This window comes from Capricornis sumatraensis, chromosome 20 (assembly GCF_032405125.1).
Source record: "Capricornis sumatraensis isolate serow.1 chromosome 20, serow.2, whole genome shotgun sequence".
NCBI lineage: Eukaryota > Metazoa > Chordata > Mammalia > Artiodactyla > Bovidae > Capricornis > Capricornis sumatraensis.
Window position 1 is genome coordinate 55,485,088 of NC_091088.1, and position 279,894 is coordinate 55,764,981.

The 279,894-nt window shown below is 44.9% G+C and overlaps 5 protein-coding genes, 1 long non-coding RNA gene and 1 pseudogene across 6 annotated transcripts; 1 reads left to right on the plus strand and 6 right to left on the minus strand.

Annotated features, from left to right (window-relative positions):
- Positions 1-5,463: 5,463 nt before the first annotated feature.
- LOC138095739 (cytochrome P450 2G1) lies at positions 5,464-18,015 on the minus strand. Its single transcript, XM_068991620.1, has 9 exons — positions 17,836-18,015; positions 16,861-17,023; positions 14,741-14,890; positions 12,726-12,886; positions 12,298-12,474; positions 9,705-9,846; positions 7,505-7,692; positions 7,236-7,377; positions 5,464-5,645 (listed from the first exon to the last, which is right to left on the minus strand). The coding sequence occupies exons 1-9, from the start codon at positions 18,013-18,015 to the stop codon at positions 5,464-5,466; spliced, it is 1,485 nt and encodes a 494-aa protein (XP_068847721.1).
- Positions 18,016-54,290: 36,275 nt separating this feature from the next.
- Positions 54,291-95,948, minus strand: LOC138096809 (cytochrome P450 2B4-like). The gene is made up of 11 exons (XM_068993072.1): positions 95,784-95,948; positions 86,920-87,082; positions 86,680-86,829; positions 85,782-85,942; positions 85,176-85,352; positions 82,963-83,104; positions 81,636-81,823; positions 74,243-74,384; positions 69,038-69,230; positions 58,317-58,456; positions 54,291-54,421 (listed from the first exon to the last, which is right to left on the minus strand). The coding sequence occupies exons 1-11, from the start codon at positions 95,946-95,948 to the stop codon at positions 54,291-54,293; spliced, it is 1,752 nt and encodes a 583-aa protein (XP_068849173.1).
- Positions 95,949-99,460: 3,512 nt separating this feature from the next.
- Positions 99,461-126,119, minus strand: LOC138096810 (cytochrome P450 2B4-like; annotated as a pseudogene).
- Positions 126,120-126,248: 129 nt separating this feature from the next.
- Positions 126,249-158,604, minus strand: LOC138096812 (cytochrome P450 2B6-like). The gene is given in 12 exon segments (XM_068993073.1): positions 126,249-126,307; positions 128,439-128,559; positions 134,327-134,425; positions 134,576-134,763; positions 136,329-136,467; positions 136,835-136,870; positions 136,872-137,033; positions 152,229-152,404; positions 153,018-153,092; positions 153,095-153,226; positions 153,265-153,438; positions 158,412-158,604. Coding segments are annotated over 12 exon segments (1,554 nt in total).
- A 159-nt stretch (positions 158,605-158,763) lies between these two features.
- LOC138095830 (cytochrome P450 2B11-like) lies at positions 158,764-177,071 on the minus strand. Its single transcript, XM_068991743.1, has 9 exons — positions 176,848-177,071; positions 169,799-169,961; positions 169,501-169,650; positions 168,039-168,199; positions 166,446-166,622; positions 165,832-165,973; positions 164,113-164,300; positions 163,798-163,939; positions 158,764-159,811 (listed from the first exon to the last, which is right to left on the minus strand). Exons 1-9 carry the CDS (start codon positions 177,016-177,018, stop codon positions 159,621-159,623), a joined length of 1,485 nt encoding a protein of 494 aa, XP_068847844.1. The 5' UTR covers positions 177,019-177,071; the 3' UTR covers positions 158,764-159,620.
- Positions 177,072-206,797: 29,726 nt separating this feature from the next.
- Positions 206,798-212,909, minus strand: LOC138096178 (uncharacterized). Its single transcript, XR_011146427.1, has 4 exons — positions 212,815-212,909; positions 209,008-209,243; positions 208,305-208,502; positions 206,798-207,361 (listed from the first exon to the last, which is right to left on the minus strand). It is a non-coding gene; the product is annotated as an uncharacterized lncRNA (long non-coding RNA).
- Positions 212,910-265,538: 52,629 nt separating this feature from the next.
- On the plus strand, positions 265,539-279,037 carry CYP2S1 (cytochrome P450 family 2 subfamily S member 1). The gene is made up of 9 exons (XM_068992411.1): positions 265,539-265,712; positions 266,940-267,105; positions 269,367-269,516; positions 270,269-270,429; positions 270,560-270,739; positions 273,076-273,217; positions 274,695-274,882; positions 277,579-277,720; positions 277,814-279,037. Exons 1-9 carry the CDS (start codon positions 265,539-265,541, stop codon positions 277,993-277,995), a joined length of 1,485 nt encoding a protein of 494 aa, XP_068848512.1. The 3' UTR covers positions 277,996-279,037.
- Positions 279,038-279,894: the final 857 nt, after the last annotated feature.

The following is a 279,894-nucleotide window of genomic DNA, read 5'->3' on the forward strand; positions in this document are numbered from 1 at the left end:
CAAGAGAAAAGGCAATTGATGGAGAACAACACTAGCATGACCCTAATTTTGGAGTTTAGCAGACAAAACTTAAAAAAACACCTGTTATGTCTCTGCTCAAGGATGTCAAAATGGTGTTGAGATACAAGAGGTATTGACTCTAATTCTGATCCTGAGACTCTTTGAAAGTGGTTGAATGAGTAACTTGCACTGGAGAGAGTATTTTAAAAAAGAGCTGTGCTCTTGAGAGACTGTTTGGTGTAGGACTGGGAAATGGAGAGAACATTTGGACAAATGGTTCATATATTAAGCAACTGTTGATAGAACACCTGCTGAAGGGGCCAGGATGGCAGAGCAGGAAGACCCTGAGCATACCTTCTTCTATAGACACACCCAAATTACAACTGTTTACAGAGCAACAATGGATAAGAAAGGCCTGAAGACTAGCAGAAAAGGTCTTCAGCTACAAGTCGAAAGAAGGAACCTCAATGAGGTGGGTAGGAGAGGCAGAAATTAGCATAGTCAAGACCTATATCCCCAGGTGGGCAACCCACAGACAGGAGGATAATTACAATTGTAGAGATGCTTACCAAGGACCAAGGGGTTCCAAACCTCAAACTCCCCAGCCAGGAAGTCCGGCAGCAGGAAGGTGAGCCCCCAGAGTGTTTGAAGGCCAGTGGAGGTTACTTCAAGTAATGAGCCGTGGCCAAAGTTTCTGGGTTTCTTTTTTAAGCCACCCAGTTTGTGATACTTTGACTTGTTACCTAGGAAGCTTTTCCACTGTTTCCTTGGGCTTCCCTGGTGGCTCAGACAGTAAAGAATCTGCCTGCAATGCAGGAGACCTGGGTTCAAGCCCTGAGTCAGGAAGATCCCCTGAAGAAGGAAATGGCCACCTGCTCCACTATTCTTCCCTGGAGAATTCCATGAACAGAGGAGCCAGGTGGGCTACAGTCCATGGGGTCACAAAGAGTTGGACACAGCTAAGTGACCAACTCTGTTTACACTAGGAAGCTACCAGGCTTAGCAAGTTAATCCATCCATTAACAGAAAAATGGATGAGAAAAATATGGTATATCCACACAATTGAATTTTATTCAGCCACGAAAAGGAATAAAGTACTGTTCCATACTGTCACTAGCAGGAAACTTGAAAACATTATGCTAGGCAAAAGAAGCCAGTCACACAAACGATCACATGATTGTATGATTCCATTTACATGAAAGTCAAGAACAGAGAACCTGTAGAGATAGAAAGTAGGTTAATTGTTGCTTAGGATGGGGAGTGGGGTGACAGAATAGGGGAGTGACATCTAGGAGGTATGAAGTTTATTATTATTTTGCCACATTGTGAGGCAGGCATGTGGGATCTTAAGTTTCCTGACTAGGGATCGAACCTGTGCCCCCTGCAGTTGAAGCAAAGAGTATTAACCACTGGACCAGCAGGGAGTTCCTCATTGTTGAGGTGATGAAAATGTTCTAAAATCGACTGTGGTGATGATTGCATCTATCTATGAATGTATCAAAGAACATTCAATTGTACACTTTAAGTGGGTGGATTTTTATGACCCGTGAATATCTCAGCAAAACCTTTCAGGACTTCCCTGAAGTGGTACAGTGGATAAGAATCTGCCTGCCTGTAGGGGATGAAGTTTCCGTCCCTGGTCTGGAAAGATTTCACAGGCCACAGGGCAATTAAGCCCATGCGCCATAACTACTGAGCCCAAGCCCTAGCACCCTCAAGCTGGAGCTACTGAGCCCACACGCTGCAGCTGCTGAAGCCTGTGTGCCTAGAGGCTGTGCCCTGGGACGAAACAGGCCACTGCAGCAAGAAGCCCATGCCCCTCAATGTAGAGTGGCTCCTGCTCACCGCAACTAGAAAAAGTCCACACACAGCATTGAAGACCCAGCACAACCAAAAATAAATTTTAGAAAAGAGAAGAGAAAAAAAAAAAACTTCTCAGACCAAAAAACAAAAAAAAGCAAAGAAAATGTTTGCTCTGACTCATATATCCTGATTGGTTCTTCCTACCAGTGACATATAAAGACAGTTGATTTTCCTAATTTCTGAGAGGAATTTACTCCAAGGAAATAAAAAGATACATCAACTCTCCAATCTTCTTCTTCTTTTTTTTTTTTTAAATGTTAGCCATACCGCTTGGCCTTTTCATGCTGTACATGGGGTTCTCAAGGCAAGACAAGAATACTGAAGTGGTTTGCCATTCATGACTGAACTGAACTGATACCGTTTGGCATATGGGATCTTAGTTCCCTGACCAGGGATGGAACCCTCTTCCCCTGCGTTGGAAGCGTGATCTAACTACTGGATTGCCAGGGACGTCCCCTCTCAAACCTTATTCATACTACCTGGTGTCACCCCAAACCCTTGGGCTTCTCTTCTTACATCATAACCTTTGACACTGTCCTGTCCTTTCATCCGAGTCCTGGCCACTCTGGCTGTTATTGCCCCGAAATAAGTCAGTCTGTCTCGCTGAACTGTGAGCCCCGTGTGGTCACTGAGTGAATGTAACCTCGTCATCATTATGTAATCAGGTCCTTCTACAGGGCCCTATTTAGAATAGGGATGTGTGTTGAATGTTGAATGAATAGCCCTTGGAATTTCTAGGAAGTTTCTAATTTGACTCTCCTCATCAATAAATGAAGCCTCTCTTGAGGGTCTTGAGTTCTTCCCAGAGAAAGTTCAGCAGTTCTCTGCCCTGCTTCATGTATTAAACTTGTACATAAGATAAGTTGAGCAAGATTTTTCACAACTAAAAATGTTTGATGACCATTGGCCTGTACACTTATAAGGGGTATTTGTAGCTCTGATGTTCTGTGTTCATCAAAGATGGACCAAAGCTTTAATGATGTGTGTTTGTGTGTCTGTGTCTGTGGCGGTCATGGAGATGAGCCATTAAGATGTCCCTTCAAGAAAGAACTTGCCATTTAGCTGCAAGGAGTGCAGTGAGCTGCCTGCCTCTGGCTGCAGCACCTTCAGGATCCACCTCGTCTCGCAGCAAGGTGGAGCAAAGTTGCCCTTCCGGTCACTGGTGGCTTTAGTCTCTTACTGCCCAGCTCTTCCTCCTCCCATCTTTCCTTTCATGGATGTCAGACCTACACCCTGGTCTGAAGACTTTTCCTGACCCATTCTACTTTCTTCCTCTTTGGTCTTTCACACACATTGCCCTCCAATAAAATGATGCTGCTGCTGCTAAGTCACTTCAGTCGTGTGTCTAAACCTCGGTTTTCCCAGAGGACTCAGGTTACCTCCTGTCCATCACGGCGTTTGTTCTTTGTCATGTGTGTGTGCATGCGTGCTAAGTCGCTTCAGTCATGTCTGACTCTTTGCAACCCCATGGACTGTAGCCCTCCAGGCTCCTCTGTCCATGGCATTTCCCAGGCAAGAATACTGGAGTGGGTTGTCATGCCCTCCTCCAGGGGATCTTCCTGACCCAGGAATCGAACTTGTGTCTCTTTCGTCTCCTGCATTGGCAGACAGGTTCTTTACCACTAGTACCACCCGGGAAGCCTTTACCCTGTCTCAAAACTCTTCTAGTTTTGAGAAAACCCCCTATTGGATGCCTTTTTATCCGGGGAAAGTCTTTGCCTCCCACGACAGCAGCTGAATGGGTACCCTGAATTCTTCCTTGCCACATCCTGCCTATGGCTTGGCTAACTGGATCATCCTGCTGGGAACTTTGACTCTTGCTGGAGGAAGTGACACAGAAACACAGACACAATTAGGAAGTTGTCCACAGTGGTTTCAATGGGTCAAGAGTTCCAAGGCAGTTCCGTGCCTGGGCCTGGGTGGGTGGCAATGGCAGCAGCAGCCCCTCGCCAGATGATCCTGGCCATTTCGTTGGGTAATGTTCTCCTGACCCAGCTGTTTTTTTTTTTTTTTGCTACTCATATTCTTAGCCTGGCTTTCCAGAATTCACATAGATTTTGTGAGCCAACCAATCATCTTCCAGTAGCCAGCAGATTTTTCTACCTAAAAGAGCCAATGACATTTGATGTTGATTAAAAATAGGAACCTTGGCTGTTAGGGGCCTTGGGAGTCTCTGGCGGGGGGGTGGTCATAGTGAGAAGGAAGTTGTAAAGGATGTGCTGTTATCCCTAGAGTGATACTCGAACCCCCTCTTTCTCTCATGCCCCACCTTCGATACAGTATCAAACGCACTCTCATGCTTTTGTTTAGTCTCTCCGTCGTGTCTGACTCTTTGCGACCCCATGGACTGTAGCCCCCCAGGCTCCTCTGTCCATGAGATTCTCCAGGCAAGAACACTGGGGTGGGTTGCCATTTCCTCCTCCCGGGGATCTTCCCGACCCAGGGATCGAATCTGCGTCTCCTGTGTCTCCTGCGTTGGCAGGTGGATTCTTTATCACTGAGCCGCCTGGGAAGCCCCTGCAGTCTGGTGCATCATAATAAACTCCAAATCTGTCATCTTCTCCCCACCCTCCACTGGTTCTACTGTGTCTGAGTCAATGTTGCTGCTTGTCATAACTTCCTAGTTGGTCCTTGCTCTGGTCCTTACTCCCTCCCTCAGTTTATTCATTGAATAACAGCTAGCACAAGCCATTTAAAACATGTCAATACATGTCATCCTATGATCTCCGACCTTCCCAAAGGCCTCCATTGCACTCAAGGCCCCACATAATCTGGCCTTTTAACCCTTTGCCCTCATTTCACTCACTCTTCTCTCCCTTCCTCCTCTACTCCAGCCATACCTGTCTGCTTTGTGGGTTCATGAGCACACACCCAGTCTTTTGCCTTACGGCTCTCCCCTTTTTAATTGTTCTGCCAGGAACATTCCTTCCTCAGATACCTGAACAGCTTGCTCATTATGGCCTTGTGAAACCACCCATGCCGCCGATTTAAAATTCCAATTCTGGAATTCTTTTTTCTTTTCTCCCCTTTTTTTGAGAAAGTATTTATTTGGCTGCACCGGGTCTTAGTTGCGGCATGCAAGCTCTTAGTTGTAGCTTGTGGGATTTAGTTTCCTGACCAGAGATTGAACCCAGCTCCCCTGCACTGGGAGCTCAGAGTCTTAGCCATTGGACTACCAGGGAAATCCCTACTTTGCTTTTCTAATGCACCACACCATTTAAAAATTTTATTATGTTTATTCTTCATTATCTACCTTTGGTCATTACTGGGGAAAGGTCAACGGAACAGCATAAAGACATGGAGGTCTACAATAAGAATTTGGTACAGATAGAAACCTAGGTGGAGGTGAACAAATGAACTTAAAATCTGCAAGCTTTTGCCAAAGTCTTGGCCAGGGCGTTGCTTTTCTGCTGGATGTAGAAGATATACAGCTCCATATTTTGGGGTGACCCCTGCTGACCTGTGTCCCGTGACAGTGTAATAGTGCCTTCTCTTAGAATTGTTGGGAGAACTGAAGAGGGATGAAGAGGTTTGGTGCGCCGGGACACTTGGGCGGAGCTCTGTTCTCCGGCGGCTCCTTCCACCTCCAATAGGGGGCGCTCAGCGGACCATGAAGCAGAGCTCGTAGGTCGGAGGGATGTTGCCAAAGCCTGAGACCTTGGGCGTGATGTCGATGTCAGCAGGTGGCACCAGAGAACGCAGGGAGAAGTTCTGAAGGATCGAGGTGAAGTAGAGGAAGAGTTCCATGCGGGCCATGGCCTCGCCCAGGCAGATGCGCTTTCCTGTGGGCACAGAGGGGAGAAAGGGGGCGGGGGGAATAGTGGGGAGAGGCAGACCCGCATGGAGAGGATTCCGGTCTCACCACCGCTCAGCCTCAGCTGCCTCCTCTGCATCTCTGGGGTCATGATAATACCCACTTTTTAGGGTTATAAAAATGCAATGAGTTTCTACAGTTAACGCTCCGCTAGGATCTTCCACGTATAGGGGGCTCAACACGTGGAAGCTATTTCTCTGATGGCGCAAATTCCAACAGATTCTAAGACAGAATGGTTGTAAAGGATCCATGCATTTAAAGTCTTTTCATTTCTGTTTCTTTTAAAGGTTTAGGAAGTGCCTACAAGGTGCCAGACACTGGTGAGGGAAACCAAAAGCTCACACTTAAATAGTGCTGGATCTACCAAAAATAAAAAGAGAGTATGTATACATATATATATATATATATATATATATATATGTGTGTGTGTGTGTGTAACTGATTCACTTTGCTGTACAGCAAATACTAACACTACCTTGTAAATCAACTATACTCCAATACAAATAAAAAAAATAGTGCTTGCTGTTTGTCAATCACTCTTCCAATGCTTTGGGGAGATTAATCTCCATTTTACAGACAGGGAGCTGAAGTAACTCATTCATGGCCCCACTGATGGTGTTTTAAGTGGTGGAGTGTGCTGCACTGACACCAGGTTCAGTATAGCTTACACTTAAAATACGATTTTTCAAAGATATTGTATTATGAGTTAACCAAGGTGCTGTTTATTGGGTAAATCTTTCCTGCTGCCTGTTTTATACTGTCTGCAAAATAAGAATCTTTTAACATTTTTAAGTGGTTAAAAAATCAGGAGAAAAATAATATTTTTTGATATGTGAAAATTAAAATTCAAGTGTTAATGTGCATAGTTTTTTTTAATTTTGCATCCATCACAGACATGCTTTTTTATTTTTATTGTTTTCTCGCCATGCCATGCGGCTTTCAGGATCTTATATCCCCCACCAGGGATTGAACCTGGCCCCATGCTGTGGAAGCTTGGAGTCCTAACAACTGGATCACCAGGGAATTCCCCAGGATGGCTCAGCAGATAAAGAACCTGCCTGCGCCCAGGCAACATGGGTTCAATCCCTGGGATGGAAAGATTGCCTGGAGGAGGAAACAGCAACCCACTCCAGTATTCTGGCCTGGAAAATCCCACAGACAGATGAGCCTGGTGGGCAACAGCTCATGGGGTTGCAAAGAGTCAGACATGACTCAGTATCAGCATCACTGTTTATAAATGTCTGTGGGTGCGTTCACAGTACAATGGTGTAGACTGCATAGTTCAGACAAAGACCAGCGAAACCTAAAATATTCTATATTTGGGCCCTTAGAAAAAATATGCTGGCCTCTATTTAGTGCAATTACTTTTCTAATTATCAGAGTCCATGGTCCTGATATTCCATCATTCTGGAATTCTAGTATTGTGTGAGTCTATGAAATACCACCCAGCTTCCCATTCAAACCTGAATGTCAAACACAGACCAATGATTGGGGGACATATCTAGCGTGTTTCTGCAGAGCTGGTGGGGGTGGGGGGACTCAGACCATAGATGCCTACCAGAGGAAAAAGGCACAAAGGCTTCATTCTTCTTGAAGTGGCCCTGCTCGTCCAGGAAGTGTTGTGGATAGAAGGCATCTGGGTAGCGGAAGTACTTGGGGTCTTTGAGGACGGAGCCAAGAAGAGGAAAGACATCGGTGCCCTGGGGTGAAGATGGGCTCAGTTAGGAGAAATCAGTTTTGGAGTATGGAGAATGGTAGGGACCCAGGAGGAGTTGGGTACAGTGGGGTACAGTGGAGGGAGGGATGAGAACAGAGGTGCAGCTCCACCTTGGGCAGAAGGTAGCCTCGGAAATGAGTGTCCCGGATGACATTATGGGGGACGCCCATGGGCACGATATCTGTGAGTCTCTGGATCTCATGGATCACGGCATCTGTGTAGGGCATCTTGGCCCGGTCATCGACACTTGGGATCCGGTGTGGTCCAATCACCTGGTCAATCTCTTCATGGATCTTGGCTGGAAAAAACCAGAACACACAGCAGACAAAGATGCAGGAGGTGTTTCTGGAGGCCAGGATTGGGTCATAGGTTTGTGTCTTCAGCTCCATATGTATTTGGACTGTCTCTTTATTCTTAACTCCTGACACATTGGTGGGGCTAATAAACACTCTTTCCAGTAGTCACATACGGATGTGAGAGTTGGACCACAAAGAAGGCTTAGTGCCAAAGAATTGATGCTTTTGAATTGTGGTGCTGAAGACTCTTGAGAGTTCCTTGGACAGCAAGAAGATCAAACCAGTCATTCCTAAAGGAGACCAACCCTGCATATTCACTGGAAGAACTGATGCTGAAGCTGAAGCTCTGATACTTTGGCCACCTGATGCAAAGAGCCGATTCCTTGGAAAAGACCCTGATGCTGGGAAAGATTGAAGGCAGAAGGAGAAGGGGGCAACAGAGGATGAGATGGTTGGATTGCATCACTGACTCAATGGTGAGTTTGAGCAAACTCTGGAAAGACATATCTGGAGATACTGAAGGACAGAGAAACCTGGTGTGCTGCAGCCCATGGGTTGCAAAGAGTCAGATGCGACTTAGTGACTGAACAACAACAACAATGCATAAAGCCCATGAAGTTGTAAATTGCACATGTAATGCAGTATGCAAGTAACTGAGGTGTCCATTAGATATTAGATGATTTAGATTAGTAAAAGACAACTCAGACAGTGAAGGAGAAACTAGATGAGTCTGAATGGAAATGTTAGTCTCTCCCATTGTCTGTAAGAAGAGAAATCTGTTAGTTTGTTTTGAATTACATTAGAAGGTGTGCTCAGGTCCTCAGTTGTGTCCAACTCTTTGTGACCCTGTGGACTATATATAGTCTGCCAGGCTCCTCTGTCCATGGGATTCTCCAGGCAAGAATACTAGGGTGGGTTGCCATCCCCTCCTCCAGGGGATCTTCCTGACTCAGGGATTGAACTTGCATCTCCTGCATTGCAGGCAGATTCTTTACCGCTGATTCACTGGGGAAGCCACATTAGAAGGGAGAGGGGCCAAAACTGGGAATTTTCCTTTGGTGAATAAATGAGTTTCTCATTACTGGAGTTACGCAACCAGACCAGATTACAGTTTACTGGCGATGGATTCTGTTTGATTCTGCCACTATAGTTGGCCAAATAATGGCCATCAAAAATACTACCTCCTAATCCCTGGAACCTGGGTATGTTACCTTACAAGACCAAGGACACTTTGCAGATATAATTAACTTAAGGGTTTTGAGATGGGGAGATTATTCTGAATAATCCCTATTGGCTCTAAAAGTAACCACAAGTGTTTGTCTAAGAAGGAGGCAGAAAGGTCAGAGTCAGAGAAGGAGATGTGACAATGGATACAAAGAGAGATTTGAAGGTGAAATGCTGCTGGCTTTGGAAATGGAGCCCAGGAATGCAAGAAATACAGCTCTAGAGGTTGGAAAAGGCAAGGAGTCAGACCAACCCTGGTTTGACCCAGTGAAAGCCTATCTGAATTTCTGAAGTCCAGAACTGTAAGATGATAGATTATTGTGGCTTCAAGCTACTAAGTTTCTCATAACTCACCACATAAGAGTCTATTTTGTTGCTGTAATTCAGTCACTAAGTCGTGTCTGACTCTTTGCCACCTCGTGGACTATAACACGCCAGGCTTCCCTGTCCTTCACCGTCTCCCAGAGTTTGCTCAGATTCGTGTCCATCGTGTCACTGATGCCATCTATAACCGTCTCATCCTCTGCCGCCCCCTTCTCCTTTTGCCTTCTGTCTTTGCCAGCATCAGGGTCTTTGCATCAGGTGGCCAAAGTATTGGATAAGAAACCATGACAGGCACCAAGCAGAAGATGAAATTAAATGACTTTCCAAGCCGGAGATCCTGAGATCCCACATCCTGAGGTTCTAAAGTGTGAGGAGTTGAAAGCTGTGGGATTCTACAGTTTCAGGATGATGTCGTCTTTCCTGTGGGGAGTGAGGTCTGCCAGGTAAGGCTCAGGTGGACGCTCACCTTCCACCTCAGGATGCTTCATCATGAGCAGCAATCCATAGCGGAGTGTAGAGCTCACTGTCTCAGTGCCAGCGAAAAAGAGGTTGAGGGTTGTCAGGACCAAATTCTTGAGGTTGAATTCTGTGTGGGGGTTGTTTTTATCCTGAAAATGAGAGAGATGATAAATAGACTCACCATCTTCTGCCTTCATCTCGTTTTCTCCCTGTGTATAAGGTAGGGCTTTGTGAAAACACAACAGATGGGTGAACCAGGTGAGTATCTGGGAGAGGAAACAGTCAGAGCAAAGGTCCTGAGGCAGACGTGTGTCTGGTGAGGAACGACAAAGAGGAGGCCAGTGTAGCTGCCAGGATAGCCGGAGTGTAGTGAACAGTGGGGAGATTGAGGGAGAGGGAAGTGGAGATAAGACATTAGGGTACATGATTTCAAACTGCTGAAGGACTTCGCTGGTGGTCCAGTGGTGAGGAATCTGCCTTGCAATTCAGGGGTTGCAGGTTCGACCCCTGGTCAGGGAAGTAAGATCCCACGTGCCTTGGAGCTACTGAGCTCTCGTGCACATGCTGCAACTAAGACCCAACGCAGCCAAACCAATGAATAAAATATAAATAAAGGTCAAATTTCAATCAAATATCTGTTAAAAAAAAAAACCTGCTGAGTACAGAGGTCCTACAGTAGAAAAATAGAAATTTGTAAGTTTATAAAATCCTAAGAATCCATGATGCGGAGTTACTAAGCTTCTAAATTGCTATATCTCTAAGAGTTTAAACTTTAAAAAATTTTTGAAAAAAATTTTTTCACCATTGAGGATAATGTTTGCTGTGGGTTTGTCATATATAGCTCTTATTATGTTGAGGTATGTTCCTTCTATTCCTGCTTTCTGGAGGGTTTTTATCATAAATGGATGTTGAATTTTGTCAAAGGCTTTCTCTGCGTCTATTGAGATAATCATATGGTTTTTATTTTTCAATTTGTTAATGTGGTGTATTACATTGATTTGTGGATATTGAAGAATCCTTGCATCCCTGGGATAAAGCCCACTTGGTCATGATGTATGATCTTTTTAATATGTTGTTGGATTCTGTTTGCTAGAATTTTGTTAAGGATTTTTACATCTATGTTCATCAGTGACATTGGCCTGTAGTTTTCTTTTGCTGTGGCATCTTTGTCAGGTTTTGGTATTAGGGTGATGTGGCCTCATAGAATGAGTTTGGAAGTTTACTTCCTCTGCAATTTTCTGGAAGAGTTTGAGTGGGATAGGTGTTAGCTCTTCTCTAAATTTTTGGTAGAATTCAGCTGTGAAGCCATCTGGTCCTGGGCTTTTGTTTGCTGGAAGATTTCTGATTACAGTTTCAATTTCCATGCTTGTGATGGGTCTGTTACGATTTTCCATTTCTTCCTGGTTCAGTTTTGGAAAGTTGTACTTTTCTAAGAATTTTTCCATTTCTTCCAAGTTGTCCATTTTATTGACATATAATTGTTGATAGTCATCTCTTGTGATCTTTGGATTTCTGTGTTGTCTGTTGTGATCTCTCCATTTTCATTTCTAATTTTGTTTGATTTTTTTTCCCTTTGTTTCTTGATGAGTCTGGCTAATGGTTTGTCAATTTTATTTAACTTCTCAAAGAACCAGCTTTTAGCTTTGTTGATTTTTGCTATGGTCTCTTTTGTTTCTTTTGCATTTATTTCTGCCCTATTTTTTATGATTTCTTTCCTTCTACTAACCTGGAGTTCTTCATTTATTCCTTTTCTAGTTGCTTTAGGTGTAGAGTTAGGTTATTTATTTGACTTTTTTCTTGTTTCTTGAGGTAAGCCTGTATTGCTATGAACCTTCTCCCAAGCACTGCTTTTACAGTGTCCCATAGGTTTTGGGTTGTTGTGTTTCATTTACGTTCATTTCTATGCATATTTTGATTTCTTCTGTGATTTGTTGGTTATTCAGCAGCGTATTGTTCAGTCTCCATATGTTGGAATTTTTAATAGTTTTTCTCCTGTAATTGAGATCTAATCTTACTGCATTGTGTTCAGAAAAGATTCTTGGAATGATTTCAATTTTTTTGAATTTACCAAGGCTAAATTTATGGCCCAGGATGTGATATATCCTGGAGAAGGTTCCATGTACACTTTAGAAAAAGGTGAAAATTGATTTCTTAGCCACACCACGTGGCATATGGAATCTTAGTTCCCCAACCAGGGGTAGAAACCACACCCCTGCATTGGAAGCTGGGAAGACATTAAACTTTTAATTTGGAAGTTTAAACTCCAAAGTTTAGACTTTAAATGTTTCAGCTTGGCAAATTCTAAGACTCTAAAAATGCATTCTACTTTTCTGTATTTGTAAGTCTCTGGTGTATCAGATTAGAAAGGTGTACGAGTTTAAGTTTCCATGTTCTTAGAAGTCTTAGCTTCAAAGTTTAAGAGTGTAAGAGTTTATACCTTAACAGTTTCTATATCTCATCTATAAATAAAAATCAACCTGGTGAAACAATGCTTGGCCCTTGACATACTGTCATCAAGATGTTTACAGATGAGTCTAAAGTTGTAGACGCTAGGGATTGGGGAGATGAGAGGAAAGGACTGGGGGCAGAGGAAGAGGTACCTGGTGCATCTTGATGAGGAAGCAATCAATGAAGTCCCGAGGGTTCTGGGGGTCAAGTGATGCTTCGTTGATCTTGACCCTGGAGGCAATGAAGTCCTTGAGCTCCTCTATCAAGTAGTAGATGCGATTGTGTCTTCCTGGCAAATATTGCATGATTCCAGAATACATGTCATATAACTGTGGGGAATAAGCAAAGGATGTTTGTTAGCCATGGGCACCAGAGGCCAGCCTGGGCTGAGTCTGGAGTCCAATAGCTGGGCTTAGCATCTAGCACGGGGTCTGAGAATTGCATGAGGCCATTTGCTTCTTGGAGACCCAGGGCATCTTGATTCTTGCCTCCCAAGATTGTGGGGAGGAGTTAGTGAGGAAGAGGCAGGGGCTTAGTTAACAGAGGTTGGGGGGTGGACATAGAGGTGACTGATGGGCACCTGGGCCCAGGATGTGCTCATTTCTATGAAACTCTGGTTGATCATTTGCAGCAACTTCAGGAACTGCTTGTCCTCGTAGTCAAAGCGGCTTCCAAAGACGACGGAACTGATGACGTTGGAGACAGTGCGGCTCAGGAAGAAAGTAGGTTCGATGCGAGCCCCTGAATAATGGAAGTTGGAGGCCATGAGTAGGAACATGGAATGTGACATCAGATTGGTTTAATAAGCACCTGAGGGACTTCCCTGGTGGTCCAGTGGCTGAGACTCCATGCTCCCATTGCAGGGGGCCTGAGTTCAATTCCTGGCTTGGGAACTGGATCTCACATGCTGCCACTAAAGATCCTGTGTGCCTCAGCTAAGACCCGGTGCAGCCAAATAAATACATAAAAATATGTGAAGATTAAAAAAATAGCCACCTCATTGGTTCATGAAAATTCAATGTTAATTATCCATGTAAAATATTTAGCACAGTGCCTGACATGTAATAACCATGTGAGAGATGCTGGTAGAGCTGAATGCTTATTTTTTGTTATTAGAAGTTAATTGTCCTGGGACTTCCCTTGTGGTACAGTGGATAAGAACCTGCCTGCCAATGCAGGGGACGCAGGTTCGATCCCTGGTCTGGGAAGACTGCACGTGCTCAGGAGCCACTAAGCCAGTGCACCACAAGTACTGAGCCTGAGTGCGCTAGACCCTGCTAATTGATTAGACCACGGATCCTGCACGCTGCAGCTACTGAAGCCCTCTTGTCAAAAGCCTGTGCTCTGCAATGAGAAGCCCGCTCACCACAACAAAGAGTGATTCCTGCTCGCTGCACCTAGAGACAGCCTGCACAGAAATGAAGAACCAGTGCAGCCACAAATATTAAAAAAAGGAGAAAAAAAAAGAAGTTAACTGTCCTGGAGAGCCACAGGTTTTAGAAAGAAGTGGAGGTAAGGGATGCATTGAAAAAATAGAAAAGAATGGCTAGATTCGGTCTATCTCTACCAATGATTCCATCTGCCCTATTGAAAATAAAATTCTTCCCCTGGCCTCAGCTGCACCATCTATAAAACGAGATGCTGGTCAGGCCAGTGGGTGTGGGGAAAATTTCCCTAAAGCAATGCATATAATCACAATTAGCTTTGCAAATAATTTCTGTGGGTACCTGAGTATACAGAGTCTTTAGGCAGACCATTTGGCACCTGTGGAACCCAAGGGAGGAGTCTAATGTAGAGAAATTTGTCTCTGTTTCTGTATCTAATCTATTCATCTCTGTGTTTCTCAGCCTCTGTGTCTTTTTTCATTAGACCCCAGACATTCCAGATCTTATTTTTGGGTACATCATGGATCTCTTTAAAAATGTAATGAAATGGTGTAATGTTTCAGATTCGCAAGTTGAAAAAGTTCTAAAAATCTTTCACAACAATGTAAATATATGTAGCACAACTGAATTGTACACTTAGAACAGTTTGTTGTTGTTGAGTCGCCAGTCATGTCCGACTTTTTGGGACCCCATGGGCTGCAGCACACCAGGCCTTCCTGTCCCTCATCATCTCCTGGACTTGGCCCACGTTCATGTCCATTGTGTTGGTGATGCCATGCAACCATTTCATCCTCTCATGCCCTCAGAAATAGAGTGGCAAATTTTTGCATTGTATGGTTTTTACCCAAATTATGTGTTTTTGTATGTGTATGTGTGAACGTATACCTAGTTAGACAGATAAATTTAATCCTACCGCCACAAAAAGGCATAAACTCACATATTGCCAAAGTCTGTACATGATACGAGGAGCTCAAAAACTCCTTAAGATCCACTGATTCAAGTCCCTGGACAAGGGGTCTCTAAGGGTCTTTCATGTTAACTTTTAACATGGAATCTGGCTAGAAATCTCAGTAAATCCTTCATCTTCTTCACCCTTTCCCACTCCCAAACTTTCTCCCACTAAAGCCCATCTTCTCGAGACTGAGCTCTCTACACCCCCACCCTCTCCACCAAGTCCCCTGGTAGCCCTCCCGGCTGGGGTCACACATACCTTTGGTCTTGCGTAATTCCACTAGTAGGAAGCCGGCCTCCTCCTGGATCCGCTCCTCAATGCTCCTCTTTCCCATCCCGAAGTCCCGAAGAATGGTCAGGGAGAAGCGTCGGAGAATCCTCCATCGTTCTCCGTTAGCCAGAGCTACACCTGCCAGGATTTCAGGGTCAGGCTCCCGTCTCACCTCTTGTTTGTGCCCAGCTCTGTGCTGGACTGGGAGGGTGCCAGGATATGACAGCTGTAAACTTTCCCCTGGGGATGCCTCTTTCAACCTTCCAGGCTTAATGGAGAAACTAAAGTTCCCTCCCTACTGGACTCCCCAAAACAGCCCAGGACTGAGATGAAGGAAAAGAAATCAGGCTAGTAATGACTGCGGGAGATTACGGAGAGTTTCCTACAGGCTAGAGACCTGGAACTGGATAAATGCATATAATGGATGGTTGCCTAGGAATATGGGGGGAGCTATAGATAGAATGGGACTTCCCTGGTGGCTCACATGGTAAAGCGTCTGTCTACAATGCGGGAGACCTGGGTTCGATCCCTGGGTCAGGAAGATTCCCTGGAGAAGGAAATGGCAACCCACTCCAGTACTCTTGCCTAGAAAATCTCATGGACCGAGGAGCCTGGTGCAGGCTACTGTCCATGGGGTTGCAAAGAGTCGGACGCGACTGAGTGACTTCACTTTCACTTTCTTTATAGATAGAATGGGCTTCCCTGGTGGCCCAGTGGTAAAGAATCTGTGTGCAATGCAGGAGACACATGAGATGCGAGTTCTGTCCCTGGGTCAGAAAGGTCCCCTAGAGGAGCACATGGCAACACATTCCAGTATTCTTGCCTGGAGAATCCCATGGACAGAGGAGCCTGGTGGGCTCGAGTCCATAGGGTCACAAAGAGTTGGACACGACTGAAGCAATTTAGTATACAAACATAGATAGAATGTCATATCGAGTATGTTGGAGTGGGGAGACTTCTATATTCTGTGTTCTACTTGTATTTTCTAGACATACATGTAAGTGTTCACAGAAGATCATACCTGTACACTAATACACCCACACAAAAGGAGTTACCATGTAGTAAACAGTATTTAGAAGTTTCCAGATGTGCATGCATCGGTGAATTAATGTTTGGAAATTTGATGAAATTATTTTGATGGATCACTGAATGGAAGGAAGTGTTTGTGACTGGAATGACTGACGAATGGATGGATTAAAGACTTCTGGATGGGTACAGGGTTAATGGATGGACGGTTGGCGATGTATGGGTAAATGGTTGGAAGGAGGTGTGGATGACTGAATGATTAATAGGTGGATGAATGATGGAAGGAAAAATGAATGGATGGATGAGAGGATGACTAGATGGGTAAATGAGAAGTTAGTTAATAGATGATGTACAGATCAGTTTGTTGGAAAGATGCTGATATTTGTATAGAAAGTCTAATGAATTTTTTTGGTGGCTGTATGGATCAATGGAAAAATGGATGGATGGAAGGAAAGGCATAGGGATAGGTGGGTGAGTGAAAGTATCAAAAAATGGTGTGAGGCTGCTTGGAATTGAATGATGTGGGCATGCTAAGTGCGTGCATGCTAAGTGTTTGCATGCTAAGTTGCTTCAGTTGTGTCTGACTCTTTGTAATCCTGTGGACCATAGCCTGCCAGGCTCCTCTGTCCATGGGATTCTCCAGGAAAGAATTCTGGAATTCTGCCTCAGGGCCATTAGAGACTGATGTGTAGGGAACATTAAAAAGATATCTGTGGAGGATGCAGAGACCTATGGGTTGGGTCTGTGTGTGTATATAGGAGGATAAACAGTAAGCTTGGCTATGAGAGCTTGGTGAATTACAAGAGTGCCACTCGTCTATCAAAAATAATAACACAAGTAACACAGACGATCCTCTAGAGTCAGACGGTTTGGGTTCAAAGTAAAACGATTCTACCACTGACTGTTGCTACTAATGTTTCTCATTCTCAGATTCCTCACTTGCAAAATTAGGAAGACATTAATAGCTCTCAGAGAAGTCACAGCAGTAATTCATTTAGAGCACTTATCAAAGAACCGGGGATATAGAAGTACATTACACTTTGTGATTACACCTTGTTTTTATTTTTGTTGTTGTTACCTACCATGACCTTGGAAGTTTCGCTCTACTGAAGCCAGTTCTCCGCGGCCACTGAACTCATCTGCTCGGTCTACCAGGGCCTCCTTCACTGCTTCATGTCCACATAAAACAACCACTGGCCGGGGCCCCATGTACACAGTGAAGACTGGACCATATTTCTCCTTGAGCTGAGTGAAGGAAGACATGAGAGGAGGAGGCTGAGGTAGCACCAAGTGACATCCAGTCAAGGATTTTAGGAGATGGCAATTTCAAGGAGCATGGGAATAACAGATAAAATTGAGTCCTGGGCTTGGAAAGACTGCTGATAAAGAGACACAGAAGTCTTGGCTTCTGTGATCCTGGGCAAGATCCCCCATTGCTGCTACAAGCCTTGGTTTCCACATCTGTAAAATGGTGGACCTAGATGAGGTGGAATTCCAAGATCCATGTGTCTCGCTCTGAAGTGCTAACTTTCTAGAATCCTAAGATTTCGTGATACGGAGTCAAAGTTTGAAGACCAACAGAGTGCAAGAGTTCCTGTATCTAAGGATAGAAGGTAACTGTTTATTCCAGGCACTGTCCTGGAGGCCCGGTGGTTAAGACTTTACTTTCCAATGCAAGGGGTTGGGGTTTGATCCCTGTTCAGGGAACTAGGATCCCACATGCCTTGTGGACAGAAAACCAAAACAGAAAAACAGAATCAATATTATAATAAATTCAATAATGACTTTAAAAATGGCCCGCATTAAAAAAAATCTTTAACAAGTAGGGCAATGCAACATATTTTTCTTTTTAAAGAAGAAGGTACTGTTATTCCGAAGTCCTGAAGGTCTTAAGTTTCAATGTGCTAGGAGTCTGTGTTTCCAAGAGTTTAAGATTCTGGAATTCCAGAAATCTAAGGTTATGTTTCCAAGAGCCTTTGTTATAAAATTCAGAAATTTCTACACTATCTGTCTATAGAGTTAGTTGCTTCCAGCTGTGTGAAAGCAGACAGACTCACCTTCATGAAAGATTGAAAAGTGGCATCAGTACGAACTTGCAACACGTTCCCCAGGAAAGGTATCGGTGTGGGACCAGGCGGCAGCTTTCCCCCTTTGCTCATCCGTTTCCAGGCGATGAGGATGAGAAGACAAGACAAACAGAGTGCTAGAAAGATGGTGAAGGCCCCTCCCAGCTCCATGGTGCCAGGTCGAAGGATTGTGCCCAGGGCACCAGATCCTACCTAAATACATTCTGAGAAATCAACTGTGCAGAAATCTGAACACCCCGGGATTCAAGTTTTCCGGGTAGGGATGTCATGAGGGAAGAGATTGCTTTATCTGGGGGGTGGTTATATAACCTATAATCTCCCACCTGTAAAAAGGTGGATTGAATTCACCCAGGGAAATCTACTGGGGACATTCCCCTTTCTTCGTATTTCCAGTCTCTCAGTGCTCTCTCAGCTCAGCTTCCAGTTAAGCTTGTCTTGGTAGGACATGAGAAGCAGTTGAACATCATTTTTAAGGCTATTTCATTTAGGGATCATACAATCTGAATTCCATCTTTTCTTCATTAGGTGAGTCACGTAACTCTCTTGGGCTCAGTTTCCCTGTCTGTCAAATAGGGTTAGCATACGGTTTTAGAAAGTCTTGATGAAAAACAGAGATGGCTCCTCTCTCTGTGTTCTTAGTCGCTCAGTTGTGTCCAACTCTTTGCCACCCCGTGGACTGTAGCCCGCCAGGCTCCTCTGTCCATGGGGATTCTCCAGGCAAGAATATTGGAGTGGGTTGCCATGCCCTCCTCCAGGGAATCTTCCCAACCCAAGGATCGAACCTAGGTCTTCCACATTGCAGGCAGATTCTTTACCATCTGAGCCACCAGGGAAGCCCCCTCTCTCTTTGCTAGACCCTACTTAATTAGTTTTTTTTTTTTTAAGAGAGAAAGATGACGATTTAAAACCATAAAAGAAACAACTCAATTGAAAGGGTTTAATTCAACAAGTTATACTGTTTTCACTCAAGATAATATTAAATAATAATAACCAAAGTTTACCTGTGTTACTTTATCAGAACTTTATTGGGGTGTGTGTGTGTGTGTGTGTGTGTGTGTGTGTGTGTGTGTGTATTCATTTTCCAAGTTTGAGATGTAGGAACCACCTCTGAGCCCCAGTCTCATCATCTCTAGAGACATGACCGAGTGATTGCTCTTTGTAATATTCTACATAATGGTTTTCCATCCTTTTTGCACCAAATATTTATAAATCTTCTTTACTGACCTGAAACAAAATTCCTGGGAATTATATTCTACCTACACATGTTATTAAACACAACTCAAAAGCCCTTCTCCTGTATGCTGATTCTCAGGCTTGGAAATTGAATCTCCTAGGAAGCCTGTAGATTTGGATTAAGGCTTGGCTGTCTAGGCTGAGGTGTCCTGTGATCACAATGGTAGGAACTCTGGGAAAACGGAGCGATTCACACAGCACCACCTTCTCCATCTTGGATCTGCTGCTACAATGGCTTTCATGGAGTAAGAGTAAGCTCTAGGCTGCTTCTTTCAACTCTCACATCTTTTACCTCTTTTTTCCATTCTGATCACCTCCCAATGCACACACTTACACCCACTCAGGATTAGATACTAAAAAAAAAAAAAATTATTTGGTTGCACTGGTTCTTATTTGCAGCAAGAGCTGCAGGACCTTTAATTGCAGCATGTGGGATCTAGTCTCCTGGCCAGGGCCAAACCCGGAACCCCTGCACTGGGAACATGGAGTCTTAACCACTGGACCACCTGGGAAGTCCCTAGACTCTTAATCATCTGTGATGGTGACAGTTGTGAGTTTGGTCCTCCCATTCAGACAGGTTGGAGAGAGAAAGTATTCTGGCTTCAGCAGAAGAAAGGATAACTAGAACTGTGTTGTTGTTGTTGTTTTTTCCCTAGGGAGGCAAGATAAGCGAGTCTGGGAGATCTTTGTGCACAGTCTAAGAAGACTCATTATCAAAGGTGTTTTATGCTATGAAGGGTGAGCTAAAGACTGAGTTCCAAGACTGAGCTAAGTGGCTTCTCCAAGCTGTCATTTTTCTAAGATTCTGTGGTTCTCCAAATCTGTTGTTGTAATGTTTGAGGATTCCAGAATTCTATAATTTAAAATTTTCAATCTGAGCCACCTCAGACGGTAAAGAATCTGCCTGCAATGCAGGAGATCCAGGATCAATCCCTGGGTCAGAAAAATCCTGTGGAGGAAACGGCAGCCCACTCCACTATTCTTGCCTGGAGAATCCCATGGACAGAGGAGCCTGGCGGGCTACAGTCTGTGGGGTTGCAAAGAGTCAGATACGATGAATGACTAATACACACAAGTTTTCAGTGCTCTATGGATTCTCCCGGAGGAGAGTGGGGATCAGCATTAAGAAAGTTGGGAGCTATGGGGAGAAGGGCAGAATGTCCTTTCAGTTTGATTCAGTCACTCAGTCATGTCTGACTCTTTGTGACCCCATGGACTGCAGCATGCCAGGCTTCCCTGTCCTTCATCATCTTCCAGAGCTTGCTTAAACTCATGTCCATTGAGTCAGTGGTGCCATCCAACCATCTCATCCTCTGTCATCCCCTTCTCCTGCCTCCAATCTTTTACCTCCTCCTAGATGTTTTTAGTGGGAGTAGGAAGGTACAGCCAGTAGTGCATAGCTGTTTCTCCCAGTTCTGAAACAAAACCAACCAACCAACCAAAACCAAAACCCCTCCAAACTTAAGGGAACCAAAATCTGGGGACAGAGTTTGATATAGGGGTCATTCTTCTATTGGAGACTAAAAAGGACAGTGACTGGGGCCTCTGAATTTCTTCCCTTCCGCTGAGAAAAATTATCCAAAACATGGAAATTAAAAAGATAATTATTGGGCTTTTTCATTTTCTTACAGGTCCATTTAAAGATAATCTCATTTCAAAATAGGATGTCATTTTGTTTACATAGTTGATCGAGGTCTAAGCATTTTATAATTCTACAAAACTGTGAACTCATGATGACTATCTTTTTCTGTTTGTTAGAGAAGGTGACGTTACTCCCAGATTTTAAAAAATGCAATAAAATTAGACATTAGCCAGTTTTGTAGTTAATTCAGTATTTCTTTCCCATCTTTTTGGACTATAAAAGTCCTAGTGTTTCATTTGTCTTGGGGACTAGCTTTCTTTTTTTTTTTTTAACATATAAAACATTTAATTAAAATAATCATAAAATAATTAACAGAGAAACAAATTTAATGATGTCAATAAATGCTAAAACAACATTGGGTATTATTCAGCATTATTTTAAAAATAGGTAGAATGTTCAAAACAAAACTCTTAAAAATGCAAAAAAGAAGAAAAACACAGAAAAGCCTCACTTTCACCTGTATTCCCCCAGACAACTGTTTTTTTAAATCCTCTGTTTATCCTTCCAGTGTGACATTACGCAAATATAAGCAAATACGGATATGCTCATTCTCCTTCTTACATAAAATTCATTATATATTTTTACAAAATTTATATATACATACACATATTGTTCTTCACCTTGCATTTTTCATATAACAGTATATCTTGGGAATATTAACATTGCATTTCAATAAGGAACTTTTCCTTACTTTTTATTATAGCTGCAAACTATTTCTGCGTACTCTACTGTGTAGATATATAGTCTATTAAACCAGTTCTTTGTTGGTAGGCATTTTTGTTTTCTATTTTTCACTGTTGCAAACAATGCCAAACATTTGCAGAGCATATATGTAAATGCGTCTGTGGGATATGCATGCATGCCCTGTTGCTCAGTCGTGTCCGACTCTTTGTGACCCCATGAACGGTAGCCCGCCGGGTTCCTCTGTCCATGGAATTTTGCGGGCAAGAATACTGGAGTGGGTGGCCATTTCCTTCTCTGGATGGACTAGCTTTCTTTACACCTAGTTCCCTCATTAATGAATTAAATAATCTTGACACTTGTGCAGCACACATTTTGAGAAATTAGGGTTTTAATAATTTTGAGAATTATTTTTCAAAAATCTGCCTCCTCTTCTTTCTTTCCTAACTCCCTTCACCTTTCCCCCCTCCTTCCATTCCCCTTCTCTTTTCTCCTCAGTTTCTCTCTGTATTCCCTTTCTCTCTCTTCCCCTCACTTCCCTCTTTCAAAGACTCTCCCTTCAACGTCTTCCTTTTTTCTTCCTTCATTCTCTCCCTCTCATCTCCCCCTACCACCACTTTTCTTTCTCCTCTCTCCTCCCTCCTTCTTTATCCTCTCCTTTCTTCCATAGGGATAGAAGAATCATCTTAGTGGTTACACTAAGATAGAGTTATGCTACTATCAAATGGCGTAACGTGCACGACTGGAATACCAGAAGAAGAAGAAAGAGATGATGGGACAGTGGAAATATTAGTAGAAATCATGGCTGAAAAGTATTCCTCAAAGTAGTGGGCTGTTTCCCCACCCAATTACTTGCGTCATGTGGGAAGACCCAGTAATGGTGCCTAAATGAAGTCTGATGGGCAGGAGGCAGCTCTGGGTCCTGAAGCTAATAAACTAGAGGGAGGATTTCAAAATGGTACTTGCCAGCACCCTAGATCATACGGTACTGGTGACCAGAGGGGAGTATCCTGCTGGGATGCATAGGAGGTCTCCCACTTTTCCAAGGCTGGGAAACATACCCTACCTACCAAGTACATTGAAATAAAAAACAGCATGTTAGGCAAAATGAGGTGACAGAGGAATATATTCCAAATGAAAGAACAAGATAAAATCCTGGAAGAACTAAGTGAAGTGGAGATAAGTAATCTACCAGTGAAGTGTTTATGTCAGTGATGATAAAGGTGGTCAGAGAACTCAAGAGAAGACTGGATGAACAGAGTGAGAAACTAGAAATTTTTAACAGAATTAGGAAATATAAAAAAAGCCAAACAGAGCTGAACAGTACAATAACTGAAGTTAAAAATTCACTAAAAGGAGTCAACGGTAGGTTAGATGATACAGAGGAACGGATCAGCAAATTGGAAGACAGAGTAGTGGAAATCACTGAAGCTGAACAGAAAATTTTAAAAATTGAGGACAGTTGAAGAGACCTCTAGGACAACATCAAGTGTACTAATATTTGCATTATAAGGGTCCCAGAAGAAAGGAGTGAGAAAGGGGCAGAGAGCATATTCGAGGGCAGAAAATTTCCCTAACCTGGATTAAGAAACAGATATCCAGATCCAGGAAACACAGAGAGTCCTAAACAGGATTAACCCAAATAGGACCACAACAAGACACATTCTAATTAAAATAGTAAAAATAAAAAATAAAGATAGAATATTAAAAGCAGCAAAGGAAAAGCAACAAATTACAAGGAGCTCTTGTAAAGCTGTCAGCTGACTTTTCAGCAGAAACCCTGCAGGACAGAAGGGAGAGGCGTGATATATTTAAAGTGATGAAAAGGAAAAACCTACAACCGAGGATACTCTGCCCAGCAAGGCTTTCATTCAGAGTTTACGGAGAGAGCAAAAATTTTACAAATAGGCAAAAGTTAAGGAGTTCACCTCCACAAAACAAATTTTACAAGAATTTTTTGTTTGTTTTTTAGGTTCAGACATCTTTATTAAAATAAAAAAACCAACTTGGCTATAAAATGACACAGCTAAGATTTAAACTTAGATCTGTATTCTTTGAATTTCAAATTCCTAAGCATCCTTCTCTTGAAGGGAAAATACTTAGTCTATGTATTACCTGGATATGCCCTCACACATCAATGATCAGAGACCCTCTTTCTCTAATTACAACTATTCTCCTTTCAGTATGTTCACATAGTTGGTCCCCATGCCCAGACTCTCCTGACACAGGAGAATCTCCATCTACTGAACATTCACCTACCTCCCCTACTCAGTTTCACAGATCTGTAAGACCCATGTTTCAATATATACACAGGAATTTAATTATCATATCCTCACAACATTTCATCACAGCTACTAATCCCAGAGAACCCCAAATATCTTCCCTTTCCAAGGCTACATTTGTCACAGTACACGATTAAGATCTGAACAGGTCTAGTTATAGTGTCACAAATGTGTTTACGGCTCTCAAAATTATCTGGCATTCTATTGTGATCGTCTCCAATACAGATAAGCTTGATAATTTGATTATCAGTTCCCTGTTAAAAAAAATGTGTGAATATTTTTGCATTGCTAATCACTGGGGGGTGCTTCCCGGGTAGCTCAGCTGGTAAAGAATCTGTTTGCAATGCAGGAGACCTTGGTTTGACTCCTGGGTCAGGAAGTTCCCCTGCAGAAGGGATAGGCTACCCACTCCAGTATTCTTGGGCTTCCTTGGTGGCTCGGGTGGTAAAGAATCTGCCTGCTGATCAAACCTGGGTTTGATCCCTGCGTTGGGAAGATCCCCTGGAGGAGAGCATGGCAACCCATTCCAGTATTCTTGCCTGGAGCATTCCCAAGGACAGAGGAGTCTGGCAGGCTACAGTCCATGGGGTCACAAAGAATCAAACACCACTGGTGTTTGTTGAACAGCACAGCAATCATTAGGGACTCCGTGCTTTAAAATTTTTTTTAGCCATACCACATGACATGTGGGATCTTAGTTACTGGACCAAGGATCAACCCGTGCCCCCTGCAGAAGAAGCAGAGTCTTAACCCCTGGATCACCAGGGAGGTCCCAACTCCTTTCTAAATTGAAGGTCTCCTCTATCTGTGGCTTAGTCCAATCATATCTCTTTCTTGTTTGCTTTTTCTTTCTCTCTTTTTAAATTAAAGTGTATTTGGTTTACAATATTATATTAGTTTCAGAAGTACAATAGTGATTCAATATTTGTATAGATTATACTCCATTTACAGTTATTACATAATAATAGCTTTATTTCCCTGTGCTGTATAAGATATCCTTGTTGTTTCTTTATTTCATACATAGCAGTTTGTATTTCTTAATCCCTTACCCCTACTTTGCCCCACCCTCTTCCTTCTCTGGTAACTACTACGCTGTTCTCTGTATCTGGGAGTCTGTTTCTGTTTTGTTTTACTTATTCATTTGTTTTATGTTTAGATTTCACATAAAAGTGATATCAAAGAGTGTTTGTCTCTGACTTACTTCACTAAGTATGATACCTTCTAGGTCCATTCATATTGTTGAAATGGCAGAATTTCATTCTTTTAAGGCTGAGTAATATTCCATTGTGTATATATGCCACAGCTTCCTCATCCATTCATCTGCTGATGGCCACTTAGGTTGCTTACATATCTTGGCTATTATACATAATGCTGCTGTGAACACTGGGATGCATATGTCTTTTCAAATGAGTATTTTCATCTTCTTTCAATTCATGCCCATGGAGTGGGACTGCTGGGCCCTATAGTAGTTCTATTTTTCAGTTTTCTTAGGAATCTCCACTCCATTTTCCCACCAACAGTGTACAAAGGTTCTCTTTTCTTCACATCCCCTCTAACATTTGTTATTTGTAGACTTTCTGATGAGAGTCATTCTGACAGATGTAATGTGATAGCTCATGGTGATTCTGATATGCATTTCTCTGATGATTAGTGGTGCTGAGCATCTTTTCATGTACCTGTTGTCTACTTTGTGCAATAAGGCAAGAAAAAAAAATCATATAGATTGAAAAGAAAGAAATACAGCTATCCTTATTTACAGATGATATGAATGTCTCTGTAGAAAATCCTCAACTACACAAAAAAACTGGAGCTAATAAGTGTATTTTGCAAGGTCACAGACTATAATGTCAACATACAAAAGTCAAATGTATTTTTATATAACAGCAATGAAAAATTGGAATCTCAAAAAATTTTAAATAATATGTAAGATTAAAAAAATAATATGTAAGTTAGCACCCAGAAGATGTAAGTACTCAGTTCTAAATATAACAAAATCTGGAACTGCATGGAAGTCCATTCCTGAGGCTTCCTGCTGTTTTCTCTCCCCATAAGGGCCCAGTTCATTGTTCCTCTCCTCCTTTCCCCTTTTCTTCTTAAGTCGGACAAGGAGACCAGATCCCAACCTCTCGTTTCCTAAAAAAATAAAATTAACAGAGCAGAACTTACTGAAAAAGTTAGACTAGGAGGAAATGAAAATGCATCAACTAGTGTGGAGTTCCCTGATGAGGATGACATGGATAGAGGGGAAGTGGATGTTTAGAAGGGTCCAAACTGGTAAATATGGATGAAAGTAAGGACTGATTGGAATGATGCATGATAGAATGATGGAAAGAAAAATTAATAGATGGGAGGATAGATAGATGAATAGCGGCATGGGTGGATAAACAGAAAGAGGAGTCATTGGGTGAGAATGGATCAATGGATAAATAAATGGGAAGAAGGCAAATGGGTGAAAGGTTGAACGTGCTAGTGAATGAAAGATGAATAAATAAAGGTATGGATAAGTGGGTGAGAGGACATGATGGTGGAAGAGTGAATGGATGGTTAAATGGACGCGTGGTAGGAAGGAGGGATGGATGAATGTGTCAGAGGATAAAGGATTAAACGATGGATGCTTTGGGAAGGGTACATAACTAGAATTTGAGATAATTGCCTGGTTGGATGTGAATAGTTGGAAGAATGCCTGAATGATAGACTGAAGAAGGAAAGGTTGATTGAACCACCCTGGCGAGAGAGGGCTTTTTGAAATTGATACATGGGTAGTTGGTGATGAATGGATGAATTTGAGACTGGCATGTCTCTGTGATGGAGAAGGCAATGGCATCCCACTCCAGTACTCTTGCCTGGAAAATCCCATGGACAGAGGAGCCTGGAAGGCTGCAGTCCATGGGGTCGCTGAGGGTCGGACACGACTGAGCGATTTCACTTTCACTTTTCACTTTCATGCATTGGAGAAGGAAATGGCAACCCACTCCAGTGTTCTTGACTGGAGAATCCCAGGGATGGGGGAGCCCAGTGGGCTGCTGTCTATGGGGTCGCACAGAGTCGGACACGACTGAAGTGACTTAGCAGCACGTCTCTCTGAGGTTAGTTCCTATAGACTTTCGGTTGGGAGGAGTGTTCAATTAGGAAGTCATAAGAGGACAGGATGTTGTATCTGATTGTATCAGAGACCTCAGAACAGTGACTTCAGAAAAATAACAGTTTATCTCCAAAGTGTCAATCTGAGTGCAAGCATTCAGAGGTTGATATGGCAGTCCCAGTACCAAGAACGCAGATCTCTTCTGCTTTAGCGCCACGGTTTCCCAGTGCATTGCCCTGGTCTTCATGGTTGAAGATGGCTTACCAGCTCATGTGCTGGGTCTGTGTTCCAACCAGTGGGGTGATGGGACACTGAACTGGAATGGAAGCTACAGCCTGGAAGGGGTAGACATGGCTTGCCCTCAGATCTTATTCGCTCCCAGTCTCAGTGTCTGCCTAGCTGCAAGGGAGTCTGGGAAATACAATCTTTATTTTGGAGGATCTTTTTTCTTTTCATTTCTTTCCTTTGGCCAAGTGGCAAGTGGGATCTTAAGGCATCGAGCCCAAGCCTTTGCATTAGAATCTTGGAGTCTTAACCACTGGGAAGTCTTCCCACCAGGGAAGTCCTAAAAGATAAGAAGGTTTTGTTTTTTTTTTAATTTTTTGGTCACACCGTACAGTATATGGGATCTTAGTCCCCAGACCAGGGATCAAATACACACCCTCTGCATTGGCAGGGTGGAGTCTTAACCATTGGACACCAGAGAAATAGACATTTTGGATGATCTTGGGCTGAGCTCAGAGTTAATGTTCTATCACCAAAGAAAGGAGGGAAGAACTTAGAGGAACAACTAACAGTGTCTACCATAGGGATTGACTCGAGGCTGATAATGAAACAAAAGGAAAACACTCTGCAAAGAGCAGAGTTGATATCTAGCTAACGCACTCCTCATTATGAAAGCCTGGGATGGGGGTGGGGTCCCAGTGCCAGACATAGCAGAGACAGATACTTTTGGGTATCTTGACGTTTTTGTTCATGTGCTTCCAGAGTGTAAAGATCACCGGGATGGACACGTGGCAAACAGGAAGAGGGTGTAGACATCTCAGATCTCCATGTAACCAGGAAGAAGGAATTGACCTTGGCCATGGGCCCTGGCTACAAAGATCCTGGGACTCAGCTTCTTCGGTAACCCAAACACCTTCAGATTAAATTTCCTGGGGGTTGGATCTCACTTGGGAGCTTGCCATGCTGCGGAGTTTATATAATTTCTAGTCCTTCCTCTGAATGACAATTGAGTGCCGAGCTCATGAGGTGATTCTCTCCACTTTGTCCCTTCACTCCCCTCCTCATTCATGTCCATACACTCCAACTTTATTCTTTGAGAGCATGGAGGGCTTCCCTGGTGGCTCATACAGTAAAAAAAATCTGTCTGCGATACAGGAGACCCAGGTTCGATCCCTGAGTTGGGAAGATCCCCTGGAGGAGGGAATGGCAACCCACTCTAGTATTCTTGCCTGGAGAATCCCATGGACAGAGGAGCCTGGCAGGCTACAATCCACTGGGGTCACAAAAACTCAGACGTGACCGAAAGACTGACACTTTCACTCTTCTAGGTTTTAGAACAGTCTGAGTTTTGGAAGCTGAGCCCCAGGATATTTGTAGAGTCAGGAAGAACCAGGTTCAAGTCCAGCCTCTACAACGTTCTTTCTTTCTTTTCTTTGCTGTGCCACAGGGCATATGGGATCTTAGTTCTTTGACCAGGGATTGAACCCACTCTCCCTACGTTGGAAGGGCAGAATCTTAAACACTGGACTGACAAGGAAGTCCCATCTCTGCAACTTTCCTGGTGCGTGTGATCCTGAACAAGATACCTCATTTCTTTGTATCTCTGTTTTCATTTCTGAAAAATGAGAATACCAATAAAAGTACCTCCCTGAGACTTCCCTGGTGGTCTTGGAACTGGCTCTTTCACTGCTGGGGTCTGGGTTCAATCCCTGGTCGGGGAATTACGATCCCACAAGACAAGTGGTGCAGCCATTAAAAAAAAAACAAAAAACAACTCCCTCAAAAAGTTGTTGTATGGATTAAATGTACTGAAATCTATGAGCATGGTGTCATAACTATCACTCAACAACCTATCCTCAGCACTTTCAAATCTGCCCTCGGGGTGGGGGGGATTTTGCCATAAGTGGGGCTGATGGCTAGAGCAGGGCTGAGCATAGACTGGGGCTGATGGCGGGTAATGGACAGACGACAGCATGGACTGTCAGTTGGGTGCTGGACCAGCAGGGGAGGCAGAAAAGAAGAGTGGGACATTGGATGTTCCTGAGCCTCTTCTCAGTGCCAGCTTTGTGCTAAGTTGTTTTATTTATTGATTGATTTGGTTACATTGCATCTTAGTTGTCTCGGGCGGGATCTTTGTTGTGCCATGTGGAAAATTTCCTTGCGGCACGTGGACTCTAGCTGCCGTGAGGGCCTCAGTAGTTGCAGCCTTGGGCTCAGTCGCTCTGATTCCCTGACCAGGGATTGAACCTGCATCCCCTGCATTGCAAGGCAGATTCTTAACCCCTGGACTGCCAGGGAAGCCTCCGTGGCCAAGATCCAGTCCCATGGATCTTCACATCTTTGCAGTCATCCCCATTACACACTCGAACAAACTAAGACTCGCCCAAGGTCACTGGGCTCTCAAGGGGCAAGGTTAGGATTAGCGCACCAGTTTGGTCCTCAGGAAGTCTATTCCACTGGTGACTTGCCTAGGGCTCCTTTCCCTGGGCTGCACTGGGCGTGGGGGGAAACGGATGGGACCAGCTGATGTGTATCAGAAGGGGCAAGAAGTAGTGAGATTGTGAGTGAGGTGCTTGCTTAAGCGTAGATGTTGGGAGGATAAGGTGCCTGATACATTCCTCTGGGGGGTGGGGGCAGTGACCTCCAGAATTTTCAGCAGCACCATGCTGGCCAAGAATCTCCAGTGTGTTAGTTGCTCAGTCATGTCTGACTCTTGCAATCTCATGGGCTGTAGCCTACCACGCTCCTCAGTCCATGGGATTCTCCAGGCAAGACTACTGGAGTGGGTTGCCATTTCCTTCTCCAGGGGATCTTTCCGACCCAGGGATCGAACCCAGGTCTCCTGCATTGCTGGCAGATTCTCTACTGGCTAGGCCACCAGGGAAGCCCAGGAAGGGGGTAAATAGCAAAGCATTTTCTCACTTGTTGAAGCCCCAAACCAGTGGGGTGGGGAGGAGCCAGGCCTCCCTCCTTCTGTCCTCAGAGGCCTCGGTCTCTGGTCTCAGAACTGGATGTCCCAGATCTCAGCCAGCTGCACTGGATGGTTCCCCCAAATTTCCACCCACACCTGTTTCTGTGACTTTGAACCGTTCCTAGGAGCCAGAGGAGAGCCTGAGTGCCTGCTTGTCTTTCGTGGGAAGCTCTTTCGCCTGCAGCCTCCGAGTCTCCCCTACCCCACCCCCCCCTCCAGTCTGTGTACTGTTTACTCTCTGGTTGTCTCCAGGTGAGGGGGCCAGTAATCTGATCTCTGTGCAGCTGGGAGAGGCGTGTCTGAGGCCAGGTTGCTGGGCTGAGGACAAAGGAGTGGGCTAAGAAAGGTGAGAAGGAAAAAAATGCTCCTTCCCAGCCGCCTCTTCCTCCCGCAGCCCTTTGAATTCATAACAAATGGTTACATAATCAGCTCCATCTTATTCCCTTCTGTGGGCAGTGAGCCAGATGGGGATTAGGCTGGGCAAAAATACAAAAACAAAAAACAAATCCCACGCGTAATTAAGAAGGCAGTGAGATCGATTTCAGAGCCACAGAAGGCAAGAGAAAGAGAGGAAGTGAGTAGAGAGGGGACAGTGAGGGAGCGAGAGGATGAGAGAGAGTAAAAGAGCCAAGAAGAGACAGAGAAAGAGACAAAGTGTCAGATGAAAAGAGAGAAGTGGGGGGATGAGGCAGGGAGGTGAGAGCGAATGATTGACTAGGACACAGAGATTGCACAGTGGTAAAGCATCCACCTGCCAGTGCAGGAGCCACAGGAGATGCGAGTTCAGTCCCTAGGTTGGGAAGATCCTCTGGAGGAGGACACGGCAATCCACTCCAGTAGTCTTGCCTGGAGAATCCCATGGACAGAGGAGCCTGAAGGGCTACAGCCCATGGGGTCTCAAAGAGTCGGACACGACTGAGCGCGTATGCACGCAGGGACACAGGAAGAGAAGCATCAGAAGATGACACAGGACACAGAGGGAGAGGACGGAGCCAGAGATGGAGAGACACACAGAGAAAAGCAGAGTTAGAGCTAGAGGGAGGCACACACTCAGAGATGTGGAAACAGGGACGAAGACCGCTGTAGACAGAGGTAAAGACAGAAAGGACAGGAGAAACAGATTCAGAGAAGAAAGCCAGAGAAATACAGAAGGACTGGGATTCACAGTCTGAGAGAGGGACGGAGAGACAGAAAGGAAAGGAGAAACAGTCCAGTGAAGGACACGGATCTGCCTGAGGCAGAAACAGAGGCACAACAGAGAGGAGAGATACAATCTAATCAAAAAGGGAGGCGACCTGACCGAGCCTTGTGAGCAGCCAGCTCAGTCAATACTTTTCTAGCCTGTCTTGGGTGTCAGGCTCTGACACACCTAATCTTTTAATCCCAGTAAAAAGCCCTGATGATGATTTCAGCTAACACTTTGTACTATGTCCCACGCATATTCTTAACCCTTTGCACATTTCTCACCTGGTCTCATAACAACCTTATGTGGTAAGTGCAGATATTTTATGGACGGGGAGATGAGGGCATTCAGAGGCATAAAGTCACTTCTCAGGGTTACCAGCTAGTAGCCAGGAGGCAGCGCCCAGGCAACCTGGCTCCAGTCCCTTGTTTCAATACCTCCACTCCCAAGAGAGAAATAGCTGGGGACTCTAAGGATTGGCTTGCGTGCCTGCTAAATCGGTTCAGTCGTGTCTGACTCTGTGCGACTCCAGGGACTGTAGCCCACCAGGCTCTTCTGCCCATGGGATTCTCCAGGCAAGACTACTGGAGTGGGTTACCATGCCCTCCTCCAGGGGATCTTCCCAACCCAGGGGTCAAACCTGCATTTCTTATGTCTCCTGCACTGGCAGGCAGGTTCTTTACCACTAGTGCCACTTGGGAAGTCCCTAAGGATGTGGGCCCTCCAAATTTGGAGAAAAGAGGGGGTTCTTTACCTGGAATCCAAAGATTGATAACAAGAGACCATGGATGCCCTGAAATGATTGTGCTACGGGGACATCATGCCCACCTGGAGAAACGATGCACAAGTATTATGGATCCCTGGAAGACACAGCTGTTTTTTTTTTTTTTAAAGGCACATGGGATCTTAGTTCCTGGACCAGGGATTGAACTGGTGCCACCTGCAGTGAAGCAGGGAGTCTTAACCACTGGACCGCCAACTCTTATTTATTTCACATGTGGTTATTATGAGGGTTTCTCACATAGCTCTGGGGGTAAAGAACCCACCTGCCAATGCAGGAGACATGAAAGACGCAGGTTCAATCCCTGGGTTGGGAAGATCCCCTGGAGGAGGAGGGCATGGCAACCTACTCCAGAATTCTTGCCTGCAGAATCCCATAGAGGAACCTGGCAGGTTACAGTCCATACGGTCACGAAGAGTCGAACATGACGGAAGAGACGTAGCACGCATGCATGGTTATTATGAACCCTATTATGTGCCAGGCAGTTCTGGAGGGTGAAGGATCCATGGGAAACAAAGCAAATAATAGCAATAACAACAACAACAAAATCAGTGAGTCCCTCTCCTCTCAGAGTTGTCCCTTGGGTAGGAGGACTCATTGTCAGAGGCAGCATCTGATAGCTCCTGGAGTTTGTCAAGCTCGCTCTCACCTCAAGCCCATTGTTTCTGCCGCTCCCTCTGCTAGGAACATGTCTCCCCACGGCTTCCCACGGCCGACTCTCAGAAGTCACCTCCTCCAAGAAGCCCTCTCTGACCACCCAGTGTGAAGCAGCCCCTGCCAGTCACTGTCGATCCTGTTTCCTCATTTAATTTGCTTGGTGCCATTTATCACTGGCGGAGGTCCTCTTGTCTATTCCGATGCTGTCTGCTTTAAGTCAGTCTCATCTTCTAGAAGTTAACAATTCCCTGAGGAGACAGAGACTTGGATTTTCGTGTTATTTGCTAGAGCCCTTGCGCCTACATTAACAGGTCACATGTACTCACTAAACTTCCTTGGGAAGGTAAAGACAGTAAAGAATCTGCCTTCAAGGCAGGAGACATGGGTTCAATCCCTGGTTCGGGAAGATACGCTGGAGAAGGGAATGGCAACCCACTCCAGTATTCTTGCCTGGAGAATTCCATGGACAGAGGAGCCTTGCAGGCTATACTTCACGGGGCTGCAAAGAGTTGGACATGCCTGAGCGACTGATACATATGCGCTCACTAAACCCCCGTCGATCAGTAATGACACCTCACCCATGTATCATGCTCCCCACAGGCCACTAGACGCCCCATGCTCCATATATTAACTCAAGGGTTCTGGATGTAGAAAGTGGGACAGAGAGCTTAAGAAACTCGTTCAAATTCACAGTGCTGGATGATGGCAGGGTCATGATCAAACTCACCTCTGTGGCTCAGCTCCTGCTGTTTGCCACTCTGCCCCGCAGGTCACCTGAGCCTGTGTGTTCCTGTACCCCCACCCCCAGGCCTGGAGTGATGGACCAGTCTCAGCACTGTGACAAGATTCCCCAGCCTCTGGGGGTTGTCTCATTTGTACTCACAGGATTGCAACTGATGGAGGTGACTGAGGGATAACACGGAGAGGTCAAAGCCATACTAGAAAAACTGAATGTTGGGCCACATGCCCAGGAACGTGAGGCCCCGCACACAGGGCCACAGGAAAAGGCAGCAGCGCTGGTCGGGAGGCAGAAAGGAATGAGAGGAGTGTGCCTCACTGGGAGGGGCAGACAGAGTCAGCAGTGTAGGACTGGGCTTTGGGTCACAGGGGCTGTCCTGGTTGTCTGGTGCCCGGCCCTTGGGTGGATTTAGGGCTGGGAAGTGATTCTTGACTGTCCCTGTTCCCAGGCAGGTGCCGCTCCCACTAAACCATCTCAGTCTTTTAAGTGTCCCCACCCCTTGAGAGGCGACTCAATAAATACTTAAAGACAATTAAAAAGACAACAGGCTAGGGAAGCGTTCCAGGGGAGACGCCAGAACTGGGGCTGGAGAAGAGTTCAAGGATGAAAGCAGTGTCCTCTTCCTTCCCCCTCCTCCCTTTCCGCGCCCTCCTCCCCACTCCCTCCCTCCCTCCATCCCCACCACCTTCACCCATTCCCCACTTGGCCAGACCTCTGATTGCATAAACTCAGTTCTGGTTCCTGCTGCTGAAACTGTTTCTTTTGGAAATAAAACAAACGCTAACCTTGGCGAGGCCGGCCCTTTCCTCATCCACTCACCCGCAGATCTGGCATGGGCAGGAGAGAGCTGATTCTCAGCTGGTAGTGGGGTGACCCGGATCGGACAGTTCTAGCCAGTGGTGAATTGACAGCGCGAGGCTCTGCTCCCGGAGCTGGTCACCTTTGGGGCTGGTGCACCCCCTGCGGGACAAGGGCTGCAACTGCAAGGCCGGCTGGCGGCAGATGAGGGACCCGGGCCTCGCGGGGTGGGGGGTGGGGGGTGAGAGGGCGGGGCTCCAGACACAGCTGTCTGGCCTTTCCGCACCTCTACGGCTGTCACGGCTGTCACGATTTGCCCTGAAGTTCAGTTCAGTCGCTCACTCGTGTCTGACTCTTTGCGACCGCATGAATTGCAGCACACCAGGACTGTCTGTCCATCACCAACTCCTGGAGTTTACCTAAATTCATGTCCATCGAGTTGGTGATGCCATCCAACCATCTCATCCTCTGTCGTCCCCTTCTCCTCCTGCCTTCAATCTTTCCCAGCATCAGGGTCTTTTCCAATGAGTCAACTCTTCGCATCAGGTAGCCAAAGTATTGCCCTGAAGAGGGGCTACCATCTTAGCTGACATGTTCTAGAATGTTCTAGAAGACCCATACTCGATCTCAGATTCTTAGGATCAGGTGTACTCTCTCTCGTCTTTGAGCCTCTCACCTTCCCCAGCCCTCTCTCCCTCCCTTCCTTTCTTCTCTTTGGGGGTGGGAGGGAAGCTTCAGCAGAGGCTTCAGGTTTGTAAAAGGAAAAGCCAAGGACTTATTTAGGATCAAAAACATTTAAGCCAATGACGAGGAAATGTGCTGCATGGTATTATGAGATTTACCCCCTAGGTGTGATCCGTTCTTGGTGAATAACATCCTTCACCCTCGTGGGATGGTCGTCAGCCTCTTTCAGAGTCCACCTCAGCTCAACAGAAAGAGTCTTTTAACAAAGAGGGCATGCTCATCTGAGCTTGGTAAGCTATTGACTTTATGGGGGAAAAGGAAAACGGGGGAAAAAAATGAAGCAATATGTTTAATGAATGAACCTGTACAATTGTACTTGTTTGCGGTTAAGTTTTAATTAATTATTTGTTTGACCTTATTGCATCGGGCCTTATTTGCCCCGTGTGGGATCTTTCGTTGTGGCACACAGGGATTAGACTGGAGGAGTGGCTTAGGTGGTCTGCCCGCCCCCTTGGTGGTGTGGAAGGTAGATGTGATCAGCACGACTCCAGAGGTGAGACTAAAATCTGAATCTGCCTCACGTGTCTCTTCCTCATCCAGGGAGTGGCGGAGGGAGGAGATGTTTAACTTCTCACAGTAGGGATGTCATGAAGGACTGAGCTTGGGGTAGACAGAAGATTCTAGGAGAGTTACCCCAAGTCTCCTTCTAAAAGAAAGCCTGGGAGAAAACCCAGGTGTCCTTGAATGAACTGAATGTTCAAACTACCATGCAATTGCACAGTTCACATGCTAGCAAGGTTATCTCTTGAGGTCCTTTAATGGACCGGAACCAGGTGGTCTGGAGTTGACGATAATAAAGTAAAAGAGAGAGAGAGAGAGAGAGGCTGATATTCCTTGGTTTACGCAGAAAACCAATAAAGTCCTTGATACAGGGCTTGTTACTCATGAAGGCACCTGGTGCCCTCTCGAGGGGCTGAAGGCACAGTGTGCCTTCTCGATAGGGTCTTAGAAGCCCGGGCAGGACAGTGAGCACGACGGGTCTCTGTGCTCCAGAGAATTTGCCTGAGAGAGAGAGACAGAGAAAGAGAGAAGGAAAGAAAGAAAGACACAGGGACCCAAGCTCTGATGGAGCAAAGGTGTTTTATTCAACATCGTGTGAGTATATATACTGTCTTACAAGGTAGCTATTTTCAGCAAAGGTAAAAATCAAAAGTCCAGACTTACAAATTATCAAGGAAAACATAAGGCGATCCATATCAAAGAGAGAGGGTTGTAAATAATCACTTTTACCATATGGTCCATAAAAAGGAAGAGTGTCGTAAATAATTACTTATCACCGTATGGGAAAACTAACGAAGGAAACGCATGCATTCCTCAGCCCCCGGGAGTAGTTTGCTACTCCACTTAATTCCTGAATATTGCTACTCCACTTAATTCCTGAATATTCAGGAATTAATAAGGGACAGAGGATTCGTGACAGATCCAAAACAGCACACAGGAAGCCTCCTGTAAAATGCTTCCTGACAATTCCCCCTATTTTACTATATTTGTAAAAAAGGTCCTGAACAATTGAGTTTGTTTAGTGTTAACCAACCTTATAAAAAGGAAATGATAGACAACAAATATAATTACCAAGACTATTACCAAAGTTGCAGTTCCAGACCCGATTCTGTGGGTAATACTTTGAAACCATCCTCGTGGGTCTAGCCCAGATAATTGATTGGCTAGTTGTTCAGCTAAAGTTTCCAAATCAGTGGAAAAGGGCAGACGTTTAGAAGAAGTTTCAAAGATTTTCTTTTGCAGTGATTGTACATTCAGAGATGCATTATCATGTATATTTTGTAAATGGAATTTGATTTGTTCCCAGTTGTAGGCACTATGATCGAAATGAACAGGAGTAACACAAAATTGAGTAGAATTCCAATCATATTTTAGTATCACTTGTTTTTGCAAATCTATTAATTGATCTCTGGCCCATTTGATGGCTGTTTTTAGTTCCTATATTTCCACTTGTATATCCTCATCTACCTGAGCCTGAGTAGCCCACATATTATGAGCATCTTCCAGTCCAATTTTGGATAAAATTATGTGTTTGAATCGAAGTATGTAAAGCAGCGCCGGCGACAGCAGCAGTGGTGCAAATAGCTATTAACCCCAAAATGCCAAGGATCAGCCATCCAATGAATCATTTAGATCGTTGGAGCAGTTTAGTAAGTAATCTGGAAGCAAGTCCAGCTATGGGACCTTCCTTGTAGGGTCGTTGGAGATTTACTGGTAACCACAAATTACGTCGAGATCGAAGACTCAAAAGGGAATAATTTCTTAGAGACAGAGGAGTTAAGTATATAGTTTGCAATTAATACAAGTAACAGAATGCAAAGTCTTATTAAATTGTAAATTTGCTATGGCTATAACAAAAGGAAGTGGGACACAGGCCTGTATAAAATGTGACTGATTATAGCGAAAGAAATAGTTACTATGACCACGACTGGTCCCTGTGAAATGTCCGGTCCAAGTTCCAAGTTCTTCGGTGTGCGCTGATTATAGCGAAAGAAATAGTTACTATGACCACGACTGGTCCCTGTGAAATGTCCGGTCCAAGTTCCAAGTTCTTCGGTGTGCGCTGATTATAGCGAAAGAAATAGTTACTATGACCACGACTGGTCCCTGTGAAATGTCCGGTCCAAGTTCCAAGTTCTTCGTAGCGCGCAGCAAGTTTCCAAACGTCCCATTGTTCAGGCCCATTCTGTTTATCAAGGACGATCCTAGGACGAGGTGGGGCTAATCCACCATCAAGCCACCTAAGAAGTCCTTTGTCATGGTGCCGGGGGCCAGCGTGAGGAACTCCACCCATGGCAAAGGTCATGAGGAAGGAGGCTTGGCATACGCAAAGGCGCGATCGAGCCTCAGGAAACCCCCTGTTCTCGAGCATCCAACCCCAAAACCAGAGTCTGTTTCATGCTCTCACCTACACCTTTGACTTTACGGGGGACTCTCCCCCATAACCATTTCTCTCGGAGAAGGAGTTAACTTGCAGCTCCAGTTAATACAAATTCCTGGGTGTGACAAGAGTGTTTCCACTTAGAAATTCCTCTGAAGGTCCTCTAGCCTCCCTGATCAGGTTCGTCAGGCTACATGTGATTGTTTACAGCCTCCCAACCTTGAGAGGCACGAGATGCTTTAAAACTTTCTAAATACAGACTCTTTTGAGAAGTTAGAAAATTATTAGTATAGTATAGTGGGTTGATTAGAAATTATATTGGTGAAGGGTTTTTTCATTTGTCCTGCCAATAATTACTGCTAATTCCCTGCCCTGGGTGTGACAAGGGTGTCTCAGGTCAAACCTCTCTGCTGACAGACTAGCTTGCGTGACAACCTCTCAACCATAAACAGCACAGAGAGTTTGGAGTATTAGCATAGGGCTTTTCTCATTGTTGAGTCAGTGATTGCCGCCAGGCCTCCATATCCTTAGGCACCTGGGAATATATTAATCAATGTATTTGGAATATAGAAAAGGAAATATAGTAGTTTTTGATGTTGGCAATACTAGACTTTTTGAGTTAATGAATTTTCTCTTTTGCTATAGATCACTGTACTTTGTTATAAATCACTGTGTACTTGCTATGTAAAAATGTAACTTTATCACTATCTTAAGACTAAATAGATCTCAAGGGGAACGTTGGTCAAGGGTTTACATTTGTTGAGCCAATATTTGCTGCTAAATCCCCATATTCCTTGCCCTTATAATGAATATAACTAGCATATAGGAAAAATAAGTATTAACCTTTAAGATTAATCATGTTAAACCTTAGGCTAAGTAAATTCCTTTCCTAGTTGTAACTCACTACACCCTCACCCTACAGGAATGCAACTTTATTTGGAGGGTGGTGCCTGATTTAAGAAATAATCACCCCTAGAAAAATAAGTTTTCTGGTTAACTGACCGGTATCAGAAAGGGCCGTAAAATGTCAGCAGGTCTCATGGCCAGAAGATGATGTCAAACCCATAAGACCTTTGTATAATTTTATATGAAGCACCTGATTGTGACAAGGGTCAGGTCTGCTGACCCCCGAGTGACTCTGTATTCATCCCTATGTATAACAAAAAGGTATATAAGCAAACCTGAAAAATAAAGAAATCAGATCAGTTTCTGGAAAGACTGATTCCCCCATGTCGTTTCTTTTTTGTTCCCCCTTTTTCTGGCTGAATTCCCATCTGGAGCATGGACGCTATTCCACTTAAACCAAGTTATTCAGCCTCTTTTTCTCCGCTAATTTTCCTACTACACTATCCGTTTCTAATCTCTCTATATATCTGTAATTAAGATTTTTCCTAGGACGCCGACTCTGTCCCCACCTTCGAATCACCCTGGATCCACCGGGGCTGGACCCCGGCATCATGGTAATGTCCCATCGTAGTGTCAGTGACCTTCCATGTCACTTGCGTAACATAGTCACACATCGTGCTGTTAACATCTTCTGAGCAGTTGCTGCTAAGTCACTTCAGTCGTGTCCGACTCTGTGTGACCCCATAGACAGCAGCCCACCAGGCGCCCCTGAGTGGGTCGCCACCTCCTTCTCCAATGCATGAAAGTGAAAAGTGAAAGGGAAGTCACTCGGTCGTGTCCAACTGTTAGCGACCCCATGGACTGCAGCCCACCAGGTTCCTCCGTCTGTGGGATTTGCCAGGCAAGAGTACTGGAGTGGGGTGCCATTGCCTTCTCCAGGCACATGGCTAATTCAAATCTGGCTTTTTAGAACGTTCTTGAAGTCTTTTGCAAGGGGGAGTGTATTTTCTGTGTTTGGTTGAATTACTAAGTGTGGTAACCTCAGATATTGGTGGATGACTGTAGAGTAAAACAAATCCACTGAACTCCCTATCCAATTTAACCACAGCTTTACCAATACTGTCGCGCCTATTGCCACACCCCTCCCCTAGCTTGTCCCCCTACCTTGTACCCAAGAAGTTACCATGAATATGTATTTGGTGCTTAATATTTTCTTGACATTTTTTGTTTTATCACGATTACATATATTCCTACCAACAGATAACCACATACCATGGGGTCCCCAATCAACAATTATGTGATTAGCCACAAACATTAATTTTCCTAATTTGGCTTGACATTTGTCCCAATGGACAGGAGTATATGTAAACTTCTTAAAAGTGAACGCTTTGCATAACGATCTCTGTTCTTTCCCTAACGCTTTCCCTAAAGTCTCAGTAGTATAAACATGGTTCACAGACAAAGAAAGGGCAGTAAATAGGGTGAAAGCCCAAATTTGTTGGCTAACGTTTATGCATAATTTCCCTAGGCCCAGGCACAATGGAAGGACTTTAAAGCTAAAGCGAAGAGAAGTGAAGTGAAGTCGCTTAGTCGTGTCTGACTCTTTGCGACCCCGTGTACTGTAGCCTGCCTGGCTCCTCTGTCCACGGGATTTTCCAGGCAAGAATACTGGAGTGGGTTGCCATTTCCTTCTCCAGTGGATCTTCAAACCCAGGGATCGAACCCAGGTCTCCTGCACTGTAAGCAGATGTTTTTACCATCTGAGCCACCTGGGAAGTCTACTTCTTTATAGCCTAAAGAAATGTTAATTAGTTTCCCCTCCTCCCCAGGATGTGATGGCTCCTTCACGTTCCAGGGAGGGGGCATATGGGTGGAGTCATTGGTTGACAGGATCAGTCCTTTCTCCATCCATTTTATGACCTGCAATAAAGGGAGGTTGGGTAAGTAAGCCCAGTTAAGTTTGATTAGTTGATCCAGCTCAAGCGGGGGGAGGTACAGGTCAGGAGACTGAGCATTGCCAGGGGAATGTATTCAGGACTCCAAGGCATTCCCTGTTAAGAGACCAAATTTTCAGCTCGATTAGTAAGGGTTTTTATTTGTCCCCAAGTGGGGAGATCATAAGGTTGATGCCACCGAGGGCTGTGCTTCCTGGAGATCTTTAGAGCCGACATGGCCCATATTGGAATTTCTTCCTCCTGGGGTCCTTGTTGTCCTGTCTCCATTTTGAAGGCTGGGGGCCCCCTTGGGTCAATTCTTCCTAAGAGGAAGCCATGTGAGTTTGTTGGATCCACCTGGGGAAATACAAGCATACCCCTTTCCCCGTAAGATTAGTTTCCCCGATTTCCAATGTTTCGTTAACCTGTCTTGGTACCAAATGGGCAGAGGAAGAGAAGTGTTGTGGTAAGTTTAAAAAATTTAAAACAAATAAAGCTGTATTAACAATAGTTATAGGTTTAGAAACTACCTTATGTTGGAATCTAGTAAAGTCTACTTTAGATAAGGAAGACAGTAGTGTCCCTGTGTATCCCCTCTTTATTATTATTATTAGCAACTTTAGTGTGTGATATGCTCGTTCAACTATGCCTTGTGCCTGTGGATTATAAGGAATACCAGTAATATGTTTAATAGAAAAAGATTGTAAAAATTGTTTAAAGTGTCTAGAAATATAAAGTAAAATAAAGTCAAGTCACTCAGTCGTGTCTGACTCTTTGTGACCCCGTGGACTGCAACCCACCAGGCTCCTCAGTCCATGGGATTCTCCAGGCAAGAATACTGGAGTGGGTTGCCATTTCCTTCTCCAGGGGATCTTCCCGACCCAGGGATCGAACCCAGGTCTCCCGTATTGGAGGCAGATGTTTTAGCCTCTGCGCCACCAGGGAAGTCTAGAAATATAGGCAGGGCCATTGTCTGTTTTTATAGAACTAGGAATTCCCATTACAGCCAAACAAGCTAATGAGTTATAACGTGTTGTGTAGCCTCACCGCGAAAAGGTGTGGCCCAAATAAAAAAAGAATTAGTGTCGATACAGACATGCAAGAAAGAAGATGGAGAAAGTTCAGGGCAATGAGTTACATCCATTTGCCATAGTTCATTAGGTTGCAAACCGCAAGGATTAATACCTTGTGCGATGGGTCGAAGATGTAGGGGTCTGCAAGTAGAGCAATTACTAATAATTTCTTTAGCCTGGCGGTGTGGGATTTTCCATAGCTGGGGTGGGGAGCCAGCATTGTTATGCAACAGAGGATGCTGTTCCTCTGGAGTCGCAAAGCAAACCAGTTTATCAGCTTGCTCTTTACCGTGAGTCATGGGGCCAGGAAGACAAGAACGTGTTTGAATATGTGTAATATACATGGGAGAATTGCGGTTTCTAACAACAGATTGTAGTTCGAAAAAGTTGTTGAATAATGGTGGAGGTTTCTATATATTTTTAACACAAAAGTGGTTAAGGCTCTGACCTTCCCCTGCACAGGTTTGATCCCTCCTCCGCCTACCCCAGGGCATGGCCTGAGTAAATATAGAGTCAGAGACAATATTAATGGAGTAAGGATGTAGGCAAATGACTTGAATAAGAGCATATAATTCATTTTGTTGAGCAGAATGAAATATAGTATAAATGACTTTATATTCCTTAAGAGACCAGAATGAAGCTTTGGCTTTTTTAGTCCCATCTATATAAAAACCTCAGCCTGTGGAATAGGCTGTGAGCTGATAATGTGAGAAATAATAAATTCAGTATTTTTAAAGAAATTCTATAGCTTACCAGAAGGATAATGAAATGAAATTTCTCCAAAATATTTCAGAAAAGCTATTTGGAAATTGATAGAAATTTGTAATGTGTTCTCAAATTGAGATTTATTGATAGGTATTACAATTTTATGAGGATCAGAGGCAATTAGAGTTTTAGTCCTATTTCTTCCAATGATAATGATTAGAGCAATTAAGGTAAGATATAAGTGACTTTATTTCTTTAAAACGGGTATAGATCCATTATACTGGGTGTTCTTGTTGGGCAAGAAGTCCTGTGGGAGAATGAAGAGAGGGGAGTATAAATAATTCTAGAGGTAAACCCAGTTTGATGCACAGAAGAAATTGTTTTTATAATTTATTTTGCACCAAATAGAGTTCTTCTCATGCCTCTCGAGAAAGTGAACAAGGGCTATTGAAATCAGAATCTCCTTTTAAAGTATTAAATAAGTTATTCAGTTGATAATTAGCAATGTCTAAAGGTCTAATCCAATTTATATCACCTAAGAGCTTTTAAAAATCATTTAAGGTTGATTATTTGTCAGTACAGATCTGAGTTAGTTGAGGAGTAATATGTTGTCTATTAATAACAAACCCCAAGTAATGGTAAGGTGTAGAGGTTTGAAATTTTTAGGGGCAATGATCAATCCAGATTTTTTAAAGCATAGTTGAGCTATATCAACATGTGTTGAGTTTCTAAGATAGATGGAGCCGGAAACAATATATCATCCATAAAGTGAATAACAAGAAAGTTAGAAAACTGCTTTCTCACAGGCTCAAGGGCTTTGGCTACGTAGTACTGACACATGGTGGGAGAATTCATCATCCCCTGTGGCAGTACAGTCCATTGGTACCGTTTACGAGGTCCGATATGATTAGGGTAAGGGAGAGAGAAAGCGAATCTCTCTCGGTCTAAAGGGTGTAAAGGTATATTTAAAAAGCAATCTTGTAAATCAATAATAATAATATGCCAACTTTGAGGAATAGTGGTAGGTGATGGGATCCCTGGTTGTAATGCACCCATAGGTTTCATAGATGCATTAGCTTTTCTAAGGTCTGTTGCTGCTGCCGCTGCTGCTAAGTGGGTTCAGTTGTGTCCGACTCTGTGCAACCCCATAGACGGCAGCCCACTAGGCTCCTCTGTCCCCGGGATTCTCCAGGCAAGAACACTGGAGCGAAAGTGAAGTCCCTCAGTCATGCCTGACTCTTAGCTACCCCATGGACTGCAGCCGACCAGGCTCCTCTGTCCATGGGATTTTCCAGGCAAGAGTACTGGAGTGGGGTGCCATTGCCTTTTCCAAGGTATGTTAGGAGACGTCATTTGTTAGATTTCTTTTTTATAACAAAAATAGGAGAGTTCCAAGGGGAACAAGATTCCTCAATATGCTTTAATTCTAGTTGTGTATCTATAAGTTCCTTAGCAGTCTATAATTTCTCTTTCGTGAGGGGCCACTGCTCTGTCCAAATAGGCTCGTCATTCTTCCAAGTTATTTTAATCATTGTATTGTTTGTTAAATGAGCAGTGGCCCCTGGGAAAAATGTGGAATGTATATCTGAGTTTGCCATTGCATAAGTAAATCCCTTCTTATTAGATTAAGGGGTGCATCTATCACATAAGGTTTTAATTTTGCAGGTTGGCCTTCTGGTCCCTCACATGGATAAATTTGAGTACTCTGATAAACCTCTTGTACTTTGGTTTGAGAAATCCCTGCAATTCGGCAAGAAACTTTTTGTACAGGCCAGGATTTGGGCCATAAATGTTTGGAAATAATAGTAATATCAGATCCAGTGTCGAGGAGACCAGAAAATCTTTTACCATTAATTTTGATATTTATAGTTGGTCGGGCAAATTCGGATACTAATCATGTCCAAAAGGACGGTTTTTGATCTGTACTGCTGAATCCGCCCGTCCGTACATCATTAGAGGAGTTAATAGAAATGTAAGGTAAAAGAAGTAATTGAGCAATTTTATCCCCACCTTTTGATTTGTCATAAAATCTGAGATGACATCATAATTTAATTTCTTCTTTATAATCTGAATCAATTACTCCAGGGTGAACAGTAATTCCTTTGGAAGTCCAACTAGATCAGCCAAGTAAAAGACTGAAGGTTTGTGGGGGCAGGGATCCAAAAAGTTCAGTAAGTATTCTAGAGGGGACTGCCTGGGGGTAAAGGAGAAAGGCATTTAGGCCTGGCATATCGACTGCAGTGCGGCCAGCTGTTGAGGGTTTGAGGTAAAAGATGGAATTTGCCCCTGGATTTTGTTGAAGGGGACCTGGGGGGTCCCCTGCTTGGAGTTTCCCGGAATAGGTTTCCTTTCAATGTCAAATTTAGATTTACAATCTTTGGCCCAATGCATTCCTCTATGGCAGTGAGGGCAGATTTTTGGAGGTTTTTTATTAGCTTTCAAAGCATCCTTCATTTCCCTTTCTTAAGGCAGCAACCATTGTTTCAGCTAGCATCTGCATCTTTTGAGTTTCTGATCCTAGATTGCGACAAGCCTTCAAATAATCAATAATAGTCCCTGTGTCACGAAATGGAGCTATAGCCTTTTGACATTCCTGATTTGCATTTTCATAAGCAAGTAATTTCTCTAGTTGCCTTTTGGCTTCTTCTCCAATTACAGTATGGGAAATAGCAGTTTCTAATCTAGCTAAAAAATCAGCATACATTTCATTAGGTCCCTGAACTTTAAATAAGTGATGAAGTAAAGTAGAAAAGTGATGGGGCTTTCCAGCCATTTTACCCATGTCTTAGTACTTACCGGCCTCAATAGGCCCTTGGGGTCACTCTGTCCCAATCTGCCACGTGTACCAAGCCCCTGTTCTGGGTGCCACTTGTTGAGATCCTTTAACGGACCGGAACCTGGTGGTCTGGAGTCGACGATAAGAAAGTAAAAGAGAGAGAGACAGAGAGGCTGATATTCCTTGGTTTACGTAGAAACCCAAAAAAGTCCTTGATACAGGGCTTTTGTCGCTCACAAAGGCACCTGGCGCCCTCTCGAGTGGGTGAAGGCAAAGGGCGCTTTCTTGAGAGGGTCTTAGAAGCCCAGGAAGGACAGTGAGCACGAAGGGTTTCTGCGCTCCAGAGAATTAGCCTGAGAGAAAGAGAGAGAGAGAGAGAGAGAGAGAGAGAGAGAGAGAGAGAGAGAGAGAGAGAGAGAGAGAGAGACAAGGAAAGAAAGAAAGACACGAGGACCCGAGCTCTGATGGAGCAAAGGTGTTTTATTCAACATCGTGTGAGTATGTATACTGTCTTACAAGGTAGCTATTTTCAGCAAAGATAAAAATCAAAAGTCCAGACTTACAAATTATCAAGGAAAACATAAGGCGATCCATATCAAAGAGAGGGTTGTAAATAATCACTTTTACCATATGGTTCATAAAAAGGAAGAGTGTCATAAATAGTTACTTATCACCGTATGGGAAAACTAACGAAGGAAAGGCATGCATCCCTCAGCCCCCGGGAGTAGTTTGCTACTCCATTAGTTTGCTAATGGACAGCCTTGATGTACTCCTTTTCCTATTGGGAGCCAGTCTGTTGTTCCATGTCCAGTTCTAACTGTTGTTTCCTGACCTGCATATAGGTTTCTCAAGAGGCAGGTCAGGTGGTCTGGTATTCCCATCTGTTTCAGAATTTTCCACAGTTTATTGTGATCCACACAGTCAAAGGCTTTGGCATAGTCAATAAAGCAGAAATAGATGTTTTTCTGGAACTCTCTTGCTTTTTCCATGATCCAGCGGATGTTGGCAATTTGATCTCTGGTTCCTCTGCCTTTCCTAAAACCAGCTTGAACATCTGGAAGTTCACAGTTCACGTATTGCTGAAGCCTGGCTTGGAGAATTTTGAGTATTACTTTGCTAGCATGTGAGATGAGTGTAATTGTGCAGTAGTTTGAGCATTCTTTGGCATTGCCTTTCTTTGGGATTGGAATGAAAACTGACCTTTTCCAGTCCTGTGGCCACTGCTGAGTTTTCCAAATTTGCTGGCATATTGAGTGCATCATCTTTCACAGCATCATCTTCCAGGGTTTGAAACAGCTCCACTGGAATTCCATCACCTCCACTAGCTTTGTTCGTAGTGATGCTTTCTAAGGCCCACTTGACTTCACATTCCAGGATGTCTGGCTCTAGGTGAGTGATGATACCATCGTGATTATCTTGGTCGTGAAGATCTTTTTTGTACAGTTCTTCTGTGTATTCTTGCCACCTCTTCTTAATATCTTTTGCTTCTCTTAGGTCCATACCATTTCTGTCCTTTATTGAGCCCGTCTTTGCATGAAATGTTCCCTTGGTATCTCAAATTTTCTTCAACAGATCTATAGTCTTTCCCATTCTGTTGTTTTCATCTATTTAACTCATATGCAGAGTACATCATGAGAAACACTGGGCTGGAAGAAGCACAAGCTGGAATCAAGATTGCCGGGAGAAATATCAATAACCTCAGATATGCAGATGACACCACCCTTATGGCAGAAAGTGAAGAGGAGCTAAAAAGTCTGTTGATGAAAGTAAAAGAGGAGAGTGAAAAAGTTGGCTTAAAGTTCAACATTCAGAAAACGAAGATCATGGTATCTGGTCCCATCACTTCATGGGAAATAGATGAGGAGACAGTGGAAACAGTGTCAGACTGTATTTTTTTGGGCTCCAAAATCACTGCAGATGGTGACTGCAGCCATGAAATTAAAAGACGCCTATTCATTGAAAGGAAAATTATGACTAACCTAAATAGCATATTAAAAAGCAGAGACATTACTTTGCCAACAAAGGTCCATCTAGTCAAGGCTACGGTTTTTCCAGTGGTCATGTATGGATGTGAGAGTTGGACTGTGAAGAAAGCTGAGCTTTGAAGAATTGATGCTTTTGACCTGTGGTGTTGGAGAAGACTCTTGAGAGTCCCTTGGACTGCAAGGAGACCCAACCAGTCCATCCTAAAAGAGATCAGTCCTGGGTGTTCTTTGGAAGGACTGATGCTAAAGCAGAAACTCCAGTACTTTGGCCACCTCATGCGAAGTGTTGACTCATTGGAAAAGACTCTGATGCTGGGAGGGATTGGGGGCAGGAGGAGAAGGGGACGACAGAGGATGAGATGGCTAGATGGCATCAACGACTTGATGGACATGAGTTTGAGTCAACTCCGGGAGTTGCTGATGGACAGGGAGGCCTGGCGTGCTGCAATTCATGGGGTCACAAAGAGTCAGACACAACTGAGCAACTGAACTGAACTGATGCTGTTGGAGGACTCTCGAGAGTCCCTTGGACAGCAAAGAGATCAAACCAGTCAATCCTAGGAAATTCTGGGAGACCACTTTAAGTTAATGATAGCCTCAAGAAAGCTTCCCAAGTGGCACAGGGTAAAGAATCTGCCTGCTAGTGCAGACACAAAAATGCAGACCCAAAAGATGCAGTTTCAATCCTTGGGTTGGGAAGATCCCCTGGAGTAGGAAATGGCGACCTGCTCCAGTATTCTTGCCTGGAAAATTCCATGGACAGAGGAGCTTGGAGGGATACAGTCCATGGGGTTGCAAAGAGTTGGACACGACTAAGTGCAAAGCACACGCACACACACTAGAAAGCTATCAGAATGTTGTGGCACGAAGCAGGCTTGCTTAACTATAAAGCCATAAATAAAAGCATGAGCTATGTCCCAGGCCATTAGGTGAAAGAAAAATATCACCAGCCTTCTACTGATTTGAATAATTGCTATGATAATCCTAGTTTGACCTTGGAGGGTCAGACACTCTCCTGCCCAACATGAAGAAGGAGCTAGTGGTGTAAGCCTGATGTCAATTCAAAGAAGGCAGTCCTTTCCCCTTCCCACTTTCCTTTGACTTTAAATTGTAGCCGACTTAATCTTTGGGGTAGAGCCCCCTCACCTGCCTGCTTGCATCTCTTACAGGTGTCCTATATTAGTAAATCTACTTCTTGCCCATCACCTTGCTTCTAGCTGAATTCCTTCTGAGCTGAGGTACAAAGAACCTGAGTTTCATTAAGTCCTGAAATCAAATGCATGGAAGACCAGGTTTTGGCCAGGTTTGAGTCCCTGCCATGGGGGTTCAAGTCCCACACTGGATTTTGGCCAGGTTCCCAGTCTGAGGTGATTGGTTTCACTTCTCTGGATGAGGTAAGTCTCAGAAAACCTCAGTGACAAGGAGCAGCCTTCTAAGAAGCCCTTAGAAAAGCTAGTGAGTTGGAACGTTTGTAGTAAAGAGTCATTCTGGTTCTTCCCTAGTGGTCCACTTGTTAAGACTCCACACCTCCACTTGATTCCTAGCTAGGGAACTAAGATCCTGCATGCCAGGTGGCACAGCCAAAATAAATAAATAAATAAAGTTGACTCATTTCTATGCCACAGGCTAATTAAATGGACCAAAAGTCATGTCCCAAATACCCACTACTTAGTGAGCACATTAAGTGTCATGGAAATAAAAGTCCTACACGGACATTCCTTGGGTGTTTAATTCTAGCTCATTTTGGTAAGGAACCTGAATCCAAAGCTCCAAATTGGTCTTCTTTAAGACATTAGATGTCCACCTTATGTCTTAGTTCTCAGTCTTCTAATGTCTGAAATGGGCTGGATAACATCTCTCCGAGTCAAGACTAGTTTATGATACCTGCTCACCTCCCAAAGTTATTTTAAGAGCCAAGCATGATGACTGTGTCAGCAGAAAGGTTATATGTGGCCAGTTGCTTGGGAAAGGAGTTTTTCAGCTCTCGGTCACTGAGAAGCTTTGCTGCAAATGAACTTCTCCCACCTATTTACTTCCTGTCCTAGCCATTTGGGCTTCTATCATAGCTCTCATCACTGGCTGCCAGGATCTTGTTTATTTCTTTTCTCCTCAAGTTGGTGTCAGTTCCAATGGGGCAGGGACATCTTCCTGGTTGCTTGCCTAATCCCAGCCTCAGCACGATGCCTGTTTAAGTGTTTTGGAAATTTGTGCTGTCATCAAGTTGTGTGTGTGAGTCGCTCAGTCATATCCATCTCTTTGCGATGGCACAGACTGTAGCTTGCCAGGCTTCTTTTATCTATGGGATTCTCCAGGCAAGAATACTGGAGTGGATTGCCATTCCCTTCTCCAGAGGATCTTCCTGACCCAGGAATCGAACCCTGGTTTCCTGCATTGTAGGCAGATTCTTTACCATTTGAGCGAAAGGGAAGTCCTATTTATCATCAAGTTACTGTTCTGTTTTCACGTGTCTGTAGGTAGAAATGTAACTGAAAGTGGGGTCTGGCTGCATGCTGCTCAAAAGCCAATAAAGAAGTAAAGTTGGTTGAAAGGAAAGTTAGCTTTATTTTGCATGCTGGCAACTGGGAGTAGGGGGAGGCTAAACTCCTGTCCCCCTCCCCCTCAACAATCTGCAGGCAAGAGCTTATATAGATTAAGAGAGGGGGCTGCATGCAGACAAACACAGTCAGCTCTGACCGTCTTTTTTTTTTAGTTTTTTTTAAACACTACATTTATTTATTTATTTTTGGTTGTGTGGGTTTCCGTTGCTTTGCACGGGCTTTCTCTAGTTGCAACGAGTGGGTGCTACTCTTCCTTGTGGTGGGCGGGCCCCTCACTAGTGGCTTCTCTTAATCTGGAACACAGGATCTAGGCACATGGGCTCAGTAGTTGTGGCGCACAGGCTTGCTTGCTCCACAGCATGTGGAATCTTCAGCACTGGCAGGTGGATTCTTACCTACTGTGCCACCAGAGAAGTCTTCTGATAGTCATCTTGAAATTGGTCATCAGTGATCGGACCAGCATCATCTCGACTCTTTCAAGTACAATTAATCTTCAGTTCCAGGGTCAGTTTGTTCCCATTTTCTTGAGGTCTGTTCTTGGAATCATGGCAGCTGAAGTCATGGCCAAAGTCTGGTCATCGTGTAGTTAACTTCGTCCACGCGGTGGGGGGTTTAGTATCTGTAAGACAGTTCACAGAATATGGCTTAGAATGTTATCTATAGCCCTTGAGTAGGAACTAAACGTCCTTGACTTTGCTGAATGACTAAACTATTATTGTTTTGTCCTGTTTGACTGCTTTTATTCGCTTCTACATTTTCTCACTTTCTGATTAAACTTATTCTTTGGTGAAGGTTTTTTCCAGAGACAAAAGGCAGTCAGAGGACATCGTGGGGAATGACCAGAGAGTCCCACTCCATTTCAGAAATGAAGCCCTTTGTGAATGGCAACTTCTTTGTGAGCAATGCAGAAGAATTATTGACATAAGTACTTTGTAAAATGAAAAATCACTTTGCAGTAATGCACTCTGCTAAGGTATTTTGTAGACAGAAATATTGTTATCTGTTATGAAATACTTTGTAAACCACCCAGTGTTTATCCATGCTATATCCTATATACACAGTAGAATCTTTGTAAATGTTAAAGTGCTTTGTAAGTTTAGAAGTACTTTAAAAAGTACAAAATGTTCTGTAAAAGGCAAGAAGTTCTGTGTACTGCAGCACACTCTGTAAACATTACAGAGGTTTTCTAAAGGCAAATTTTTTTTACTGTGAAGTGATCCATACAAGTTGAATTGTTTTGTAATCATCAAGTGCTCTTAAAACTGTAAAATGCTTTATAATTGGAAAGATGTAAATTGCTATATGCCTTTAAATAATCAAATTATTTATAAGAGGCAAAGTCTCTTGCATATTGTAAAGCACTGAGCTCACTAAATAACAAAGTAATGTGTAGACAGCAGTGTGTTTGTCAGTGATAACTGGTTTATTAATATAGGATTTGTTCTTTATAAAATAATTTGTGACTTCCCTGGCAGTCCAGTAAATAAAACTCTACGCTTCCGCTGCAAGGGGGCATGGGTTCAATTCCTGGTCAGGAAACAAATATCCCACTTGCCTCGCAGGGTGGCCAAAAATTTTTAAAATTAAACAAATACTTAAAAAAAATTTTTTTTTATTTTTACTTTATTTTACTTTACAATACTGTATTGGTTTTGCCATACATTGACATGAATCCACCACGGGTGTACACGCGTTCCCAAACATGAACCCCCCTCCCACCTCCCTCCGCATAACATCTCTCTGGGTCATCCCCGTGCACCAGCCCCCAGCATGCTGTATCCTGCATCACACATGGACTGGCGATTTGATTGTTACATGATAGTATACATGTTTCAATGCCATTCTCCCAAATCATCCCACCCTCTCCCTCTCCCTCTGAGTCCAAAAGTCCGCTGTACACATCTGTGTCTTTTTTGCTGTCTTGCATATAGGGTCATCATTGCCATCTTTCTAAATTCCATATATATGTGTTAGTATATTGTATTGGTGTTTTTCTTTCTGGCTTACTTGACTCTGTATCATCGGCTCCAGTTTCATCCATCTCATCAGAACTGATTCAAATGTATTCTTTTTAACGGCTGAGTAATACTCCATTGTGTATATGTACCACAGCTTTCTTATCCATTCATCTGCTGATGGACATCTAGGTTGTTTCCATGTCCTGGCTATTATAAACAGTGCTGCGATGAACATTGGGGTACATGTGTCTCTTTCAATTCTGGTTTCCTTGGTGTGTATGCCCAGCAGTAGGATTGCTGGGTCATAAGGCAGTTCTATTTGCAATTTTTTAAGGAATCTCCACACTGTTCTCCATAGTGGCTGTACTAGTTTGCATTCCCACCAACAGTGTAGGAGGGTTCCCTTTTCTCCACACCCTCTCCAGCATTTATTGCTTGCAGATTTTTGGATCGCAGCCATTCTGACTGGTGTGAAGTGGTACCTCATTGTGGTTTTGATTTGCATTTCTCTAATAATGAGTGATGTTGAGCATCTTTTCATGTGTTTTAAACAAATACTTTTAAAAAATCAAATAATTCAAAATGGGATAGCTTTTGAAGGACATGACCACCACAGAAATGGTCTTAACTACTTTGAAGCATTTGACCCCAGGTGTCTAAAACATGCTTGGCACACCAGAGGCTCAATAAGTGTTTCTGGGGTGAATGGATATTTTGTAAACTTTAAAGTATTTTACAAACACTAGAACGATTTTAAATATTACACCATAAATTACATAGATTATAAAGTATGATGTTTTGATAATCAGCAAACTGATTGTAGATTGTAAAGCATTTGGTCATTTTTTAATGCAGTTGGATATCTACAAGGCAGTGCTTGTTGTTCGTTGTTCATTTTTCAGTTGGTCAGTCTGGTTTGACTCTTTGTGACCCATGGACTGTAGCAGGCCAGGATTCCCTGTCCTTCACCATCTCCCAGAGTTTGCTCAAACTCATGTCCATCGAGTTAGTGATGCCATCCAACTATCTCATCCTCTGTCATCCCCTTCTCCTCCTGCCTTCAATCTTTCCCAGCATCAGGGTCTTTTCCAATGAGTTGGCTGTTTTTTGCATCAGGTGGCCCAAGTATTAGAGCTTCAGCTTCAGCATCAGTCCTTCCAATGAATATTCAGGACTGATTTCCTTTAAGATTGACTGGTTGGATCTCCTTGCTGTCCAAGGGACTCTCAAGAGTCTTCTCCAACACCACAGTTCAAAAGCATCAATTCTTAAGTGTTCAGCCTTCTTTATGGTCCAACTCTCACATCCACACATGACAACTGGAAAAACCATAGCTTTGACTGGATGGACCTTTGCAGTAATGCTTGACATTTTAAGATATATGATATGCTGACATGTATTTGGAAAAGATAAACTTATTTTAATAATGCCTTCAAAATGATGAAGTATTTTGTACATGAAAAACTGTGATTTGAACTGCAAATTACTGCATCCCTTATAAGGTATTTTTTATAACTTAATTAATTATTTGGGGCTTCGATGGGTCTTTGTTGCTGCACGTGAGCTTTCTCTAGTTGCGGAGAGCTGGAGCTACTCTCTAGTTGTAGTTTCCGGGCTTCTCACTGTGGTGGCTTCTCTTGTTGTGGACAGGCTTTGGGCGCTTGAGCTTCAGCAGTTGTAGCACACAGGCTCAGTAGCTGTGATGCACGGGCTTAGTTGCACCGAGGCATGTAGAAGTTTCCCAGACCAGGCATCCAACCCGTGTCCCCTCTGTCGGCAGGCAGATTCTCATCCACTGTGCCATCAGAGAAGTCCTCTTACAACGTATTTTATAACTGAATGTTTTGTAATACACCTGCAGTAGGATTCCATTTATATGAAACTTCCAGAATAGACAAAGAAACATACCAGTGGCTAGAGGGAAGGAAGAGTGGTGAGTTACTTGATAAGGGGATGAAGTTTCCTTTTGGGGTGATTAAAATGTTTTAAAAGAAAAAGATGATGGTGCTGAACATAGTGATTGTACTCAATGCCATGGAACTGTTTAAAGTGGTTAAACATTAATTTTACAATACATGAATTTTACCTAAGAGAGAGAGAGCAAGGGAGCACAGATAGCCATTGGCCAGAAAGACCAGAACTTTATTTTGGTCTCCCTGGTTTCGGAGGATAAAATCAGAGAGAGGAGGAAGATACACAGCATAGAAGTTGAGGGCTGAACTAGCCATGTCAATTCAAGGTAGGAGGAGGAGGGCAGGGGTGTGCAGAGCAGATGGAGACAAGGGTGGGAGGCAGGAGATCTGGTACTGATGCTGCTGTTCCGGGTGAGCTTGGCTCTAAATCTTGTTGTCCTCCTTTTGGGCCTCAGTTTTCCTAACTGTGCTGGGGGGTTTGGTGGTGACACTAAGATAGTGCAGATAGTTCTTGACCCTGAAATATCCTCAGTTAACAGTGCAGGCCATCTGGGGATGAGGGTGACTACAGCAGGTTGGAGATGATGGGGAGCCCACAGAAGGGACTTTCCACAGGAGAGAGTGAGCAGGGAGGAGTCAGGAGCCTGCACACGTTAATTCTGGACAGAGGGAGCGGCTGGAGGCAAGGACTCCAAGGGGATCTGAGCCTCTTCTTGCCTTCCCCCTCCCCTGCAGAGCAGGAAGCTGAGCTGGAACACAGAGGGTGGTTGCACTGCCCCTATCTCCCTCGGCATGAGGTCGATGTCTTCCGGGCCTTGGGAGACCCCAAGGAGAAGTTCTGCAGCAGAGAGGTCAAGAAGAGGAAGAGCTCTGAGCAGACCAAGCTCTCACCCAGACAGAGGCATTTTCCTGCAGGTGTAAGGGAGAGGGTGTCAATGGAGGGGGATCCCTGGAAAACGTGTGGCTGCCCCACCTCCACAGTCCTGAAATATGTGCACGCTCATTTACATAGATTTGCAGGCAAAGTACTTGTGATCCTATCCTTGTCCTCAGTACCAGCACCAGTGTGTGTTGGGGCGGGGGGAGTGGGGCTGTGTATGTCAGTGCCTGCAGGGGTGTGTGTCTGTAAGTTCCACTTCAGTTCTGCCTCTTCTCAGCCTATCCGATACAGATGCCCTCCTATGTCCCTCCTGGCCCTAGTCTTCTCCTATCTAGGAAGTTGTGTGCCTCTATATGTTAATTATAATCTCAACTAAGCCAATTTATGAGAAAATGGGAAGACACTGGAGAAATCTCTGGCAGCGTGCCCTGGCTGTGAGGTACAGGGGAACTGAAACCTCTGGCCTGTCCTGAAGGGGGTGGGCACTTGGCTGTACAAACGGTGACCTACTTCTAATCAGTGGATAAACTGCCTTTGCTCTAAGCTTCTGAGTGTCCACACTCTTCTGTTCACTTCGACTCTCCTCCCAGCCCCCTGGTCCTGCCCCCCCATCAGCAGGCAACAGAGTCAGCCTCCCAGACCCAATCCCCACACCCCAACCTGTGGAGCTTCTGACTGCTCATGCCCACATCATGCTTGATAAGTACCCTTGAATAGTGCCCTGCTCACCCTGGAGCCTCATTTTCTATCATAACACCCACTCATGTGGTGTCCATCACAAAAGTGTCCATGTAGGTGGAGCCCTGAATATCCACAGCTGACTTCAGCACAGGCTGTGCCCACTGGAATAACCAAGAGAGGGACCAGTGTGTGCTTGGGCTGGGCCACAGTTTCGCCTGCATCCTGTTGACCCACAGTCTCATTGGGAAGGAAAGGAGCCCAGAGAGCTGCCTTGTGTGTGTGGCAAAGTTCATTACAGCTCATAAGTAGTCACAGCACATCTCTGGGTGCATAAACATCTCTGGCACATTGAGCTTGGATGGGACTTGTTTGTCCAATGACCTGAGGGCTAAACAGGTGCGTGTTATTCTGTTTTCCTTGTTTCTATGTGTGTCTGGATAGAGTTCCCACTAGCTCCATTTCTACACAATTGTGATGACCTGGGGCGGGGGGCATATTGCCTGAGCAGAAAAATAAACTTTTGACTTTTAGTTCTTGAGATATTAAGCATATTTATCATAGCTTAGCTGTGCCCTGACCTACATAGACCATGACTTCCTACTGGGTCTTCAGCAAGCCCTCTGCCCTCCTGGGCCTCTCTCTTCCAATTCTACAAGAGAGAAAGATTCAATACTCAGACATTGACAGTTTCTTTAAGAGGTCAAAGGAGAAAAACACTTTGATCACTTGACAGGAGCTGAAAAAATTATCGAGAATACTCAATGCGAGTATTAAATTAAAATTTTAAGAAGAACTTGTAAAATAGGGAGAAGAGAGATATTTCCTTTGGTAGAGTAGTCATAAAATATCTGGAATAGGCAATAGCCAGCATTCAGCTTCATAGAGAAAATAAAAATACTCTCAAAGTTAGGACTTGGACAAGATTGCTCACTATCAGTGCTATTACATTACATGATTTCAGAGGCGCTAGCCCCTGATATTAGGGAAAACATGACATGACATATGACTTTAGCATAAGAAATAATTGTCATGATATTATCACTTACAGATGCTAACACTCGTTATTAGGAAAACCCAAGAGAATAAAGGAAACACTGTTCATTATGAAAGTAATACAAAGAGTTTGTTTAGTTATTACAGACATATACACCCCAAAAGCTCAGTGGATTTCTGATATACTTATTAAAACAATTAAAATGTTCTTAGAAGAGTGTTTCTGGACTGAAGTGTGTCCTCCCAAAATTTATTTGTTACAGTCCTAACACCCACGGTGATATTTTCTGAAGGGACCTTGGAAGATAATTAAGTTTAAGTGAGCTCGTTAGGGTGGGGCCTCCTTGAGGGGAGCTGCTGCTGCTGCTAAGTCGCTTCAGTCGTGTCCGACTCTGTGCGACCCCAGAGACGGCAGCCCACCAGGCTCCCCCGTCCCTGGGATTCTCCAGGCAAGAACACTGGAGTGGGTTGCCATTTCCTTCTCCAATGCATGAAAGTGAAAAGTGAAAGCGAAGTCTCTCAGTCGTGTCCAACTCCTAGCGACCCCATGGACTGCAGCCCACCAGGCTCCTCCGTCCGTGGGATTTTCCAGGCAAGAGTACTGGAGTGGGGTGCCATTGCCCTCTCCAGCCCTTGAGGGGAGAGGATTCTTATAAGAAGAGGAAGTGATACCAGAGCCCTCACTCTGCCATGTGAGGCCACAGCAAGATGGCGGCTGTGTGCAACCCAGGAAGACCAGAACCTGACCATGCTGGCACTCTGATCGCAGACTTGTGGCTTCCAGAACCAGGAGAAAATAATTTTTTTTGTTAAACCATCCAGTCTATGGCATTTTATTATAGCAGCCCATAGCCCAACTTGACAAAGAGGCTCTACAAACAATAGCCACAGTCTCCTCCCACGTTTCTTAGCAATAAATTTAGCAAGAAATATAGGAAACCTAGCTAAAAAGTTCAAGATGCCTCCAATGATATGAGAAGGACTAAATGGACACACTATCTTTTTTCTAGGATGTATTCAACATGTAGACTTCTCAAAGCTATGTGAATCAAATTACAAATTTAGGTTAACCCTCATAAAATCCCAGTGGAATTTTTTTTGAGACTTTGACAAAATGATTCTAAAGTATGCTTGGGTGAAAAATAAAACATGTTACATGAACAAAGAAGAGCAATGGCACCTGTAAAATATTAAAACACATTGTAGAGATAGAATAATTCAAATAATATTATATAGCTGGAAAAGACAAATTAGACAGTCAGTGTGAATATGCATCATTATAAAAAACAAACAGAAATAGACCTAAGGAGATTAAACATTTTAAATATAAATTTCAAATAGTGGCTAAAAATTGAATCATTTGATAGGTGATGGATTACGGGTAACTTCAAAATTCTGGGAGTAAATATTCCTTAATTTCTCCTGGATCTCATTCTAAACTGGCTTGTATTTTAAATATGAAACTAGCTAGCAAGAAGTAAATCAATGAGTTTTTCTTCTTTCTTTTCCTTTCTGTCCCTTTCTTTCTTTTTACTGTTCTTTCAGCTACTTAGCCATTATCTATCTATCGATCTATGTTACATACCTTGAGAGTGAAAGTGAAAGCCACTCAGTGGTGTCCCACTCCTTGCAAACTCATGGACTATACAGCCCATGTAATTCTCCAGGCCAGAATACTGGAGTGGGTAGCTGTTCCCTTCTCCAGGGGATCTTCCCAATCCAGGGATCGAACCCAGATCACCTACCTTGCATATGTGTAAATATTAAAAATATTTTAAAGGACATCCTCTGTAGTATTAACAGGTCTAATTTAGCAGTGACTTAAAAGTTATTTTTAATGCCAACTTTTTACTTTACGTCCTTATTTGTGTAAGTTAGAAGAAAAATGGCTATTTTAATTTTGAAAGAAAAACTGTAAACACATTTTTTTTCTTCATTGTTGGGTCATAGCAGGTGCTTGATAATGGATCATTTATTTGTCTGTTCTCTGTGTTCAAGTGTGTGTCTGTGTCTCTCACTTTATCTCTATCACTGAGTCTTCATCTTTCTTCCTCATCATACCTCATCCCTTCCTTCCCCCGGCCCATCACCGCACCCCACTATCCTTGTCTCTGTAGATGTCTTGCTTTCTCTGTCCTTCAAAAATCTCATCTTTTGCTGAAACGTGTTTGGGCCTGAACTGAGTCAGAAGGTCACACACAGAGCGGGAGTGAGCAGGCATTCCCTTGAGGAAGAAAGAGCATGGCTTACCCATGGGGAATGGAATGAAGACTTCTGACTTCCTGAAGTTGCCCTGCGCATCCAGGAAGTGGCCAGAGTAGAAGGCATCTGGCTTCTCAAAGTGGCGTGGGTCATGGAGGGCAGAACTCAGGATGGGATACATGGTAATGCTGTAAGAGGATGTTAAAGACAAGTGGACCCAAATGACCACCAACAAAGACTGACTGAATCTACTATGGTGTCTTGACAGCTGATAATGAGCTTCACCCACTGTGTGGCTCTATAGTTGCTGGCAGGCATATTGAAATGACTCTCCCCCATTTGGTTGCTAGTGTCCCATCCTTCCAGGTATCCTCACCAACAACCCTGATCCCTCATCCCCAAGACCCTTTGGTCTTCTTTATGATCCATCAACTAAAAGGCTCACATCTGACTCAACAGAGCCCTATAAGAAGCTGACTCCAGGACTAGGGCCAGAATATAATCTGATGGGTGCTGGTATCAATCAACCATTGGGTGATCGACATCGTAAATATCACCCCTAGGTGCACCTATACTCAGCAACATAAGCTACCATGAAAAAAAATGTTAGAACCATAGGCATCGACCTGAATAATATATCTATACATTATGCTGCTATCTGTGCTCAGTCATGACTGACTCTTTGTGACCCCATGAACTGTAGTCTGGCAGGCTCCTCTGTCCATAGGGATTCTTCAGGCAAGAATACTGGAGTGGGTTGCCATTTCTTTCTCCAGGGGATCTTCCTGACCCAGGGATTGAACCTGCAGCCCTGGCACCTCCTGCACTGGCAGGTAGATTCTTTACTACTGGGCCACCTGGGAAGTCACCAGGGAAGCCCCTATCTATACAGTGTGCTGTTATATTAAAAAGGAAAGCCATACTCATACACACACAGCAGACACACACCAACAAGTTGCAAATTGTACTGATATGGACTTAAAGGCCAGGGGGGAAGGTGACATGCACACTGGACACAAGTTGCAAAGTGACAGACACGGTATCAGTCAGTTGTTGTGTATGTGGAAAATCGCTGCAGACAGTAACTTCAGCCACGAAACTAAAAGATGCTCCTGGAAGGAAAGCTACCTAGACAGGTAGGTTTTAAAAAGCAGAGACACCACTTTGCCGACAAAGGTCCACATATTCAAAGCGATGTTTTCTTCTAGTCAGTCAGTCAGTTCAGTCGCTCAGTCGTGTCTGACTCTTTGCCTCCCTGTCCATCAGCAACTCCCGGAGTTTACTCAAACTCATGTCCATCGAGTTGGTGATACCATCTAGCCATCTCATCCTCTGTCGTCCTCTTCTCCTCCTGCCCTCAATCCCTCCCAGCACTGGGGTCTTTTCCAATGAGTCAACTGTTCCCATGAGGTGGCCAAAGTATTGGAGTTTCACCTTCAGCATCAGTCCTTCCAAAGAACACCCAGGGCTGATCTCCTTTAGAATGCCCTGGCTGGATCTCCTTGCAGTCCAAGGGACTCTCAAGAGTCTTCTCCAACACCACAGTTCAAAAGCATCAGTTCTTCAGCACTCAGCTTTCTTCACAGTCCAACACTCACATCCATACATGACCACTGGAAAAACCATAGCCTTGACTAGACGGACCTTTGTTGGCAAAGTAATGTCTCTGCTTTTGAATATGCTGTCTAGGTTGGTCATAACTTTCCTTCCAAGGAGTAAGCGTCTTTTGATTTCATGGCTGCAGTCACCATCTGCAGTGATTTTGGAGCCCCCCAAAATAAAGTCTGACACTGTTTCCACTGTTTCCCCATCTATTTCCCATGAAGTGATGGGGCCAGACTCCATGATCTTCGTTTTCTGAATGTTGAGCTTTAAGCCAACTTTTTCACTCTCCTCTTTCACTTTCATCAAGAGGCTGTTTTGTTCCTCTTCACTTTCTGCCATAAGGGTGATGTCATCTGCATATCTGAGGTTATTGAGATTTCTCTCGGCAATCTTGATTCCAGCTTGTGCTTCTTCCAGCCCAGCATTTCTCATGATGTACTCTGCATATAAGATAAATAAGCAGGGTGACAATATACAGCCTTGACGTACTCCTTTTCCTATTTGGAACCAGTCAATTGTTCCATGTCCAGTTCTAACTGTTGCTTCCTGATCTGCATATAGGTTTCTCAAGAGGCAGGTCAGGTGGTCTGGTATTCCCATCTGTTTCAGAATTTTCCACAGTTTATTGTGATCCACACAGTCAAAGGTTTTGGCATAGTTAATAAAGCAGAAATAGATGTTTTTCTGGAACTCACTTGCTTTTTCAATGATCCAGCAGATGTTGGCAATTTGATCTCTGGTTCCTCTGCCTTTTCTAAAACCAGCTTGAACATCTGGAAGTTAGTAGCCACATACAGATGTGAGTGTTGGACCAAGAAGAAGGCTGAGTGTGAAAGAATTGATGCTTTCAAATTGTAGGGCTGGAGAAGACTCTTGAGAGTCCCTTGGACTGCAAGGAACTCAAACCAGTCAATCCTAAAGGAAATCAACCCTGAATATTCATTGGAAGGACTGATGCTGAAGCTCCAATACATTGACTACCTGATGCGAAGAGCTGACTCATTGGAAAAGACCCTGATGCCGGGAAAGATTGAAGGCAAAGGAGAAGGGCGCAGCAGAGGGTGAGATGGTTAGATAGCATCACTGACTCAGTGGATATGAATTTGAGCAAACTCTGGGAGATAGTGGAGGACAGAGGAGCCTGGCATGCTGCAGTCCATGGGGTCCTGAAGAGTCAGACTTAGTGACTGAACAATAACAGTAACAAGTGGGTATATATAAGCCTGAGTTCATATAAACATAAAGGTGAGATGATAAAATAGCTTTTAAAAAACTAACTCTATTGTATAACAGATTTCAATACAGATATGTTACTTTTCAGCAAATCTAACCTCTTATAAAGGTAAAAAGATAAGATAGAATAAACAGGAGAGGACTTTTATCTTTTTCCAAAATCTCCCTTTCTCCCATAAAAATCTAGAAATAAAAATTCTTCTTATAGTCCTACATCAGACAAGCAACCGTAGGACTGGGTGCAGACAGCACCTTCCAACTGATTCTGTAGCCCTGCTGGTCTCACCTTAGGGAGGTAATATCCCCAGAAGTGAGTGTCTTTGATGACTGAGTGGGGCACACCAAAGGGGAGGAGATCACTGAATCTCTGAACCCTGTGGATGACGGCCTCTGTATAAGGCATTTTTGCCTGATCTTCCAGGGCTGGGAGACGGTGTGCACCAATCACTCTGTCGATTTCTGCCTGGACTGTCTCTGACAATGAGAAGGATGGGAGGAAGGTACACAATAAATGCTCATAACAGTGGCCCTAAGATGACCTGCAGACCGCTGAGCGGGTTTTATAAATTCCTAAGTAAGATATTGGGTTATCATCCTTCTCAATGAAAGCATCAAAAAAGAGAGTCAGAAGCTTCTTTGTGGGGGAGTCTTGTGTGACGTTTCCACTCACGTTATAACAGAGGGTAACTTGGGTAAGGTTGTGTGGGTAGAAATTCATTCAACATTTAAGGATGCCTTTTTTCCCCCCACTCTTCTAAAAATGAGTTGTAGCTAAAAATGATGTCATATCCTTTTGTGCCACTGACAGCTAAGTGATATTAGATAAATTACTACCTTCTCTAGCCTTAAATTCATTCCTGGGAAATAATGGAGTTTGATCAGTTTCTCCAAGAAACTTTGAGAGCTTCTCCAAGTCTGATGTGCAGACCATCAACAAGAAAACCACAGCAGGGGCTTTATAATTAGTTGTAAATCAGCAATATACTTTAAAAAGTCAAGTTCTTAGTCAACATCAAACTGTAGTTGGCAAAAATGGTGTACGTTGGTAGACGATGAAATGCATTGCAAATGGTAATGCTTTGTATTGAGCCTGGCTTATAAACTAGAAAGTTTATAGAGTCACCCAAGAATTTTTCAAATTACAAAAAACGTCATAAATACAAACACCTTCTACACCAGAAGGTGCTTCGCTGATAGAAAAATATTTTGTAAACCCTAAAGTGCTTTGTCAAATTCAAAGAGATTTGCCTGCAGCAAATCTTTATGACAAGTTACAAATCCTGATGAGGGTGATTTTTTATTTTTCAGACTGCTCAGGACAGAACGTGTCTGTCTTATCCCATGAGCCAACCACCTTCCTTAGAAATGGAAAGCATGGCCTTAGAGACCCTCAATTGTCCCCCATCCACACCTCCCATAAGCCCAGCTCACCTAAGACATCAGGGTTCTTGACAAGAAGTAGAAACTCATAGCAAATAACGGAGCTAGAGGTCTCTGTGCCAACGAAGAACAGTGAGAGCACCGTGTGAATGAGACTCTTCTGGTGAAACCCATTTTCAGGATCTGAGCACTCCCAGAGATGGGGATGGTTGATTTTTAATGTCTCCTCTTGCAAAGATTCCCAGTGTCTGGGTCTTCCTATCTCCCTACCAACACGTTACTCTATGCCAGTTATTCTTTTTCCTGATCCTTTTTTCTTTAAGCAAGGCCAACAAGGTACTGAAGGGGTGAGATCTGGAGCTAAAGTGCTTGGATTTCAAACTCAACCCTACCATTTACTAGCTGTGTGTCTTTGGACAAAGAATATAACCTCTCTGTCCCTTAGTTCATCATGTGGGGTTGCTTTGAAATAATATATGACACACACCATACCCTTGGGGTTAATTTCTTGTTAATATTGTTGATGTTGTTGTGTCCTTGGGTGTCATTGCACTCCAGATTGGCCCTTGTGGCTGACGTTCCATGGATGATACCAAAAATATTTAAAAACCAGTAGGCACTCGCCTACTAACAGTGAACTAAAATGGACTGGAATGGGTGAATTTACTCAGATGACCGTTATATCTACTACTGTGGGCAAGAATCCCTTAGAAGAAATGGAGTAGCCATCATAGTCAACAAGAGTCCTAAATGCAGTACTTGGATGCAATCTCAGAAACGACAGAATGGTCTCTGTTCGTTTCCAAGGCAAACCATTCAATATCATGGTAATACAAGTCTATGCCCTGACTAGTAATGCTGAAGAAGCTGAAGTTGAATGGTTCTATGAAGACCTACAAGAACTTATAGAACTAACACCCCCAAAAGATGTCCTTTTCATTATAGGGGGACTGGAATGCAAAAGTAGGAAATCAAGAAACACCTGGAGTAATAGGAAAATTTGGCCTTGGAGTACAGAATGAAGCAGGGTAAAGGCTAACAGAGCTCTGCCAAGAGAATGCACTGGTCATAGCAAACACCCTCTTCTAACAACACAAGAGAAGATTCTACACATGGACATCACCAGATGGTCAACACCAAAATCAGATTGATTATATTCTTTGAAGCCAAAGATGGAGAAGCTCTAACAGTCAGCAAAAACAAGACCGGGAGCTGGCTGTGGCTCAGATCATGAACTCCTTATTGCCAAATTCAGACTGAAATTGAAGAAAGTAGGGAAAACCACTAGACCATTCAGGTATGACCTAAATCAAATCCCTTATGATTATACAGTGGAAGTGAGAAATCGACTTAAGGGACTAGATCTTATAGACAGAGTGCTGATGAACTATGGAATGAGGTTCGTGACATTGTACAGGAGACAGGGATCAAGACCATCCCCATGGAAAAGAAATGCAAAAAAGCAAAATGGCTGTCTGGGGAGGCCTTACAAATAGCTGTGAAAAGAAGAGAAGCAAAAAGCAAAGGAGAAAAAGAAAGATATTCCTATTTGAATGCAGAGTTCCAAACAATAGCAAGGACAGAAAAGAAAGCCTTCCTCAGTGATCAATGCAAAGAAATAGAGGAAAACAACAGAATGGGAAAGACTAGAGATCTCTTCAAGAAAATTAGAGATACCAAGGGAACATTTCATGCAAAGATGGGCTCGATAAAGGACAGAAATGATCTGGACCTAACAAAAGCAGAAGATATTAAGAAGAGGTGGCAAGAATACACAGAAGAACCGTACAAAAAAGAGCTTCACGACCCAGATAATCATGATGGTGTGATCACTCACCTAGAGCCAGACATCCTGGAATGTGAAATCAAGTGGGCCTTAGAAAGCATCACTATGAACAAAGCTAGTGGAGGTGATGGAATTCCAGTTGAGCTATTTCAAATCCTGAAAGATGATGCTGTGAAAGTGCTGCACTGAATATGCCAGCAAGTTTGGAAAACTCAGCAGTGGCCACAGGACTGGAAAAGGTCAGTTTTCATCCTAATCCCAAAGAAAGGCAATGCCAAAGAATGCTCAAACTACTGCACATTACACTTATCTCACACACTAGTAAAGTAATACTCAAAATTCTCCAAGCCAGGCTTCAGCAATACGTGAACTGTGAACTTTCTGATGTTCAAGCTGGTTTTAGAAAAGACAGAGGAACCAGAGATCAAATTGCCAACATCCGCTGGATCATGGAAAAAGCAAGAGAGTTCCAGAAAAACATCTATTTCTGCTTTATTGACTATGCCAAAGCCTTATTGTGGATAAGCCTTATTGTGTGGATCACAATAAACTGTGGAAAATTCTGAAAGAGATGGGAATACCAGACCACCTGACCTGCCTCTTGAGAAACCTATATGCAGGTCAGCAAGCAACTTAGAACTGGACATGGAACAACAGACTGGCTCCAAATAGGAAAAGGAGTATGTCAAGGCTGTATATTGTCATGCTGCTTATTTAACTTATATGCAGAGTAAGGTAAGGTAAGGTAAGGTAAGGTAAGGTAAGGTAAAGTCGCTCAGTCGTGTCCGACTCTTTGCGACCCCATGGGCTGTAGCCTTCCAGGCTCCTCTATCCATGGGATTTTCCAGGCAATAGTACTGGAGTGGATTGACATTTCCTTCTCCAGGGGATCTTCCTGACCCAGGGATCGAACCCAGGTCTCCCACATTGTAGACAGGCGCTTAACCATCTGAGCCACCAGGGAAGTGCTGAGTACATCATGAGAAACACTGGGCTGGAAGAAGCACAAGCTGGAATCAAGATTGCCGGGAGAAATCTCAATAACCTCAGATATGCAGATGACACCATCCTTATGGCAGAAAGTGAAGAGGAACTAAAAAGCCTCTTGATGCAAGTGAAAGAGGAGAGTGAAAAAGTTGGCTTAAAGCTCAACATTCAGAAAAATAAGATTATGGCATCTGGTCCCATCACTTCATGGGAAATAGATGGAGAAAAGGTGTCAAACTTTATCTTTTGGGGCTCCAAAATCACTGTGGATGGTGATTGCAGCCATGAAATTAAAAGATGCTTACTCCTTGGAAGGAAAGTTATGACCAACCTAGATAGCATATTGAAAAGCAGAGACATTACTTTGCCAAAAAAGGTCTGTCTAGTTAAGGCTATGGTTTTTCCACTGATCATGTATGGATGTGAGAGTTGGACTGTGAAGAAAGCTGAGCTTTGAAGAACTGATACTTTTGAACTGTGGTGTTGGAGAAGACTCTTTGAGAGTCCCTTGGACTGCAAGGAGGTCCAACCAGTCCATCCTAAAAGAGATCAGTCCTGGGTGTTCATTGGAAGGACTGATGCTAAAGCTGAAACTCCAATACTTTGGCCACCTTGGCGAAGAGTTGACTCATTTGAAAAGACCCTGATGTTGGGAGGGATTGAGGGCAGGAGGAGAAGGGGACGACAGAGGATGAGATGGCTGGATGGCATCACCGACTCCGAGTTTGAGTAGACTCCGGGAGTTGGTGATGGACAGGGAGTCCTGGCGTGCTGCGATTCATGGGGTGGCAAAGAGTCAGACACGACTGAGTGACTGAACTGACTGACTGACTGAACAAACAATCCCAGAATCTCAATTGCCTACAAGAGCTAAGCATATTTCTTGGTCACATTTATTTTTATGGGAAGTCAACAAGAGATTCTACTGCACGTCTTCTTCATTTGGGGACTCAGCGGAAGAGACAGGCTCTATTGGGGATTTTGCTTGTCTAGCAACAGAGTTAAAAGAGGGATGATGGCAGACTATGCAATGGCTCTTACAGCTTTCACTGTGATAACACTCAACACTTCTGCTTGTATTCCATTGGCCAAAGTAAGTCATATGTCCAAGCTGGACATCTGTAGCATAGGAAATATAGTCTATCTGTAGGGGGAGTAAGGGCACCCAGCCCTGGGGTCCAACACAGGAAAGACAAGTCCCCTTAGCTGGTTTGAAAACCAGCAGGGCTCACCAGAGGGCTATAAGACTTTGCTTCTAAAGAGCATGCATGGTTGGGTTACTTACTCCCAATCACAGCACTAGGTTATATGGAAGAATGCAGAAGCTATCTGGAAGATAGCTGTCCAATCAGGACAGCAATAAGAAAAACAAATTTTAAAAAAAGAGGATAGTTTAAGATAGCTCTGGGACATCAAGCATACTAACATTCACATAATAGAGGTCCCATAAGGAGAAGAGAGAGAAAGGGGTAGAATGTCTTTGATAGCATTGTAGTGGAAAACTTCCAGAAGCTGAAGAAGGAAACAGATTTCCAAGTACAGGAAGCATGGAGAGTCCCAAAGAAGATGAACCCAAAGAAATCCACACCAAGATGTATCATAGTTAAAATGGCAAAATTAAAGAATTTTCAAGGCAGCAAGAGAAGAACAAAAAGTCACAAGAGACTTTAAGACTATCAGTTGATTTTTCTGCAGATTTTTTGCAAGCCAGAAGGAAATGACGTGATATGGTCAAAGTGCTGAAGGGAAAACACTGCAACCTAGGATACTCTGCCCAGTAAGGTTATCACTCAGAGCTGAAGGAGAGATAAAGAGTGTTGCAGACAAGCAAAAAAGTAAGAGTTCATCAATACTAAACTGAACTTACAAGAAGCATTAAAGGGTCTTAAGTGAAAAAGAAAAGGTTACAACATAGTAACTTTTTATAGGAAGTAAGAATTTAAAAGGAAGGAAAAAAATCTGACTAGTAAAAGCTGTGGATCAACCACTTAAGTAAGCTAGTATTATAAAAAGGTTAGAAGACAAAACCTGTAAAATTAACTCTAACTACAATAAACAGTTAAGAGATAGATATCAAGATGTAAAAATATGGCATGAAAAATGTAAAATGTGAAGGAAGGAAGTAAAAAAGGTAGATTTTTTTAGACTGCAAAAGGACTTAAATGACTTAAATATAAACATTTAAGTCATTTTAAAAATGTAAATATAAATAAACTTAATTATCAGTTTGAAATAAGTGTATATAGATATAAGTCAACATACAGGAACTCCATAATAACAATAAATTAAAAGTCTATATTAGATTAAAAAAAAAAACCTAGAAAGAAAGGAATGTAAGCACAACCCAAAAGAAAATCATCAAACCAAAAGGCAAGAGATTGAAAGGTGAAGAACACCTTCCTTCCATTACCCTGATAGAGAGTAAAACAAAAATAGGGTATCCCTGTTCTCGAATGTTCCTAGCAGCTCCATTTACAACACCCAAAAGGTGGAAGGAACCCGCATGTCAATAAACTGATGAATGAATACACAAAATACACATTGTATGGTATTTCCACACAATGGAATACTATTTGGCCATAAAATGAATGATGTACTGATACCTGCTACAATATGGTTCAATCCTGATAACATTAAGCTAAATGAAAGACCCAGAGACAATCACTTACTGTATGATGCTATTTATTTGAAATTTCCAGAATAGGTAGATTCATGTGAAAAAAAGGCACACTAATGGTTGTTGGGGGTCAGTGGGAGGAGAGAACTGGAGACTGACGTATTTTAGCAGGATGGAGTTTTGTTATGGGATGATGAAAATGTTTTGAAATATATGGAATTGATCCTTACACAACATTATGATTGGACTAAGTGCCATTGAAATGTACACCTTAAAATAGCTGTGGTTAATGTTACAATATGCAAATTTTACCTAAAAAGAGAGAGAGATAGGCAGCACAGATAGCCATTGTCCAGAAAGAACAGAACTTTATTTTGGTTTCACTGATTTTGGAGGATAAGATCAGAGAGGTAAAAGAGCTATTTTGGAGTCATGCAGTGCAGAAGTTGAGGGCTGAATTAGTCATTTCAATTCAACGGGGGAGGAGGGCAGGGGTATGCAGAGCTGATGGAGACAAGGCAAGGGAGGCAGGAGATCTGGTGCTGATGCTGCTGTTCTGGGCAAGCTTGGCTCTAAATCTTGCCCTCCTCTGGGGCCTTAGTTACCCTAACTGTTCTAGGGATGGTGGTAACACTAAGTTATTGAAGGTAATTCTTTTTTAGAAAATTTTATTTATTTGTTTGTTTTTGGCTGCACTTGGATCTTTGTTGCAGCACGTGGGCTTTCTCTTTAGTTGTGGCAGTTGGAGGCTACTCTCTAATTGCGCTGCTCGAGTTTCTCATTGAGGTGGCCTCTCTTGTTGCGGAGCACAGGCTCTAGAGCAAGGGCTTCAGCACTTGTGACACACAGGCCCAGTTGCCTCGTGGCATGTGGAATCTTTCCGAATCAGGAACTGAATCTATGTCCTCTGCACTGGTAGGTGGATTTTTTACCACTGGACCACCAGGGAAGTCCAGCCCATATTTCTTGACCCTGAAATATCCTCAGGCAACAGTGCAGGCCATCTAGCAATAAGTGGCGACTACAGCAGGATGGATAGAGAGACCACAAAAGGGACTTTCCACAGGAGAAAGTGAGCAGGGTGGAGCCTGCACATGTTAATTCTGGACAGAGGCAGGGGCTGGATGCAAGGACTCAGAGGACATCTGTGCTTCTTCTTGCCCTCCCCCTCCTCTGCGGGGTAGGAAGCGGACCTGGAACAAAGGAGGCGGTCTCCCCAGCCCGTTCTCCCTGGGCGTGAGGTCGATGTCTTCAGGGGCCTTGGGAGACCCCAAAGAGAAGTTCTGCAGCAGAGTGGTCAAGAAGAGGAAGAGCTCTGAGCGGGCCAAGCTCTCACCCAGACAGAGGCGTTTTCCTGAGGGTGTAAGGGAGGGAGTATCATTGGAGGATAAGATCAGAGAGGTTAAGGGAGCTATTTTGGAGTCACACAGCACAGAAGTTGAGGGCTGAATAAGCTATTTCAACTTGAAGAAGGAGGAGGGCAGGAGTGTGCAGAGTAGATGGTGATAAGCAAAAAGTAAAAGTTTATCAACATGAAGCTGAACTTGAGAACACTTGGTTGCCCCACTCCCTGAAACCCCAGGATATTTGCATGTTCATTTACATAGATTTACATGCGAGGTGTTCTGATCCTATTCTTGTCCTCAGTACCAACAACACCAACAACATTAGTAGGGGCTGAGAGTAGGGGCGGGCATAGGGTGAGCAGTGTTCGCACATTTCTATCTCAGTTATATTTCAGTTCTGCCTCCTCTGGGATTATCCAGTACAGTGCCCTCCTCTGTCCCTCCTGGTACCAAGTCCTTTCGTGTCTGAAGTTCTTTCATTTTTTTGTGTGTCTTTGGTTAAGTATACTATCAACTAAGCCAATTTATGAGAAAAAAATGTGAAAATGCTGGAGAAATCTGTGGCAGTATGCTCTAGGGATGAGGACCATGAGAGAGGGGTTCAGGGGAGCTGAAACTTCTGGCCTGTCCTGGAGCAGGCGGGCACCTGGCTGATCAAATATCGACCTACATCTGATCATTTGCTCTAAACCTCTCAGTGTCCGCACTGTTCTGGCCACCTTGACCCTCCTCCCAGCCCCCTGGTCCTACCCACGATCAGCAGCCAACAAAGCCAGCCTCCCAGACCCAATCCCCATGCCCCAACCTGTGGAGGTTCTGACTGGCCATGCCCACTTCATACTTATAAAGACTTGAATAGCACTCTGTCCACCTTCACCCACATTTTTCTGACTCTTATAACACCTACTCATATCTTCCTGCACGATGACGTTGACCACCACAAACTGTCCCATCGAGGTGGAGCCCTGAGTATCCACTGACTTCAGCACAGGCTGTGTCCACTGGAATAACCAAGGGTGAGGCCAGCATGTCCCTGGGCTGGGCTAGAGTTTCCACTATATCCTATTAACCTGCAGTCTCATGGGAAGGAAAGGAGCCCAGAGAGCTGCCTTGTGTGTGTGGTTAAGTTCACTATGCTTCATAAGTATTCATAGATCATCTCTGGGTGTATAATATCTCAGCCACATTGAACTTGGATGGGGTTTTCTTAGTCCCGTGAAGTGGGGGCTAAACTTATGCGGGTCATGCTGTTTTCCCTGTGTCTTCATGTTTCAGGATAGAATCCCCGTTAACTCCCTTTTCTACATGACTGTGATGGTCTGGGATGGGCATGTTGCATGATCAGGAAAACAATCTTTTGGCTCTAAGTTGCTGAAATGTTCAGAGAGTTTATCACACCTTAGCCCTGCCCTGACCTCTGTAGATCATGACTCTATACAGGGGCTTGGGCAAGTCCCCTGAACCCTGAGCCTCTCTTTTTCCAATTCTACAAGACAGAGAATGAGTCAACACTCAGACATCAAAGGAGAAAAGCAATTTGATCATCTTGACAGGAGCTGAAAAGATTATTAATACTCAATATAACATCCTGATCAAATTTTTCAAAAAATAAAAGCTTGTTGTAAAATAGAGATTAAAAAGATCTTTCCTTAATTTCATTTAGAGTTGAGAAATATTGGGACCTTCTCTGGCAGTCCAGTCAAAAAATAAAAGCTTGTTGTAAAATAGAGATTAAAAAGATCTTTCCTTAATTTCATTTAGAGTTGAGAAATATTGGGACCTTCTCTGGCAGTCCATTTTCACTGCAGAGGACCCATGTTCAATTCCCAGTCAGAGATCTAAGAGCCCACAAAATGTGCATTGTGGCCAGAAAAAGAGAATAGAATTGAGAAAATATATGGTAGGATCACTGACTCAATGGACATGAGTTTGAGCAAACTCTGGAAGATAGTGAAGGACAGGGAAGCCTGGCATGATGCAGTTCATGGGGTCACAAAAAGTCAGACATGACTTATTGACTGAATAACAAAATATGTTAGAATAGCCATAAAATATCTGGAATAGATCATAGCCATCAGTAAGCTTAAGAGAGAAAATAAAAATATTCTCCTTAAAGTTAGAAGTCACTACTTTTGCTGTCACTACTATTACTTCACATGATTCCAGAGGTACTAGCTCATGATATTCGGGAAAACATGTGACTTTAACACAAGAAACAAAAAGTCAAAATATCATCATTTGCAGATGCTAACACCAATTATTTGGAAAACCCAAGAGAATGAAAAATGGTTAGTTGTAAAAGTAATATAAGGAAATTGTCTGGTTATGACAGAAATATACATTTCAAAATACCAGTGGATTTCTGATATACCTATTCTAATATACCTACTCTAAAAACTTAAAATGCTACATCAAAAAATTGCTGTGAACTTAATCATGTCCTTTCAGAATTTATATGTTGCAGCCCCTAACTCCCAATGCAATGGTATTTAGAGAAAGGATATTAGAAAGTAATTGGGTTGATCTTTTCTTTTTGGCCACCCCTCATGGCACATGACATCTTAGCTCCCGGACCAGGGATGGAATCCATTGCCCGCTGCAGTGGTAGTCCGGGGTCTTAACCACTTGACCACCAGCAAAGTCTGGTTATTAGCTTTGCATACATGTTTGCTAAGTGACTTCTGTTGTGTTGGACTGTTTGCGACCTATGGACTGTAGCCTGCCAGGCTCCTCTGTCCATGGGATTCTCCAGGCAAGAATACTGGAGTGGGTTGCCATGCCCTCCTCCTAGGGATCTTCCCAACCCAAGGATCGAATCTGTTTGTGTCTTTTACCTCTCCTGCATTGGCAGGCAAGTTCTTTACCACTAGCACCACCTGAGAAGCCCATAAGGTTTAGATAAGCTCATTAGAAAAGCTCCTTAGGCCTCCATGAGGGAATAGCATTCTTTTATGTTTGTTTAAAAATTATACCGTTTTGTATTCTCTAAACTTTCAACAATACATTAGCTTTATAATCAGAAGAAAAAGGTACTAAAGAGGAAGAAAGGAAGGAAGGAATGGAGGGAGGCAAGGAGAAAGAATGCTCTCATGTGGTAAAAACAATTCCAAGGGATTGAGTTCTTATAAGAAGAGGAAGTGATACCAGAGCCCTCACTCTACCGCGTGAGGTCACAGCAAGACGGCGGCTGTGTGTGAGCCAGAAGACAGACCCCACGAGAACTTGACCATGCTGGCTCTCTGAGAGCAGACCTCCAGCCTCCAGAAATATGAGGAGATGAATTTCTGTTGTGTAAGCCATCCAGTCTACAGCCTTTTATTATGGCAGCCTGAGCTGAAAAAGAGGTTCTATCAGCAATAGCAACAATCTCTTCTCGTGTTTCTTAGGAATAAATCTAGCTAGAAGTATTCAAAACCTAGTTTTTAAAAAAATTCAACTGATATAGAGGTGATTCAAAGAAATGCTATCATCTTGACTGTGTGTGTGCTCAGTCCTGTCCAACTTTTTGTGAGTCCACAGACTGTAGCTTGCCAGGCTCTTCTGTCCATGGAGTTTCCCAGGCAAGAATACTGGAGTGGGTTACCATCTCTTCCTCCAGGGGATCTTCCCAACCAAGGAATTGAACCCATGTCTCCTGCATAGGCAGGCATATTCTTTACCACTGAGCCACCTGGGAAGCCCTTCTTCTTGACTGGGCTGTCAAAGTTATTTGAATTTGTAAAGCTGTCAAAGTTATTCAATGTAAACTACAAATTCAGATTAATCTTAATAAAATTCCAGGGGGAGTTTTTGAGACTTTGACATAATAATTCCAAAGTATACTTGGAAGAAACACAAAATATGTTAAAAAAAATAACCATAAAACTATCTATAGAAGAAGAGTAATACAGAGAGACTAGCAACTGTAAAATATTAAAACATATTTCTTGGGTAGAAATGGTCAAGCAGTATTATATAGCTAGAAAGACAGATCAGTAAATGAACCAGATTTATATCTACTCAGATTGAAATTTTTTAGATATGATAAATTTCAAGTCAGTAACTAAAAGTTGAATTATTTTATAGATGGTTGAATTAAGTTGTTGTATAGTTGCTCAGTCGTGTCTGACTCTTTTGTGACCCCATGGCCTGTAGCCCACCAGGCTCCTCTGTCCTTGGGATTTCCCAGGCAAGAATATTGGAGTGAGTTGCCCTTTCCTTCTCCAGGGGATATTCCTGACCCAGGGATTGAACCTGTGTCTCCTGCATTGGCGGGTGGATTTCTTATCACTGAACCACACGGAAAATCTCATTGGATCAGGGCACACATGCAAATCCAAGAACGAATATTCCTTAAATCTCTGTTCTTTAAGTGCCTTCTGAACCTCTCGCTAGTCCATGGCTTGGATTAACAACTGACAAACAAGGAATAAATCACTGAATCTTCCATCTTTTATCTTCCTTTCTTTTTACTATTCTTTCATTTTCTTACCTATTGTCTATGTATCTATCTGTGTATCCATGTATGTAACTATTTATCTACCTATCTATCCATCTAAACCTTTGTGTTTGTATACATGCTAAAAAAAAGGACATCTTCTGTTATTAATAAGTGTGGTTGAGTGGTAAGTTACAGGTGATTTTCAAATTGAATTTTATTCTTTCTTGCTTTGTATAAATTAGAAAAATAATGGTTATTTTCATTTTCAGAGAACATGTGAAAAATTCCCTTCCCTGATTTCAGCACATAACATGTGCTTGGTAATGGATCACTTATTTGTCTGTTATTTTGAGTGTGCAAGTGTGTGTCTGTGCTGTCACTTTATCACTGAGTCTCCATCTTCCTCCTCCATCATACCTCATCTCTTCTTTTCCCCTTTACACTATCTTTGTTTCTGTAAGATGTCTCTCTCTATCCTTCGGAATTGTCATTTTTCCCCAGAAACGTTCACCTGGTGTTTAGAGTTGGATCAAGAAAGAGAGTCACACACAGAGCGTGAGTGAGCAGGCATTTTCATGGGGAAGAAAGAGCATGACTTACCCATGGAGAATGGGATGAAGACTTCTGGCTTCTTGAAGTTGCCCTGCGCATCCAGGAAGTGGCCAGGATAGAAGGCATTTGGCTTCTCAAAGTGGCGTGGGTCATGGAGGGCAGAGCTCAGGATGGGGTACACGGTAATGCCCTAAGAGGATGTTAAAAACAAGTGGAATCATCAGTTCATCAATTCAGTCATTCTGTGGTGTCTGACTCTTTGTGACCCCATGGACATTAGGGCCTCCTTGTCCATAACCAACTCCCAGAGTTTAATCAAACTCACCTCTATTGAGTTGGTGATGCTTTTCAACCATCTCATCTTCTGTCGTCCCCTTCTCCTCCCGCCCTCAATCTTTGCCAGCATCAGGGTCTTTTCCAATGAGTCACCTCTTAGCATCAGATGGCCAAAGTATTGGAGTTTCAGCTTCAACATCAGTCTTCCAATGAACACTCAGGACTGATTTCCCTTAGGATGGACTGGTTGAATCGCCTTTGCAGTCCAAGGGACTCTCAAGACTCTTCTTCAATACCACAGTTCAAAAGCATCAATTCTTTGGTGCTCAGCTTTCTTTATAGTCCAACTCTCACATGCATACATGACTACTGGAAAAACTGTAGCTTTGACCAGATGGACCTTTGTTGACAAAGTAATGTCTCTGCTTTTTAATATGCTGCCTAGGTTGGTCATGACCTAAATCAAATCCCTTATGATTATGCAGTGGAAGTGAGAAATAGATTTAAGGGCCTAGATCTGATAGGTGGAGTGCCTGATGAACTATGGCATGAGGTTCATGACATTGTACAGGAGACAGGGATCAAGACCATCCCCATGGAAAAGAAATGCAAAAAAGCAAAATGGCTGTCTGTGGAAGCCTTACAAATAGCTGTGAAAAGAAGAGAAGCGAAAAGGCAAGGAGAAAAGGAAAGATACAAGCATCTGAATGCAGAGTTCCAAAGAATAGCAAGAAGAGATAAGAAAGCCTTCTTCAGCAATCAATGCAAAGAAATAGAGGAAAACAACAGAATGGGAAAGACTAGAGATCTCGTCAAGAAAATTAGAGATACCAAGGGACCATTTCATGCAAAGATGGGCTCGATAAAGGACAGAAATGGTCTGGACCTAATAAAAGCAGAAGATATTAAGAAGAGATGGCAAGAATACACAGAAGAACTGTACAAAAAAGATCTTCATGACCTGGATAATCACGATGGTGTGATCACTCATCTAGAACCAGACATCTTGGAATGTGAAGTCAAGTGGGCCATAGAAAGCATCACTATGAACAAAGCTAGTGGAGGTGATGGAATTCCAGTTGAGCTATTTCAAATCCTGAAAGGTGATGCTGTGAAAGTGCTGCACTCAATATGCCAGCAAATTTGAAAAACTCATCAGTGGCCACAAGACTGGAAAAGGTCAGTTTTCATCCTAATCCCAAAGAAAGGCAATACCAAAGAATGCTGAAACTACCACACAATTGCACTCATCTCACACACTAGTAAAGTAATGCTCAAAATTCTCCAAGCCAGGCTTCGGCCATACATGAACCGTGAACTTCCAGATGCTCAAACTGGTTTTAGAAAAGGCAGAGGAACCAGAGATCAAATTGCCAACATCTGCTGGATCATGGAAAAAGCAAGAGAGTTCCAGAAAAACATCTATTTCTGCTTTATTGACTATGCCAAAGCCTTTGACTATGTGGATGACAATAAACTGTGGAAAATTCTGAGAGAGATGGGAATACCAGACCACCTGACCTGCCTCTTGAGAAACCTACATGCAGGTCAGGAGGCAGAAGTTAGAACTGGACATGGGACAACAGACTGGTTCCAAATAGGAAAAGGAGTACGTCAAGGCTGTATATTGTCATGCTGCTTATTTAACATATATGCAGAGTACATCATGAGAAACGCTGGGCTGGAAGGAGTACAAGCTGGAATCAAGATTGCTGGGAGAAATATCAATAACTCAGATATGGAGATGACACCACCCTTATGGCAGAAAGTGAAGAAGAACTAAAGAGCCTCTTTGATTAGCTCTAGTAATTTTCTGGTGGAGTCTTTAGGGTTTTCTATGTAGAGGATCATGTCATCTGCAAACAGTGAGAGTTTTACTACTTCTTTTCCAATTTGGAGTCCTTTTATTTCTTTTTCTGCTCTGATTGCTGTGGCCAAAACTTCCAGAACTATGTTGAATAGTAGCGGTGAAAGTGGGCACCCTTGTCTTGTTCCTGACTTTAGGGGAAATGCTTTCAATTTTTCACCATTGAGGATAATGTTTGCTGTGGGTTTGTCATATATAGCTTTTATTATGTTGAGGTATGTTCCTTCTATTCCTGCTTTCTGGAGAGTTTTTATCATAAATGGATGTTGAATTTTGTCAAAGGCCTTCTCTGCATCTACTGAGATAATCATATGGCTTTTATTTTTCAATTTGTTAATGTGGTGAATTGCTAGAGAAGTGCAAATCAAAACCACAATGAGGTACCACTTCACACCAGTCAGAATGTCTGAGATCCAAAAATCTGCAAGCAATAAATGCTGGAGAGGGTGTGGAGAAAAGGGAACCCTCCTACACTGTTGGTGGGAATGCAAACTAGTACAGCCACTATGGAGAACAGTGTGGAAATTCCTTTAAAAATTGCAAATAGAACTGCCTTATGACCCAGCAATCCTACTGCTGGGCATACACACTGAGGAAACCAGAATTGAAAGAGACACATGTACCCCAATGTTCATCGCAGCACTGTTTATAATAGCCAGGACATGGAAACAACCTAGATGTCCATCAGCAAATGAATGGATAAGAAAGCTGTGGTACATATACACAATGGAGTATTACTCAGCCATTAAAAAGAATACATTTGAATCAGTTCTGATGAGATGGATGGAACTGGAGCCGATTATACAGAGTGAAGTAAGCCAGAAAGAAAAACACCAATACAGTATACTAATACATATATATGGAATTTAGAAAGATGGCAATGATGACCCTGTATGCAAGACAGCAAAAAGACACAGATATGTATGGTGGACTTTTGGACTCAGAGGGAGAGGGAGAAGGTGGGATGATTTGGGAGAATGGCATTGAAACATGTATACTATCATGTAAGAATCGAATCGCCAGTCTATGCCCAATGCAGGATACAGCATGTTTGGGGCTGGTGCACGGGGATGACCCAGAGAGATGTTATGGGGAGGGAGGTGGGAGGGGGGTTCATGTTTGGGAACGCGTGTACACCCGTGGTGGATTCATGTCAATGTATGGCAAAACCAATACAGTATTGTAAAGTAAAATAAAGTAAAAATAAAAATTAAAAAAAAAAGAGCCTCTTGATGAAAGTGAAAGAGGAGAGTGAAAAAGTTGGCTTAACTCAAATTCAGAAAACTAAGATCACGGCATCCAGTCTCATCACTTCATGGTGAATGTATGGGGAAACAGTGGAAACAGTGTCAGACTTTATTTTTCTGGGGTCCAAAATCACTGCAGATGGTGATTACAGCCATGAAATTAAAAGACATTTACTCCTTGGAAAGAAAGTTATGACCAACCTAGGCAGCATATTCAAAAGCAGAGACATCACTTTGCCAACAAAGATCCGTCTAGTCAAGGCTATGGTTTTTCCAGTAGTCATGTATGGATGTGAGAGTTGGACTGTGAAGAAGGCTGAACACCGAAGAATTGATGCTTTTGAACTGTGGTGTTGGAGAAGACTCTTGAGAGTCCCTTGGACTCTAAGGAGATCCAACCAGTCCATCCTAAAGGAGATCAGTCCTGGGTGTTCACTGGAAGGACTGACATTGAAGCTGAAACTCCAATACTTTGGCCATCTGATGCAAAGAGCTGACTCATTGTAAAAGACCCTGATGCTGGCAAAGATTGAGAGCAGGAGGAGAACGGGATGACAGAGAATGAGATGGTTGGATGGCATCACTGACTCAATGGACATGGGTTTGGTTGGACTCCTGGAGTTGGTGATGGACAGGGAGGCCTGCTGTGTTGTGGTTCATGGGGTCACAAGAGTCAGACATGACTGAGCCACTGAACTGAACTGAACTGGACTGATGCAATATTGCTCTTTACAACATCGGACCTTGCTTCCATCACCAGTCACATCCACAACTAGTTGTTGTTTCTGCTTTGGCTTCATCTCTTCATTCTGTTAGCAGTTTTTTCTCTACTGATCTTTAGTAGCATATTGGGCACCTAAACATGGAACAACAGACTGGTTCCAAATAGGAAAAGGAGGACATCAAGGCTGTATATTGCCACTCTGCTTATTTAACTTATATGCAGAGTACATCATGAGAAACGCTGGGCTGGAAGAAGCACAAGCTGGAATCAAGATTGCCGGGAGAAATCTCAATAACCTCAGATATGCAGATGACACCACCCTTATGGCAGAAAGTGAAGAGGAACTAAAAAGCCTCTTGATGAAAGTGGAAGGACAGGACAGGACAGAGTCGCTCAGTCGTGTCCGACTCTTTGCGACCCCATGGACTGTAGCCTAACAGGCTCCCCCATCCATGGAATTTTCCAGGCAAGAGTGCTGGAGTGGATTGCCATTTCCTTCTCCAGGGGGAAAGTGAAAGAGGAGAGTGAAAAAGTTGGCTTAAAGCTCAAATTCAGAAAACTAAGATCATGGCATCTGGTCCCATCACTTCATGCATGGCAAATAGATGGGGAAACAGTGGAAACAGTGTCAGACTTTATTTTGGGGGGCTCCAAAATCACTGCAGATGGTGATTGCAGCCATGAAATTAAAAGACACTTGCTCCTTGGAAGGAAAGTTATGACCAACCTAGATAGCATATTGAAAAGCAGAGACATTACTTTGCAAAAAAAGGTCCATCTAGTCAAGTGTTGGGAGCCGCATTAGGCATTACTGACAAAATAGAGGCATGGCCCCAACTCCCTGTCTTTGTCCTACAGGCACTGACGCAGGATGAAGGAGTTAGGCTTTGTGATTCGGACTTGTTTTTTCCTTTCCTCACCTGAGTTGACTGAAAAGAATATTAAGGTACTTATTGTTCTTGAGAGGAGCATGAGAGAGCACAAAGCCTTCTGCAGCTGTGCTCAGAGAATAATTCATAAAGTTAATCATTGACATTTGTTCAAGGACTTTTAGAAAAGAGTGTTCCAGGGTGAGCATGTAGGCTGCAGCTTGTGGCCATGGGAGGGATTGCTATCTGAAGCCTATTTGTGAGGAAAGTGTTTATGGCAAAGGAGTTTGCTGAATTTAGGGCTTAGGAATAATTAAAATAGTTAGAAGCTAAAGATTTAAGGAATGTTGTAATGTTAGCATATTCTACTATAGCTTATAAAGATTAGGAACTTTAGAGATATTAATAGCTAGAAGCCCTTTTTAAGAAATAGTAAGCTTAGGATACTAGGGGCAAACAGGACTTAGAAAAATAAGAAATAAGCTGAGGTTTGTGTTATGCGCAAGTTACAATGTAATCATGAGTTAAAGTAAACACTATTCTGAGAGAACCGCTGGAGCAGAAACTCTGTTTGAAGGGCAACAATGATTTATGGAGACAATAAATCTGGGTGAGGGGAAATTGAAACTGTCAAACCTCTGACCTAATGCTTTTGTTAAAGTATAAAAAGAATCTTAAGCTTGAAGTAAAGTTACGCAGTCCAAGAAAATTGAGAGGCTGGGTCATTTCTTGCTGACACCACCCATCTCTTCAGGTTGATTCCCTGGCTGCTGGAGCTGGACTCCAACAGGCAAGGCTATGGTTTTTCCAGTAGTCATGTATGGATGTGAGAGTTGGACTATGAAGAAAGCTGAGTGCCGAAGAATTGATGTTTTTGAACTGTGGTGTTGGAGAAGACTCTTGAGAGTCCCTTGGACTGCAAGGAGATCCAACCAGTCCATTCTAAAGGAGATCCAACCAGTCCATTCTAAAGGAGATCAGTCATGGGTATTCTTTGGAAGGAATGATGCTAAAGCTGAAACTCCAGTACTTTGGCCACCTCATGTGAAGAGTTGACTCATTGGAAAAGACTCTGATGCTGGGAGGGATTAGGGGGAGGAGAAGAAGGGGACAACAGAGGATGAGATGGCTGGATGGCATCACTGACTCGATGGATGTGAGTTTGAGTGAACTCTGGGAGTTGGTGATGGACAGGGAGCCCTGGCGTGCTGCGATTCATGGGGTCGCAAAGAGTCGGACACGACTGAGTAACTGAACTGAACTGAACTGAACCAACCTGGGGAGTTCATCTTACAGTGTTTTATCTTTTTGCCTTTTCTTACTGTTTATTGGGCTCTCAAGGCAAGAATAAGTGGTTTACCATTCCCTTCTCCAGTGGACCTCATTTTGTCAGAACTTTCCACCATGACCATACATATTGGGTCACCATAGATTGCATGGCTCATAGTTTCATTGAGTTAGACAAGGCTGTGGTCCATGTGATTAGATTGGTTACTTTTCTGTGATTGTGGTTTCAGTCTGTCTGCCCTCTAATGCCCTCTCCCAGCATGTACCATCTTACTGAGGTTTCTCTGACCTTGGACCCAAATGACCATTAACAAAGAGTGGCTGAATCTATTAATGTGCCTCCACAGCTGATAATGAGCTTCATCCAGTGTGTGGCTCTATAGTTGGTGGCAGGAATGTTGAAATGACTCTCCCGCATTTGATTGCTAGTGTCCCATCCCTCCAGGTTTCCTTACCAACCACCCTGATCCCTCATCCCCATGACCCCTTGGTCTACTTTATGATCCATCAACTAAAAGGTTCACGTCTGACTCAGCAGAGCCCTATAAAGAGCTGACTCCAAGACTGGGGCCAGAATATAACCTGATGGGTGCTGTTCATTGGGTGATTCAAAACTGTGGATATCACCTCTAGGTACACCTATACTCAGCAACATAAGCTACCGCAAAAAAAAATAAGTTATAACCATAGGCATTGTCCTGAACAATATATCCACAGCAAACTGTTATATTTAAAAAATAAAGGCACACTCACATACACTCACACACACACAAATTGCAAATTGTGTTAGATGCATAAAAAGACAAGGTCACTCAGTTGCAACCTGACTCTCACAGTATGAGCCAATTGTTGTGTGTATGGATATATATAAACACATGGATTCATATAAACATTAAGAAGAAATGATTTTAAAAGATCTTTAAAAACCAACTCTACTGTATAACGAGCTTCAAAAATATATTCTATTTTCTCCAGCAAACCTAATATCTTGTAAAGGTAATAAATATGACTGAACAAAAGAAAGAAGACTTCGGTATATTTGTAAAATCTCTTCTCTTCCATAGAAATCTGGAAATGAAAATTCTTATCATAGTCCAACAACCAGATATGAACCATAGGATTGGAGGCAGACAGCACCTACAATCAAGATTTGTGACCCTGCTGGTCTCACCTTAGGGAGGTAATATCCTCGGAAGTGAGTGTCCTTGATGACAGAGTGGGGGACACCAACAGGGACTAGGTCACTGAATCTCTGAATCTCGTGGATGACGGCATCTGTATAAGGCATTTTTGCCCGATCTTCCAGAGCTGGGAGACGGTGTGCACCAATCACTCTGTCGATTTCTGCCTGGACTTTCTCTGAGAACAGTTCAAGTGGGAGGAGGATATGTCAACAAATGCCCATAACAGTGGACTCAACCAAGTGACCTGAAAATGACCTGCAGACTGATGAAAGGGTCTTGTAAATTCTTTTCTAAGATGTTGGGTTATCGTTCCTCTCAATGAGAGCATCAAAAAAGAAAGTTAGAAACTTGTTTGTGAAGAAGTCTTATCTGTTATTTTTACTGTAGTTATGAGTTATGACAGGGGGTAAGTTGGGTAAGGACAGGTGGGTGGAAATTCATTCAACACTTAATGGTGCTTTTTGCTTTTCCAACTAAAAATGGGTTGTAGTTGAAACTGTTGTCATCTCCTTTTGTCTCACTCACTTGCTATGTGATTTTAGATAAGTCATTCCCTCAGGCTGGCCTTAAATTCATTCTTATGAAACAATGGAGTTTGATGAGGTGAGAGTTTCTCCAAGTCTGATCTGCAGACATCAACATGAGAACCAGTGAAGGTGCTTTTTAATTAGTTGTAATTTGGCAATATATACTAAAAAGTCAAGTTCTTACAATTTTGTACTTTAGTAGACAGCAAAATGCACTGCAAAAGGTAATGCTTTACGTCAGGAGCATTCTTTGAAAACCAGAAGGCACCTTACCATCACTCAGGGCAGATTGCAAAACACTTCATAAGTACAAACACCTTCTACACCAGAGGGTGCTTGCCTGCATGAAAAATTCTTTGTAAAATAAACCCTAAAGTACTTTGTCAACTTCAAAGAGCTTTGTCCCTAGCAAACTTTTATTACAAGTTACAAATGCCTGTGTGCTGTGCTTAGTTGCTCAGTCACATATGATTCCTTGCAGTCCCATGGACTAGAGCCCACCTGACTCCTCTGTCCATGGGGATTCTCCAGGCAAGAATATTGAAGTGGGTTGCCATGCCCTCCTCCAGGGGAATCTTCCCAATGCAGGGATCCAACCCAGGTCTCCCCCATTGCAGGAGGATTCTTTACCAGCTGAGCTACCAGGGAAGCCCTCTAGGGGTGATTTTTTTGTTTTCCCCCAGATCGCTCAGGACAGAAGTTATCTGTCTCAGCCTATCAGCCTCCCAGCATGGCCTTAGAGACCCTCATTCCTCCCCCGCCCTCACCTCCTATAAGCCCAGCTCACCTAAGACACCAGGGTTCTTAAGAAGGAGTAGAAACCCAAAGCAGAGTGTGGAGCTGGAGGTCTCTGTACCAGCAAAGAACAGTGAGAGCACCGTGTTAACGAGATGCTCCTGGTGAAACTCACTCTCAGGATCTGAGCGCTCCTAGAGATGGAGATGGGTGATTCTTAACATTTCCCCCGGCAGAAATTCCCCCATTTCTGAGTCTTCTTATCTCCCTACCAACACCATGTTCCTCTTCTTTTTCTTGAACCTCTTTTTCTCTAATCAAGGCCAGTTCAGTTCAGTTCAGTTCAGTTCAGTCACTCAGTCGTGTCCGACTCGTTGTGACCCCATGAATCTCAGCACACCAGGCCTCCCTGTCCATCACCAACTCCCGGAGTTCACTCAGACTCACATCCATCGAGTCAGTGATGCCATCCAGCCATCTCATCCTCTGTTGTCCCCTTCTCCTCCTGCCCCCAATCCCTCCCAGCATCAGAGTCTTTCCCAATGAGTCAACTCTTTGCATGAGGTGGCCAAAGTACTGGAGTTCAGCTAAAGCATCATTTCTTCCAAAGAAATCCCAGGGCCGGTCTCCTTCAGAATGGACTGGTTGGATCTCCTTGCAGTCCAAGGGACTCTCAAGAGTCTTCTCCAACAACAAGGTACCAAAAGGGTGAGCTCCAGAGTGAAAGTGTCTGGACTTCAAATTCTGGCCCTAACATTTACCAGCTGTGTGTATTTTGGCAAGGAATATAACCTCTTTGTGCCTTAGCACATCCTCATGGAGTTATTTTGATAATGTATGATAAGCGCAATGAAAATTAGAGGTTAATTTCTTGATGTCATTGCTGTTGTTGATTTTCTCTGTCCTGGGGTGTCATTGCACTCCTGATTGGCCTTTGCAGTTTACATTCCAGGAATATTGCTGAATATATTTAACAACTAGTAGGCACATTACTTTGCTGACTAAGGTCCGTCTAGTCAAGGCTATGGGTTTTTCCTGTGGTCATGTATGGATGTGAGAGTTGGACTGTGAAGAAGGCTGAGCGCTGAAGAATTGATGCTTTTGAATTGTGGTGTTGGAGAAGACTCTTGAGAGTCCCTTGGACTGCAAGGAGATCCAACCAGTCCATTCTGAAGGAGATCAGCCCTGGGATTTCTTTGGAAGGAATGATACTAAAGCTGAAACTCCAGTACTTTGGCCACTTCATGCAAAGAGTTGACTCATTGGAAAAGACTTTGATGTGGGGAGGGATTGGGGGCAGGAGGAGAAGGGGACGACAGAGGATGGGATGGCTGGATGGCATCACTGACTCGATGGACATGAGTCTGAGTGAATTCCGGGAGTTGGTGATGGACAGGGAGGCCTGGTGTGCTGCGATTCATGGGGTCGCAAAGAGTCGGACATGACTGAGCGACTGAAATGAACTGAACTGAACTGAACTGAGGCACTTGCCAGAACAGACATTGGTCTCAATCAGTTAGAACAGATGTGGGCTTCTGACTAATCAGAACAGACTCAGTTCTGTGCCTCTCAGAATTGGAGGAAGGAGTGAGATCCATCTCAGAGTAAGCTTACTGGGCCACATGTTAACTCCTTGGTCTTAATCTCTTTAAAAGCATTCCAGAAGGAAGGCTTGGAGAGGATTAGGAAGGAATAGAGGGGAGGTATTGGACCATGGACTGCTTTCTAATCCTTAGGGAAGTATTTCAACATTTAAAGAACACGTACATCCCACACAAAGAGACTAGCTCAATGACAGTAGTGTGTCCATCAGTCTCTTTCTGGCTCCCCCAGGGGAGCCCTTGCCTTGTCCATATTTAACAACTGGTATGGCTCTTGCCAGGCCAATCAGAACAGACATTGGCCTGCACCAATCAGAACAGACATTGGTCTTTATCAATCTGAATATACATGGAGATTGACCAATCAGAGCAGTCTTGACTGTCACAACTGGGGGAAGGAGTGAGCTGTGTCTCAGAGAAAGCTTACTGGACACATGTTAACTGCTTAGTTACCAGCTCTTTAAAGGCTGTTTGGAGGAAGGCTTGGAGAGGCATAGGGAAAAATGGTGGGGGATTATGGATCTTGGCTTTCTTGCTAATCCTTAAGGAACTACTTCAACGTTTAAAGAACACATACATCGCACCGAAAGATATTAGTTCAATGTCAGTACAGTTTCCATCACTCTGATTCCCATCCCCAGTGCATATCCGGGGCAGGTCTTGCCTTGTCCATGCGAAGCAGGAAGGAATCAATGAAGTCCTTAGGGCCACTGGGATCCAGCATCTTCTGGTGCCTCTCCACGTTCTCAGTGATAAAAGCTTTCACTTCTTCAATCATGCTGTACAAGCGGATGTGTTTGCCAGGAAAGTGTTTCAAGATGCCCGGGAAGATTTCAAACACCTACAGGGCAGCCAACAAGGCACAGAACCCATTGTATTCACTGGGCTGGTTCTGTGAGTGTTGATGCTTTGAGCTGCACACGTAGCAACATCTAAAGGGCATCGTTCACCCCGTGGACTTGGAGGGTGTGCCTCCCAACTGAGTGTGCATGCACACACTCATACACACACACATACTCACACACGCACACGCAAACAGTGGTGCCTGGACCTCTGCACCCAGCCCCAGTCACTCTCACATCTACTGAGGTTCCTTCTCTCGAAGCCCGTCCTGTCCAAGGCCTGATTTAGACCCCCAAACTGACGGACGGCCTCACCTGGGAGGGCCACTAAACCTTCTGTGTTTAGTGTTCAGGACAGAAAAAGTATCTGATCTCTTTCTGGGGTCCACCACCCTAATTGCTGGCCCACTATGCAGTTGATGACTCACCTGGGTATAGAAGGAGGAGAGAATGATGAAGATTTCATTAAGTAAATGTAGCAGCTGTAATAGTCTAGGGTCCTGATAATTAAAGCGCTCACCAAAGACAATGGAGCAGATTATGTTGGCACTGATGGAGTTAAAAAGGAAATGAGGATCCAGGTAGGCCCCTGAGGAGAGAGATCTGTCATGGGGGGAGGGGTCCCCTGCACAGTCCTTCTGATTGGCTCTGACCTGACTGGTGCCATCTCATCCTGGCTGGTGCCATCTCATCCTAGCTCCTTTGATTAGTTTCTTTGTCTTTCCCTTGGCTGACTGGGCTTTCATTGGGTATCTAAGATTTTCTTTCTGAAAGTCTTCACCTCTGAGTCTTTTGTTGCTTTCCTTGGTCTATGTCTTGGGCTGACTTTCTCTGGACTTTCTCTGGTCTTTTCGTTAACTCTACTCACTCTTTCTTTCAGACTCACTCCTTCTTCTCTGTTCTCTTGCCTCATCTTTGTAGCCCCTCTCCTTAACCTCATTGACATTCTGTGTTCCCCTGACTTCAATAACTCCCTACTCCCTTTACTTTTTGCTTTCACGTTTCCTTGCAGTTTCTGTTCCTAGATTTATTGTGTCACCTTCTCCATATCTCTCTGTCTTGCTTTTGCTGTGTTTCTCTCTGCCTATGCTCTCTGTGCTTCTGTCTACTTTCTCTGCCTCTCCCTCTCTCTTTGCTAGTCTCTGTCTCTCTCTGTTTATCCTCATTCTCTTTCTCTTTTTCTGTCTCTATCTCCTTCTCCTCTGTTTATCTGAACCTATTTCTGCCTCTCTCTGTCTTTGTCTCTGGATCTCTCATTTTCAGTCACATGCCCTCTCCCTCTCTCTCACCCCATCTCATCCCCACCTCCACCCAGTCCGCACTCACCCTGGGATTTCCGAAGCTCCTCCACCAGAGACTGAGCCTCCTCCTTGATTCGTTCCTCAATACTCCGCTTCCCCATCCCAAAGTCCTTCATGGTGGTCACAGAAAATTGCCGTAGAACCTTCCATGACTTCCCACTGGCAAGACCCAGACCTGATGGTGTGGTGTGGAGGGAAGGTTTTGAAGGCACATGAGATAGTCCCTCCTCCTCTCCCTAATCCTCACCCCTATCCCCCCACTCACCTGGTTCCTGGAAGAGAGAGTCAATGATGGTGATGTGCCCTCGGCCAGAGAACGCTTCAGCCTGATCCACCAGAGCCTCCTTCATTGCTTCGTACCCCCACAGGATGACAGCTGGCCGAGACCCCAGATAGACGGTAAAGACATCCCCATATTTCTCCCGCAGCTGTGGGGGCAGAGTCCAGGTCTCACTCTCTGACTCAAGAAAAGGATCTCCACCTCACCCCTGGATCACACCTCCCAGCTAGCCTACCCTGCAGGCTACAGCCCCATCAGGGAAGAGCAAAGACTGGAACTCTATGGTTTCCTCCGAACCTCACATATATCACCTGACCCGAAGCATCCGCCTCTGTTGACTTTACCCTGAGCCCTCCCAGCTTTGCTTTTAAGAATTACAGAGGTTATGGTCCTAAGATGGTGGAGGAATAGGACAGGGAGACCACTTTCTCCCTGACAAATTCATCGAAAGATCATTTGAACACTGAGAAAATTTCACAAAACAACTTCTGAACGCTGGCAGAAGACATCAGGCACCCAGAAAGGTGTCCATTGTCTTCAATAGGAGGTAGGACAAAATATAAAAGATAGAAAGAGAGACAAAAGAATTAGCGATGGAGACCCATCCCAGGAAGGGAGTCTTAAAAGAGGTTTCCAAGCACCAGGAAACCCTCTCACTGGCGGGTCTGTGGGGAGCTTTGGAATCTCAGAAGGCAACATAACCAGGAGAAAAATAAATAAATAAATAAAACCCACAGATTACATGCCTAATGGCAACTCCCCACAGAGAAGTAGCCCAGATGCTCACCACCAGCAAGCAGAGGCTGAACACGGAGGCACGGGCTGCATTGCTTAGGGTAAGGACCAGGTCTGAATGCCCTGAGGGCAATCTGAGGGAGCTAATGTGAGGTAGCAACCCAAACTGTAGGATAGCCAGAGAGAGAGTGAGGGAAAAAAGAGAGAGAGAGAGAAAGAGAACTATCCCGCAAAAAGTCCTAACCTAAGGCACTGCAGGGCCCCCTCACAGAACAAAGGACTAAGCTAATACCAGAGGAGAGCTAGCCAGCTGTGGACTGGCCCATCCCCTGCCGGAGGCAGGGAGGCAGGCAACTGGCAGCCAGAGCTGGAAAGGGGCAATCTCAGCCCCAGAGATGGCATCCTCTACCAAACTGCAAGCAGGCTCCCAGGTGCTAACCAAGACTTCCTGGGATCCTGGACAGCTGACATCCACCGGGAGGGTCGCAGCCAGAGATCAGCTCCCCAGAAGAGACACACGGTATACCTGAGACGGCGCACCTGCTGTGTACCCAGGAAACCAAGTGGCTGGGACAGGGGAGGCAATAAGACACACCCACTACCTGGGGAGAGTGCACTCTCCAAACACATGGTCCTTGAGCTGCTAGGACCTAGGAAAGGAACAAAACGCAAGCCCAATCGAGTCTGTGCCTTTGTGGAATACCTGAGAACCTGAACCTGAGTGGCTTAGACCTGGGAAGTGCACACAGCCCAGGGCCCACTTTAGACAGTTCCCCTGCAGAGCAACCTGGAGCCTGAGCAGTGTAGACTGGGAAAGCACACATGCCATGAGTGGGGGCAAACCCAGTGTGGCTGAGATACTGCGAGCACTCCCCACACATGCCAGTGATATTTGTTTGCAGTGTTCCTCCCTCCCCAAAGCACGATTGAACAAGTGAGCCTAAATAAGTGACCACCTTCACCCCCTTGTGTCAGGGTGGAAATTAGACACTGAAGAGACCTGCAAACAGAAGAAGCCAAAATAAACAGAGGGAACTGCTTTGGAACTGACAGGTGCAACAGATTAAAGCCCTGTAGTTAGCACCGACTACATTGGAAGGGGCCTATAGATCTTGAGAAGAATAAGCTGAAGCAAGAAACTATCTGAAACTGAACTGACCCCACACTGCCCGCAACAACTCCAGAGAAATTCCTAGATATATTACTATATCATTAAAATTTTTTTTAAAAAATTTAAAATTAAAAAAAAATTTTTTTAAGTCCTCTATTACTCTCTCCCCCTTTTGACTCTCCTTTTTCTCCCTCAGGTCACCTCTATCTCCTCCCTCCCCCTTCTCTTCTCTACCCATATCTGTGAATCTCTTTGTGTGTTCCGGGGTGTGGAGAACACTTAGGGAACTGATTACTGCTTAGATCTGTCTCTCTCCTTTTGATTCCCCCTCTTCTCCTCCTGGTTACCTCTATCTCCTTCCTCCCTCTTTTCTCTATGTAACTCTGTGAACCTCTCTGAGGGTTCCAGACTGTGGAGAGCACATAGGAAATTGATTACTAGCTAGATTGCTCTCTCCCCTTTTCATTCCCCTCTTCTCCTCCTGGTCACCTCTATCTCCCTCCTCCCTCTTCTCTTCTTGATGTAAGTCTGTGAACCTCTCTAGGTGTCCCTCACTGTGGAGAATCTTTTCACCATTAACCTAGCTGTTTTATCATCAGTGCTATATGGATGGAGAAGTCTTGAAGCTACTGTAAGAATAAGACTGAAAACCAGAGGCAGGAGGCTTAAGCCTAAAACCTGAGAACACCAGAGAACTCCTGACTCAGGGAACATTAATCGCTAAGAGCTCATCCAAAAGCCTCCATACCTACACTGAACCAAACACCACCTGAGAGTCAACAAGTCCCAGAGCAAGACATACCATGCAAATTCTCCAGCAACGCAGGAACATAGCCCTGAGCATCAATATACAGGCTGCCCAAAGTCACACCAAACCCATAAACATCTCAAAACTCACTACTAGACACTTGATTGCACTCCAGAGAGAAGAAATCCAGCTCCACCCATCAGAACACCAACACAAGCTTCCCTAACCAGGAAACCTTGACAAGCCACTCATCCAACCCCATCACAGGGAGGAATCTCCACAATAAAGAGGAACGACAAACTGCCAGAATACAGAAAGGCCACCCCAAACACAGAAGTCTAAACAAGATGAAAAGGCAGAGAAATATTCACCAGGTAAAGGAACATGATAAATGCCCATCAAACAAAACAAAAGAGGAGAAGAAAGGGAGTCTACCTGAAAAAGAATTCAGAATAATGATAGTAAAAATGATCCAAAATCTTGAAAACAAAATGGAGTTACAGATAAATAGCCTAGAGACAAGGATTAAGAAGATGCAAGAAATGTTTAACAAGGACCTAGAGGAAATAAAAGAGAGTCAATCAACAATGAATAATGCAATAAATGATATCAAAAACACTCTGGAGGGAACCAACAGTAGAATAATGGAGGCAGAAGATAGGATAAGTGAGGTAGAAGATAGAATGGTAGAAATAAATGAAGCAGAGAGGAAAAAAGAAAAAAGAATTAAAAGAAATGAGGACAACCTCAGGGACTTCTGAGACAATGTTAAATGCCCCAACATTTGAATCATAGGCGTCCCAGAAGAAGAAGACAAAAAGAAAGGCCATGAGAAAATACTTGAGGAGATAATAGTTGAAAACTTCCCTAAAATGGAGAAGGAAACAGTCACCCAAGCCCAAGAAACCCAGAGAATCCCAAACAGGATAAACACATATTAATCAAATTAACAAAGATCAAACACAAAGAACAAATATTAAAAGCAGTGAGGGAAAAACAACAAATAACACACATGTGGATTCCCATAAGGATAACAGCTGATCTTTCAATAGAAACTCTTCAGGCCAGAAGGGAATGGCAGGACATACTTAAAGTGATGAAAGAGAAAAACATACAACCCAGGTTACTGTACCCAGTAAGGATCTCATTCAAATATGAAGGAGAAACCAAAAGCTTAACAGACAAGCAAAAGCTCAGAGAATTCAGCACCACCAGACTAGCTTTTCAACAAATGCTAAAGGTTATTCTTTAGACAGGAAACACAGAAAGGATGTATAAACTTGAACCCAAACAATAAAGTAAATGGCAATGGGATCATACTTATCAATAATTACCTTATATGTAAGTGGATTGAATGCCCCAACCAAAAGACAAAGATTGGCTGAATGGATACAAAAACAAGACCCCTATATATGTCGTTTACAAGAGACCCACCTCAAAACAAGGGACACATACAGGCTGAAAGTGAAGGGCTGGAAAAAGATATTTCACGCAAATGGAGACCAAAAGAAGTAGCAATACTCATATCAGATAAAATAGACTTTAAAATAAAGGCTGTGAAAAGAGACAAAGAAAGACACTACATAATGATCAAAGTATCAATCCAAGAAGAAGATATAACAATTATAATTATATATGCACCCAACATAAGAGCACAGCAATATGTAAGGCAAATGCTAAGAAGTATGAAAGGGAAAATTAACAATAACACAATAATAGTGGGAGACTTTGATACCCCACTCACATTTATGGATAGATCAACTGAACAGAAAATTAACAAGAAAACACAAACTTTAAATGATACAATGGACCAGTTAGATCTAATTGATATCTATAGGACATTTCACCCCAAAACAATGAATTTCACCTTTTTCTCAAGTGCACACAGAACCTTCTCCAGGATATATCACATCCTGGGCCATAAATCTAGCCTTGGTAAATTTTTTAAAAATGAAATCATTCCAAGAATCTTTTCTGAACACAATGCAGTAAGATTAGATGTCAATTACAGGAAAAAAACTATTAAAAATTCCAACATGTGGAGGCTGAACAACATGCTTCTGAATAACCAACAAATCACAGAAGAAATCAAAAAAGAAATCAAAATATGCATAGAAATGAATGAAAATGAAAACACAACAACCCAAAACCTATGGGACACTGTAAAAGCAGTGGTAAGGGGAAGGTTCATAGCAATACAGGCTTACCTCAAGAAACAAGAAGAAAGTCAAATAAATAACCTAACTCTACACCTAAAGCAACTAGAAAAGGAAGAAATGAAGAACCCCAGTTTTAGTAGAAGGAAAGAAATCTTTAAAATTAGGGCAGAAATAAATGCAAAAGAAACAAAAGAGACCATAGCAAAAATCAACAAAGCTAAAAGCTGGTTCTTTGAGAGGATAAATAAAATTGACAAACCATTAGCCAAACTCATCAAGAAACAAACGGAGAAGAATCAAATCAACAAAATTAGAAATGAAAATGGAGAGCTCACAACAGACAACATAGAAATACAAAGAATCATAAGAGACGACTATCAGCAACTATATGCCAATAAAATGGACAACTTGGAAGAAATGGAAAAATTCTAAGAAAAGTATTAACTTTCCAAAACTGAACCAGGAAGAAATAGAAAATCTTAACAGATCCATCACAAGTACAGAAATTGAAACTGTAATCAGAAATCTTCCAGCAAAAAAAAAAGCCCAGGACCAGACAGCTTCACAACTGAATTCTACCAAAAATTTAGAGAAGAGCTAACACCTATCCTACTTAAACCGTTCCAGAAAATTGCAGAGGAAGGTAAACTTCCAAACTCATTCTATGAGGCCACCATCACCCTAATACCAAAACCAGATAAAGATGCCACAAAAAAAGAAAACTACAGGCAATATCACTGATGAACACAGATGCAAAAATCCTTAACAAAATTCTAGCAAACAGAATCCAACAACATATTAAAAAGATCATACATCATGATAAAGTGGGCTTTATCCCAGGGATGCAATGATTCTTTAATATCTGCAAATCAATCAATGTAATATACCACATTGACAAATTGAAAGATAAAAACCATATGACTATCTCAATAAATGTAGAGAATGCCTTTGACAAAATTCAACATCCATTTATGATTTAAAAAAAAAAAAACCTCCAGAAAGCAGGAATAGAAGGAACATACCTCAAAATAATAAAAGCTATATATGACAAACCCACAGCAAACATTATTCTCAATGGTGAAAAACTGAAAGCATTTCCCCTAAAGTCAGGAACAAGAAGAGGGTGCCCACTCTCACCACTACTATTCAACATAGTTTTGGAAGTTTTGGCCACAGCAGTCAGAGAAGAAAAAGAAATAAAAGAAATCCAGATTGGAAAAGAAGAAGTAAAACTCTCACTGTTTGCAGATGACATGATCCTCTACATAGAAAACCCCTAAGACTCCACCAGAAAATTACTAGAGCTAATCAATGAATATAGTAAAGTTGCAGGATATAAAATTAACACACAGAAACTCCTGCATTCCTATACACTAACAATGAGAAAACAGAAAGAGAAATTAAGGAAACAATTTCATTCACCATTGCAATGAAAAGAATAAAATACTTAGGAATATATCTGCCTAAAGAAACAAAAGACCTATATATAGAAAACTATAAAACATTGATGAAAGAAATCAAAGAGGACACAAATAGATCGAGAAATACACCATGTCCATGGATTGAAAGAATCAATATAGTGAAAATGAGTATACTACCCAAAGCAATTTATAGATTCAATGCAATCCCTATCAAGCTACCAACGGTATTTTTCACAGAATTAGAACAAATAATTTCACAATTTGTATGGAAATACAAAAAACCTTGAATAGCCAAAGCAATCCTGAGAAAGAAGAACGGAACTGGAGGAATCAACCTATACTACAAAGCTACAGTCATCAAGACAGTATGGTACTGCCACAAAGACACAAATATAAATCAATGGAACAAAATAGAAAGCCCAGAGATAAATCCATGCACCTATGGACACCTTATTCTTGACAAAGGAGGCAAGAATATACAATGGAGAAAAGACAATCTCTTTAACAAGTGGTGCTGGGAAAACTGGTCAACCGCTTGTAAAAGAATGAAACTAGAACACTTTCTAACACCATACACAAAACTAAACTCATAATGGATTAAAGATCGAAACATAAGACCAAAAACTATAAAACTCCTAGAGGAAAACACAGGCAAAACACTCTCTGACATAAATCACAGCAGGGTCCTCTATGACCCACCTCCCAGAGTAATGGAAATAAAAGCAAAAATAAACAAATGGGACCTAATTAAACTTAAAAGCTTTTGCACAAAGAAGGAAACTATAAGCAAGGTGAAAAGACAGCCTTCAAAATGGGAGAAAATAATAGCAAACGAAGCAACTGACAAAGAATTAATCTCAAAAATATACAAGCAGCTCGTGCAGCTCAATTCCACAAAAATAAACAACCCGATCAAAAAATGGGCCAAAGAACTAAACAGACATTTCTCCAAAGAAGACATACGGATGGCTAACAAGCACATGGAAAGATGCTCAACATCACTCATTATCAGAGAAATGAAAATCCAAACCACAATGCGGTACCATCTCACACCACTCAGAATGGCTGCTATCCAAAAATCTACAAACAATAAATGCTGGAGAGGGTGTGGAGATAAGGAAACCCTCTCACACTGTTGGTGGGAATGGAAACTAGTACAGCAACTATGGAGAACAGTGTGGAGGTTCCTTAAAAAACTGGAAATAGAACTGCCATATGACCCAGCAATGCCACTGCTGGGCATACACAGCGAGGAAACCAGACTTGAAAGAGACACGTGTACCCTGATGTTCATCACAGCACTGTTTATAATAGCCAAGACATGGAAGCAACCTAGATGTCCATCGGCAGATGAATGGATAAGAAAGCTGTGGTACATATACACCACAGAATATTACTCAGCTATTAAAAGGAATGCATTTGAATCAGTTCGAATGAGGTAGATGAAACTGGAGCCTATTATACAGAGTGAAGTAAGTCAGAAAGAAAAACACCAATATAGTATATTAACACATATATACGGAATTTAGGAAGATGGTAATGATAACCCTATATGTGAGACAGCAAAAGAGACACAGATTTATACAACAGTCTTTTGGACTCTGTGGGAGAAGGCGAGGCTTGGATGATCTGAGAGAATAGCACTGAAACGTGTATATTATCATATGCGAAACAGACAGGGTGCTCACTGGGATGACCCAGAGGGATGGGATGGGAGGGAGGTGGGAGGGGGTTCATGATAGGGAACACATGTACACCCATGGCTGATTCATGTCAATGTATGGCAAAAACCATTACAATATTGTAAAGTAATTACCCTCCAATTAAAATAAATAAATTTTTTTAAATGAAAAAAAGAAAAAGAATTACAGAGACTCCCTACATCCAAGCTATAGAATCTCTCCCTCTCAACCCACACGGTGTCACAGCTCAAAGTCTCACGTCTATTCGAATGTCTCTCTCCAAAGGGAACCCTCCTACACTGTTGGTAAGAATGTAAACTGGTCGAGCCAGTATGGGGAACAGTATGAATGTTCTTCCGAAAACTAAAAATATAGTTGCCTTATGACCCAGGAATCCCCTTCTTGGGATATATCCAAAGAAAACCATAAGTCAAAAAGATACATGCCCCCCAGTCTTTACTGCAGCACTGTCTACAATAGCCAGGACATGGAAGCAACCTAAATGCCCATAGATAGAGGAGTGGGTAGAAAAGATGTGGTACATACATACAGTGGTAAATTACTCAGCCATAAAAAACAATGAAGTAATGTCATTTTCAGCAACAGAGATGGACCTCGAAATTGTCATCCTGAGTAAAGTAAGTCAGACACAGAAAAACAAATATACGGTGTCACATATACATTGAATCTTTAAAATAATGGTACAAATGGACCTGTTTACAAAACAGAAATTGAATTACAGATATAGAAAACAAACTTACAGTTACCGAGTGGGGAAAGGGAATGTGATAAATTGGGGAATTTGGATTAACATATATACACTACTATATATAAAACGAAAGTGTAAGTCACTCTGTTGTGTCCAACTCTTTGTGATCTTACAGAGTAGCCAGCCAGGCTCCTCTGTCCATGGAAATCTCCAGACAAGAATACTGGAGTGGGTAGACAATCCCTTCTTTAATTATTCCACCCCCTTTGCCCTTTTCATCTCACCGCCTGGAAAGACTTGAGGAGGCCTTTCTGGTCCATTTGCAAGACATTCCCCAGGAAGGGCAGAGGCCAGGGTCCAGGAGGGAGGTGGCCCCGGAAAGCAGGGCGGCCCCAGAGGAGCAGGAGGCCAATGAAGAGAATGAAGAACAGGATGGCAGAGAGAGCCATGGTCTGGGCCTGCCTTTGATCAAGCTGTCCCTCTTAAATGTAGCTTACTTTGTTGTTTGTTATTTTGCCCTATGGGTGGAATAGGTGTGTCAAGATCCTCCCTTGGCAGAGCTCCTGCTAACTCTCCAGAGACAAGAGGGAGCCCAAAGGACCAGGTGTTGCAGAGGCCACGATGTTTATCATCTCTGGATCCCAAGCAGCTTCTGATAAGCCCTTGTGGGTTGGAATTGTCTTGGTCAGCAATTCCCTTGAACAGAGAGCATGTCTCCCAAGGAAGAAGAGTGGTGTCAGCTCCAGGAACTTGTGGAGGCTGTGTTTAGAGTGTTGGCACCACAAAGGCAGCTCTCAGACAGTTTTGTCAGTGAGTGGCATTGCATCATGAGGGACTGAGGTTAGCTGGCCAGCAGTAATGGACTTCCTGTGCCCGCTGGGGCTTGGGGTTTGTTTGCACATCTGCAGAGAGTGTGGTGTGGAGGAGGAGGTGGGGTCTGATGGGAGACCTAACTCCATGTGGTCTGAGATGATTCATTCATTCATTTCACAGCAAGTGTTTTATTTTATTTTATCTTATCATTTTATTTTGCCCCATTGTGTGACATGTGGAATCTTTCCCAACTAGGGTAGAAACCCATGCCCCCTGTAGTGGAAGCTTGGAGTTAATCACTGGACCAACAAGGAAGTCCCTTCGGCAAATATTTTAGACACCTGTCACCTGCCACATACTGCTCCAGGTACTGAGAGTAGAGTGTTGAACAAGACAGTATGTTTTCCCTCATGCAACAGGCATTGAGGGGAAGGAGAATTCAGTTCAGTAGCTCAGTTGTGTCCAGCTCTTTATGACCCCATGGACTGCAGCACGTTAGGCCTCCCTGTCCATCACCAACTCCTGGAGCTTATTCAAACTCACATCCATTGAGTCAGTGATGCCATCCAACCATCTCATCCTCTGTTGTCCCCTTCTCCTGCTGCCTTCAATCTTTCCCAGCATTAGGGTCTTTTCCAATGAGTTGGCTCTTGGTATCAGGTGGCCAAAGTATTGGAGCTTCAGCTTCAGCATTTGTCCTTCCAATGAATATTCAGGACTGATTTCCTTTAGGATGGACTGGTTGGATCTCATTGCTGTCCAAGGGACTCTCAAGAGTCTTCTCCAACACCACAGTTCAAAAGCATCAATTCTTCGGTGCTCAGCTTTCTTTATAGTCCAACTCTCACATCCATACATGACTACTGGAAAAACCATAGCTTTGAGTAGATGGACATTTGTTGGCAAAGTAATGTTTCTGCTTTTTAATATGCTGTCTAGGTTAGTCATAGTTTTTCTTCCAAGGAGCAAGCATCTTTTAATTTCATGGCTGCAGTCACCATCTGCAGTGATTTTGGAGCCCAAGAAAATAAAGTCTGTCACTGTTTCCATTGTTTCCCCATCTATTTGCCATAAAGTAATGGAACCAGATGCCATGATGTTAGTTTTGTGAATGTTGAATTTTAAGCCAGTTTTTTCACTCTTCTCTTTCACTTTCATCAAGAGGCCCTTTAGTTCCTGTTTGCTTTCTGCCAAAAGGGTGGTGTTATCTGCATATCTGAGGTTATTGATATCTCTCCTGGCAATCTTGATTCCAGCTTGTGCTTCATCCAGCCCGGCATTTTGCATGATGTACTTTGCATTATATAAGTTAAATAAGCAGGGTGATAATTTACAGCCTTGACATACTCCTTTTCCAGTTTAGAACCAGTCAGTTGTTCCATGTCCAGTTCTAATGTTGCTTCTTGACCTTCATACTGATTTCTCAGGAAGAAGGTAAGGTGGTCCGGTATTTCCATCTCTTGAAGAGTTTTCCACAGTTTGTTGTGATCTACACAGTCAAAGGCTTGCCATAGTCAGTAAAGTAGAAGTAGATGTTTTTCTGGTATTCTCTTGCTTTTTTTGATGATCCAACAGATGTTGGTAATTTGATTTCTGGTACCTCTGCCTTTTCTAAATCCAGCTTGAACATCTGAAAGTTCACAGTTCATGTACTGTTGAAGCCTGGCTTGGAGCATTACTTTGCTAGGGTGTGAGATGAGTGAAAGGGCAAAGCAGAAAGCTCTGAAAGAAAGGCAAAAGAGAAGCTAAAGGCAAAAGAGAAAAGGAAAAGTATACCTATTTGAATGCAGAGTTCCAAAGTAAAGCAAGGAGAGATAAGAAAGCCTTCCTAAGTGAACTACGTAAAGAAATATAGAAAAACAATAGAATGGTGGAAGACTAGAGATCTCTTCAAGAAAATTACAGATACCAAGGGAACATCTCATGCAAAAATGGAAGGAGAATTCTCACCTCTCAAAAGATCCCTAGTGATTAGACAATAAATGAGTCGGATGTAACCTGCTAGGATCACCTGCCCCAGGAATGCCAGATATAGGAGGTTTATTTGTGGCTCAGGGTACTGGAAGGGGAATATCAGGGAATCCAAGACCCCATTATAGAACCACACAGCTCAGGGGCCATGGGCTGATGAGACCCTTCATGAAGGGAAGGAGGAGGGAGAGGCAAGAAGCTGAAGATGAGGGAGGACCACTCTGTACAACTATGATCTCCAATATGGATGTAACTGGACAACACCACACTAAGTTAAAAAAGCCAGACATGAAAGACCAAGATTGTATAATTCATTTATATGAAATGTGCTGAACTGGTAAATCCATGGAGACAGCAAACATTTGGTGTTATCAGGGGCTGAGGGGAAGGGCAAATGGGGAATGACTACTAAAGGGTACCAGGTTTTCCTCTGGGTGATGAAAATGTTTGGAACTAGAGAGAGTAGTGGTGATGGTCAGGTTTGTGAATGAACTAAATGCCACCAAATTATGCACTTTAAACTAGTTAGTTACATGATGTGAACTTCAGCCTCATTTTAAACTATCTCGTGGGCAGAAAGGAGCTGAGTGAAAAAGCCAGCTCCTCTCAAAAGCCAGGGACCCAGAGTGTGAATCTCGTTTCTCCACTCACTAACCAGATGACCTTGGAGCACTCTGGCCATTGCCTAGCTCCTGTTTACTCATCTGTAAGGTGTGCAAAATCAATTGAACCCACTTCAAGGGGCTACTGGAAGGAGGACTCAAGGGAGCCCATGGATGCACAGATTAAGGAGCACAAGGTGATGAGAAAAGGAAGCTGTGGTTGTGTTGAAGAGAGGAGAAGTCACTCGGGGTGAGCTGTGGTGTCAGAGGCAGAAGTGGAGAGAGATACTGAGCCATATTTTCCCATTTAGTCCTATTTTCTACACATAGAACACTGCTGAAATTCTATACATGGGGAAAGAAAAACACCTTCTTGAGTTTAGAAGAGCTGGGGAAGGATGGAAGGAGGTGAGACTGCAGATGGGACTTTCCCATGGAGGTGGCATCCATGGAGGGGAGAGATGCTGGCTCACAACACAGCCTGATCAGAGGCAGAAAGACAGGGAGAGAGTCCAGGAGCAGTTCTCTGGAGAGGTGGAGACACACGTGACCCTGTCATCCTTGATCACCTTCCCTCAGCCTCTTTGATGGGGCAGGAAGTGGATCTGGAACATCAAGGGAACTTTGCCCACCCCACTGTCCTGGGGAGTGAGGTCAATGTCTTCAGAGGTCTAGGGGCTGGCCATGGAGAAGTTCTGGAGGATGGTGGTGAAGAAGAGGAGTAATTTTGTGTGGGAGATGCCTTTGCTGAGACAAATAGGCTTTCCTGTGAGCTCAGAGGTTCACAATGTGGACAACAGGTGCTTGCACATTCTTTGCCCTGTCTCCTCCCAAAGCCCAGACACCTGTGTCCATTGCAATATATTTGTGTGAAATTGACTTTTAACCTGCCATTCAAGGTTGATTCCTAGCGAAGTCCCAGATCCTATGAAAGTAGGTGTGTTTTGTTGGGTGGATGTAACTTTCTCATCTTTCCATGTCACTGTTTGTAGCATTTGTTTGATTTCCAAAGAGTTCAGTGGCTCCACAGAATGTAAGGAGATACTTCTCCTTGGATGTGTGTGTGAGTGTGTGTGCTTCCACATGGAGGTATGGGCATATTTCTGACTTGACATTTTTACTGTCTTTCATGTCTAATATGGGAAGAACAGTACCTATCTTGTAGGGCTATTATGAAGTAAAAGAAGTTAATGTTTGTTAAAATTCTTAGAATAACACTTGACCCACATCTAGGCCCATTTAGAAGTTAGGACACATGAACTTAGCAACACTCAGGGAAGAGCTCCCATGTGATTATTCTGTAACTGGTTCTGCAACCAGGCTCTTCCAAAAGAGCCTGATTTCTGCTTCCTCCTACCCAGTCCTCCCCATCCCTTGGGCTCTGCAATCAGCCACCCTTGGGCTGTCTCTGCCCGTGGTCATATGCCTCAATCCTTTTTCCTGTCTATACCTCCTGTCAGGCACTGTTTCTTTCTATACTCTTTTCCTCTTCCTTGTTCTGTCTTCCTCAATCTTATTTAACTCGCCTTCTCTGTCTATGCCAGTCTGATTCTGTCTGCAATGCTTTCTCATTTTTCAGTCTCCCTATTGAGTTCCCTTTTCTCTGCTTCAGTGTTTCTTCTTTGCTATTTATGTCAATCTCTCTTTTTCTCTGTCTTACCCTGTTTCTCTCCTTCTTCCTCCTCTTCCTCTTTATCCTTCTCCTCCATCTTCTTGTGTTACCTCACATCTCTCTCAATCTTTCTGCCAGGATTTCTCCTGTCTTTCTCTGACTCTGTCTTGTCTCTGTCTTTCTCTCATTATATCCTTACCTGTCTGTCTCTCTCTTTACTTGCCACATCTGTGCCTCTCTCTAAGCTTAGAAGAGGTCTGTTGAATGGATAAACTGACTCTCATGCATCAACCTACATGTGCCCCCAGCTGAAGATCAATTGAAGGAGGAGGCCATTGCACTGGGCAGAGCTAGGGTTCCTGGGTCAGTGAAGTCATTGGTAAAATTCAAGACTATGGACTTGATGATAATGAAAACCACAATCACAGAAAACTAAACAAAATGAAAAGGCAGAGGATTATGCCTCAGATGAATGAACAAGATAAAACACCAGAAATACATGGTGTATATATACAATAGAATATTACTTGGCTTTAAAAAAAATGAAATAATGCCATTTGCAGCAACATGGGTGGATCTAGAGATTGTCATACTGATTGGAGTTAGTCAGAGAAGGAGAAATATCAGATGACACCCCTCATATGTGGAATCTAAAAAGAAATGATACAAATGAACTTACAAAACAAAAAGAGACTCACAGACTTCTGCTTGGATGAACAGAGAATGAATTTATGGTTGAGGAGGAGGATGCAGGGAAGGGATACTTAGGGAGTTTGGGACCTACATGTACACACTGCTATACTTAAAATGGATAACCAACAAAGACCTGCTGTATAGCACAAGGAACCCTGCTCAAAGTTATGTGGCAGCCTGGATGGCACAGAAATTTGGAGAATGGATACATGTACACGTATGGCTGAGTCACTTCACTGTTCACCTGAAACAATCACAATCTTGTTTGTTTGTTAATTGGCTATGTGAAATTGAAAGTGTTAGTCACTCAGTCATGTCCGACTCTTTGCGACTCTGGACTGTAGCCCTCCAGGCTCCTCTGCCTGTGGAATTCTCCAGGCAAGGATACTGGAGTGAGTGGCCATTTCCTTCTCCAGGGGATCTTCCCAACTCAAGGACTGAACCTGAGTCTCCCACACTGAAGGCAGATTCTTCATCTTGTGAGTCACCAGGGATATCCCAATACAAAGTAAAAAGTTAAAAAAAAAAAAAGAATAAAGGTGGAAAGTGTTTCAGCAAGGAAATGAAACAGACGTGGGACCTGGGACCCTTCACTGCAGTGTTACAATGCTTGCGTGTGGACATACCTCTCCACAGTAGACAAAAGGTGGAACAATCAACATGTCAATTAACTGATGAAAGAAGACACAAAATGTATTTCCACGCAATGGAATATTAGTCAGCCATTAAACAAATGACATACTAATATCTGCTACAATGTCGATGAACCTTGAAAACATTATGGTAAATGAAAGAGCCAGAGATAGTCACTTATTCCCCTCTGTCCATGGGATTCTCCAGGCAAGAGTACTGGAGTGGGTTGCCATTTCCTTCTCCAGTAAGCTTAGATCTAAATCTTGCCCTCCTTTGGTGCCTCAGTTACCCTAACTGTGCTAGGGGCGATAGTGCTTGCATGCTGAGTTGCTTCAGCATGTCTAGCTCTTTGCAACCCTAAGTACTATAGCCCACCAGCCTCCTCTGTCCATGGGATTCTCCAGGCAAGAATACTGCAATGGGTTGCCATGACTTCCTTCAGGGGATCTTCCCAACCCAGGGATCAAACTCAGTCTCTTATGTCTCCTGCATTGGCAGGTGGGTTCTTTACCACTTGTGCCACCTGGGAAGCCCAGGGGTTGTGGTAACACTAAGTTTTGAAGATATTTCTTGACCCTGAAATATTGTCAGTCAACAGAGTGGGCCATCTGGGGAGGAGTGGTGACTATAGCAGGAGATGAAGGAGAGACCCGAGAAGAGACTTCCACAAACAGAAGGAGCAGAGAGGAGTCAGGAACCTGCGCATGTTAATTTTGGACAGAGGCAGGGGCTGGATGGAAGGACTCGCTCCGCTTCTCACCGTCCCCTTCCCCTGCGGGGCAGGAAGCAGACCTGAAACACAGAGGGTGGCCTCCCTGCCACATTTGCCCACAGTATGAGATCATTGTCTTCTCGGGTCTTGGGAGAATCCAAGGAGAAGTTCTGCAGAGGGAGGTCAAGCAGAGGAAGAGCTCTGAGGGGGCCAACCTCTCACCCAGACAGAGGCGTTTTCCTGAGGGTGTAAGGGAGGGAGAGTCAGTGGGCGGAGTCCTGCAGAGCACTTGGTTGCTCCACCCCCACAATTCTGAGGTATTTGCTTACTCCTACATGTGAGGTTGGAGAAGGCAATGGCAACCCACTCCAGTACTCTTGCCTGGAAAATCCCATGGATGGAGGAGCCTGGTGGGCTGCAGTCCATGGGGTCGTTAAGAGTCGGACACGACTGAGTGACTTCACTTTGACTTTTCACTTTCATGCATTGGAGAAGGAAATGGCAACCCACTCCAGTGTTCTTGCCTGGAGAATCCCAGGGATGGAGGAACCTGGTGGGCTGCCATTTATGGGGTCACACAGAGTCGGACACGACTGAAGTGACTTAACAGCACATGTGAGGTACTTCTGATCCTATTGTCCTCAATACTAACACACCTCTGTGTATGTGTGTGTGTGTGTTTGCCTCCGCGCTGGAGGGGTATCTATATGTTTTTTTTTTTTGTGTGGGGGGGGGTATATATATGTTCTAAGTCTTTCCTCTTCTCAGCCTATCTCATATGGCACCCTCCTCTGTTCCTCCTGGAACCTAGTTTTTTCCCTTCTGGAGTTCTCTGTCTCTGTCTGTGTGCCTTTATGTGTTAACTATAATCTCAACTAAGCCAATTTATGAGGAAATGGGAAAACAATGGAGAAATCTGTGGCAGCGTGCCCTGGGTATGAGGACCATGGGAGAGAGGTAGAGGGAGATGAAACCTTTGGTCTGTCCTGGAGTAGGTGGGCACTTGGCTGTTCAAATGGTGACCTACTTCTGATCAGTGGATGCACAGCCTCGCTCTAAGTTTCTGAGTGTCCGCACTCTTCTGGTCACCTTGACCCTCTTCCCAGCCCCCTGGTCCTGCCCACAATCAGCAATCAACCCAATAAGCCTCCCAGATCCATGCCCAGACCCATGGCCTCCCAACCTGTGGAGATTTTGACTGCTTATGCCCACATCATGCTTTAAAAACTTTGACCAGGACCACATCCACTCTTGCCCCCATCTTTCTTTTCTTTCTTTTATTTTTTTTTTATAAATTGATTTATTTTAATTGAAGGCTAAATACTTTACAATATTGTAGTAGTTTTGCCATACATTGACATGGGAGTCAGAGCCACGGTTCTGACTGTCAAAACCACCCCTCATATCTCCCTATAAGATGGGTTCAACTTCCACAAAAGCATCCATGCAGGTGGAGCCCTTAGTATCTCAGTTGACTTCAGCACAGCCTATGTCCACCGGAATAACCAAGGGTGAGAGCAATGTGTCCTTGGGCTGGGCTAAAGTTTCGCCTGCATCCTGTGGACCCACAGTCTCATGGGATGGAAAGGAGCCCAAAGAGTTGCCTTGTGTGTGTGTGTGTGTGGCAAAGTTAATTACTGTTCATTAGTATTCATAGCTCATCTCTGAGTGCATAAACATCTCTGCCACATTGAACTTGGATGGTATTTGCTTTGTCCAGTGAAGCAAGGGCTCAGTTTTGCTTGTCATGCTGTTTTCTCTGTGTCTAATATGTAGGATAGAACCTTCATTAGCTCCCATTCTATAAGACTCTCAAGGCCTGGGATGAGCATGTTGCATGCACAGGAAAATAACCTTTTGATTTTAAGTCACTGAGATGTTCAGAGTGTTTATCATACCTTAGCCCTGCCCTGACCTCCATAGACCATGGCTTCCTATGGGGCCTTGAGCCAGTCCCCTGTCCCCTGAAGTCTCTCTTGTTCTCAGCTCCTATCAAATGATCAAATTATTTTTTCCTTTGACCACTTAAATAATTTGATCATTTGATAGGAGCTGAGAAAACTATTGGTAATACTCAATATAACACCCTGGTAAAAATTGTTAAAAAGAAGAACTTGTAAAATAGAAACAAGATATTTCCTTAATTTGATTTACAATTGATAAAAACACATGGTAGAATAGCCATAAAATATTTAGAATACATGATAGCCAGTGTTAAGCTTAATGGAGAAAATAAAAACATTCTCCTTAAAGTTAGGAATTAGAGGAGATTGCTCACTATCAGTATTATTTCTTCTCATGATACAGAAGTGTTAGGAAAACATGGTATGTGACTTTAGTCTAAGAAACATTTAAGTCAAAATATCATCATTTACAGATGTTAACACTATTTATTAGGAAAAGACAAGAGATAAATGAAAAACTGTTAATTATAAAAATAATATAAGGAATTTGTTCAGTTAAGACAGAAATATGCACCCCAAAACTTCAGTGGATTTCTGATATACATATTAAAACAATTTAAAATACATTAGAAGAGTGCTCTATACTGAAATGTGTCCTCCCCAAATTTATACATTGCAGCCCTAACCCCCAAAGTGATATTTTGAGAAGGGATCTTGAAAGGTAGTTAGGTTTAAATGCCTTCATTAGGGTGGAGCCTCCAAGAAGGAAGAGGATTCTTATAAGAAGAAGAAGGAATACCAGAACCTTCACTCTGCCATGTGAGGCCACACAAGATGGTGGCCGTGTGCAAGTCAGAAAGAGAGACCTCACCAGAACCTGACCATGCTGGATCCCTGATAGCAGACTTGTGGTGATTTGTGGCAATAATTATTTCCATAACTGTGAGAAAATAATTTATTTTGCCTAAGCCATCAGTCTATGGTATTTTTAAAATAGCAGCCCACAGCCTGAGCTGAAAAAGAGGCCCTATAAACAATAGCCACAATCTCCTCCCATGTTCCTTAGGAATAAATTTGGAAAGAAATAGGCAAAGCCTAGTTTAAAGAAAGTTCAAGATGCCACCAATAATACAAGAACTAAATGGACACACTATCTTGTGTCTAGGATATAGTAAATATTTAGATTTGCCAAAGCTATCTGAGTCAAACTACCAATTTGGTGAATTCTAATAAAATCCAAATCGAATTTTTTTGAGACTTTGACAAAATAATTCTAAAGTATACTCTGAAGAACAATAAAATGTGTTACAATAACAAAGGAGAGTATGGTGTCCATAAAATACTAAAACACATGTACAGGTATAATAAGTCAAATAATATTATATAGCTAGAAAAGATAGATTAGACAATGACTGTAGAGGTGAGTCAATATAAAAAACAAACAGAGGTAGACCTAAGGAGATTAAATTTTTTTCAGTTGAAGGAATTTCAAGTCAGTAGCTAAAAGTTGAATTACTTGATATGTGATTGAATCAAGGTAACTGCACAACCCTGGGAGTGAATATTCCTTAAATTTATGTGCCCTGAGTACCAACGGATCTCACTCTAACCTGGCTCATATTTTAAATATGAAACTCTTTTTTGTCTTCACTTATATTATAAAAAATTCCCCCTTGTTTCCAATATAAAAATTAGAATAGTTATTTGAGTTTTCAAAGAAAAACTGTAAACATCTTTCAACATTCCTAGTACATAGCAGGTGCTCAAAAATGGATCATTTCTTTGTCTGTTCTGTGTGTGCAAGAAACGTGTGTCTGCATCTGTCTCTACCTATATCACTGATTTTGTCTCCATTATCTCCTCTATCATACCATATCCCTTCCCTTTGCCTCACACTCTCTCTCTCTCTGTAGATGTTTTGCTTTCTTTTTCCTCCAGAATCCTCACGTTTTCCCAAAATGTTCACCAAGTGTTTGGGGCTGAACTGAATCAGAAAGTCATACACAGAGCGTGAGTGAGCAGGCATTCCCTCTTGGGAGAAAGAGCATGACTTACCCATGGAGAATGGGATGAAGACTTCTGACTTTCTGAAGTTGCCCTGCACATCCAGGAAGAAGCCAGGGTAGAAGGCATCTGGCTCTAAAAGTGGTGTGGGTCTTGGAGGGCAGAGCTCAGGATGGTGTACACAGTAATGTCCTAAGAGGACATCAAAGACAAGTGGATTCAAATGGCCATCAACAAAGAGTGGCTGAATCCATTATGATGCCTCCGCAGCTGACAATGAGCTTCACCCACTGTGTGGCTCTATAGTTAGTGGCAGAAATGTTGAAATGACTCCCCCATTTGGTTACTAGTGTCTGATCCCTCTAGGTATACCCACCAATCACCCTGATCCCTCATCCCCAAGACGCCTTGGTCTTCTTTATGATCCATCAACTAAAAGGCTCACATCTGACTCAACAGAGCCCTGTAAAGAGCTGACTCCAGGACTGGGGCCAGAATATAACCTGATGGGTGCTGTTCATTCAGTTCAGTTCAGTTCAATCACTCAGTCGTGTCCGACTCTCTGCGATCCCATGAACTGCAGCACGCCAGGCCTCGCTGTCCATCACCAACTCCCAGAATCCACCCAAACACGTGCCCATTGAGTCAGTGATGCCATCCAACCATCTCATCCTCTGTTGTCCCCTTGTCGTCCTGCATTCAATCTTTCCCAGCATTAGGGTCTTTTCCAATGAGTCAGCTGTTCCCATCACGTGGTCAAATATTGGAGTTTCAGCTTTAGCATCAGTCCTTCCAATGAACACCCAGGACTGATCTCCTTTAAGATGGATTGGTTGGATCTCCTTGCTGTCCAAGGGACTCTCAAGAGTCTTCTCCAAGACCACAGTTCAAACGCATCAATTCTTTGGTGCTCAGATTTCTTCACAGTCCAACTCTCATATCCGTACATGACCACTGGAAAAACCATCGCCTTGACTAGATGGACCTTTGTTGGCAAAGTAATGTCTCTGCTTTTTAATATGCTGTCTAGGTTGGTCATAACTTTCCTTCCAAGAAGTAAGCGTCTTTTAATTTCATGGCTGCAATTACCATCTGCAGTGATTTTGGAGCCCAGAAAAATAAAGTCAGCCACTGTTTCCACTGTTTCCCCATCTATTTGCCAAGAATACACAGAAGAACTGTGCAAAAAGATCTTCACGACCCAGATAATCATGATGGTGTGATCATTCATCTAGAGCCAGACATCCTGGAATGTGAAGTCAAGTGGGCCTTAGAAAGCATCACTATGAACAAAGCTAGTGGAGGTGATGGAATTCCAGTTGAGCTATTTCAAATCCTGAAAGATGATGCTGTAAAAGTGCTTCACTCAATATGCCGCAAATCTGGAAAACTCAGCAGTGGTCAGTTTTCATTCCAATCCCAAAGAAAGGCAATGCCAAAGAATGCTCAAACTACTGCACAATTGCACTCAACTCACATGCTAGTAAAGTCATGCTCAAAATTCTCCAAGCCAGGCTTCAGCAATATGTGAACCATGAACTTCCTGATGTTCAAGCTGGTGTTAGAAAAGGCAGAGGAACCAGAGATCAAATTGCCAACATCCCCTGGATCATGGAAAAAGCAAGAGGGTTCCAGAAAAACATCTATTTCTGCTTTATTGACTATGCCAAAGCCTTTGACTGTGTGGATCACAATAAACTGTGGAAAATTCTAAAAGAGATGGGAATACCAGACCACCTGACCTGCCTCTTGAGAAACCTATATGCAGGTCAGAAGCAACAGTTAAAACTGGATGTGGAACAACAGACTGGTTCCAAATAGGTAAAGGAGTACATTAAGGCTGTATATTGTCACCCTGCTTATTTAACTTCTATGCAGAGTACATCATGAGAAACACTGGGCTGGAAGAAACACAAGCTGGAATCAAGATTTCTGGGAGAAATATCAATAACCTCACATATGCAGATGACACCACCCTTATGGCAGAAAGTGAAGAACTAAAGAGCCTCTTGATGAAAGTGAAAGTGGAGAGTGAAAAAGTTGGCTTAAAGCTCAACATTCAGAAAACGAAGATCATGGCATCCGGTCCCATCACTTCATGGGAAATAGATGGGGAAACAGGGGAAACAGTGTCAGACTTTTTTGGCGGGGGGGGCTCCAAAATCACTGCAGATGGTGACTGCAGCCATGAAATTAAAAGACACTTACTCCTTGGAAGGAAAGTTATGACCAACCTAGATAGCATATTGAAAAGCAGAGACATTACTTTGCCGACTCAGGTCCGTCTAGTCAAGGCTATGGTTTTTCCTGCGGTCATGTATGGATGTAAGAGTTGGACTGTGAAGAAGGCTGAGTGCCAAAGAACTGATGCTTTCGAACTGTGGTGTTGGAGAAGACTCTTGAGAGTTCCTTGGACTGCAGAGAGATCAGCCCTAGGATTTCTTTGGAAGGAATGATGCTAAAGCTGAAACTCCAGTACTTTGGTCACCTCATGTGAAGTGTTGACTCATTGGAAAAGACTCTGATGCTGGGAGGGATTGGGGGCAGGAGGAGAAGGGGACGACAGAGGATGAGATGGCTGGATGGCATCACTGACTCGATCGTGTTGCAATTCATGGGGTCGCAAAGAATTGGACATGACTGAGTGACTGAACTGAACTGAACTGAACTGATGGGGACTGATGCCATGATCTTAGTGTTCTGAATGTTAAGCTTTAAGTCAACTTTTTCACTCTCCTCTTTCACTTTCATCAAGAGACTCTTTAGTTCTTCTTCACTTTCTGCCATAAGGGTGGTGTCATCTGCATATCTGAGGTTATTGATATTTCTCCCGGCAATCTTGATTCCAGCTTCTGCTTCCTCCAGCCCAGCGTTTCTCATGATGTACTCTGTATATACGTTAAATAAGCAGGGTGACAATATATAGCCTTGACGTACTCCTTTCCCTATTTGGAACCAGTTTGTTGCTCCATGTCCAGTTTGAACTGCTGCATTCTGACCTGCATACAGGTTTCTCAAGAGGCAGGTCAGATGATCTGGTACTCCCATCTCCTTTAGAATTTTCCACAGTTTATTGTGATCCACACAGTCAAAGGCTTTGGCATAGTCAATAAAGCAGAAATAGATGTTTTTCTGGAACTCTCTTGCTTTTTCAATGATCCAGAGAATGTTGGCAATGATCTCTGGCTCCTCTGCCTTTTCTAACACCAGCTTGAACATCTGGAAGTTCATGGTTCACGTATTGCTGAAGCCTGGCTTGGAGAATTTTGAGCATTACTTTACTAGCGTGTGAGATGAGTGCAATTGTGCAGTAGTTTGAGCATTCTTTGGCATTGCCTTTGTTTAGGATTGGAATGAAAACTGACCTTTTCCAGTCCTGTGGCCACTGCTGAGTTTTCCAAATTTGCGGCATATTGATTGAAACACTTTCACAGCATCATCTTTTAGGGTTTGAAATAGCTCAACTGGAATTCCATCACCTCCACTAGCTTTGTTCGTAGTGATGCTTCCTAAGGCCCACTTGACTTCACATTCCAGGATGTCTGGCTCTAGGGGAGTGATCACACCATCATGATTATCTGGGTCGTGAAGCTCTTTTTTGGAGAGTTCTTCTGTGTAGTCTTGCCACCTTTCTTAAAATCTTCTGCTTCTGTTAGGTGCCTATCATTCTGTCCTTTATTGAGCCCATCTTTGCATGAAATGTTCCCTTGGTATCTCTAAGTTTTTGGAGGAGATCTCTAGTCCTTCGCATTCTATTGTTTTCCTCTATTTATTTGCATTGATCGCTGAGGAAGTCCTTTAAATCTATTTCTCACTTCCACTGGTGTCCATTGGGTGATTCAAAACGGTGAATATCACCTCTAGGTACACCTATCTCAGCAATGTAAGCTACCACACACACACAAAAAATGAGTTATAACCATAGGCATTGACCTGAACAATATGTTTACAACAAACTGTTATATTAAAAAAAGAAAAGGACACTCACATACACACACACACACAAACTGCAAATTGTGCTGCTGCTGCTGCTGCTAAGTCACTTCAGTCGTGTCCAATTCTGTGCCACCCCATAGACGGCAGCCCACCAGGCTCCCCCATCCCTGGGATTCTCCAGGCAAGAACACTGGAGTGGGTTGCCATTTCTTTCTCCAATGCATGAAAGTGAAAAGTGAAAGTGAAGTCGCCCAGTCGTGTCTGACTTTTACTGACCCCACGGACTGCAGCCTACCAGGCTCCTCCATCCATGGGATTTTCCAGGCAAGAGTACTGGAGTGGGGAGCCATTGCCTTCTCCCAAATTGTGCTTGATGCATGGAAAGACAAGGTCACTCAGTTGCAAACTGACTCTCACAGTATGAGCCAATCATTGTGTGTATGGGTATATATAAACACGTGGATTCATGTAAACATTAAGAAGAAATGATTTTAAAAGGTTTACAAAAACCAACTCTACTGTATAATGAGCTTCAAAAATATATTCTATTTTCTCCAGCAAACCTAATATCTTGTAAAGGTAATAAATATGACTGAACAAAAGAAGACTTCGGTATATTTGTAAAATCTCTTCTCTTCCATAGAAATCTGGAAGTGAAAATTCTTATCATAGTCCAACAACCAGATATGAACCATAGGGTTGGAGGCAGACAGCACCTACAATCAAGATTTGTGACCCTGCTGGTCTCACCTTAGGGAGGTAATATCTTCAGAAGTGAGTGTCCTTGATGACAGAGTGGGGGACACCAAGAGGGACTAGGTCACTGAATCACTGAATCTCATGGATGACGGCATCTGTATAAGGCATTTTTGCCCAATCTTCCAGAGCTGGGAGACGGTGTGCACCAATCACTCTGTCGATTTCTGCCTGGACTTTCTCTGAGAACAGTTCAAGTGGGAGGAGGGTATGTCAACAAATGCCCATAACAGTGGACTCAACCAAGTGACCTGAAAATGACCTGCAGACTGATGAAAGGGTCTTGTAAATTCTTTTCTAAGATGTTGGGTTACCGTTCCTCTCAATGAGAGCATCAAAAAAGAAAGTTAGAAACTTGTTTGTGAAGAAGTCTTATCTGTTATTTCTACTCTAGTTATGAGTTATGACAGGGAGTAAACTGGGTAAGGATGGGTGGGTAGAAATTCATTCAACACTTAATGGTGCTTTTTGCTTTTCCAACTAAAAATGGGTTGTAGCTGAAACTGGTGTCATCTCCTTTTGTCTCACTCACTTGCTATGTGATTTTAGATAAGTCATTCCCTCAGGCTGGCTTTAAATTCATTCCAGTGAAAGAATGGAGTCTGCTGAGGTGAGAGTATCTCCAAGTCTGATCTGCAGACATCAACTGAGAACCAATGGAGGGGCTTTTTAATTAGTTGTAAATTGGCCATTTCCTTCTCCATGTAAATTAGCAATATATGTTAAAAAGTCAAATTCTTAGTCCACTTGAAAGAGTAGTTGGCAAGAATCCTGTACTTTAATAGACAGCAAAATGCACTGCAAAAGGTAATGCTTTACGTCAGGAGCATTCTTTGAAAACCAGAAGGCACCTTACCATCACTCAGGGAAGATTGCAAAACACTGCATAAGTACAAACACCTTCTACACCAGAGGGTGCTTGCCTGCATGAAAAATTCTTTGTAAAGTAAATCCTAAAGTGCTCTGTTAACTTCAAAGAGCTTTGTCTCTGAAAGTGAAGTCGCTCAGTCGTGTCTGACTCATTGCAACCCCATGAACTGTAGCCTACCAGGCTCCTCCGTCCATGGAATTTTCCAGGCAAGAGTACTGGAGTGGGTTGCCATTTCCTTCTCCAGGGGATCTTCCCGACTCAGGGATCGAACCCGGGTCTCGTGCATTGCAGGCAGACGTTTTACCATCTGAGCCACCAAAGTTACAAATGCCTGTGTGCTGTGCTTAGTTGCTCAGTCACATACGATTCCTTGCAATCCCATGGACTATAGCCCACCAGACTCCTCTGTCCATGAGGATTCTCCAGGCAAGAATATTGGAGTGGGTTGCCATACCCTCCTCCAAGGGATGTTCCCAACACAAGGATCCAACCCAGGTCTCCCCCATTGCAAGAGGATTCTTTACCAGCTGAGCTACCAGGGAAGCCCTCTAGGGGTGATTTTTTTTTTTTTTCTCCCAGATCGCTCAGGACAGAAGTTATCTGTTATAGCGTATCAGCCTCCCATCATGGCCTTAGAGACCCTCATTCCTCCCCCGCCCCCACCTCCCATAAGCCCAGCTCACCTAAGACACCAGGGTTCTTAAGAAGGAGTAGAAACCCAAAGCAGAGTGTGGAACTGGAGGTCTCTGTACCAGTAAAGAACAGTGAGAGCGCCATGTGAATGAGATTCTCCTGGTGAAACTCACTCTCAGGATTTGAGTGCTCCTAGAGATGGGGATGGGTGATTCTTAACATTTCCCCCTGCAGAAATTCCCCATTTCTGAGTCTCTTATCTCCCTACCAACACCATGTTCCTCTGTGCCAGTTATTCTTTTTCTTGAACCTCTTTTTCTCTAATCAAGGCCAACAAGGTACCAAAAGGGTGAGCTCTGGAATCAAAGTGCCTGGACTTCAAATTCTGGCCCTAACATTTACCAGCTGTGTGTATTTGGGTGAAGAATATAATCTCTCAGTGCCTTACTGCATCCTCATGGAGTTATTTTGATAATTTATGATAAGCTCAATGCAAGTTAGAGGTTAATTTGTTGATTTCGTTGATTTTCTGTTGTTGATTCTCTCTGTCCCTGGGTGTCATTGCACTCCTGATTGGCCCTTATAGCTGACATTCCAGGGATGATCCTGAAGATATTTAAAAGCTTACTGCTTGGAAGAAAAGTTATGACCAACCTAGATAGCATATTCCAAAGCAGAGACATTACTTTGCCGACTAAGGTCCATCTAGTTAAGGCTATGGTTTTTCCAGTAGTCATGTATGGATGTGAGAGTTGAACTGTGAAGAAGGCTGAGCACCAAAGAATTGATGCTTTTGAACTGTGGTATTGGAGAAGACTCTTGAGAGTCCCTTGGACTGCAAGGAGATCCAACCAGTCCATTCTGGAGATCAGCCCTAGGATTTCTATGGAAGGAATGATGCTAAAGCTGAAACTCCAGTACTTTGGCCACCTCATGCAAAGAGTTGACTCATTGGAAAAGACTTTGATGTGGGGAGGGACTGGGGGCAGGAGGAGAAGGGGACGACAGAGGATGAGATGGCTGGATGGCATCACTGACTCGATGGACATGAATCTGAGTGAACTCCGGGACTTGGTGATGGACAGGGAGCCTGGCGTGCTGCGATTCATGGGGTCGCAAAGAGTTGGACACGACTGAGCGACTGAACTGAAGCACTTGCCAGAACAGATGTTGGCCTCCATCAGTTAGAACAGACATAGGCCTCTGACTAATCAGAACAAACTCGGATCTGTGCCTGTCAGAATTGGGGGAAGGAGTGAGATCCATCTCAGAGTAAGCTTACTGGACCATGTGTTAACTTTGTCATAATCTCTTTAAAGGCATTCCAAAAGGAAGGCTTCGAGAGGATTAGGAAGGAATAGAGGGGAGGGATTGGACCATGGACTGCTTGCTAATCCTTCGGGAAGTATTTCAACATTTAAAGAACACATACATCCCTCATAAAGATACTAGCTCAATGTCAGTAGTGTGTCCATCAGTCTCTTTCCGGCTCCCACTCCCCCCGAGTCCAGGGCAGCCCTTGCCTTGTCCAAATTTAACAACTGGTATGGCACTTGTCAGAACAATCAGAACAGACATTCGCCTCTATCAATCTGAATATACATGGAGCTTGACCAATCAGAACAGACTTGACTCTGTCCCAGCTGGGAGAAGGAGAGAGCTGTGTCTCAGAAAAAGCTTACTGGACACATGTTAACTGCTTACCATCTCTTTAAAGACTGCTGGAAGGAAGTGTTGAGGGGGTATAGGAAGGAATGGTGGGGGGCTCTGCTGAGAGGTTGGATCTTTGGCTTTCTTGCTAATCCTTAGGGAAGTATTTCAACATTTAAAGAACATGTACATCACACCCAAAGATATTAGTTCAATGTCAGTACGGTTTCCATCACTGTCTTTCCCATCCCCAGTGCCCATCAGGGGCAGGCCTTGCCTTGTCCATGCAGAGTAGGAAGGAATCAATGAAGTCCTTAGGGCTACTGAAGGCTAGCATCTTCTGGTGCCTCTCCCTGTTCTCAGTGATAAAATCTTTCACTTCTTCAGTCATGCTGTACAAGTGGGTGTGTGTGCCAGGAAAGTGTTTCAAGATGCCCGGGAAGATTTCAAACACCTACAGGGCAACAGACAAGGCACAGAACCCATTGTGTTCACTGGGCTGGTGCTGTGAGTGTTGATGCTCTGAGCTGCACACGCAGCAACATCCAAAGGGCATAATTCACCCTGTGGACTTGGCGGGTGTACCTCCCACCTGAGTGCACACATGCACACACACACACATGCAAACAGTAGTGCATAGATCCCTGCACCCAGCTTCAGTCACTCTCACATCTGCTGAGGTTTCTTCTCTTGAAGCCCGTCCTTGTCCAAGGCCTGATTATGACCCCTGAACTGATGGATGGCCTCACCTGGGAGGGGACAGGGGTTGTACCTTCTGTGTTTAGTGTTCAGGACAGAAAGTATTTGATCTCTTCCTGGGGTCCACCCACCCTGATTGCTGGCCCATCATTCATTTGATTCCTCACCTGGGTATAGAAAGAGTAGAGAATGATGAAGATTTCATTCATTAAATGTAGCAGCCATAATAATCTAGGGTCCTGGTAATTAAAGTGCTCACCAAGGACAATGGAGCAGATGATGTTGGCACTGATGGAGTTAAAGAGGAAGTGGGGATCCAGGTAGGCCCCTGAGGAGATAGGTCTGTCATGGGGGAGGGGTCCCCTGCACAGTCCTTCTGGTTGGCTCTGACCTGGCTGGTGCCATCTCATCCTAGCTCCTTTGATTAGTTTGTCTTTCTCTTGGTTGACTCAGCTTTTATTGGTTTCTAAGATTTCTTTCTGAAAGTCTCCACCTCGGGGTCTCTTGTTGATTTTCGTGGTCTGTGTTTTGGGCTGACTTTCTCTGGTCTTTTCATTCACTCTTTCAGACTCACTCCTTCTTCTCTGTTCTCTTGTCACATCTTTGTAGCCCCTCTCCTTAACCTCATTGACATTCTGTGTTCCCCTGACTTCAATAACTCCCTACTCCCTTTACTTTTTGCTTTCACATTTCCTTGCAGTTTCTGTTCCTGCGGGGGACTGCCTGTGAAGGGTTAAGTCTTGGGAGCTGCTCGGCAGGTATGCAGAGCCTTAGGCACGTTCCTAAGCTCCCTGTCCCGCCCCCCTTGAAGAATTTTTATAGCCCTTAAGGTCAGGATGTCTTGCAACATGTCATAGAAGATAGATTACTTAGTATACTCTGTACACAATGGTAAGGGTCTAGTGATTGTATCCTGAGGTTAAAAAATAATCTTGTACATGTCTTAAGTCATGTACATTATCCTATAAATACTATAGCCTAATAAAGAAAGGCATCAGCCAATTTTGGTCTGATCCTCTCAACCCCATCTTTTGTCTCTCTCTTATTTTTCTTAGCGGGGATGCTCCGTTCTCTCCCTGTGCAGGTGCAACTCTTGCTTGTGCTGGCCGCGGCAGGTGGCGCCCAACGTGGGGCAGCTCGACAGTTTTCCTCGCCACTACTCTTATTAAGCTGAAAAGAGTGAGTATATAAGTATACAAGTGATTTAAATTAAGGAGTAGTAGTAAGGTATATAGTTGAGAGTATAAATATGGGACAGACGCATAGTCGTCAATTGTTTGCACATATGTTATCTGTAATGTTAAAACACCGGGGAATTACTATTTCCAAACCTAAATTAATCAATTTTCTTTCATTTATTGAGGAAGTTTGCCCTTGGTTCCCCAGAGAAGGCACAGTAAGTTTAGAGACGTGGAAGAAGGTAGAGGAACAAATTCGGACTCACTATACTTTACATGGCCCTGAAAAGGTTCCTGTAGAAACTTTATCCTTTTGGACACTAATTCGTGATTGCCTGGACTTTGATAATGATGAATTAAAACGTTTAGGAAATTTATTAAAACAGGAAGAAAATCCTCTTCATGTTCCTGATTCGGAGCCCAAGTATGCTGTTCCCGAGGGAATTGAAGGTGACCCTCCGTTTTGTAACTTATCGCGTCCGCCGGATAATGATGATTCACTTTCCTCCACAGATGAGGCGGAATTAGACGAAGAGGCTGCTCAATACCATCAAGAAGATTGGGGTTTTTTGGCACAAGAAAAGGGGGCATCAACATCTAAAGATGATTTGGTTGAATGTTTAAAAAATCTCACTGTTGCTTTACAGAACTCAGGAATTAAGCTTCCTAGTAACAACTCAAAATCTCCTTCTGCTCCGCCTCTTCCCCCTGCCTATGCTCCTTCCGTTGTTGCCGGTCTCAGTCCCCCTCCGGGGCCTCCTCCTCCGCCATCTGAAAATGTGTCTCCGCTACAAAAGGCATTGAGACAAGCATAACGACTTGGTGAGGTTGTCTCCGATTTTTCTCTTGCTTTTCCTGTCTTTGAACATAACAACCAGCGTTTCTATGAAGCGCTGCCTTTCAAGCAATTGAAAGAGTTAAAGATTGCTTGCTCACAATACGGTCCTACCGCTCCATTCACTGTTGCTATGATAGAAAATTTGGGTACTCAGAATCTACCCCCAAATGATTGGAAACAAATAGCTAGAGCTTGTCTTTCGGGGGGAGATTATTTATTATGGAAATCTGAATATGTTGAACAGTGTGCTCGTATAGCCGATGTTAATCGGCAGCAAGGTATACAAACCTCCTACGAAATGTTGACTGGTGAAGGCGCTTTCCAGGCTACTAATACTCAACTTAATTTCTTACCTGGTGCATATGCACAAATATCAAATGCAGCCCGACAGGCATGGAAAAAACTCCCTAGCTCCAGTACTAAGACAGAAGATCTTTCAAAGGTCCGACAGGGACCTGATGAGCCTTATCAGGACTTCGTGGCACAACTCTTAGATACTATAGGTAAGATAATGTCAGATGAAAAGGCTGGGATGGTATTAGCAAAACAATTGGCTTTTGAAAACGCTAACTCTGCCTGTCAAGCTGCTTTACGACCTTATAGAAAGAAGGGAGATCTGTCTGATTTTATTCGTATTTGTGCTGACATTGGACCCTCCTATATGCAAGGCATTGCTATGGCAGCGGCATTACAAGGAAAAAGCATTAAAGAGGTACTTTTTCAGCAACAAGCCAATATCTCCTTTTATGGTCTTACTACGCAATATCCTATGTGCTTTTCTTATCAATTACAACATCCTCACTGTATACAGGTGTCAGCTGATATATCCTATCTTCGAGTGACTATTTCTGGCATTGATGAAAAAACCGGAAAAAGATCGCACCGTGACGGAACTGGACGTCTCGACATTCCGTTTTGTGACAAACATCTAAGCATCGGCATAGGAATAGACACTCCTTGAACTTTATGCCGAGCCCGGGTTGCATCGGTGTACAACGTCAACAATGCCAATACCACCTTTTTATGGGATTGGGCACCTGGAGGAAAACCTGATTTTCCTGAATATCGAGGACAGCATCCACCCATTCTCTCTGTAAACACTGCTCACACATATCAAACAGAACTGTGGAAACTTTTGGCTGCTTTTGGTCATGGCAATAGTCTATATTTACAACCCAATATCAGTGGGAGTAAATATGGTAATGTAGGAGTTACGGGGTTTTTATATCCCCGAGCTTGTGTCCCTTACCCATTTATGTTGATACAAGGCCATGTGGAAATAACATTGTCATTGAATATTTATCATTTAAATTGTTCTAATTGCATACTTACCAATTGCATAAGAGGTGTTGCAAAAGGAGAACAAGTTATAATAGTAAAACAACCTGCTTTTGTAATGTTACCAGTTGAAATAACTGAAGCTTGGTATGACGAGACTGCTTTAGAATTGCTACAACGCATTAACACGGCTCTTAACCGCACTAAAAGAAGTGTGAGCCTGATTGTTCTGGGTATAGTATCTTTAATCACCCTTATAGCAACTGTGGTTACTGCTTCTGTATCTCTAGCACAATCCATTCAAGCTGCTCATACTGTAGATTCCTTGTCATATAATGTTACTAAAGTAATGGGAACACAAGAAGATATAGATAGAAAAATAGAAGATAGATTATCAGCTTTATATGATGTGGTTAGAGTTCTAGGAGAACAAGTTCAGAGCATTAGCTTTCGCATGAAAATTCAATGTCATGCTAATTATAAATGGATTTGTGTTACAAAAAAGGCTTATAATGCATCTGACTTTCCGTGGGATAAGGTGAAGAAACATCTACAAGGAATTTGGTTTAATACTAATGTTTCTCTAGACCTATTGCAATTACATAATGAAATTCTTAATATTGAAAATTCTCCTAAAGCTACTCTAAACATAGCTGATACTGTTGACAATTTTTTACAAAATTTATTTTCTAACTTCCCTAGCTTGCATTCACTGTGGCGAAGCATAATTGCTGTGGGCGCGGTTTTGATTGTTGTGCTTATCGTGATTTGTTTGGCTCCTTGTTTTATTCGTAATATTGTTAAAGAATTCTTACACATGAAAATTCTGATACATAAAAACATGTTGCAACACCGACACCTTATGGAGCTTTTAAAAAAATAAAGAGAGGGGAGCTGCGGGGGACTGCCCATGAAGGGTTGAGTCTTGGGAGCTGCTCGGCAGGTATGCAGAGCCTCAGGCACGTTCATAAGCTCCCTGTCCCGCCCCCCTTGAAGAATTTTTATAGCCCTTAAGGTCAGGATGTCTTGCAACATGTCATAGAAGATAGATTACTTAGTATACTCTGTACACAATGGTAAGGGTCTAGTGATTGTATCCTGAGGTTAAAAAATAATCTTGTACATGTCCTAAGTCACGTACATTATCCTATAAATACTATAGCCTGATAAAGAAAGGCATCAGCCAATTTTGGTCTGATCCTCTCAACCCCATCTTTTGTCTCTCTCTTATTTTTCTTAGCGGGGACGCTCCGTTCTCTCCCTGTGCAGGTGCAACTCTTGCTTGTGCTGGCCGCGGCATGTTCCTAGATTTATTGTGTCACCTTCTCCATATCTCTGTCTTGCTTTTGCTGTGTTTCTCTCTGTCTATGCTCTTTGTGCTTCTGTCTACTTTCTCTGCCTCTCCCTCTCTCTTTGCTAGTCTCTGTCTCTCTCTGTTTTTCCTCATTCTCTTTCTCTTTTTCTGTCTCTATCTCCTTCTCCTCTCTTTATCTGAACCTGTTTCTGCCTCTCTCTGTCTTTGTCTCTGGATCTCTCATTTTCAGTCACATGCCCTCTCCCTCTCTCTCACCCCATCTCATCCCCACCTCCACCCAGTCCGCACTCACCCTGGGATTTCTGAAGCTCCTCCACCAGAGACTGAGCCTCCTCCTTGATTCGTTCCTCAATACTCCGCCTCCCCAACCCAAAGTCCTTCATGGTGGTGACAGAGAATCACCGTAGAACCTTCCATGACTTCCCACTGGCAAGACCCAGACCTGATGGTGTGGCGTGGAGGGAAGGCTTTGAAGGCACATGAGATAGTCCCTCCTCCTCTCCCTAATCCTCACCCTCGTTCCCCACTCACCTGTTCCCTGGAAGACAGGGTCAGTGATGGTGATGTGCCCTCGGCCAGAGAGCCCCTTGACCTGGTCCACCAGAACCTCCCTCATCACCTTGTACCCCCATAGGATGACAGTGGGCTGAGACCACTATAGACGGTAAAGGTAGATGGTAAAGACATCCCCGTATTTCTCCTGAAGCTGTGGGGGCAGAGTACAGGTCTCACTCCTGACTCAAGAGAAGGGTCTCCACTTCACCCCTGCCTCATACCTCCCAGTTAACCTAACCTTCAGACTGCAGCCCCAACAGGGAAGAGCTGAGTCTGGAACCCTGTGGTCTCCTCCGAGCCTCACATACCACCTGACCCCAAGCATCCCCCTCCCTTGGCTTTGCCCTGAGACCTCTCAGTTTTGCTTTTAAAAATTACAGAGGCTCCCCACATCCAAGCTATAGAATCTCTCCCTCCTAACCTACACAGCATCACAGCTCAAAGTCTCAAGTCTATTCGAATGTCTCTCTCCGAAGGGAACCCTCCTACACTGTTGGAGAGAATGTAAATTGGTGTAACCAGTATGGGGAACAGTACGGATGTTCTTTAGAAAACAAAAAATATAGTTACCATATGACCCGACAATCCCATTCTTGGACATATGTCCAGAAAAAACATAAGTCAAAAAGATTGAGAACTTCCCGATGTACAAGCTGGGTTTAGAAAAGACAGAGGAACAAGACATCAAATTGCCACTGGATCACAGAAAAAGCAAGGGAATTCCAGAAAAGCATCTACTACTGCTGACTGTGTGGATCACAATAAACTGTGGAAAATTCTAAAAGAGATGGGAATACCAGACCACCTGACCTGCCTCTTGAGAAATCTGTATGCAGGTCAGGAAGCAATAGTTAGAACTGGACATGGAACAACAGACTGGTTCCAAATAGGAACAGGAGGACGTCAAGGCTGTATATTGTCACCCTGCTTATTTAACTTCTATGCAGAGTGCATCATGAGAAACCCTGGGCTGGAAGAAACACAAGCTGGAATCAAGATTGCTGGGAGAAATATCAATAACCTCAGATATGCAGATGACACCACCCTTATGGCAGAAAGTGAAGAGGAACTAAAAAGCCTCTTGATGAAAGTGAAAGAGGAGAGTGAAAAAGTTGGCTTAAAGCTCCACATTCAGAAAACGAAGATCATGGCATCTGGTCCCATAATTTCATGGGAAATAGATGGGGAAACAGTGGAAACAGAGTCAGACTTTATTTTTCTGGGCTCCAAAATCACTGCAGATGGTGACTGCAGCCATGAAATTAAAAGATGCTTACTCCTTGGAAGGAAAGTTATGACCAACCTAGACAGCATATTAAAAAGCAGAGACATTACTTTGCCAACAAAGGTCCATCTAGTCAAAGCTATGGTTTTTCCAGCAGTCATGTATGGATGTGAGGGTTGGACTGTGAAGAAAGCTGAGCACCAAAAAATTGATGCTTTTGAACTGTGGTGTTGGAGAAGACTCTTGAGAGTCCCTTGGACTGCAAGGAGATCCAACCAGTCCATTCTAAAGGAGATCAGTCCTAGGTGTTCATTGGAAGGAATGATGCTAAAGCTGAAACTCCAATACTTTGGCCACCTTTTCTGCCATAAGAGTGGTGTCATCTGCATATCTGAAGTTATTGATATTTCTCCCAGCAATCTTGATTCCAGCTTGTGCTTCTTCCAACCCAGCATTTCTCATGATGTACTCTGCACATAAGTTAAATAAGCAGGGTGACAATATACAGCCTTGATGTACTCCTTTTCCTATTTGGAACCAGTCTGTTGTTCCATGTCCAGTTCATGGACACCAGGGTCTTGGAAAAGACCGTGATGCTGGGAGGGATTGGAGGCAAGAGGAGAAGGGGACAACAGAGGATGAGATGGCTGGGTGACATCACTGACTCAATGAACATGAGTTTGAGCAAACTCCGGGAGTTGGTGATGGATAGGGAGGCCTGATGTTCTGTGATTTATGGGGTCACAAAGAGTCGGACACGACTGAGTGACTGAACTAACTGAACTGAGCTAAGTAGGTATATAAGTGAAGTGAAGTGAAAGTCGCTCAGTCGTGTCTGACTCTTTGCAACCCCATAGACTACAGTCCATGGAATTCTCTAGGGCAGAATACTGGAGTGGGTAGCCCTTCCCTTCTCCAGGGGATCTTCCCCACTGAGGGATCGAACCCAGGTCTCCTACATTGCAGGTGGAATCTTTACCAGCTGAGCCACAAGGGAAGCCCAGTAGGTGTATAACTTCCTGTTAAAGACTAGCATGGAGACACTTTTTCTGCCCCCTTCTGGTGTCTATGTCAGAAGTTTTCTCTATCTCTTTTATACTTTAATAAAACTTTATTACACGAAAGCTCTGAGTGATCAAGACTTGTCCCTGGCCCCGATTGAATTCCTCTCCTCCAGAGGCCAAGAATCCCAGCATCTTTCATGGCTCAGCAACAACCTTTCAATATAAATAACCGTAGATATGTTGATGATACCACCCTAATGGCAGAAAGCAAAGAGGAACTAAAGAGCCTCTTGATGGAAGTGAAATAAGAGAGTAAAAAGCAGGCTTAAAACTCAGTATTCAAAAATCTAAGATCATGGCATCTGGTCCCATCACTTCATCACAAATAGATGGGGAAAAAATGGAAGCAGTGACAGATTTTCTCTTCTTGGCCTCCAAAATTACTGTGGATGGCCTCTGCAGCCATGAAATTTGAAGATGCTTTCCTCTTGGAAAAAAAGCTATGACAGACCTAGACAGCGTATTAAAAAACAAAGACATCACTTTGCCAAAAAAGGTCTGTATGGTCAAAGCTATTATTTTTCCAGTGGTCATGTATGGATATGAGAGTTGGACCATTAGAAAACTGAGCCCCGAAGAATTTATGCTTTTGAATTTTGGTGCTGGAGAAGACTCTTGAGTCCCTTGGAATGCAAGGAGATGAAACCAGTCAATCCTAAGGGAAATCAACCCTGAACATCCATTGGAAGGACTGATGCTAAAGCTAAAGTTCCAATACTTTGGCCACCTGAGGCAAAGAGCCAATTCATTGGAAGAGACCCTGATGATGGGAAAGATCAATGGCAAAATGAGAAGAGGATGGCAAAAGATGAGATGGTTGGATGCAATCAGTGATTGCATCACTGATTCAATGGGCATGAACTTGGGCAAACTCCAGGAGATAATGAGGGATAGGGAGGCCTGGCATGCTGCAGTCCATGGGGTCGCAGAGTCAGACTCTATTTGGCAACTGAACAACAACAGATACAAAATAGGTAACTTATAAGAACACACTGTATAGCACAGGGAACTCTACTGAATACTTGGTAATGACCTATATGGCATTGCAGTTTAAAAGAGGGTGGATATATGTATATATATGGCTGATTCAATTTGCTGTACAGCAGAAACTAATACAACATTGTACAAATCAACTGTACTTCAAAAAAATTAATTAAAATTGAAAAACAAAAGTAGAGTCACAGATATAGAAAACAAACATATGTTTACCAAGGAATAATGGGTGGGAGGGATAAATTGAGACTAGGATTAACATATACACACTACTCTAGATAAATGCTTCTCATGAGCAGTCATGTTTAAAAACAACTGGACTCTATGATGATCTACTTTTATCTAATTTGTTTCACTTTTTCTATTTCATATCCAGTGCTCCCATTTCATTTCATTTATGTTCTTCAATATCTCCATCTCCTTTTTAATCTTTTTTCGCAAAGCTTAGCAAGTGTAGTAGAAAAGCTTTTGTATGTATATGTATATCTGTATAATATGTATAATATATATATATTTTAAAACTTGTGACTTTTTGCCTAAGCTAAAAAATTATGGCATTTTGATTCTACTTGTTTGACTTGGTATGAATAGAATGCTAGATTTCTAATTAAAAAATAGATTGCAAGAAGCAACAAAAGTTTACTGTATAGCATAGGGAACTATAGTCAATATTTTGTAATAACCAATGATAAAAAATAATTTCAAAAGCAGTATATGTGTATCTGTATAATTGAATCACTTTGCTGTGCACCTGAAACATTGTAAGTCAACTATACCTCAATAAAAAATAACATATACACACTAGTATAAAAAATAGATAACTAATAAGAAACTACTATGGAGTACAGGAAACTCTACTCAATACTCCATAATAACCTAATCTATTTGGAAAAAAATCTTAAAAAGAGTGGATATATGTGTATGCGTATATGATTCATTTCACTGTACAGCAGAAACTAACACAACATTATAAATCAATTATACTTCAATAAAAATTAATTACAAAATACTGCACAAGAGGCAACCCACTCCAGTGTTCTTGCCTGGAGAATCCCAGGGACGGGGGAGCCTGGTGGGCTGCCGTCTATGGGGTCGCACAGAGTCGGACACAACTGAAGCCACTTAGCAGCAGCAGCACAAGAGGCATTAAGGACGAGTTCTTCCAGCAGACCATTCAAAGTATTGATAATTATTATCATCTATCTTTATTATGACTACTTTTCAACACTCATTTGGCATGTATTATTAAACTGTACTGGGGACTATATTAAAAGTCTTTTTTTAAAAAAAAAAGAACAAGATACATGAGCTCCAATGTGATTGCAGCAATATTTACAATAGCCAAGACAGGGAAGTAACCTAAAGGTGTATTGATGGAGGATTGGTAAAGAAAATATGTTAGTTATATACAGTGGAATATTACCCAGCCATTAACAAAAAAGAAATAATGCCATTTGCAACAACATGGTTGAGCCTAGAGATTATCATAGTAAGTGAAGTTAGACAAAGAAAGACAAATGTATAATAGCACTCATATAGAATCTAGTGTTTTTTTTTTTTAACAAATCATACAAATGAACTTATTTACAAACAGTAACAGAGTCACAGATGTAGAAAACAAATGTATGGTTACTGAAGAGGAAACATGGGTGGTGGGGTGGGATAAATTAGAAGCTTGGGATTAATATACACACACTAAAAAATACATTCATATACACTATTATATACAAAGTAGATCATCAACAAAGACCTACTTGTATAATACAGGGAACTCGACTCAGTATTCTGTAATAACCTATACGGATAAAGAATCGAAAAAGAATAAATATATGTGTGTGTATATATATATATATATATATATATATATATATAACTGGATCACTTTTCTGTACACCTGACTAACGGAACACTGTAAATCAACTCTACTTCAATAAATTTTTAAAATAAAATCAATACAATATTGTAAACCAGTTATCCTCCAAACAAAAATAAATAATTAAAAGAAATTTTCTTTTTTAATTTCTCTCTCCACCCAACCTTGTCTTCACTCCTTCTCATAAGAATTCTGGTAGCTTCTCTATTGTGTATCTAGGGCCAGATCATGGCTGAAAGAAGACAGTCCCCAAGGGGGTCTGGGAAATCACACCCGAACTTGACCCCCAGCTCCCTTGCTGCCTCTGAGCTGTTTCCCATCCACCCACCTCCTTTTCCTCCCGCCCCCCACCTGCCCTTTCCATCTCACCGCCTGCAATGACTTGAGGAAGCCCTTGTGGTCCATTTGCAAGACATTTCCCAGGAAGGGCAGAGGCCAGGGTCCGGGGGGAGGTGGGGAAGGTGGACCCCGGAGGCAGCGGGGCCCCAGAGGAGCAGGAGGCCAATGAAGAGAATGAGGAGCAGGATGGTGGAGAGAGCCACGGTCCGTGCCTACCTTCAATCCTGCTGTCTCTCTTAAAGGCAGTCTGCTTCACTGTTTGTTATTTTGCCCTATGGGTGGGGAAGGTGTGCCAGGATCCTACCTTGGCAGAGCTCCTGCTAACTCTCCGGAGACAAGAGGGAGCCCAAAGTTTGCAGGGGCTGCAGAGGCCATGAAGTTTATCATCTCAGCGGATCCTAAGCCAGCTACCCACGGGCCCCTGACGGGCTGGAGGTGTCTTGGTGGGTGATGCCCTTGAACGGAGAGCACATCCCCCAAGGTGGTGGGAGGGGGTGTCAGCTCCAGGAACGTGTGGAGGCTGGGTACAGGGTGGTGGCACCACAAGGACAGCTCTCAGACAGTGTTATGGGTTTGTGGCATTGCATCATGAGGGACGGAGGTTAGCTGGCCAGCAGAAGTGGGGTGTCCTGTGCCCGCTGAGGATGGGCATCTGTGAAGACTGCGGTGTGGAGGAGGAGGTGGGGTCTGATGGGAGACCTAACTCCGTGTGGTCTGGGTTTGGAGGGTTGTATTTTTTTACATATATGATTTTATTTATTTATTTATTTTTGGCTGTTCTGGATCCGTTGCTGCACTTCTTTTCTCTAGTTGCAGCGAGCAGGGGCAAGGGTTGAGGGGCGGAGGTGGCAATGCAGGGGTCTTCTCACTGCGGTGTCCTCTCTTGTTGGGGAGCTTGGGTTCGAGGCATGCAGGCTTCAGTAGCAGTGATACGTGGGTTCAGTAGTCGCAGCTCCTGGGCTCTAGAACAGAGTCTCAATAGTGGTGGTGCACAGGCTTATCACTCCACCAAGGAGATTGTGGGATCTCCTGCATTGGGAGGCAGATTCTTTTACCACTGAGGGACCAGGGAAGCCCCAATGGGTTTCTTGACTCATTCATTTTTTCCCCATGGAAAATTTTATTTTATTTTACCTTATGTTATTTTGCCACACATCATGGCATGTGGGATTTTCCCCAGCCAGGGGTGTAACCCAGTCCCCTAGAGTGGAAGCATAGAATCTTAGCCACTGGATCACCATGGAAGCCCACTCAGCAAATATTTTAGATGCCTGTCATCTGTTACACACTTCTCTAGGTCTTGAGAGTAGAGTGATGACCAAGACAACAGGTTTTCCCTCAAGGAACAGGCGTGGAGATGTGAAAGAGAATTCTCACTTTTTCAAGGCTCTTTAGTGACCTGACAATAAACGGTTCACAACTAAGCTGGCAGGGATCATCACCTGCCCCAGAGATGTCAGGCTTCAGATTATTTGGGTGGCAGGGCATTAGGAGGGAAATATAGGCAAGGAGGTCAAACCAGTCAATCCTAAAGGAAATCAGTCCTGAATATTCTTTGGAAGGACTGATGCTGAAGCTAAAGCTCCAATACTCTGTCCACCTGATGCGAAGAACTAACTCACTGGAAAAGACCCTGATGATAAGAAAGATTGAAGGCAGGAGAAGGGGACAATACAGGATGAGATGGTTGGATGGCATCACCAACTCAATGGATATGAGTTTGAGTAAGCTCCGGGAGTTGATGATGGACAGGGAAGCTTGGCATGCTGCAGTCCATGGGGCCACAAAGAGTCAGACACGACTGAGTGACTGAACTGAACTGACAGGGACTCAAGATCGCTATATAGAGCTACACGGCTCAGGGGGCATGGGCTGATGGGGCCTTCATGGATGGAAGGAGGTGGGAGAGGCAGGAAGAGGAATAAGTGGGGGGTCCACTCTGTGTACCCCTATGGTCTACAGTGTCAATATACCACAAAATCACCACACTAAGTGAAAGAAACCAGACGTGAAAGACCACACATTTTATGATCTGCTTATATGAAATGTGCAAAATAGCAAATCCATGGAGATAGCAAGCATTTGGTGCTGTCAAGGGCTGAGTGCAAGGGCAAATGGGAATTGACTGCTAATGGGTACTGGGTCTTCTTCTGGGTGATGAAAATGTTTGGAACTAGATAGGGCTGGTGATGGCCAGGATTGTGAATGAACTAAATGCCGCCTCATTATACACTTTAAACTGGTTTGTTACCAGATGTGAACTTCATCTTCATTTTAAACTCTATCCTGGGGACAGAAAGGAGTTGTGTAAAGAGTTTGAGTTCAAGAGCCAGGGACCCAGAGTGTGAATCTCACTTCTCCACTCACTAGCCAGGTGACCTTGGACCAAGCTGGCCATTGCATGGCCTCTCTTTACTCATCTGTATGATGGGCATGATCACTTTATCCACTGCATGCGGCTACTGAAAGGACTCAAGTGAACTCATGGATGCACAGATCATGGAGCCCAAGGAGTTGAGAAAGGGAGGCTGTGGCTATTCTCAAGAGGGGAGAAGTCACTCAGGGTGAGCTGTAGCCTTGGAGACAGAAGTGAAGAGAGATCCTGAGCCAAGTTGCAGAAAGACAGAAGGAGGTGAAATGTAGATGGGATTTCGCCATGGAGGTGTCATCCATGAAGGGGAGGGATGCTGAATCACAGCACAGGCTCCTCAGAGGCAGGAAGACAGGGAGAGAGTCCAGCAGCCACTCTCTGCAGAGGTGGGAACACACATGACCCTGGTATCTTTGATCACCTTCCTTCCTTTGATGGTGCAGGAACTGGATCTTGTAGACTGGGGACACTCTGCCCACTCCACTCTCCTGGGGAGTCTGATCAATGTCCTCAGAGGTCATGGGACTGGCCACAGAGAAGTTCTGGAGGGTGATGGTGAAGAAGAGGAATAAGTCTGTGCAAACAATGCCTTCACTAGCACAGAACAGAAGTTCACAATGTGGGCACAGGATGCATGCATGTTCTTTGCCCTGTCACACCCCAAAGCCCAGACATCTCTGTCCATTGCCATAGATTTGTATGGGATTAGCCTTTAACTTCCAGTTACAGTAGACTGGTAGAGGACTCCCAAATCCTTTGAAAGAAGTTGCAAGTCACTGGGTGATGTACCTTGCTCATTTTTCCAGGACAGAGTTTGTAGCTTCTGTTCAATTTCTGAAGAGTTCTGCAGCCCCACAGAATATAACAAGATATTGCTGCTTGTGTGTGTGTGTGTGTGTGTGTGTGTGTGTGTGCCTGTGCATGCACACATATCTGCCTGCACATAGGTGTGTGTGCGTATTCTCTGTCATGTCCAGCTCTTCACAACTCCATGGACTGTAGCCCACTAAGCTCCTCTCTCCATGGGATTTTCCAGGCATGAATACCATTTCATTTCCAGGCATGAATATCATTAGAAAGTGGCAGGTTGCTGCCTGACTTCAGATTATACTACAAAGCTACAGTCATCAAGACAGTATGGTACTGGCACAAAGACAGAAATATAGATCAATGGAACAAAATAGAAAGCCCAGAGATAAATCCACGCACCTATGGACACCTTATCTTTGACAAAGGAGGCAAGAATATACAATGGAGAAAAGACAATCTCTTTAACAAGTGGTGCTGGGAAAACTGGTCAACCACTTGTAAAAGAATGAAACTAGAACACTTTCTAACACCATATACAAAAATAAATGTCTGGGAATGTTTAACAGGAGGATTCCTCGTGCTGTTTCTCACAAGTCCTTTGTGTCTTTTTAAGTGGAACAGCATGCTGCTCCCAGGAACGGGGGTCATTGTGTGAGACAGGCTTGAATCTCCTTTAGTAAACATTCTCTTTATGACAAAACTGCTTAGTCTTGATCCCCTTTCTTGAGATATGAATTGTCTCCTGACCTTGTGACCATCATCATTCCTTGTTCCCTTGGTAACGGTTACTGTACGTTTGGTTTTCTGATCTTTATAATTGACGAAAGAAACTTCTTGTACCACAGCCTTTATATACTCACAGAGAAATAATTAAAGCACCTTTGCTCCATCAGAGCTTGGGTCCCCATGTCTTTCTTTCTTTCTTTCTTTCTCTCTCTCTCTCTCTCTCTGACTCTCTTTGGCTGATTCCTTAGAACACAGAGACCTGTCTTGCTCACTCTCCTGCCCGGGCTTCTAAGACTCTCTCAAAAAGGTGCCCTGTGCCTTCACCACCCCACCCTCGAGAGGGTGCCTGGTGCCTTCGTGAGAGATGCAAGTCCTGTGTCAAGGACTTTATTGGTTTTCTGCATAAACCAGGGAGTCTCAGCCTCTTTCTCTCTTTCACTCTCTTATCGTCACCTCTGGACCACCAGGTCCCGGTCCATTAAAAGGACCCCAACAAATAAACTCATAATGGATTAAAGATCTAAACATAAGACCAGAAACTATAAAAGTCCTAGAGGAAAACACAGGCAAAACACTCTCTGACATAAATCACAGCAGGGTCCTCTATGACCCACCTCCCAGAGTAATGGAAATAAAAGCAAAAATAAACAAATGGGACCTAATTAAACTTAAAAGCTTTTGCACTACGAAGGAAACTATAAGCAAGGTGAAAAGACAGCCTTCAGAACGGGAGAAAATAATAGCAAATGAAGCAACTGACAAAGAATTAATCTCAAAAATATACAAGCAGCTCATGCAGCTCAATTCCACAAAAATAAACAACCCGATCAAAAAATGGGCCAAAGAACTAAACAGATATTTCTCCAAAGAAGACATACAGATGGCTAACAAGCACATGAAAAGATGCTCAACATTACTCATTATCAGAGAAATGCAAATTAAAATCACAATGAGGTACTATCTCACACCGGTCAGAATGGCTGCAATCCAAAACTCTACAAACAATAAATTCTGGAGAGGGTGTGGAGAAAAGGGAACCCTCTCACACTGTTGGTGGGAATGGAAACTAGTACAGCAACTATGGAGAACAGTGTGGAGGTTCCTTAAAAAACTGGAAATAGAACTGCCATATTACTCAGCGACCCACTGCTGGGCATACACACCAAGGAAACCAGAATTTAAAAAGATGTGTACCCCAGTGTTCATTGCAGCACTGTTTGTAATAGCCAGGACATGGAAGCAACCTAGATGTCCATCGGCAGATGAATGGATAAGAAAGCTGTGGCACATATATACAATGGAATATTACTCAGCTACTAAAAAGAGTGCATTTGAATCAGTTCTAATGAGGTAGATGAAACTGGAGCCTATTATACAGAGTGAGGTAAGTCAGAAAGAAAAACACCAATACAGCGTACTAATGCGCATATATGGAATTTAGAAAGATGGTAACGATGACCTTATATGTGAGACAACAAAAGAGACACAGATGTAAAAAACAGACTTTTGGACTCTGTGGGAGAAGGCGAGGGTGAGATGATTTGAGAGAATAACATTGAAACTTGTATGTTATCATATGTGAAACAGATCGCCAGTCCAGGTTCAATGCATGAGACAGGGTGCTCAAGGCTGGTGCACTGGGATGACCCTAAGGGATAGGATGGGGAGGGAGGTGGCAGGGGGGTTCAGGAAGGGGAACATAGGTACACCCATGGCTGATTCATGTCAATGTATGGCAAAAACCACTACAATATTGTAGAGTAATTAGCCTCCATAAAATAATTATTCTTTTAAAAAGAGAAAATGGCGGGTTGCATTTTCTACTCCAGGGGATCTTCCCAACCCAGGGATAAACCTGCATCCCTTGCATCTCCTGCATTTGCAGGCTGATTCTTTACCACTGTGCCACCTGGGAAGCCTCCACATATAGGCAGGTGCGTATTTCTGACTTGGCGTTTTTGATGCCTGTCATGCCTAACGTGTGAAGAACAGCACCTATCTTGCAGGGCTATTATGAAGGTAAAGAAGTTAGTGCTTGTTAAAATTTTTCAAGTTACACTTAACCCACATCTTCTAGGCACATTTACAGGTTAGGATACAAAAGCTTATGAATATTCGGAATGGAGCTCCCAGCTGATTCATCTCCAGTAACTGGTTCTGCAACCAGGCTCTCCCAAAACAGCCTGACTTCTGCTTCCTCCCAGTCGGTCCTCCCCATCCCTGGGGCTTTGCAACTGGACACCCTTTGGCTCTTTCTCTCTGCCCATGGCGATCTCCGCAGTATTTTTATATGGCTATACTTCCTGCCAGGCACTGTTCCTCTGTCTGTCTTCTCTTTTTCTCTTCCTTGTTCCTCTTCCTTGTCCTTGCGAATCTTGTTTAACTCCCTTTGTCTGTCTGTGCAGGTCTGATCCTCTCTGCAGTGCTCTCTCATTTTTCAGTATTCCTGTGTAGTTCCCTCTTCTCTCCGTCAGTGTTTCTTCATTGCTCCTTATATCACTTTCTCTTTTCCTCTCTCTGTCTTACTCTGTTTCCCTACCTTTTATTCCTCCTCCACCTTCCATCTTGGGATTCCCCTGTGGCTCAGCTGGTAAAGAATCTGCCTGCAATGCAGGAGACCTGGGTTCGATCCCTCGGTTGGAAAGATCCCCTGGAGAAGGGAAAGGCTACCCACTCCAGTATTCTGGCCTGGAGAATTCCATGGACTGGTCACAAAGAGTCAGACACGACTGAGCGACTTTCACTTTGCTTCACTTCACCCTCCACCTTCTTCTATTATCTCACATTCACTCTCTTTCTGCCATCATCTCTCCTGTCTTTCTCTGTGTTCCTCACCTCTTTGTCCTTATCTGTCTGTGTCTGTTTAGTTGCCACATCTGTCATTCTCTAAACTTCAGAAAGGACTCATGGCCTTTCTGAAGAAATTGGCCCTCAGCTCCCCCACCCCACGTGTCGCCTGACTGTCATGAAGATGAAATGAGGGAAGAGGCCATTGCATTGCAAGAAGCTAGGAGTCCCAGGTCACTGAAGTCACCTGTGCGATTCAAGATTAGGGACATGATGCTGGGGTCTACCTTTCTCCCCAAGAAGAAGGACTCTGGGCATTGGAATTTTCTCTGGATGGGGTCAAAGAGTGGAGAATGGGGAGAGAGAGAAGCCAGAGCAGGTCAAGATCCTCCAGACTTCCCCCCCCCCCCCCCCACAAATCCCCACCCCCGCCCCCTCCAGCCCCTCCCTGGCAGGCAGGACACATCCAGACTCCTCCCCGTGTCAAGGCCCCACCCGCTGAGCTCTTCACTGCTATCTTCTGGAGAAGGAAATGACAACCCACTCCAGTATTCTTGCCTGGAAAATTTCATGGACGGCCGGAGAAGACTGGTAGCCTATAGTCCATGGGGTCGCAGAGTTGGACACGACTTCTGTAACCGGGTCTTCCAGAGTTCTACTTTCTAAGATGAGCCATGCCATGTCCACCTGCAGGCTCTGCCCTCGCTTCTCCTTCTGAAGGAACACGTCTTCCGGTGGCTGGCTGATACTCCTCCATGATGTCATAGCTTAGAAGCCCCTGCTTCAGGTAAGCTTTTCTTCACCGACCCACCAGGGGGAGTAAGTATTTCCTATTTTATGTTCCCAAAGCCAGCTTTAGAGCACTTATCATAATTACGATTAATTATCTGAAAAAGAGTTGCCCTTGGGCTTTCCTAGTGGCTCACTGGTAAAGAGTCTGCCTGCCAGCACGGGAGACATGGGTTCCATCCTTGATGTGGGACAATCCCGCATGCCTCGGAGCAACGATGCCCATGCACCACAACTGCTGAGCCGGTGCTCCAGGGCCCAGGAGCCACAGCTACTGAGCCCACTGTGCTGCAACTGCTGAAGCCCATGCACTTTAGAGCCCATGGTCTGCAACAAGAGAAGCCACCACGATGAGAAACTCAAGTACTGCAGCTATCCCCTGCTCACTGCAACTGGAGAAAAGCCTGGCCATCAACAGAAGACCCAGCATGGCCAAAGAAAGAAAGAAAATTATTATTAAAAAAATGAAAAGTAAAAAAAAAAAAAAGTTGCCCTCTGAGCACGTACTTTAGCCAAGCAGTTTTAAGCATATTTCAAGCAGTCATTTAATTATGTTATTTTGTGACCGTGACTTATGCTCATCTTCCCTACTGGACTGTAAATTTCCTGGGGCAAAAACTGTGTTTCTATGTGACTTATCTGCTGCACTACCCTCAAACCCCAATAAAATATTTGGCATCAGCATAGTGCTCAACAGATATTTGATACCAATGTGTGTGGAGCTTCCCAAGTGGCTCAGTGATAAAGAATGTGCCTGCCCAATGTAGAAGAGACGCAGGTTCGATCCTTGTGTCCGGAAGATACCCTGGAGGAGAAAATGGCAACCCACCAATCAAGAGGTTAAAAATAATTGCCCAAGGTCTATCTTCCCAAGATGTGCCTTTGGATGTGATCTCACTTCTCCAGCCCCCTCTAGGCTTGTAGTGAAGATGAGATGGGTGAATACAGGTAAAGCAACTGGTGTAAGCTAACTGCCCCATGAACTAAGACCTCTGTTTGTCTCAAGGAGAACATGGCACCTGTACTCTGGAATGCAGGTCCAGCCTACTTTTATTGGCATCCTGAATGTGGTCAGGGGGACCACGTTGGTGGTTAAGACTCTACACTTTCAATGCAGGGAGCGCCAGTTCAATCCCTAGTCAGGGAACCAAGATCCCTTATGCCCCACAGAGTGGCCCAAAAATTTAAGAAACAAACACAAGCAAACAGAAAGTGGTCAGGGTTGAAGGCATCTGGTTTTTCAAAGTAACCCGGATCATGGAGAGCAGAGCTCAGGATGGGATAGACTGCTGTGCCCTGAGGGGAGTGTCACAAGATTAAAAGATACTTCCGTTTCCTCTCCAACCCACCCCCAGACATAATGAAACAAGAGTCAGTGATCCACCAAAAGAGTTGTCATAGGAGGCTCACACAAAGGAGATATGGGAGCCCAGTAAGCTGCTGTACCCTCGGGAGGATGTACCCTCGGAAAAGAGCGTCTTTAGTGACCATGTGGGACACGCAAATGGGGATGAGGTCCGCAAATCTCTGAATCTCATAGATGACTTCATCCGTGTGTGGCATTTGGGCTCTGTCATCCAGGGCTGGAGGGCGATATGAGCCAATCACCTGATCAATCTCCTTGTGGATTCTCTCTGCACAGAAGCGTGGGACCAATGAACGTTGTTTATAGAGACATTTCTCCAGGAACACTGCTTTCTATGTTGGAACACAGAACACTGGCCCATTCATTTCCAGGCCAATGAAACCAGAAAAACCTATAGGAGATTGTTAGATCATTGACACCCCTCTGAGTAACGAGCTTGTGGCAGGAGGCGAAGTGGGAAAACTGTAAGATTTCTCACCCGTTGATATCTAATGAATGTTATGGATACTCTCCCAACATGCACAGGCAAGCGTGCACACACATGTGCAGCCCAGTTTTGCTCAGAATTTCAGACTGAGAACTCAAGGTATGAACCTGTTGAAACTCCTCCTCTAAGAAGAACTAATATTTATCATGCGTTTATTATAGATGTGCCAATGTGCTAGGTCCTCAGGAATATAATAATAAAACAGATCAGTGAATTAACCCACAAACAATTGGAAAAATAAACGAATACATCAATCAGTCAAGCAGTGGGTCAGTTCATAAATGGAAAGACTGATGAATAGAAGGATGTTAATGAATGGATATATTTCCTTATCAAAGATCAATTAATTAGTCATTTATTAATTAATGATCCATAGACAAATAAATAAATGAACATGATTAACCAGTAAACCACATGAATGGTGGATGGTTAAATTTATGGAAGAATAAAGTGAATGAATTGTTTTAAAGGAATAAATAAGAGGAATAAGTGGGTGGTTAGATGGATTGAATAATAGATATATAAACAAAGGGTGAATAAAGGAGTCAATTACTAAGTACATAAATCAAAAGAAAGATTGGACGAAGGATGAATTGAAAAACTGGATGATGGAAGGATTAAGGTATGTTACCTAGTTTTAGAAAACTATGTGGATGAATGAATGAATAAAGGGACCAATGTATCAATGTATTCATTCAGTGAATAATTATTTTAAAAGGTCAACAGAGGAATCAATTTATCCAAATAAAGAATGGAAGTTCATGTCCTTAGATGAATCATAGATGAAAGAATCTGATGTTGAATTAGTTTAATTGATGAATGAAAGAATAGACAGATGGATAAATGGATGGGTCCATCCTTAAGTGATGGAGGAAAAGACATTGACAGCTTCTCTCTCTTTTTAGCCTTGCTGTTCTGCTTCCAGGATCTTAGTTCCTCTGCCAGGGATTGAACCTGGGGCCAAGACAGTGAAAGCACTGAGTCCTAACCACTGGACCACCAAGGAACTCCCCACATGGGCAGATTCTTCATTCATCCATCCACCAACTAGGCTGGCTTAGTTTTAGAGTCATTCAGAACCTACAGTGCTCCAGGACTTCCCTGGTAGTCCAGTAGTTAAGCCTTTGAGCTTCCAATGCAGGGGGCATGGGTTCAATCCCTGGTGGGGAAAATATGATTCTCTTGCTATAGGGTACGGCCAAAGATGGAAAGAAACCCTACAGTGCTCCTGGTATAAGAGGGGAGCACTGCCTTTCTGGTTCACAGAAGACCACTAGACCCATTTCTGCAGCCCCCAGAGGGGTCAGAACGCCCCTCCCCCAAGTGGCTGTCCCCCGTCTGCCCACCTGCAATGTGGAGGTATATGAGTATGAACAGGAATCCATAGCAGAGTGTGGTGCTGGTGGTCTCAGGGCCAGGGAAGAAGAGCGACAGAGCAGTGAAGATGAGGTTGCGCTCATGGCACTTGCTGTTGGGGTTGGACTCCTGGGTCCAGAAGCACAAGGTTCACGTCAGGAGAGACCGGGGCCCTGCTGCACATACATGTCTCTGGGTTCCTCCACCTCTTTCGGGGCCTCACGTCGTCTGGCCCTTTTTCCTTTCCTCTGTGCTCAACCACCTCTCTCCCGCCTCAGCCTTGCTTGGTTTCAATCCGTCTCTCCATCTCTTCGGTGTATTTGTCCCCCTTCCTCTCTCAGCTTCTTTCTGCCTCTGTAACTCTTCACCAGCTGCTAACGTTTTTCCCCTTCAGAATCTCCCCTCACCCGATTCTTCTACTCCTTTCTCCTCCCTTCTCACCCCGCGTCTTTTTTCTCCTCCCCTCCCGCCCCCCATTGCCTCTCCTGAATCCCACTGTATCCAAGCAGAGCACGTAGGAGCTGACGAAGTCTGGGAGGAGCAGGGTGGAAGTAGAGGGGCACATTGGGGTCCAGGGTTTCACGGGCCTTCTCTACACTGTGGTCGATGAAGGCGTTGACTTCCTGCAGGTTTTTGTAGACTTGACTGTGAGCGCCAGGAAGGAACTTCAAGAAGCCAGAGTAGAGCTTGAACCACTGCGAGAGAGAAGGGGCCATGAGGTCCTCCCGGGGCTGAGCTAGCAGCTCACAGGGAGGGCAGCCCTCCTGGCCCCCAGAACCTTCACAAGAGATCTCTGTCTCCCTCTGTCTCCCTCTCCATCTCTCTGTCTCTGTCTCCGTCTCTCTATGTCTGTGTTTCCCTCTGTGTCTTGGTGTCTCTGAGTCCCTCACTCACTGCTTGTGTCTCCTTTGATCTCTTATTCTCACATTTTTCTCTTTCTGCATCTTTCCCCCTCTCCTCATGTCTTTTTGTTGGTCTCTGCCCTGCCTCTCTTCCTCTCCTTTCCACCTCTCCTCATCTCCCTGTGTCTCCTTCTCATCCACCCTCTGCCCTGCCCCTCTCTCTGTCTCTTTCCACCTCTCGCATCTTCTTTGCTGTGTCGGATGTTGATAACATAATGGTTACACAGGATAAATTTGCTGACTACTTAAGACGATTTATGTATTTAAGAGCATATCTCTGTGTTTGGCTTACAGAGAAATATAATACCTAACTTGTCAACAAAAAAATGCAAAATTGTATAAAGTTTGAGGTAGAATTCCTCCTTCACCTGTCCTTCTAGAGATAACCATGGTTAACTGTTTGGCAGATCTCCTTCCAGACTTTTGATTCCCTGTGAGAGGAGAAAAATGAAACCCTGTGTTGGCCTTGTGCAAATACTCACCTGAACGTCCTTCCAGCTTTTCCGGATCTGACTGTCCGCTAGGAGGTCACGGGAATTTGTATTTGTGACATTCATTCATGTGACTCTGGCCCGCGCTCCCAGTTGAGAACAACAGCCAGTCAGACTTTCTCAAGTTTACCTTTTAGCTTAATGTACCACAGAGGTATTTCCAGGTTAGTTGAGAAAGAGAAGCTTTATTACTCTGTTTTATTTTTATTATTTCTTTATTTATTTTTCGTGGTGCTGGGTCTTCCATGCTGTGCGCCAACTTTTCTCTAGTTGCAGGAAGTTGGGGCTACTCTGGTTGTGGTGCTCAGGCTTCTCATTATGGTGGCTTCTCCTGTTGTGCAGCATGGGTTCCAGGAACTTGGCTTCAGTAGTTGCTTCTGGCACACCGCCTTCATTGCCCCAAGGCATAAGAATCTTCCCAGAACAGGGATCGAACCCATGTTTCCTGCATTGGCAGATGGATTCTAAACCAACGGACCACCAGGGAAGTCCCTATTATTCTGCCTTAAAAGAGGAGCATGTTGTTTTATAATCTGGGAGAAAATTTTGTATGGGATGTTAATTCCTTGACCATGGATTGAACCTCCACCCTGCAGTGGAAGCACAGAGTCTTAACCACTGGACCACCAGGGAAGTCCTCGGGAGAAATTTTTTTTTAAGACATCAGTTCAGTTCAGTTCAGTCACTCAGTCGAGTCCGACTCTCTGCGATCCCATGAATCGCAGCACACCAGGCCTCCCTGTCCATCACCAGCTCCCGGAGTTCACCCAAACTCATGTCCATTGAGTTGATGATGCCATCCAGCCATCTCATCCTCTGTCGTTCCCTTCTCCTCCTGCCCTCAATCCCTCCCAGCATCAAAGTCTTTTACAATGAGTCAACTCTTCTCAGGAGGTAGCCAAAGTACTGGAGTTTCAGCTTTAGCATCAGTCCTTCCAAAGAACACCCGGGACTGATCTCCTTTAGGATGGACTGGTTGGATCTCCTTGCAGTCCAAGGGACTCTCAAGAGTCTTCTCCAACACCACAGTTCAAAAGCATCAATTCTTCGGCACTCAGCTTTCTTCACAGTCCAACTCTCACATCCATACATGACCACTGGAAAAACCATAGCCTTGACTAGACGGACTTTTGTTGGCAAAGTGATGTCTCTGCTTTTGAAAATGCTCTCTAGGTTGGTCATAACTTTCCTTCCAAGGAGTAATCATCTTTTAGTTTCATGGCTGCAGTCACCATCTGCAGTGATTTTGGAGCCCCAAAAAATAAAGTCTGACACTGTTTCCACTGTTTCCCCATTTATTTCCCATGAAGTGTAAAGTGAAGTGAAGTCGCTCAGTCGTGTCTGACTCTTTGTGACCTACCAGGCTTCTCAGTCCATGGGATTTTCCAGGCAAGAGTACTGGAGTGGGTTGCCATTTCTTTCTCCAGGGGATCTTCCCAACCCAGGGATCGAACCCAGGTCTCCCTCATTGGAGGCAGACGCTTTACCCACTGAGCCACCCGGGAAGCCCCATGAAGTGTAGCACTTCCCAATTAAAAAAACCATTTATCTTGTATGAAGCTGAAAAACAGGGCACTGCTCTGGGGGTCCCTGTATGAAAGCTAGAAGTTCCTAAGCCTACTGGCTATTTTTTCCAAACAACTGGATTCCATGGCCTGAGGGTGGCGTGGCTGAATCTGGGTGATAGCTGCCCCTGCTTTATTAGTGGAAAAAGCAAACAAGCCCACCTTTGGACAGCCACTGGAAGTCCAGACCCCTCATCAAGTACAAGAGATTCTGGAAATTAAAGGCCACCATTTGTTAGCTGGAGGCCACCTTACTAAATACCAGGCTTTACTCCTTGACTTCCCAGATGTAACCTTCAAAACTTGCCACACCCTCAACCCGGCAACACTAACGCCTGCTCAGGCCCTAGAACTAACACATTCCTGCCTTGAAACTCTTGTCTGGGTTTATGCCTATGGATCTGATCTTACTGACCAGGCCATAGAAAAACCTGAGGAGGAATGGTTTACTTATGTCAGTAGTTGCCTTAAAGATAGAGTTGGGAGGGCAGGCCATGCTGTTATGAACCCTTATACTTTATAAAAGCAAAACCTTTATTAGTAATATTTCATCCCAAAGGGCTGAGCTAATAGCCCCAACTTGAGCCTTAACCTTAGGGGAAGGAAAGATTATAAATATATACAGAGACTCAAAATATACCTTCCTTGTCTTACATGCCCATGCAACTATCTGAAAAGAAAGAGGACTTTTATATGCAAAAAATTCCCCTGTAAAATATGGACCTGTGATTTTCCAGCTCATAGAAAGGGACCAAGAGCCAAAACTACTAGTAGTTATTTCCTGCTGTGGGCACCAAAATGAAAATTCACAAATTACCCAGGGGAGCAAAAAACAGGGCAGATCGGGAGGCAAAGAAAACAGCCACAGACCTGATGACCATTAAAGGTGTGTGTGTGTGTGTGTGTGTGTGTGTAGTTGCTGAGTCAAGTCCAACTCTTTGAGACCCCATGGACTGTAGCCTTCCAGGCTCCTCTATCCATGGGATTTCCCAGGCAAGCATACTGGAATGGTTGCCATATCCTTTTCCAGGGGATCTTCCCAACCCAGATATCAGTGGAAACAAACATGGAGAAAATTTGACAACAAGCTGCTAGGCTTCAGCAGACAAACAACCACCAATCCTGTTATTTAATATAGGATAGAAAATTAAAAACTGGTTCTCTGCTTTGGTATCTAGTATCCTATGAGGTTTAACAAACTTGCTGGCAGGAGGTTTTCATTTTCTTAAACCCTTTTTTTTCCCAGTCATACAGATTCATCCTACATATGTCTCACGCTCTGTTATCTACCCTACTGTGGTCAACCTATGACCAAGAATTTCTGGTCCAATAAGGACATCTGGGACCAATAGGTCCAGAACTTCCATTATAAAAATAGAGAAACATATTAAACTTGAATCTCGAGATTAACAAAAATATATACCAAAGCAGAGTGGCTTCTTGAAATGGGTGACATCGCCTCCCCATCTGGTCAACAGTTAAGGAAGCCCTTCCAACATTAATGCGGTTCCTTTCCTTTCTAGACCCTTCAAGGGTATTGTTGTTCTTCTCCTTTTCAGCCCCTGTTTGTTTAAAGGTTTGGTCAAGTTTGTGTCTTCTAGGCTCCAATAGTTGGAACTAAACCTCATGATGACTCAAGAAAATCAACCCATTCCAGCAGAGTGGTCCAGGTCCCTACAGGTCCTAGAATACTCAATGAGGGATTCTACACAGCTAGGGAAGCCTAGGGTCTCTCCAGCAGGAAGAAGTTTCAGAAGAGGAGACAGTCAATCCCTGACCCCTTAAGAACAACAGTTTAGAGTGTGCCAGGGGACATGAGGACGATCTGGGATCTGGGATGCTTCACCTCAGGGCTTGCACCTGGGTACACCTCTCTTCCAGCAACAAAATACAAACTATTTGTTGTTCAGTCACCAAGTATTCTTTGCAACCCCATGAACTGCACCACACCAGGTTTCCCTGTCTTTCACTATCTGGGAGTTTGCTCAAACTCATGTCCATTGAGTTAATGATACTATCTAACCACCTCATCCACTTACACCCCCTTCTCCTCTTGCCCTCAATCTTTCCCAGCATCAGGGTCTTTTCCAATGAGTTGGCTCTTCACATCAAGTGGCCAAAGTATTGGAGCTTCAACATCAGTCCTTCCAATGAATATTCAGGGTTGATTTCCCTTAGGATTGGGCTTCCATGATAGTTCAGTTGGTAAAGAATCCACCTGCAATGCAGGAGACCCCAGTTTGATTCTTGGGTCGGGAAGATCTGCTGGAAAAGGGATAGGCTACCCATTCCAGTATTCTTGGGTTCCCCTTGTGGCTCAGCCAGTAAAGAATCCCCTTCAATGCAGGAGACCTGGGTTCAATCTCTGGGTTGGGAAGATTCCCTGGAGAAGGGTAAGGCTACCCACTCCAGTATTCTGGGCTGGAGAATTCCATGGAATGTATAGTCCACGGGGTCACAAAGAGCTGGACACAACTGAGTGACTTTCACTTCACTCCCTTAGGATTGACTGGTTTGATCTCCCTGCTGTCCAAGGGACTCTCAAGAGTCTTCTCTAGTGCCAGAATTCAAAAGAATCAATTCTTCAGCCCTCAGCCTTCTTTATGATCCAACTCTCACCAGAGGGGTTGGCAAACCACCTAAACCAATCCTACAACCTAACCCCTGGACACACCCCTACCCTCACTCCATATAAGGAACAAGCTCGCCCCCCTTAGTCGGAAGTTCAGCAAGGGAACCTGTTACTTGTTCCCAGTCCCCCATATGCAGGAGGAGTCCCAGTAAAGCCTTGCTGGAAAAAAAAAAAAGGAAGACCATCTCCCTTCTATTACCCCAATAAAGAGTGAAACAAAAATGGGGCAGCGTGTACATGACTGTTCCTAGCAACTCTATTCACAATAGCCAAAATGTGGAAACAAACATCAATCCACTGATGAAGGAATACATAAAAGTGGTATTTCCACATAACACAATACTATTCAGCCATGAAGGAAATGAAGTACTGATACCTGCTAAAATGTGAACGAACCTTGAAAACATTAAGCTAAATGAAAAAGCCAAAACAATCCCTTCATGTATGATACCATTTATATGAAATTTCCAGAATTGATCAATTCATCTGAAAAATAAAAGCCAAAAACATAGTCGTGGTTGTCAGGGGTCAATTGGAGGAAAGAATGGGGACTGACATCTTAATGGCATGGAGTTTTTTATGAAAATGTTTCAGAATAGATAGAATTGATGGTTACACAACATTGTAACTAAATACCATTGAAGTGTATGCTTTAAAATTTTTATGGTTAATGTCAAGATATGTGAATTTACCTAAAAGAGAGAGAGAGAGCAAAGGGAGCACAGACAGCCATTGGCCAGAGAAAACAGAACTTTATTTTGGTCTGACCGGTTTTAAAGGATAAAATCAGAGAGGGGAGGGAGCTATTTTGAAGTCACAGGAAAACCGCACTGAGAGCTGAACTAGCCATTTCAGTTGAAGGAGATAGGAGGAGGGCAGGGGTGAGCAGAGTAAATGAGACAAGGAGGAGAGGCAGCGAACCTCGTGCTGCTGCTGCTGCTCTGGGTAAGCTTGGGTCTAAATCTTGTCCTCTTCTGGGGCTTCAGTTATCCAGACTGTGCTAGCGGGGTGGTAACACTAATATATTGCAGGTATTTCTTGATCCTGAAATATCCTCAGTCAACATTACAAGCCATCTGGGGATGAGTGGTGACTACAGCAGGCTGGATGATGGAGAGACCACAGAAGGGACTTTCCACAGGAGAGAGTGAACAGGGAGGAGTCAGGAGCCTGCATGCATTAATTCTTGACAGAGAGAAGGGCTGCATGCAAGGACTCAGAGGGGATCTGAGCCTCTTCTTGCCTTCCCCCTCCCCTATAGGGCAGGAAGCTGACCTGGAACACAGGGGGCAGTCTCCCCAGTGCCAGGAGCCAGCACGGGCCATCCCAGCCATGACAAAGTCATGTGGAAGAGACCTGATAAGCAAGGCTTCAGGACTCGAGGGGCTCCCTAGACCAGCTCGAGCATCTACCGCCAAACCAGAATCTGTCTGTCTTACTATTTTGTGCCTTTCTTAAAGGGATAGGCTACCCTCCATTCCGGTATTCTTGGGTTTCCCTTGTGGCTCAGCCAGTAAAGAATCCCCTGCAATGCAGGAGACCTGGGTTCAATCCCTGGGTTGGGAAGATCCCCTGGAGAAGGGAAAGGCAACCCACTCCAGTATTCTGGGCTGGAGAATTCCATGGAATGTATAGTCCAGCTCTCCTGACATTAACAGGGGGCTATCCCCGACCACCTTTCTCTGGAGAAAATCGACTTAGGGCTCTAGCTAATAAGTCTCCTGGACATGAGAGGAATATTTCAATCCAAACCCCCTCTGTTAGCATTCTAGCTTGCTTGGCAGGTTTATCCAGACTCTTGCAGCTACACATATGATTGTTCACAGCCTCCCAGCTGTGAGAGGCACAGGAAGCCTAAAACATAGAGCCTTTCAAAGAGTTAAAAACTATTAGAGTAGTGCTGGTGTAAGATTTCATTATTGGGCCAATGCTTGTTGCTAAGTTCCCATATCTCTTATTCACTGTGCACCTGGGAGTGCATTAGTTAACATAGTTGGAATGTAAGAAAAACAAGTGTAGCCTTGAAATTAACTACATCAGACCTTTGAGCTAATTGGTTCTTTCTTGTAACACACTGTACCTTTGCTCCGTGAGAAAAGTAACTCTGTTTAGCATTTTCTGAGGCTGACATAGATTAGAAATATAAAGAAAAAACACTTTGAGGGAAAATAAGTTTTCTGGTTGAGCAGCCTTCATCAAAAGAGGGTCATAAAATGTCCACAGGCCTCCAAGGCCAGAAGATAATGTACACAACATCATTTGTGGAAAAGGTATGCAGAAAAAATACTGGCTTCAATAAGGGCAAAACTGCTGGAGTGTTTGGGCTGATTCTGCATGACCTTGCATCTTTCATTTCCCTCTATGTGCAAGTCAAGGTATAAAAGTCCCTTTTGAAAATAAAATAACGGGCCTCGCTCACTGAAGCTTGGTCACCCCGTGTCTTTCTATCTTTTTTTCTTTCTCTCTCTTATTCTCTTTTTCAGGCTGATCCCTTGGAGCATAGACGCTCTCTGCATTCACTTATCTGCCTGGGTTTCTAAGACCTGAACAGGAAGGCGTTCTGCATCTTCACTCCCTCAGGAGACCAGGCGGGCACCTGCGCCCTCCGTGAACAGAGCAAGCTCCTTGTCTCGGGGCTTTATTGGCTTTCTGTGTAAACAGAGGAATATCAGCCTCTTTCTTTCCTCTATTTTCTTATCTACAACATTTTTTCTTTCAGTTCAGTTCAGTTCAATCGCTCAGTCATGTCCGACTCTTTGCAACCCCATGAATCGCAGCATACCAGGCCTCCCTGTCCATCACCAACTCCCGGAGTTCACTCAGATCACTCAGATCACTCAGATCACTCACGTCCATCGAGTCAGTGATGCCATCCAGCCATCTCATCCTCTGTCGTCCCCTTCTCCTCCTGCCCCCAATCTCTCCCAGCATCAAAGTCTTTTCCAATGAGTCAACACTTCGCATGAGGTGGCCAAAGTACTGGAGTTTCAGCTTTAGCATCAGTCCTTCCAAAGAAATCCCAGGGCTGATCACCTTCAGAATGGACTGGTTGGATCTCCTTGCAGTCCAAGGGACTCTCAAGAATCTTCTCCAACACCACAGTTCAAAAGCATTAATTCTTCGGCACTCAGCCTTCTTCACAGTCCAACTCTCACATCCATACATGACTACTGGAAAAACCATAGCCTTGACTAGACGGACCTTAGTTGGCAAAGTAATGTCTCTGCTTTTCAATATGCTATCTAGGTTGGTCATAACTTTTCTTCCAAAGAGCAAGCGTCTTTTAATTTCATGGCTGCAGTCACCATCTGCAGTGATTTTGGAGCCCAAAAAAATAAAGTCTGACACTGTTTCCACTGTTTCCCCATCTATTTCCCATGAAGTGATGGGAGCGGATGCCATGATATTCATTTTCTAAATGTCTCTCTCTAAATCATTTGCCAACGCAGTTTCTCCTGAGGGTTCTCCTGGATCCTGTGGGGGCTAGACCCCAGGACCCCAGCACCCCAGCCCATTCACCCTTGGTGTAAGGTCAATGTCCTCAGGGGCCTTGTGAGACCCTAAGGAGAAGTTCTGCAGCAAGGAGGTAAAGATGAGGAAGGGCTGGGAGCGAGCCAAACTCTCACCCAGACAGAGGCATTTTCCTGTGGGTGTAAGGGAGAGAGTGTCAATGAGGGGAGCCCTGCAGAGCAGTTGGTTGCCCCACCACGAAAATCTAAGGATATTTGCATGTTCATTTACATAGATTTACATGTCAAGTACTTCTGATTCTATGTTGGTGATGGTTAGTTCCTAAGTTCTGTCCAACTCTTCACAACCCTGCGGTCCTCTGTCCATGGAATTTTCCAGGGAAGAGTACTGGAGTGGGTTGCCATTTCCTCCTCCAGAGGACCTTCCCAGAGGGGTAGAGGGGAGCTGAAACCTCTGGCCTACCCTGGGGTAGGCGGGGACTTGGCTGATCAAATAATGACCTACTTCTGCTCAGTGGATACACAGTCCTTGACGCCTGTGAGATCCCTGGGTCCTGGGTCGGGAAGATCTGGAGAATGACATGGCAATCCACTCTGGTCTTCTTGCCGGGAGAATCCCATGGACAGAAGAGCCTTGCAGGCTGCAGTCCATAGGGTCTCAAGAGTCAGACATGACTTAGCGACTAAACCATTACTATCAAAGGTGGAGATTTGGCAAAGCATCAGAATCAAAATACAATTTTAGATTAATCCTAGTAGAATCCCAGTGGGATATTTTGGGACTTTGACAAAATAATTCTAAAATACACTCAAGAAAAATAAAATGTGTTACAAAAAAAAAAAAAAAAAAAGGAAGAGTAATGTCCCCTAGAAAACACTAAAATATATGTACAGGTATAATATTAATAATTCAAAGAATATTATATAGCTGAAAAAGACAGATTGGAAAATCAGTGTGAATATGGATTATTACCAAAAAAAAAAAAGAACCCCAAAACAGAAATAGACCTGAGGAGGATAACCACTTCAAATATGGTGAATTTCAAGTCAGTGGCTAAAACTGAATTATTTTATAAGTGATGAATACAGAAAAACTCTAGGAATGCATATTGAATCAGGATTAACCTAGGACTGAATATTCCTCACATTTCTGTGCCTTAAGTGTCTCATATATCTCACTCTAGTCTTGCTTATATTTTTAAATATGAAATCAGCTAACAAGAAACAAATTAAGGAGTTTTCTTTCTTTTTCTTCCTTTCTGTTCCCTTCCTTTCTTGTTACTTTTAGTTAAGTTACCTACCTATTATCTATTTACCTACCCACCACCTACCTTTGTGTGTGACCAAATATTAATAGAACCAGTAAAGGCCATCCTCTGTAGTACTAATAGGTCAGGTTTAGTGATGAATTATGGACGATTTTCACTTTTACTTCATACTTCATTTTTTGTATGAAAATGAGAGAAATGTCATTATTTAATCTTGAAAGGAAAGTTCTAAACGCCTTTCCCCATTCTTGCCACATGGCAGGTGCTCAGTACTGGATCCTTGGTTTGTCTGTTCTCTGTGTGCAAGTATGTTTCTCTGCCTCTCACTTTATCTCCATCACTGACTGAGTCTCTGTCTTCCTTCCCCATCATACCCCATCCCTATCCTTCCGCCTCACACTATTCTTATCTCTGAAGTTGTCTTGCTTTCTATTCCCTTTAGACTCCTCATCTTTTCCCAAACTGTTCACACAGGGCTTGGAGTTGGATCAAGAGAGAGAGTCACATACAGAGTGGGAGTGAGCAGACATTCCCACGGAGGAGAAAGAGCATGACTGACTTATGGAGAATGGAATGAAGACTTGTGGCTTCTTGAACTTGCCCTGCACATCCAGGAAGCAGCCAGGGTAGAAGGCATCTGGCTTCTCAAAGTGGCGTGGGTCATGGAGGGCAGAACTCAGGATGGAGTACACAGTAATGCCCTAAGAGGATGTCAAAGACAAATGGGCCATCAACAAAGAGTGGATGAATCCTCAGTAGATAAGGAGCTTCACCTACTGTGTGGCTCTACAGTTGCTGGCAGGAATGTTGAAACAATTCTGCCCTATTTGGTCAATAGTGTCCCATCCCTCCAGGTATCCTCACCAACCACCCTGATTCCTCCTCCCCAAGACCCCGGGTCTTCTTTATGATCCATCGACTGAAAGGCTCACATCTGACTCAACAGAGCCCTATAAGAAGCTGACTACAGGACTGGGGCCTGAATATAATCGGGTGGGTGCTGTTCATTGGGCAATTTGATACTGTTCATATCTACAGAGTATGGTTATATTTCAAAATGAAAGCCACACACACAAATTGCAAATTGTATTGGTATGGACATAAAGACCCAAGGGGAAGGTGACATGAACGCTGGGCACATAAATTGCACAGTAACAGATGCAGTAGGGCCCACTCATTGTGTTTATAGGTATATATAAACATATGGGCTCATATAAAGGAGAGAGTAGAACACAGATTATAAAACCAGTCAACTGTATAACAAGTTTCAATAAGTACATGGTACTTTTTTCAGCAAACGTAACATCTTGTAAAGGTAAAAAAAAAAAAGGGGGGGAGAGGACTTTTCTCTTTCTAAAATCTCCCTCCCTCCCACAAAAATCTGGAAATAAGAATTCTTCTTATAGTCACGAACCAGACATGAACCATAAGACTGGGGGTGGCCAGCACCTTCCAACCAATATTCTCTGGCCCTTCTGGTCTCACCTTTGGGAGATAATATCCCCAGAAGTGAGTGTCCCTGATGGCAGAGTGGGGTAGGCCAAGTGGGACAGAGTCACTGGATCTCCGAATCTCACGGATGACGGCATCTGTATAAGGCATATTTACCCGCTCTTCCAGTGCTGGGAGACAGGGTGCACCATTACTCTGTCGATTTGTGCCTGGACTTCCTCTGAGAATGGTTAGGGTGGGAGGTGGGTATGTCGATAAATATCCATACCAGTGGACTCAACCAAGTGACCTAAAAATGACCTGCAGCCTGATGGGAGGATCTTGTAAATTCTTTACTAAAGATGTTAGGCTACCATTCCTTCTTAATGAAAGCATCAAAAAGGAAGTTAGAAGCTTCTTTGAGGGAAGTCTTGTGTGGTGTTTCCACTCTAGTTACAACATGAGGATAACTTGGATAAAGATGGGTGGGTGGAAATTCATTCAACACTTCAGGATGTGTTTTTATTCTTTTCAGCTAAAAATGAGTTGCAGGTAAAACGGGTGTCATCTCTTTTTGTCCCACTCACATGCTATGTAATTTTATATATGTCATTCCCCACTCTGGCCTTAAATTCATTCTTGTGAAATAACATGTCTGACCAGGTGCGAGCATCTCCAAGTCTGATCTGCAGAACATTAACTTGAACGGAGGGGCTCTTTAATTAGTTGTAAATGGGCAATTTACAGACTAGTAAAAGGGCAATTTACAGACTGAAACAGACTGGCTCCAGATAGGAAAAGGAGTACATCAAGGCTGTATATTGTCACCCTGCTTATTTAACTTCTATGCAGAGTACATCATGAGAAATGCTGGACTGGAAGAAACAAGCTGAAATCAAGATTGCCGGGAGAAATATCAATAACCTCAGATATGCAGATGACACCATATTTATGGCAGAAAGTGAAGAGGAACTAAAAAGCCTTTTGATGAAAGTGAAAGTGAAGAGTGAAAAAGTTGGCTTAAAGCTCAACATTCAGAAAATGAAGATCATGGCATCTGGTCCCATCACTTCATAGGAAATAGATGGGGAAGCAGTGGAAATAGTATCAGACTTTATTTTTTTGGGCTCCAAAATCGCTGCAGATGGTGACTGCAGCCATGAAATTAAAAGATGCTACTCCTTGGAAGAAACGTTATGACCAACCTAGATAGCATATTGAAAAGCAGAGACATTACTTTGCCAACAAAGGTCCATCTAGTCAAGGCTATGGTTTTTCCAGTGGTCATGTATGGAGGTGAGAGTTGGACTGTGAAGAAAGCTGAGTGCCGAAGAATTGATGCTTTCGAACTGTGGTGTTGGAGAAGACTCTTGAGAGTCCCTTGGACTGCAAGGAGATCCAACCAATCCATTCTGAAGGTGATCAGCCCTGGGATTTCTTTGGAAGGAATGATGCTGAAGCTGAAACTCCAGTACTTTGGCCACCTCATGCGAAGAGTTGACTCATTGGAAAAGACTCTGATGCTGGGAGGGATTGGGGGTAGGAGGAGAAGGGGACAACAGACGATGAGATGGCTGGATGGCATCACTGACTTGATGGACGTGACTCTGAGTGAACTCTGGGAGTTGGTGATGAACAGAGAGGCCTGGCGTGCTGCAATTCATGAGGTCGCAAAGAGTCGGACATGACTGGGCGACTGAACTGAACTGAACTGAAATGGGCAATATACTTCAAAAAGTCAAGTTTTTTGTCAAACTCAAAAACCATGTACTTTCATAGACTGGCAAAATCCACTTCAAATGCTTTGTGCTTTTATTATAAGTCCCAATAGAAGTGATTTTTTATTTTTCAGACTACTCTGGACAAAAGTTATCTGTCTTAGCCCATCAGACAACCATCTTCCCGTACGGCCTCAGGAACACTCACCCCTCCATCGTCCCCACCTCCCATAAGCCCAGCTCACCTGAAGACATCAGGATTTTTAAGAAGGAGTAGAAACCCATAGCTGAGAGTGGCGCTGGAGGTCTCTGTGCCAGCAATGAGCAGTGAGAGCACCGTGTTAAGGAGATTTTTCTGGTGAAACTCACTCTCAGGATCTGAGCGCTCCGAGAGACAGTGATGAGCGCTTCCTAAGGTCTTGCCTTGCAAAGATTTCACTTTTTAGGGTCTTCCTCCCTCTGTACCAGCACCATGTTCCTCTGTGCCCGTCATTCTCTTTGCTGATCTGTTTTTCTCTAGCCAAGGCCTATAAGATACTAAAAGGGTGAGCTCTGGAGCCAAAGCTCTGGATTTCAAACTCAGGTCCTACCATGTATTAACTGTGTATCTTTGTGCAAGAAATAAAAATTCTATGTGCTTAGTTCATCATGTGCGTTGTCATGATATAATGTATAATAAGCTCAATGGGCTTCCCTAGTAACTCAGATGGTAAAAAATCTGCCTGCAATGCAGGAGACCCGGGTTTGACCCCTGGGTCAGGAAGATCCTCTGGAGAAGGAAATGGCAACGCACTCCAGTATTCTTGCCTGGAGAATTCCAATCTGAGGAGCCTGGCAGGCTACAGTCCATGGGATCACAAAGAGCTGGACACAACCGAAAGACTAACACTTTTACTTTCCAGCCCAATGAATGTAGAGTTTAAATTGCTGACATTGTTGTTCTTGTGTTGTTGCTTTCCTGTCTTTGGGTGTCGTTGCACTCCTGTTTGGCCCTTGCAGCTGACATTCCAGGGATGCGAATGAAGACATTTAACAACTGGTATGGCACTTGCCAAGCTTCCCTGGTAGCTCAGCTGGTAAAGAATCTGCCTGCAATGCAGGAGAGCCCACTTGGGTTCCTGGGTGGGGAAGATCCCCTGGAGAAGGGATAGGCTCCCCACTCCAGTATTCCTGGGCTTCCCTGGTGGCTCAGCTGGTAGAGAATCTGCCTGCGATGCTGGAGGCCTGGGTTGGGAAGATTCCCGCTGGAGGAGGGCATGGCAACCCACTCCAGTATTCTTGCCTGGAGAAGCCCCATGGACAGAGAGCCTGGTGGGCTGCAGTCCATGGAGTCACAAAGGGTTGGACACGATGAGCCACTAAACACAGCACAGCACATGGCACATGCCCGACCAATCAGAACAGACATTGGTCTCTATCATCTGAATATACGAGCAGCCTGACCAATCAGAACAGACTTGACTCTCAGAACTGGGGAAGAAGGGAGCTGTGTCTCAGAGAAAGCTTACTGGACACATGTCAACTGCTTAATTACCAGCTCTTTAAAGGCTGCTGGGAGGAAGGCTTGGGGAGGCATAGGAAAAAATGGCGGGGGACTGTGGATCTTGGCTTTCTTCTAATCCTTAGGGAAATATTTCAACATTTAAAAAACAAGTAATCACACCCAAAGATATTAGTTCAATGTCAGTACGGTTTCCATCACTCCGTTTCCCATCCTCAACGCCTATCTGGGCCAGGTCTTGCCTTGTCCATGTGAAGCAGGAGGGAATCCTTGAGGTCCTTGGGGCCACTGGGATCCAGCGTCTTCTGGCGCCTCTCCATGTTCTCAGTGATAAATCTTTCACCTCTTGGATCATGCTGTACAAGCACGTGTGTGTGCCAGGAAAGAGTTTTCAAGATGCCCGGGGAGATTTCAAACTCCTACAGGGTGGCAGACAAGGCCCCAGACCCATTATACTTGCTGGACTGGTTCTGTGAGTGTTGATGTTCTGAGCTGCACATATAGCAACATCCAAAGGCTATTATTTACCCCGCAGACTTGGAGGGTGTGGCTCCCACCGGAGCACACTCACACACACAAACTCACACACATACACTGACACTCACACACACACACACACACACACACACACACACAGACACACACAGTGTTGCATGGACCTCTGAATCCAGCCCCAGTCACTGTCTCATCTGCTGAGGTTTCTTCTCTTGAAGCCCATCCTTGTCCAAGGCCTGATTCTGACACCCAGACTGACGGATGGCTTCACCTGGGAGGGGTCAGGGCTTGGAGTGCGCACATGAAACTGATCTCTCAATGCCTTCTGCCTTTGGTGATCAGGACAGAAATCATCTGACCTCTTCCCAGGGTCTACCCACCCTGATTCCTGGCGCACCGTGGAGTCTTTAGCCTCACCTGGCTATAGAAGGAGCTGACAATAACAGAGCCCTCATTCATTAAATGTAGGAGCTGTAATAATTGAGGGTCCTGGTAATTAAAGTGCTCGTCGAAGACAATGGAGGAGATGGTGTTCGCAGTGATGGAGTTAAAGAGGAAGTGGGGATCCAGGTAGGCCCCTGAGGAGGAGAGGTCTGTCATGGGGGTCCCCTGCAGTGTCCTTCTAGGGGACTGACCTGACTGGTGCCAGCCTAGCTTGTCTGATGGTTTTCCTCTTTTCTTCTTTGCTTTCATTGTTCCTCTCTGTCTCCCCGGAATGTCCACATCTGTGTCTCTTGTAGTTTTTCTTGCTCTCTGTCTTGGGCTGACTTTCTCTGGTCTATCTTTGACTCTTTATTCCAGGCTCACCCCTTCTCCTCTGTTCTCTCTCCAACTCCCCATCTACCCTCATGGCCCCTCTCCTTGACCTCACTGGCATTCCATGTTCCTCTGACTCTGTATCTCTCTACCTTTATCTTTGTATGGCTTTTTCTTGCAGCTTCTGCTCCCGGACTCACTCATTCATTCAGTGGCCTCAGCATCTCTCTGTCTCTTGTTTTCTCTCTGCCTCTGGTCTCTTGTGCTTCTGGCTGCTTTCTCTGCCTGTTTCTCTCTCTGCCTCTGCTGGTCTCACTTTGTCTCTCTCTACCATCTTCTGTTTTTCTGTTTATTCCTGTCTATCCCTTCTCTCTATTCCTGAACCTGTCTCTGCATCTCTCTCTCCCTCTCTCTCTCACCCCATCTCATCCCCACCTCCACCCAGCCCACACTCACCCAGCTCCTCCACCAGACACTGAGCCCCCTCCTTGATTCGTTCCTCAATACTCCGCTTCCCCATCCCAAGTCCTTCATGGTGGTCACAGAGAATTGCTGTGGAACCTTCCAAGATATTCCACTGGCAAACCCACACCCGATGGTGGGGTGTGGAGGGAAGGTTTTGAAAGCACATGGGATACTCCCTCCCCCTCTCCCTAATCCTCACCCTCGTCCCCCACTCACCTGTTCCCTGGAAGACGGTCAGTGATGGCGACGTGCCCTCGGCCAGAGAACGCCACAGCCTGATCCACCAGGGCCTCCCTCATCGCCTCGTACCCCCACAGGATGACAGCGGGCCGAGACCCCAGGTAGAGGGTAAAGACATCCCCGTATTTCTCTCGCAGCTGTGGGGGCAGAGTCCAGGTCTCGCTCTCTGATTCAAGAGAAGGCTCTCCACCTCACCCCTGCATCACACCTCCCAGCTAGCTTGCCCTGCAGGCTGCAGCCCCGTCAGGGAAGAGCAGAGGCTGGAACTCTGTGGTCTTCTCCGAGCCTCACATATATCACCTGACCCCCAGCATCCTCCTCTCTTGGCTTTTCCAAGAGCCAACCCCCCCCCCCCAGCTTTGCTTTTAAGAATTACAGAGACTCCCCACATCCAAGCTATGGAATCTCTCCTTTTCAACCTACACAGGACCACAGCTCAAAGTCTCAAGTCTATCAGAATCTCTCTCTCCAAAGGAAAGCCTCCTACACTGTTGGTGTAGCCACCATGGTGCAGCCACCATAGAGAATAGAATGGATGTCCCTCAAAAATACTAAAAATAGTTTCCGTGTGACCCAGCCATCCCACTCCTAGGCATATGTCTGGATAAAACCATAATTCAAAAAGATACCTGCACCCCAGTGTTCATCACAGCACTATTTACAAAAGCCAGGACATGGAAGCTACCTAAATGTCCATCGATAGAGGAGTGGGTAAAAAGGTGTGGCCCATATATCCAATGGACAATCACCCAGCATGAAAGAGAATGAAGTGACGCCGTTTGCACTGACACAGAAGGACGTGGGCCTGGCAAACCGAGTGAAGGAAGGCAGATGGAAAAGGCAAACATGTGGTGTCACATATACGTGGAATCTAAAAAAATGGTACCAGAAAGCCTATCTAGAAAGAGTAATTGAGTCACAGATGTAGAAAACAAACTTATTTACCTAGAGGGAAAGTGGGGAAGGGTAACTTGGGAGACTGGTTTGACATATACTCAGGCTAATATACAAAATAGGTAACTGATAAGAACTTACTGCATAACACAGAGTGAAGTAAGCCAGAAAGAAAAACACCAATACAGTATACTAACACATATATATATGGAATTTAGAAAGATGGCAATGATGACCCTGTATGCAAGACAGCAAAAAAGACACAGATGTGTATAGCAGACTTTTGTACTCAGAGGGAGAGGGAGAGGGTGGGATGATTTGGGAGAATGGCATTGAAACATGTATACTATCATGTAAGAATCGAATCACCAGTCTATGTCCGATGCAGGATACAGCATGCTTGGGGCTGGTGCACGGGGATGACCCAGAGGGATGTTGTGGGGAGGGAGGTGGGTGGGGAGTTCATGTTTGGGAACGCATGTACACCCGTGGTGGATTCATGTCAGTGTATGGCAAAACCAATACAGTATTGTAAAGTAAAATAAAGTAAAAATTTAAAAAAAAAAGAACTTACTGCATAACACAGAGAAGTCTGCTCCGTTCTCTGTAATGACCTATATGGGGATGGAGCCTAAAAGAGAGTGGATATATATGTGTGAGTGCGGCTGACTCACTTTGCTGCACCAGAAACCAACACGCCATCAGAAATCAACTATACGCCAATAAAAAAGTAATTAAAATTGTGAAACAGAAATTGTCACAAATACAAAAAAACAAACTTATGGTAACCAAGGATAAAAGAAGGGAGGGATTACTTGGGAGACTGGGATTAACACATGTACATTAATATACATAAAATAGATAACTAATAAAAATTTACTGAACAGCACAGGGAACTCTACTCAATACTCTACAGTGACTTATATGAGAAAAGAATCTTAGAGTGTGTGTGTGTTAGTCACTGAGTCATGTCCAGCTATTTGTGATCCCATGGACTGTAGCCCACCAGGCTCCTCTGTCTCTGGGATTTTCCAGGCAAGAATATTGGAGTGGATTGCCATTCCCTTCTCCAGGGGATCTCTCAACCCAGGGACTGAACCTGGGTCTCCCACATTGCAGGTAGATTCTTCACTGTCTGAGCCACTAGGGAAGCCCATAAAAAGAGTGGATACATCTACATGTATAATTGATCCACTTTGCTAGCCAGCAGAAACTAACTAAGCATTCTAAATCAACTAGACTCCAATATAAAGTGATTAGAGAAACAAGACAGGACTTCCCTGTGGTACAGTGGATAAGAATCCTCCTGCCACTGCAGGGGACACGGGTTTGATCCCTGGACCGAGAGGATCCCACAAGCTACAGAGCAGCCAAGTCCATGCACCACAACCACTGAAGTCCACGTGCCCAGAGCCCGTTCCCCTCAACAAGAGAAGCCCCCACAACACGGAGCCCACACACCTGAGCCAGAGAGGAGCCCCTGCTCTCTGCAACTAAAGAGAGCCCACAAGCAGCCTCAAGACTCAGGTCGACGAAAAATAAAAAAATTTATTTTAAAAAAGAAGGCCTTAAGGAGCAACTCTTTCACTGAACCTGCCAAAGTACTAATGATCATTATCTATCCTTACTATGACTACTTTATGAAAACCCATTTGGCACTTGTTATTAAACTGTACTGGGAACTGTGTTAAAAGTATTTTTTTTAAAAAAAAAAAAAGACTCTTGCACCCTAATATTGATTGCAGCACTATTCACAATAAAGAAGAAACAGAAGCAACGTACTTGTCCATTGACAGAGGCTGGGGTAAGAAGATATGGTGTATGTATACAGTGAAATATTACTTAGTCATAAAAAAGAACAAAATAATGCCATTTGCAGCAACATGGATGGACCTAGATTATCCATTATCTAGATTATTCAGTTATGAAGTGAAGTAAGAAAGAGAACAAGTATCTTATGATGTTGTCAATATATGGAATACAGTTTTTTTTAATGATACAAATGAACTTATTTCCAAAACAGAAACAGAGTCACAGATGTAGAAAACAAGTTTATTGTGGGGCCCTAAATGGGAAACCTTAAAAAAGATGGGTTAGCTTTGCGGTAGGAAACTAAGATGGCGCCTGGGGGAAGAGAGAGGGGCGTGGTCTATGTTAAAGTTTTTGATTGGCTCTCTTGATTTCCGTGCACGTGGACAGCGTGTGATCACCATAGACTCCTGTTATAATGAAGGCACGTGACGATTTGACCTTTAACATGATTGGTGCAACTATGGCATATTACGATTTGACCTTTAACGTGATTGGTGCAACTATGGTACATGCCGATTTGACCTTTAACATGATTGGTGCAACTCTGGAAATTTCCTCGCAAAACCCCCCTGCTTGCCTATATAAACCAAGAGTTTCTGGTAATAAAGCGGAACTGCTCAGACAGAACACCTGTCGTGTCTGATTGTCTCTTGCTCGCCGAGGGGCTGGGTTGGCGGGCAGCAGGCTCACCTCTCCTCGGGACCCCTTGGCTTGGCCGAGGGAAGTTACACTGCCTGTCTCTTTCTGCGGAGCGCCACCCGCAGTTTATGGTTACTGAGAAGAAAATATAAGGCAGGGAGGTGGGACAGGATAAATTAGGAGTTTGAGGTTAACATACACACCCATCTATATATTAATATAAAACAGATAATCAACAAGGACCTCTATACAGCAGGGAACTCTACTCAATATTCTGTAATAACCTAATGGGCAAAGAATTTGAAAAGAGTGAATATATATGTTTAGTTGAATCACTTCTCTGTACATCTGAGACTAACACAAGAGTGTAAATCAACTATGCTCCAATAAACTATTTTAATTTTTAAAAAAAAGTACTTCTCTCTTCACTCAACCCATCCTCCACTCCTCATAGGAATTCTGTTAACTTCTCTATCCCATATCTAGGGCCAGATCATGGCTGGAAGAAGACAGTTCCCAAGGGAGTCTGGGGAATCCCATCCAAAGTTGACCTGCCTTTCCCAGCTCCCTTGCTAACTGGGAGCTGTTTCCCATTCATCCCACCTCTTGCTTTCCACCTCCTGGTGCCCCTTCCACCTCATCACCTCCAATAACTTGAGTAAATCCTTCGGGTTCATTTGCAAAACGTTTCCCGGGAAGGGCAGAAGCCAGGGTCCAGCCGGAAGGCGGCCCTGGGAGGCAGGGCAGCCCAGAGGAGCAGGAGGCCAATGAAGAGAATGAGGCGCAGGATGGCAGAGAGAGCCGTGGTCCATGCCTGCCTTCCGTCCGACGTTCCTCTAAAAATTTAGGTGTCTCTGTTCTTTGTTACTTTGTCCGATGGGTTTGGAGGTTGTACCAGGATCCTGCCTTGGCAGAACTCCTGCTAACTCTCCAGAGACAACAGAGAGCCCAAAGTTTGCAGGGGTTGCAGAGGCCACGAGGTTTTATCATCTCAGCAGATGCCAAGCCAGCTCCCACGGGCCTCTGAGGGGCTGGAGTTGTCTTGGTGGGTGATGCCATTGAACAGAGAGCACGTCCCCCATGGAAGAGGGGTGGTGCCAGCTGAAGGAAATCGTGGAGGCTGCACTTAGGGTGGGGGCCCTGCAAGGTTGGCTCTCAGACATTTTATCGGTGAGTGGCATTGCGACATAAGAGATTAAGCTTAGCTGGCCAGCAGAAGCGGGCGTCCTGTGCCCACTGGGGACAGGGGTGTGTCTGTGCATCTGTGAAGCGTGAGGTGTAGAGGAGGAGGCGGGGTCTGATGGAAGACCTAACTCCGTGTGGTCTGGGTTTAGGGGTTCATTCCTTTTTTCAGTCATCCATCAGCAAATATTGTAGATGTCTGTCACCTACCACACACTGCCTCAGGTGCTGACGGTAGAGTGTTGCTGCTGCTGCTGCTGCTGCTGCTGCTGCTGCTGCTGCTGCTGCTAAGTCGCTTCAGTTGTGTCCAACTCTGTGCGACCCCATAGACGGCAGCCCATCAGGCTCCCCCGTCCCTGGGATTCTCCAGGCAAGAACACTGGAGTGGGTTGCCATTTCCTTCTCCGATGCATGAAAGTGAAAGTGAAGTTGCTCGGTCGTGTCCGACTCTTAGCGACCCCATGGAATGCAGCCTACCAGGCTCCCCCGCCCAGAGGATTTTCCAGGGAAGAGTACTGGAGTGGGGTGCCATTGCCTTCTCCGCGGTAGAGTGTTAAACAAGACAATAGGTTTTCCCTCAAGGAACAAGCATTGAGATGAAGCAGTTCTCACCTTCTGGAACGATCTCCAGTGATCTGACAATCTGTGAGTCATCTGTAAGCTGGCAGGGATCACCACCGGACCCAGGGATGTCAGGCTTCTGATGTTTATTTGCAGCTCGGGGCATTGGAAGGGGGATGTCAGGGAATCCAAGACCGTTGTATAGAGCCACACAGCTCAGGGGCCGTGGGCTGAGGGCCTTCATGGGAGGAGGGAGGCGGGAGAAGCAGGAAGATAAATAAGAAGGAGGACCACTCTGTGTAACCCACGGTCTACAACATGGATGTACCTCAAAAACACCACACTAAGTGAAAGAATCCAGACACGAAGGAACACACATTGTATGATCCGTTTATATGAAATGTGCAGAATAGCAAATTCATGGAGACAGCAAGCATTTGGTTTTGCCAGGGGTTGAGCACAAGGGAAAATGGGGAATGACTACTAAGGGGTACCAGGTTTTCCTCTGGGTGATGAAAATGTTTGAAACTAGATGATGGTGATAGCCAGGATTGTGAATGAACCAAGTGCCACCTCATTATACACTTGAGATTGGTTAGTTACAAGACATGAGCTTCATCTTCATTTTACTCTATCTCGGGGACAGAAAGGAGCTGTGTGAAGAGTTTAGGTTCAAGAGCCAGGGACCCAGAGTGTGAATCTCGCTTCTCCACTCACTAGCCAGGTCACCTCAGACCATGCTGGCCATTGCATGGCCTCTGTTTACTCATCTGTACAATGGGCATGATCATTGTACTCACTGCATAGGGCTACTGGAAGGACTCAAGTGAGCTCATGGATGCACAGATCATGGAGCCTAAGATGTGGAGAAAGGGAGGCTGTGGTTATTCTCAAGAGGGGAATAGTCACTTTTGTAAGCTCTGGTGCAGAGGCAGAAATGCCGAGAGATACTGAGGCAAATTTTCATTCTTTGCCTCATTTATTTAGCCAAATATATATATATATATATGTATACATCACTTGTGGAATTCTATTAATAGGTGAAAGGAAAACACCTCCTTGAGTTTAGAAGAGCTGCAGAAGGACAGAAGGAGGTGAGACGCAGATGGGACTTTCCCATGGAGGTGGCATCGATGGAGGGGAGGGATGCTGGCTCACAGCACAGCCTGTCCAGAGGCAGAAAGACAGGGAGAGAGTTCAGGAGCCATTCTCTGCAGAGGTGGGGACACATATGACCCTGGCATCCTTGATCGCCTTCCCTCAGCCCCTTTGACGGGGCAGGAACTGGATCTGGTAGTTTGGGGGCACGTTGCCCACCCCACTCTCCTGGGGAGTAAGGTCGATGTCCTCAGGGGCCACGGGGCTGGCCACGGAGAAGTTCTGGAGGATGGTGGTGAAGAAGAGGAATAATTCGGTGCGGGCGATGCCTTCGCCAAGACAGATACGCTTCCCTGTGAGGACAGAACAGAGGTTCACAATGCGGACACGAGGCACAGACTCTCGGGTCACGGTGTGCATCGGGGCAATGCACATACTTTGCCTTGTCACACCCCACAGCCCAGACACCTGTGTTCATTGCAACAAAGTTGTGTGGGATTAGCCTTTAACCTGTAGTCACAGTAGACTCTTAGAGGATTTCAAAACTCTCTGAAAGCCAGTGCCAATTATAGGCTGAATGTACCTTGCTCATTTTTCTGGGACAGAGTTTGTAAGCTTCTGTTCAATTTCCAGAGAGTTCTGTGGCCCCAGAGAATGCAAGGATGCCTGACTCTGTGTGTGTGTGTGTGTGTGTGTGTGTGTGTGTGTGTGTGTGTGTGTGTTCATCTGCCTGCACATACAGACTGGTGCATATTTCTGACTTAATATTTTCATGTCTGTCATACCTAATATGGGAAGAATGGTACCTATCTAGTAGGGCTCTTTTGAAGATAAAGAAGTTAGTGTTTTCTAAAACTTTTAGAAGACCTGACCAGTTCAGTTCAGTTCAGTCGCTCAGTCATGTCCAGCTCTTTGCAACCCCATGGACTGCAGCACGCCAGGCCTCCATGTCCATCACCAACTCCCAGAGTTTACTCAAACTCATGTCTGTTGAGTCGGTGATGCAATCCAACCATCTCATCCTCTGTCGTCCCCTTCTCCTCCCACCTTCAATCTTCCCCAGCATCAGGGTCTTTTCATATGAGTCAGTTCTTCTCATCAGGTGGCCAAAGTATTAGAGCTTCAGCTTCAGCATCCATCCTTCCAATGAATATTCAGGACTGGTCTCCTTTAGGATGGCCTGTTACTGAAGGCAAATGTAGTGTGTACCTGTGTTGGTTTCTGGGTGTGTGTAGTGGGGGTTTGTGTGCCAGGTGTGTGTCCGGCCCTGTGTGTATTTACATGTCTCTGTGTTTTCTTCTTATCTCAGCCTGGGAGCCATGGGCTCCAGGAGTTCTAAAAAACAAAACAAAACAAAACCGTACGTAACATTGTGTGCAGGATTGATGGTCATGCGATGTGAGTGGACAGCTTCCATGAGATTCTCGGAGGCATATGGATCCCCCCACCACAGTTCTAAACCATGAACTTGGAGGGAAGTGAGAATGGAAGGAGCCAGAAGAAAGGCTGAGACCTGACAGCCTCTCTCTTTTTTAAAAAAAATTAATTTAATTTAATTTTTTTGGCTGCACCGAGCAGCCTTTGGGAACCTCAGTTCCCTGACCAATGCTTGAACCTTTAGTCCCTGCTGGGGAAGCCCAGAGTCAACCCCTGGATGGCCAAGGAATTCCCCCTCAAGTCTTCCAAGTGGTTAGACTTTATGCCCATTGGAGGTAACTGGAGAAGGGTCTACACCTTCTAGGCTCAGTTAGAAGTTAGGACACAGGAGCATAGCAATACTCAGAGTGGCGTGCCCAGCTGATTCTTCTGTAACTGCTTCTGCAACCGGGCTCTTCCAAGAACAGTCTGACTCCTGCTCCCTCCAACCCGGTCCTTCCCGTCCCCCGGGCTCTGCAGCTGGACACTCTCTGGCTCTTTCTCTCTGCCCACGGCCGTCTGCCTCAGCCTTTTCCTAGGTCTACACCTTCTGCCAGGCACTGTACTTCTCTCTGTCTCTTCCCTGCTCTGCCTTCTTGAATCTTACGTAACTCCCTTTCTCTGTTCGAGTCTGATCCTCCCTGCTGTGCTCTTGCGTTTTCCATTCTCCCTGCACAGTCTCTGCTTTTCTCTCCTCCAGCGTGTCTTCCTCGCTGCTTAAGTCTCTCTCCCTTTTCCTCTCTTACTCTTTCTCAGCCTCTTCTTTCTCCACCTCCCGCTATTATCTCATATTCACTCTAAGTCTCTCTCTACCGCTCTCTATCCTGTCTTTCCCCGTCTCTCTCTGTTTCTCACTCACTCTATCCTCATCTGTCTGTCTGTCTCTGCTTTTGTTTGCCACATCTCTGCCTCTCTTCAAATTTAGGACAAGACTGTTTAATGGAGAAACCCTCACCCACCACCCAGACCCCACAGGTGCCCTGGGTCTCACTGAAGAAGAACTAAGGAGGGAGGGGAAACCTCTGCTGGTCCAGTGGATAAGACTGCAAGCTCCCAATGCAGGGTAACTAGTTTGATCCCTGGCCGGGGAACTATTAATAATTCCCACATACCGCAACCGAGGCTGCACAGCGACTACTGAGCCCACATGCTCTAGAGCCCCTGCAACACCACACCCAGCGCAGCCAAAGACTTAGAAAGAAACGAGAGAGGACACCATGGCACTGGGCAGAGCTAGAGGCCCCGTGTCACTGGAGTCACCGGCGCAATTCAAAACTAGGGACTTGTTGCTGGGGTCCATCCTCCTCCCCAAGGAGGAGAACCTGGGCCTTGGGGTTTCCTCTGGCTGGGATCAAAGAGTAGAGAAGAGGGAGAGAGTGAAATCAAAGCAGGTCAAGACCCTCCCTGGCTCCCTAGTTCCAGCAGAACAAATTCAGACTTCTCCCAGTTTTCAAGGCCCCACCCAGCTGAGCTCTTCACCCTTGTTGTTCAGTTGCTAAGTCGTGTCCAACTCTTTGCAACCCTATGGACTGCAGCACGCCAGGCTTCCCTATCCTTTACCATCACCGAGAGTTTGCTCAAACTCATGTCCATTGAGTCAGTGATACTATCCAACCATCTCATCCTCTGTCACCCTCTTCTCCTGCCCTCAGTCTTTCCCAACATCAGGGTCTTTTCAGATGAGTCAGTTCTTCTCATCAGGTGGCCAAAGTATTGGAGCTTCAGCTTCAGCATCAGCCCTTCCAATGAATATTCAGGGTTGATTTCCTTTAGGATTGACTGGTTTGATCTACTTGCAGTCCAAGGGACTCTCAAGAGTCTTCTCTAGCACCAGAATTCAAAAGCATCAATTCTTCAGTGTTCAGCCTTCTTTATGGTCCATCTTTCAAATCCATACATGACTAATGAAAAGCCATAGCTTTGACTATATGGATCGTTGTTGGCAGAGTGATGTCTCTGCTTTTTAATACACCATCTAGGTTTGTCATGGCTTCTTCCAAGGAGCAAGCATCGTTTAATTTCCTGGCTGCAATCATCATCTGCAGTGATTTTGGAGCCCAAGAAAATGAAATCTACCAGTTTCCACTTTCTCCCCATCATTTTGCCATGAAGTGATGGAACTGGATGCCATGATCTTCATGTTCTGAATGTTCTTTCACCCTCATCAAGTGGCTCTTTAGTTTCTCTTCACTTATCTTCTTTGCCCTTCTCTTCTGTAACCCACATCCCAGTCTTCCTGAGTTCTTTCTCAGATGAGCCATGCCAGCTCCACCTTCAGGCTCTGCTCTTGCCTCTCCCTCTGAGAGAACATGCCTTCCAGTGGCTGGTTGATACTCCCCCATGATGTCATAGCTTAGAAGACACTGTTTAGGGTAAGCTTTTCCTCACCGACCCGCCAGGAGTAGTCAGTATTTCCTATTTGATGTTCCCAAAGCCCCCATTAGAGGAGTTGTCATAATTATGATTCATTACATGAATAAGAGTGGGCCTCTGAGCACTTACTTTAGTCAAGGAGTTCTAAGCCCATGGAAACATTTATTCACTTAATTATAGATTTTTCTGTAACCATATGACCCATGCTTATCTCCCTTGTTGGGCTGTAAACTTCCTGGGGCAGGAACTGTGTCTCTTCCTGACTTGTCTGATGCGTTATCTTCAACCTCTGATAAAATGTTTGGCTCATGGTGGTGCTCACCAGATTTGATACCTGTGTGTAGAGAGGTATAATTGTGCCCCTTACAGAGCTGTGCCTTTGGGACATGATCTTAGTTCTCAAGCCCCCTCTAGCATTGGCGTGAAGATGAGATGAGTTAATACAGGTAAAGCAACTGGCACAAATAAACTGCTCAATGAACAAAGACCTCTCTTTGATTGTCTTCAAGAGGTCACAGCACCTGCACTCTGGAATGCAGGCCCAGCTTACCTATGGAGAAGGGCATAAAAGCATCATTTTTCTTCACTGCCCCATTGGCATCCAGAAAGCGGTCAGGGTTGAAGTCATCTGGTTTCTCAAAGTAACGCGAGTCATGGAGAGCAGAGCTCAGGATGGGATAGACTTCTGTGCCCTGAGGGAGGGTCACAAGGTTGAAAAATATTGCCATTTCCTCCCCCAACCCACCCCTACATATAATGAACCAAGGGTGAGTGATAAAACCAAAAAGAGGTCAAGGTTGGCAGATGAGAGAGAACCCAGGAGACCCACACAAGGGAGAGATGGGAGCCCAGTGAGGTGCTGTACCTTGGGGAGGATGTACCCTCGGAAATGAGTGTCTTTAGTGACCATGTGGGGCACACCAATGGGGATGAGGTCCGCAAATCTCTGAATCTCATGGATGACTGCGTCCGTGTATGGCATTTGGGCTCTGTCATCCAGGGTTGGAGGGCGATCTGAGCCAATCACCCGGTCAATCTCCTTGTGGACTCTCTCTGCACAGAAGAATGGGACCAGGGAACCTCATTTATGTTTCTATGCTGGAACACAGTTCAATGTTCTATGAACCTTGGTCCGTTCATTTCCAGGCCAATGAGCCCAGAAAACCTATAGGAAATGGTTAGATCATTGACACCCCTCTGAGTAACAAGCTTGTGGCAGGAGGTGAAGTAGGAAAACTGAGTTCTCATCCGCTGGTATCTAATGAATGTTATGGATCCTCTCCCAACATACACAAGCAAACACACACACACATGTGCACCCCAGTTTTGCTCAGAATTTCAGACTAAGAACTCAAGGCTATGAACCTATCAAAGTTCCTCCTCTAAGATGAGTAGAAAGTGAGCTAATATTTATTGCGTGTATATTATAGACAGGCACTGTGCTAGGTCCTCAGGAATATAGCTGTGAAATACAGTGGATTAACCCATAAACAGCTGGGTAAATACATGAGTACATCAATCGTAGATCGATCGGTAGATCAATTCATGAGTGGAAAGACTGGTAAATGGGAGAACGCTAATGAGTGGATGCATTATTAACTTATCAAAGGTTAATTTATCACTAAATGATCCACAGACAAATAAATGAACTTGATGAACCAATGACTCGTGTGAATGGCTGGGTGGCTAAATTCATGGAAGAACATGTGAACAAGTACATTTAAAGGGACAGGTGAGAGAGGAATGAGTGGGTGGTAGGAGGGACTGAACGACAGACGTATGAATCAAGGTGAATAAATGAGTGAATTATTAAACAAATAAATGAAAAGACAGATGGATGAGGATGGAGTGAAAAACAAGCGATGGAAGGATTAAGGACTGTAACCAATTTTAGAAAAACAGATGGACGCATGAAGGAAGGAAGGAACAGACGACTCAGTGACAAACAGTTCGTTCAACGAATCGCTGTTTCAAATGATCAATAGATGAGCCAGTCTGTCCAAATAAAGCATGGATATATATATCCTAGATGAGTCATAGATGAAAGAATCTGAGTGCACGGGTTGATTGATGAGTTGAAAGGACAGATGGATAAATGATGGGTCGATCTTTAAGTGATAGGAGAAATAGTGGGGAAACAGATGGACAGATTTTTTTTTTTTCTGCTACACTGTGCTACTTGCCAAATCTTAGTTTCCTGACCACGGATTGAACCCAGGGCCATGGTAGTGAAAGCACTGAGTCCTAACCACTGGAGCTCCAGGGAACTCCCCAGATTGACAGATTCTTCATTCATCCACCCACCAACATAGCTGGCTTAGTTGAGTAGATCATTCAAGACCTGCACTGCTCGGGGAACTTCCCTGGTGGTCCAGTGGTTAAGACTGCACACTGCCACAGCTTGGGGTGCAAATTCCATCCCTGGTCAGGGGTCAAGTGAAGAAGAAAAACAGAAACAACCTTCAGGGCTCCTGGTATAAGAGGGGAATGCTGCCTCTCTCATTCACCAAAGACCTCTAGCCCCATTTCTGTACCTGCAAAGGGCTCAGAACCCCTCCGCAGCGTCTGTCCCCAGCTTGCCCACCTGCAATGTGGGGGTATTTGAGCATGAGCAGGAACCCATAGCGAAGCGTGGTGCTGGTCGTCTCCGTGCCGGCAAAGAACAGCGACAGAGTAGACATGATGAGGTTCCGATGATTGAACTGGCTGCGGGGGTCGGACTTGTCCTGCAGCCGGGTGGGTGGGGTGCCCATCAGGGGAGGCGGGGCCTGCTGCCCTCACCTCTTCTCTCCGGCCCCTCCACCTGGTTCTGGGTCTCACACCGTCTGGCCCTTTCCCCTTTCCTCTATGCTCTGTGTGTCCACCGTCTCTCAGTCTCCGTCTCAATGTCTCTTCGCTCTGTCTTGCTCTGTTTCAATCATCTCGCATCTCTTTGGCGTGTTTGTCCCCCTTCCTCTCCGTCTCTTTCTGCCTCTGCGACTCTTCTCACCAGCTGCTGCAGTTTTCCCCCTTGTCCTGTATTTCCACGCCTCTGTCTCCTCCCTGCCATCTCCCCACTCTGTCCTCTCTCCCTCTGCTCCCTTACGATTCTCCCCTCCCCTCTCCCTCCCGCCGCTGCTCCACTCCTTTCCCGTCCCTTCTCACTCCGCATCTTTTGTTCTCCTCCCTTCCACCCCCATTGCCTCTCCCAAACCCCACTTTTTCCATGCGGAGCAGGTAGCAGTCAATGAAATCCCGGGGGGCACTGGGGTCGAGGGTCTCACGGTGCTTCTCCACACTGCGGTCAATGAAGACGTTGACTTCCTGCAGGTTTTTGTAGATTTGCCTGTGTGAGCCAGGAAAGTACTTCAAGAAGCTGGAGTAGAGCTCGAACAGCTGCAGGAGAGAAGGGGCTGTGAGGCTCTTCTGGGGTTGAGCTAGCTGGTCACAGAGAGTGACAGCCCTCCTGGCCCCCAGTACCTTCACAAGGGATCTCTGTTTTCCTGCCTCTCTCTGCCTCTCTGGGGTGTCTTGGTCTCCCTGTCCCTGCCTCTGTCTCCCTCCGGCCCTTACTCTGTGTCAGAGCCCCTCACTCACTGCTTGTGTGTCCCCGCTGTGTAAGAGACCTCACTTTTCTCTTTCTGCATCTCGCCCCTCTCCTTGTGTCTTGTTAGTCTCCAGCCCACCTCTCTCTCTCCTTTCCACCTCTCCTCATCTCCGTGGGTCTCCTGCTCATCCACCCTCTGCCCTGTCCCTGCCTACCCCAGCCAGTTTATCTGTTCTGCTCAAACCTCTCTCTGTCTCTTTCCACCTCTTGCATCATCCTTGCTGTGTCAGGCGTTGATAACATGATGCTTACACAGAATGAAGCTGCTGACTATTTGGGAGCATATGTCTATTGCTTTGCCTAATGAGAAATGTAACATCTAACTTGTTGTCAACAGTTGCAAAAAATGCAGGATAATATAAATTATGCTGTGGAATTTCTCCTTCACCTGTCCTTCTAGAGATAACATGGTTAACTCTTTGGCAGATTTCCTTCCAGACTTTTCCCCTCCCGGTGGTTCTCTGTGAGAGGAGAAAATTGAAAGCCCATGTTGGACTTCTGCATGTACTCATCTGAACTTCCTTCCAGATTTTCCAGGCCTGACTCTCCACTAGGACGTCATGGGAATTTGTATTTTCGATATTCATTCCTGTGACTCCGACCTGCACTCTGGCTGAGAACAACAGCCAGGCAGACTTTTCTGAAGTTTCACTTTTTAATTTAACATACAATAGGGGTGGGGCTTCCCTGGTGGCTCAGAAGGTAAAGAATCTACCTACAATGCCGGGGTCTGGGTTAGATCCCCGGGTCGGGAAGATCCCCTGGAGGAGAAAATGGCAACCCCTTCCAGCATTCGTGCCTGGAGAACTGCATGGACAGAGGAGCCTAGCAGGCTACAGTCCATGGGATCACAAAGAGTCAGACACGACTGAGGACTAGCACTTTCACTTTTCACAATGGGGGTATTTCTAGGTTGATTGGGAAAGACAAACTTTATCATTTTGTTTTAAACGAGGAGCATGCTCATGTGTGTGTCTTTGATTCTTCTCTCTGTTTCTCCCTCTTCCGTCACTCCCCTTTCTTCCTCTCACTCTCTCAGTCCTGTCTCACCATCTCTCCCTTCCCCCAGTCTCTGTGTCCCTGTCTCTCTGTCTCTGTCTGTTGTCTTTGCCCTTCTTCTGGCTGGAAGCTGCATTTCCGGTTCACAAAAGCAAATCACCCCTCTCCCCTGCCTGGATGTCCACCTGAGCTCTGCCCTCTCAGACCTGGCTGGACAAGGAGCTGATGAGCACGAAAGATTGGAATAACAACTCCAGCAGCCTCAGGAACTGAGGATCTCTGTAGTCAAAGCGTTTTCCGAAGACAATGGAGCAGATGATGTTGGCGGTGATGGAGTGGAAGTAGAAGATGGGATCCTGGAGGGCGCCTAGAGGGAAAGGGGTGGGTCGCAGGGCACAGACTCAAATGCCTGGGGACCTGTCTCTGTGTGACTCTCCTCTATCACTCAGTCACAATAAATAAATTGAAAAAACAACTGGCATCGTAACAGCCAACACTCGCTAGCCTGGAAGTTGTGCCAGGCCCTATTCTAAGCACTTCACATATTATTTTATTAAATTCTCATCTCAGTCCTGTGAAGAAGGTGCAAAGCAGGTGTTCAATCAATTGCATGTGCCATTTACATAGCTCAGTTCTCCTGGTCCCTTAACTGTCCGCCCTGCCCACCCCCCATCTTTTTCGTCCACCTCTAGAGTTCTCTGGTCTTTTGGGAACTGTTCTGCACTTGATTGTTGATGTCTAGATGTGCCAAGCTCGCCCCAGTTGGAGGGAGGGTGGGCTGTGCACCCAGGAGTGTCAGCTCAGTGCAGTCTCTCTCCCTGGGGCTCGCCTGTCCATCGCCTCTTGTTCCCTTGCACACCCTTTCCTGAGCCTGTCTCTCTCTAATCTTCGTGCCTCAGTTTCTCTCTGCCGTTGTTCCTTCCTGCCTCTCTGAGTCTCTTCTCTTTTTGCCTCTGTCCCTCCATCCCTGTCTCTTTCTTCCTCTCTGTGTCTCCATCTGAATCCCTCTGTCTCTTCTTGTCTTTCTTCTGAGTCCCTCCGTCCTTCTACCTCTATAGCTCCCTGTGGCTCCGCCTCTTCCTCCCAGACTCTCCGTTTATGTCTCAAAATCTCTTAAGAAAGCATCTTGTCACCTCTATGTCTCAGACACACGTTTCTGAGGAATCCTAAAACCACTGGAAGTGCCCGCTTGAATTTCTAAGAGCAGAAAACCCTGACTGCGCCCCCTTGCTCACTGCCAGTTGTTCACCTAAAGAAAGGAAAACACAATTTGTCCTTTAAAAAAAAATGTCTGTAGTTTTCTCTTTTTCTCTCTTTACTTTCTTTTTATTGAAGTCACATTTTGGCCCTTGACAGATGCAATCAAACCATGGACTGGTTCGCTTGAACACAGGCAGTTGACGTGCTATTTGCTGTCTGAGTCGTCTTCGCGTTCCTCTTGACACCGCACTTCTGTATCTCTCCTGCCCCTGCATTTCTCACCTTCCACCTCTGCCCCGGCTCTCTGCCCCTCTCTCTGTCCCTGCTCCTCTGACGGTCTCCCAAGCTCTGTCTCCTCTCTGTCTCTACATCTCTCTCTCTGCCCACCTATACCCTCTGTCTTTGGGCTACAGTCCTCACACAGCTTCCCGTGTTTCTCTCCTGCCCACCCCCCGCCCCAGGGCTCACCCTGGGATTTCCGCAGCTCCTCCACCAGACACTGAGCCTCCTCCTGAATCCGCTCCTCCACGCTCCGCTTTCCCATCCCGAAGTCCCTCATGGTGGCCAGAGAGAATCGCCGAAGGGCCTTCCAACGTTCCCCATTGGCAAAGACAACACCTAGGGTTTAGGAGAGGCTTGGGTTGCAGAGGAATTTTCAAGGAGACTCTGGGTCCCGCTCCACCCCTTCCCTTCCCTTCCCAGCCTCACCCTCCCCAATCCCCATCCTCCATCCGCTGTCCCTTCCCAGTGGCCCTGAGGCCCTTACCATGTTCTTGGAAAACTGGGTCAACAACAGCGATCTTCGCTCGGCCAGAGAAGACCTCGGCCTGGTCCACCAGGGCCTCCCGAATGGCTTCTGTCCCGCATATTATGACCACTGGCCTTGGCCCCAGGTACACCGTGAAGACATCCCCATATTTCTGTTGGAACTGCCAAGCACACCCACAGCCAGGGTTGCTATTAGTCGGTATGCACCTCTGTCGCCATCTCCACTTTTAAACCAGTAAAACACGTGTGTGTGTGTGTGTGTGTGTGTGTGTGTGAGTCACTCAGTTGTTTCTGACTCTTTGTGACCCCAAAGACTGTAGCCCATCAGACTTCTCTATCCATGGAATTCTCCAGGCAAGAATACTGGAGTGGGTTGCCATGTCCTTCTGCAGGGGATCTTCCAAAACCAGGGATCGAACCTGGGTCTCCTGTGTTGCAAGCAAACTCTTTACCATCTGAGCCACCAGGGAAGCCCTAAGACACTTGCGTATAGATTGGTGATTAGACACTTGCATATAGATTGGTGATTGACACTTGTGTATAGATTGGTGATTAGACACTTGCATATAGATTGGTGACTAGACAGTTGCATATAGATTGGTGACTAGATACTGGCATATAGATTAGTGATTAGACACTTGCATATAGATTGGTGACTAGACACTTGCATATAGATTGATGACTAGCCACTGCCCCAAGACCTTACACCCCAGTCTGCCTTTTTGCTTCCCAGAACCCAGCAGTTAAAAGATTAACCCATGACCCAGCCCAGTCCACACTGGTTGGCTTGGCTGGTGTCTTAAGCATTGTGTGTGTGCTAAGTCACTTCAGTCGTGTCCAACTCTTTATGATCCTGTGGACCGTAGTCCGCCAGACTCCTCTATCCATAGGATTCTCCAGGCAAGAATACTGGAGTGGGTTGCTATGCTCTCCTCCAGGGGATCTTTCTGACCCAGGGATCGAACCAACGTCTCTTACATCTCCTGCATTGACAGGTGGGTTCTTTACCACTAGCACCACCTGGAAAGCCCCCCAAGAATCACCGATGGTTAAATATTCCTATTAATAATTTCACCCAAGCCCAGGTGATATTAGTTGAGTCTGGTGAGATCTCCCTGGCATCTCAACTAAAGAATCATCCTTCTTGGAACTTCCCTGGTGGTCCACTGGCTAAGACTCTGAGCTCCCAATGCAGGGGCCCATGTTCAATCCCTGCTCAGGGAACTGGATCCCATTAAGTATTTGCATGCTGCAGTGAAGAGCAGCTAAGACCTAGCACAAGCAAAATAAACAAATAAAATATTTTAAAAAAAATCATCCTTCTTGTGACCCACCTTCAACCCCCATCTGCCTCCTAGCAATTTCCCCAGAGAACCACCCACCCACTTGGGAGGCATGAAGGTAAAGTGATGGCCTTCTGGGGGTTATCATGAAATTTGAAAAGTCATAAGATCAAGTCTTGCCACTGGGGCAACAGCTCCACAGTATTTATTGAAGCTGGAGGCAGGTATACTGAATAACTCAGCCACTTCATTCCCAGAAACACACTCAACTAAAATGCATACATGTGCTCAGCAAAATAAAAAACAAGGAGATTCATAGATGCCTTATAATAAATGCTCTGCAACATAGGGAATAAACAGCTAGTGATGAATTCATACTGTGGACTACTATGCAACCATGAAAAAGAACAAACCACTTCTACAACCAACAACAAGAATGAAACTCACAGATGTAATGTTGAGTGAAAGCAACTAGACCCAGAAGAGTTCATATGTCATAATTGTATTTTTTGAAATTCAGAAACAGATAACAGGAACTTATAGTGTCAGAATAATAGGAGGGTAGTGACTGGAAGTGGAGAAGGCAATGGCGCCCCACTCCAGTCCTCTTGCCTGGAAAATCCCAAGGGCGGAGGAGCCTGGAAGGCTGCAGTCCATGGGGTCGCAAAGAGTCAGACACGACTGAGTGACTTCACTTTCTCTTTTCACTTTCATGCATTGGAGAAGGAAACGGCAACCCACTCCAGTGTTCTTGCCTGGAGAATCCCAGGGACGGGGGAGCCTGGTGGGCTGCCATCTTATGGGGTCACACAGAGTTGGACACGACTAAAGTGACTTAGCAGCAGCAGCAGTGACTGGAAGGGGGACTTAGGGGGGTATCTGGGCATGAGCCAAGTTGTTACGTATCTGTATGTCAACTCCATCAGTATGTTCATTTGAGAAAATTCACTGAACTGAGCACTTAGGATTTGTGTACTTTACCCTAAAGGTTAAACTTCAATTACAAATTGACTTACAGAAGAAGAAAGATCAACAACATATGATATCACTTATATGTGGAAGCTAAAGTATGACACAGTCAGGGAACTAAGATTCTGCATGCTGCACAACGTGGCCAAAGAAATAATAATTAAATTAAGTAACACAATGTGAAGGAATAAAAGTGACACAAATGAAACAAATATGACACAAGTTAACATATCTAAGAACCAGAAACAGAATCGCAGACACAGAGAACAGACTGGCTGTTGTCAAGGGGGAGGATGCGTGATCGGAGAGGGAGGCTGGGCAGAGCAGATGCAAGCTTTCACATATGGAAGGGACAGACAATGAAGGCCTATTGGACAGCACAGGGAACTATGCTCAATATCCCAAGATAAACCATAATGGAAAAGAAGATTTTTTAAAAGGAATGCATGTATATGTACAACTGAATCACTTTGCTGTACAGCAGAAATCAGCAAAACTTGGTAAATCAACGATACTGCAATTTCAAAAACTGATTTTAAAAGTTGACTTAAAATTATAAAATGGTTAAGTTTATTGAAAACTCTCACAGTGATCTCTGCAAACCTTTCTTGCTGGTCTCCTTACTTCCTTTCCTGTGCTACCCACAATCCTTTCACTGCACACCCCACCCTATCTTGAAACCAGAGCGATCTGATTAAAATGTAAATTAATTAATATCCCTAACCTGTTTCAAACCACCCAGCACTCCTACTCCCCTGAGTAAGACCTGAAGTTTCCCCACGGTAGACAGAGCCTACGTGATGTTGCCCATCACCCCTCTGACACCTCCACCCACTCACACAGGTCCTTTGATCGCACAGATCCAGGCTCCCTGGGGCTCCCCAAACATGCTGAGCTTGCTCCTGCTTCTGAGTTCTGGCGCTGATACCTGTCGCTCATTAATATCTTCCACAGGCATCTTTCAGGGTGTCTGATCATCGAAAAAGCAAGAGAGTTCCAGAAAAACATCTATTTCTGCTTTATTGACTATGCCAAAGCCTTTGACTGTGTGGATCACAATAAACTGTGGACAATTCTTCAAGAGATGGGAATACCAGACGACCCGACCTGCCTCTTGAGAAATCTATATGCAGGTCAGGAAGCAACAGTTAGAACTGGACCTGGAATAACAGACTGGTTCCAAGTAGGAAAAGGAGTACGTCAAGGCTGTATATTGTCACCCTGCTCATTTAACTTCTATGCAGAGTACATCATGAGAAACGCTGGGCTGGAAGAAACACAAGCTGGAATCAAGATTGCTGAGAGAAATATCAATAACCTCAGATATGCAGATGACACCACCCTTATGGCAGAAAGTGAAGAGGAACTAAAAAGCTTCTTGATGAAAGTGAAACTGGAGAGTGAAAAAGTTGGCTTAAAGCTCAACATTCAGAAAATGAAGATCATGGCATCTGGTCCCATCACTTCATGGGAAATAGATGGGGAAACAGTGGAAACAGGGTCAGACTTTATTTTTTGGGGCTCCAAAATCCCTGCAGATGGTGACTGCAGCCATGAAATTAAAAGACGCTTACTCCTTCGAAGGAAAGTTATGACCAACCTAGATAGCATATTCAAAAGCACAGACATTACTTTGCAAACAAAGATCTTTCTAGTCAAGGCTATGGTTTTTCCTGTGGTCATGTATGGATGTGAGAGTTGGACTGAGAAGAAAGCTGAGCGCCGAAGAATTGATGCTTTTGAACTGTGGTGTTGGAGAAAACTCTTGAGAGTCCCTTGGACTGCAAGGAGATCCAAACAGTCCATTCTGAAGGAGATCAGCCCTGGGTGTTCTTTGGAAGGAATGATGCTGAAGCTGAAACTCCAGTAGTTTGGCCACCTCATGCAAAGAGTTAACTCACTAGAAAAGACTCTGATGCTGGGAGAGATTGGGGGCAGGAGAAGAAGGGGACGACAGAGGATGAGATGGCTGGATGGCATCACTGACTCAATGGACGTGAGTCTGAGTGAACTCCAGGAGTTGGTGATGGACAGGAAGGCCTGGCGTGCTGCAGTTCATGGGGTCACAAAGAGTTGGACATGACTGAGCGACTAAACTGAACTGAACTGATCAGCAACAAGGCAAGATAGAGCTTTTCCTTCGCCACTCATTCTAAAGTAGCTTCAAGTAACTCTGGTCACTTTTTAAAAAATATATATTTATTTTTAATTAGAGGACAGTGATTTTACACCATTATGTTGGTTTCTGCCGGATGTCAACATGAATCAGTCGTAGGTCCACCTATGTCCCCTCCCTCTTGAACCTCCCTCCCCCCTCCTGCCCCATCCCACTGCGGTCACAGAGCCCTGGTTTGTAGCTCCCGCCACTCTTGAAAATATCACCTCACTTTATTTTAATCATAGTTCTTACCAACCTAGTATTTCCTTCTCTGTGTGCCCTGTCTAATGCATATCATCAATGCCTAGAATGTTTCCGGGCACACAGAAGGTGCCCAGTAAGTTACCATTGAATGAATGAATAGATCGAGTATTAATGCGCACTTACTGTATACCAAGCTCTACGCACTGTCTAGTCCTCACAACTCTCTTATGAGGCAGGCATTCTTATCATCACGACCTCATCTTGCTGAAGAGAAGCTAAGATTCAATGAGTAAGAGTTGAATCTGGAACACAAACGCTCATCTGTCTGACTCCAGAAGGATTTGGATATAAATCATGACACCTACTAACCTATGACCTCTCTTTCCTTCCCTCCCTCCCTCTTTCTCTCCCAACCTCTCTCTGTCTCTCCAAAGACGCAATGGGAATGGAGGATCATGGGGAATTCCCTGGTGGTCCAGTGGTTGGAATTTCAAGCTCCCACTGTAGGGGGCACGAGTTCAATCCCTGGTTGGGGAATTAAGATCCCACACGCCGCATGACACGACAGGAAACAAAGAGGATCACGGACACACAGAAAACACTTGCAAGGACTATAGAAGAGATTTAGGGGGTCTGAAACTAGCAAAACTTTCTGCAAAATGTATGTGAATATTTGCGGGGGAGGGGATCCACCGTGCCTTAAACTCCCAAAGGATTTAGTGATCCCCAAGTTGTCAGGAGACACAGGAGAAGGGGTTTCGATCCCTGGGTTGGGAAGATCCCCTGGAGTAGAACATGGCAACCCACACCAGTATTCTTGCCTGGAGAATCCCATGGACAGAGGAGCCTGCCAGGCTACAGTCCATGGGGTCACAAAGAGTCAGACACGACTGAGTATGCATGTGATAACAATAAATAAAATAACAAATTGTTAGGCAGCTTCCATCTATGAAGGAGAAGAAAAGGCCTCTGTGCTGGACTCGCACGTCCCCTCTGTGAAGTCCCAGGGTGTAACTACGGACCAGTGCCTTCCCCAGGCTGCCCTCACTATCTATTTCTCTAAGGTGAAGGCCACATCTCTTCTAGCCCACAAGGCGTTGTAACCAAGACCTGATGAATTCCGTCCATGATACAAATAAATCCAGCCACACAGTTCTGAGTGAAGAAACTAAGTCCAGGTATTTCCATGAAAGTCCATGGTGTTTACCCTTGTAATGAAAACGAAATAATATGTTCTTGGGGCCTCCACATCTATGATAAAACACTCTCCCTTAACATCAAAGGGTGGTCCAGTGGTTAAAAATCCACTTTCCAATGCAGAGGACACGGGTTCGGTCCCTGGTCGGGGATCCACATGCCACAGAGGAACTAAACCAGAGGGCCGCAGCTAAAGAGCTCTCGAGCTCCGAGCCTGCGCACTCTAGAGCCCGTGCGCTCCGAGTGAAGCTGGCACACCACAGCTAGAGGAAGTCTGCACACCACAGCAAAGAGCCAGCGGAGCTAAAAAAAAATCAAACACGTGACAAGCCCAAGACTCAGGAGTGTGGTCGCTGCAGCCGTTGTGAGGAGGGGACAGAGGCACCTGGGGCTGCTGGAAGTTACTGTCAAGTGTTCCCTAAGCCTAACCTGTCGGGGAGTGGGCTCACGGGTGTAGATTACATGGTGGGTGTGCTCGGTTGCTCGGTGATGTCTGACTCCTTGCAGCCCCATGGACTGTAGCCCCCCAGGCTCCTCTGTCTATGGAATTTTCCAGGCAAGACTACTGGAGTGGGTTGCCATTTCCTACTCCAAGGGATATTCCCAACAGAGGATTCGAACCTACTGACAGGCAGATTTTTTACCACTGCACCACCTGGGAAGCCCATTATTAATACATAAATAGATCATCAGTCATGAAATCGTGCCTAGAGAGCAGCGATGCAGGACCTGGTAAACACTCCAGTGTCAGCTACTCATTGCACGTTAACCTTTATGATTAGTAAGAACTTTGGACCTGGCCTCCCATTCTGTTCTCCCTCCCTCCTCCTCTTTGTCTGGCGCTGGCTGGGACCAATCTTTGACAGCTTTTGTTGGCAGAGGAGAAACCTATTGACGGGTACTACCACCCCTTTTCTCCCTCTCTCCCTGTGGCAGGCGGGGACTCGGGAGAAGGGGACAGAGGAGCAGGGGTTTCTACACCCCTGGCTCACACCCAGACACCTCTTCACGCCCGCCTGCCCTCTCCAGGGACAGTGCCCACACCCTTCCAGATGAGCAAGGGACGCCTCTGACTGCCCGATCGCCATCCACCACACTTCAGCTCCACATCCCTTCCTCACCGAACTCCCCACAGCCCACCCCTGAGCCTGGAAGGGTGCCTCACATCTACTGGTGAATGATCCCCAGGGACGGAGGCAAGCAGCCACCCTCAGATCCCGCCCCCCTGAGTCTCACCCTCAGGAAGGATTTGAGCAGGCCTTTTCTGTCCATCTGCAGTAGGTTCCCCAGGAAGGGCAGAGGACGGGGGCCAGGCGGGAGGTGGCCACGGGCCTTTGGGCGGCCTCTGGCCAGGAGGATCAAGAGTCCGGTGAGCAGCGCAAAGAGAAGGAGCACGCTGAGCTCCATGGCCGAAGGTTGACGGTCTTCCAACCTGCTGGGCTTCTGGCTGAGCCTTTTATACTAAGCTTGTCCCCACACCCAGTTATGTAACATCATCCGTTCCCTGGCATCCTCCAGGAGTGTGAACTCAAACAGAAGGAGCACACACTTCCTGCTCTGACAGTCAGCTGACCTGCTCCCCTGATACGTCTACAGCCCCTCCCTAGATGCTGGCAGAGACACCGCGGTAGCAATGACAAGGTCCACATGAGTCGGTTTACTTTTGTGGGCATGGAGAGCACCCACTGTCTCCCTGCTTTAGCTATGTTAGTGGGTTTGTGTTTACATACTTCGGTGCATACCTGCTTGCGTGTGTGTGCTTGCGTGATTCTTACACGTGAAAGAGGGTTTGTACTTATGTGAACATGCCTGTGTGTGTTTCTGTACATGAGTGTGAGCGTGCTTGTGCATGTGTCTCCACACGTGTGTGGACTTCTATGTATTTATGTGGGGTCTCACACCTGAAGGTGTGTCTGTGTTTTCGCGGTGGTGGTGGTGGGGTGGGTCTGTGTGTGTGAGTCTGTGTATGTGTGTCTGCATCCCAGCAGTCCCTGTCACTACAGGGCTTGCAGACACTCAGCCTTTCTCTCTCCAGCCCGCCTTCCTTCACCCTCCCTTCTGTGAGAGCCACAGATGGGAGAGGCGGGAGGAACAAAGCCATAGGGCAAGAGACAGTTCTCGGGTCTTCAGATCTCTGATTGCCCTGAGTTTCCTCCCTGCCTCCTGCTCTGTCTTCACAGCTGCAGGAGTTTTTTCCGTCCCTCGAGGATATGTGTGCATGTTCCTCTCTTTCCTGCTATCTCTCTCTGTCTCCGTGTCTCTGTTTAACTCTGAGCTCCAGGAGCACAGAGACTGCGTGCAGTTTGATCAATGCCCACTGAGCTTGCCTGTCTCCAGCATTTCCCTGAGCCTTTGGCAGGCTCAATTTGTATTTACCAAATATGCTCATGATTGTGTCTGTGTCCATTTGTCATGGCCTGGGTCTGGCTTTCCACCTCCCTCTGTCTCTCCTCTTTAGAAGGAGGGTGGCAGTTTCTTTCTTGCAATGTTAGGCAAACGTCTTGAGAACCCAAAACTCTGACCCCAGCAGCTGAGTCAGACTCCTCCAACCCAGTGTCCCTTGATCTCTTGAAGAGGTGGGACCTGTACTTTCCTGACCTTGGAGAGAGGGCACCATGAACTTTCCTCAACCCAGGTCCTGGGTTCCGCTGTGCTGTGTGAACTGGCACTGAACTTGGGTCCTTATTCCAGGCCCAGGAATCACTGATGGGGAGGCATGAAGTGCTTTATACAGAGGAAATCACCTGATCTTCACTCCGTTAATGGAGTGAATCACAGAGAGGTTAAGATCTTGCCCAAGGTCACACAGCCATCCTGTGGCAGCCTCAGGAGTCAAACCCAGACAGTCTAGCTCCAGAGTCTGTTCTTCCAACCGTTTGACTGGGCTGCCTGCAGAGAGAGAGGCAGAGATGCAGAGTGAGAGAACAGACAGAGAGCAGCAGAAGGGAAAAGAAACAGAAAGGGTGAGACGCAGAAGAGGGCAGAACGTTCTAAGGGAAAGACTTCTCTGGGTAAGTAAGCGACGGAAAACCTTGGTTAAACAAGCTGCTTTCTTTCCTACAGGGCTTCTCAGAGCCCTTAGATTGCTAACACGAGCTGTCCATAACTCATCGAGAGGGGAGGGGACTTGACAGGAGCTCCCAGTCTGTTTGGAGGACGCATCACAGTCTCTCGGGCAAGTGTCTGCTGCTCTTTGAGCTTCAGGTTTGTGCATCAGGAAAATGTGGGTACCTACCCTGTAGGATATTGATGAGAATGAAAATGAGACCCACTGTGCAGGGGGCCTGGCCCATAGCAAGTGTGCTATGGATGCATGGTGGCCACAGAGAGAGACTCAGGGACCAAGACTGAGGAAGGCAGAGAGACAGACCCAGAAAGAGAGGCTTGAGACATGACTGAGGGGCATCCAAGACAAGGCTATGGTGAGACCTCAAGGACACAGCACACAGTTACTCATCCACTCAACAAGCAATTATTGGGTACCTACTGTGTGCCAGGCCCTGTTTTAGGCACTGGGGACACAGCAGTGAACAAAACGTGAGCATCTTCGCTCTCACAGAGCTAACATTCTAGAGGGAGGGTCAGATAACAACAAAATGGTGATACATTCAGTAAATTCACATAGTGACAGGCAGTATACAGGCATCAAGCCCTGGGCTGTCCTTCCTGGTTGTCTTATCACCCGTGCGCATTTTGTTTGATCAACATCCACCTACACTGGGTACATGGTAAGTTTGATAATCACCCCGGGAGTGTGATAAGTTTTATTGTCAGGGAAAGAGGCACAAAGGTCGAAATGGTGATACCTGTGATTGTGCGAGGACAGCCATGGCGAAGAGGCAGGCAGAGAGATAATGAGACATGATGAGGGAAACACAGAAGCCCAGGGACGGGAGGACAGAAAGACAGACATGAACATTGGAGAAATGAAGGCACTGGTTGTAGCTGTTTAGTTGCTAAGTCATGTCCAACTCTTTGCGACCCCATAGACTCTAGCCCTCCGGACTCCTCTGTCCATGGGATTCCCCAGGTAAGAACACTGGAGTGGGTTCCATTCCCCTCTCCAGGGGATCTTCCCAGCAAAGGGATCAAGCCCGTGTCTCCCGCATTGGCAGGCAGGTTCTTTACCACTGAGCCCCCAGGGAAGCTCTAAATGAAAGCACACTAGGGGACAGTGAAGGACATACGTGTGTCCTGAGAGAACTGGTGAGGAGCTGAGGGACTAGCAATGGGCTAAAGGAGGGGCTCTGGGCTGAGGGAACCCACGAGGGGCTCGGAGAGCTAGTGAGGAGCTGGTGGAACTGGTGAGATTCTGAAGGGAAAGTCAGGGGCCACCTGAGGCAGATTGAGAGGCTCAGGGTAAAACAAGGTGACACTCAGAATCAGAGACATAAAAACACAGAGACACGGAGAGACCCCGTGCGATGAGACCCAGGGCAGCCGCAGTGACAACTGCCTGTCCAGAGACCACGATGGACAGACAGGTGGGTGCTGGTCTCTTGGGCCACCCCCTGTCTGTGGGGCCCTAAATGGGAAACCTTAAAAAAGATGGGTTAGTTTTGCCGTTGAAAACTAAGATGGTACCTGGTGGAAGAGATAGGGGCGTGGTCTATGTTACAGTTTTTGATTGGCTCTCTTGATTTCCGTGCACGTGGACAGCACATGATCACCATAGACTCCTGTTATAATGAAAGCACGTGACGATTTGACCTTTAACGAGATTGGTGCAACTATGGCATATTACGATTTGACCTTTAACGTGATTGGTACAACTATGTCACATGACGATTTGACCTTTAACGTCACTAGTGCAACTATAGAAAGTCCCTCGCAAAACCCCCTGCTTGCCTATATAAACCAAGAGTTTGTGGCAATAAAGCAGAACTACTTAGACCCCGTGGCGCGTCAGATTGTCTCTCAATCGCCGAGGGGCTGGGTTGGCGGATAGCAGGCTCACCTCTCCTCGGGACCCCTCGGCTTTGCTGAGGGAAGTTTCATTGCCTCTCTCTTTCTGCGGAGCGCACCCCACACCCGTCGCCACAGCTGAGGGCCTGGCAGGGCCAGTGTTCACGGGACGCCTGGGCCCAACGCCCACGGTCATCGCTGTGAGGCTACCAGGCAGTGTGAGGCCCTGCTGGAGAGGTGGGTGCCTTCACTGGGCACTTTGGGCACAGCCATCGCCCAGAGGACCCTGTGGGTCAGTGGTGAGATGGGGGCGCCCGGCTCAGGGGTCACTTCACACCCAGCAGGTCCCCTGCAAGATGCAGCTCAGCCCAGTCGTTAAGCGCTCAGGCCCTAGAGTCAGAGGTTGCTATTGTTTAGTCACTCAGTCCTGTCCAGCTCTCTACGACCCCCGGGACTGCAGCACGCCTGGCTTCCCTGTCCTTCAACATCTCCCAGAGTTTGCTCAAACTCATGTCCATTGAGTCGGTGGTGGCCATCCAACCATCTCATCCTCTGTCATCCCCTTCTCCTCCTGGCTTCAGTCTTTCCCAGAATCAGGGTCTTTTCTAATGAGTTGGCACTTCATGTCAGGAGCCAGAGGACCCGAGTTCAAACCCCAGCCCCACCAGCACTATCTATATGCTGGCTGGTTCTCGAACCTCTCTGTACCTCTCTTCCCTCACCTGTAAAACGGGGATAATGTCCAACCCCATCCCCAGAGATGTTGTGAGAGTTCAATCAGGTGTTACAACTATACGTGTTAGACCCTGGTGGTCCAGTGGCTAAGACTCTGCGCTGCCAATGCAGGGGGCCCAGGTTCCATCCCTGGTCAGGGAACAAGATCCCACATATCACAACTGATGATCCCCCATGCTGCAAACTAAAGATTCTGCATGCCACCACTAAGACCCAGCACAGCCAAATTAAAATTAGAAATAATTTTTAAAAAAGAAAAAGCAACTTGGATAGACCCTAGCATGTAATTCCCATTACACACCTGTTTTCCTGCTAAAGTCAGTTGAGACATTGGGAGGTTTGCTCCAAACCCTCTTTGGCCCATTCGCACGTGAAGGTGCACGATGGCTTCGGAAGAGCGCTTGTAGCGGCATAAGGGCACATCCCTTCAGGAAGCCAAGCATCCGGTGTGGCTGAGCCCCTCTGCTGTCCGCCTGGAATTATCTCAGCATCGTTGCCCATCGGCTGTGTGCTCCACTTCGTCGCTCAGTCGTGTTTGACTCTTTGCGACCCCGTGGACAGTAGCCCGCCAGGCTCCTCTGTCCATGGGGATTCTCCAGGGAAGAATACTGGAATGGGTTGCCATGCCCTCCTGGTTAGTCGGCTATACCCCAATACAAAATAAAGTTCAAAAGAAAAAGGCAATTTTTAAGATATCTAATATTCTTTGTATACTTTTATAAAGTTTTTTTTAGCATAAATAAATGTCAAACCAGAAAAAGAAGAAGTCAATCACACGGAGTCACACATTGCACATGATTCCATTTACATGAAATACCCAGAACTGGCAGATCTGGGGACACAGAAAGCAGTTCAGTGGTTGGCAGAGACTAGGGGAGGGGAGAATGGGATGTGCCTGCCTAATATATACAGGGTTTTCCTTTGGGGTGATGAGAAGGTTCTGGAACTAGACAGTGGTATGGTTTTACAACATCGTGTGTGTACTTAATGCACTCAATTGTGCTTTTAAAAATAGTAAACCTCATGTTATGTTTGCTTTACCAAGATAAAAATTTAATTCATAAGATCCCCACAAAAATCAATTTTATTAAAAGTCAAAAATAAACCAAATATGTGATATAGTGCATTCTTGTCAGAAACGTGCTCAAAAACAGGATCTAGGCATCATCTTAGACTGGTGATAAATCTAAATGATATTTCCAGAGCTGCAATTGAAATGTGCCGTGAAAATATCTGTGGTTTCTGGGGACTTCCCTGATGGTCCAGTGGTTAGGACTGCAGCAGGAATGCAGCAGGATTGAATGGGTTCCATTCCTGGTGGGGGAAATAAGATCCCAAATGCTGCAGGACATGGCCAAAAAGAGAAGAAAATGTCTGGTTTCCATTGGTGACAAAGCCACTGTTACTGCTGACATGACTGCAGTCTGCCTTCATAATTGGGAGAAAGGCTAAATTTCAGAATGAGTTTAGTGAAAAACATGCAATTTTGCTTTCCATCCAAGTTCCTGGGGGCCTGTAAATCTAGGGCTGCCTGGACCTCACTTAAAGACTTTCAGGTCTACAGGCTTCAAATCTAGGCCCTGGAGTCCTGTTAGCCTGGATTTCAACACAGTCTCTGGCACATATTAGCTTTGAGAAGTGACTGTCCTCCCTAGGCCTCCATTTTGTCATCTATAAAATGGGGAATGTTTTTTTTTTCTCATCGTTTTTAAAATTTATTTCTTTTTAATGGAAGGATAATTGCTTTACAGTATTGTGTTGATTTCCGCCATACATCAACATGAATCAGCCATAGGTATACCTGTCTCTTCCCGTTTGAACCTGCCTCCCACCTCCCACCCCCATCTCACCCCTCTAGGTTGTTACAGAGCCCAGGTTTGGGTTCCCTGAGCCATATAGCAAATTCCCAATGGCTGTCTATTTTGCATGTGGTAGTGTGTATTCTTCCTTGCTACTCTCTCCATTCACCCCACCCTCACCTTCCCCTTCCCACCCCCACGTCCCCAGGTCCATTTCTATGTCTGCATCACCACTGCTGCCCTAGAAACAGGTTCATCAGTGCCCTCTTTCTAGACTCCGTATATATGCGTCAGTATGCGACGCTGGTCTTTCTGTGCCTGACTTACTTCACTCTGTGTAATAGGCTCTAAGTTCATCCATCTCATTAGAACTGACTCACATGCGTTCCATTTTATGAGTGAGTGACATTCCTAAAATGCGGCGTTCTAAAATTGTTTGTATGCACTACATGAGGAATGTGGCTACTCAATGAATCACACAGGTCACACAGCACACTAGGAACCATGACCTGGGGTCAGGAAAGTCCACGGTGGCACCTCTCCAAGGTCAGGAAAGTGCATGTTTCACCCCTGTGTTGAAATGCACCATAAGACCAACAGGAAACAAAGGTCAGGAAGCTGAAGAGTTTGCAATGTGTAACTCCCCCGTCCCTGTAGGGCACAGATTGAATGTGTCTGGTGTTTCCAGTGCCCAGTTGGGCGTTTGGGTCATGGCAGGGGCCCAGAAGAATATTGTGACATGAATAACAATTTTCTGGGGTTTAATTGTGTCACCCCCACAATTGATACATTGAAGTCCGACTCAATGGACATGAGTTTGAGTAAATGGGAGCTGATGATAGACAGGGAGACTTGGTGTGCTGCAATCCATGGAGTCGCAAAGAGTCGGACATGACTGAGCGATTAAACTGAACTGAATTGAAGCCTTAACCCCCAGTACCTCAGAATGTGACCTTATTTGAAGATGCATTCATTCATTGCAAATGTAAACAAGTTAAAAAGAGGTCCTTAGTGTGGGCCCCAATCTGGTTTGACTGGTGTCTTTATGAAAGGGGTAGTTCAGGACACAGACACATCCCAGGGAGAATGCCATGGGAAGATGGAAGGCAGAGATCAGGATGATGCTTCTAGAAGTCACAGAACATCAAAGATGGCCAGCAAACCACCAGACACAAGGGGAGAGGCCTAGAATAGATTCTCTCCCATGGCTCTTGGAAGGAATCAACTCTGATGACTCCATGGTCCTTGTTACAGCGGACTTAGCAAACTAATATAGACTGGGATGACCCCAGATGGAAAGTCACATGATATATCAGTTTCCTATGGCTGATATAAAAAACAATCACAAACTCAGTGCCTTCAAATAACACAAACGTATTATCTTACAGCTTATTTATTTATTTAGCTGTATCATCTTACAGCTTTTTTATTTATTCTTATTATCTTACACATCTTCAGTTTCTAGATGCTGCGTCTCTTGGTTCATGGCCCCTTCCTCAGTCTTCAAAGCCAGGAGCATAGCATCTTCTTTCTTCTCTGACCTCTGCCACTGTCCTTAAATCTTCTCTGTGTCTGATCTTTCTGCCTCTTTCTTTTTTTTTTTTTCCCAGGAGGACACACCACATGGCTTGCAGGAACTTCGTTTCCCAACCAGGGATAGAACCTGTGCCTCCTGCAGTGGAAGCATGGAGTCCCAACCACTGGACCACCAGGAAATTCACTCTGCCTCCCTCTTATAAAAACTCTTACTCTTACATTGGGTCCATCCAGATAATCCAGGTTAATCTCCCCACCTCAAGATCCGTAACTTTGTCCCATCTGCAAAGCCCCCTAGGCAATGAAAGATATTTTAACATATTCTCAGGTTGTAAAGATTAGGACACAGAGATCCTTGGCACAAGGTGGGGAGATACTACACAGGACTTTGCAGGCTGGGTCCATGGGAAGTGACCCTGAGATGGACATTCGTGCATAAGACCCCTGTTGGTTCTCATCACCAACTCAATGGACATGAATGTGAGCAAACTCCAGGAGACAGTGAAGGACAGAGCCTGGCATGCTGCAGTCCATGGGGTCACGAAGTCTGCTAAGTCAGACACGACTTAGCAACTGAACAACAACAAATTCCTGAGGAAGGACCTGGGAGCCATGGAATGGCTTTGAGCAGGAGAGTGAGATGGTCAGATGTGTGCTTGGAAAGGATCACGCTCTGGCTACTAAGCGGAGAGAGGCTGGGAGAACAGCTTGCCTCTCTCGACCTTGGCACAGGTTCATCCTCCCACCCCACCTTCCTGATCTGCTGCTTGGTCTCCAACATCATCTGATCCATGACCTTTGACCACTGTTTGGACTCCCAGGATGAAGACTTCCTAGGGCTGCTGGCTGAACACCTGCAGCAGGTGGATGATTTTTGGGTGAAGGTATCTGCTGAAGCCACCCCAGCGCCAATCGCACAGACCTTCCTCCAAAGTCCCTTCTTTCAGTTCAAACGTCTGCCAACATAAATAAGCCTATATGTGTGTTCAGCTCTTGGTTGGATACTGGAGACACACCAGGAGCCAAGATATACCTAGCTGTGTCATCATGGGGCCACAGTCCAGTGGGGTAGACAGACATGTCACCAAACCTGATAGCCCAGAGAGACCAGGACCATGACAGATTGAACAATCATTCAGTCCATGCTCACTGAACCTGCTATCCCATGCCAGCCTGCACAGGCCAACCTGCGGAAGACACAAGGGTGGCCCAGACAGCCGTAGTGGCCCTGACCTGGCAACCTTGAACTCTTTAATCAGTATAAATTGACTAGAGACCAGAGGAGAATTTCAGGCAAGGCTTTTTGGGGGGCTTAGGCTGCAATACCAAAAAGTGAAAATAGGAAACAAGTTCCTTTGCTCTCTCCAAGGGGGCGCAAGCTGGTTTCTTAAACCGGGTGAGGAGGATAGGGGCGGATAGGTGGATTGGGCAGGAGGCGTAGCTTAGGTGGTCTGCCCACTCCCTCGGCGGTGCTGTGAGCGGGGCGGATCATGCGCAGTATCCTGCTTTTCCTCTGGGCATCTCAGAAGTGGTCGTTGGTTTGTGGCCTCTTTGTATCTTTTTCTTCCTAATTGCCCCAACCGCGCATGTGTGCAGTTATTTTCAGCAGCTTCTACTTTTTTCGTTTTCTCTTGCTACCGGAGATGTTTGTCCAAGAGCTAGCACTCCAGTAAAGGGTCCAAGGTCCCAGCCAATCTCACTGGGACCTGTCCTCACAGAACTCTCATCCCAGAGGGGAGATGGAACAGTCAGCAGACAGTGACATGTCGGGGGGCGGGGGCGGGGGGGAGGGGGGGGGGCTGATGCTCACTCAGCCGTGACAGCACAGAGAAACTGCTTGTCATTGTCTGGAGGTCAGGGAAGGCTTCCTGGAGGAGGTCACATCCAACGTGAAACCTCAGTGATGAACAGGACTAAACCAGCGAAAGTGAGAGGAAAGACGGGGAACAGGGTTTCAGGCAGAGGGAATAGCGTGTGCCAAGACACATTCTCTCCAGGGCCTCTTCCCCCCAAGATACAGAGCCTTCTCCCTGCTTTTCTGAGCCACTTTCCTGGTCCATGCAGCTGTCTCTTTGAGGTCTTTGAGAAACAGAAGGAGCTTGTGGCTGGAGTGTTGAGGAAGCGTGAGGTTTCCTTGGACCCAGCTCAGTCCCCGGGATTTCATGGGTGCCTTCCTCACTCACATGCAGCAGGTGAGACTTGGAGCAAGAGGCAGTGCATTCTGGGATCTAGTAAGCTGAGGGTCTTGGGGTCTGAGGGTCTCATCTTTGGATGAGACTCAAGAGACTTGGGCCCCAGATTCCCCACTCTTTCAGTTTACTGTGTGAGAGGGTACAATCCCCCGCCACATCTCTGAGCCTCTGGTTTTCCATCAGTAAAGTAGAAGTTCTGATGAGGCAGCTTTTGTTCTAGCTCTGGAACTATAAACAGGCTTCATTTTGGGTGTCAACTTTGTTCATCTGAGAAGGATTCTGAGGTTTAGTATCAAAGAGTTCTGTGATTGATTGGTGATGCCTGCTGTGGTCAGAGAGTCCGGAAGGAGAAGTGTAATCAGGGATCTGAATAGATCTTTTGGCTATCTGAAAAGGCTCTTTTGGCTCCTCTCTAATTCCAGCATCCTGTGCTTTTGCATATAGGACAAAAGGGACCCCCCCACACTCAGAATTTAGGAAGAGAATTTGCTCAGTTGTGCTCTCGACATTGTTTTTGCCAAGGTGGAGACAAGCAGCACCACCCTCAGATATGGGCTCCTGATCCTCCTGAAGTACCCACCAGTTACAAGTTAGGACCAGCCCTTTCTCTTCTCATGTTGTCAAGCTAGGTATAAGGATCAAGTTCTAATAACACCTTGCTTGGAGGCTTGGGGAGTGGAGTGGGGTGGAGTACCCATTTTTTTAAATTTACTTTTCGATGCCCTGGGTCTTCCTTGCTATGCATCAGTGCAGTTCAGTCGCTCAGTCATGTCTGACTCTTTGCAACCCCATGAATCGCAGCACACCAGGACTCCCTGTCCATCACCAACTCCCAGAGTTCACTCAAACTCATGTCCCTCGAGTTAGTGATGCTATCCAGCCATCTCATCCTCTGTCGTCCCCTTCTCCTCCTGCCCCCAATCCCTCCCAGCATCAGAGTCTTTTCCAATGAGTCAACTGTTCGCATGAGGTGACCAAAGTACTGGAGTTTCAGCTTTAGCATCATTCCTTCCAAAGAACACCCGGGACTGATCTCCTTTAGAATGGACTGGTTGGATCTCCTTGCAGTCCAAGGGACTCTCAAGAGTCTTCTCCAACACCACAGTTCAAAAGCATCAATTCTTCGGTGCTCAGCTTTCTTCACAGTCCAACTCTCACATCCATACATGACTACTGGAAAAACCATAGCCTTGACTAGATGGACCTTTGTTGGCAAAGTAATGTCTCTGCTTTTTAATATGCTGTCTAGGTTGGTCATAACTTTCCTTCCAAGGAGTAAGTGTCTTTTGGTTTTATGGCTGCAGTCACCATCTGCAGTGATTTTGGAGCCCCCCAAAAATAAAGTCTGACACTGTTTCCACTGTTTCCCCATCTATTTCCCATGAAGTGATAGGACCAGTTGCCAAGATCTTCGTTTTCTGAATGTGGAGCTTTAAGCCAACTTTTTCACTCTCCTCTTTCACTTTCATCAAGAGGCTTTTTAGCTCCTCTTCACTTTCTCCCATAAGAGTGTTGTCATCTGCATATCTGAGGTTATTGATATTTCTCCCGGCAATCTTGATTCCAGCTTGTGTTTCTTCCAGTCCAGCGTTTCTCATGATGTACTCTGCACATAAGTTAAATTAGCAGGGTGACAATATACAGCCTTGACGTACTCTTTCTCCTATTTGGAACCAGTCTGTTGTTCCATGTCCAGTTTGAACTGTTGCTTCCTGACCTGCCTATAGGTTTCTCAAGAGGCAGGTCACGTGGTCTGGTATTCCCATCTGTTTCAGAATTTTCCACAGTTTATTGTGATCCACACAGTCAAAGGCTTTGGCATAGTCAAGAAAGCAGAAATAGATGTTTTTCTGGAACTCTCTTGCTTTTTTGACGATCCAGCGAATATTGGCAATTTGGTCTCTGGTTCCTCTGCCTTTTCTAAAACCGGCTTGAACATCTGGAAGTTCAGCATTCATGTATGGCTGAAGCCTGGCTTGGAGAATTTTAAGCATTACTTTACTAGCGTGTGAGATGAGTGCAATTGTGTGGTAGTTTGAGCATTCTTTGGCATTGCCTTTCTTTAGGGTTGGAATGAAAACTGACCTTTCCCAGTCCTGTGACCACTGCTGAGTTTTCCAAATTTGCTGGCATATTGAGTGCAACACTTTCACAGCATCATCTTTCAGGATTTGAAATACCTCAACTGGAATTCCATCACCTCCACTAGGAACCTGGAATATTAGGTCCATGAATCCAGGCAAATTGGAAGTGATCAAACAGGAGATGGCAAGACTGAATGTCGACATTTTAGGAATCAGCAAACTAAAATGGACTGGAATGGGTGAATTTGATTCAGATGGCCATTATATCTACTACTGTGGGCAAGAATCCCTTAGAAGAAATGGAGCAGCCATCATGGTCAACAAAAGGGCCCAAACTGCAGTACTTGGATGCAGTCTCAGAAACGACAGAATGATCTCTGTTTCTTTCCAGTGCAAACCATTCAGTGTCACAGTAATCCAAGCCTATGCCCCAACCAGCAATGCTGAAGAAGCTGAAGTTGAACGGTTTTATGAAGACCTACAAGACCTTCTAGAACTAACACCCAAAAAAGATGTCCTTTTTATTATGGAGAACAGGAATGCAAAAGCAGGAAATCAGAAACACCTGGAGTAACAGGCAAATTTGTCTTTGGAGTACAGAATGCAGCAGGGCAAACGCTCATAGAGTTTTGCCAAGAAAATGCACTGGTCATAGCAAACACCCTCTTCCAACAACACAAGAGAAGACTCTACACATGGACATCGCTAGATGGTCAACACTGAAATCAGATTGATTATATTCTTCCCCTCAAAGATGGAGAAGCTTTATAGTTAGCAAAAAGAAGATCAGGCACTGACTGTAGCTCAGATCATGAACCCCTTATTGCCAAATTCAGACTGAAATTGAAGAAAGTAGGGAAAACTACTAGGCCATTCAGGTATGACCTAAATCAAATCCCTAATGATTACACAGTAGAAGTGAGAAATAGATTTAAAGGACTAGATCTGAGAGACAGAGTGCCTGATGAACTATGGACAGAGGTTCATGACATTGTACAGGAGACAGGGAGCAAGACTATCCCCAAGAAAAAGAAATGCAAAAAAGCAACATGGCTGTCTGAAGAGCCCTTACAAATAGCTGTGAAAAGAAGAGAAGCAGAAAGCAAAGGAGAAAAGGAAAGATATTCCCATTTGAATGCAGAGTTCCAAAGAATAACAAGGAGAGATAAGAAAGCCTCCCTCAGTGATCAGTGCAAAGAAATAGAGGAAAACAATAGAATGGGAAAGACTAGAGATCTCTTCAAGAAAATTAGAGATACCAAGGGAACATTTCATGCAAAGATGGGCTCAATAAAGGACAGAAAAGGTATGGACCTAACAGAAGCAGAAGATATTAAGAAGAGGTGGCAAGAATACACAGAAGAACTATACAAAAAAGATCTTCATGACTCAGATAATCACGATGGTGTGATCACTCGCCTAGAGCCAGACATCCTGGAATGTGAAGTCAAGTGGGCCTTAGAAAGCATCACTACGAACAAAGCTAGTGGAGGTGATGGAATTCCAGTGGAGCTATTTCAAATCCTGAAAGATGGTGCTGTGAAAGTGCTGCACTCAATATACCAGCAAATTTGGAAAACTCAGCAGTGGCCACAGGAAGGGAAAAGGTCAGTTTTCATTCCAATCCTAAAGAAAGGCAATTCCAAGGAATGCTCCCACTACCACACAGTTGCTATGCACAGGTTTTCTCTAATTCCGGCAAGCAGGGGCTCCTTTTTCCTGCAGTTTGTGCTCTTCTCTTTGTGGTGGCTTCTTCTGTTGCAGAGCATGGGCTCTAGGTAGTAGTTGTGGTGCACAGGCTTAGTTGCCTGTATCATTTGGAATCTTCTTGGACCAGGAAAATCGAACCCATGTCCCCTGCATTGGCAGGTGGAGTCTTCACCACTGGTCCCCCAGGGAAGACTGGGTATCCGTTTTAGAGCCTGCAAGGTGACTGCCATTAATGCAATCCTGGGCTTGAAGTCTGGGAAGTTGAGGGTAGGGGTGGGTGCCCAGGATGACAAGCCTTCCCATGGTCAGGACTTCCTTTTTCCCACCCTTTTCTGAATGGAGCTGAACTCATACAGCAAGAGATTGACCATGTAGTGGGGCCAGAGAGGTGGCCCTGCCAGGGGTACAGGGCCCAGACACCACACAGATGCTGTCCTCCATGAGATCCTGAGGTTTGCTGACATCCTACCTCTGGGTGTGCCCTGTGCAGTCACCAGGACACCCAGTTCTGGAGATACCATATGCCCAAGGTACAGGCTGAGTATGGATCCTCTGGGTTCAGCTGGTGTTTCCAGCCTCCTAGGTAGAGCTGCAAGACTGGGCCTCTCAGTATTAGGTTCCTGGATCCATCCATAGCTTGACCCTCACCGCAACCCAAAGAGGTCTGGGATTGCCAGCCCCTGATGGAGCACCAAAGCACAACCGTTGAGAACTAGGCCTCTGGAGTCACCTAGAATCCCTGCACCTCCACTGCCCAGCTGTGCAATTCTGGGAAAGTGACTCAACCTCTCTGAGCCTCAGCCTCCTCTATGATCCAATGGATATAATAATACTACCACAATACTCTGTATGGTTGTGAGGATTCAGTGGATTGATGGTACATAGTAAATGCTCAAACATGTTAGCTATTTTGGTTGTTTTTCCAACTATTGTCAACACCAAAGCCAGAGTGGTCTAATAACTCCTCTTAAGTCATATCCCTCCTCTGCTTGGAGAGCTTCCCTGACGGCTCAGTGGGTAAAGAATCCCGCCTACAACGCAAGAGCCACAGGAGACTCGAGTTCGATCCTTGGGTCAGGAAGATCCCCTGGAGAAAGAAATGGTAGCCCACTCCAGTATTCTTGCCTGGGAAATCCCATGGACAGAGGAGCCTGGTGGACTTAGCCCAAAGGGTGGCAAAGTGTCGGACACAGCTGAGCGACTAATCACTCCTCTGCTTAACTCCCCGGTGGCTCCCTTCTCTAAGGACAGACCAAGTGGACCTGCATCAGCCGCCCTCCAGCCCCCTCTGTGAGCTCACCTCCTGCCTTGTCTTCCTGGCTAACTCCAGCCCACCTGACCTCATTGTCCTTGCATGTTCCAGGGCTTCTCTCATTTCAGGGCTGTGCACCAGGGGAATGCCCTTCACTCAGAGACTGTCATGGCTCACTCTCTCCTCTCCTAGAACTTGCTAGAAGTCACCTTCTCCAGAAGGCCTTCCCTGGCCCTCAGATGAACAAGCACACAGTGTCTGTCTGATCTCATCCACATGGGGCATTTGCATCAGTCACCGTGAAGGAGAGAGGATGCTCCTGGGAAATCGTGTTTTGCCCTGGAATTGCCTGGAGTGAGAAGTCCCAGGTCTATGCCTACTCTTGTTGCCGAAACTCAGCCTGTGTTCACCGGTGCCAAATAGAAACATGGAGACGGAATTTGGAGGGAAGTAGAAGAAGGCAATGGCACCCCACTCCAGTACTCTTGCCTGGAAAATCCCATGGACAGAGGAGCCTGGTAGGCTGCAGTGCATGGGGTCGCTGAGGGTCGGACACGACTGAGCGACTTCACTTTCACTTTTCACTTTCATGCATTGGAGAAGGAAATGGCAACCCCCCCCCCCCCCACTATTCTTGCCTGGAGAATCCCAGGGACAGGGGAGCCTGGTAGGCTGCCGTCTCTGGGGTCGCACAGAGTCGGACACGACTGAAGCGACACAGCAGCAGAAGCAGAAAAGAGTAGCTTCAATTTTTTTACCAGACAAAGGGGGCCACAGTGGGCTAATGCCCTGAAGACCGTGTGGCCCACCCTGGAGGGGGTAGTAAGGAGTTTCATAGTGTTCAGGGAGCAGGATGTGGTCAACTCATGGCCAGTTCTTGGATTGGCTGGCATCAAGGTGAAGTTTCAAGCATCATCAGCCTTCTGGTTTCAGCCAGTCCAAGGTCCGAGTCCTTGTGGTCAGCACTTTTCATCTGGGCGGCGGGTCTTCTTTTTCATCTGGGGTCAGGGGAGGTCTTCTTCCTGTAAAAACAGAAACAACTTGTGAGTGTGTGTCAGGCTTTATCTATGTCTTTCAGAGAACTGGGAGTTTGGTGACTCTTACGTGGCTGAGTTACCATCTAAATTGTTACAGTTCCTTAGCCCAACAGCTATCCTTTGTTTCTACAGCTTCACTTTTCCCAGTCATTAACTCTTTTTTTTTTTTAATTTTTATTTTTACTTTATTTTACTTTACAATACTGTATTGGTTTTGCCATACATTGACATGAATCCACCACGGGTATTAACTCTTAAGTCAGTATTTTGCTTCGAAAGACAAGGGCACCAGGGGCTTGAAGACAGTTTCACTGTTGTGAGCACAGCGTGTGTGAGGTTGGTTTCCTAGAAATAGAAGGCGAGATGGAGATATGCATGCAGGAGTTTCACCAGGGAAGCCTCCAGGGAGTGACCCCCCTGGGGCAGCGGGGTTGCAGGATGGGGAGCAAGTGGTAGTGGACTGTGACTCGGCTGCATAGAGGCCCCGGTCGGTCCCATCGGGGGCTCTGCGACTGTGGGACCCACAGGGCTGTCCCAAACCAGAGCAAGGGGCTGGCTTCATACTCCTGTATCAACAGTGGCTGGTCATGGCTTTCTGCGGGGAGGGGCCCTGACCAGGGCAAGGTAAGCTTCCTTTGTCAAAGGCAATTCTTGGAGAGGGATCGGGTCTGAGTTGTTAGCAGCAGACGTTCCCAGGAGCTAGAGTTAATGCTTCAGTCCCGAAGGAGGTGTGGGCGGCCACCATAGTGTCCACTATGTGGGGCAGGACACCAGGGGAGGTCCAACCTTCTCTAAGTATGTGGAGATGAACTAACAACCATTAGATAAAGCGTGCTTCCTCCTCCTTCCCTGACAGAGAGAACTCCCCAGTGACGTGAAAAGCAAAGTTTATCTGGATAGTCTCAGACTTCCTCAAAGGAATGGGACAGTTCCGGGGAGAGCTAACCCTGGCCCCAGACCCGTGCCTGCCTGCTTTCCTTCCCACTTACAGCTCCACCCTACACCGCAGCCTGAGTGAGCCAAGCTCCACCCACACCCATATCCAGCCGCCCCTTTATTGAAACCCTTTGTCCCTGCTTCTCTTTTATGGTTATTTGTTTGTTTTGTTTTGTTTAGTCACTAAGTTGTGTCTGCCTCTTTTGTGACCCCATGGGCTGTAACCCACCAGGCTCCCCTGTCTGTGGGATTTTCCAGACAAGAATACTGTAATGGGTTGCCATTTTCTTCTCCAGGGGATCGTCCCAACCCAGGGGTCGAACCCAAGTCCTGCTTGGCAGGCAGATTCTTTGCCACTGAACCACCGGGAAAGGTTATGCTGCTGCTGCTGCTAAGTCGCTTCAGTTGTGTTCGACTCTGTGCGACCCCAGAGACGGCAGCCCACCAGGCTCCCTCGTCCCTGGGATTCTCCAGGCAAGAACACTGGAGTGGGTTGCCATTTCCTTCTCCAATGCATGAAAGTGAAAAGTGAAAGTGAAGTTGCTCAGTTGTGTCTGATGTCCCTAATAATTATCCCATCCGTCTGATGGTTAAACAAAATGAAAAAGAACTGAAAGAACTAAGGCACAAAGGCCAGCTTCATTAACATTCTAGCAAAAATTTTATGAGGTCACTAGTAAAAGAATTGATAAAATTAGGACTTAATGGCTTCAATGATCGTTTCAATTTTATTATCTTTAGGCATCGAGATTACTGTATTTTTTTAGAAGGAGAAATTTACTTTAGGAAAATTGGGCACAGGGTGGTATAGACCATTATGTTCAAGGTAGACTGGGTCTTGTTCTAAAATCAATTATCTGTGTTCAACTTACCATGTTATTAAATTGCTTTAAGTCTTGGTTGCTTCATTCGTCACACATGGATAACAAATTATTTCAAACTATTGTTCTAGGAACTAAATAACTTCATGTATAACCTACTCAGCTTGCGGTTTCTGTCATGTATTACAATAGTTCAGGGCCACGTGCCTGCATCTGAACCCTGGCCATGACTCAGAATCTTCATAACACTGGAACAGTTACATACTATAGTTGACCCTGAATTATTTTTTGTGTATAAAAATGAGGACAATAGTATATGCTTCTTGGAGTTTTTGTGAGATTAAGTAGGGTATAAGCAAAATATTTAAAAGAGTCTAAAACATGGTAACAATAAGGAAACGCTAAGCACTTATTTATAGGTGGTAATATCAATAAATGTTTCTCTTTACTTCCTCCTTGTATTAGAAAATAGAGTTTTAAAAACAAGGGTGGTCAGAAATCATAGAGTTCCCAGGTGACTCAGTGGTACAGAATCTGCCTGCCAATGCAGGAGACTTGGGTTCGATCCCTTAGTTGGGAAGATCCCCTGGAGGAAGAAATGGCAACCCACGCCATTATTCTTGCCTGAGAAATCTCATGGACAGAGTAGCCTGCTGGACTGCAGTCCATGGGGTCACAAAGGGTCTGACGCGTCTGAGGGAGGTGGACATCAGATCAGAAACCAGCGCCTCCTCCACCTTTTCTCTTTTAGGGCCGCAAGCTATCACTAGTAAGGGTTAAAATAAATAAGCAGGGGTTTCCCTGACAGTCCATTGGTTAAGGCTTCGCCTTTCAGTGCACGGGGTGCAGGTTGAATCCCTGGTCAGGGAGTTAAGATCTCACATGCCTTGTGGCAAAAGAAATAAAATAAAATAGAAGCAATAGTGGCTTCCCTGGTGGCTCAGTGGTGAAGAATCTACCTGCCAATGCAGGAGACATGGCTTCCGTCCCTGGTCCAGGGAGATCCCACATGCCTTGGAGCAACTAAGCCTGTACAGCACAACAATTAAGCCTGCGCTCTAGAGCCCAGGAGCCACGACTACTGAAGCCCGCATTCCCTAGATAGAGCCTGTGCTCTGCAAAGGAGAAGCCGCTGCAATGAGAAGCCCTTGCACTGCAGCTAGAGACTATGAAGGAAAGTTACCAGCTCCCAGCCGGTCCAGCCTCTGGCTGATCTCCAGAATTCCTTGCCCCAGCCATTTAAGAGATAGCTGCTCCGAACAACCTTGGAGAGGAACAGGCCCCCTTAAGACAGACGATTTCCACATATATGCCTGCATATACTTACTCTGTCTTGGGTTAGTGCAGCAGCTCACTAATCTGACTGCTGCCCCTTCTCTCCTCATTAAAGGTGATCTGTTCCTGTAAAGCGCCAGTCTCAGTCTCATTCTTTTTCCGAACCTCGAACCTCGCCTTCTCTAACTCCATTACCCTACAGGATAGCCCTCACTCTCCCCAACTAGAGGATGCCCACAGGCAGCAACAAAAACCCAGTACAGCCAAAAATAATAAATAAAAAATGTAAAAAATAGAAGCAATAATGTACCAAATTCAATAGACTCTCAAAATTCAAATATACACTTAAAAAAAATCTTTAAATAAATAAAACTATTCCTGAAAACAAATCTCCCTAAATCTGAGGATAGATCTACCTGCATCCACCGCTTTTTATGTGTGGAGTGGGGACTTTCTTCCCCCTTCAATAGCAAGGGGTGAGTAGTGCTAAGGAGGAGAGAGGCTGCCAGGGAAGTGCCTGAACCTTGGTCCTCAATGGCCTGAAAGTTCCCAAATGTCCTTAGTGTTGACTGGGATGTTTACTTGTTTGCTTGAATTAATAACACATGTACTCTTGGGTGGAGAGGTTAATAAATCTATGACATTGCTCAAAAGCCATCAGAACAACTAAACATGATCTGAAACAGGCAAGTGTTTTCACCAAGGGCTGAAATCTGTTTTTGTGGTCAGAAACCATGTAAGTAACACCAGAGGAGCCACCAGCTTCTATAGTGCATCTTTGTGATAATTAAAAAAAAAAATCTTCTCTGAGCAAGTGACCTGTGGATTGCATGGTACAAAGAAAAAGGGCCCTTCTGGGATTTCAGTCCTGCTGCGGTGACAGCCCATGTGATTGTTGTTGTTGTTTAGTTGCTGCTAAGTTGCATCCGGTTCTTTTGCAACCCCATTGACTGTGGCCCACCGGGCTCCTCTGTCTGTGGGAATTCCCAGACAAGAATACAAGTGCAGGAGTGAGTTGCCATTTCGTTCCCCAGGAGATCTTCCCCACCCAGGGATCAGACCCATGTCTCCTGCTTTGGCAGGCAGATTCTTTTCCACTGAGCTACCAGGATAGCCTGCTCCATGTGATAGCCCTGAGTAATAATAGTCATTTACTGAAGGTTTAGCATGTGCCAACTGATTTCTCACTATTTTATGAACTCTTGTGAACAGGTGCTATTCTTATGCCCATTTTGCAGATGGAGATACTCAAGTTCAGGAGAAGTCGCTTGCTGGGTCTTCCAGCTGGGAAGTGACAGAGCTAGGATTTGAGCCCAGGTCTGCTGACTTTGTTATAACAATCTGATGGCAGGTTGGAAAAGACTGTCCAGACACGGAGCATTTCAGAAAGGAGTGAGTTTATTAAGGACAAAGAACAGAGATAATACGAACACTGCAAGCAGAGCAGACCATTCTTCTGACAGACAGGGAGAGCCAACTCTTAGAACGCTGGGTCAGCTCAAGGGAAGAGTTGATGCCTTTCATGGGCTATTAGCCAGTTTTTATAGCCTCAAGATAAAGAAAACTCCTGCTGGAAGGGTGGCATTAGGTGACTGGTTAGGGCGCTATAGGATGAGACCAGGGGTGGGCATTAGTCAGGAAGCTGGCTGGTAAGGATCAGGAGGGCTTTTGGCAACCATTACAGTGGGGTTCAGTCGGTTCCCAAGCTCATCAGAGGTGAGCTTGGGGCAGGACTCTACATCTATGGTCTTGGTCCAAGGTCTCGCACCTGTGACCTTGGTTTTGGGCTCCACAGTGTTATGCCCAAGTCGCGAAATCTCCCAGTGACCACCAGGGAGCCAGTATCCGATGCAAAAGCCAGAGAGTTTTTATTACCAAGCTCGAGCTGGGGCTCCCACCGATACCGACACAGCAGCTATAGGGAGGAGCCCTGAACTCGGTGTTACATTGCTTATATAGCGTATTCTCGCGCGAAAAATTCAAAAAACGGGAGTTTCCGGGTTGGGAGACGTCTAATTGGTTATCTTCTGTGGAAGGGTTAGGTGTTGGGTTCTGATTGGTTTTCTTATTTCCACGGTAAATCATTACTTCCAAGGTAAATCACAAATGTAACTCATTATTTCCAAGGTAAATCACAAATGTGACTCATTACTTCCAAGGTAAATCACAAATGTGACTCATTACTTCCAAGGTAAACCATTACTTCCAAGGTAAATAACGAATTCTTGAACTTAAAAGTCAGGAGGTTTAACCTAAGGGCTGATTGGCTCGCGCACAGTGGGGCAAGTTTAGGCAATATCTAAAGTCTAAGTCTGTTTGCCCGGAACCTTGACAAAATGGAGTTCTTTTACAAGATGGAATAGCTTAGGCTCTTCACAAAGACCCCAAAGTCCGCAGTCTCCCCACCCTGCTGTTCCCCAGGGCTGAGTAGACCGGGGCTTTGGGGTCACCGTGTGAGAAGCCCCACCTCTGGTTGCTTCCCTGGGTATGGCAGCCATGAACATCTGGACAGACTCCCTTCACAGGGCACCACGGTGTTCCCATTGCTCCACTCCATTCTCCACAGTCCTGACCAGTTCCAGGATCCCTCCTCCTTCCAGCCCAAGAGGATTCTGGGTGCCAACGGAGCTTTTCAGAAGAGCCCCGCCTTTCTGCCCTTCTCTGCTGGTCAGTGTCCATGAGTTTGTCCAGGCCAGGGGCTGCTGTGTGACTCCAGGGAGAATCCCTTCTCTCTCTGCACCTCCCTCTTTAACACTAGTGATTTTGTGATTGCTGGTGTCAACTTAAGCACAACCTGAAAGTTGTGACACAACCTATAAAGTTGTGCACACACAACCTAAAAGTTGAGAGTTATGTTTTATTTGGCAAAAATGTTTAGTACTTAAGCCTGACAGACAGCATCTCAAGTAACCCAGAGAATTGCTCCTAGGAAGTGAGGGGAAGAGCCGGATTATACACAAGTTTTACAACAAAGGGAAGGTAGCCTGAACAGTAAGAGATTATTGTTAATTAAAGGAAACCAGATATCCGAAGTTAAGGAATTTAGTGCTTTTCTACGTATGGGAAAATGCAAGAGTCTGGGCTCATTGAAATCATTCCTTTCATATGCATCTCCCCTGGGGGAGAGGGGGCCAGTATCTTGTGTTTATTCACATCCTGGGTTTCTCAGAGTTCACCATAGGGAGTGGCTGCAGCCTAATGGCTGTGGGATCACTGGTATTGTTCTCCTTCCTGGGTCTCCTCTGGGCTCAGAAGTTCACATGGAGGGCTGGAATTGCTGATGACTGTGACATCCTTGTTTGCCAGTTTGACAACAAAGTAACTCCATTTCTCATTGGTTTGGAAAACACATGCTGGAGACCAGGCTCAGGCGAGAAGAGTAGATGGAAAGCACAGACGTACCGTAGCCACAGTTAATCCTGAGGTCAGTTCTCACTCAGGAACTATAGATTGTGCCAAGCCTATGGAAAACACCCGAAAGGTTTTTTGGTTTTTTTTTTTTTTTTTTTTTTTACATTTGCTAGATAATGATTAAAAATACCTAACTAAACATAATCCTCCAACTTCTAGGTAAAATAAACAGCACATTTAATTCAAAATACAAAATGCTTTTAAAATGATCAGTTTTCTTAGTTACCTAAAAATTGGACAGCTTTGTAAACACTGGCTAATCATTTTATTTAAACTACTTTTTAATTATACATGTAAAGTGAAAGTCGTTCAGTCGTGTCTGACTCTTTGCGACCCCATGGCCTATACCGTCCATGGAATTCTCCAGGCAAGAATACTGGAGTGGGTAGACTTTCCCTTCTCCAAGGATCCCAGGGATCCTAACCCAGGGATCGAACCCAAGTCTCCTGCATTGCGGGCAGATTCTTTACCAGCTGAGCCACAAGGGAAACCCAAGAATACTTGAGTGGGTAGTCTATCTCTTCTCCAGCAGATCTTCAATCCAGCAGATTGAACCAGGGTCTCCTGCATTGCAGGCGGACTCTTTACCAACTGAGCTATGAGGATAAAGCAAACACTTAATAAAAAATTAATCCTGCAGAACGAGAGAATATAAAGTGAAAGTATGGCAGTCCCTCTGGCAGCCCTGTGGTAAGGACTTGGCACCTTCACTGCCAGGGCCCAGGTTCTGGAGTCCCTGGTCTGGAAACTAAGATTCTGCTAGCCATGAGACATGGTCTAATTAATTAATTATGAATTAATAATAAAATGAAAATAAAGTCCTCCTCCCCATCCTATTCCTAGATCACAAGCTACAAACTTAGTGACAAGCATGGCTAAGGATTTCTTACACATCCTTCAAATTTTGTTTGTTCAAATGCACACATAAATATGAATCTACATAGACGGTTTACAAAAATAAGCACTCTTAGCCTCCCATTGTGGACTTTCTTCAGCCATCTGTCTCGGTTATTGTACCTTTGCAGCATGCAGAGTTCTAAGTCTTCTTAATGTTTGTGTGGCTTCTATTGTTGAGACACCATAATGTATTCACTCATTCCCATATTGATGTGGATCGTTTCGAGGTTTTTTTTTTTTAGTTTGCTCTTTTTTAAAAAATGTATTTATTTTTAACTGAAGGATAATTGCTTTACAACATTGGTTTGATTTCTGCCAAACATCAACATGATTTTTGAGTTTCTCTGTTTGTTGCAGTGTATACTGTTCTACATGGGTCTCCAGCCTCCCCAGAGAGTGTTACTGAAGGAGCAGTCCCCAGGAGCAAACTCTTGGGTCACATGCATTCACTGAAGAAGCTACTGCTTTCACTTTCTGTACAGCGGAAACTAACATAAACCATAAATCAACTACAGTTCAGTAAAAGAAGCCATCACCTGGGCTTCCCCGGTGGCTCAGTGGTAAAGACTCTGCCTGCCGATGCAGGAGACACAGCTTCAAGCCCTAGTCCGGGAAGATCCCACATGCCAAGGAGCACAGCAAAGCCCATGTGCCATAACTATTGAGCCTGTGCTCTAGAGCCCAGAAGTCACAACCACTGAGCCCCCGGGCTGCAGCTACTGAAGCCCATGCTCCCTAGAGTCCGTGCTCTCCAGCAAGAGAAGCCACCGCAATGAGAAGCCCGAGCACCTCTGCTGGAGAGTAGCCTCCTCTCGCTGCAACTAGAGAAATAGCAACAAAGACCTGCCCAGGAACAAAGACCCAGCACAGCCAAAAATAAACAGATAAAATTCTTGTCTTTAAAAAAGAAGTGATTGCCTGATTCTGTGGGCTGCTACTGAAAGACAAAAGGATACAGACCCAAGGATGATCTTAAGCAGGGCTAATCCATCATTTCCCCACCTGACTTTTCAGCGTATTTGAAACATGGTTGATTCCTGGGGTCTTTGAAAGTCCCACAACTTCACTTTCCCAGTATCTCTGGGAAGATACTGAAATGCCTCAGTCTATCTTCTCCCCAAACCCAGGGGCGACTTTGCTTCTCAGATGGAGCTGTCCACACTCATTGAGGTGATCACCTGGGACATACCTGCCTTCATGGGTAGACGATAGGGTGTGACATCCTGGCTTATGGGAGAATGAAGTTTCAATGTTCAAGGAGGAAATCAGGAAAGATTTCTGAACTGAAATCCCAGTCTTAAATCATCAGTGACTCGGACAGTGGCCCAGAGGTCATCTCTGACCTATCTCTTTCTCCAGGTCTGTTATCTCTAATCTGTGCTTCCCATCCCCTTCTTTCTGTCTCTCCCTCCTCATCTCTAATCTCGGGCTCCCTGCTCCCCTTGGGTGCTGGGTATGCCCCAGAGAGTCTCTGGCCGAGACTGAGCTCTTTCTCCACCTGACGTGGCTGGTACAGCACTTCTCACCCACCTCTCCACTGCCTCCCGTGGCTCTGGACCTGCAGACCCAGGACAGCTTTCCAGCTCATCCTACAGCCAGGACAGCTCCTGCTGAGCCAAGCCCACTTCTGACCCTGAGCCCCTGTCCCCTGGCTGGGACCCTGTGCCTCCCTTCCCTTGTCCGGCCTCAGTTGCCCTACGTGCACATTAATGTCCACAAAGAGGCTCAGGAGTCTGACACCCTGGGTTGGGGCTCCCTTCAATCACTGGGAGTTCTATCCCCAGCTCCCAGAATGGCAGCTGGCATACAGTAGGTGCTCAATAAACATTTGCTGCATTAATGCAGGGGGGGGGGGTTGTTTTGTTTTTGCATTTTAAAAATCTATTTTATTCAAGTGTAATTGATTTACAATGTCGTGTTAATTTCTTCTGTACTTCAGAGTGATTCAGTTATACATATACATACATTCTTTTCAATATGGCTTCTCAAAGAATATTGAATGTAATTCCCTGTTCTATTCGGGAGGGCCTTGTTGTTTATCCATTCCATGTATAATCGTTTGCATCTGTTCACCCCAAACTCCCACTGCTTTCCTCCCCCACCTTCCTTTCTTAGGCCACTGCAAGCCTGTTCTCTGTGTCTGTGGATCTGTTTCTGTCTTGAAGTTCATTTGTGGTCATATTTAAGATCTTCCCTGGTGGCTCGGATGGTAAAGCATCTACCTACAATGCGGGAAACCCGGGTTTGATCCTCGGGTTGGGAAGATCCTCTGGAGCAGGCAATGGCAACCCACTCCAGTACTCTTGCCTGGAAAATCCCATGGACGGCGGAGCGTGGTAGGCTACAGTCCATGGGGTCGCAAAGAGTCGGACACAACTGAGAGACTTCACTTTCACTTTCTTTCTGTAAGTGATGTCATATGGTTTTGTCTTTCTCTGTCTGATTTACTCCACTTAGAATAAAAATCCCTAGGTTCATCCCTGTTTCTGTAAATGGCATTATTTCCTTCTTGCTATGGCTGAGTAATATTCCATTGTATGTATGTACCACATCTTTATCCTGAATGAATATGTTTCTTAAATAAATCCCAGCTCTGACACTTTCTCTACTGTGTGACCTTGGTCAAGTGATTTTCCACCTCACAGCCTCAGTTTCCTCATCTGTAAAGTGGGGTAATAAAAATGCCTGCCTCACAGACCATTCAACAAATTACTTATCAAACATCTACTACATTCTAGGCTCTGTGCTAGGTGCTGAGAATACCACAGTGAACAAACAGGAAAAGTACTTACATTTGCGGAGTTGACATTTATGTGTGCTGAGGGAGGGAGAGGGGATAGATAATAATTAAGAGACAAGAAATAACTAAATGGTGTGGGATGCTTTCGAATTGTGGTGCTAGAGAAGACTCTTGAGAGTCCCTTGGACTGCAAGGAGATCAAAACAGTCAATCCTAAAGGCAATCAACCCTGAATATTCATTGGAAGGACTGATGCTGAAGCTGAAGCTCCAATACTTTGACCACCTGATGCGAAGATCTGACTCATTAGAAAAGACCCTGATTCTGGAAAAGATTGAAGGCAAAAGAAGGGGATGACAGAGGATGAGATGGTTAGATAGCATCACTGAGTCAATGGACATGAATTTGAGCAAACTCCAGGAGACAGTGGAAGACAGAGAACCCTGGCGTGCTGCAGTCCATGCAGTCACAAAGAGTCTGCCATGACTTAGTGACTGAACGACAGCAACATGGAATGTTTGAAGGTAACGTAAAAAGCTGTGGGAGAATAAATTAGAGGGGCAGGAGTAGTGGATGGGGCCATCTGTGGTTTTCAACTCGGTGATTTGGAAGACCCTGCTAAGAAGGGGACTTTGGAAGAGAAATTTGAAGGAAATGAGAAAGCGCTGATGCAGAAATCCCAATGAAGAGTTTCAGGCCCTGGGAAGAGCCAGTGCAAAGGCCCTGGGGCAGGAATGTGCCTGGAGTTCGGAGAAGCAACCAGGCGGCCAGTGTGGCTGACAGGATGAGTGAGCTTGCCAGTTATGGGAGAGGTGATAGGATTGATGGCAGAGGACTTTGGCTTATTCCTTGAAAGAGATGGAACCCGTGGAAGGTTTTTGAGCAGAGGCGGACATATTTTTAAAGAATCCCACTCGCTGCACACCCGTATGTCCTCAAAGTGCCATCTCCTCTGAGGCACGTGCAGACAGAGGCAGGGCCCTGGTAATCCTTTTCTCCAACTCCCAGCCAACACCCAGACCCAGGAGGGGCTCGGCCCTAGGGCTGGGTTCCCACCCGTGTTCTTGCCTCTGAGCCACAGCCTGTACCGGGGAGAGGGCTCACGTGTTTCCACCTGTCTTTGGCTTAACTCTCAGTCCTTGAGTAAACTGATGATGCAAAGAAACCTTGCCGGGTGGGTGAACCAGTGAGCCCTGTTTGGTAACATCAGCCAAGAGACTTGCTCTCTGCTGCCTTCTGTGGAGGGATGAGTTATACAAGGATGACTCTTGCCCGGGATGGCATGGGGATAGTCCGGTTAACTGCCTCTTGTCCTGGCTTAATTATTCTTTGAATTAATTCATTCACTTTTTTGGCCGTGGCATGTGGGATCTCGGTTTCCCGACCAGGGATGGAACCCATGGCCCCTGCACTGGGAGCCTGGAGTCCCAGCCACTGGGTCACCAGGGAAGTCCCTGGCTCAGTTACTAATAGCACCTCTTGCACTCTCAAAGCAATTTCGGTGTAGCAATAAATTATAAGGTCTAGTTTAAATGATTTTACAGCCCAGTTATCTGGGGGTGGAGGGTGAATTTAGGGGCTATAGAAACAAAGAAATAATATTTATTTTTATCATATTTATCATAAATAAATGTTGGAATCATGAGCTCTTCAAACAACCAGAATAGCTGGCCTTTGTTAACCACTCCCTCTGTGCCAGACAATGTTGTAAACATTTTACAGTTATGAAGTCATTCCATCCTCCCGTGACCTCAAGTATAGGCACTGTTATCTCCATGTTACAGTGGAGGAAACTGAGCCCCAGTGGTTGCCAGCTGGTAGGTGGGAAAGCCAGGACTTGCCAAGACCCACATCCCCGTGCTATGCTGTTTCTCTCATCACAGAGCCACTACAGTTTAGAATTCTCCAGCCATGAGAACCACAACCTGTATTTATCTGCTGCTCACAGGGACCGTCTTACTGAAGCTTTACAACAAGCCTGTGAAGTAGATATCATGAGCCCCCTATCAGATTTTTTTTAATTATTGATTCATTTATTTTTAATTGTGGTAAAATATGCATACCGTAAAATTTACCACTTGGAAGTGGTGTAACATAAAAGTAACCGTTTTTAAGAGTGCAGTTCAGTGGCTTTAAGTACATTCATGTTGGTGCACCCATCACCACCTGCATCTGCAAAGGTGTTGTTCATCTTACAAAACTGTATCCGTTAAAAAACAACTCCCCATCCTCCATTCCCCCCAGGCCCTGGCAACCGCCCCTCCACTTCCTGTCGCCATGAATCTGGCTGCTCTGGGCGCCTGATATACGGGAACCGCGCAGCATTTGTCCTCTTGTGGCTGGCTTACCTCAGTTAGGGCCTCCCTGGTGGCCCAGCTGGAAAAGAGTCCACCTGCGATGCGGGAGACCTGGGATTCGATCCCTGGGTTGGGAGGATCCCCTGGACGAGGGCATGGCAACCCACTCTGCTATTCTGGCCTGGAGAATTCCATGACCTGTGTAGTCCATGGGGTTGCAGAGAGTCAGACACAGCTGAGTGACTTTCACTTTCACCGTTTACTTCACTTACCATAATGTCCTCAAGGTTCCTCTATGGTACAGTATGAGTATAATTTCCTTCCTTTATAAGGTTGAACAACATTCACTGTATGGATATACCACATTTTGCTTGTCCAGTTATTCCTCTGTGTCAGTTTTATTTATTCATTTACTCATTTACTTAACAAATTATACACCTAACACAGTAGCTGTGGATAAAACTGACAAAGAGTACACCGCCCTCAAAGCATCTACATTCCTGTATGTTTGGAAACAAATACTAAGTAAAAAGCAAAAGATATGCCATATCAAACTACTATATATAAAATAAACAAGATCCTAGTGTATAGCACAGGAAACTATATTCAATATTCTGTGATAAACCATAATGGGAAGGAATATGAAAAAATATATATGTGTGTGTGTGTGCGCATGCTAAGTTGCTTCAGTCGTGTCTGACTCTTTGCAACCCTTTGGACTGAAGCCCACAAGACTCCTCCGTCCATGGGATTCTCTAGGCAGAATACTGGATTGGGTTGCCATACCCTCCTCCAGGGGAAGTTCCCCGCCCAGAGGTCAAAACTGTGTCTCTTATGTCTCCTTCATTGGCATGTGGGTTCTTTACCACTAGTGCCAGCTGGTTAGTCACTCACAGTCTTTGCAATCCCGTGGACTGTAGTGCTCCAGACCCCTCTGTCCATGGAATTCTCCAGGCCAGAATGCTGGGGTGGGTTTCCATTTCCTTCTCCAGGGGATCTTCTTGACTCAGGGATAACCCAGATCTTCTGCACTGTAGGCGGATTCTCTACCATCTGGGCCACCTGGGAAGCCAGGTATTTATACATATACATACATATATATATATATAACTGAATCCCCTTGCCATACAGTAGAAACTAATATGACATTGCAGATCAACTATACTTAAAATGTAAAAATACAAATGAAAAATATATGGTGTATCAGATGGTGGTGAGTGCTGTGGTCAAAAATAGAGTAGAAAGAGGACAAAGGAAATGCTAGGCAGAGGGGGTGGTAGTTTTAAATAAGTGAGGAGAGGCTGCCCTGAGAAGGAGAGTCTTTGAGCAAAGACCTAGATGTGATGAGAGTGGGAGCCACCTGGATATACTGCGGGAGAGCATTCCCAGAAGAACCAGCTAGTGCAAAGGCCCTGAAGTTGATGGGCCCACTGTGTTCAGAAACAGAGAAGGAGCCAGTGAGTTTGGAGCAAAGTGAAATATCAATAACCTCAGATATGCAGATGATGCCGGCGACGGAATGAAACACCAACACTGCAGAGTGGTTTAAATCTTTATATTTTAACACTTGCTTCTTACAGCTACTTTATTTTATATCCCTTGCACAACAACCTACAGGGCAAGCTGCCAAGCACTATGACTCAGAGACTATACAGTGCGCAGGCGCAGGGCGAGATAACCTTTACCTTGACTTATTTACTGCAGCTAAGACTTTGTTTTGGGGAACTTCCTTATCAACTTAGAATCCGTTTTGTCCCAGGGTCTGTTCCTTTTGAGGAATCAGAGAAACATCTTTGTGTGCAAGAAATGTTCTTTTCCCACGGGAACAAACAGGATTCTTAGCTGAACATCGCGTTTGCAAGAATGTTCAGCCCTGGTTGAGAGTCTCGTTTGCAAGCACTTCTCAACCTTCCTTAAACCTAGTTCCCTACACTGGGCAGAACATCTCGTTTGCAAGAATGTTCAGCCCTGGTTGAGAATCTCGTTTGCAAGCACTTCTCAACCTTCTTTATACCTTGTTCCCTACATCTCCCCCTTTCTTTTTTTGTAGATGTTGAATAAGCGCTTGAATACGCAAAGCTTCTTCTTTTAATCGTTTCCCTTTTCGCCAGCGCAGGTAGACTCTAAAAGCAATAAAACATAAAGCAACAATTAACAAAGTATTCACAAAGGCTGTTGTTAACAATGCAGACACATGCCCTAAAGGGTTAAGGTTATCTAATCCTTCTTGAAGACTCCTCAGTATATCAGAACCAAGAATATCAGGCAGCGTCTTACTAAAAGTTGACAATATAGTTTGTTCCAATTCCATAATTTCAGCAGTTACATTTTGGTGTCCCACTAAAGACCTTTTTACCTTTTTTTAACCCTCACTCATATTAAAGGGAACAGGGGTTACACATAGGTGAGATGAGTTCCAATCACATTTTAACACACTCTTTGTAGCTAACACAGTCACTTGATCTCCTAACCAGGAAACAGTATGTTGTAAATTTAATACATCAGTAGCCAATTGAGAGTCCAAATCATGCTGTTGTTGCCACAATAAATGAGCATCTTTATGCCTTTTTCTGACAAAATCAGCAGTCTGTGTGCCTTGATGCAAAGCAAGACGTGCTACAGTTGCTGTTGCTGTTACTGAAGCCATGGCGAGAATTGATGCAATGACAATGCCAAGCATTCTTCGAGATCGATGGAGAAGAGTTTGTACAGCATTTACAAGATGAGTGACAGCAAAAGAGTCCGACCAAGGTCGAGTAAGATTAACAGGCAACCAAAGTTTAGTCTGTGCTTTTACAATGACCAAAGAATAATTACTGGAATGGACCATCTTGTTTTCAACATTTTCCCACCAGGAACGATTTATACATTGAGTCAAGTTACAATCAGAACATGATATAACTCCCAAAATTTTATTTCAAATCCATTGCCCATACAGTAAAGAATAAGGAAATTTTACGCATGCTATAGCAGAGTAAGATTTATTAATATGCAAATGAACTTGAAATGGCCCCTTAGGATCATTAATATTTAAAGTAAAGTTTCCTGTCCATATAGTAAGGTTACCTGACACTGCCCATGATTTTCATATATCTCCTTGTAATTGAGGGTGCCCATCCATTTGTAATTGAGGTGGAACCAATGCAAAATGTTGCCATTTTACAGTTTCATTTCCTTGACCATTCAGGGTACCATTTATGCGATGCCATTTTAAAGATCGATTCGACCATTTTTCTAGAAATTCTCCATGAGTAGGACTCCAATCTACAATTACATGATTTGAAAAATTCATAACTAGACGTGGGTCATGATCCCTGCAATGTTCCCATTCCAGACGTGATAAAGATGCTTCAAAAAATGAAGCAGGGCAGAGGGACATATGTATCCTCTTACTCTTATTTAAATAAGACCGTGAAGTATTAAAGCCACGAGAAGAAATGAGCACAGTAAAAACTGCAAAGTGTTGTCCCCTATAATTAACTCCCCAAGTATTATAAGAATGATGTGAGTGTGTTTTTGTAGACAGACAAAAAGAATGCCCTCCTATACATAAAGGAATACCTTCAGCTGCTATAGTAAGATTAGTAACGTTAAAATTTTGTACATGCTGGGATAATTGTTCAATCCCTCCACAATCAGGTGGAGGGAAAAAGTTAGTTTCATTAGTACAAACTTGGACTTCTACTTCACCCCAGGACACCGCCCGCACCAAAGGAGGATTAGGGATATAGGCCCAATAGGTATAGTTTGCGGCTTCCACATACATTACCTGACAAGTTACCACTGCCATCATGGCCAACAAAAGATTAGTAGGATTCAATGGTTGTCCTGCTTTCTGCAGTGTTTTCTCAGCTTTTTGAGTCAGTTTCTTCAACTGTCCCCATGTCGGTGGACCTGCCTCTCTTGTCGCAAAGGTGAAAGTCCTCTGCATTGACAGTTCCTGAAACTGGCACACGATTGGGTCGCTCATCCTGCAACTTCACCAATCTCAATGGAACCCAGATCCTGGAATTATTCACAGAAATAAAAGCATACCCTCGCCCCAAGAAGTGAAGTACTGCTGGAATCCATCCCTGTATCTCATCCTTATACCATACCTGGGAATGTTCAAAGTTTTTTGTCTTCTTTTCTGAATTGCCAAAATGCTGTTCTGCTGGAGTAATCTTACTTTTTCCCCAGACATTCAAAAAGTTAAGAGTTAATAGTGTTTTATTTAATACATCCCTTGGTGATATCACACCTTTTTTTCCTTTTTTTTATTTTTTTAATGTATTTTCGAAGAGTCCGATTAGCTCTTTTAATTATAGCTTGTCCTTGACTATTATAAGGAATACCAAAAGTGTGCTTAACATGATATTGTTTTAAAAATTGAGATAATTTAGAGGATTGATATGCGGGAGCATTATCAGTTTTTAATTCTATAGGTACGCCCATAATAGCAAAGCAAAATAGTAAATGAGTAATAACAGAATCTGCCTTTTCTGAACTTAGAGCTGCAGCCCATTGAAAATGAGAATAAGTATCTATAGTATGATGAACACATTTTTGTTTACCGAATGAAGAAATAAGAACAACATCCATTTGCCAGATTTGGTTAGATTGTAGTCCTCTGGGATTTACTCCAGGAGGGGCAAAGGGCAAAATAAATGGTGCACATATGGAACAAGAACGAACAATGCGTTGGGCTTGTTTTCGTGTTAACGAATAAGTTTTTTGTAACCCTTTAGAACTAGTATGATGTAAGCAATGTTCTTGTGCTGCAGACGGTAAAGGATAAAGTAAGGCATCTATATTTGCATGTCCTTGAGATAATGGTCCGGGGAGAGAAGAATGAGCTCGAATATGAGTAAAAAAGACAGGGTTAGTTCACCTAATTAATAATTGTTGAACCTGAAAAAATAATTTATCAATATTAGTTTTTAAAGTTACCGGTACAGTGGCTTTAGGAAGATAAATACATGAAAAGACTGCATATTTAGAATCAGAAACAATATTAATAGGAATATCAAAAAAATCCTGTAATGCCAAACAAATGGCCCAAAGTTCAGCAGGCTGCACAGAAGAAAAGGAATGTGGAACAACTTTAGAAGTAGTATCAGTCTAATAGCCAGCAGTATTTTTATTGGCATCTGTAAAAATAGTTTTTTCTTCAACTGGAATATTAGATATAGGAGATTTACAAACCATTGATGTATGTCGAAGAAAATCTATCATTTTAGATTGAAGATATTGATTAGAAAAAGTCCCTGAATAAGATGCAAGAGCTATCTGCCAATTTTTATTAAACTGTAAGCAATTAGAAATTTGGGTGGAAGTAAGTTGAGTAATAATTGTTTGAGGGTCACTTCCAATTAACTGGGTAATATGGCCTCGACCTTTTAAAATAAGGAAAGCAATTTAATCCATATAAGCAGTAAGCTTTTTTGTATAGTTATTGGGTAAAAATACCCACTCAATCAACCCTGCAGATTGAGCAATAACTCCAGTAGAAGAATAGGGAGTATGGAACACTATGAAATATATAGGTTGATCCTGTTGTAGATATGTAAGAAACCCTTCATTTAACCGTTGCTCTACAAAGTGTAATTCCTCTTTTGCTTGAGAAGTAAGAGATCGAGGACTGTAAAGAGCAGTATCACCCTCTAAAGTAGAAAATAAATGACGCAATGGATGTGTAGGAATCCCTAACATGGGACGTAACCAGTTAATATCACCCAAAAGCTTCTGAAAATCATTAAGAGTTTTTAAATTATCTCGTCTAATTTGGACTTTTTGAGGTTTTATTTTTTGTTGTTCCAAAATAGCACCTAAATATGAAATAGGAAATTCAGTTTGAATTTTTTCAGGAGCAATTTGAAGATTAAAATCACTTAAAGCCTTTTTTACATGAATAAAAAATTTATCTCGTTTCTCTTTACTAGGAGCTGCCAATAGAAGATCATCCATATAATGATAGAGAAGACAATTAGAAAATTGTTGTCTCACAGTAATAAGAGCACGATCAACAAACTCCTGACAAAGTGTAGGGCTATTAATCATTTTTTGAGGCAACACTGTCCATTGATAACGTTTTACGGGCTGCCCATGATTATACACTGGAATAGTAAAAGCAAATTTATTCCTATCTTTTATTTGCAAAGGAATATTAAAAAAACAATCCTTCAAATCTAAAACCATCAAAGACCAATCCTGTGGAATCAAAGCAGGAGAAGGGAGACCTAATTGCAAAGCTCCCATAGGTTCTATACATTTGTTAACTTTTTTTAAATCAGTCAACATTTTCTATTTACCAGATTTTTTCTTAATGACAAAAACAGGAGAATTCCAAGGAGACATAGAAGGTTCAATATGGCCAGATTGAAGCTGTTCTTTTACTAATTGTTCTAAAGCCTCGAGCTTCACTTTTGGAAGCGGCCACTGCTCAACCCATTTAGGGACATCAGTTAACCATTTCAATGGGAGAGCTCGAGGAATTTGAGCAGTGGCTACAAGTTTTCCGACGAGATGGTAAGCGTTGTTCCTAAAGAAAATAAAAGATCTCTTCCCCAGATATTAATAGGTATATTAACAATGTAAAAAGAAATAAATACTTTTTTTTCATTAGACAATTGACATGACAAAGGTTGAGGGCTTCTCCACACATCTGCTATTGATCCTAAGCCTGTTAAAACAAGAGGAATTTTTTCTTTTTTTCAGTCATTAGGCCACTGCTGGAGAGAAATAACCGAAACATCTGCTCCTGTATCCACTAATCCTTCAAACTGTTTACCTTCAATAATCAGTGACATTAAAGGACGAGAGCCATTAATAAGCATTTCTCAGAATATACTTTTTCCCGTACTTCCAAAACCATTGACTCTTTCTCCCTACCTCAGCCTTGTCGGCAGCTACCGGAAATAGAGATGTGTAAGGTGGTGCAGAAGGGTTAACAGCCTTGGAAGTTTGTTTTTTATTTAATAAAACCTTTCAAAAGGCAGTAGTCATTGCCTCTACAGAATCTGAATCCTCCCCAGAACTTACATCTCTATTTGACTCAGTGGATGAATCTTTACTATCATCTGGAGGTTTGGGTGGAGGCCGAGGTGAAGCCCCCTCCTCAAGATAACATGAGGCGGCCTCACTGTCAGCAGCCATTAATTTTAAAGCCTGTGTTATAGCGTTACATAGAGTCCACAGCCTTAAAGGAATCACATTTCCTTTTTGATGCTGCCTTCTTAACTCTTTCTGCACCACTTTCCATTCCTTCAAATTTAGCTGTACTTTTGTTTGATATTGAAACCAATAACAATGCTGCTCTATAAGACAGAATAACTCACTCAAGCGGCGAGTAGACGTTTTAATTCCTATAGAATGCAGGAGCCCCTTAACTAGCTCCATATATTGTGACTTTAAAGAGGGGGAATTTCCCATAGTTTTTTCTTTTTCTTTTCTCTTTTTTTTTTTCTTATTTTCTGGAAAGTCCCCCTTTCAGCGTTTCGCTCCGGGGTGCTCTCCCTTTCGGATTTTTATTCTTTTCTCTTTTTCTTTTCTATTTCCCGAAAGTCCCCCTTTCAGCCTTTTGCCCCGGGGTGCTTACCCTTTCGGTTCCGTCGTGCCCCACGTTGGGCGCCAGATGCCGGCGACGGAATGAAACACCAACACTGCAGAGTGGTTTAAATCTTTATATTTTAACACTTGCTTCTTACAGCTACTTTATTTTATATCCCTTGCACAACAACCTACAGGGCAAGCTGCCAAGCACTGATTCAGAGACTATACAGTGCGCAGGCGCAGGGCGAGATAACCTTTACCTTGACTTATTTACTGCAGCTAAGACTTTGTTTTGGGGAACTTCCTTATCAACTTAGAATCCGTTTTGTCCCAGGGTCTGTTCCTTTTGAAGAATCAGAGAAACATCTTTGTGTGCAAGAAATGTTCTTTTCCCACGGGAACAAACAGGATTTTTAGCTGAACATCTCGTTTGCAAGAATGTTCAGCCCTGGTTGAGAGTCTCGTTTGCAAGCACTTCTCAACCTTCCTTAAACCTAGTTCCCTACACTGGGCAGAACATCTCATTTGCAAGAATGTTCAGCCCTGGTTGAGAGTCTCGTTTGCAAGCACTTCTCAACCTTCTTTATACCTTGTTCCCTACAAGATGGCACCACCCTTTTGGCAGAAAGTGAAGAAGAACTAAAGAGCCTCTTGATAAAAGTGAAAGAGGAGAGTGAAAAAGTTGGCTTAAAGCTCAACATTCAGAAAACGAAGATCATGGCATCCGGTCCCATCACTTCATGGCAAATAGATGAGGAAACAGTGGAAACAGAGGCTGACTTTATTTTTCTGGGCCCCAATATCACTGCAGATGGTGACTGCAGCCATGAAATTAAAAGACGCTTACTCCTTGGAATGAAAGTTATGACCAACCTAGACAGCATATTCAAAAGCAGAGACATTACTTTGCCAACAAAGGTCCATCTAGTCAAGGCTATGGTTTTTCCAGTAGTCATGTATGGATGTGAGAGTTGGACTATAAAGAAAGCTGAGTGCTGAAGAATTGATGCTTTTGAACTGTGGTGTTGGAGAAGACTCTTGAGAGTCCCGTGGACTGCAAGAAGATCCAACCAGTCCATCCTAAGGGAAATCAGTCCTGGGTGTTCATTGGAAGGACTGATGCTGAAGCTGAAATGCCAATACTTTGGCCACCTGATGCGAAGAGCTGACTCATTTGACCCTGATGCTGGGAGGGATTGGGGGCAGGAGGAGAAGGGGACGACAGAGGATGAGATGGTTGGATGGCATCATCGACTCGATGGACATGGGTTTGGGGAAACTCCGGGAGTTGATGATGGACTGGGAGGCCTGGTGTGCTGCGGTTCATGGGGTCACAAAGAGTCGGACACAACTGAGCGAATGAACTGAACTGAGGAAGAGAGAGAGAGGGAGCTGAGGGAAGTGAGACTTTGCAAAGTGGCAAAAGGCCTTTCTCAAGGTCACAGCTAGTAGGTGGCTGGCCTGCCACTTAAGCAGGATCTGCTTGACTTCGGAGCTTGAGCTTTTAACCAGGGCATTGTTTTGCCTCACAGATGTGTTGCTGCTATTCAGTTGCTAAATCGTGTCTGACTCTTTGCAATCCCATGGACTGCAGCACACCAGGCCTCCCTGTCCTTCACTATCTTCCAGAGTCCATTGAGTCAGTGATGCTTTGACCATCTCATCCTCTGTTGCCCCCTTCTCCTTCTGCCCTCAGTCTTTCCCAACATCAGGGTCTTTTCCAATGAGTCGGCTCTTCACATCAGGTGGCCAAAGTATTGGAGCTTCAGCTTCAGCATCAGTCCTTCCAATGAACATTCAGGGTTGATTTCCTTTAGGATTGACTGGTTTGATCTCCTTGCTGTCCAAGGGACTCTCAAGAGTCTTCTCTAGCACTATAATTCAAAAGTATCGTTTCTTCAGTACTCAGCCTTCCTTATGGTCCAGCTCCCACAATCATACATGACCACTGGAAAAACCGTAACTTTGACTAAACAGCCCTTTGTCGGCAAAGCGATGTGTCTGATTTTTAATACTCAGTCAGGTTTGTTGCGGCTTTTCTTCCAAGGAGCAAGCATCTTGTAATTTCATGGCTGCAGTCACCATCTGCAGTGACTTTGGAGCCCAAGAAAATAAAAATCTGCCACTGTTTCCATTTTTTCCCTATCTATTTGCCATGAAGTGATGAGACTGGACGCCATGATCTTCATTTTTGGAATGTTGAGTTTTAAGCCACATTTTTCACTCTCCTCTTTCACCCTCATCAAGAGGCTCTTTAATTCTTCGCTTTCTGCCATGAGGGTTATATCATCTGCATTTCTGAGGTGGTTGATATTTCTCCCGGCAATCTTGACTCCAGCTTGAGCTTCATTCAGTCTGGCATTTCACATGATGTACTCTGCATAGAAGTTAAATAAGCAGGGTGACCATATACAGCCCTGATGCATTCCTTTCCCAATCGTGAACCAGTCCATTGTTGCATGTCTAGTTATAACTTGCTTCTAACCCACATACAGCTTTCTCAGGAGGCAGGTAAGGTGGTCTGGTATTCCCACCTCTTAAAGAATTTCCCATAGTTTGTTGTGATCTAAGCAGTCAAAAGCTTTAGCATAGTCAGTGAAACAGAAGTAGATGTTTGTTTGGAATTCTCTTGCTTTTTCTGTGATCCAGTGGATGTTGGCAATTTGATCTCTGGTTCCTCTGTGTTTTCTAAATCCCCAGTGTTTTTGCTGGCCTCAGGCTATCAATAAGCAGTGTTTGTGATTGGACTGGCCCTTGGAGTTTTTATTATGAATGCAAGATGCCCTTCAGCAATAACCATCAGGAAACTTCGAGGGGAAAAAAAATAAAGATTTATTATTTACGAGACCTAGAAATTACATAGCACAGCTGGAGCCACTCAGTGAGGTCTCTGGTATAGATGGGGGGTGGGGGGGAGTGTGGAGGGATGGGGGGCAAACCTGGGGTTCTGCTTTTATTGGTGTCAAGAATGGGCACCTAGGGTTTCACTGGCCCACTCCTCACTGGTGAATTCAAAACAGAAGAGCATGAATTTAAAGTGTGGGAAGACAGGGGACTTCCCAGGTGGTCCAGTGGCTAAGACTCTGCGCTCCCAATGCAGGGAGCCTGGGTTCGATCTCTGGTCAGGGAACTAGATCCTACAGGCCATAACTAAAGATTTCAAGTGCTGCAACTAAGATCTGGTGCTGCCAAATTAATTAATTTAAAAATCAAATGAAAATAAAGTGTGGAAAAATAAATGAAGTGTAAGAAGAGAAAAAAGCAAGCAACCCAGATGATCTAGTTATCCGTGTCAACCAAGAGCTCTAAAACAAAGGGCCTCAGAGGGAGAAGGTGGGCTGGCTCTTCACCTAATCCTGTGGCCGGTAATGTGTTTATTTGAGAAAGGCACCTTGGAAGCAGATGCCTCTGACAATCAAAGCTTAAGTCAAGCAATTGCATTACAAAAAAAGTAAAAAGCAAACAAAACAAAACAACCATCAAGGTTTACCCTACACCCAGGAACAATCTCCAAGAAGTGATGTTTACCTGGGCTAATCCTGGGCTCATACCTTACAGGCATCGTCTCATTTTACACATTGCAAAACAGGGGCTCCAAGAGATGTAGGAACTGGCAGGGGCAGAATTAAAGACAGGTCTCTGTTATGCTTAGTCATTCAGTCTTGTGACTCTTTGCAACCCCATGGACTCTAGCCCTCCAGGTTCCTCTGTCCATGGGGAATCTCCAGGCAAGAATACTGGAGTGGTTGCCATTTCCTCCTCTAGGAAATCTTCCTGACCCAGGAATCGAACCAGGGTCTCCTACATTGCAGGCAGCTTCTTATGTGCTACCAGGGAAGCCCAAGAATACTGGAGTTGGTAGTCTATCCCTTCTCCAGGGAAAGCTTCCCGACCCAGGAATCGAACCAGGGTCTCCTACATTGCTGAGCTACCAGGGAAGCCCCATAAAGACAGGTCTAGCTGAAGTTTAAGTCCATGCTCTTCCTTGCTGTTACCACACTGACACATGGAGCTGGAGTTCTTAAATTAGAGAGCTTTAGCATTTTAAGATCTACTCCAGTACTCTTGCCTGGAAAATCCCATGGACAGAGGAGCCTGGTAGGCTGCAGTACATGGGGTTGCTGGGAGTCGGACACGACTGAGCGACTTCACTTTCACTTTTCACTTTTATGCATTGGAGAAGGAAATGGCAACCCACTCCAGTGTTCTTGCCTGGAGAATCCCAGGGACGGGGGAGCCTGGTGGACTGCTGTCTATGGGGTCACACAGAGTCGGACATGACTGAAGCGACTTAGCAGCAGCAGCATTTTAAGATCTTGGGGCCAGGACTGACAAGGCTTAATATTGATAAAATATCTAAATACTTCCTGGACTTCGTGGTAAATAGCCACTGCCCTGAGGGTCTCCCCTACTGCTCCCACGTGGCCCTGGTCACCCCAGAATCCCCCGATCTCCCCAGAAAACAGCACCTAAAGAGTTAACGCTGGACTCAGCAATGAGCCTCCCTACCTTGCTCCTGCCCTATATCAGGTATCTGTTCTTATTGTGTAAGTGCAAGAGTCTTGTTAGAACTATAATGAGACATTCCTGGGAGGAGGTGGGGTCTTCAGCTCAGAGAATTCACATCCAGTTAATCCAGCAAGGATATGGAGAAAGAGGGCAAAGATGGGGCAGTTTGGGGAGGGGTTGGGGGTGGGGGGTCTTCTTAGTTGACATTTCTGAGCTCTGGCCTCATTTGAACCTGCCTCTAAGCACTTCCTGGGTTGCTCAGTGGTAAAGAATCTGCCTGCCAATGCATGAGACATGAGTTCGATCCCTGGGTCAGAAAGATCCCCTGCAGGGGGATATGGCAGCCCACTCCATTATTCTTGCCTGAGAAATTCCAAGGACAGAGGATCCTGGCCAGCTCCAGTCCATGGGGTCACTCAGAGTCGGACACAACTTACACAACTTAGCAACTGAACATGCGCTTACTAAAAGCAAATACATACCACAGGCAATAAGCACTCAATCACCAGAATAATTTTTTCTGGAACGATAGCCTAAGGTGAGAGATCATGTGCTCCACTTTCAATTAAACTTTTGTAATAATGTGATATGTTTCCTTTCAATAATATGGGTTCATATAATCCTTCATCCAGTCTCATTAGTTTCCGTATGATGATCTCTAAAGGAAACCAGTAATGTTTCTATCAACGGGTATAGATCTGAGGTTGAGGAGGGTTAGTGGAATAGACTTAGCGTCTACAGTTTTAGCCAATTGGGTTTTAATTGTTCCAGCTGGTTCCATTAACCGGAAAGACCGAGGAAAATCACCATGGAAATGCTCCATAGTCGGCCAAATCTTAAAGTATTCTTCAACAATTTGTCCAATAAAATGAGTTCCTCTCTTACTATGTTGTGTTTTTTTTTTAATGGTTATGTATTTCTGAGGGAAGAGGGTGCTTCCCTGGTGGCTCAGATGGTAAAGAATCTGCCCACAGTGCAGGAGACCCAGGTTCGATCCCTGGGTTGGGAAGATGCCCTGGAGGAGGAAATGGCAACCCACTCCAGTACTCTTGCCTGGAGAATTCCATGGACAGAGGAGCCTGGCGGGCTCCATGAGGTCACAAAGAGTCGGACACGACTGAGTGACTAACACATTTCTGAGGGGACTCCCCAAAAGAGGGTTACCCTTTTGAAAATGAGTTTCCCTACTGATTGTGCTGTGGGCTGTCTGCATGAGAATGCTCCAACCCAATGTGAAATATACAAATCATAACAAGAATGTATTGATTACCTTGAGAGTCAGACATTTGTATAAAATCAAGCTGCCAAATTTCAAAGGGACCTGCAGGTAAAGGAAAATGTCCTTGAGAACCATACCATGGCTTCCATGAGTAACATTGTGGCCAAATGGTACATCTTTGAAGAATAAACCTTCCGAGCTTTTGTAAAGGATGCCTTCCAAAATTATTGTTTACCCCATAATACCATCTTGTCTGGGTTCCAATGAGCTAGCTCATGAATATATTATAAAATAAAGTATTGAGCTCCAGACAGAAGGATAGGCTTCCTGTTTGGTCCTATCCAAAGCTCTTCGTTGGGATCAAATCTCCTTTTTTGACTCCCAGGAGTCTTTTTCTTTTCTTGTGCCATGCCACCAGAATACGAGTGTGCCAGGGCAGGGTGGAGGGTAGTGGCACAAGAAATTCTGGAGGGATTTTGGAAGGATCCCACCAGAAGGGATCAGGTAAAGAGAAAAAGATAAATGTTTTGGGAATTCTCTGCTGGTCCAGTGGTTAGGACTTGGCACTTTCACTGCCTGGACCCAGGTTTGATCTCTGGTTAGGGCTTCCCTGATAGCTCAGTTGGTCAAGAATCCTCTTGCAATGCAGGAGACCCTGGTTCGATTCCTGCGTTGGGAAGATCGCCTGGAGAAGGGAAAGCATACCCACTCCAGTGTTCTTGGGCTTCCCTTGTGGTTCAGTTGGTAAAGAATCTGCCTGCGATGCAGGAGACCTGGGTTCGTTCCCTGGGTTGGGAAGATCCCCTGGAGAAGGGAAAGGCTACCCACTCCAGTATTCTTGCCTGGAGAATCCCATGGACTGTATAGTCCATAGGGTTGCAAAGAATAAGACATGCCTGAGCAACTTCACTTTCAGGAAACTGAAAGCCATGCAGCAAAAATAAATAAATAAATAAATGTTTCATCTTTATTTACCAAGATATCGAATTGCTGCAAGTTCTAGTTACCTCGAGAGGAAAGACTCCTTATGTCTGGAAAACAAAGATTTAAAAAATTAGTAATATTTCAGACAAAAAGCCACAAAAATTATAATCATTCCTCAGTCCATTCAGTCTTATGTAACTAATTCTTGATCTTTGGTTAGTAGTTTTATGAAGCCATCGGTTTCTTCATTAGAGTTCTATAAATTCTTACCCAGCTCAAAGGTATGGCCTAAAAGTTTATCAGCAGTTTGTTCTTGTCAAAAAGTCCTTTCTATGAACCTTCTTGAAGATGTAGCATTTTTGCAAAAGCATGAGAGTAAAATGTTAACTGTTTGTAAATGACAAAAGAGTTAAAATGGCATGGTAAAGATCTGACTATAAGGTAATCGACAAAGAAAATTTGGTTATTTCTGTGATGCCGCGGCCAGCACAAGCAAGAGTCGCACCTGCAAAGGGAGAGAACGGAGCGTCCCCGCGTGGAAAAATAAGAGAGAGAGACAAAAGATGGGGTTGAGAGGATCAGACCCACTATGTCTGATGCCTTCCTTTATTAGGCCACGGTATTTATAGGGTAAAGTACGTGACTTAAGACATGTACAGGGTTATTCTTTAATCTCAAAATACAATCACCAGACCCCTACCATTATGTACAGAGTATAATAAGTAATCTATCTTTTATGACATGTTGCAAGAACAAGACCTCCTGGAGCAAGACGACCTGGAGCCTTAAGGGCCACAAAAATTCCTGAGGGTGGCGGGACAGGGAGCTTAGGACAACGCCTAAGGCTCCGCATACCTGCGGAGCAGCTCCCAGGATTTAACCCTTCACGGGTCGTCCCCCGCATCTCCCCTCTCTTTATTTTTTAAAAGCTCCATAAGATGTCGATGTTGCAACATGTTTTTATGTATCAGAATTTTGACATGTAAAACTTCTTTAACAATACTACGAATAAGACAAGGAGCCAGACAAATCACGATAAGTACAACAATCAAAACCGTGCCCATAGTAATTATGCTTTGCCATAGTGATTGCAGGCTAGGGAAATTAGAAAATAAATTTTGCACAAAATTGTTAACAGCATCAGCAATATTTAAAGTAGCTTTAGGAGAATTTTCTATATCAAGAATTTCATTATGTAATTGCAATAAATCTAGAGAGACATTAGTATTAAACCAAATTCCTTGTAAATGTTTTTTCACCTTATCCCAAGGAAAGTCAGATGCATTATAAGCCTTTTTTGTAACACAAATCTATTTATAATTAGCATGACATTGAATTTTTATGCGAAAGCTAATGCTCTGAACTTGTTCTCCTAGAACTCTAACCACATCATATAAAGCTGATAATCTATCTTTTATTTTTTTATCTATATCTTTTTGTGTTTCTATTATTTTAGTAACATTATATGACAAGGAATCTACAGTATGAGCAGCTTGAATGGATTGTGCCAGAGATACAGAAGCAGTAACAGCAGTTGCTATAAGGGTGATTAAAGATACTATACCCAGAACAATCAGGCTCACACTTTTTTTAGTGCGGTTAAGAGCCGTGTTAATGCATTGTAGCAATTTTAAAGCAGTCTCGTCATACCAAGCTTCAGTTATTTCAACTGGTAACATTACAAAAGCAGGTTGTTTTACTATTATAACTTGTTTTTCTTTTGCAACACCTCTTATGCAATTAGTAAGTATGCAATTAGAACAATTTAAATGATAAATATTCAATGACAATGTTATTTCCACATGGCTTTGTATCAACATAAATGGGTAAGGGACACAAGCTCGGGGATATAAAAACCCCGTAACTCCTACATTACCATATTTACTCCCACTGATATTGGGTTGTAAATATAGACTATTGCCATGACCAAAAGCAGCCAAAAGTTTCCACAGTTCTGTTTGATATGTGTGATCAGCGTTTACAGAGAGAATGGGTGGATGCTGTCCTCGATATTCAGGAAAATCAGGTTTTCCTCCAGGTGCCCAATCCCATAAAAAGGTGGTATTGGCATTGTTGATGTTGTACACCGACGCAACCCGGGCTCGGCATAAAGTCCAAGGAGTGTCTATTTCTATGCGGATGCTTAGATGTTTGCCACAAAACGGAATGTCGAGAGGTCCAGTTCCGTCACGGTGCGATCTTTTTCCGGTTTTTTTATCAATGCCAGAAATAGTCACTCGAGGATAGGCTATATCAGCTGACACCTGTATACAGTGAGGATGTTGTAATTGATAAGAAAAGCACATAGGATATTGCGTAGTAAGACCATAAAAGGAGATATTGGCTTGTTGTTGAAAAAGTACCTCTTTAATGTTTTTTTTTTGTAATGCCGCTGCCATAGCAATGCCTTGCATATAGGAGGGTCCAATGTCAGCACAAATACGAATAAAATCAGACAGATCTCCCTTCTTTCTATAAGGTCGTAAAGCAGCTTGACAGGCAGAGTTAGCATTTTCAAAAGCCAATTGTTTTGCCAATACCATCCCAGCTTTTTCATCCGACATTATCTTACCTATAGTATCTAAGAGTCGTGCCACGAAGTCCTGATAAGGCTCATCAGGTCCCTGTCGGACTTTTGAAAGATCTTCTGTCTTAGTACTGGAGCTAGGGAGTTTTTTCCATGCCTGTCTGGCTGCGTTTGATATTTGTGGATATGCACCAGGCAAAAAATTAAGTTGAGTATTAGTAGCCTGGAAAGCGCCTTCACCAATTAACATTTCATAGGAGGTTTGTATACCTTGCTGCCGATTAACATTGGCTATGTGGGCACACTGTTCAAAATATTCAGATTTCCATAATAAATAATCTCCCCCCGAAAGACAAGCTCTAGCTATTTGTTTCCAATCATTTGGGGGTAGATTCTGAGCGCCCAGATTTTCTATCATAGCAATAGTGAATGGAGCGGTAGGACCGTATTGTGAACAAGAGACCTTTAACTCTTTCAATTGTTTGAAAGGCAGTGCTTCATAGAAACGCTGGTTATTATTTTCAAAGACAGGAAAAGCAAGGGAAAAATCGGAGACAACCTCACCAAGTCGTTGTGCTTGTCTCAATGCCTTTTGTAGCGGAGACACATTTTCAGGTGGCGGAGGAGGAGGCCCCGGAGGGGGATCGAGACCAGCAACTACGGAAGGAGCATAGCCAGGGGGAAGAGGCGGAGCAGGAGGGGATTTGGAGTTCTTATTAGGAAGCTTGATTCCTGAGTTTTGTAAAGCAACAGTGAGATTTTTTAAACATTCAACCAAATCATCTTTAGATGTTGACGGCCCCTTTTTCTTGTGCCAAAAAACCCCAATCTTCTTGATGGTATTTAGCAGCCTCTTCGACTAATTCCGCCTCATCTGTGGAGGAAAGTGAATCATCATTATCCGGCGGACGCGATAAGTTACAAAACGGAGGGTCACCTTCAATTCCCTTGGGAACAGCATACGTGGGCTCCGAATCAGGAACATGAAGAGGATTTTCTTCCTGTTTTAATAAATTTCCTAAACGTTTTAATTCATCATTATCAAAATCCAGGCAATCCCGAATTAGTGTCCAAAAGGATAAAGTTTCTACAGGAACCTTTTCAGGGCCATGTAAAGTATAATGAGTCCGAATTTGTTCCCCTACCTTTTTCCACGTCTCTAAGCTCACCGTGCCTTCTCTGGGGAACCAAGGACAAACTTCTTCAATAAATGAAAGAAAATTGATTAATTTAGGTTTAGAAATAGTAATTCCCCGGTGTTTTAACATTATAGATAGCATATGTACAAAGAGTTGACGACTATGCGTCTGTCCCATATTTATACTCTCAACGATATACCTTACTGCTCCTTCCTTGATAGTCGCTAGTATACTTATATACTCACTCTTTTCGACTTAATATGAGCAGCGGCGAGGAGAAGCTGTCGATCTCGAGCCCCACGTTGGGCGCCACCTGCCGCGGCCAGCACAAGCAAGAGTCGCACCTGCAAAGGGAGAGAACGGAGCGTCCCCGCGTGGAAAAATAAGAGAGAGAGACAAAAGATGGGGTTGAGAGGATCAGACCCACTATGTCTGATGCCTTCCTTTATTAGGCCACGGTATTTATAGGGTAAAGTACGTGACTTAAGACATGTACAGGGTTATTCTTTAATCTCAAAATACAATCACCAGACCCCTACCATTATGTACAGAGTATAATAAGTAATCTATCTTTTATGACATGTTGCAAGAACAAGACCTCCTGGAGCAAGACGACCTGGAGCCTTAAGGGCCACAAAAATTCCTGAGGGTGGCGGGACAGGGAGCTTAGGACAACGCCTAAGGCTCCGCATACCTGCGGAGCAGCTCCCAGGATTTAACCCTTCACGGGTCGTCCCCCGCACTGTGATACACATTTTAACATAATAACTAGAATTATGAATGATGACATTAACACTAACATATAACAGATTTTAGGAATTCCATATAATTTTAGAACACACTTTATTAACATTTACCCATGCAATATGACCTAAGAAGGTTATCACTTATTTGACAATGGTTCCCATGTAATTTCATGTACCAGATAAGTCAATTAATTTAATATCTCTCTGAGATGTTTCAGGGGCCTCTGAAAATCTCAAGGTTACTTAGATAATAAAGGGATTTCATTTAGAATTTTATTTGAGAAAGTTTGATGGATATATCAAAAGGTTTTAAAACACTTGGTCAAGTTGAATCATAGGTCACTGTGAAACAATGCTTATTTGCTTAACCAACGTGACAATCAGTTCAGTTCAGTTCAGTCGCTCAGTCATGTCTGACTCTTTGCAACCCCATGGGCTGCAGCACACCAGGTTTCTCTGTCCTTCGGGATCTCCCAGAGTTTGCCTGAACTCACCTTTGAGTCAGTGATGCAATCCAACCATCTCATCCTCTGTTGCCCCCTTCTCCCCGGCCTTCAATCTTTCCCAGCATCAGGGTCTTTTCCAATGAGTTGGCTCTTCACATCAAGTGGTCAAAGTATAGGAGCTAGCTTCAGTTTTAGTATCAGTCCCTCCAGTGAATATTCAGGACTAATCTCCTTTAGGATTGACTAGTTTGATCTCCTTGCAGTCCAAGGGACTCTCAAAAGTCTTCTTCAACACCACAGCTCAAAAGCATCAATTCTTTGGCAAACAGGACAATAAAATATTTCAAAAGCAAATACAGGAAGTTACAACAGATTACTTAAAAGGTTAAAAAAACAACTTCACAATCTGCTCTCAAAAGCAGATCAATATTCAAGAAAACTTTGTCCTCTTAACAGAGCGAAAAGACAAAGTTTAATTTTGCATTCAGTTCAGTTCAGTCGCTCAGTGTGTCCAACTCTTTGCGACCCTGTGAATCGCAGCACGTAGCTTACTCATTAACTTAAATTCGTTTTCACCTTAGCCAGTCCTGGCTACACTTAAAATTTCTTTCTAAAGATTCCTATTTTCTCACAAAAACAAACCTTTTACATCTTTCTATGTCCATTTTAGTTTATACTTTATTTTCTTTCTCATTTAGAAACAACCAGCTTTAGGACAAAATTACTTTCTTTCCCTAACAAATACCATTTCCATTCTTTGTACCTTTTTTTGGTCTTACACATAAAGATGTTTTCTTTATTAACTTTGTAGTAATTTTAACTGCATATGTTAATTAGAATCCTTGACCTTTAAGATACTTAAATTCTAGTGCAAATTAAGAAGTAAGCAACTTTACATTAAGAAGTAAGCAAATTTTACATTAGCATTCTGTAAATTGGCGAACTCATAAATACTATTTATAGCTTCCTAAAACATGTGCTTTCTTATAGAAACTTTCTCAGTGCGGCACCAAGTATACTTACCAGTAGTCCTAAATATCTTCATTTTCTCTGTAAAAAGAATCCTATGTTCAGTAATCAGTGTTTCAGTATCTTATTTTATTTGGGAATAATCTAGATATTCAGTAAATTTTCATTTGATTTAATTTAGCAAGATCCTAAAGTTTCAAGTCACCACATACCATAAAACATAATTATTATTTTTAAAGATTTCCTCTAAAAACTCTTATCTAATTTACATTTATTTAATTACTTAGGAAAATATCACAAGAAGTTATTTTTGTTATTGATGAATTTTGTAACAGAGATAAGATGAACTTGGAGTAAATCTAGGTATTAATGAAGCAGAAAGCAGAAAGCAGATGCCACCACCACCCCCCCCACCCCCTCACCGCGCCCCCCCCCCCAGGGTAAGGTGATTAGAGATTCATCCCCTATGCAATTAAGAAAGTCAGAATGATTTCACTTGTCTCACTGACTCCAATGTAGTTTGACACAAACATGAATTACCTTGGTATCTGCTGAAACACAAATGATAACATCCTTAAAGACTGAAGAAAAAAAATAAAACAGGTTGGGGGCATCCCTGGTGGTACAGTGGCTAAGAATCCACCTGCCAAGGGTTCCATATGCCCATGGAAGATGAGTGGTTACAAAATTATATTCACTTCATAATTGGGGAAGATTCCATATGCCACTGAGCAACTAAGCCCCTGGGTCACAACTACTGAGCCCATGCTCTGGAGCCTGTGCTCCTAAACGAGAGAAGTCACTGCAATGAGAAGCCTGTGCACCTCAAGGAAGAGTAGCCTCTGCTCATCGCAACTAGAGAAAGCCCACTTGCAGCAATGAAGACCAAGAGAGCAACCAAAATGTAATTAATTAATGAAAGTCACTTGGTTGAAATGATTGCTCCAAGAAGCTATTTCAGTTACTTTTGACTACTAGTAATCTTTAGAAAGCAAAAACATCTATTTTTCAGTAAGAATTTTCATTTTGGGGGACTTCCCTGGTGGCCCAGTGGTATGAATCTGAAATGTACAGTTTTAAAAATTATTATGTGAAAAAGAAGTCTTCCATGAAGAACCCAAGTTATAAAAATTCACATTTTTATAAGGTTTACTTTGAACATGTTGTTTTAACTGAATGGTATTTGTGGGAGAGGCTGTTGGAGGGGCTGGAGATTATGAAGTGAATATTATTTTGTAACCACTCATCTTTAACTTTGGGGGAAAATGTTTACCATGTGATAAAAATAAATTAAGATTATTACTCTTATGTTGGGCTTCCCAGGTGGCTCAAGTGGTGAAGAAGCCACATGCCGATGTAGGAGATGTAGGAGACTCGGGCTCTATCCCTGAATCGGGAAGATCCCCTGGAGTAGGAAATGCCAACCTGGAAGATTCCATGGACAGAGGAGTCTGACAGGCTACAGTCCATGGGGTCATAGTCAGACATGACTGAGCAACTAAACACACGGGCGCACACGGTCACACACGTGCACATGCATGCGCGCGCGCACGTGCACACACACACATAAGTATTCCCTTACTAATGATATCCTAGATTTGAGAACAAGGTCTTTTTTTTTTTTTTTTCCCCCAGAACAATGTGTACTTTAATCAAAACTTCCAAGCGACTAGTTCAGCTTAAGGGAAAAAATCACATAACCTGACCAGTAAAGTCCTTAGTAAACCATTTACATATTAATTTTTCAAATATACGTGTACATTTGACCCTTGAACAAAGCATTGGTTAGGGGCATCATCTCTTCAAAAATCCTTATACAATTAATTTTAGAGTTAGCCTTTTGTATCTGTCTATACTTTCACACTTGAGGATTCAACCAACTGTGGATCGTGTGGTATGTATTTACTGAAAACAAGGCAACCCCCTCCCCCTGCAGTTAAACCCATGTTGTTAAAGGGTCAGCTGTGTATTGCTAGCTGGGAATCCTCTAATTTCTGAATTCTAGAACAAATGAGCCGTTGTCACACAGACTTTTCCCAGACTTTTTGCACAAACTCCCCTCTTATGGGACTTCCACAAATTTCTACGAATGCTTAGCATTCAGGGCATTGTCATCCCATAGAGCAATGTACCACAGAAAGATGAAGGCTGGGTGATTAGCTTAGCAGCAGACCAAGGTAGGCAGGTAAACTTGACCTGAGGTTAAGGACCTGAATACAGATCCCCTCATGCTGTTCAAGTTGTGGACTTTCATTGAAGTCTTCATGTTGCCACAAGAGGAATGCACACCCTAGTGACTTCCTGATGCACTCCTCACTCTGCTAGCTTCCTCCCCACTTTTAAGACACCAACTTAAGCCATTTGCCAGGCTGAATTAATCAAACACAGATGCCGTAATTCCTCGCCCCCACCCCTAAGCTATGCAAACTGGGGAGACCAAAAACAGAAATAAGACGTACACAACCCCCACTCCATCCAGCAACATATATTCAACATGCTACATAAAGTATAATTTCCATTTTATTGTCTTTTCAGAGAAACCAATATTTCTTCCATCTTTAAGGACTTGGATCTTTACATGGGCTTAGTCAAGGACGTGGGGCAGCACCCGCAGGTCTAAATCGGGCTGGAGGTGGTCGGTCCTTCCCCGCTTCCGGAGAGCGATTCCTGACAACCTTGCTGTGAAGGGCACAACTCACGCAGCAATGTAGTTTCACATACAGCTTGGGAAGCACATAGGCGTTGAAAATACTCGCTCCAGAAACGTCCCTGACAGCTGCAGCCTCTACGATGTTCCGAATGACGAACTTCTTAATGGCCTTATCCTTGGGCACGCATGGGCACAGTTGGTGCAGTGAATAGGCTGCACGTGGCCGCGGCCCTTTTTGGCATGACTCTTGTTCCTTCTTTTCTTGGTCATCTTGGAAGCGCGGAGGCGAGAGAGCCAGAGCAAGGTCTTTAATGGGAGAAGGAAGTTCTTGAAGTACTATTTGTAATATCTTCTTGTTCTTTGTTTAATTCATCACTCAAGGGATTATCAACAACAAATTGGCGCTTGCCAAGGACATTAGCCATCTGCCTCTGCAAAGATTGAATCCTGTGCTGCTGCGGCTGTCGACCTGTGACACGCTTTGAAATGAGCTCAGTGTGGAGCATGAGGCACTCTATGCTCCAGGGAAACTGGTGGAACAAATCTTTACATAGTTTGATGTTTTCAGGAGCTCATTTGATTATCCCAATCTTTGCATCTCCTCATATCTAGAAAAGCACTAGATCTCTTCACGGTGACATCAGCTTCTTGTGACTAGCCGAAAACCTTTTGTAAAATAAGTGCTTGATTGCACTGAACTCCTCTTTCACCAAAATCATATATATTGACCTTCTCCCACGACCTCTTTGGAACTACTATAGTTTCTCAGAGCTATTTGGGATGCACTCCTCCCGGGTTGCTGTCCTCATTTTGCCCCAAATAAAACTTCACTCACAATTCTCACATTGTGCATCTTTTTCGGTCAGCAGGATCATCTTCCTGTCCAGTCTTCTTATTTTGACTAACCAAATACTTTACATCCAAAATTTTATACTTTACCAAAAGACTGTGCTGATCCTCTGGAATTTTACTAAAATTTTTGCACTTACTTTTATGCCAGTTAGATAGAGGTCTTTTACAAATTAGTTTTGGTAATACCATTCAGAGATAGAAAAAAATATTATATCTATAATGTACACAAATAGACATATAGACAGACATAACCACAGATCTCAACTTTCATTTTAAAACTTTAGTCATGAATTTTAAAAATAGAAATAAAAATGAAACTTTAGTCATGGATCAGATACAATATAAAATTAACTCATTTATAAATAGCAGTTGAGATATGTTAGGCCTGCTCACTCTGAAGGCTAAAGTCTTGTACTGTTTTGTGGAGAAGACACTTAAACTTTTGAGTTTTAAAAGGCTTCTTTTTTCAATTTTAAGAATTATCTCTCTTATTTTAAAAAGTCTTTATTTATTTGACTGTGCCGTACACAGGACCTTTGCTGCAGCAGGCAGGATCTTCAGTTTAGTTGGAACATGTGGGATCTGGTTCTCTGACTAAGGATGGAGCCTGGACTCCCTGCATTGGAAGCACAGAGTCTTAACCACGGGACCACTAGGGAAGTCCTGGAATTATCACTTACGTAAAAGTTCCTTGAAAAGAGCAGGTAGAACATTTACACCCCAAAGGCTCCTGAAGCTCCCCTTAGGATTCTTACGGAGTCCAAGCTCACTCTGCTTGCCACAATAGGCCAGCGAATCTGAGACACAGTGTTGAAGCAAGGAATAGGACTTGATTCAGAAAGCTGGCTGACCAAGAAGACAGCAGACTAAAATCTCAGAATAACCATCCTGTCAGGGTCTGGATGCCAGGTTTGTTTATGAATTAGAAGCTGGGGCGGGGAGGTGAGGAAACAAAGTGAAAAGGCCGTTAGTCTTGCAAATATCTCCTAGTGTTAGTCATTCAGTTGTATCTGACTCCCTGTGACCCTGTGGGCTGCAGCCTGCCCAACTCCTCTGTCCATGGAATTCTCCAGGCAAGAACACTGGAGTGGATAGCTGTTCCCTTCTCCAGGGGACCTTCCCAACCCAGGAATTGAACTGGGGTCTCCTGCATTGCAGGGGGATTCTTTACCAGCTAAGTACTAGGGAAGCCCTGGTAAAGAATACCAGGGTCAGGGTTAAGTCAAAGAGACAGATCTAGCATGTGGAAAGTCAGTATTGACTCTTCCATCTTACAGGACTTCTGTTCCCCTAGAGGCAGAATTTTGAGGGAGGCGGAGGAGGTGGGGGAATAGCTTTTTCAAGTAGGCTTTCTCTAGAGCTTACACAGAACAAACCATCTTAGAATGTCAAAAGAGCCCCATCTTGGCCATTTCACAGTGAGATCTCCTATAACATAGCACTCCCATTTAAGCAAGTACTTTCAAGTATAAGCTCCACGTTTGTACATGCACCTGGCTGGAGTGTTATTAATAGCTATGAAGGCTGACTCTCTGGTGCCCTTTGTTTTTAATGATTTGGAGGCTTTGTTTCCTGTTTCAGGGTCAGTTTGTCAGGAAAAGAATACTATTGCAAACTGTGTGATGGGCCAGTGTGTTGTTTGTGAACTTAACCCCTCTTATGCAAGTCACCCTGGAGTTGTTTCAAGTCTTTTTTTTTTTTTTGGTGAGTTCCTTTATTGACTTCTTACTATGTCTCAGACACTCAGCTTTTCAGTCTTTAGCTATTTAATGCGTTTGACAATCCTCTGATATATTGATAGATTCTGTTTCTGCCCCATATTCTTCAAACAGGAAAGCAAGTATAAGTGGTTAAATGAGATGGCCCCCAGATTGAGTATCTTCTAAGTGGAGATACTTTGGTGGTAAAATGGACAGGATTTGGTGGTAGGCTGCAAACAAGGGAAGAGATGGGGAAGATGAGGCTGGAGCTGGGATGGTGGCTGGGACAATGGGTGGATGGGAAATTCCCAGACACACAAAGGGCTGGGGTTGCTCTGGTCTTGCTGCTATTCCAGACAAGCAGGTTGGGGGCTGAAGCACCCTCATTTGGGAGGAAAGCCATCCAGAGGAATTGATGTGTGCAGGGAAGAGCCAATTCTAACTCCATGTTGGAATTGTTCCTTTAACTTGCTTTGTGTTGCTGTTCTTATAATCATGCATAATGGCCTACCTTAGGGAACTCTGCCCCTCTGCTTGACTTGTAGGGCTTGAATGCCTTTGTTCAGCTCACAGAGAGATCATCTGACTCTGCCTACCTGTGAATGGCTTCAGGAAAGAGGAGATTGACACATTCTCCTGCCTGAAGTTTGCCATTCTAGGAGATATAGGCAAGATTAATGGGCTTTTTGCCTTGTTTCCTCACCTCCCTTCACTTCTGTTCTATAAAAGAACCTGGCATCCAGATCCCATAAGATGGTTATTTTGAGACATCAGTCAGCCAGCTTCTCAGCTGGTTTTCCAAATAAGAGTGAGCCTGGACTCAGTAATAGGTGCACCTGGAAGGGTGGGTGCAGTGCTGAGGGATCTTAGAATCTCAGGATAATAGTTACTGTCGACAGAGTTTTTCTTAGTCCAAACTAGCTTTACACTGAGCAATTTACATTCATGAAATTACATGATTGAACCCTCTCGTCTTCTGAGTCAGCTATCCCTGACCTCTAGATGAGGAAACAGCTCAGACAGGGCGGGGGTGGTCTCTAGTCAGGGTTAGAATGCAGCAGAGATGGATTTGACCCCAGATCCACCCAGCTCCAAAACCCTCAAACAGGACTTCCCTGGCAGTCCAGTGGTTAAAATTCCATGTTTCTACGTCAGGAAGCACAGGTTCAGTCCTCAGTCAGAAAACTAAGATTCAACATGCCACGTGGCAAAAAAAAAAAAAAAGGCAAAAAACTCCTCAAACAATAAGCCTTCCTTGCAATGATGCCAATGTTAACATTTCTGACTGAAACATTCATAATGACAAGAATGCTCTTATTAGAGAGCCTGCTGTGAGTCTGCACTGCCTGACATTATGTCATTTCACCCCCAATTCACAGAGGAAAATCGAGGCTCAAAGAGGCTAAAGTATATGTCCAAGGTTGCCATCCAGCAGAGATGTGGCTTGAACCCAAGCTGTTTTTGCCTCCAAAGTCTATCCTAGAGCTCCTCGCTTGTACTAATTTTTGAAAATGAAGAAACTGGGACTTCCCTGGTGGTCCAGTGGTTAACACTTCACACTTCCAGTGCAAGGGCCAGGATTCGACCCCTGGTCAAGGAACTAGATCCCACATGCTGCGACTAACGGTTCACATGCCAAAACTAAAGACCCCACATGCATGTATGTGTGCTAAGTCGCTTCAGTCGTGTCCGACACCACACGACCCCAGGAACTGTAGCCCACGAGGTTCCACTCTATGGATTCTCCAGGCGAGAACACTGGAATGAGCTGCCATGCTGTCCTCCAGGGGATCTTCCCAACCCAGGGATGGAACCTGCATCTCTTAAGTCTCCTGCATTGGCAGGCGGGTTCTTTACCACAAGCACCACCATACCACAACAAAGAAACTGCATGCTGCAACTAAGACCCAGCACAGACAAACCAATAAATAAATACTTTTTTTTAAAAGAAGAGAAGGTCAGAGAAGGAAGGGTCTCATGCAAGTTTCCCCAGCAAAATGCAGCCAAAGAAAGGGCTGCAGTGAGGAAGAGGAGGTGGGAAGTCTGAATAAGAGACCTGTGTTTGCAGACATTCCTGTGCATAACTCTTTCATGCCCTTCTTGACAAGGCTATAAACACAAAGCTGTAAACAAAGCAGGCATGGGCCCTTAACCTCCCGAGGAATTCTTTCGGAACTAATCTGCTGCCTCTCCCACCCTGTGTACTCTGCCTGCCAAGTCATGTGTGTCCTCCAGGTCAAGCCCAGAATGGCCCAGGTACTTCTCTCTGACTTCTAAAGAGGAACCTAGCCCTGCCTGACCAAAGTTCTCACCAAGCCCTTTCCCCTTGTTGAGCCTCAGTTTCTCCAGCTGTAAAAAGAGGTCATATGGGGTCCATGCATGGGGGAGGCGATTTGAAATCACTGGTCTGAATCCAAAGCTGTGTGACCTTGGACAAATGTCTTGGCCTCTCTGCCTCTGTTTCCTTATCTGTAAAATGAAATGAGAAGAGTACTCATTGCATGGGGTCGTTTTGGAGGATCCATGAGGATGTGGATATATTGATACTAAGTCTGGTAGTCAAGTTGCTTAAAAATGTTTACCTCTGGGACTTCCGTGGTGGTGCAGTGGCTAAGACTCCGTGCTCCCCGTTCAGGAAGCCCAGTTCCATCCCAGGTCAGGGAACAGGATCCTCACGCCTCAACTAAGAGGATTGACTAGTTTATCTCCTTGCAGTCCAAGAGACTCTCAAGGGTCTTCTCCAGCCCCACAGTTTGAAAGCATCAGTTCTTCAGTGCCCAAACTTCTTAATCGTCCAGCTTTCACATCCATACATGACTACTGGGAAAACCATAGCTCTCTGTTCAGATCTGTGGCAGCAGAGTGATGCCTCTGGTTTTTAATATGCTGTCTAGGTTTGTCATAGCTTTCCTTCCAAGGAGCAAGCGTCTTTTACTTATGGCTGCATTCACCATCCACAGTAACCAACATGGCTGTCTCTAATCCTCTTCTCTGAGGGTTAATTCTCCACTTTGTCTTCCTTGTCTAGCCTGAAGGGAGTTTAGAAGGTATTTCTCTCCTGGGGTTGTGCTGCTTTATTTCTTCTTGTTCATGGATCTTAAATTTGCCTCGATCGACCACAGACTGGGGCTTCCCTGCTGGCTCAGTTGGTAAAGAATCTAGCTGCAGTGCACACAACCCAGCTTCAATCCCTGGCGGGGGGGGTGGGGGGGGTGCTTCAATTCTTGGGAAGGAAACCAAGTTCCCCTAAAACTGAGTTCCCTTACCACATTTATGATTTAATTCCTCTTTCCAGAACTTTCTTCCCTTGAGTGTCTCCTCTGACCCCAGTCCCATCCTCATCCCCTCTAAGTCAATCCTGTGCTGTTGTTGCTGTTCCACTGCCAAGTCGTGTCTGACTCTTTGCAACCCCATGAACTGGAGCACACCAGGTCTCTCTGTCCCTCACCATCTCCCAGAGTCTGCCTGACTGAACACTGCTTCACCACAATCAGATGACTAAGATTGCTGTTGTCATATCATCAGTGCGCTAAAACTGGTATTAAAGATATCATTAACTACAAGCTCAGGACGTTTCCCCAGGGCAAAATGAACTCAGGGATCCCTAAGCCATGGGCCACTTGGCCAAAGAATTGTAAACTGAAGACATCCTGATTCCTGGAACTATGATTAAGAAAGATCAGAAGATGATGCTCAATCTTTTCTGTCATCTTCCTCTTTAAAATATCTTTAACTTGAAGACCAAGTTCAAGTGGACCTGAGGTTTGTCTCCCAGTTCCTTGCTTGCTGTCCTCCAAATGCATGCGTGTTAAGTCTCTCAGTCATGCCCGACTCTTTGCAACCCCAAGGACTGTAGCCCACTAGGCTCATCTGTCCATGGGATTTCCCAGACAAGAATACTGGAATGGGTTGCCATTCCCTTCTCCAGAGGATTTTCTCTACCCAGGGATCAAACCTGAGTCTCCCACATTGCAGGGAGATTTTTTTTTTTTTACCATCTGAGCCACCAGGAAAGCCCCACAAATAAAGCTTTACTTTGCTGCAAACACCCACTATCAGAGGTCGACTTTCTCTGCTGTGGGCATATGAGCCCTCACTCAGTTACAGAACTCCACGGAGCTTGTCTGTAATACCAGAAATCTTGACAACTCTTGGTTCTTGAATCTAAACTCAGGGCCAGTGGGGTGCCTTTGTATTAAACCAGAAAAAGGCTCTCCCTCTAGATGGAAGCAAGGATCTCATCTGGGCAGAGCCATACCTCAAAGAGCAAAGTTTGGTGAGCAATGCTTTCTCAGGGAAAAAACAAACAAAACTGCCCTCCTGTGGTTGGATGCAGCTCTGCTCCACGGTGCGTGACTTGGCAGGTGAAGTGTAAGCAGGCTGCATTTGCTGCTCACTCCATGTGCAGTGAACAGCCTGCCAGCCACACAGCCATTCACTGTTTGGATCCCACCTTGGAGGGTGTGCCTCTCAGCAACAGTCATCAGAGTGCTAGACCCCTAATGGGAGTCAACGGAGCTGGTCAACTATAGACAAACATCAGCCATGTTACTGACTGTAGATGGGACCTAAGGTATTCATCAGAACATTTCCAAGAAGAAAGCCCAGGACTCCCCTCATGGTACAGTGGATAAGAATCTGCCTGCCGATGCAAGGGACACAGGTTCAACCCCTGGTCCGGGAAGATTCCACATGCTGCAGAGCAGCTAAGCCTGTGCAGCCCAGCTCCTGAGCCTGTGCCCTAGAGCCTGTGCTCTGCAACGAAGAGTAGCCCCTACTCGCTGGAAGAGAAAGCCTGCATGCAGCACCGAAGGGCCAACACCACCAAAAATAAATGAATAAATAAGATAAGGCCCAGAGAAGGTCTATATTAATGTAAAGGCCAAGTTGCTATAACTGTAAGATCCCAAAATACAATGGTTTAAGTAAAATAGAAGGTTCTCATTCTCTTTCGTGACCCTCCTGAAGTAGGCATGTTGTCTAAGATGGCAGGTGGCTCCCCTCCCCGTGGTCAGTCAGGGACACAACTTCCTTCAGTCTTTTTTTTTTTTTTTTTACTTTACTTTACTTTACAATACTGTATTGGTTTTGCCATACATTGACATGAATCCACCACGGGTGTACATGCGTTCCCAAACATGAACCCCCCTCCCACCTCCCTCCCCATAACATCTCTCTGGGTCATCCCCGTGCACCAGCCCCAAGCATGCTGTATCCTGTGTCGGACATAGACTGGCGATTCAATTCTTACATGATAGTATACATGTTACAATGCCATTCTCCCAAATCATCCCACCCTCTCCCTCTCCCTCTGAGTCCAAAAGTCCGCTATACACATCTGTGTCTTTTTTGCTGTCTTGCATACAGGGTCGTCATTGCCATCTTTCTAAATTCCATATATATGTGTTAGTATACTGTATTGGTGTTTTTCTTTCTGGCTTACTTCACTCTGTATAATCAGCTCCAGTTCCATCCATCTCATCAGAACTGATTCAAATGTATTCTTTTTAACGGCTAAGTAATACTCCATTGTGTATATGTACCACAGCTTTCTTATCCATTCATCTGCTGATGGACATCTAGGTTGTTTCCATGTCCTGGCTATTATAAACAGTGCTGCGATGAACATTGGGGTACATGTGTCTCTTTCAATTCTGGTTTCCTCAGTGTGTATGTCCAGCAGTGGGATTGCTGGGTCATAATGTAGTTCTATTTGCAATTTTTTAAGGAATCTCCACACTGTTCTCCAAAGTGGCTGTACTAGTTTGCACTCCCACCAACAGTGTAGGAGGGTTCCCTTTTCTCCACACCCTCTCCAGCATTTATTGCTTGCAGATTTTTGGATCGCAGACATTCTGACTGGTGTGAAGTGGTACCTCATTGTGGTTTTGATTTGCATTTCTCTAATAATGAGTGATGTTGAGCATCTTTTCATGTGTTTGTTAGCCATCCGTACGTCTTCTTTGGAGAAATGTCTATTTAGTTCTTTGGCCCATTTTTTGATTGGGTCGTTTATTTTTCTGGAATTGAGCTGCATAAGTTGCTTGTATATTTTTGAGATTAGTTGTTTGTCAGTTGCTTCATTTGCTATTATTTTCTCCCATTCAGAAGGCTGTCTTTTCACCTTGCTTATATTTTCCTTTGTTGCGCAGAAGCTTTTAATTTTAATTAGATCCCATTTGTTTATTTTTGCTTTTATTTCCAGTATTCTGGGAGGTGGATCATGGAGGATCCTGCTGTGATTTATGTCGGAGAGTGTTTTGCCTATATTCTCCTCTAGGAGTTTTATAGTTTCTGGTCTTACATTTAGATCTTTAATCCATTTAGAGTTTATTTTTGTGTGCGGTGTTAGAAAGTGATCTAGTTTCATTCTTTTACAAGTGGTTGACCAGTTTTCCCAGCACCACTTGTTAAACAGATTGTCTTTACTCCATTGTATATTCTTGCCTCCTTTGTCAAAGATAAGGTCTCCATATGTGTGTGGATTTATCTCTGGGCTTTCCATTTTGTTCCATTGATCTATATTTCTGTCTTTGTGCCAGTATCATACTGTCTTGATGACTGTGGCTTTGTAGTAGAGCCTGAAGTCAGGCAAGTTGATTCCTCCAGTTCCATTCTTCTTTCTCAAGATTGCTTTGGCTATTCGAGGTTTTTTGTATTTCCATACAAATCTTGAAATTATTTGTTCTAGTTCTGTGAAAAATATGGCTGGTAGCTTGATAGGGATTGCATTGAATTTGTAAATTGCTTTGGGTAGTATACTCATTTTCACTATATTGATTCTTCCGACCCATGAACATGGTATATTTCTCCATCTATTAGTGTCCTCTTTGATTTCTTTCATCAGTGTTTTATAGTTTTCTATATATAGGTCTTTAGTTTCTTTAGGTAGATATATTCCTAAGTATTTTATTCTTTTTGTTGCAATGGTGAATGGAATTGTTTCCTTAATTTCTTTTTCTACTTTCTCATTATTAGTGTATAGGAATGCAAGGGATTTCTGAATGTTGATTTTATATCCTGCAACTTTACTATATTCATTGATTAGCTCTAGTAATTTTCTGGTGGAGTCTTTAGGGTTTTCTATGTAGAGGATCATGTCAACTGCAAACAGTGAAAGTTTTACTTCTTCTTTTCCAATTTGGATTCCTTTTATTTCTTTTTCTGCTCTGATTGCTGTGGCCAACACTTCCAGAACTATGTTGAATAGTAGCGGTGAAAGTGGGCACCCTTGTCTTGTTCCTGACTTTAGGGGAAATGCTTCAATTTTTCACCATTGAGGATAATATTTGCTGTGGGTTTGTCATATATAGCTTTTATTATGTTGAGGTATGTTCCTTCTATTCCTGCTTTCTGGAGAGTTTTTATCATAAATGGATGTTGAATTTTGTCAAAGGCCTTCTCTGCATCTATTGAGATAATCATATGGCTTTTATTTTTCAATTTGTTAATGTGGTGAATTACATTGATTGATTTGCAGATATTGAAGAATCCTTGCATCCCTGGGATAAAGCCCACTTGGTCATGGTGTATGATCTTTTTAATGTGTTGTTGGATTCTGATTGCTAGAATTTTGTTGAGGATTTTTGCATCTATGTTCATCAGTGATATTGGCCTGTAGTTTTCTTTTTTTGTAGTATCTTTGTCAGGTTTTGGTATTAGGGTGATGGTGGCCTCATAGAATTGCTGGCGACGGAATGAAACACCAACACTGCAGAGTGGTTTGAATCTTTATATTTTAACACTTGCTTCTTACAGCTGCTTTATTTTATATCCCTTGCACAACAACCTACAGGGCAAGCTGCCAAGCACTATGATTCAGAGACTATACAGTGTGCAGGCGCAGGGCGAGATAACCTTTACCTTGACTTATTTACTGCAGCTAAGACTTTGTTTTGGGGAACTTCCTTATCAACTTAGAATCCGTTTTGTCCCAGGGTCTGTTCCTTTTGAGGAACATCATTGTGTGCAAGAAATGTTCTTTTCCCACGGGAACAAACAGGATTCTTAGCTGAACGTCTCGTTTGCAAGAATGTTCAGCTCAGGTTGAGAGTCTCGTTTGCAAGCACTTCTCAACCTTCCTTAAACCTAGTTCCCTACACTGGGCAGAACATCTCGTTTGCAAGAATGTTCAGCCCTGGTTGAGAGTCTCGTTTGCAAGCACTTCTCAACCTTCTTTATACCTTGTTCCCTACATAGAATGAGTTTGGAAGTTTACCTTCCTCTGCAATTTTCTGGAACAGTTTGAGTAGGATAGGTGTTAGCTCTTCTCGAAATTTTTGGTAGAATTCAGCTGTGAAGCCGTCTGGACCTGGGCTTTTGTTTGCTGGAAGATTTCTGATTACAGTTTCAATTTCCGTGCTTGTGATGGGTCTGTTAAGATTTTCTATTTCTTCCTGGTTCAGTTTTGGAAAGTTGTACTTTTCTAAGAATTTGTCCATTTCTTCCACGTTGTCCATTTTATTGGCATATAATTGCTGATAGCAGTCTCTTATGATCCTTTGTATTTCTGTGTTGTCTGTTGTGATCTCTCCATTTTCATTTCTAATTTTATTGATTCGATTTTTCTCTCTTTGCTTCTTGATGAGCCTGGCTAATGGTTTGTCAATTTTATTTATCCTTTCAAAGAACCAGCTTTTGGCTTTGTTGATTTTAGCTATGGTCTCTTTTGTTTCTTTTGCATTTATTTCTGCCCTAATTTTTAAGATTTCTTTCCTTCTACTAACTCTGGGGTTCTCCAATTCTTCCTTTTCTAGTTGCTTTAGGTGTAGAGTTAGGTTATTTATTTGACTTTTTTCTTGTTTCTTGAGGTATGCCTGTATTGCTATGAACTTTCCTCTTAGCACTGCTTTTATAGTGTCCCACAGGTTTTGGGTTGTTGTGTTTTCATTTTCATTCGTTTCTATGCATATTTTGATTTCTTTTTTTATTTCTTCTGTGATTTGTTGGTTATTCAGAAGTGTGTTGTTCAACCTCCATATGTTGGAATTTTTAATAGTTTTTCTCCTGTAATTGAGATCTAATCTTAATGCATTATGGTCAGAAAAGATGCTTGGAATGATTTCGATTTTTTTGAATTTATCAAGTTTAGATTTATGGTCCAGGATGTGATCTATCCTGGAGAATGTTCCATGAGCACTTGAGAAAAAGGTGAAATTCATTGTTTTGGGGTGAAATGTCCTATAGATATCAATTAGGTCTAACTGGTCTATTGTATCATTTAAAGTGTGCGTTTCTTTGTTGATTTTCTGTTTAGTTGATCTGTCCATAAGTGTGAGTGGGGTATTAAAGTCTCCCACTATTATTGTGTTATTGTTGATTTCCCCTTTCATACTTGTTAGCATTTGTCTTACATATTGCGGTGCTCCTATATTGGGTGCATATATATTTATAATTGTTATATCTTCTTCTTGGATTGATCCTTTGATCATTATGTAGTGGCCTTCTTTGTCTCTTTTCACAGCCTTTGTTTTAAAGTCTATTTTATCGGATCTGAGTATTGCCACTCCTGCTTTCTTTTGGTCTCTATTTGCATGGTATATCTTTTTCCAGCCCTTCACTTTCAGTATGTATGTGTCCCTTGTTTTGAGGTGGGTCTCTTGTAAGCAGCATATAGAGGGGTCTTGTTTTTGTATCCATTCAGCCAGTCTTTGTCTTTTGGTTGGGGCATTCAACCCATTTACGTTTAAGGTAATTATTGATAAGTATGATCCTGTTACCATTTACTTTATTGTTTTGGGTTCAGGTTTATACACCCTTTTTGTGTTTCCTGTCTAGAGAATATCCTTTAGCATTTGTTGGAGAGCTGGTTTGGTGGTGCTGAATTCTCTCAGCTTTTGCTTGTCTGTAAAGCTTTTGATTTCTCCTTCGTATTTGAATGAAATCCTTGCTGGGTACAGTAATCTGGGCTCTAGGTTATTTTCTTTCATCACTTTGAGTATGTCTTGCCATTCCCTCCTGGCCTGAAGAGTTTCTATTGAAAGATCAGCTGTTATCCTTATGGGAATCCCCTTGTGTGTTGTTTGTTGTTTTTCCCTTGCTGCTTTTAATATTTGTTCTTTGTGTTTGATCTTTGTTAATTTGATTAATATGTGTCTTGGGGTGTTTCGCCTTGGGTTTATCCTATTTGGAACTCTCTGTGTTTCTTGGACTTGGGTGATTATTTTCTTCCCCATTTTAGGGAAGTTTTCAACTATTATCTCCTCAAGGATTTTCTCATGGTCTTTCTTTTTGTCTTCTTCTTCTGGGACTCCTATAATTCGAATGTTGGAGCGTTTCATGTTGTCCTGGAGGTCTCTGAGATTGTCCTCATTTCTTTTAATTCGTTTTTCTTTTTTCCTCTCTGATTCATTTATTTCTACCAGTCTATCTTCTATTTCACTAATCCTATCTTCTGCCTCCGTTATTCTGCTATTTGTTGCCTCCAGAGTGTTTCTGATCTCATTTATTGCATTATTCATTATATATTGACTCTTTTTTATTTCTTCTAGGTCCTTGTTAAACCTTTCTTGCATCTTCTCAATCCTTGTCTCTAGGCTATTTATCTGTGATTCCATTTTGATTTCAAGATTTTGGATCATTTTCACTATCAATATTCGGAATTCTTTCTCAGGTAGATTCCCTACCTCTTCCTCTTTTGTTTGGTTTGGTGGGCAACTCTCCTGTTCCTTTACCTGCTGAGTATTCCTGTCTCTTCATCTTGATTATATTGCTGCGTTTGGGGTGGCCTTTCTATATTCTGGGAATTTGTGGAGTTCTCTTTATTATGGAGCTTCCTCACTGTGGGTGGGGTTGTATCAGTGGCTTGTCTAGGTTTCCTGGTTAGGGAGGCTTGTGTTGGAGTTCTGGTGGGTGGAGCTGGGTTTCTTCTCTCTGGAGCGCAGTGGAGTGACCAGTAATGGGTTATGAGATGTCAAAGGTTTTGGAGTAACTTTGAGCTGCCTGTATATTGAAGCTCAGGGGTGTGTTCCTGTGTTGCTGGAGAATTTGCGTGGTATGTCTTGTTCTGGAACTTGTTGGTCCTTGGGTGCAGCTTGGTTTCAGTGTAGGTATGGAGGCATTTGATGAGCTCCTATTGCTTAATGTTCCCTGAATTCAGGAGTTCTCTGATGTTTTCAGGCTTTGGACTTAAGCCTCCTGCTTCTGGTTTTCAGTTTTATTTTTGCAGTAGCCTCTAGACTTCTCCATCTATACAGCACCAATGATAAAACATCTAGGTTAAAGATGACAAGTTTCTCCACATTGAGAGACACTCAGAGAGGTTCCCTGGTTTTGAAGACAATGGTCTGCTTTTCTGGTTGCCTGATGTCCTCTGCCAGCCTACAGAAGTTGTTTTGTGGAGTTTGCTCAGCGTTGAAATGTTCTTTTGAGGAATTTGTGAGGGAGAAAGCGGTCTTCCCGTCCTATTCCTCCGCCATCTTAGGACCGCCTCCTTCCTTCAGTCTTGTTACTGAGATCACTGGCATCAGCATCACCTGAAACTTGTTAGAAATGCAGATTCTCAGGCCTGACCCTGGACCTACTGGATCAGAAACTCTGGGAGTGGGCCAGCGACCTGTGTTTCAACAAGGATTCCCACTGACCCTGATGGACAATTAAGGTGGAGGACCACCATCTTAGGGTGTTATCCTGATCTTCATGGTCAAAGGGAGGGCTTTGTACTTCTTGAATCACCCCTTCCTATCCAGGAGGTGGCCAGGATGGAGGTGCTCTGGCTGTTCAAAGACCTCAGTCCAGAAGAAACTTGACTTCTGGGCATGCAAGGTGGTTTAAGAGGATGAGGGTGGCCAGACTAGCATAATGGTTAGTGGTTTAGATTCTGGAGACAGGCTGCCTGCATTTAAATCCCAAAGTTGCTGTGGCACCAGCTGTGTGACCTTCAACAAGTAACTTTACCTCTCTGAGCCTCAGTACCTTCTCCTATAATACAGGGATCATTGCTAATATTAATATCTGTCCCATGATGTCACTATGGGAATCACAGTGTTATTATGTGCCCTACACATAATAAGCTCTCAAAATGTTAGCTTAATCATCTCAATATCTTAATAAAAGCTGCTTTTTATTTTATTTTATTTTGGCCATCCTGTGACGCTCATAGGATCTTTAGTTTCCTGACCAGGGATTGAACCCAGGCCCCAGCTGTGAAAGTGCCAGGTCCTAAACATTGGATCACCAGGGAATTCCCAAAAGCTGCTATTTATTTCATGTAGCATCATATTGAATCTTCATGATACTATTGTGAGAGGTATGTTTTACATATAGATATTCATTTTATAAAGGAGAAAATTGAGGGGCAGACTGGTGAGATAACATAGGTTACAGGTAATCGAACGGTAATTCTAACTCAGGTCAGAGTCTTACAGACTCAAATGTAAATCACCTCTCAAAAAAGTTGGGGGGGGGTGATATTTGCCACCCAATTAAAATAAATAAAATTTTTTAAAAATTAAAAAAAGGAGGGGGGAGTAGATTTCTAAAACTTCCTGTCTTACAGGAAGACTGTGTTGTCTGTGGCTGGAGGGCTGATCTGTAATAGGAATGTATGCCAGGGACTTCCCTGACAGCTCAGCAGTTAAGACTCCACACTTCCATTGCAGGGGTCTTGGGTTTGATCCCTAGTCAGGGGACTAAGATCCCACATGCTGTGAAGCTAAGCAACAACAACAATAAAAGGAATGCATATGGTAAGGCTAGGGGAGAAATCTCTCACCTTGTTTGTAACCTCTCCAAATTCTCCCAATCACTTGGGCAGATGGACAATCCCCTAAGGAGAGATGAGAAACACTGCCCAGGGCCAGATCCAGCCCCAGAAAAGAGGTGCCTGGAAAGGTATGCACCAGACAATGCATCAGACACTTTACATCACTGTCACTGAACCAGCATATTACCGTCTCCACTTTAGAAATAAATAAAACAAAATGCAGAGATAGTAAATGTCCAAGATCTTAGCCAGGAAGCAACAGAGTGGAAATCATTCTCAGAGCTGAGCGTCTCTTGCGCCTGAATCCCTATGGAGCTGTGAGACAGCGCCACCTGGTGGTGTTCTGTTGGAACGGCTTCTGGAGGAAGAGAGAACAAGATAAGAAGGGGATATTACAGGGGACGACAGAGGGTAAGATGGTTGGATGGCATCTCTGACTCAGTGAACACGAGTTTGAGCAAGGTCCGGGAGATGGTGAAGCACAGGGGAGGCTGGTGTGCTGAAGTCCATGGAATCGCAAAGAGTGGAACACGGCTGAAAAACTGAACGATAGTTCAGTTCAGTTCAGTTCAGTCGCTCAGTCGTGTCCGACTCTTTGCACCCCCATGAATCGCAGCACACCAGGACTCCCTGTCCATCACCAACTCCCAGAGTTCACTCAGACTCACGTCCATCGAGTCGGTGATGCCATCCAGCCATCTCATCCTCTGTCATCCCCCTCTCCTCCTGCCCCCAATCCCTCCCAGAATCAGGGTCTTTTTCAGTGAGTCAACTCTTCACACGAGGTGGCCAAAATATTGGAGTTTCAGCTTTAGCATCATTCCCTCCAATGAACACCCAGGACTGATCTCCTTTAGAATGGACTGGTTGGATCTCCTTGCAGTCCAAGGGACTCTCAAGAGTCTTCTCCAACACCACAGTTCAAAAGCATCAACTCTTCTGCGCTCAGCTTTCTTCACAGTCCAACTCTCACATGCATACATGACCACTAGAAAAACCATAGCCTTGACTAGAGGGACCTTTGTTGGCAAAGTAATGTCTCCGCTTTTCAATATGTTGTCTAAGTTGGTCATAACTTTACTTCCAAGGAGCAAGTGTCTTTTAATTTCATGGCTGCAGTCACCATCTGCAGTGATTTTGGAGCCCCCCAAAATAAAGCCTGACACTGTTTCCACTGTTTCCCCAGATATTTCCCATGAAGTGATGGGACCAGATGCCATGATCTTTGTTTTCTGAATGTTGAGCTTTAAGCCAACTTTTTCACTCTCCTCTTCCACTTTCATCAAGAGGCTTTTTAGTTCCTCTTCACTTTCTGCCATAAATAGTTAATATATAGCATTTAAAATGGGCTAGGCACTGATCTAAATGGCTTACTTAGATTCCGTTTAAATTAACTTGTTGAATACCTACTCCTAACAGACTTTTAAGGCAGTTAATTAATAATAATTTCCACCCTTCTCCACTTTTATTTTACTCTTCTTTCTTTGGAAAAAAAAAAAATCTTACTATGGAACATTCAGGCATACCCAAAACTGGATGAGGGGGCTTCCTTGGTGGTTCAGTGGTAAGGAATCTGCCTGCTAATGCAGGACACACAGTTCAATCTCTGATCTGGGAAGACTCCACATGCCACTGAGCAACTGAGCCCATGCACCGCAACTAGTGAGTCTGTGCTCTAGAGCCCGGGAGCCACAACCACTGAGCCCATGGGCCACAGCTGCGGAAGCTCGTGCACCCTAGGGCCCGTGCTCTGCAACAGAGAAGTCACCGCAATGAGAAGCCTGTGAGCTGCCACCAGAGGGTAGCCACCCGCCCACCACAACTAAGGAAAAGCCCGAGAAGCAAAGGGGACCCAGCCCAGCCGAGAATAAATAAATAAAATGATACATTTTTAAAAAAAGAACTGGTGATGATGTATCCATCATCCTGGTTCAACAATGATCAACTCATGGCCAATCTTGTTTCATCCATACTCTCAACAATCCCCTCCTCCTACACCTCACCAAATCAGAATTACTTGGAAGCAAAGTCCAGACGTTGTATCCATTCTCACTGGTAAATACTTCCGATTATGTATTCCTAAAAGTGTCCCCATCTTGCTGTTGAGGAATCTGACCAAGGTCACTTTGCTGATAGGGTTCAGAGGCCGGATCATTCCCAGTGGTCTGGTTTTAGGGCTTTTGCCACTGGCTGTTGTGATGCCTCTGGAGTGTGGATCACTCAGACAGCAGCACAACTCAGCCTCAGCCACTTTTATTTTTCTTTTTGGCCTTGTGGCTTGTGGGATCTTGGTTCCCCGATCAGAGACCGAACTCAGGCCCTCGGCAGTGAAAGCACAGCTGGAGGACCAGGGATTCCCCAACCTCTTTTTCCAAAGTTGTCAATTGATTCTCACATTGACAAAGTTGGAATATAAAGAGTAGAGATGAAAGTATTGTATCAGTGTTAACCTAACATCACTAAACTTGATAACCAGACTGCAGCTGTATGAGAAAACATCTTTGTTCTTAGGAGATACATGCTGAAATATTCAGGAGTAAAAGGCCATGCTGTGTGCAGTCATGTATCCTGAATGATTCAGGAACATATTAGATAGATATGAGACCAGAGAGAGGAGAGTCAAATGATATTGGAAACGAAATAAAATGTTAACCCGATGCTAATCTGGATAAAGAGCCACCAAATGGATGTTATTTGAACTGTATTCATTTTTGAAACTTTTCTGTACATTTAAAAATGTATTGCCCCCAAAGTTTTAAAATTTAGAAAAAGAATGCACACTACATATCATGTATGATTCCATTTAGGTGAATGGTTGTTTATATCTAATAAAAGGACTTTCATCCAGAATTTACTAAGAACTCTCAAAACTCAGTAATGAGAGAATGTACAACCCAATTGAAAAGTGGGCAAACAATTTGAACAGGTATTTTTAGGTGAAGTTTTGAAACAGGCAGAAGTACTCTAGATGAAGTCAGAACAGTGGTTCCACTCAGTGGCTATCACTGAGGAAGGGCAGGACGGAGAGGTCCAGGGTACCAAAAAAATTCTTTATCTGTTATGAACATGGCTCATTAAGCTGTCTGCTTAAAAGCTTTGTTTGCTCTTTACTGTATATAAATTATACCTACATAAAAATGAAGGCAATAATAATAATAAAAGCAAAAGACCAAAACAGGAACATTGCCACAGTCATAAAATCAATTACTGTAAAGCAAGAAAAATGAATGAACTGCAGTTTTACACAATAAAAAGGATGAGAGAATTCCCTGATTGTCCAGTGGTTAGGACTCCTCACTCTCACTGCTCCGGGGCCTGGGTTCAATCCTTGGTTGGGGAACTAAGATCCCACAAGCTCCACACATGGCCAAAAAGTTTAAAAAATTAAATTAAGTTAAAAATGTGTTCTCTTTAACAACAACAACAGAAAAGAATCTCAAAACCATAACTTTGATAGTGGAACTATATGCAGCCTTGTTCTCTATTTTCCAAGTCTCCTGTAAATTTGTGCAGAAACTATTAAGAAGAGGTGGCAAGAATACACAGAAGAACTGTACAAAAAAGATCTTAATGACCAAGATAATCACGATGGTATGATCACTCACCTAGAGCCAGACATCCTGGAATGTGAAATCAAGTGGGCCTTAGAAAGCATCACTACAAACAAAGCTAGTGGAGGTGATGGAATTCCAGTGGAGCTGTTTCAAGTCCTGAAAGATGATGCTGTGAAAGTGCTGCACTCAGTATGCCAGCAAATTTGGAAAACTCAGCAGTGGCCACAAGACTGGAAAAGGTCAGTTTTCATTCCACCCAAAGAAAGGCAATGCCAAAGAATGCTCAAACTACTGCACAATTGCACTCATCTCACACGCTAGTAAAGTAATGCTCAAAATTCTCCAAGCCAGGCTTCAGCAGTACGTGAACTATGAACTTCCAGATGTTCAAGCTGGTTTTAGAAGAGGTAGAGGAACCAGAGATCAAATTGCCAATATCCACTGGATCATGGAAAAAGCAAGAGAGTTCCAGAAAAACATCTATTTCTGCTTTATTGACTATGCCAAAGCCTTTGACTGTGTGGATCACAATAAACTGTGGAAAATTCTGAGAGAGATGGGAATGCCAGACCACCTGACCTGCCTCTTGAGAAACCTATATGCAGGTCAGGAAGCAACAGTTAGAACTGGACATGGAACAACAGACTGATTCCAAATAGGAAAAGGAGGACGTCAAGGCTGTATATTGTCACTTGCTTATTTACCTTCTGTGCAGAGTACATCATGAGAAACGCTGGGCTGGAAGAAGCACAAGCTGGAATCAAGATTGCCAGAAGAAATATCAATAACCTCAGATATGCAGATGACATCACCCTTATGGCAGAAAGTGAAGAGGAACTAAAAAGCCTCTTGATGAAAGTGAAAGAGGAGAGTGAAAAAGTTGACTTAAAGCTCAACATTCAGAAAACAAACATCATGGCATCTGGTCCCATCACTTCATGGGAAATAGATGGGGAAACAGTGTCAGACTTTATTTTGGGGGGCTCCAAAATCACTGCAGATGGTGACTGCAGGCATGGAATTAAAAGACGCTTACTCCTTGGAAGGAAAGTTATGACCAACCTAGACAGCATATTGAAAAGCAGAGACATTACTTTGCCAACAACGGTCTGTCTAGTCAAGGCTATGGTTTTTCCTGTGGTCATGTATGGATGTGAGAGTTGGACTGTGAAGAAGGCTGAGCGCTGAAGAGTTGATGCTTTTGAACTGTGGTGTTGGAGAAGACTCTTGAGAGTCCCTTGGACTGCAAGGCGATCCAACCAATCCATTCTGAAGGAGATCAGTCCCTGGTGTTCTTTGGAAGGAATGATGCTGAAGCTGAAACTCCAGTACTTTGGCCACCTCTTGTGAAGAATTGACTCATTGGAAAAGACTCTGATGCTGGGAGGGATTGGGGGCAGGAGGAGAAGGGGATGACCCAGGATGAGATGACTGGATGGCATCACTGACTCGATGGACTTGAGTCTGAGTGAACTCCAGGAGTTGGTGATGGACAGGGAGGCCTGGCGTGCTGCGATTCATGGGGTCGCAAAGAGTTGGACACGACTGAGCGACTGAACTGAACTGAACTGAAGTGAACTGTAAATTTATCATATTTTTTTAAAGTTAAAAGAAAAAAAACTTTAAGCAAAGAAAATAGACACAAAAGTATATGTACTAAATGTTTTATTTATGTGAAGTCCCACAAAAACAGGCAGGTAGGTAAAGCCTGCTTAGGAGGTAAAAGGCCAAACACACTAAAACTCTATGAAAGTCAGGAAAATGCTTTTCTTTGAGAAGAGAGAGGCAGGAGTCATGGGGAGGGGCAGTAGAGGGGTGTCAGGGATGCAGGCTACATTCTGTCTCTTAACCTGGGTTTTCACTTTTTAACAATTCATTGGGCAGATACTCATTTGTTGTGGCTACTTTTTCATATGTATTGAAACAAAATATACATAATTTTCCATCACATCTAAATCATGAGCGACTAAGGCATAAATCTGATAAAGTATGTGTAAGACCTGTACACTGAAAACCACCTGATATTACTAGGGTAACTGAGTAAGACTGAATAAATGAGAGATATGTCATGTTCAAGAATCAGAGGAGTCAAGATTGCTGAAGCATCAGTGCTCCAATGAGCTGCAGAATAAAGAATTCTGAACACAATCAAAATCCCATCAAGCTTTATTTTTTGTCGAATATTTAATACTTTTGTCAAGCTGAGATGAAAACGTCTTTTTGACAATTTGTTTTCCCACAGACTATCCATTCAAGCCCTTCCCTGGTGGCTCAGTGGTAAAGAATCTGCCTGCAATGCAGGAGATGCAAGTTCATTTCCCTGGTCAGGAAGATCCCCTGGAGAAGGGAATGGCAACTCACTCCAGTATGCTTGCCTGGAGAATCCCATGGACGGAGGAGCATGGGGGGGGGTGGGGGGGTGGGGTGGGGGGTGGGGGGGGTGAGGGGGTGGGGGGGTGGGGGTGGGGGATGGGGGGAGGGGGCTACAGTCCATAGGGTCACAAAGAAAAGAAAATATATAACTGCTTCCACTTTTTCCCCTTCAATTTGCCATGAAATGATGGGACTGGATGCCATTTGTTGTTATTGTTCAGTCGCTGAGTTTTGTCCAACTCTGCCACCCCATGGACTGCAGCACACCAGACTTCCCTGTCCTTCACTGTTTCCTGGAATTTGCTCAAACTCATACCCATTGAGTTGCTGATGCCACTGAGTCACTATCTCATCCTCTGTCATCCGCTTCTCCTCCTGCATTTAATCTTTCCCAACATCAGGGTCTTTTCCAATGAGTCAGTACTTTGCATCAGGTGACCAAAGTATTGGAGATTCAGCTTCAGCATCAGTCCTTCCAATGAATATTCAGGACTGATTTCCTTCAGGATGGACTGGTTGGATCTCCTTGCAGTCCAAGGGACTCTCAAGAGTTTTCTCCAACACCACAGTTCAAAAGCATCAATTCTTCCGTGCTCCGCTTTCTTCACAGTCCAACTCTCACATCTATACATGACCCCCGGAAAAACCATAGCCTTGACTAGACAGACCTTTGTCGGCAATGTAATGTCTCTGCTTTTTAATATGCTGTCTATGTTTGTCATAACTTTTCTTCCAAGGTGCAGGCATCTTTTAATTTCATGGCTGTAGTTGCCGTGATTTTGGAGTCCAAGAAAATAAAGTCTGTCACTGTTTCCATTGTTTCCCCATCTATTTGCCATGAAGTGATGGGACTGGATGCCATGATCTTTGTTTTCTTTCACACCACACCCAAAATTAACTTAAAACGAATCATAGTACAAGCATGTATGAAATATGATACAGCCATATGATTCTGATGCTTAAGTAGATATAGATGATACACTGAAGATAAAGCAAATAAATAAGAATCAAGATCTTCAGCTTCAAAGAAGGAGAACCCCCAAAGTACAGTTTTATTTTTAAAAAGCAAAAGAAATGCTTGATTCTTCCCTTTATACTACTACTACTACGAAGTCGCTTCAGTCGTGTCCAACTCTGTGCAACCCCATAGACGGCAGCCCACCAGGCTCCCCTGTCCTTGGGATTCTCCAGGCAAGAACACTGGAGTGGGTTGCCATTTCCTTCTCCAATGCATGAAAGTAAAAAGTGAAAGTGAAGTCGTTCAGTCGTGTCCAACTGTTAGCGACCCCATGGACTGCAGCCTACCAGGCTCCTCCATCCATGGGATTTTCCAGGCAAGAGTACTAGAGTGGGGTGCCATTGTCTTCTCCGTCTTCCTTTTACGTATATCAACTTTCCCCAAAAGTGAATTTATTCTTCAGTATCCATCCAAAGTGGCCCATGAGGTTTTTAATCTCATGACGATTCACTGATATGCTTGATCACAGTGAAAGTTTCCTGGTTATGTCAAAATCTGGGGATCAGATACTGGCCAGTGCTTAGAAAAGTAAACAAACAAAAGATAAAGCTGTTATCAATATTAAGAAAAACATCTGCAGGAGAAAGAACATGTAGCTATAAGTCATTACATGGCCCAGCTGTGAACTCTATTACACAGTCATAAAAATGTAAACACCCAATGTTGATTTAAGAAGAAACGGTAATAAACTCAACAGAGGAACTGAAGGAAGAAAGAGAGTGAGTGCAGAGGGAAGTTCTAGCTCCCCATGATTTGATTCCTGAAGGAATTCTCTAAGAGACTGAGGTCTCTGGATCTGCTCTGTCTCAGAGCAGAAGGCTGAATAACAGCCCCCTCCCCAAAAGAAGGGCTTCCCAGGGTAGCTCAAAAGGTAAAGAATTTGCCTGCAATGCAAGAGACCTGGGTTAGATCCCTGGCTTGGGAAAATCCCCTGGAGGAGGAAATGGCAACCCACTGCAGTATTCTTGCCTGGAGAATTCCACAGACAGAGAAGCCTGGTGGGCTACAGTCCATGGGGTCGCAAAGAGTTGGACATGACTGAGCAACTTTCACTTTCCCCAAAAGATGCCCCTGCCCTCATACTCAAAATGTGCTCCCCTTACCTGCTAAAAAAGACTTTGCAGGTGTGATTAAATTAAAGATCTTGAGATGGGTAGATTATTCTGGATTCTTCAGGTGGCCCATTGTAATCACAGTGGTCCTTATAAGGGGTGACAGAAGGGTCAGAGTCAGAGATGGAGATTGCAACAGCAGAAGCAGCCATCAGATATCATCAGATGCAGCCATGAGCCAAGGACTGTGGGCAGCCTCTAGGTTCTGGAAGAGGCAGGGGACAAAAAGAGAAAGCAACTTAGTGGACAGTTTGATTTTAACCCCCTGAGACTCACTTCATTTTTTTTAAAGCACTGTCATTATCCTCATTCTTTTTTTCTTTAATCTATCAGATTTTTTCTTTTTTATTCTTTTATAGTGAGAAATGGAGTATCTCCTTCCATATCAGTACTGTATCAGCAAACAAGGATGTCACAGTCATCAGCGATTTCAGCCCTCCAATAGGAATCAGCAAGCCCTAAGGGCATGCAGGAAGGAGAAGAATACCTGCCATCTAGCAGCCAAAAACTGCTAGTTTTTCCAGTGGTCAGGTATGGATGTGAGAGTTGGACCATAAAGAAAGCTGAGTGCCAAAGGATTAGTGCTTTTGAACTGTGGTGTTGGAAAAGACTCTTGAGAAACCCTCGGACTGCAAGGAGATCCAACCGGTCCATCCTAAAGGAAATCAGTCCTGAATATTCATTGGAAGGACTGATGCTGAAGCTGAAACTCCAATACTTTGGCCAACTGAGGCAAAGAACTGACTCATTGGAAAAGACCCTGATGCTGGGAAAGATTGAAGACAGGAGGAGAAGGGGGCGACAGAGGATGAGATGGTTGGATGGCATCACCAACTTGATGGACAAGAGTTTGAGCAAGCTCCAGAAGTTGGTGATGAACAGGGAAGCCTGGCAAGCTGCAATCCATGGGGCTGCAAAGAGTCAGAAATGACTGAGCAACTGAACTGAGCAGCCATCAGACTGCAGCCACCCTCTACGGTGAGCCCCAGGAGAGCTCAAGATGTGAAACACGGGACACTGGCCCTATGATAGCTGAGGTGCATATGAAAGGAACAATTTCAGTGAGCCTGGACTCTGGCACCTTCCCATACATAGAAAAGTGCTAAATCACTTTACTTAGGATATCTGGTTTTCTTTAATTAATGATAATCTTTTAATGTTCAGACTACCTGCTCTTTGTTGCAAAACTTTGATATAACCTGGGTCCTTTCCTCACCTCCTTAGAGTAGTTCTCTCAGGGTTACTTGAGATGCTGCCTCCTAGGAAGCCCTCCCTGATCCCCACTACTCCCAGGCTGGGGCAGGCACGTTTTGTGGACTCCCACAGTCCCCTGTACCTTCCCCATACGGGGTCTGACCCCTCTGCTTATGCCACCCCCATGCCAGCCCAGACCTCACTGGGCAGTCAGCGTGACTGATCTGACTACCCCACTAGAGGGCAAAGCTGTCTATGTTACCACTGTGACCCCATCATGGACCAGCCAGGCCTGAGCACAGAGCTAGCTGGCATCCACTTTGGAGTTAAGAGGGGGAAACCAGGGTTCATTGGGGCCTCTAGCCTTAGGCACAGACAGAATGCCCTTCTGCATCCTGGCCCTTTGGCTCTTCTCCAGCCAATTATTCTGGAAGCTGTGCACGTGTGTGTGTTTAGCCACTAAGCCACGTCCAACTCTTTGCAACCCCATGGTCTACAGCCCACCAGGCTCCTCTGTCCATGGGATTTCCCAGGCAAGAATACTCGAGTGGGTTGCCATTTCCTTCTCCTCTGGAAGCTGGGGCATATTGAAATAACTCGTAGCCCTAAATGCAGGTGGAATTTACTTGAAATTTGGAGGCAAAGTGGAATGTGACATTTCCAAAGTAACACCGGGAGCCAGTGACCTCCTGACCCGGGGCAGGGTCTTCTGTCAGCTATCTAAGGGTGAGTCTCCTTTGGTAGAAAGATAGAAAATAGTAGAACCAGTCCGCACCGGTTGGGGCAACAAATCTGAGAACATGAGTAACCCCTTAGGTGTTTCCCGGGCTTGAAGGCTCACCCTGGGGGCTGAAATAGTCAGGGCCAGGGAATGAGGAGTTGAAGGGATTCTTTCCCCACAGTCTTCGAGATTTTTTTTTTTTTTTCTTCTTCTTCTTTTTTGGCAACGGTACACGGTTCACTAGACCGTCAGGGAACTCCCAGTGTTTTGAGATTCTTGAGTTTATAATCATCTGCTACTTGTGTAACTGAATTTCTGTAGAAAACGGTGGTGGAGACTGCTTTGGGCTGTTGTGAGATCCGAGGGCCACGCCTGACACGGACGCACACCCAGAACGACACAGCAGTGAGCAGTGTAGCACGCATGCTGCCTGCCGGGATCGGCCATCAGTCATTTTCCAGATGAGAAACTGAACTAGAGGGAGGTTTTCAGCTGGCCTGCCCGAGGTCACACAGCTTCTCAGGCTCGGTGCCGGGATTTGAACCCAGGAACCCTCACCTGGCAACAGGTACGAATATCCCTCGCAGGTTCCCGCCCCCTCCAGTCTCCTGTTCTCTCCCGGATCTCTGGCCACCTCCCTTCTCCAGCTCACAACGTTCACGTCCAGTGACTGGTAGAGAGGAGGGCGTCCCCTGGTGGAAGTCCTTGTGAGCGGCAGAGGAAGCTAGTGGGAGTGGATGGGGGGGTGTCGCAGTGCGGGGTCGTACCGGATAGGGAAGGGTGGGCATCAGCGTGGGGCTCACTCCTTCATTTCATCATAGTCCAGGGAAACCAGTCTGTACCAGGCAGGTTGTGGAGTAGGGATGAAGGAATAGGGAAGGAACAGCCCCAAACAACAGATAGCTACGTGACCTTGAGCAGGTCACCTTGACTTTCTTCTGCCCCAGTTTCTTCATCCGATATCATGACACCTCTTTTAAGGTATTAAGGAGTGATAATAAGATTCATGCCTTTTCTAGGAGGATCCCAAAGGAGATTCCTTAACCCAGGCTGGGGTGGGGGGTAAGGGGTCTGGGTTTACTATTGGCTTGCTTGCTTATTTGCTAAGTCACATCCGACCCTTTTGTGACCCCATGGACTGTAGCCCTCCAGGCTCCTTTGTCCATGGAATTTTTCAGGCAAGAATATTGCAGTGGGTTGCCATTTCCTTCTCCAGGGGATCTTCCCCACCCAGGGATCCCACTGCTGAGCCACCAGTGAAAGAAAGTGAAACTGATAGTTGCCCAGTCCTGGCCACTCTTTGCAATCCTATGGACTATAGAATCCATGGAATTCTCCAGGCCAGAATACTGGAGTGGGTAGCTGTTCCCTTCTCCAGGGGATCTTTCCAACCCAGGGATCAAACCCAGGTCTCCCACATTGCAGGCAGATTCTTTACCAGCTGAGCCACCAGGGAAGCCCCAAATCCCTGGCAGATAGGTATAATTATGAGCCCCATTTACAGATGGGGAAAACTGCAAAGTTAAAATAACTTGCTAGTGTTAGGTAGGTAGAACAGGGAAGAGGAGTCCAAAATGGCAGTGGCCACAGACAAGGAAGGGAAAAGCCCGCGAAAATGAAACAAAAGAAGGTCCGAGGACCGGAGTGAGGACCTCAGGTGAAACAAACACCACTCCTGGCTGGCCCAGTTTACATAGGACAGGCCCAGGGAGAGATAAACATATAAATAGAGGAGCCAGAGCCAGCTCTCTCTCTCTCTCTCTCTCTCTCTCTCTCTCTCTCTCTCTCTCCCCACACACACACACCCCCCGCACCCCTGCGCGCTGGGGCACTCTTCTCCTCATCTCTTTAGATCGAGGTGCCCTCACGACTCAAAGATGGATTTTCCTGCTATCTTCTAAATAAAATAGAGCTGTAACACTGAGCTGTAACACTAATTTGTCTAAGAGCTATAACATGGTCCATTTGAGACTTGAGAGCTATAACACAGTCTATCCAAGACCTGAGAGCTGTGACTCGCTGAGGGGGCTTTAATGTCCGTCACTCCAAATCTTTGTTGTGACGAGACAAAGAATCGAGGAACATACACTCGCGTGACAATAGAATCACACAGAGAGCTGTGGCAGTGGCAAGACAGAGACTTGAATTCAGGTAATTCCTGTTCTCAAAAGTTTCCAAACTGGAGGTTCCAGCCCTTCAAAGCTCACACTCCAGCCTCCAGCCCATCTCCCCAGACTCTTCCTGTTCCTTTTGAATGCAAAACTAGTCCACACCATCCTAGCCTCCTACCACCCCGCACTCCCCACTCCCACCCCCCAACCCCACCCCAACTTGACCAACTGGCCAAACCACATACTTACATCAACCAAGCCAGTTCTTCCCCTGAGAAAGAAAGACAGCGCTAAGTCGTGTCCAACCCTTGTGATCCCACGAACTGCAGCCCGCCAGGCTCCTCTGTCCATGGGATTTTCCAGGCAAGAATACTGGAGTGGGTTGCCATTTCCTTCAGAGAATTCCAAAGTCAGCTGCTGAGACTGTACACTTTCATCCCACTTATGTCTGTGTCTTCCTAGTCGGATGTTGCTAGGTGGGGAAGATGAACCCCGCCCCTGCCCTGGACCCTGTCCAGCTCTGGGCTTGGAACACAACCAGCATCAGATCAATGATCAAAGATGGGTAATTTAAAGACTCTCTGGGATTTCCCTGGCTTTCCAGTGGTTAAGACTCTGTGTTTCCACTGCAGGGAGGTGAAGGTATGATCACTGGTCAGAGAAGATCCCATACACGATGCGGCAAAACCAAAAAATAATAATTTAAAAAAAAATAAAATAAATAAAGACCCTCTCTGGCTTCAAATGGAAGGTAGATGGGAGCCTGGAGGCCTGGATGCCAGGAGCTTAGAGGAGATTAGGTTGGATCCAAAGGAAAGATAGGAGGGGAGAGATTGAAACCAAATGCTGCAAAGCAGAAGGAACCAAACCCTCGTGACTCAGGCACTTGAAATGAGGAAATTCTTAACCAAGAGAAAGATTCAGTGCTAGAGAAACTGTCAAAGCCGTTCCATGAACTGCCTGCCTGGAGCTGAAACAAATGCAGCAAAGCTGCCTTGACTGGATATGAGTGACCCCAAAATAGAAGAAAAAGAGGCCAGTTGCAGACAGATATGTGTGTGGTATGTGCTGTCCTGCGTATCCAGTTCTTAAACCTGCAAAAGATTTCTAAATATTGTGTTGGATGCACACATATGTGGTAAAAGAATGAAAAGTTATGTCAGAATAGTAACTGTAAGAGAGTGGTTTCCCTGGGGGGGGAGGGGCGGGGTAGAAATATGACATCTGGGATATAAAATAAATTGCTTTAAAAAAAAGAAAAGAAAACAAAAAAACTCTCCCATCTCTGTATTTGAAATAATTCTTTCTAAAACAGAAAAGGGGGACTTCCCTGGTGGTACAGAAGAGGATACAGGAGACCCGCACACACTGAGTTAGAAATTTTTTTCTTTCCCTAAATAAATAAATGGTAAAAATGGTAACATATAATAAAATGTGTAGACACACTGAATCATGACAGTTCTTCAAAATCTGTCCTGTCTTGGGAATTCCCTGGTGGTCCAGTGGTTAGGGCTCCATACTTTCACTGCAGGAGGCCCAGGTTCAATCCCTGACCAGGTACCGAAGATCCCAAATGCCTATGGCACAGCCAGAAAATAATAAAATAAATTGCTTAAAAAAAACACCTCTCCCATCTGTGTATTTGAAATAATTATTTCTAAAACAGAAAAGGGGGACTTCCCTGGTGGTACAGTGGATGGCAGTCCTTCTGCCAGTGCAGGGACATGGGTTCGATCCCTGGTGCAGGAGGATTCCACACGCGTCGGAGCAATTGAGTCTGTGCGTGACAACTACTGAGGCGGCGTTGAAGCCCATATGCCCAGAGCCTGTGCTTTTTAGCGAGAGAAGCCACTGCAGTGAGAAATCCATGCACCACAACAAACAGAAAACCCTCACCCAGCAATGAAGACCCAGTGCAAGCAGATACATAAAAATTTTGAGAAAGGCTCAGAGGAGGAGGGATGTTAACCTTATGTGAAAGTTAGGGCAAAACAAAACCAAAACAGAACAGAGGAGCTATGGAGCCAGATAATAATCAGATGCAGTTGTAGATAGAGGGAAGGGAGCAAGAGCCGTGGCAGGAAAGACCTACAATTTTATCTCAGCCCTTGGCTGCCTTCCTGAACGCAGGGGCAGTTACTTTTACCTGCCCCGCCCACCACCCGCCCCACTACAGGGTATGATACATCGAGGGTCTCAGGAAAAGAGAGGATGGGGTAAGAGCGTTACTGAAGCCAACTTGGGTCCACTCACCTACCATGAAGCAAAACCAATCTACTGATACCAGGTTGTTTGAAGAAAAAGTACATCAGGTAGCCAATTGCAGGGATCCAATCAAGGAAACTGGGCAGCTCGTGCTCAAAAGACCCAGACTCCCGGATGGCTTTCAGGGGAGGATTTATAAAGGCAACATTTGGGGTGAGGGTTGCAGTGTATGGACTTTCTTCTGATTGGCTGATGGTCAGGTAACAGGGTGATGTTTCTGGAATCTTAATCATCAACCTTCTGGTGCCAGGCAGTCTAGTGTCTACTTTGTTTGTGGTCCAGGTAGTCACCATCCTCCACCTATGGAGTAGGGGTTGGGGGTTCTTAGTGTCTGCAGAAAACTCAAAGATATGCACAGATCGTTGTGTGTATCCGTTGAGGAGGAACCAGGACTCTGTTTTATGCACAGAACCAACAAACCATTGTTTAAGATATCATTACTTTTCCTGCTTATCTGCTCCTCCCTTGTCTCTGCATCCCCTCACTTCCCTAATTAGCAACTGCTGAAGTCTGTTCTTTGGAATGCCAAGAAGGCCTAAGAGACTAAAGCTTTTTTCTAACAAACAAGAAATGGGGGACATAGAAGGTTTTTCGTGCCTAGGACGGCCCCACAGTGTGCTGCTCAGTTTCAAATCCCCCTTTCTTCGATATTCCTCAATCCTGACAGGAACAGGAGCCAGACAACAAACAGAACACAGTTTTGAATAATCATAAACTCAGAGGGGAATGTGGTTTTAGGGGGACTTGGTTTCAAGAGCATGGGATGAAGTGGTGGATGAGACAGTAAATGAGCGGATGGATGAGGGATGGGACGGGAGACAGCAATAGAAAGCCAAAGAACATCACTGCCTGTGGACTGTGACATAGCCAAGTCCCTCATGTTACTCGGGCTTCCCTGGTGGCTCAGACAGTAAAGCATCTGCCTGCAATGCAGGAGATCCGGGTCCGATCCCTGGGTTGGGAAGATCTCCTGGAGAAGGAAATGGCAACCCACTCCAGTATTCTTGCCTGGAAAATCCCATGGACAGAGGAGCCTGGTAGCCTACAGCCCATGGGGTCGCAAAGAGTCGGACACGACTGAGCGACTTCACTTTCCTTCCTTTCCTCATGTTACTCACAGCCAAGGATGCTCTTAGAATCCAGGGAAACCCTAGGCCCAGTATAGTAGGAAGGAAGCAAGACTCATCTTAAACTTCCCCTTTGCCTAGTTCTGGGTGCTGGGTGGGGTAGCTTTGCAGAAGGGAAGGCAAAGAAACTAAGCAGAGCTGGAGAAAGAATATTTGGGACAAGGGATAAGCCAGAGAGCAGATGGGCCATGGCTCACCACCACCAGATAGCAAATCAGGTTCTACAACTGTAAGGCTTGGAGGATCCAAGCAAAATAAAGCCCCAGCAACTTATAGAACACACCCACCACACAGCCTGCTGGAACCCTGGGGTTGACAACCCCCAGAGCAGTCTCTTAAAATCCATCATAGTAGACTAAATTTAAAGTCACCCAGTGAGAAATTCTCTGGTGGTCCAGTGATTACACCTTGATGCTTTCACTGCCCAGGGCTCCTGGATTTGATCCCTGGTCAAGGAACTAAGATCTTGCAAGCCACGCAGCACTGCCAAAAAATAAAAATACAAAATTAAATCACCCGGAGGGTGTCTGATGGGAAGTAGCTGATATAGGGGAGCACAGGGTCAGCTGTCAGTCACTGAATAAGATACGTGAGCATCTCCTGGTCCAGGGAAAGAGAGATAGGATCTACCAGAGATTACTCAGTTACTGAAGAATCTACCCTGGGAATCTCGGAATCTTTGCTCTGTAGACTGAGATTTTGGAAAACTTGATTGCTCTTTAGAGGAATTTGAGAGACTAGCAAATCTCTCATTCAAATCACTCATTCAACAAAATAATTATTGAGTACCTACTGTGTGCCAGACACTGGGGACACATCAGTGAACCAGACAGAAGTTCCTGCCTTCATGGAGAGCATATTCTGGAGGGAGAAGGCAGAATGAAAATGTGAATCAATATATAAGATACTTCAGGAGACTTCCCTGGTGGTCCAGCGGCTAAGACTTCATACTTGGAGCTGCACTGAGATCCCATGCCATGATCTTTGTTTTCTGAATGTTGAGCTTTAAGTCAACTTTTTCACTCTCCTCTTTCACTTTCATCAAGAAGCTGTTTAGTTCTTCACTTTCTGCCATAAGGGTGGTGTCATCTGCATATCTGAGGTTATTGATATTTCTCCTGGCAATCTTGATTCCAGCTTGTGCTTCTTCCAGCCCAGCCTTTCTCATGATGTACTCTGCATATATGTTAAATAAGCAGGGTGACAATATGCAGCCTTGAGGTACTCCTTTTCCTGTTTGGAACCAGTCTTTGTTCCATGTCCAGTTCTAACTGTTGCTTCCTGACCTGCATACAGATTTCTCAAGAGGCAGGTCAGGTGGTCTGGAGACCTGGTACAGCCAAATAAATAAATACTATTTTTTTGAAACAAAAGATGCTTCCAGGTAGTGATAAAAAGCTATGGAGACAATTTTGTATATATTTAATAAACACATTCAAAACTGCCTCTGTGCCAGGCATTGTTATTGTAGGTGCTTAATCGCTCAGTCGTGTCTGACTCTTTGTGACCCCGTGGACTACAGCCTGCCAGGCTCCTCTGTCCATGCGGGGATTCTCCAGGCAAGAATACTGGAGTGGGTTGCCATGCCCTCCTACAGGGGATCTTCCGACCCAGAGATCGAACCCCGGTCTCCCCTACTCCTAGTGGATTCTTTACTGTCTGAGCCACCAGGAAAGCCCATTATAGAGGCTTAGAAAATATTAATTCATTTCATATTTATTAAGTACCTTACTTTATAAACTATAGCAAGGTCTGGGATGGGTTGGAGATGAAGGGAATTCTGCTTGTGTCATCTCTTCCAGAGGGGGCTGGCATTTAAGCTGAGAACAGAAGATGAACCAGTCTCAATCTCTAGGCCAACATTTCAGGCAGAGAGCTAGTGCAAAGACCTTGAGGCCAGCCTGCTGTTTAAAACACTGAAAGAAGGCCAGTGCTCAGGATGAGTGGACCATTCTCAGCATAGAACAGAGTGGGCCCAGATGATGTCAAACAGCAGCCAGTGGACATATCCCCCAAAAGGGCCCCATTGGCCATCACGAGGGACTTGAATTTAACTACCACGGTGGTGGAAAGTCTTGTCTTGAAACCTTGAGAATCTTTAGAATCTTATGAACTATAGGAATTTGCAGTCAAGTTCATCTTAAAATGTGATTAGACCCTTAGACCTCTGCAATCTTGAAATTTCTATTCTAGGCCAGAGCCCTTTCTCTCAAAACATGGCTAGGACTTCCCTGGTGGTCCAATTGTTAAGAACCCACGCTTCCACTGTGGGTTTGATCCCTGGTTCTGGGCAAGTTCCACATGGCAAGGTGCAGCAAAATTAAAAAAAAAAAAAGGCCAAATGTTCTCTACAGTCTCGATTCTAGCCTCTGACACCCAAAGGTGTCTCCTGAAATCAGAGAGAAATGGAAAGAGGCTGGCCTACACTTCATTACAATGAAGCGGGTGTGAGTCCTTAAGTTTTTCCTTTGCCCTGTTCCAGAGGGTCCTGGGAGGTCCCAAGTCCAACGTCTGACCTGCCTGTCCACTTGGCTCTTCTTCTGGGATAGCTAACAGCTATCTTAAACTTCTCGGGAACAAAAGAGAATTCCTGATTTCCCCTTCCTCCAGTAAAACTTGCTTCACCAGTTTTCCACCTCTTTGTCCCTTCTATTTGTCTCCTTCTCACCTCTGTAAAAGGAAAGCATCATGTTTCCACTTGCTGAGGACAAAAACAAAGCATTAGGGAACGCATTGGTTTCACTAGAAAATACATTTTCCTGGGTTATCACATTCTGAGGTTGCTCACTGTCTTTGCAATAGACTCTGTCCCCTCTACTGCAACAGTCTTTTTGGAATAAAAAGTCTCTCCTTACTCTCTAGAATTGTGAGTACATGACAGAATCAACCTGAATTCCTTCGCCTTCAAACCAACTGTGTCAGGAAACCCTGCTGACTCTACCTCCAAGTATTAATACATTCAAAATAAATCCATTTCTTTCTCTTCTCACTGGTAGCCACTCTGCTCCCTGCCATTAGCATCACTTGCCTGGACCTTGATTGCACTGGGCTCCCAGCTTTTTCTTCCCCTGCTCCCCACTCCCCAACAGTCCCTTCTTCTAAAGGCAGACAGAAAGATCTTTTGAAATGCAAAAACAGGGGAATTCCCTGGTGGTTACTACTCTGCACTTTTCACTGCGAGTGGCCTTGCAATGCACGGGACACCGATTTGATCCCTGATCAGGGAAGAGCCCACTCGCCGCAGAGCAACTAAGCCCGTGTGCCAAACTACAGAGCCAGCACCCTAGAGCCCACGAGCCTCAAATACCGAACCCTCGTGCTGCAACTACTGAGTCCCATGCACCCTGGAGCTCTTGCTCTGCAATAAAAGAAGCCATAAGAAGCCCACACACCACAGCTAGAGAGTAGCTCCGCTTCCCTGCAACTAGGGGGAAGCTTGCAAACAGCAACAAAGACCCGCCACAGCCAAAAAGTAAAATAAATACATAAATCTTTTTTTAAGAAATAAGAAAAAAATGCAAAGAGAAAATGAATGTTTGAAGGGGTGATGGGAAGAGGCCTGGTGGTTTCTGGGATGATGGTAACTCTCTGTATCCCCATAGGATTTTGGGGTCACACGGAGGATGTACTCATGTGTGGAAATGTGTGCATTTCATTGTGTGTAGATTTACCTGGGAAGTGGCAAGGAATGACCTGTAAACTAACATTAACTCTAGCATGCTAGATGCATGCTAGTTATGATATGCATGCGGATGTGTTTAGAAGTGAAGGATGCTGGTGTCTGCAACTGTCTTTGAAATGCATTAAAAAAGATGAATTGATGAGACATGATGAATAGATCCATAACAAAGGAAAGACAGTTGAAATGTTATCAGTGGAAGCTAGGTGGTGAATATACTGCTGTCTACTGTATGTTTTAAAGTTTTCCTAATAAAATGCTAGATGAAAATGCAAAGCAAACAGAGTAACTTCCTGCTAGAAACCCTTCCATTGCTTCCCCTTTCATTAGAAATAAAACACAAAATCTTTTCCGTGACGTCCCTGTCAACCTCAACATCCTCATCCCCTACATTCAATCTGTAATGCAACAGACATTTATTGAGCATCTACTGTATGCCAAGCGCTGCCCCAGGTGCTGGGGTACATCATGAATCTGACACTGTAACTGTGTTCTGCCTGGAGGAGCCCTTTCCCTTGGCCAGCCTCTGAGATTCCTTAAATTGTCTTAATTTGCAAGTTTCTTTACACAGGCGTAGGTGCTCTGAGAGGGCAAGGTTCACTCTGTTACTCATAGCTGCACTGGCAAAGTCTTATTTACAATTAGACCGCTGTAACAATTAGTCAGCACTTGTTTAATATTTGTTATATAGGCACCTGGCCCTGTTTTAAACTATGTACACACATTACTGGTGGCTTAGATGGTAAAGAGTGCGGAACACCCGGGTTCCATCCCTGGGTTAGGAGGATCCCCTGGAGAAGGAAATGGCAACCCACTCCAGTATTCTTGCCTGGAAAATCCCATGAACAGAGGAGCCTTGCAGGCTACAGTCTATGGGGTCAAAAAGAGTTGGACACAACTGAACGACTTCACTTTCACCTTCTCACACACATACCTATCATTTTATATTCTTTTATGTTTGGCCTCTTATTTATGAGATTTTATTTCCCCGAATAGGGATTGAACAGGGGGCCCTTAGGAGTGAGAGCCCAGAGTCCTCACCACTGGACCACCAGGGAATTCCCACACTTACCTATTTAATTCTAAAACAGATCCCCATTTTACAGATGAGTTAACAGAGTCACAGAGAAATTAGGCTGTGAACTCAAGTAGTCTGGCTTTAGACACCATGGTTCTAACCACTGTGCTATACTGTGAAGTGAATGAATGGTTTAGTCAATCATTCAGACTGGCCTGAGTTCAAATTCTAGTTGAGCCCCTTTGTTAGCTCTGTGGCCTAAGGCTCTCTGAACCTAGATTCTTTATTTTTTCTTGTTTGTTTGGTTAACTAATTAATTTTTATTGAAGTACGGTTGATTTACAGTGTCGTGTTAATTTCAGGTATACAGCAGGGATTCAGTTACACATGCCCATTTACATACATATATATGTGTATAATTAATATATGTAGATATACATGTGTCTATATATACACATACATATTTATATATACATTACATATGTATATATAAATATATAATATATATATAGGTACACATGTATATGTATTTTCTTTTTCAGATTCTTCTCCATTACAGTTTATTACAAGATATTGAGTATAGTTCCAGGTGATATACAGTAGGTCCCTGTTGGTTACATATTTTATATATATGTGTGTGTATGTGACTTGGTTTTTGGTAGGAAAGCTAAGACAAACCTAGACAGTGTGTTGAAAAACAGAGACTTTACTCTGCCAACAAAGGTCCATGTAGTCAAGGCTATGATCTTCCCAGTGGTCACGTATGGTTGTGAGAGCTGGACTGTAAAGAAGGCAGAGAACCGAAGAATTGATGCCTTCAAACTGTGGTGTTGGAGAAGACTCCTTCGAGTCCCTTGAACAGCAAGGAGATCGAACCAGTCAATCCTAAAGGAAACCAACCCTGAATATTCATTGGAAGGACTGATGCTGAAGCTGAAGCTCCAAAACTTTGGCCATCTGATGCAGAGAGCCAATTCATTAGAAAAGACCCTGATGCTGGTAAAGATTGAAGGCAGGAAGAGAAGCTGGGGCAGGGGATGTGATGGTTAGATAGTATCAGCAACTCAATGGACATGGGTTTGAGCAAACTCCAGGCGTGCTGCATGCAGTCCCTGAGGTCACAAAGAGTTGGACCCGACTTAGCGACTGAACAACAACAACATATATATAAGTATATTGTGTGTGTGTGTGTGCGCGCGCGCACACTTGCGCTGTGCTGTCTTAGTCGCTCAGTTGTGTCTGACTCTTTGCAACCCCGTGGACTGTAGCCCGTCAGGCTCCTCTGTCCATGGGATTTCTCAGGCAAGAATACTGGAGCGGGTTGCCATGCCCTCCTCCAGGGGATCTTCCCGACCCAGGGATCGAACCCAGGTCTCCCTGAGCTTTCCTTGCAGGTAGATTATTTACTGTCTGAGCCACCAGCAAAGCCCAAATATATATGTACGTGTGTGTATATATATACATTTTTTTTCCTTTTTTAGATTCCTTTCCATTCAGTTCAGTTCAGTCGCTCAGTCATCTCCGACTCTTTGCGACCCCATGAACTGCAGCGCGCCAGGACTCCCTGTCCATCACCAACTCCCGGAGTTCACTCAAACTCACGTCCATCGAGTGGGTGATGCCATCCATTACAGGTTATTAAAAGATACTGAGCATAGTTCCCTGTGCTATACAGTGGGTCCTTGTTGATTATGTATTTTATATATTGTTAAAGGTCCCGTCCCCCCTCTTAGTTCATGGTGAAGATGTAAGATGCTGGAGGAAACCGGCTCAGACCCACCACACAAGCCCGCACGCGAGCACACACACTCAGATAACAGTGAGGAAGGAGGCAGGAGCTGGGGAGGGCGGCGCGGGGTCGCCGCCAGGCACTGGGGTGTGGCCTCCAGGAGGCGGCCAAAGTCTCCGGCTTGCAGGTTCCTCCCGTGGGTCCACGCCCTACCTGGGGCGCGGGGAGCAGTCTCCGCCCCCTCGAACCTGGGGGACCTAGGACCGTTGAGGAGTGTGTCCCCGACACCAGGCGGAGGCAGTCGTCTGGGAGAAAGAAATCCGGCGGCGGGGAGAGAATCCCACCCGCACTCAACGGGAGAGGCTCCGGCCCCGCCTCCCTCGGGCGGATTCCGGCGGGGAGGGAGGGAGCCGCCCCACACCCGCCCCCGACGGGCCGGGCCGCGTGGGGCTTCTGAGAACCGGAGAAGCCGCAGACCTGCAGAGATGGAGGCGGCAGGCACCTGGGCGCTGCTGCTGCTGCTTCTCCTCCTGGTGGTGACGCTGGTGCTGCCTGCGACCTGTGCCCGAGGCCACCTGCCCCCGGGGCCCACGCCTCTGCCGCTGCTGGGCAACCTCCTGCAACTCCGGCCGGGGGCGCTCTACTTGGGGCTCCTGCGGGTGAGCGGCCGCGTGACGTCCCGGCTAGAGGAGAGGGGGTGAGAGGGGTGCCAGAGCCAAGAGACGCGAGGGGACCCCAACCGGGAGACCACGCAGAGAGGCCCTTGAGTATCCTAGACGATGAAGGCGAAGGGGCTACGGATTCCCCGGGATGGGGTGGGAGTAAGGGTCCCGGGCTGAGATAGTTGGGGAGTGATGGTGAGAAAGGAGGCTAGGGTGGGGATGGCGCTAGGAGAGGCAGAGAATCCTGGAGAGGGTGTGAGGGGTCGGAAGCAGGATCCAGAGTGGCAGGGGTCCCGGGTTAGAGAGACTGGGAGAATCCTAGGAAGGTTGCAGCGGGGTGCAGGGAACCGGAGCTGAGACAAGAGACCTCAAGCAGAAGAGACCGTGGTGGCTTGTCCCACTGGGAGAGGTAGCGGGGAGACACAGGTGAGTCTCCTGAGGAGGGAGCAGAGAGTGAAAAGAAGGTGTTCCACCCCACCCCACCCCCCGCCCCTCACGCGGGGGAGCTGGAGGCTGGAGGATTCCAGGAATCTGTCTGCCAGGACTGATGGGGATACGGGTTGGGGGGAGGGGAGGGGAATACATGGAACTCAGCTAGGAGGGAGCCGGAAGCTCCTGGGAAGGAGAAAGGGGGGGAGAGAAAGAAGGCTGGGGTGGCCCCAACCTTTCCAGGGTGGGGGGGAAGTGAGGAAAGGCCAGAGGTTCCCCATTCTGGGGTCCTCCATACCGGCAAGGCCAGTATCGGTCTTGTTTGGAGAGAAAGAGTGCTGGTGCTTGGTGATATCTGCTCCCAGAATTTGAGGATTTAGCAGTGACTCAAACGAGTGGTTAGTTTTTTGGGGGTGCGGGGATTAAGGAAGCCCACTGTTATCATCCGTGCCCATTTTTGCCGCTATATGTCTGAGTTGTGAAAGTAATGGTGGGTCTTGGGTCTTCCTGGCGTCAGAAGTTAGGGCTCTGCAGAGTAAGGGGATGGGGACCAGAGAGTGTGTTGGGTGATGGAGTTTGGGGAAGGAGAGCTTTTGGGGGCGGGAGGCTGGGAGCCTGGTACAAAACAAGAACTGAATCTCCCAAAGGGACTATTTCCGTTTGGGGTGAGGCAGAAGCAGAAGGGGTTCCTCTTAGGTGGTTCATCCAGAGACAAGGGGTCGCGATGGCGACACATAGACTTTGAGAGGCAGCAGCCTGCCCCACATCACTCACGCTTCTCCTCCCCGCTCCCAGCTGAGTAAGAAGTACGGACCAGTGTTCACCGTGTACCTGGGACCCTGGCGGCGCGTGGTGGTCCTGGTTGGGCATGAGGCTGTGCAGGAGGCCCTGGGAGGTCAGGCCGAGGAGTTCAGCGGGCGGGGGATGGTGGCAACGCTGGACAGGACCTTCGATAGCCACGGTGAGTCACCAGGGGAGCTGGAGGCTGCTGGGTCCCTTCACTCAGAGCCTGCCACCATTTACTGGCCTGTGGTCATCTGTGCGTGGTTCAGGGTCTCTGGGCCTCTGATTCCTCATTTGTAAAATGGGATGATAACAGTGCCTATTACCTAATGGTACTGAAGTTTGCTCAAAGTCAGCACTCATTAGTTATCTGGTTGTAGTAGTTATTACTGCTCCAGGGGAAGCCACAGGGTCGGGAGGAAAACGGAGAGCATTTGAGACACTGGGAATTAGTGGGCAAACTCTCCAAATGTACAAACGAGTCTGTGTTAAGATTGAAAGCAGGAGGCCAGTGCTGGGTGCTCCAGGGAACACAGCAGTGAGTAAACAGCCTCAGCCCAGCTCTCCCGGAGCGCACAGGTCAGGAGCAGACAGACCTGTCGCCTGATAGTGACAGGCCAGAGAGGTCAGGGCTGGCCTGCGGGAAGCCCTGGGACTGATGGAATCGGAGGAGGCGCCTGGCCCAGCCTGTCCAGGAGGTCTTCCCAAAAGACAGGGAGAGTCTGAGCTGAGACTCATAGGATTAGGGGAACAGTGCTGCAGGCAGAGAGCCCAGCACCTACAAAAGCACGGAGGTGAGGTAAGCATGCGTTCATCGACTGACAGCTTTTCATTACACCTGGCTGGGTACTGGGAACGCAGCAGTAGCAAATGTAATGACATGTTTTACTGTGGAAGTGATGAGCTGTGTGAGATGGAGGGAGAGACTAGACTTCCACAGCCAGGTGGCGCTGTGGAAGCGCCAATACAGGAGCCGCCAGAGACTCGGGTTCGATTCCTGGGTTGGGAAGATCCCCTGGCGGAGGAAATGGCAACCCAGTATTCTTGCCTGGAAAATAATTTCACAGACAGAGGAGCCTGAAGGGCTACAGTCCATGGGGTTGCAAAGAGTCAAACATGACTGATCATGCATGCACTGTCCTGAAAGCAGGACAGAGGGGACCTTTACTGGCCACAGGAGCAGAGGGAGTTGAGGGGAGAATAGAAGGAGTCAGGGAAGGCTTCCTAGAGAGGGTGACTTTTAAGCTGAGACCTCCAGGCTGAGTGGAGTTAGTTCAGTGAGGAGGAAGAGGTGAGTGGTCCAGACAGAGGGAACAGCTAGGGCAGAGGCAGAGGGGACATGCTGACACCTTTGAGGAAGTGAGAAAAGGCCAGTGTGAGTGCATGCGGAACAAAGCTGGAGACGTCTGCGGAGCCTGATCATGCAGAGCCTGAGTCAAGCCAGACTTTGGGTTTTCCTGGAAAAGAACAGAGTCAGAGTTAGAAAGGTCCTCTGGTTCCTGTGTGGGAGTCCAGAGAGGGGCTTGGCCTGGACCAGGGCTGGACCAGGGCTGGGGCCATGGAGTGGGGAGGGGAGGTGGTCGGGAGAGGAACGCAGGACTCTGGGCAGGGAATGGGATGCTCGGTGGCTGAGCCAAGGAGAGATGCTGAGGCCAGTGTGGGGCCCAGTGGAGGGATGGGTGGGCAGGGGACATCCAGAAGGAGGCGTCCAGGAGGCCACTGTGGGCTGGCATTCTACAAGCGGAAACAGCTCAGAGCAGGGAAGGGTCTGTCCAGAGCAAGTCTCTTGGATAAAGAGGAAAACAGTGCAATTCCTCCCTCCTGCCTCCCTGGACCCAATGCCCACACATGCGTGCTAAGTCGCTTCAGTCATGTCCGACTCTTTGGAACCCTATAGACTGTAGCCCACCAGGCTCCTCTGTCCTCTGTCCTCTGTCCATGGGATTCTCCAGGAAAGAATACTGGAGTGGATTGCCATTTCCTTCTCCAGGGGATATTCCCAACCCCAACCCGCCTCTCTTTTATGTCCTGGATTGGCAGACAGGTTCTTTACCGCTAGGGCCAGCTGAGAAGACCTGCATAAATGTTAAGATAGATGGATAGAAAGGTGGGAGGGAGGGAGAAAGAGGAAGAGGAAGGAAGGATAAATGGATGGGTGGGTGAATAGAGGAATAAAAAGGTGGATAGAGAGAAGAAAGGAAGACATCTTCATTCACCTCGGCGAATTATCCAGACACGAGTCTGGGTAATCCCCGTTAATGACTCCCCAGGAGGTCAGCCTCTGACGCAAGGTTTGGCACTGATGGAGCACCTCCTGAGTCCTCCTCCCTGGACTAGGCTCATATGGACCCAGGACAGGGCACCTCCCTGGGAGGAAGGAAGGAGTCCTGGGGATCAGGGGGAGGGCCGGTCCCTCCTTGAGCCTAGCTGTCTCTGCAGGGGTGTTCTTCTCCAACGGGGAGCGATGGAGGCAGCTGAGGAAGTTCACCACACTGGCCCTGCGGGACCTGGGCATGGGGAAGCGAGAAGGCGAGGAGCTGATCCAGGCGGAGGCCCGATGTCTGGTGGAGGCTCTCCAGGGGACAAAAGGTCAGCAGGGCCGCCCGACTATGGCAGGAACTTCTCCCCTCGGGGCCAGGCTGGGGGCTCTGTTTACTCCACCTCTGTCTTCCTCCGCCTCCGTCCACCCTGCTGTCTCCCTGAGAGCTGTCACGTCACTCTTTCTGCCTCTTCTTTTTCTCTGTGTGTGCTCAGTTGCTCAGTCATGTCAGACTCTTTGTGACCCCATGGACTGTAGCCCGCCAGACTCCTCGGTCCATGGGATCCTCCAGGCAAGAATACTGGAGCAGGTTGCCACAGCCTCCTCTAATACATCTTCCGGACCCAGGGATCAAACCCACATCTCCTTCATCTCCCGCCCTGGAAGGTGGATTCTTTACCACTGGGCCGCCTTTCTCTATTTTTCTGTTATTCTCTCCTGTAAGTCTCTCTCTCTCTAACTCCCTCTCTCTTTTTCCCCCTGGCCAAGCCAAGCCAAGTGGCCCGTGGGATCTAGTTCTCTGATTAGGGGTTGAACCCTCGGCCCCTGCAGTGAGAGTGCAGACTCTTAGCCCCCAGGGAAGTCCCCATGTCTGACTCTCTTCCCCAGTCTGACTCTCAGCATCTCTCTTTCGCTGACTCTGCCTCCCTATCTCTCTCTGTCTCAGTCGGCTGTCTCTGTCTCCCTCTGTGCCTATTTCTGGTCGTGTCGGGCCCCTCTTCCATCTGTGGACCAGCTCTGCCCAAGCCAGTTCCGCTCTGCCTGTCTCCATCACGGCCTCCCCACCGTGCCCCCTCCCCAGGACAGCCGTTTGACCCCTCCCTGCTGCTGGCCCAGGCCACCTGCAACATCATCTGCTCCCTCGTCTTCGACCTCCGCCTCCCCTACGACAATGAGGAGTTCCAGGCCGTGGTCCGGGCGGCTGGCGGCATTGCTGTGGGGGTCAGCTCCCCGTGGGGCCAGGTGAGTGGCTGGGACCCCTCTCCGGCCACCTTCCCCAAAGGTCTTCCAGGTAACCCCAGAGCGCCCTGTCCACCTGCCCCTCTGCCCTGGTGCAGGGCCCCCTGGAAAACAGCTGTCGTTCTCCCCGCAGACCTACGAGATGTTCTCCCGGTTCCTACAGTGCCTCCCGGGCCCCCACACGCAGCTCCTCGGCCACTTGGGCACCGTGGCCACCTTCGCCGCCCAGCAGGTGGGGCAGCACGCGGGCAGCCTGGGCGCCGCAGGCCCTGCGCGCGACCTCGTGGACGCCTTCCTGCTGAAGATGGCAAAGGTGGGTAAGGTTGGGGTTGGGGGCCTCCTGGCTGGCCCCCACCCAGGTGGGGTAGCTGGGACGCTCTGTCAGCCTCCCTCTTTCTCTCTGCACGCCCCTCTGTGAATGCAGGGCTGAGCCCCTTGCATCTTGTCCTCCCGCCAACCTCAGCCCCCTGCCCAGGCCTCAAGCCCCTTGACCCGCTGCAGTCAACCCTCACTGTCACTTCCCCCCGCCCACACAGCACAGTTCCTATTAATTACAATGGTTTACTTACGAAACCTTGCAATTGCAAATTACACTAAGAAAGTCCTTTTTATTAATTGAGAACAACCAGCATATGGGAAAATTCACATTATGATGACCCCTGTGGAAATAACTAGTTTTTAATTGTACACACTTTGCAATTAGGGGAGATATTCAGGGCCACAGTCTTTGAATACATGCAGCCACCCTGTTCATGGAGAGAGAGGAATTTTTTTCTTAACTCTGTGGCCCTACTTTTTTATTTTTTGGCCATGCCACTCGGTTTGTGGGATCTTAGTTCTCTGACTGGGAATTGAACCCAGGCCCTTGGCAGTGAAAGTATGGAGCCCTAACCACTGAACTGCCAGGGAATTCCCATTTCCTTTCATTTTTTGAATTAAAAAGATTTAATTATATTTGAGATGAACAGATATTACTGTATATAAAATAGATAAACAAGGACCTACTGTATAGTACAGGGAAGTATATTTAATGTCTTGTAATAACCTATAATGGAAGAGTTTGAAAAAGAATATATGTAGTATAATTCAGTTATGTGTGTATAACTGAATCTCTATACATTCTGTATACAATCTGTATAACTTTGCTGTATCTTGGAAACATCATAAATCAACCAGACTTCCGTAAAAAATTAAAATGTAAAAAATTTGGAAGTTCTCTGGTGGTCCAGTTGTTGGGACTCCACGCTTTTGCTGCCAAGGGACTGAGTTTGATTCCTGGTCAGGGAACTAGGAGCCCACAAACTGTGGCATGGTCAAAAAAAGAAATGAAATATACAATTTAGTAGTATTAGATATTAATTACATCATCACCACCCATCGCCAAAACTCTTTTCAACCAGCAAAACTGAAATTCTGTACTCGTTAAAAGACAGCTCCCCCTTCTTCCCACCTCCAGCCCCCAGCCACCCCCTTCTACATTATGTCTCTATGAATTTGACTACTCTAGGCACCTCATGTGTGTGTGTTAGTAGCTACGTTGGGTCTGGATCTCTGTGACCCCATGGACTATAGCCTGCAGGGCTCCTCTGTCCTTGCAGTTCTCCAGACAAAAATACTGGAGTGGGTAGCCATTCCCTTCCCCAGGGGAGCTTCCTGACCCAGGGATCGGACCCAGGTCTCCTACATTGCAGGCAGATGCTTTACCATCTGAGCCACCAGTATTTGTCCTTTTGTGGCTTATCTTGTTTAGCATAATGTCCTCAGGATTCATTATCGCTCTACCTCGTGACAAGATTTCCCTCCTTATTAAGGCTGAATTGTATAAATATAGCACATTTTCTTTATGCATTCATCCATCAGTGGACACTTGGATTACTTCCACCTTTTGGCTAGTGTGTAAATAATGCTGCGATGAACATGGGTGTACAAATGTCCTTCGAGATCCTGCTTTCTGTTTTTTTTTTCTTGCTTTCTACTCTTTTGAATAAATCCCCAGAAGTGGAATTGCTGGATCACATGGTAATCCTGTCTGTAGCTTTGCAGGTACAGCAGTCTATACCATCTACCATACTAGCTGCACCCTGCCCTTTTTGTGTGTGGCTGCACTGGGTCTTCATTGCTGCGCTTGAGCTTTCTCTAGTTGCGGTGAGCAGGGGCTACTTTTCTTTGTGGAACACGGGCTTCTCACTGCGGTGGCTTCTCCTGTTGTGGAGCACGGGCTTTAGGAGTGTGGGCTCAGTGGTTGTGGCGCACAGACTTCGTTGCCCTGCAGCATGTGGGATCTTCCCGGACCGGGGATCAAACCCATGTTTACCGAGTTGGCAGTCGGATTCTTAACCACTGGGCCACCAGGGAAGTCCCTGCTGCACCCTTTCATGTGTCCCCTTGGTGATAGGCGTTCCGGTTTCTCCACATCCTCATCAACACTTGTCATTTTCTGTTTGCGTTTTTTTAATCGTAGCCACTCTTTCATTTTTAAACCATTTCAAGCCAACAGAAGTAATGTCAAGACCCGACTTGCCCATGCATTTTATTTAAACTCCCTGACAAAGCTTTTCCCTTGCTGCCCTATACCCTAAACGTGGCTGTGCTGGATCTCTAATGCCCGCAGCCTGCGTTGTCTGAGTCCCTCTGCTTGGTTTCTCCCAGGAGAAGCAAGACCCAAACACAGAATTCACCACCAAGAACCTGCTGATGACGGTCGTGTATCTGCTGTTCGCCGGGACGGTGACCGTCAGCACCACGATCCGCTACACCTTGCTGCTCCTGCTGAAATACCCTCAGGTCCAAGGTAGGAGCCTTCTCCACCAGCCGGGCCCCGGGAACAGGAGGGAGAGCTCGAGAAGAAGAATGTTCAGGAGAGTGGGCAGTCTGAGCCAGAGCATGGAGATGAGAATGGGCCCGGACATCCAGGGTGTCTGAGGAGCGGGAAGTTTGGGGACTGCCGGCTGCAGCTTGAGGCACAGTGAAATGAGAAAGGAGGCAGGAGATGTCTCCGGCCTTGCTGCCTTGGTGGTACATTGTACGCCTCACCCTGAGCAGTGGGGAGCCATGGAGGGCTGTTGAGCAGGGGAGGGCAAGGTCAAGTTAGCATTTTAGAAAAATGTTTTGGTCTGTCATGAAGAAGTAGGTTGTAGAGTGTGAAAGAGGACGCCAGGAGGTCAGGGTGGAGCCAGGGCAGGGACCTGGGTGGGAGAGAACAGGGCTGCGCCAGGCTGTGAGGAGGGAAGAGGGGGCCTGGTAGGCAGGTGGTAGAGGATGACAAGGGAGGGAGGCGTCCAGGGACAGGCCCAGGGCTCTGGCCAGGTGATGGGCGAGCCGTGAGGCCACCTGAGATGGGGGCAGAGGGATGAGGAGCTATTTCAGGGGAGACACTGAGGCCGTGCGTTCATGCTCAATTGCTCAGTCGTGCCCAACTCTTTGCAGACTGTAGCCCGCCAGGCTCCTCTGTCCATGGAATTTTCCAGGCAAGAATACTGGAACAGGTTGCCATTTCTTCTTCCAGGGGATCTTCCCAACACAGGGGTCGAACTTGAGCCTCCTACATTGGCAGGCGGGTTCTTTGCCACCGAGCCACTGGGGAAGCCCCATTTGGAGACAGTTTGAGTGTGAGGAGCCTGGGACCACCAGGGGGAGGCATCCAACCCGGGTCAGAACTGAAGATAAAAAACAAACTGGGGTTATCAGAGCACAGGCAAGACCTGAAGCTGTGTTGGTGAGGGAAGGCTGGGAATGTGCCCCAAGGCACTGCAGCATTTCAGGGGCAGGCCACTCCATCAAATGCCATCGAGCCAGTGGAATGGGATGACAGGGAAGCTGGGACCTGGTGGCCTTGGTGGAATGGAGTCAGCTGCAATTTCAGCTCACCAGGCCTCAGTGTCCTTATCTGGGAAATGGGGCTACATAATGGCTACCCCCCCCCGCCACCACAGGATTGTTGCGGGAATTGGAAGAAGAGAGACGTGATGCCCAGCACACAGGATGTCCGGGCTGTGGAAGGCCAGAGGACTCTCCCTTCCTGCCTGCCAGCCTCACCCCTAACCATAGCCGATCAAGAAGATGGGAGTTCCCTGGTGGTCCAGTGGTTAGGATGCCACGCTTTCACTGCCAGGGGCTTGGGTTCAATCCCTGGTCAGGAAACTACGATTTGGGCAGCACAGCTAAATAAATGAATAAATGTTTTAAGAAGAAGAAGGTGAGATGTCCAAGGGGAGATCAAAGGACCCCGCCCAGCCTTTGACCTCCAATTCTCCTCTTCTTGCGTGCAGAGCGCGTGCAGGAGGAGCTGATGCGAGAGCTGGGGGCTGGCCAGGGGCCAAGCCTGGGGGACCGAGCCCGCCTCCCCTACACGGATGCAGTTTTGCACGAGGCGCAGCGGCTGCTGGCACTGGTACCCATGGGAATACCCCGCGCCCTCACCAAGACCACCCGCTTCCGGGGGTACACCCTGCCTCAGGTAGGTTTTCCAGTCAGCCAGATCCAGCGGCTCTCTCTCCCCTGAGCCTTGGCTCCGAGTCCCTTGCTGTCTTTGTTTCTGGATCTTGGTCTGTTTTCTGTGTCTTCGTCTTCCTCTTCTCTCTCTCTCCTCTCTGGATGACATCTCCCCCTCTTTCTGTCCTTGTCTCTGCACCTCTGTTTCCTTCTGTGTAGATTTTCTCTTGCATTTTGACGCTGTCTCTGAGCCTGTTTGCCCGTGTGTCCAATGGATCCTAATTCTTTGTTGTTGAGCTGCTAAGTGGAGTCTGACTCTTTGCGACCCCACAAACTGCAGCCCACCAGGCTCCTCTGTGCCCCGCTATTCTGCCTCCTTCCAGTTGTGGCTGAGACAATCAGATAAGGTGACAGGCAGGGAAGCAAGTTGAGAATTGAGGGCCAACGGAGGCCTCTCCCCTCCACTCTCCCCATTCCCCTCCTCGCTGCAAAGGCTATCAGGCTCTCCTTCCCTCCACACCTACACACTCAGTTCCTGCCCCTTCATTCGAGAGCAACTCACAGCTAGCACCACCAGGGGGCGACATCTCCCTGGAAACCGCAAGTGCCTTTCTGGCAAGCAGCTCCTTGAGTTTGTTGTAGAATCCAACTCAAAGCAGTTAGAATCCAGTCCTGCTGTTTTCTAGCTGAGACCTGGAGCTAATCACTTCGCCCTCCATCTACTTCTCTACTAAATCGGAAACAATAATATTATCAATTTGAAATTGTAAGGAATCTGTGAAATGAGGCTTGTGGAACACCAAATGAGAGACTTCCCCAGGGGTTCAGTGGTTAAGACCTCCAAACTTCCAATGCAGGGGGCACAGGCTCAATCCCTGGTCGGGGAAGTAAGGTCCCACATGCCATGTGGCATGGCCAAAAAGAAAAACCCCAAAACACCAAATGAGCTGTGCAGGAAGTGGGGCTCCTATGTACCCCACAGCAGCAACTATTGGTAAAGCAACGACCATTGCAGCTACAATAACCATACGATAATGGCAACAGCAGTTACAGGCATCAGTGATCAAGGGCCTGCTCTGTGCCAGATATTATTCTAAATGCTTTGCACGTATTACCTTATTTAACCTTCAGAGCAACACTATAGCTTTATCATGCCCACTTTACAGATGAGGAAACTGAGCCTTGAGAGGTTAGATTTGCCAAGCTCACCCAGACTGCGAGCAATAGGGGTAGGATTTAAGCCCACAGCCTATGCTTTAACCATTGCTATCTGTCTTTCTCTTTTTTTTAATCTCTTTTCTGAACAGCTACAGTATGACCTTCTCCTCAGTGCTCACTCAACCTTCCCAATTCAGAGCCCCAGTAGCCAGTGTCTTCAGTAAAGGAGGTCCCTCACTCCCTCCTCAGATTCCCAACCTTCGTTCACCCTCCACCATAGACTTGGGAACATGGAGACTGTGATCTCAGCTGAAGGGGCTGCCCCTCTCCCCAAACCCGAGCAGGGGGATGCCTTCATGGACAGCCCTCACCCACCCACCCTTCACCTTCAGAAGACCATAGTGGCAGAAAGCTGGACTCTGAGCTAAGTGGCTTAGGATAGCCACAGCTTAATCACAGCATACCCTCAAGGTATAATAACAAATGTAAAAATAATAAGCTCTGCCCAGCCATGTCCAGATGTTGCCTCAAGCAAGTTGCTTAAGATCTCTGAGCCTTTGTTTTCCCATCTTTTTTTTTTGGTTACGCAACTTGCAACTATTAATAGTTCCCTGACCAAGGATGGAACCCATGTCCCCTGCAGTTGAAGCACAGAGTCCTAGCCATTGGACTGCCAGGGAAGTCCCCCATCTTTAAAATAGGGATCATATTAGTAACTGTTCCCTGGACTTGTTAAATGAAGAAGGAAACGGCAACCCACTCCAGTACTCTTGCTGGGAAAATCCCATGGACAGAGGAGCCTGGCCGGCTATAGTCCATGGGGTCACAAAGAGTCAGATATGCCTGAGCACTCATACATACCTGCAGACTTGTTAAAAAGATTTAGTGAGTTTGTGTGTCTTTGTAATTATAATATGTGTATATAGTATATATGAGGTAATATATGTAATACTTAATAAGATGCCTGATCCGTTAAAGTACTCAGTAAACATGATGCCGCTATGTTTTGTGAGTCAGTTTCCCCAGACTCCAGACTGCTGTGCTCTGCCCTCAGGAACTGAAAACCTTGGGGGTGAGGGATATTTGTAGTTTGGGGTGTTTTTTATATTTTTTTATGTCCCCACTGTTTTCCAAGAGCTTAGGGGCCAGAATTTTGGAGGGAGGGCGGGGTTGGGGGGGCGCTGTGCTGAGTCTTCGTTACCGCGTACAGACTTCTCTAGTTGCCCCTCGGCATGCAGGATCTTCATTCCCCAAGTGTTCCCTGAGTTGGAAGGCAGATTCTTAGCCACTGGGCCACCAGGGGAGTCTGGATATTTGTAGCTTTTTTATGACCTCCCCTGGTGGCTCAGATGGTAAAGAATCTGCCTGCAGTGCGGGAAATCCCTGGGTCAGGAAGATTCGATCCTGGGTTTGATCCCTGGGTCAGGAAGATTCCCTTGGAGTAGGAAACGGCAGCCCACTCCAGTATTCTTGCCTGGAGAATGCCATGGACGGCAGAGCCTGGCGGGCTACAGTCATGGGTTCGCAGAGTCGGACGTGGCTGAGCGACCACCACCACCGCAGGGCACAGAGGTCTTCCCCCTTCTCGGCTCCACCCTGCATGACCCCGCGGTCTTCAAAGAACCCGAGGAGTTCAACCCAGGCCGGTTCCTGGATGCGGACGGGAAGTTCAAGAAGCACGAGGCATTCCTGCCCTTCTCCTTAGGTATCTTCTGGGGCCGCCCCTGCCCACTCACCGATCCCCCTGTGCCTGGCAGGGAGGGCGGCTGGCCCAGTGCCACCTCTCTCTTCCCTCCAGGTAAGCGCGTCTGCCTCGGGGAGGGCCTGGCTCGGACCGAACTCTTCCTCCTGTTCACCGCCATCCTGCAGGCCTTCTCGCTGGAGGGCCCATGCCCGCCGGGCGCCCTGAGCCTCCAGCCGGCCATCAGTGGCCTTTTCAACATCCCCCGAGCCTTCCAGCTGCGATTCTGGCCCCGCTGACCTCCATCCCACCCCCACCTGCTGTGTGGACTGGATGACAGCCTTGGAAGGGTGGCAGCCTCAACGGTGGGCATGGACATGGCTGTGTCTCCAGAGCCATGCGTCTAGGGCAGCCTCATTCACACCTGTGTAGGTGAATATTCACACATGTATGTTCAGCCTCCACATCTGCAGGGTTATCAGCACCCAGACACACCCACGAGAACCATAAGGCAACTGCGCCACACTGCTTTCTAAACACAGAAATTCAGCCCATCTGAAATCACAACCACATACCCAGATAACCCACCAACTCAACACACAGCACAACCACCCTGGACTCCCAGCCCACACATGGGCATTCAGCTGCTGCCGTTACAATTCACGGAGATGGCCACAGTGTTTATGGCCCACATGCCCTCTGAGTGCATCAAATTTACTGGTGCCACCATCTCTGGGAGCCTGGAGCAGAGACCCCAGGCTGGGTCACATCACCACACACATGTCCTCAGAGAGGTATGTCCTTTGGTGACCCTACTGCGATCCAGGCATAAGACTGTCGCCGTCCACAGGCCCCCAACTGTCAAAGGACACAGCCAGCCCACGTGTGTGTGGCACCACCTGACTGCTGGATATCTCCCTGCTAAGACACAACACAGCCTCGAGGGCCACCTTCAGCCAAGGGCATCCCCTTTGCAGGTACCCTGATCCTCAGATGCCCCCAAATACAGACACACCCCAGTGTGCAATTGTGCACACAAGCCTGGGAACCAGGTAAAGTTGGACACACGTGGACCCCCAGGCCAGGGTAGCGCGCGCGCGCACACACACACACACCAGCTTATATCAGGGATCGAACCCATGTCTCTTACGTCTCTTGCATGGGCAGGCAGGTTCTTTGCCACTGAGCCTCCAGGGAAGCCCTAGCCTCTCAGGCTGGCCCCTCGCCCCCACCAGCACATACACTGACCCACCGCCCTGACTGTGTCACAGCCCCAGCTAGACCCCATGGAAGGAGCCAGATTCCAGTTCACTGTGTCAGAGAAGAGGCCAGTTCTGACGTCCTTGCCACTTGGAAGGTCCCCGTTTTGCAATAAAAGTTTGTTTCTGGCCCCGAGGCTGGGCCTACTCTGAGTGTGACAGTGTCCATCATTGTGAGTAAGGGGTGGGGACGGGGGTCCACCCCTCCCTCGAGGCTAGGCGGGAACTGAAAAACATGGCCCCCGCCTACCCTGGCTGCTGACATCAGTAGCAGATGTGGGGGGGGGGCGGTGAGGGGAGCTGTCCTAGGCCTCACTTCCGGTGAGGCTGGTTGGGGGAGGGGCAGGGCTGGGGGGCGGGGGCTTGGGGCGGTGGGGGGACCTCAGTTTGGGACAGCCTGAAGGTGACCGCCCAGCACCCTGGGCACCCTCCCAAACTGAAAGCAGATGCTGAAACACAAACCCTACCCTTCACTCTGGCCTCTCCTGCCACACTTTCCCTCCCTTCTCTTCACAAGGGAGCCAGAAGCATCTTTTTATTTGTCAACTATCTAGTAAGGAAGTTTTCAAATATACGGTAGTAGAGAGAATAGGACAGTGGGCCCATGACCCAGCCTCATTCGATAAGCCATCAGCTTTCTGCTGATTTTATTTCATCAGTCATTCTCTTACGATGATTTTAAAGCCAATCTCAGAAAATAATTGAATACACATTCCTAATAGGAAAAGACATTCCCCCCGCCAACATTTTTTTTCCCTTTCTTATTTTCTTTTATAAAGTCAATATGTTGGACCTGACGATTTTTTTTCTTTTAAAATATTCGTTTATTTATATATTTATGACTGTGTTGGGTCTTAATTCCGGCACTCCAGATCTTCACTGCAGCATTCGGGCTTCTCTGTAGTTGTGGCTCACAGGCTCAGTAGTTAAGCCTAGTTG

Excerpts from the sequence above, each read along its gene's own strand:
- LOC138095739 (XM_068991620.1), bottom strand. The coding sequence starts at position 18,015 with ATGGAGCTGGGAGGGGCCTTCACCATCTTTCTAGCACTCTGTTTGTCT. Across the intron at positions 9,847-12,297 it reads TCCTCATCAAGATGCACCAG|GATAAAAACAACCCCCACAC; the intron begins GTACCTCTTCCT and ends TCTCATTTTCAG. Across the intron at positions 5,646-7,235 it reads CTTTGTGCCTTTTTCCTCTG|GAAAGCGCATCTGCCTGGGC; the intron begins GTAGGCATCTAT and ends CTGTGCCCACAG.
- LOC138096809 (XM_068993072.1), bottom strand. The coding sequence starts at position 95,948 with ATGGCTCTCTCTGCCATCCTGTTCTTCATTCTCTTCATTGGCCTCCTG. Across the intron at positions 87,083-95,783 it reads TCCTCAAGTCTTTCCAGGCG|CTGCGGGAGAAATATGGGGA; the intron begins GTGAGATGAAAA and ends CTGCCCCCACAG. Across the intron at positions 85,943-86,679 it reads GGAGCTTCGGAAATCCCAGG|GGGCCTACCTGGATCCTCAT; the intron begins GTGAGTGCGGAC and ends CTCTCTCCTCAG.
- LOC138095830 (XM_068991743.1), bottom strand. The coding sequence starts at position 177,018 with ATGGAGCTCAGCGTGCTCCTTCTCTTTGCGCTGCTCACCGGACTCTTG. Across the intron at positions 169,651-169,798 it reads CCCAGTTTTCCAAGAACATG|GTGTTGTCTTTGCCAATGGG; the intron begins GTAAGGGCCTCA and ends CCTAAACCCTAG. Across the intron at positions 168,200-169,500 it reads GGAGCTGCGGAAATCCCAGG|GCGCCCTCCAGGATCCCATC; the intron begins GTGAGCCCTGGG and ends CTTTCCCTCTAG.
- CYP2S1 (XM_068992411.1), top strand. The coding sequence starts at position 265,539 with ATGGAGGCGGCAGGCACCTGGGCGCTGCTGCTGCTGCTTCTCCTCCTG. Across the intron at positions 270,740-273,075 it reads TCCTGCTGAAGATGGCAAAG|GAGAAGCAAGACCCAAACAC; the intron begins GTGGGTAAGGTT and ends GGTTTCTCCCAG. Across the intron at positions 273,218-274,694 it reads GAAATACCCTCAGGTCCAAG|AGCGCGTGCAGGAGGAGCTG; the intron begins GTAGGAGCCTTC and ends TCTTGCGTGCAG.